Source organism: Solenopsis invicta, chromosome 14 (genome assembly GCF_016802725.1).
Source record: "Solenopsis invicta isolate M01_SB chromosome 14, UNIL_Sinv_3.0, whole genome shotgun sequence".
NCBI lineage: Eukaryota > Metazoa > Arthropoda > Insecta > Hymenoptera > Formicidae > Solenopsis > Solenopsis invicta.
In genome coordinates, this window is record NC_052677.1 from 471,663 (window position 1) to 694,341 (window position 222,679).

A 222,679-nucleotide genomic window follows, 5' to 3' on the forward strand; every position below is an offset into this window, starting at 1 on the left:
TGTGTGTATACTTCTCAATCTTTTATTTTTTTCTACAAAATCCAAGTGGTATTATTTTGGTATCTGGTATTGAAAATTGTTTCTATTTTAACTAAGGTTGACAATTATCAATTTCTTCGATTTCCAATCCTTTTAACATTGCAAGCTGCATGGTATGTGCTGCACACATTGTCCCTTCACTTATTGTCAATTTTGGTAGAGCTTTGACAGCGTTTATCATATTTATGGCATTGTCTGTAACGACAGTTGTAGTTTTGCCATCAATTTCCCATTTACAAAGAATTTCAAGTATCCTAGCGCTAATATTAATGGTCGTATGACGTTCTTCGACTTCTTCCGTTGTCAAAGTAAGATTTTACTTCCCAATTGTTCATTAAGAACTGACAGACTACTGTCACATATGCATCCTGAGTTCTTGAGCTCCAAAAGTCAGAAATACAGTGACAGACGCGACCTTGGATATCTCAAGCTGCACATCACATGGTGCATCACGTGACCGCATAGATGCTGATAGTGGGTGCTTTCCAACAAGAGTGCCACAGTGTAACACAGTGTCACACAGAGAGTCACAGTGTAACACAGTTGCGTAGTCTAATTGGAACAAATAAGTTACCAAACACGGTCACTAGAGTGCGTAAAAGACTGTGACCTAGTAAAAAACACAGATTCAAATTGAATTAGAAACTTAGCTGTAGAAAATCCAGATCAAGACCCGTTAAATCGGATTATTATTTCGCAAACAAAAGTATATTTTCGAATATGGTAAGTTTTTTCTTGTAAAATTTGCAATGGAGAAATACATTTTAGATAAATCGTGAAAATTTTATCAATTAACAGTTTGAGTCAGAAATTTTAAAGTTAACCTAAAAATTGTGCGAAAATCTTTTAAGTCTTAACCAAATTATAAATATTTTTACAGCTTTAAAAGATCAGTAATATAAATTCTTATAAGTGTAATCTATATTAAAGGTGTGTGTAATCATAGTTTTACATATCCCAAATGTAGACACGACTTTCCATGCTCTCGTGAATCGAAAAAATGTATTCGGTACACAAACTTATGTGACTTTAAAAATAATTACAAAAATAATAATGTATTTCGTTCGTTGTAGAGTAGTATTTCATGTACAAGTTAAATCAACATAGTGATATATTAAAGCATAATAAAATATTGTATTAATATGGATAACTATTATATATTAAAATAAAATCAATAATTAAATATTTTTAGAATCAGAGAATTAAAATAGAAATACTGTTTGTCTTGTGCAAAACTGCACCAAATGCAAATGATAGCAGCTCTACGGACGATAGCTCAAAAGAATCAAGCATGAATATTAGTACTGACACCTCAATTTCCTTTTCGACTAGTGATGAAGATGTTGATATGTTATATTTTCCTTTAATGGAATATTTGACAAGCGGAAATAGAAGACATCGGATTAATAATTATATCGAAATTGTCGATTCGTGGACTGAACAAGAATTTAAAGAACATTTGCGGTTATCAAGATGCACAGCATTACATTTAATTGGTAAGATGTAAAATTAACAAAAGAAAAAATCATTCAGTGATAATTTGACTTTAACGTAGTAAATATTCATATTAATATAAATTAATAAGAAAGTATGATAATATGATTAATATGAAAGTATGATAATATGATTAATATGAAAGTATGATAATATGATTAATATGAAATTAAATAATAACCAAATGTAATGATGTTTTAGATAAATTTGAACAGTCCGAACATATGCCGAAACAGACATTTGGGATGAAACCAATTTCAGCCAAACTAAGCTTCTTACTTTTCTTGTGGTTTATGTCAAACACTGAGCCCCTGCGTACAATATCTGACAGATTTGATATTTCCATCTCTTCTGTATTTCGGATTTTACGTAGAGTGCAGAATTGGCTACTAACAAAGATGAATGATACAATTAGATGGCCACAGGAAGATTATATTGCTGTACGTGAAGGTTTTAGAGTTAAAAAAGGTATTAACAATGTAATTGGGGCAATTGATGGAACAGCGATAAGAATAGAAAAACCGTCCATCAATGAAAAAGATTATAGTAACAGGAAAAAGTATTTCTCTATTACTTTGCAAGGAGTTGTGGATGCAAATATGAAGTTTACTAATATTTACTACGGTGAACCTGGTTCTTTGCATGATGCTCGTGTGTTAAGAAGATCGCCTTTATATCAAACAGCAGTGCATAATAAAGAAACACTTTTTCCTGAGAATACATTTATACTTGGCGATTCAGCATATGCCTCATTATCATGGCTTGTTCCTCCGTTTCGAGACAACGGTCACTTAACACCACAGCAAAAGGAATTTAACTTTTTGCATTCTTCCACACGTATGGTAATCGAACGTGCATTTGGATATTTAAAAGGACGTTTTCGCCGAATAAAATTTTTTAATGAATACCGACATATGCCTTTTATCACAAATACAGTTGTTTGCGCTTGTATCCTGCACAATTATTGCATTGATGAAAATGATGCATATGATTTTGTAGAATATAATGATAATGATGCAGTAAATGCTAATAATAATGAACCAAATGAAAATATTGACTGGGGAATACAAGTAGATCGTAGAATGCAACTTTTTCGAGAGTTGTTTCCCAACTGATAACAAAATTTTAGAACAAAAATTGCGTACCATCGAACAAATGGAATTGTAAATAATAATATTCTAATAATAATATTCTAATAATGGTTTGTAATATTACTTTATTGCACAATACTGCTTTAAGGTTTTCCAACGAAAATGTTGATCGCGAAAATTATGCACTATCAAATTAATTAAATAAAGAAAATATTCTTAATTATTTTATTATGTTATTTGTACTTTTCTGTAATACAACTAAGCAAATTATAATTAAACGCATTTAACATTGAAATTTATATAATATTTCCAACACTTTTTCTTTGGCTAACACAGTTTGGTTTTTTAAATTAAAACATCTTTTAAATATTTGAAATATAATTTCTTAATAACACAAAAAGAACTTAATCCGGTGGTTTTAACCTATAATTAAGAAATGTTTATTTGAAAAGGTTTCTAAAAAATGTTTAAAAAGACTTCTAATTGAGGTATCAAGACTCCTTCAATGGATACTTCTCAATCAATCTGATGAATCAGATTCGGAATACTTGTTTGAAGATGTATTATCCGCGTCTTTTTTGAGGTATGCACATAAAAGTTTACACTTTTCCTTTTCAAGGTTTAATATTTCAGCATGTCTCTTTTCTTTATCCTTTATTTTATTATTCGCGATAGTTTTTTTCTGTTGTAGTTCTTCTTCTTTCAGTTTAATTTGCCTTTTCCTTAATTGTAACAATTCGTCTTTTTTTTTAATCATGTCCTTATACCGTTTCTCTTTTTCAATTTCTTTTTTGGCTTTATCTTGCAGATGCTGCTGCCACTGTTTTCCGAGTTCAATTTTAGTTTTAGCGAGGTTTGAACCAGTTCCGTGTTTTAAGCGTTTTTCGTCTCGTAACTTTTCTAACGTCTCTGCCTGTATTGTTGATTTTACGCTTTCAGTAAACTGCTCATTTGCTGCTATATTAGACGGGCATATCTCTTGAACAACTTTATTCTGTACATTTTTTATTTTAAAATGAGATTCAGGTAGCTCCTTTTTTTTCCTCTATTTTCAGTTGGTTCCTTAGTAGCAGTCATGCTATTTTTTTTATTCTTGGATGTAGAAACGGAACATAATTTTGATGAAACAGTGTAAGCCGGCTTAGCAGTATTTTTATTATTTCCCAAAATTTCGTCGAGTTGGTCAAACCACTGAAATTCAGTAGTACCTCTTCCAGTCTTATTATTGCTATCGACACATTCTTTGTACCGTTTTGTTAAGGCGTTCATTTTCCATCTTACTTGCTGTGGTGACATCTGTAATATGAAGTAACAACAATTTAAAAATTATAACAATTAACTAATGTACGCATTTTGAAAATAAACTCTTTCAAAAATAGCTGTTATTTTAAAATACATTTAGAAATTTACATACATTAAGAAATTTTAATACATAATTTTGTAACGATATTGGTATCACTTGGCGATCTCAATTTATAATAAAAACGAACTATATATAATTAAAGATAACTGAACATTTATTTCAGATGGTTATAAGTAGACTTGGAAAAGATAAATATGTCGTGCTTGAATTATATGCTGCGCACACGCACGCACGCACGCACGCACACACACACACACACACACACACACACACACACACACACACACACACACACACACACACACACGCACACATTTATTTTTATATATATATATATATATATATATATATATATATATATATACATAAAATAAATTTTTTAATCTTACTTCAATTTGGAAATCTTTTAGACCATCTGCGATAGCTATCCATATTTTCGTTTTCTTTTTGGGATGATCCAACATGCCCATTTTCGACTCATACAATGCCAGCAACGCTAATGTAGCTTCGTTCGTCCAAATCGCAGCTGTATACATTTAATATATAACAATACATAAATATATACATATATGCTTATAAAATTTCCATCATATGGCAAAATACTTTCTATTTGAGTTAATCATAATGGTTTTACCTGCTTCCTTATTCTTTACTGTAGGTTGTTTTTCATAATTTAAATCCTGCTCTTCATTCATGTTCTCTTCCATGCCGATAGAATGTATCATGAAACCTGTTTCTGAAGAGTCATCACTATACACTGCAATAAATTAAAGTAAATTATATCTAAGACTGGTTATTTCATTCCCGGCTATATTTTTTTATTACCCGAGATGCACATGGAGGCCAATATAGTAGACGAATGTTAAAGACTTAGGGCAATGTTAAATAAATCGAATTGTATAGGTTTCTGCTTTTAGCATGTTTCGAGCATAAAAGTTATTCTTTAAAAAAAAATGTTCTATTTTTATCAATTTCAAAGAACACGAACGGAATTAATGCCAGATTTTATTATTCAACTCCGATGAATCCGCTATTTCAATTAACCAAGGAAAATGATCTCTGACTTCAATGATAAATTATTTCTATTTCTTTATACTAACTCAACCTTTACTATATAATATAAATTTGTTATACAACAACGTTTACATAAGACTGTTTTTACAATTAATAATTATGGCTCAGCTTAGAAGTTTTACATCGACTGCCTACATGGGGTTAATATATTTTTCTTATTTTCTCCACTTTGACTGCAATTGCAATATATATTAAATACCTATTTTTATTTCTTAATTTATTAAAACGTCAGCGAATATTTTGACAAAGCCTTTGTTTTATATTTATAGAATAAATATATTTTGATTTCAAATGACTTACAGGGAATCTCATTCACTGCAGGTGAGTATAGCTCTTTTTCCCCTTCAAGAAGAATTTCTTTTCCATCGAAACAAGCGTGGAATTTTACATTATCCAACGTAGGAATAACTTCTTAACAATGCCGACAAAAGAATAAACCTGCAAATTAATTCGATGAAATACGTCCGAATAATGGATAATCAACGAATGCATTGTTTCTTAGTCTTATACAATTCCTTGAATAAAAATTATGAATATTGATTACCATCTAAGAGTTCTGGGTCCGGTACATAATTCGAACACGAAGACATTGTAAAAATATAGGTCCAGCGTGCTAATTCTTCAAGATGTAGCATGTAAAGAAACAAACATAAACGAAAGATTTAAACTATTTTTTGTAGGTTAAGCAAAACTAAACATGACTAAAGTGTATCAGTACCACACTTGAAAAAATAATTTTTTTGCCCAATGTGTTGGCACTATTGATGGCTGACACGGCCAAACTTAAGATCAAGCTGTGTTTTGCAGTGTCGCTCTGTGTCTCTCTGTGTCATAGTTGGAAAGCACCAATGTAGACACTGTGTTACACAGTGTCGCCTGTGTCTCTTGTTGGAAAGCACCCAGTGTAGTAGCGAGCGCCACACTATGTCGAAAATGTGAAAGGGAGAATTCCTGAAGGCGACGACCAAGGAGACGTATCTTACAGAAAAATGTAGAGATTAGAATTTGCATCGCGATATCTCCGCTTGTACGGCACGGAGAGAAAAAATAAAAACACTTTTATATATGCAATTTTTCCCAAGCTATCGAATGAGACGACTTTGAACTTGATCGGTTCAGCCGTTGCTGAGATCTAATAATCTCGTTATGCTTGAACTCGCTGACTCGCGTAAAAGAGGCTTCGGTCTTTCTCGCTTTTTTTTTGAATTGGCACGAGACGCGACCGCGCCTCTTGATAGTAATATGTTTTCTCGGAGGTGTTAAATCTGAAATAATATTGGGACAATGTCCATGAATCGATAAAAAGAACGCTATTATTAGAACTAATGTGTGGGAAATGAGCTTTTTCTAACAGTAATTTAAAATAATCTGTAAGAAATATAAATTTTATTTCAATAACTTCCTTTACAGCTATCGTTAGATTGTTAAATAAAATATAAAATATTATAGGGATAATAATTGATAACTAAGGATTGCTACTTTATTATATTATTTTATTTATGAAATTATTTTTCAATAGTATAACAGTATTTAAAAATCTGTTATACATGAAAAATTTAATTACCTGATGTTATTTTAACAGATTTCAATGTTTTTACAGTAACATTTGTTGGATTAAACAAGGTTTCTTGTACTCTTGGTCCAAATCATTTAAACTATATGTAATATAGTTTTAAATTTATCTGTTTTTGTAAAATTGGCATTCTTTAGTTTCAATAAATTGAGTAGGATTATTAAAGTACAGAAAGATGTTCTTCCGAATAATTTAAAGAAAAATGACGTTTATAAAAGCTTACTTTTTTAAATCGATATTATGAATCATGAATCCTGATTCAACAGCTGCAGTAAATTTATCATTTGTAAATTTGAAGATGTAAGACAATTTTTCTTTATGATTTTCACCTGATTGTAATTGTTCATCCAACCGTCTTAACTGACGTTTAGATAAAACTTTTAAATTTACTTTGCACTGGTTTTAGAGAACGATACTATTTATGATTGTCACTTTTTTCATTAGTGTTCCAATTCCGCCAATAATCAACAGCTCGTCTTCTATAAGAATTGTCAAAATCTGCATTATTATTTGAACATTGAACATTTAAGAATAAATTTGAGAATTTAAATTATCTTTATTCAATGCTTCTTCGTCATCTTCAATTATTTTGTAACTATGTATTATAATTTATAAGGTTTTTGATAATTGAGATAGATTTCTTCCGTTACTTCCAAATCATTAAAATGAAAATTATTGTTATCCAGCAATAATTTTTGTATCTTTTCTTTTAATTCTATTTCTGCCTTAATTACTGGTGTTTCTGTTAGATATATTGAACTTATAGGCACCAATAAAAGTCTAACAGCATAAGCGGATTAATAATCATTTCCAAAGATCAAACTTTCCTTTGTATTTTAATATACAAGCAATTTAGCAAATTGCACAGATATGATTATAACAAAACTCTGCACTGACTGAACATAATATATCCATATGAATATATTTATACTATCTATTTGTCTTGACTGTTTACTTATCTTAAATATACACGTAAATTAATTTAAGCACATCAATGTATATTATATCTTACATTATAATTTATTTATAAACGTACTTTTCTAAAGTATAATGTACTGTTGAAAATGTCACGTCTGTTCGCTTAATTTGAATGTACACGTAAATTAATTTAATCATGTCATTGTATGTTATATTTCCTATTTTAACCCACATTTTTATTTATTTTAAAAATATATTTTTCTAAAGTATAATGGATTGTTGAAAATGTTACGTTTGGAGAATTTATGTATTGATAAGAAAAATAATCATCTAGAAGTCACGTATGTCATACTAGAATCGTGTCATATTTTTTAAAGATATTGTTGAGTAACATAATTAACTTTTAAAATATTGTATTTTTCTATGCGACACAGTATTTCTTTATTCACTTTCCAAATATTCAATTTTATACAATAATTATATTATAAAAGAATAGATTTGTAATAACAAAAATAAAAATAAAAAAAACACTGTAAAATGTAAAGTATAAATGAGATTAAAAACTCTGTGAAATATCATCGAATTGAAACCCTACAAAACGCGTGATATTAATACAAAATTTATTTTTTTTATAAAAAGGTGAAAAAGGCCCCAAGTATGTAGACGTATTCTTTTTCACAAAACCCAAATAGTACTATCTTTGTATCCTCATTGAAAATATTTTCTATTCTAACCCATGTACTCTTTAATTTCTATACAAAACCTAAGTGGTTCTATCTCTGTATTCTCATTGAAAAACCTTCCTATTCTTAACTCAAGTGATATTTACTTAAAAATAAATATTTTAAATTAAATTCAACCTAATTGTATTTTCCCCCAAAAATGTATGAAATCTTTAAATTGCACCAATTATAAAGAAAACAACTAGCTCTTTGAAATAACTGCTGTACAAATTTTAATTTATTTGAAAATAAATAATATCTTAAAATTGTGTAATTTAATCCAACTTAAATGTATTTTTTCAAAAAATATATGGAAGCTTTAAATTGCACCAATTATGAAGAGAATATATGACTCTTTGAAATAACTGCTGTACTATTTTTAACAAATAAAATGCAAGTGATAATATCTTTAGTTTTTTAACTCTTAAACACACCGATCTTGTAAAATACGGAAACACATTTTGTGGTCTGGGAGATTTTTTCAATTTTGAGAAACTATAACTTTGATTACAATCAATATTTTTCTACAATTTGTTTTTAATGAAAATTCAGAATTTCAGGAGTGTAACTGCACAATCGGCATTGCCGAAAAATAATTTATTGTGAAGTTATAAAGAAAAAACTATTAAGCAAAAATGAGAAATTGGTCAAAAATCCAGTTTTTCTTCAAAAAATCATAATTTTTGCAACAAAAAACTTTCAAGGATTTTTAAATACGGCGTTTTAAAATTAAAGAGTTACACTTTCAAAATAAAATTTGGCAAAGTCATTCTTTTTAAAAAATATAATTATGTAACGTGGAGAATATGAGGTATTTTTGGGTACCTAAAAATCTATTAAAAAAAAAAAATTATATCTTTGCAACAAAAAACTTTTAAGGACTTTTCAGTTTCGAGGCTTTTGTGGCCGTTGATATCGTTAACCGAGAGGGTTTCTGGATAGATGCTACGTGCGTGTTGGGCACTTTGCCAACGTTTCGCAAACATTGCAGCGGTCAGTGTGGGTTGGTTTTCAATAAACCCGATGGCCTAAGGTACCATCTCCGTTTCTTCGAACCAACTTTTAAGGACTTTACAATACGGCGTTTTAAGGCTAAAAATTCATACTTTCTAAAAAAATTAAAAAAAAAATATTGTCATTTCTATTAAAAAATTTATTTATGTAACAAAATGAATATGAGGTATTTTTGATTAAATCATGTCTAAAATTGAAAATTGATGTGTTTTATGATATATTTTGGAAAAACTCCTTTTTCTACAGCATTTTATAGTATTCCGACTTTAGACAGAGTATATGCAAGTAACATCCGCGAACCGACTTGTTCAAACGTATTTTGTTCAGCTTTTTTATGTGAAATACAAGAAAAAGTTTTACTTACACACTATATGGATCGCATTGACCCTAACAAAACGCTGCTGCCGTACCGTTCAAATTCTAGTTGACCAAAAAAGTTGATCAACCATATTTCTCGAAAAAAGAGATTTCAAACATTTTTTACGTCTTGGTCCAAACCACCTGTCTCATTCCATCTTTACACAGCAAGCGTTTAAAACTTCATATGGGGTTTCTCAGACCAACTTACGTGTTTAAAGGTTAATAAAACCCAAATAATATCTTTAATTTTGTTTAAATAAAATTTAAGTGATACAGGGCCGGTTTATTCCAGTAGCACATGTAGCACGTGCTACGGGCCTTGCGCTTTTGGGGGCCTCGCGACAGGATTGCAAAAAAATTTTTTTTAATTAAAAAAAAATTAAATTTTTATGATGAAGTCAGTATGAAAAAATTAAAAATTAAAAATCTTTAAAAAAGATCAAATAAAAACTAGGAAAAGGAAATAGATAGACATTAAGGCGATGCTGGAGTCGTCTGTATACGCGGATCGAAAAATATTTTATTGAAGGCATGGATTGAAAAATCCTCTTAAGACAATAACGGAGTGCGCTGTACAAAATTTGATATAAAAAACGGAAAAAAATGATAAAAATATAGTTATTTATATAGTGAGTGCGTTTGACAAAGAGCGCTAGCCTGTAGGCCTATTCTCTAACTTTGTAATGATAATTCGGTATCGTTACAGCGTCATTGCGTAGATATTATATATGGTAGAAAAGCTGCGCAACGACACTGTAACAATACCGAATTGTCGCTAAAGAGTTACAAAAGGCCTACTGGTCCCCTTACTCTTCGTCCCTCACGTACACGCGCGCGACCGCGAATCGCTCGACTTTTCATCAAAGAAAAATCTACAGTACCGATGTCGAGTGAGTTCCACTGTCACTCCAGCATTGCCTTAAACATTTGCAGGTTGAAAAAGAACCCCCTCTCCCCCCGCATGACCCTAATATTGACCTCATCCAATAGACATTTGAACGCGAAGAAAACAAATGCCATCTTCTCCTATATGCGCTTCTATAAGCACTGAGCTCACATACGTGGTTTGCGCTTGTGTCCGTTGTCCCCTTCACTACGATTGCGTGTTACTCGCATCTCGAATCTGGTATCATTGGTTTTCATAGTTGCAATCAATCTTTGATTTGTTCAATTATTAACAAATGTGTATCGCAGACCACAGTCTGAAATCCTCCTCAATAATCCGATCATAGTTTAAGAATAGAGATCGATTAAATAAATTAATAAAGAATAACAGGTAAGAACATTTTATTATTTTTGCTATATTATAATTAGTATTGTTTATTATTATCATCAATTTATTCAATTTATTATATTAGTATATATTAGATTCAATCAAAATTAGACAATGATGCAGAAAGATTAATTAGAGTTTTTTATATTAGAAAAATTAAAAGAGAATTTTCTTCAACTCGTACAAAAATGTTAAAATCAAAATTGTTTACACTTTTCTTTGAAAGTATTTTCCATGATTATGATAAAAATATCTTTCAATAAGTTCTTAGAATGTCTTAAAAATTCTCAGAAGATAATGTTTCGGAGAATGTGAATTATTTTTTTATAATTTAATAAATATTTATAATTTATAATTATAATCCAAATATAAATACAAAGTCTGTCATTAAAACTTAATGTTTTTATTGGTAAAAATTGAAATTAAAAAAATTATTATGTTAGATAGATGTATTTGGGTATTCCGCTGATGGGGAATTTTTACAAATGGCCAATTTTTTAAATTCCATCGAGGAAAACTTTTGACATCGGTTAAATAAAATATATCAATTTATTCATTTTATATTTAAAGAGAATTTTATATAATTACTTTTAATATGTCAATGTTTATAATTTGGGCAATTGTAGTAATAATATTTAATTTTATTAGTAATAAATGTCGATTTATTATTTTTTACACGTTACTATATTCTCATGTCTATTACAAATGTGATTTTTTTTAAATAAATGTAATTACTGGTAAAATTTTAAAATAAATGGTTGAGTAATTAAAAAGTTCAAAAACTGAGTAGACTTCCCTGTCCAGCGGATATGTATATTGATTGTTAGAAATTATTCTTCTATATATTATGTAGGTATTCAGAACAAAAATGACAAGTCGTGAGCGAGATATTGGGCGCCACCATCCTTCGGGTAGTGCTAAACGGAAAGCTAAAGAAGAAAAATTAAAAAAGGAATTAATGACTGTGTCAAAAATTCCGAAGTTGACTACTTTTTTCCAAAAGCAGTACAGCGATACGCCTGATTCTTTAAGTAGATCTCCCTCTGTCTCCGCATCAGCTATTGAAATTTCAGTTAAGGCTAAGAGGAGCACGACTCTTGAAGTTAATCTTTCAGAAGTAAAAAATTTAGAACAAACAGACACACTGGTACCGGGTTCAGCAGAAGAGAAAGATATGGCAATAACAACTGCATCAAAAGATGTGGATTACGAGATTGTAAATAATAAAATATTTTCTACTAATCTAGGAAAGTGGCCTTCGAAATTAGACAAATCTGCAAAAGAATATTGGATTGCAAAAGGAAGCCAGGACTGTCGAAATGTTAATTATGATTTCACTTTTTCAAAAAGGTACTATAAAAGTGAAAATAAAACGAGGTTTTGTCAGATGTCTTATTTTACCAGGATCCACAAACTTACAAATGCTAAACAAGAAAGGAGTTGGCTGTGCTATTCACCAAGCCAAGGCTGCCTATTTTGTTTTCCGTGCAAAGTTATGAACCTTGAATCACCATGTAAATTTGCTGAAGAAGGTTTTGACGACTGGAAGAATGCCAACATTGGATTATCTCGACATGAAGAAAGTATTTTGCACAAAAAAGCCATTGTAACCTTGTTAACTCGAAAGAAAAAGGGTGAGCGTGTTGATTCGGCACTTGTCAATCAAATGGAAAATGAACAGTACTGGCGAAAAGTACTTGAGCGAGTAGTAGAAGTTGTGAAGTTTTTAGCAGAACGAGGTCTTCCGTTTCGTAGAAGTGATGAAACTTTTGGTTCCCCGCAGAATGGTAATTATCTTGGATTATTAGAGCTACTGGCTAAATTTGACCCCTTTCTATCCGAGCATATTAACACTCACGGGAACAAAGGAAAAGGTAACACATCATATCTATCCAAAGATGTATGCGAAGAATTTATTAATCTGATTGGGACTAGAATGCTTGATAAAATAATCAGCGAAATTAAGATGTGCAAATATTATTCAGTCTCATTAGATTCAACACCAGATACATCAAACGTTGACCAACTTACTTTGATTGTGCGATTTGTTTTACCTTCTGGACCAATCAAAAGATTTATTAAGTTTTTAGAAATGGAAGGCCATCGTTCTGCACAGCTCGCCGATAGCTTATTCGACTTTTTAAAAGATAGTGGGATTGATATCAAAGATTGCAGAGGTCAGAGCTAAGATAATACTAGTAATATGAGTGGTAAGTACAATGGACTTCAAGCTCGCATCAAGGAGAAGTGTCAGTTTGCTGAGTACATTCCCTGTTTTGCACATTCCCTGAATTTGGTTGGGAAATGCGCTGCAGAAAATTGTTCAGAAGCCGTCCGTTTTTTCACCTTTATTGAAAATCTCTATACGTTCTTTTCTGCTTCCACTTATCGATGGGGACTACTCGTAAACGCATTGTCACATTGTAAACCTCGCCTTCCTTTGCCCAAAAGAATGTCTGACACTAGATGGTCTGCTCGAGCAGATGCGACTTCAGCCCTTCATAAAAACTATTCTGTTATCCGGAATGTGTTGAAAGACATTGCCGAGGATACTGATATCAAAGCCGACTGCAAACAACAGGCTAGTGGACTCTTGATAACCATGAAAAAATTAGAGACAGAAATCATGATCGTACTGTGGGATCAAATTCTACAAAGATTTCAGATGACCAGTGTTTCATTGCAGTCGTCAAATCAAGACCTGAACACTGCTTGTGCACTATACGAATCTTTGCATGGATATGTCAAAGCTCTCCGACCAACATTCACTGTTATTGAGGATAAGGGAAAAGTTCTCACTGGTTGTCAACAGTACCACGTGGAAGTTTCACGGAGACGACAACGAAATCGCCAATTTGATCATTTCCAAGGATTTACCTCAAATAAAGACAACATAGAATCCATGCCGCCATCCGACACTTTCAGAATTGAAACTTTTCTGGTCATTATTGATAGTTTGGTTGCTGCTCTGTCAAAAAGACAGATGGCATACACGAAATTAAATGATATATTTGGACTTTTTCGGTGCTTACCAACACTTTCCACAGAAGAAATCAAGACTGGTGCTTCAAAATTAATCCAAACATACTCCGAAGATGTAGAAAGCGAGTTTGAAGAGGAATTGATCCAGTTTAGTGAACTCTTAAAAACTGACTTCGTTGTCGTTTTTTCTGAATATCAACAAGACTTTTACGAATTGAAATTGTATCGTCTTATAGTTGATAATTCTTTCGACTCTTGTTTTCCTAATGTCAAAATTGCGTTGAAAACTTACCTCACTATGGTTACCAACTGCAGTGGTGAACGCTCTTTTTCAAAATTGAAACGCATCAAGAACGAAGTAAGAGCCACTATGAGTCAAAAAAGACTGAACAACCTCTCATTGATGAGTATTGAACGTGAGTTGCTGAGAGAAATGAACACAACGAAGATAATTGATGAGTTTTCTGTTGCCAAGTCTCGTAAACGCTTCGTGACAATTACGAAATTAACAAAAGATTAATAAAAGCATACTAAATTAAAAAATTCTAGATTTATTTATTTTGTTACACTAACAAATGTAAAGATAAACTTGATTAATTTCAGAATGATATAGTAATCCAAGGTAATTTTTTCTTTCTTCTCAAGGATTTACATCCTTGAAAAACGGTCTCATTATTATTAGTGCTACAGGCCTCGCGGATTCTTAAACCGGCCCTGAAGTGATACTATCTGTGTATTTTCATTGAATATTTTTCCTGTTATAACTCAGTGGATGTATTTAACTTAAAAAAAGTTTTAATAGAATATATAATATTTAATTTCAAAGAATTAAAGATAAAACGGAAATGAGACAATTTTATTGAAATAAAAAATTTTTAAACTACAAAAACTTGTCACTGCTAGATATTTCTAAGTTACTATTATATTTTACATTATACTTAGGCTAAATATAGTCTAAGTATAATGTAAAATATAATAGTAACTTAGAAAATTATAATGATTTACAATGTTACTTAAATGTTAAAAAAACTTAACCTTTAACTTACTTTGCTACCTAATTACTTTATAACGTATATTTTACAAGTGTTTTATTTATCGCATTCATTCTTATGTCAATTCTTTTCATTGTTTTTTTTATTTAATAAGTGTTTGTAGTTTAAAAATTTTTTATTTTAATAAACTTTTTTCTTTCTGTTTCTTTACTAATTCTTTGAGATTAAATGTTATATATTGAATTTTTTTAAAATTAAGTAAATCAACGTAGGGTAGAACAGAAAAATTTTTCAATAAAAATAAACAGATAGTTTCACTTGAATTTTGTAACGACCGTACTTCGCGTACGGACGGTCGACGGTACAGGAACGGGCGCGAAAGGTCGCTTGGAGGAATTAGACGTTTTTTAAGGTGGTAAATGTCAGTGTGTTTATTCCACAGAAATTTGGTGTATTTACATCGGTGGTTGCCGGTACGCAGTACGGCTACCGGTACGAAGCTCGGGAAAATCCGGAGCTGCGCTCGAGCGGTGGTCAAGACGCGGGTTTCGAAAACCAGCTAAACGAGCGGACGGACGCGATACAGAGATTCGAATCTAAGCGCGCGGACGGACGCGATACAGACATTCAGAACTTAAATCGGCTAAGCGCGCGGACGGACGTGATACAGAAAGTCGGACTTAAAGATGTAGTTATCGACTCGGTATATGCGGTACGGGAAACTATCTACAAACACGGGAATCTATTTACATCGGGTCCACCTGTCGCGTGAGACGCGGTTCGCGGAACTTAGTCGCGGGTTTTTCCCCGAATCTCGGCGGCCTTGTTATTGTGGCCGTGACGCTCGGGTGAGACGCGACGCGAGGTGCGGTGAGCGTACACGGATCTGTGTATTGTTGTCGGTTCGTCGCGCGGCCCGTCGCGAGGCGGTTAGTACCGTGAATGATCGCCGGAGGACACCCCCTCACGCCAAGTGCGCTTGGTGGAGGCACGGAGCACCGTACCCCTGTACGTGAGGTGGCGTCGGACTCGGGAGGCGGGTCGGATGGAAAATCGCCTTCGTGTCAAGTGGCTTGACAGGGCCCAAGTTGTTCTTGAGCCCAGGTCGACGAGTCGGGAAACGGATCTAGGATCGGAGGCGGAAGCGGTTGCTAGCTAAGTGGCTTAGCAGAGACCGAGGCGCTCGATCTCGATAACAACCTGGGGAAGCTTCTATTCGGCGGATCGGCCAGAAGCGGATCAGGTCTCTGCCTCCGGCGAACGTCGCCTTATATACCCAAGAATCGTGGCGAGGGGGATACGCGGTGTGTTACGGCGGAGCGGTCCGGCAGCAGCATCCCCGCCACTCGATCTCGGGTCTCTCGCTTCGGACCACGCGCGCATAGCGTGGCTGCGGATAGCGCGGGGACGAGAGCGCGTGCGCGCGAAGATGAGAGCGCGAGAGCGATCGCTCGTTCGCTCCGATAGTACAATATTTATTAGGCGCTATACACCGTTTAACTGCCGTCCGGCGGATGTTCGTCCGGACGGTTTGAACGGTTAGGCGGTCCGGGGGGGGGGGTCGGAAGGCGGTTCGTTACAATTTAATTTAAAGGAATTAAAGATACCGTTACTTAGGTTTTATTTAAAAAATAAAGATATTAGGTTGAGTTATAAATAACTTTCGACGCAACTAGGTAGGATGTCAATGTTCGTATTTACCCATTATAAGTCACCGAAATAAAAGAGTTTTTGCTTTCGCTAAATGGATAAGGGTTTAGTTAGTCTTTTGACAACTGTTTTGTGTGGTACACGTTTCATTAAACTGTTGTTCATAATCTCTTAAATGGAAAGTGAAAAAGTGCATATTTGTCATGTGATGCTTTGGGAATTTAAATAAGGCAATATTGCTAAGGCGACAGCTGAAAAAATATGCAGTATGATCAGAAAAAGTCTAATAACAGATTGGGCAGTTAGAAGTTTGTCACATTTTGTTCTGGAGATACAATTTTAAAGGACGAACTTTGGGCTGGACGTCCTTCTGACCTTTACGATAACTTTTAAAGGCAATATTAGAATAAAATCCACGTCAAACAACAAGAGATATAGCAGGAACGTTGAATACATCACGATCAACTATTTGTCGCCACCTGGAGAAATTAGAAAAAGTTAGCAAAGGGTAAAAAAAGGAAATTATTTATGACGATCTAATACTATCATTTGCATTTTATTTGTTAAAAGTAGTACAAAATATATTTAGGTTGGATTGAATTTAAGCTATTTATTTTTAAGTAAATACGACTTGGGTTGAAATAAGAAAATTTTTCAATAATACAGAGATAATACTTGTAACGACCGTGTTTCGCGCACGGACGGTCGACGGTACAGGATCGGGCGTGAAAGGTCGCTTGGAGGAATTAGACGTTTTTCTTAGAGGTAGAAAAATATCAACGTGTTTATTCGACTCGACGTTTTTACATTGGCATCGGCGGTTGTACGGATGCGGTACAGAGCCTTGTGTTCGAGCGCGCGGACGACGTGATACAGATTTGTAGAACTCAGATTTACCAGACGCGCGGACGGACGCGGCACAAACTTACTTCTCCTAGACGCTCGGACGGACGCGATACATACTTAAATTTCCTAGACGCTCGGACGGACGCGATACATATATTCAGAGTTATATCGGTTAAGCGCGCGGACGGACGTGACACGGCAATTCGGCTCGGCGTAGTCTGTATACGCGGGAATCTGTTTACAGGTGCACCTGTTGTGCGACACGCGGTTCGGCGAATTTAGTCGCGTGTTTTTCGGCGAATCTCGGCGGCCTTGTTTTTGTGGCCGTGACGCTCGGTGGTAGCGCGGCGCGGGGAGCGGTGAGCGCGGCGTGTACACGGATTCGTGTTTTCTTCGTTAGCTTCGTAGCGCGGACCGTCGCGAGGCGGTTAAGACCGCGAATGTTCGCCGGGGGACACCCCCTCACGCCAAGTGCGCTTGGTGGAGGCACGGAGCACCGTACCCCCGTACGTGAGGTGGCGTCGGACTCGGGAGGCGGGGTGGATGGAGAATCGCCTTCGTGTCAAGTGACTTGACGGGGCCCAAGTGTACTTGAGCCCAGGTTGACGAGTCGGGAAGCGGAGCTCGGGATCGGACTCGGGAGCGGCTGTCCACTAAGTAACTTAGCGGAGACCGAGGCGCTCGATCTCAGTGACAACCTGGGGAGACTTCTGTTCGGCGGACCGGTCAGAAGCGGATCAGGTCCCTGCCTCCGGCGAACGTCGCCTTATATACCCGAGGATTGTGGTGAGGGGGGTGCGCGGCGCGTTACGGCGGAGCGGTCCGGCGGCAGCATCCCCGCCACTCGATCTCGGGTCTCTCGCTCCGGATCACGCGCGCATATCGTGGCTACGGACGGCGCGGGAACGAGAGCGCGTGCGCGCGAAGATGAGAGCGCGGGAGCGATCGCTTGTTTGCTCCGATACTTGTGTATTTATTAGGCGCTATGTGCCGTTTAACGGCCGTCCGGCGGATGTTCGGCCGGACGGTTCGGACGGTTTGGTGGTCGGGGGGGGGGGTCGGAAGGCGGTTCGTTACATACTTAAGTTTTGTATAGAAATTAAAGAAAGTACCACATGGGTTAGAATAGGAAATATTTTCAATATCCCGTAGAGGTCTGGAGTCGTTTCGGGGCCTCCCGAGGCTGCGGAACTACTCCAGATACAGGAATTGGCGTTCCTGCGGTTTTCCGAGCTCGCTAGGGGTCTGCGGTCTCTCGTAGTCCGCAGATTCAGGGATCTCATAGACCCTGGCGCCCGAGCTGACACACCGTAATCCATCACGCGCTGAAATTACGTGCGGGATGGACCGGGGACCTTGGCTTAACCGCCCGGGCCGCGAGGAGTCAACCTCTATAAAAAATCAAGGAGGCGGCGTGAGTGTTGTGTTTCGCGCCTCAGACGCCTTGGTGGTGTGTGATTTGTCCAATGTACGATGTTCGTCGCGGCGGGGGGTCGGGTCGCCTTCTCCTCGCGGAATCCTGGGGTGATCTTCTAGTTTGTGGCTAATCCCGCGTGTTGACCCGCTGGTTGTCGATGGCCCCGGCTAGTTCGGGTACATCGGCAACGGGCCTTCGGGCCTAGAAGCAACCCGTATACCGGTGCGGCTGGCGTTTCTCCTCGGGGATGTTCCTCGTCAGTGCGGGGGCATCGTCGTGGTGGGCGCTGGTTCTCGCCAAGGCCGCTGATCGGGGGATCGTTCTCGGTGCCTGCTGGGATCGGGGGTCCCGGTTGCCCGCCGCAATCCATTGTCTGGCGCGCGTCGATCGTGGGTTATCTCGGATGTGCGCTTCGCCGCGTGTACTCGGGTTTCGTTTTGTGTTCTTCCCTGGTCGGCGCGTGTGATGTTGTGCCGTCCATTAGGTCCGCCTCGGGTCGGCGGTCCCCGAACGCCGGCCTGTAGTACCCCTCGGGGCGAGGGTGGGGTTCCCCTCGCGAAATAATACCCCATTTATGATTAGCATGGATCACGGCAACGGAAACTTATCGCGCAGGGGGGGTCAGATACCCCAGGGCCGGCAAGGGGGGACTAGTGTCCCGGGTGCCCCCTTGTCGATATCAACCGACGGGCTGTCGTGCGGGGTGCCCACAGGCTCCGCCGACGAACGGGCTCCTGTGGAGGTTGACGTTCGTAATTGTCCTGATGCGTCGCGGGAATCGCGCAGGGGGACGCTCCTGCTGATGCGGGAGCGCCTCGGGGCCCGCGACGCAATAGATCGGTTCCTCACCCTCGAGCAGCTCGAAGGAGAGCTGTCCGAGGAAGAGGATTCCGAATGGAAGGGAGGGGAGTTTACGGGGGGGTCCTCTTCCTCCTCAGATAGTGAAAGGGAGGGCTACGCCTCCCCTAGTGAGTTGACGCCGGACGAGAGGGCCCGTTGGGCTGGGGTCCTGGCCAAGTCAGCGGGAGAAGACTCGGTCCTGCTGGCCGACGGTCGTCGCAAGACGGGCGGCGGTCGGCAGGATAGTAGCGCCACCGGGTCCATAGGGACCCGATTTTTTGAATTGGTGGTCTTCGCGCCACCACAAATAGTAAAGGAGGGATCGACGCCGATTTGCGTCCGTGGGGGAGGCTCGAGCGGGGAGGACCTTGCCGACCCGCCTCGTAGGAGGCGGCACGGGCTCTCTCAGCTAGATGCTGGGCCCATGGATGTGGATCGGCGAGAGGAGGAGGAGGAACCGATGGCCGGGAACCCCCTGGAGCCGGTCATCAATTTAGACGAGTCGGAGAGCCGTGTCCGTATCCCGGATGTTCCGGGAGACGGAACCGACCTTCCGACTCACGTTAGAAGTAGGCGCGCCCGTGGCCGACCCCGTTTGGACGGGAGTGGACCCTTCAGGTCCCCCTCCCCATTGTCCGACGGGATGGACACAGAGGACCGGCTCCGTGGGGTTCCACTGGAGCAATTTAGGGCCCGCCGGCTCCGAGCCAATGTCATCCGGAGCTCGGAGTCGGAGGATGAGGGAACGGGGGCGAATGATACGCGGCCTCGGCAGCGTATCAGGATCCCCCCGACCCTCTTCACGCCGGACCAGCGGCGCTATATCGACCGCAATCTGGGGGTGATCTCCCGGAGTACTACCACCGATCTGGCTGATGGGTTGCTCCGGGAGGTCGAGGGAGCGCGGAACAAGGCGTCCACGGGTTGCCCACTGTCGGGCAACCTGTCTGGACGCATAAAATTGAATACTCATCTCGCTCGGGAGGCGCTCATGACGCTGGCGTACCGCGCCATGGGCCGTCTCGGGCGAGATAACGGACAAGAGGAAACGGCGACCGCGGCCCGGGAGTAAGAGGTTCGCTCCCTCCGGGCCGAGGTCGCCGAGTTGAGGGGGCAGCTGGGGCTCGCCAAGAGGGCCCTCATGCTGCAGAGCGATCCCTCCTCGTCTGCGGCTGCATCACAGCCGGCAGCAAGAAGAAGGTCTCCGTCCCCTCCGCCGCCTCCGTCGGTCGCTTCTGCCCCTGGCTCTTCTCCTTTCGTGGAGCGAGTGCTGGGGACGTTGAAGCGGCTGACGGCGACGGTGGAGGGCCTGGAGAGGCGCCTGGCGCGGGTGGAGACAGGGGCTGTCCCGGCCGCCGTCCCCACCGACGCCAGGAGCAGCAAGAAGAAGAAGAAGAAGGGTAAGGGGGAAAGGGAAGTGCGGGAGCTCCGCCGGAGGAGCCTCCTGCGCCCCCGCCGTGCCGGCGGCAGCGCCCGGCCCCGATACGCCTGCGAACGATCGAAGCTGGGTCGAGGTCGTCGGCACCAGAAAAAGAAGGAGGGTGGAAAAAGGGGACCGTAGAGCCCCCCGCACTCGCCCCACGGGGGTCAGTGGCTGTTCCCCCCAGGGTTCTGCACAGCCTCGGGTCGGCCATCGGGGGTAGCGGCATCCGCCGCCCCCCCGGCGGCCGAGCCGAGGAGGGAAAAGAAGAAGCAGGAAGGTCCGCCGCGCAGCAAAGTTCTCACGGCGAGGAAGATAGGGAGGCGCGTCCCCAAGTCATCGGCGATTCTGGTGACGGTGACTGGGGACGACGCTTCCTACGCGGGAGTTATGCGGCGGGCTCGCGAGTCCATCGTCCTTGGGGACATATTGCCGCAGGGGGGAAGTGGGCTCTGGCTTCGCCGAGCCTAGACCGGGGGTCTCCTCCTGGAGATCCCCGGCGAAGATGGCAGGCCAGCCGCGGAGAAGCTGGCCTCTGAGATGAGGCGCGTCGCGGGGGGCCCGGACGTGCGGATCTCATGCCCTCTACGGAGGGTGGGGATCCGCATCTCCGGGTTCGATGATTCGGTGACTTCGGAGGAGGTGGCCACGGCGGTCGCCGACTCCGGGTCATACTTCGTGGCGGACCTTAGGGTGGGTCGTGTGGTACGCAGTCGGCGGGGGCTGGGCTCTGTCATAGTGCAGTGCCCGGTCGCCGCCGCTGCGAAGCTCGCTCGAGCGGGGAGTCTGACCCTGGGCTGGGTGGCGGCTCGCGTGGAGGTGCTCAAGGCACCGCCGCAGCGATGCTTCTGCTGCCTAGCTCAGGGGCACACGTAGCACCGGTGTCCTGGCGGTGTCGACAGGGCTCGGTGCTGCTTTAATTGTGGGGGGGAGGGGCACACCCAGGCAGAGTGCGCGAACAGGCCATTCTGCCCGGAGTGTGCCTCCAAAGGCAAGGCGCCCAACCACCGCCCCGGCGGTGAAAAGTGCGCCCGGGTTCCCCCGGCTGCTCGACCGGGGAAGAGGGCTCCCCCTCCTCCGCAGCGGGAGGAGAGTGAAGACTCTGAAGAAGGTCGGAGGCTGACCCCTCTGCCTCCCAACCCGCCCGGCGCTCAGGCCGTGGATGGCGGGGGGGCCAGTGGCCGATATCGACATGGAGGAGACCCCTCCCGTGGCGGAGGCCTCTACCGATGAGGCCTTCATCACGGGAGTGATAGAGATTTCGTCGGAGTCGTCCGGAGCATCAGGGCTCCGGACGAGTCCGCCGACTGAAAAGAGGTGCGAGGCGCTCGACAGTCCGAGCGCCGCGCACCTCCCCCAGGTGAAGGTGGTGCTCGAGCCCCTCCCTCTCCCGCAACGGGAAAAGCGAGTGGGACGGGACTCGAGCACCCCTCTCAGAAAGGCGTTGAAACCCCAGGCGGAGAAGGCGTTGACGCCTTCTCCCCCGGGGTCGCCTGTCCTCGGAGACAGGCCCGCGAAGTGACTCCCCTGGGGGGGGGTCATTACGCGATCCTGGGCCTCGTTTCTGGCTGCCCCTGCGCTCGGGAATGCCCAGGAGACGAGGAACCTGGCTGTTGGGCCGCCCGATGAGTAGGGGTCTCCGCTCATCCGGCGTGCCGGCCACGCGAGGATAGGAGGTAGGCCCGGTCGGTCCCCTCGGGACCACTGGACCTTGGGTAGGGGGTTGGCGCGGAACGGGTAAGTTCGGCGCTCGCCTCCTGCCCTAAAGGAGCGCGGGGGGGCGTGCGGTGTTTTTTACGGCGCTACCCCGTGGTGGACAAGCGGCAGCTGACGTATCTCGGCTGCCGCCCTGGCACGTCCTCTCCCAACCTGACGAACTGGCGCGTCGGGGGGCTCACGCTCCGACCCCCGAGGGAAGGCTACTGATGAAATAGCGTATTGCTGGCCGGGGCCTTCCTTCGATCTGGGGCTCGGTGGCTCGGTGAGGTTTTTAGTTGGTAGGCGGGTTAGGGCGAGCCTGGTCGCTGAAATTACGTGGCCGGGTTAGCACCGTCCTGACTCGAGTCCAACACTGTCAGGTCTAGCCAACCTGTCGTGCCATGAGCATTTCCCTCATCGTACCAAAAAAAATAAATACTTACAATGAGGATACAAAGATAGTACCATTTGGATTTTGGAAAAAAATGAAGATTTAAGGGGTACGCTCACACACTTGGCGCCTTTTTTTACCTTTTTTCTTGAAAAAGTAATTTTGTACTGTATACACTAATCCTATTATTTCTATCAAATTAACTTTTTTCTATGAATAAAAGTGTAAAACACTTTTATTACAAATCCATTCTTTTATAAGGTACTTGAGCCGAATAAGGCTCGGTACTAAATAAGGCCCAGTTTTAAATTTACCATTTAAAAATGCGCTTTATGTTTGAAATATATTCTTAAAAGATATGATGTAATAGGAAGTAGATGAAGACTGACTAGAAAATTAATACCGTTAGCAACACGTTTATTCAGTGCAACAAAAGTTTGTAACAAAGTGGGTAAATCAGCCGTTTTTATAAAAAATTGTTGTAAATTTAATAAGTATACATTATTTTATGATTTATTACAACATATAATATTATTCAATTTTCTAACCATATCAAAAAATAAATATATACGAGGTGTGTTCAAAAAGTATCGCGAATTTTGTGTTTTTTCAAAAAGTATTTATTTATTCATGAATATCTATTTTGTCCCCTTCAAAGTAATCCCCATGAGATATTATACACTTGTGCCAACGGTTTTTCCAATCTTCGAAGCACTTCAAAAAATCATTTTTTTTTATCTTGTTCAGCTCCTCCTTCGATGCCGTCTTTATCTCGTCAAGCGTAGCGTAACGTCGTCCTTTCATGGGCCTCTTCAGTTTAGGGAACAAGAAAAAGTCACAGGGGGCCAGATCTGGGGAATACGGTGGCTGCGGCATCATTAGTGTGTTGTTTTTGGCCAAAAAGTCGCGCACAAGCAACGATGTGTGAGCAGGGGCGTTATCGTGGTGCAAAAGCCAATTTTTGTTCTTCCACAAATCCGGGCGTTTCTGGCGGATTGCTTCGCGCAAATTGCGCATAACTTGCAGGTAATATTCCTTATTGACCGTTCTACCCTGTGGCAAGAACTCATGATGCACCACGCCCCTGCAATCGAAGAAAACTGTCAGCAAAACTTTCACATTCGACCGAACTTGGCGCGCTTTTTTCGGTCTTGGTTCGTGCGGCAGCTTCCATTGAGATGATTGAGCTTTGGTTTCCACGTCATAACCATAAACCCACGATTCGTCACCAGTTATGACCCTCTGGAGCAAATTTGGGTCGTCGCGGACAGAGTCCAACATCTCATTAGCAATGTTCATGCGATGCTGTTTTTGGTCGCAATTGAGCAATTTTGGTACGAATTTCGCGGCGACCCGTCTCATGCCCAAATCATTGATAAAAATCGAATGGCACGAGCCAATCGATATGTTTAGGTCATCAGCAACTTCTCTAACGGTGATTCGACGATTGGCCAATACCATTTTCTCCACTTCATTAATTTTTTCGTCTGTTGTTGAAGTGCTCGGGCGTCCGGCACGCTCTTCGTCGTTCACATCTTCTCGGCCTTCTGAGAACATTTTGTACCACCGATAAACGTTGCTTCGGTCCAAGGTAGCTTCTCCGTATGCCACAGTCAACATTCGGAATGCATCCGCGCACTTAATTTCGTTTTTCACACAAAATTTGATACAGGTTCTTTGATCCATTTTTTTGAATAGGTAACAATCGAAGACGATCCAAAACACGTGCAAGCAAAGCAGCTGTCAACAATTAAGTGAACATTCAAAATGGCCGAGCTTGTCGGCATAAGTGAGAGACATGAGTACCAACATAACGTCACAAAAAGATCGAAATTCGAATATACGTAACCCGCGAAAATTCAAAATTCGCGATACTTTTTGAACACACTTCGTACGTGGTGTAGCAGAAAAGTAATGAGACTGATTTTTTTGCAACAATTTTATTTTATTTTTATACATCAATGTTATTCCTCTCAAAGTAGTTTCCTTAGGCAGCCATACATCGGCGGAAGCGTTATTTCCAGTCTTCGTAGCATTGCTGGAAGATTTCAACTAGAATCACTATCAGCTCCTCGGTTATGCTTCTTTGGTTATTGATAGTATCAAGATGACGATCTTTTAAATGGTTTTTTTTTATCTTGGGGAATAAAAAAAGTTATACGGACTGAGATTCGGCGAACAGGGGAGCTGGGAAATCACAGAAATCCCTTTTTTCGCTTTTTCGAAATCTATTTTTTCTTTTTTGTTTTGATGAAAAAATGGATTTCTGTGGTTCTCAGTCCCCCTATTTGCCGGATCTTAATCCGTGTGACTTTTTTTGTTCCCCAAGATCAAAAACTATTTAAAAAGACATCATCATGGTACTATCGGTAACATCCAAAGGAGCGTAATCGATGAGCTGAAGGTGATTCCAGTTGAGATTTTCCAGCAGTGCTACGAAAAAGACTGGAAACAACCGATGTATAGTTGCCCAAGGGAACTACTTTGAGGGGGATAATATTGATGTATAAAAATAAAATAAAATTGTTGTAAAAAATGTCAGTCTTATTACATTTTTGCCACACCTTGTATATCGATTTTTTGGAATAAGTACATTTTTTTATAAATAATGTATTATTAAATAAAGCCTATGCATTTATTGTTATAGCCATTGTCATAGTCATTGTTATAGCCATTCGTTTATTATGTATGTGGCTTGCAACAGAGAATAACGATTTTCAATAATGCTAACTTTCCATAAGCTAAAATGTGTACTAAAATAACCAGAATTTCTTAAAGATAAAATATTAATTATAAACAAAATTAAAAATAATTGTGATATTTTACTAATAAAATAGATCTTAAAAGATTTCGTATTTGTGATTAATAATCATTTTAATAGTGAGTTGGAAAATAATATTTAATTCCTTTGTTATTTTTTCAATTTATTTTTAATTCAGGCCTTTTTAAAAGCACAAGAATTTAATAAGGCTCAATGTCAGAGTTTAAAAACTTTTTTTTATCTACTAAAAATGTTTTATATAGAAGATAGTTTTATTTTGGCGAGTGGTTGAAATAAACATTTTATTCTCATTTAGTATATTTTAATATCTTTGTAAATAGAATTTATAAAAAATAAATTAAGTTAGATGGGCCTTATTCGGCTTGGATACCAGAATATAATTATTATATAAAATTAAATTTGAAGTAATTACTTACGCATATTGAATGCATAAGAACACGGATAGTGTATACTGAGGCGTTTATAATTAGTTCTTAAAAATGGTGTTTTGTAAGATACTTTTATTACATATGATTGGATTTGAACAAAAATATCTTTTAATTTGGCTGAAAAAAATTTTTTTAATTTGAAAAAGACGCTGGATAATGGACATATTTTGTTAAAGAAAAAAAACTTGTTTTCTTTACAACTTTAAAGTACTCTTTAAGCCGTACAACTTTTGTAAAAAAAATTTTTCCTATCTCTTATATTTTCGACGATATTTGCCCCGAAAGAAAAATACCGTTTTTTTTTAAAGGAATGTTTCATTCTTTAAACATGAGATTTTGCCCACATAAAAAAATACGGGTCTCTAAAATTTTCGTGCAACAACATATTTTAAGAAGAATCAGATCGGTACTGGATACCTGTGACCGTTCTCTTGTTAGATGAAAAAATTAAATTAAATATTTATATTTGACATTGTATAATAAGTAATTGTAATTTGTAATTCTAAATATTATTGTACAAAATTATTAGGGTTAAAATATTTCCGTCTTTACGTTAATTACGGGACAATGAAATAATGACGAATGACAGCAGAGCAAACTTAGAAAAAATGTGAAAAACGCAGGAAAGAAATTTATTTCATCTTTCTTAAAATCTGAAATCATTTTAGATCACATTATATCACGAATCGACAGAATAATTTTTCAAATTACAAGTAATGAATTTTAATTTAATGAAAGTTTTGTTGTTATCGGATTTTACCTCATGCTGTATATTTTAAAGCACAAAATTACCTTTTCAAAAAAAGTAAAAAAAGGCGTTAAGTGTGTATGTGTGTGTGTATACTTCTCAATCTTTTATTTTTTTCTACAAAATCCAAGTGGTATTATTTTGGTATCTGGTATTGAAAATTGTTTCTATTTTAACTAAGGTTGACAATTATCAATTTCTTCGATTTCCAATCCTTTTAACATTGCAAGCTGCATGGTATGTGCTGCACACATTGTCCCTTCACTTATTGTCAATTTTGGTAGAGCTTTGACAGCGTTTATCATATTTATGGCATTGTCTGTAACGACAGTTGTAGTTTTGCCATCAATTTCCCATTTACAAAGAATTTCAAGTATCCTAGCGCTAATATTAATGGTCGTATGACGTTCTTCGACTTCTTCCGTTGTCAAAGTAAGATTTTACTTCCCAATTGTTCATTAAGAACTGACAGACTACTGTCACATATGCATCCTGAGTTCTTGAGCTCCAAAAGTCAGAAATACAGTGACAGACGCGACCTTGGATATCTCAAGCTTAATCTTCTCTTTCACACTACCATAAAGTAGATGCAGCCTTTTCTTAAGGGTCTCAGAGCATGGTGCCTGGATATATAAATAATAGAACGACTATACTGTTAAAGTTTATAACATGTGCATACATATTATTCATATGTACTTCTTTACTTAATCAAATCTAATTTAATTAACTAAATCAAATCTTGATAAATAAAATCGAATAAATTAATAAACTAATTAATCAAATAAATTAATTAATAAATTAATCAAATAATCAAAATAATAATAAGGCTCTTTTTAATTGAATAAAATAATATAAATTTTAGTACATAGCCGTTAGAGCTTGAGCAAGATTATATTGCTTTTCATTTATTTACATTATAAAATATTAATGAATTAAAACAATTATTAATCAAAATACTAATAGGGCAAATACTAATAAATTAATCAAATCTTTTACATAATAACCTTGTATGAAGGATGAACAACAGCCATGAAACTATGAAATCCCTCAGATTCAGTGAAGGAGATGGGTAGTTGGTTCGAAACGATAAGTCGTGCTAGAGCTAGATCAATCTTTTCTGGTGTGGAACGTCTTACTATCTCCCGCGATGAACTTGTAGCAGGTACTTTCGTTGTATCATTTTGCTTATAATCCTGAGAGTCAGAATCTTTATTATTGGTGTTGCTTTCATCTTCCCTTCGTTTATGAACAATGAATAAAATTACAGGAATAATATAAAACAAAAAAGAAAACATTATATTATATATTGCACTTCACATTGCAATAGCAGTGGAGAAAACATCACCTATAAAATATATAATATGATATAAAGAACTTACCGTCGCTTTCGACAATCTTTATTAGCATTCATTAAGTGGATAGATTTTAGGTGCTTATTTAGACAGGAAGTTGATCCACCCGTCCAAAATACAGTATCACATATATTGCACGTCGCTTCAAGCTTTTCTGCGGAAGCCGTGCAATATTGCCATACCCAACTTCTCTTTTTTGACATAGTATACTTCTCAAACACTGATACGTGAATTTTTATTTTCTAAATGCCAATAGCGCTGCCAGATAATAATAATTCAAAGCCGTGTGTTCGCAAGCTCAACCTTTGAGCGGCGAGAGTCATTGTATCATATGTGAGTGCCAACATAAACAGTCACTGGCAATGTCAAGCTGGTACTTTTCGTTCTCTTTGTAACACAATTTTCAAATCCGGATCCGGATTTTTATACCAATTGTAAACTTTTTAGATAAGATAAAAAAAATAATGGATTGATTCGGATATCCGGATCTTCATATTCTATCCGAAATATTTGGATATAGGATCCGGATAATATCACTATCCGGATACTCGGATATCCGGATATCCATAGATTCGGATGAAATCGTCAAATTTCGCCTAATTTTAACCCACGTGATACTCTCTTTAACTTTTATATAAAACCTAAATGGTACTGTCTGTATTATCATTGAAAAATCTTTTATTCTAATCCATATTTACTTAAAAATAAATGTCTTAAATTTAATCTAATCTAAATGTATCTGTCCAAAAAAATTATGAAATTGTTAAATTGTGCCAATTATAAAGAGAATGTGTTGCTGTTTGAAATAATTGCTGTACTATTTTTAACAAATAAAGTGCAAGTGATAGTATCTTTATATTTTTTAAATAAAACTTAAGTGGTGGTATCTTTAATTCTACAAAACCCAAGTTGTACAATCTTTGTATTATCATTGAAAAATCTGCCTATTCTAACCCAAGTGATATTTACTTAAAAATAAATATCTTAATCAAATATAACAGAATGATACTCTCAAATTGTCAAAAAATTGGAAATATAAGGGCTAATAAGAATATGTTACGGTTGTTAATGCGTAAGTTGAAACAGTTTATTTTTTTTATGTAGAACGTTTCGATTTCACTTCAAATTTTCCTCAGTTACCATATTACGTTACAAAATATTTCTGTGTGCGAGACACTCCTCGGCTGAGCAATCCACCGATTTTAAGACCAAGGAGCAATGCTTCACTGATTGATTATCTAGCGACATTTTCATCAAAGGCGGTATGCGTTCACTGTGTTAAAATTGAGCTCAAGATGTAAGTAGACTTGATTACACTGCTTCTCCACACGCCGAATTACTCATCGAAGAGGACCATGCGTGATGTCAAAATTACTAGTCACATTAATCAAACTTTATAAATTATTCGATTTAACATATTCTCGCTGTAGTGATTTGTTGACTCGCAGAACTAAACTGAGCTCGCAAAATACTTGTCAGCCTAAGCTTCCTACAAGCAATTATCTCTTGTAATTTATTACGGTTAATAACCAAAACACAGTATCGATACTTTAACGATCATTTTTTTTTTTTTAACGGGGAGAAAATGCTCATGGCACCCCGGGTTGGCTAGACCACGGGAGTGTGGGACTCGGGACGCGGTACCCATCGCCGGCACAGACCGCTTGCGCAGCAGAAAAGTGGCGAGGCCTGGCCCGCCTACTCACTAAAAACCCACCGAGCTCATCTCACCCCAGTGTGTGGAGGGACCGGGATTGCAAAGGCATTCTCCAACATCCCTCCACAGGGGGTCGGAGCATGGAGCTCCCCGACGCGCCAGTTCGTCGAGTTGGGAGTCGGGCTTTGCTGGCCCAGCCGAGATACGTCGGCCGGTAGGGCCTAGCCCAACCCCGAAGGTGCGAAGCAAGGCATCACGCACGCCCGCGCTCATTTAGGGCCATGGGACCGCTCCCGACATATCGCCGGTGCAAGCCCCACGCCTAGGGACGAGCGGTCGCAGCTGCCCGCCCCACCTACTCCCGTCCACGGCGCTCTACGTAGCCGGGCCGGGCGCCAGGGGAGAGAACATCTCGCCTAGCACCGGACCCCATCAGCCTGAGCCCCGTCCCATTGCATCCCCCGAGCGCTAGGGGCAGCTAGGGGGCGGGCACCCGAGGGGCGGCACTTATCGCCGCTTTCCCTTGCCGAGGACGGGCGGCCCCGGGGAGGGCGCACTAGGCGCGCCTCCCTTAGGCCTCTCCTCCCTCGAGGCTTTACTCCCCCTCCGCTCCCTCTGCGGGAGTTGGGGGGAGGGGTGAGAGTATCACCCTGGCCACGGGGAGGTTCTCCCCAGAAGCGTGACTCGTCACGCTGACAGCGTCCGAGGCGCCGGTCTCGTCGACCGCGCGAGTTTTTGGCGGCAGGGGGCTCCTTCGCGGACTCCGACTAGTCCAAGGGGACTCCGGCAGTCGAGCGTCTCCCGCGGATGGGGCCCCATCGACAGGGGCCCCGCCCGCTAGGGACGCACCCTCCTCGGCGGCCTCGACCTCCGCCGGTCCGTCGCCCCTACGACCTGAGTGCCGTGAGCAGCGCCGGCGTCCGGCGGTGACGGAGGCCGCTCCATCTCCATCTCCGCCGACCTCCCCGAATCCGGGGAAGGGAGAGGAGGCCGTCCAGCCCTCCTTGAGGGGTATCTTGGGGCAGCCCGGACCACCCGGACGGTAGTTGGCTGCCCTGTTGCGGCAGGCACACTCGGGACAGTACGGCTGATTCGCGCACTGAGCCCGTGTGTGACCTTCCCCGTCGCAGTTGAAGCAGCACCGGGCCCGGTCTATGTAGCCGGGACACCAATGCTGCATATGACCCGGAGCCAGGCAGCAGTAACAACGCTGAGGAGGCGCCTTAAGCGCCTCCACGCGTGCAGCTGCCCAGCCCAGAGCCACTCGCCCCACCTTGGCGAGCCTCGCAGCCGCCGCAACCGGGCACTGTGCGATCACAGAGCCCATGCCCCGGCGGTCTCGAGTAACTCTGCCGACCTTGATCTCGGCAACGCTGCAGGCACCGGCGCCTGCCATCGCTGCCGCCACCTCCTCCGGCTCGGTGGAGTCTAGGAACCCGGACACCCGAACTCCCACCCTACGTATAGGGCAGGCAATCCGGATCTCCGGATCCCCCGCCACGCGCGTCATCTCGGCCGCGAGGCGCTCCGCCGCCGGCCGGCTCTCCAAGCCGGGGATCTCCAAAAGGACACGCCCGGCCTGAGACACCCTAAACTTGAGGCTCAGTTCGGGTTGAGGGAGGATGTCTCTCAGGTCGATCGCCGCCCTGGACCTCCGCATGATGTCGGTGTAGGAGGCACACCCCAGCTCCACCGTGATCGCAACCACGGAGGACCTCGGGATCCGCCTCCCCACCGCACCCGGGGCAGCGGACGCCGCCCGAGACGGCGGCGCCCCCCGCCCAGGTTGACCCCCTTAGGTTCGCTTTTCTTTTTCGTCTTGCTGGGCTGCGACCCCGGTGGAGGGAGCGCGGCAATGCTGCGCCCGCCCCCGCCGAGGCACCAGCACCAGTAACGCTGGGCCGGGGAAGGGGATGGCCCCGGCCGCTCTTCGAGGCTGCAGGGGCGGGAGCCGGCAGCTTCGCCGGCGCCCCTCCCCCCACTGCAGCCCTCCTTTTCTCCTTGCGGCCCACCACGGTCGCCCACTCCGGTCCGTCCGCCGACGGAGCCGGAGCAGGCGAGTCCGCAGGGCCGCTGGGGGCTCGGGGACAGGAGGCTCCTCCCGGGGAGCCCGATCCTCCCGACGTCCCCCCCTTGCCCGTTTCGCACCGGCGCCGGCCAGGGAGGAGGCCGTGACAGCCCCCTCGTCGACCCGCGCAAGGCGCTTCTCCAACTCCCCCACCGAGCCCGACAGCCGCCCCAGCAGCCCGAGCACCCTCTCCTCGAAAGAAGAGGGGTCGGGGGCAGGGACAGACGCCGTAGTTGGCGGGGGGCGGGACGATCCCCCCCCCCCATCGTCGCGGGACGCACCCGAGGACCCCAATCCGACCACGAGTGCTCTTCTCGCGACTCCCAGCTGCCCCCGCAGCTCCTCGACCTCGGCGCGGAGGATTCGTATTTCCTCCTCGCGCCCCGCTGCCGAAAGAGCGTGCCGCTGCCGAGATACTTTAACGATCAAACTTGAACGTCGTTAACCTTGGTCTTTAATATTATTTAGTAGTGTTAAATATCCACTAGTAGGAATTCTGTGTCTAAGAATTTAAACTGTTGCTTTGTAATTTTATAAAAAATTTAATTTTTATTAAATTTTCAAACAGACACAGAATTCCTACATAATGGATTACTAAATAATATTTAAGATCGAGGTTAATGATGTTTAAGTTTAATTGTTGAAGTACTGTGTTTTGGTTGTTGATTATAATAAGTTACAAGAAATAATTGCTTGTCGGAAACTTAGACTGACAAGTATTTTGCGAGCTCAGTACAGTTTAGTCCTCCGAGTCGACAAGTCACTATAGCGAGAATATGTTATATTGAATAATTTATAACGTTTGATTAATGTAACTGGTCATTTTAACATCGCGCGAAACATCCTTTTCGGTGAGCAATTCGGCATGTGGAGTAAAAGTTTAATCAAACCTACTTACATCTTGAGCTCAATTTTAACACGGTGAACGCATTTCGCCTTTGATGAGAATGTCGCGGGATAGTTAACCAGCGAAGCATTGCTCCTTGGTTTTAAAACCGCTGGATAGCTCAACCGAGAATGCCCCGCGCACGGAAATATTTTGTAACGTAGTATGGTAGTTGGGGAAGACTCGAAGTGGAGTTGAAACATTGTTGTGAAGAAAATGAACAATTTTAACTTATGCATAACAACCGCGATATATTCTTATTAGGCCTTAAAATTCCCATTTTCTTTTTAAATATTTTAAGTTTAATCCAACCTAAATGTAGTTTTCCCAAAGTACGTATTAAACCTTTAAATTGCGTTAATTATAAAGAGAATTTATTGCTCTTTAAAATAACTGCTGTACTACTTTTAACAAATAAAATGCAAATGATAGTATCTTTAATTTTGTTAAATAAAATTTAAGTGGTGGTACCTTTAATTTCTTTTTAAATAAAATTTAAGTGGTACTATTTATGTATTTTTATTGAAAAATCTTTTTGTTCTAACTCAAGTGAATGTTTTTAATTTAAAAAAGTTTTAATGGAATATGTAACATTTTATCTCAAAAAATTAAAGGGGAAACAAATAAGAAAACACAAAGTGAAATAATGCCTTTTAACGATTGTAACTAGATCTTAGTGCTTATATTTATTTGTGTTATTTTATATACTTCTTTAAATTTAACAAACTGTGCGCCGAATTACTTTTTGATCATAACCGTTATAATTGAACAAGAATTAGTAATATCTTTTATTAAATTAAAATTATTTTTTTGCAATAAAATTTTTTACAGTTTTTAGGGGGGAGGGGGAGTTAATATTTAGATGCCAGTTAGCATCAAGTATTAAGAAAAGTTTAATATAATAAAAGTTAGTAATTTTTGTTCAATTATAGCTGTGTGATGACCTAAAAGTAATTCGACGCGCAGTTTGTTGAATTTGAAGAAGTATATAAAATTACACGAATAAATATAAGTACTAAGATCTAACTACGACTATAAAAGACATTGCTTCAATTTGTGTTGTCACATTATCGGTCAAATCTCTACTAGAAATGAGAAAGTTTCATTGAAATAAAAAAAATTTTTAAACTTAAATGAGATAGATGTTATATATTCCATTGAAATTCTTTTTAATATAAATACATCCACTTAGGTTAGAACAGAAAGTTAGTCAATGGAAATACACACATAGTACCACTAGAATATTATTTAAAAAGAAATTAAAGATATTACCACTTTGATTTTAATAAAAAAATAAAAATACTAATACACTTGCATTTTATTTGTTAAAAGTAGTAGTACAGCATGGTTATTTTAACCCTTAAACACGTAAGTGGGTCTGAGAGGCCCCATATGAAGTTTCGAACGCTTGCTGTGTGAAAACGGAATAAGATAGGAGGTTCGGACCAAGACGTAAAAAAAGTTTGAAATCTTCTCTTTCGATTGATATAGTTGATCAACTTTTTGGATCAACTAGAATTTGAACGGCACGGCAGCAAAGTTTTATTAGGGTCAATGCAACCCATATAGTGTGAGAATGAAACTTTTTTGTGAGTAATCTTATGTTAAACAAGTGGACAAAACACGTTCAAACAGGTCCGTTAACGTTACTTTGTTAATGTTACTTTGTTTATAGTTAAAATACTATAGTGCCGTGAAAGAGAGGATTTTTGCGTAGGGTCCGAAATATATTATGAAACACATCAATTTTCAATTTTAGACACTTTGAGGTTATGAAAAATACCTCATATTTGCCTTGTTACATGAATACATTTTTTAATAGAAATGGCAATGATATAATTTTTTTTTGAAAGTATGACTCTTTAGCTTTAAAACATCGTATTGTAAAGTCTTTAAAAGTTTTTTGTTGCAAAGATATGATTTAAAAAAAAAGTGGATTTTTAGACACCCAAAAATACCTCATATTCTCCTTATTATATAATTCTACTTTTTAAAAGGAATGACAATAACATAATTTTTTTGGAAAGTATGATTTTTTAACTTTAAAATGCCGTATTTGAATATCTTTAAAAGTTTTTTATTGCGGTAATACGATTTTTTAAAGGAAAAGTGTATTTTTGAACAAGTTTTTATTTTTACTTAATAGTTTTTCTTTTATAACATAACAATAAGTTATTTTTTGACACTATCGATTATGCAGTCACATTTCTGAGATTCTGAACTTTCATATGAAAAAAAAGATTGTTGAAAAATGTTGATTAGAACCAAAGTTAACTTCTCAAAGTTGAAAAAGTCACTCAGACCCAAAAATGTGTTTACGTATTTTACGGGATCGGTGTGTTTAAGGGTTAAAGGAATTACAGAAACAAAACCTAATAACAGAGGATGAAGGTGACATATTACAATATTTAAATGAAGGTGTGAAAGAATTAATAAAACGTGATATAAGAAAAAAGAAACACTTACCTATAGTCAAGAAATATCTTTCTAAATTATGTCAGTTTGCTTTATCTTTACACTATTATTTACCTAAAGCATATAATTGGCTGCGTTCAGCAAATCCCAACTAGTTCCAACACGTTACAACCGTTGAATTAGCGGTTACTAATTGCTGAACGATTAAGCTTTTAAACTTTCACGTGACTTATGTCATCTGTTAATGTTTTGGGCCTAAGCAGAATGGTTGACTTATAATTTTAAAACAAATTTTAAGACTTAAATCTTTGTTTTTAGTAACGCACAATAACTGTTTTGTATCTCAAGTTTTAAGTTACGAACAAAAACTTCTTTTAGTTTAAGACTTGAGACATAAGACAGTTATTGTGCATTTTTAAAGACAAAGACTTAAGAGGATACTATAGTAATCTAAGAACTTCCACAACGTCGATATTGCAGATTATTTTTTGAACGAAACTAGGCTATCGCTCTGTCTAATGCATAATCTGTCTTTGTTTTTCAATTATTCCGCCATCTGCGGAAAGACCTATCAACTATTGTTGGGCACAGCTGCTTTGCTTGTCATTGTTTACGTGTGCTAAACGAAATTTGTACACGTACAGCTGTTTAGGTATTAAACCTTTTTGTTAAGTTTTTGACTGGAATGACACACAGTCAATGTTGTTAAAGTTTTTTGAAGTTTGAGCTGGTCTTATTTTATACATACAAGCTACAGAACGTCAGTAAATGACAAAAGTTAACTTTGCTTGACAGATCCATGAGCCAAAAATAAATAAATTTTAAACTTTTTGTTTGATTTTCTTGTAAAATTTACCAGCTTGTACTTTATTTTGGTGCGTACTTTTATTTTGTAAAAGGATTTTGTGATCTGTAGAGCCAATTCAAAAATTAATGAATAATGTGTCGGTAATTCCCGTCAGTATAGCATCTTTTTAAGTCGTAAAACTTGTCTTAAAATTATAAGTCAACCATTCTTCTTAGGCCCGTAGTCACAACCTTACTTTATATTTAAAGGTTATGTTACTTATAATTTTACTTACAACACGTTGCGCTTAAGAATCGGACTTAAAATATGATGGAAAAAATGGCGTCCGCTCAGTAAACACGTTGAATACTCAACTCAATCACACCGCGTTTAGCGACTTTTTAGTCAACTGTTGTACAACTGTTGCACTTACTGAACGCAGCCATTTTGTTCGTTGTAAATTCTATAATGCTTTACCTTATCCTAAAATCATTTCAAAGTTGTATCGTTTAGTTGATGGAGAACCTGGTATTAACTTTAAAGCTTTAGAGGCTATAAAATTGCATGTATGTTCTGTTTCATATAAATTGATAGGTACTTTAACTTTTGACGAAATAGCTGTACATCAGCATGTGGATTACTGCAAAGATAAATTTGTCGGTTACTTTGACTGCGGTAGTAATGTATTATGTGTAGTAAAAAGAAATCCATTATTTTTGAATTAAATTGAAGGCTTTATTTAGCATAGTTAGAATGATCCGATTTAGGTCAAATATGTACCGTTTTGTTCGATAACTTGTTGCCATTTTGAAGGTAATTTCATTATGCCTCTCTCATAGAAACCCTCGTCCTTATTGTCAAAAAATTGGGATAGTCGATTTTTATAAGCTTCTTTTGAGGCGAATTTTTCACTAGCAAAATCATTCGCCATAGGAACAGGTGGTAATCACTTGGTGCCGGCCTATAAGGTCCGGCCTATAAGGTGGATACATAAGAACCTCCCAACCAAGCTCCCGGAGCTTTTGGTGAATCACTATTGATGTACATGGCCTGTCGTTGTCCTGATGAAACACAATTTTTCTCCTATTGGCCAAAGTTGGTTGCTTCTGGGCGATTGCTTTTTTTAGACGATCCAATTGTTGATAGTACAGGTTTGAATTAAGAGTTTTCCGTAGGGGAGCAGCTTATAGTAGATGATTCCGTGTCAATCCCACCAAACACACAGTAAAACCTTCTTGACCGTCAATCCTGGCCACCATTTGCGCCGGCTAATCGCGATTCAACCACGATCGTTTTTGCTTGACGTTGTCGTAAGTGACCTATTTTTCATTATCAGTAACCATCCGCTTCAGAAATGGGTCGATTTTGTTGCAATTCTGCAGCGATTCGCAAATGGAAATTCGGTCCATGAGGTTTTTTTGCGTTAACTTGTGTGGCACCCATACATTGAGTTTCTTTTTGTATACAGCCTTATTTAATTGGTTCCAAACGGTTTTTTGCGCAATGTTTAGCTTCTGGGCAATTGAAACAGTCCTTACATGACGGTCGGACTCGACGATTTCCATAATGGATTTCTTTTTATTACACCTAATAGAATGTGACTTAACAAGACTGGCTGAGAAGCATTGGTTTTTTTGTGTGGTATGCATCAATGACTCTTGGAAATTACCAATTGCATATTATTTAATAAACGGCACAAATACTGAACAGAAGAAAAATTTAACTATTTGATGATTGCACTTCAAGAAGCTGGAATGTTAATTGTGTCACTCACGTGTGATGGTTTACGCTCTAATTTAACAATGTTGCAGAGTTTAGGATGCAATTTAAATCTTTCTGAAAATTTTCAGACATGGTTCAAACATCTATCTAATGATTTTAACGATTATATATATCTGAATCCGAGCCATATGTTGAAATTGATACGGAATACATTGGTTAAACTGAAGATTCTTTATAATAACAACAAGAATACAATTGAATGGAAGTATTTTGAAGGATTGCATAAATTACAAGTCGAAGGTTTACATTTAGCAAATAAACTTAAATGTATGCACATAGAATTTCATAAAAATATAATGAAAGTTAAATTAGCATCACAGTTATTAAGTGCATCAATTGCAACTTTGTTCGAATTTTGTAAAAATGCATTAAAATTATTACAATTTCAACATTGTTCCGCAACAGTTTAAGTTTAAATCAATGTTCAATGATTTATTTGATATTTTGAATTCTAAAAACCAAAGACAATATGGATTTAAACAGTCGAAGAGTGTGCTAACTATATTAAAAAATTGTCATTATTACAAGAAAACAGACAGCAAAGCATACCTCAGTCTAAACTAAAAACAGGTTTCCGTGGTTTTTTAATTAATATTGAAAGTATGTTACATCTATATAAGTTTACTTGTATTGACAACAATTTCTTGGACTATTTACCAATGTACAAAGTCAGCCAAGACCATTTAGAGTTAATATTTGGTAGTATAAGATCCCATGGTGGACATAATAATAATCCAACTGTTAAACAATTTAAATCTGCTTTAAAGAAATTAATTGTACATGTAGAAATACGCGAGAAAGATTTTAGTAATTGCATATCCTTGGAGAATGTACCCATATTGCATATTTCATCATCACAGAATTCATTGGATATCATTAATGCTACAACATACAAAAATTCAATTAGCTATTGGTTGGATGTTTTGCATACAGTAGAAACAAACTATTTGTTACACACTCAATTATTCCTATGTACAACAGAATATAAAAACAAAATAATTACTTATATAGGAGGATGTATAGTTAAAAAATTAAAAAAGATTTTACACTGAATGTATGAATGTATTGATGTTTTAATCCTTAAACACATATTGAAAATTTCCTTACATTTTTGATCGCTTACTGTGTGAAGACGGAATGAGAAAAAAGATTTGGGCTAGGTGGAAAAAAGTTTGAAGTCTCCTTTATCGACTGCTACAATTAACAAACTTTATTGCTTAAAATAAAATAACACGAAAATAAAGTTTTTTCCGGAAGGTCTCCTAGACCTATTTATGTGTTTAAAAGTTAATCGCGAAAGATTTGGGAACAAATCAGAATTTAATACATTAAAAAGTAAAGATTTTTTAATATTTCCATCAGAAGAAATGATTTATATATGCAAAAGAGTTAAAAATGCAGTACTTATGTACATAAGAACAAATAAAGCTCTAATTTCAATATGAATGCTTTTATATAAAACGTAATAGAAAATATATCTTACAATAAAAATATATTTATTGAATTAAAGGAGCATATTAATGATCAATGTTTCCTTATCAATTATTTAAATCATTTATTGCGATGCATTAGAATTATATGCTAAATACGGTTAACTCATATAAAACACGAAAATTTAAGTAATAGACATACATTAAATAAATAAATTACATTTAAAGGCAAATAAAAATTAATTTATATATATATATATATATATATATATATATATATATATATAAATATATATAATATAAAATTTTATTTTATGTATTCTTTTATTACATTTACTCCTTATTTAATTATCAATCAGACTGTACAGTTTCAAATATCGCTCCAGTAGTTACGTACTACTGGCATCCCAGTTTTATGTAAACCCGAATATAACCGAACGTTACAAAAATAGCTAAAGTGCTGGTAGTCCCCCTTTACCGCTAATCATAGCTACCTCTCGTAAAAAGGCTCCGTCTATCTTAGTCTATGGTTTCGACCTTGTACAATTGGTCCTCTTCAGTGTACAAATTCATAACGGTTTTCGCGATTGAGATTACATTATTTGATGTCCAAGTATTGCTTGCAATCATGCATCTTGTTAGTTATCGCTCATTTAAATGTCTATTTTTCGTGGAGAATTTGAAACGTCTTAGCTGACCGGGTTGCTTTTTAATCAAAATTGATATGCAAAAAAGGATTTTTCTATAAAGTTGTTTGTAAGCATTTTTTAATTCTAACTTTAATAATTCTTGTACGAATCTATTGCTAATGTTTTTTAGTTAAAGATTAATAATTAATAATGAAAATCAAGTTAAAATTTATTAGGAGTATAAATAAGTTTCCGCCGTTTCACAAAAAATGGCGCCACTAGTATGTTATGGTTGAAATTGTCTGTTGTAAAACGTTATATCGTAAGGTTGGACATCTGGCAACAACATAACCTTAAAATATTAGCGATTTTGTATCAGCATCATATATCTTTTTTCATGCGAAAATGTCGAGTTTTGAGCCGAATAAGAGTCATTTGCGGGAGCTTTTGATTTACTTCTTTAATTTGAAGAAATCTGCAGCCGAGGCGCATCGATTGCTTGTAGAAGCATATGGTGAGGCTGCCTTAAGTGAGAGAAGTTGCCGTGAGTGGTTTCACAAGTTTAAAAACGGTGAATTTGACATCGAAGACAAAGAACGTAGCGGAAGGTCGAATGTGTACGAAGACGCGGAATTGGAAACATTATTAGATGAAGATTCGTGCCAAACGTAATAAGCACTTGCACTTACATTAGGAATGACTCAACCAGCAATTTCACATTGCTTAAAATCATTGGGAATGATTCAAAAACAAGGAAACTGGGTTCCATATGAACTGAAGCTGAGAAACGTTGAATGCCGATTTTTCACATGTGAAATGCTGCTTGTCAGGCATAAACGAAAGGGTTCTTTTGCATCGTATAGTCACTGGTGATGAAAAATGGATCCACTACGATAACCCAAAGAAGAAGAAATCATGGGGACCACCTGGCCATGCTTCAACATCGACATCCAAGCCGAACATTCATGGAAAAAAGCTCATGTTTTGTATTTGGTGGGATCAGCTTGGTGTCGTGTATTATGAGTTGCTCAAACCGAATGAAACCATTACTGGGGCTCTCTACCGAACACAATTGATGAGATTGAGCCGAGTACTCAAGGAAAAACGTGCCCACTCCAGACACGACAAAGTTATTCTTCTGCATGATAATGCTCGTCCACATGTTGCGGCGCCGGTCAAAACCTACCTGGAAACACTCAATTGGGAAGTTTTATCCCACCCGCCGTATTCACCAGATATTGCTCCTTCTGATTACTACCTGTTTCGATCGATGGCGCGGCCTATCTGAGCAACACTTCACATCATATGAAGATACAAAAAATTGGGTCGATTTGTAGATAGCTTCAAAAGATGAAGCATTCTTCCGACGCGGTATCCGTATGCTGCCAGAAAGATGGGAAAAAGTAGTGGCTAGCGGTGGACAATACTTCGAATAAAACATTAGGTACCGTTCTTTCACAATAAATGCCCAATTTTTGATAAAAAACGGCGGAAACTTATTTATACTCCTAATATAATCTTATTAAAATTAGGAAATAATGAGCTCAAGAGCCACGCAGGATGTCAGACGCAAATAAATAAATCACAGCATAAATCCAATGTCAAGCAAACGTTTCGACCTTTAATAACGGTCTTCCTCAGTACAAATTTACAATCTATAAAACAACAAAATAATCGCACTAATTAAGATATGAACTTATCGAAATAAACAAAGATCAAAAATAAAAACAAATTATTGAACAAATAGAGATTGTGCAAAACCACGATGTACATTCTTCTTTCAACGTCTCAACATAATAAACAATCTCACAGAGCGTGTGTAAAGACAAGAGCTTCGTAAAAACAATGAATTGGTTGCTAACAAATAAATAAATGAGAAAGTAATATTAAAATGATAACTTTCAAACTTGTAACAGATAACAATACAAATTAAACAGTTAAAAGTAATAAACGGAAAATATAAATAAAAATAAAAATAAATCCTATCTGAATAAATCCATGTTAAATTGATAGTCGCAGTTTCTCGAAATTTATTGTTGACGCTTTCCCGACGCTTTTCCAAAATGCTGATCTAAAATGCTAAGTTCTCGCGCTGTGCTTACTTCGTGAGCTGCTGTCTCGCGTTGACAATTATACACATAATAATTGTTACATGCATCAAGAGGTTCATAGTGTAATATTAATATATTATCAAATTAATTATTACAAATTTATTTATTGTTCTGTTAATTATGGTTCTGTTTTCTGTCGAAAAATTTTTCTTTTCCCCTTAAACGATTTCACAATTGTTTCAGATAAGTCATATTGGTAAATATATCGAATAGGGGAGGCTGCCTCAATGATTTTGACCTTGACATACGTTGTCAAGGTCATAACTTTGAGTAACATCCAACAAGTTTTAGCCGTCGCTAACCCTTTGTTAAAAAGTTATAATCATAAAAAGTTTATGAAAATTAAACGCGATAACTACACATACACTCAGATATATTCACATATACTCACATGTACACATAAAAATGTGGTACAGAGAACGCATGGGCAGGGGAAGGGCTCCGTCTCACTCCCTGCGCCCTCTCCCCGTATTTTTTCTAACCTACCCTTATTTTTGTTGAAATTTGTAATAATATTAGATTTAAAATTATGGGTTATAAGTTAGGAAAAATTTTTACGTGTGTCACAGAAAACCTTTTCTTGCACCCCGTTCCCGTATTTTTTCTAACCCAACCTAATTCCTAATTCTATTTTAGTTTAATTTTAAATCTAATATGGCAACGTGGTCAATTGGATATCCTTGGCCAAATTACAACTAAAATAGGGATAGGTTAGGTTAGAAAAAATACGGTGAGGGGGTGCAGGAGCCCCCTCGACGGAGATCCACCTTGACGTGGTGAGGGGGCTCCCTCCACCTCGGGTCGCTTTCGGGCGAGGGGAGGTGGAGGGCTAAGAGATCTCCAAAGAAGTAGGCGTCCGCCTTATTAAAGGCCGACGCGCCCCCCGAGGCGCTTCACACGGAGGGGATTGATAGGGGTGCCTGCGGACCCACCGTGTCTGAAGAGGACGTCGCAGGTGGCGAGCGCCCTGTCACGGTGGCAGCCGCACCCTTGTGCGAGGAAGACGGGCCGGCGGGATTTCAGTACTACTGAACCCGCCGGGCTGGGCCGTCTCTGAGCTGCCCGGATTCTTTTGGAGTCCGGGGCAGAGTCGAGACGGCATGGGATGTCCCGGCGCGTGCACCGCGGGAAACTCTCCCAGGTGCATCGGGTCGGGACGGCCCCCGAGCCGCTCGGACGTTGCCGAGGCGGGGCCGGGGGCGTTCGTTCGTTCGTTGTCTTCGGGGGCGGCAGGCGTTGCTGCGATAGGACTTCCGTGTCCCGTAGCGAAGCGTCTGTCGTCCCCCCCCTCCCATGAGGATGGGACGGGCCGCTAGGATACCGGTGCTCCGGACCCAGCGGGCCGGGCCGTCTCCGGGCCGCCCGGAATTTCTTCCGGGTCGGGGCCGGAGCGGCGGAAGACAGTCCGACGCATGCCTATTGGGGGGCTTCCCCCGAGGCTGCGGGTTGGACTGGCCCCGGGTCCGGTCGGAGGTCGTCCGAGGTGGGGCCCGAGGCGTTGGTCGGTTCGGCGGTGAGTGGCGCCGCCACATTTAACTATACCAGGATAGATTCCCGTAGGGGTTCGGGGTCGATCCGTGGCTTTCCGGGGCTGCGGACCGACTCCGGATACAGGAAACGGCGTTCCTGCGGTTCCCGAGCTCGCTAGGGGGTCTACGGTCCTTCGTGGGCTGTAGACTCAGGGACATCAGCGACCCTGGCGCCCGAGCTGAATACCATAACCCATCATGTGCTGAAATTACGCACGGGATGGACCGGGGGCCTGGGCTTCACCGCCCGGGCCGCGAGGAGTAAACCTCTATAAAAAATCCGAGGGTGGCGTCCGCGGCGCGGAGTCCTGGGCCGTGTAACAGCGGTGCTGGTCTCTGCGTCGCGGACGCCAACTAGTCAGTTGGATGGCAGTCTGCTGCCATAATTGTCAGGGGTGGCCCGTAGGGGTCCGGTGTCGATCCGTGGCCTTCCGAGGCTGCGGACCGACGCCGGATACAGGAAACGGCGTTCCTGCGGTTTCCCCGAGCTCGCTAGGGGGTCTGCGGTCTCTCGTAGGCGGTAGACTCAGGGACTTCAGCGACCCTGGCGCCCGAGCTGAATACCGTAATCCATCACGTGCTGAAATTACACACGGGATGGACGGGGGGCCTGGGCTTCACTGTCTAGGCCGCGAGGAGTAAACCTCTATAAAAAATCCAAGGGTGGAGTCCGCGGCGCGGAGTCCGGTGCCGTGTAACAGCGGGGCTGGTCTCTGCGTTCGCGGACGCCACCTCCGGTAGTAGGTAGGCAGCGTGGGCGCTCGCCTTCAGCGCGAGGGCGAACGCAGGGCCCTAGGCTCATCGCGCGGGGAGCCTGTCGCAAGAAGGGGGGCCGGCGACCTCCGTGTCGGGGGATGGTGCCGCTTTGCGGCTCGTATCCTGGCATGGGGGGAGTCGGCACCCCGCGGAGTGGGACGGGCCGGCGGGACCTCGGTATCACCGAACCCGACGGGCTGGGCCGTTTCCGGACCGCCCGGACTTCCTCCAAGGCGGGGACGGGGCGGCGTGGGATGTCCCGGCGCGTGTACCGCGGGAAACTCCCCGGTTCATCGGGTCGGGATGGCCCCCGGGCCGCTCGGATGTCTCCGAGGCGGGGCCGGGGGCGTGTGTAGTATGGAGAGGTTGACGCTCTCGCGAGGGGATTCGTTCCGGAGCGGAGCGTCCAGCCTCTCCCGGGCAGAGCAGACGGGCCGCTGGGACCTCGGTATTTCCGGACCCAGCAGGCTGGGCCGTCTCCGGGCCGCTCGGAATTATTCCGGGGCAAGGTCGGAGCGGCGGAGGACGGTCCGGCGTGCGCCTCGTGGGAAACTCTCCCCGAGGCTGCGGGCTGGACCGACCCCGGGACCGCTCGGAAATATTCCGAGTTTTTGGGCCCGGGCTGTTTTTATTGGTTCGACGGCAGGCGACGACCGTTTCCCGTTCCGAAGTCGCCTGTCGTCGGCCGGAGTGCCCTTTCCGCTGGATAGGGGGGGGGGGAGCGGTATGCTGGTCGCCACGGCGGGTAAGGTGGGGCCGGGGAGCGGCGACCCACACCGCAACGTCTGTGGGGCCCTCCCGGGATAATCAAGCTTTGACAAGCGGCAGTGTGGTGCCCGCGAGGTCGGAGGCGGGGGAGCCCTGAAAAGCCCTCCAGCAATGGAGGGCCGAGTAGGGGCCCGGAGCCCAGTGGGGAGATGCCCATTCTCCCCCAGTGACATATGTCCACCCCCCGGGGGAACTCGGGGCCCGGTGCGGGTCATGTTTTCGGCCGGTGAGGGTACACCCTGGTGGACGGAGCCGCACTGCTCCCGGGAGAAAACCAAAAATGATTAAATCGAAAACCAAAAAAGAGACAAACAGGGCGCTGCCGGTATCCTCTTCGAGCGAGTCGGAGGGGTTGTCGGACGGCGAATCCGACGTTAACGAAGGGAGGTCCCGAAGCCCCATCCGTGGTGACCGGGAGAGCCTAAAGGGTCCCAGGATCACAAGCGTCGAAAAGCTTCGAGACGTTAAGGTGTTGCTGATTAAAGAACCCGGATCGTCTAGAAAGGACCTGTTGTCTTCTCAAACACTCTCTACCGAGAGTATTAAGGAGGAGGCCGTGGAGAGCACTGCGATTGAGCGGTCCGCTTCTGCGGCCTCTCTAGCACCTCAAGATACCGCTGAGGTGCTGGAGGACCCCGAGGAGGAGGTCGGGGTGGAGGAAGATCCATCTGAGACCACCAGAGTCGACTCCCCTAAGGTCAAGAGATCCAGAGGAAGGCCCCCCACAACCGGGCTCCATGTCGGCATAGGCAAGGCCAGGCGAGAGGCCACGGAGAAAAGATATAACTTGAGCCTTGCGGAACAAGAATTCTACGAGGAGCAAGCGCAGAGGAGGCGTGAAGCGGCCGCCTATGCGATAACGCTGAATGAGGGGGGTGACTGGCGAGGAGGCCAAAAGGGCTATCCTCGTCAGGCGCATTGAGGACGCGGCCGAGACAGCCAGGATGGTCTCCCTCAAGTCGGGTAACCTGAAAGGCACGTGTCGGAAGACCCTTAAAACTCTGGCGGATAATATTGCCGAAGATTCCAAGGCATTGAGGGCTTTGTCCGCTAATGAGGAGGTGCGGAGGATGGAGCGAGATAATGCCAACCTCCGCGATGAGGTGGCCCAACTTAGGGCTGAGGTCGCCTCCCTCAAGAAATGCCTCCTGGAGAGGCAACCGTCACGTGAGGAGGACCCCCCCTCCACAAACCGCGGCGGTGCGAAGGCGCAAAAGACACAGGGGGATGAGCTGCCCTCTCGATGTGACCCACCTCAACGTGATGAGAGGGTGAACTCCATCCCCGAATGCCTTCGGGGATGGGGGCCAAGAGGTCACGTGAAAGGCATTTGTCTTCAAATTGAAGGCAAATGCCTTGCCCAAGGCGCCTCCCGGCGCGTCGGGCACGGGAAGAAGAGGGGCTGGTGATCCCTGTGTCTGGGGACGGTGTCGTTTTCATGGCTCGCGTCCTGGCACGGGGAGAACCAGTCCCTCCGGAAAGGACGGGCCGGCGGGTTTTGGCGTGGCCATTCCCGTCGGGCTGGGCCGTTTCCGGGCCGCCTGGACTTATTCCAGGGCAGGGTCGGAGCGGCGGGGTTGTCCCGGCGCGTGCATCGTGGGAAACTCTCCCCGATGCATCGGGCCGGGGCGGCCCTCGGGCCGCTCGGACTTTTCCGAGGCAGGGCCGAGGGCGCGTGCGGACAGCGGCGAGGGGTCTCTGTGAAGGGACTTGTCCCGGAACGGAACTCCCCGCCGCCCCCAATCGGACGAGACGGGCCGCTGGGACCCCGGTTCACCGGACCCAGCGGGCTGGGCCGTCTCCGGGCCGCCCGGACTTATTCCGGGGCAGGGTCGGAGTGGTGGAGGACGGTCCAGCGCGTTCCTCGTGGGAAACCCTCCCCGAGGTTGCGGGCTGGACTGGCTCCGGGGCCGCTCGGAAGTATTCCGAGGCGGGGCCCGGGGCGGTGTTGGCTGGCCCGGCATTCCGCGACGGCGTCCCTTCCGAAGCGGGTGCCGGGCCGGAGTCTTGTCCCCCCAGGGGAGTTGTTACCCCCCTGGGTGGACGTGCTGGTCGCCACGGCGGTTAGGGTGCGGAAGGGGCGTCGCTTCCGTGGCCCGACCCGTCCGTGGGGCCCCCCGGGTGGCGCCACCCGTGACGGTGCCCCCGCTGTCGGAGGCGGGGGACCCCTGAAAGCCCATACGGGGCGAGCCCTTGATGGCTCCTCCGTATGGGTGTGTAGGGGGCTGGAGGCCCGTGCCCTGGATGTCACATCCCCAGGGACTGCGCCATAAGCCGACCCCCCCGGAGTACCGGGGGCACCCGTACCGGTCATGTTTCGGCGGGGTGGGAGATACGCCGGTCGGTCCAGCCGTCACGGGGAGAGGGATTAAATTGAAAATGAGCATACCCACAAATACGAAAAAGGAGGGAACTAGCGGCGCGTCCACGGGCGCACGACTAGGAAGGGAGGGGCTGGGAGGGGCGAAATCTTCGTCTTCTCCCGACCTTTTGAGCCAGGACGTCTCACCCGCTGAAGGGAGAGACGCTACTAGACACATAAGAGGACCTTCCACCGGGGCCGGCGGGCTGGAGCTTTTCAGCCCGTCCGGCTCCCTGGGGAGTCCCAAAAAGAAGGAGATACGGAAGCTACAAATCACCCTCGAGGACTTTATGCTCAAGGGTGGAAAGGCTAGCTCCGCGGGCTCGAGGCCGGGCCCGGCCTGTAGTAAGGGGAATAAACCCAGTAAATGCGGGCCGGATGCCACTGGTATCAAGCCGGGTAGTGCTCTCGGGCCTCTTGGCCCGGAATCGGTGAAAGGAGGCTCTCTACCTCCTTCCCCACGTCTCCCCTCGGGGTCAGCGGACATGGACGTTGACACTGATGGGGAATCTGCAGGACGGGGGAAAAAAAGGGCCCACAATAAGACCTCGACTACAAGGTACTACATCACCTCCTCCTCTTCGGAGTCTGATGAAGGACCTCCAAAAAAGGGTCGTGGCAGGCCTGCCAAAGACCCCTCTCACGAGGGGCAATTTACTGCGCAGGCCCTAGCCAAAAAAGCAGAGGCAGAAAAAGCAAAAAAGCTAATAAGGGATCACAAAGCCATCCTCAACCCTGAGGTTGAGCCCTCCTCTGAGCGCGCTGCAAGGGCAAAAAACGATGCCCTGGAGCGCGCCGAGGAACTGGAGGCGCAACCCATGGCTGCTGTTGCAGCAGTCATGACGGAAAGCCTGGGCATGATGGCCAAGTCAGTGGAGAGGTCCAATAATATTCAGGGACCGATCCGCAAGGACCTCTGGCGGGCCTATACTGACCTTACGGCCGGTTTGACGGCCATCATGTCCAGAAACGGGGAGGACAACGAGGCGCGACAGCGCCGAGAGGAAAGTGCGGCCCTGGCCAAAGCCAGAGCCAAATGGACGGCTGAGAAGCGCAAACTCGAAGCGGAGCTCGGACAGCTCCGCGTTCGAGTGGCGCTTCTCGAGCGAAAACCTCCCACGGGTACAGACGTAGAGGGTCAAACCGACGTCGAGACCCAGACGGACCTCGACGAGGATGTCTCGAGGGCCCTGGTGGGATCTCTGCCCCCCTGCACGTCGGGTCCAACTGTGGGCCTGGACATGGGGGTCGAGGAGCCTCCCGCCTCGGAACCCCCTCAAACGGTGGGCGGCACGACCATGCGACCCAAAACAGGGCCGAGGGTCGTGTCCGTCAAAACCCTTAAAGAGCCCCTGGTCATAACGGCCAGGGACCTCAAGGGGCCCTATTACCGTCCGCCGCTGCAGGGGGTCAGCAAGCAGCTGAACCCCCTGTCTAAAGCGGCGGACCGGGTGGCAGCCCCCGTCTCCCGCTCCTCCTTCCCTGCCCTTCCCCCTCCCTCCAGTTCTCTGGAGACATCGGGATGGGCCAGGGTCGGGGAGGGCGGGAGGAAAGAGAAGAAGAGGGCGAAAGCCCTGACCGAGGACGGCCTCCGGGAGGTCCTGAGCAGAGTCCTCCCGGCCGTCCTCGCTGAGATGGGGCTTCTCCCGCCCAACAAGGCCGTGGAGAGGCCCAAGACGGCCCAGTCTGGGGGCAAGATGGCCACCCAGACACGGACCGTCCCGCAAAACAGAGCGGGCAAAGCAGCCACTTCGATGGCTGCCAAACCCGTTCCGGCGAAGGAGACCACCTCTCCCTCCATACTAGAACTATGGACAGAGGTGGTCTCCAAAAAATCGAGGAGGAAGGCCGCCAAAGCTGTCGAGGAGGCGGCCAAGACGGCTCTACCGGCCAAGAGGCCGATAAGGGTCCTCCCTATCCCGTCCTCCAACCCCCCCCCCAACAATCCTCTTCCTCATCGAAGAAGAAGAAGAAAAGGGGCGGGCGTGGAGGGGGCCAGGGGGGACCCGGAGGGCCACCTCCGCCGAGAGGCGCCAGCTCCCAGGGTCCGGCCAGAGTGACCAAAATTAAGCCGCCGACCACGGCGGCTGTCACGGTCACCTGTGCCGACCCGAGAGCATACGCGCAGGTCCTCAAGACCGCGAGGGAAAGAGTCGATCTATCCTCCCTCGGGATTGAGGACCTGCGCCCCAGACGAGCCGTCACGGGGGCCCTGATCCTAGAGGTCAGGGGCGCTGAAAACGGCACTAAGGCCGACGCCCTGGCCGAAGGGATCAGGGAGGCCCTCGGAGAAAGAGACGACGTGAAGGTGGCTCGACCGTGCAAGACGGTCGAGCTACGTCTGAGTGGCCTGGACGACTCGGTCACCTCGAGCGAGGTGGCCGAGGCCTTGGGAGCTACTGGAGGATGCTCCCCCCACGATATCAAGGTGGGGGAGATCAGAACGGCTCCCAATGGGCTAGGCACTTGCTGGGTTCGCATCCCAGCCAAGGCCGGCAAGGCGGCTCTGGCCGCCCCCCGCGTCAGGGTGGGCTGGTCGAGCTGCCGAGTGGCGCTGCTTCCCCCTCGGGGGTTGCAGTGCCACAAGTGCCTGGCCCAGGGCCACGTCCAGGCCAAGTGCAGCAGTCGGATCGACAGATCCGGCTGCTGCTACAGGTGCGGGGGCCTTGGCCACCTGGCCAAGGCCTGTACAGCCAAGGCGGGCTGCCCGGTTTGCCGTGACGCGGGCAAGCCCGCTGAGCACAGGATCGGTGCTAAGGGGTGCCTGGCGAACAAGCCGCAACGGGCGCCCCTGAGCACCGAGGACCGGAGGGAGGCGGGGTCATCTGTGACACCAGTCCCAACCCCGCCCTCCCCCCCGGTCCCCATGACAGTAGTGGAGGAAGCTCCTCTCCCGCAGAGGGAGAGGAGCCACAGAAACGGAGGCGCGGAGACCCGCGACAACGAGATGGAGGTGGAGGAGCCTCAGGGGACAATCGAAAATGCCCCCTAGGCTCCTCCAGGCCAACCTCAATCACGCCAGGGCTGCGCAAGATATGCTTGCGCAGTGCCTGGCGGAGGGGGGTGGCGGGCTGGCCATCGTCGCCGATCCGTATAGGATCCCCGAGGGCAACCCCAACTGGGTTGGGGACCCTTCGGGGAGGGTGGCGATGGCCAGCCATCACGTGCCGAGCGCTCCGCCGATGATCCCAATATCGGCTGGAGAGGGCTTCGTAATGGTCGAGTACGGACCTATCGACGTCATGGGATGTTACTTCCCCCCTAGACTAAATAGGGGGGAGTACGAGGCGGCCCTAGATGCCATGGAGAGCGAGATTATAGCTCGCTCTCCTAGGCCGGTTGTCGTGGGGGGGGACCTCAACGCCCATGCCGTGGCTTGGGGCTCCCCTCGCACAGACCTTAGGGGCCGCCTCGCCCTGGAGTTTGCGGCGGGGCTCGGCCTGGTCCTGTTGAACAGGGGCCGGGTCAGCACCTTCGTGGGGGCAAGGGGGGAGTCCATCGTTGACGTGACGTGGGCTTCCCCCAACGCCCTTAACAGGGTGAAGGGATGGAGAGTGGAGACGGGCTCCCTGGGGGAATTGTCTGACCACAGACTGATCTCCATGGAGCTCGTCTCCCCCCCCGCGGAGGTGCGCGAGTTACGCCGCCGCGAACGTGATGGACGTCGATGGGTCCTGAGTAAGCTCGACCCAGAAGCCCTCGAGGTCAGCCTCCTAGCATCTACCTGGCCGGGAGGAGAGGCTGACCTCGGAGCCGAGGAGGAGGCGGAGCGCTTATGTGAGATAATGTCGCGCGCATGCGACGCCTCCATGCCCCGCAGCCGACCAATGGCGCGCCGCGCCGCCTATTGGTGGTCCGCGGAGCTCGCGGAACTCAGGCGAGCCACCGTGGCCGCCAGGCGGGCGCACACGCGCGCCAGGCGGCGGGGCATGGAGGAAGCGTTGACCAATGCCGCGGCGGTCCTCAGGGATGCCAGAAAGGCCCTGAGGACCGCCGTGGCTCGGGCTAAGGCCGCGACCTGGGAGGAAATGATCTCCGAGCTGGATCGCGACCCGTGGGGCAGGCCTTATCGTATTGTGATGAAAAGGCTTCGCCCATGGGCGCCTCCAGTCTCGGAAACGCTGGACCCCCAGTTGCTCCAAAGGGTGGTGAACACACTGTTCCCCACCCGGGGGAGGGACATCCCGAAAAAATACGGCCCTCCCCCAGGATGGTCGGAGGAACTGGAGGTGTCCAGGCACGAAATGGTCGCGGCCTTTGCCCGTATCAGAAGCAAGAAGGCGAAGGCGCCCGGGCCGGATGGCATTCACGCCAAGATCTGGGCCCGGGCGTCGCCCATCGTAGGGGAGGCACTTCGTGCCATATACACGAAGTGCCTCCGAGAAGGTACGTTCCCCAGGAGGTGGAAGAGGGCCCGGCTTGTCCTCCTTAAAAAGGAGGGCAGACCCGCGGAGAGTCCCTCCGCGTACAGGCCCCTCTGTATGCTGGATGATGCGGGCAAGATTTTTGAGCGAATAATCGCTAACCGCATCATCCGGCATATGGCTCGGAATGGTCCTGAGCTGTCCCCCGAACAATACGGGTTCCGAGAGGCGCGATCGACAATTGACGCAATACGTCAAGTCCGGTCCCTCTCGGAGTCCCTAACGGGGGACGGGATGGTGGCGTTGGCGATATCCTTGGATATCGCCAACGCATTCAATAGTCTCCCATGGGGCGAGGTGGTGGCGGCGCTGAGTGAGCATTTTTGCTTGCCGCCCTACCTCGTCGCCATCGTTCGGGACTATTTCCGAGAGAGGGAGCTGGAGTTCCGCGATAAAGACGGACTCCAGCAGCGGAGGGACGTGTCTTGTGGCGTTCCGCAGGGGTCCGTGTTGGGCCCCCTGCTATGGAACGCCGCGTATGACAAAGTGCTCCGCACGGCTCTCCCCCCCCCGCTGCTATGTCGTAGGCTACGCCGACGACACGTTCATAGTAGCGGGGGGGACCTCCTGGGGAAGAGCAGTCGCGAGTGGCGACTGGGCTGTGGCCTGTGTCGTCGGTGCCATTAAAGGCCTGGGCCTGAGGGTGGCCCCGGAGAAGACAGAGGCCATCTTTTTTCATGATGGCTCCTCCGGGGTACCGCCCCAGGCCTTCGTCCTGGTGGACAACACCCGTGTTCAGGTAGGTGCAACCCTGAAATATCTTGGGTTGCACCTGGACGGTCGCTGGACTTTCGCTGGTCACTTTGACCAGCAGGCTCAGCGGTTGGGCAGGAGGGTGGATGCCCTCAACGGGTTGATGCCCAACCTCCGGGGTCCGAGGGTAGGTGCTAGACGCGCGTATGCCCTCGCGGTCATGTCCGGGGCACTGTATGGAGCCCCGGTGTGGTTCCGCGAGGCGCTGGCCAGCCGCCGCATTAAGAAGGTGTTGCACGATGTGCAGCGGCGGCTGGCACGGAGAGTCACGCGCGCTTTCAGCATCGCTCCCAACGCGGCAATCATGACCCTGGCGGGGCTCCCCCCGGCGGAGTATACGTCCGATGCCCTGGCGTGGACTTACGCCAGGGCAAAAGCCATCCGCCTCGAGGGGGGGGGTAGTTACCCCCAGGGCCGCTGCGTTGCTACGGGAGAGGGCCCGTCGGCGGGTGATGAGGGCATGGAAAAGGAGCCTCATTGACAACCCGCCGGCGGCCGGATCTCGGATCTTGGAGGCCGTCCTACCACACCTGGACGATTGGGTGGGCCGCCCGTTTGGCGGCTTGTCCTACAGGACGACACAGGTGCTCATCGGGCATGGCTGCTTCGGTGAGTACCTGTGCAGGATAAGGAAGGAACCGACGACACGCTGCCATCACTCTGGCGCCGCCCGGGACTCCGCGCAGCACACGCTGGAAGAGTGTCCAGCGTGGGAAGGGCTGCGCGGAGTCCTGAGGGCCGAAGTGGGAGATGACCTCACCCTGCCGGCCATCATTGGTCAGATGGTCGGCAGGGAGAGTGCCTGGAAAGAGGTCTCCTCCTTCTGCGAGCAAGTAATGCTGCAGAAGGAGGAGGCCGAGAAGGTGAGAGAGAGGCGGCCGGGGGGACGAATGCCCCCTGGCAACGCCAACAGTGGCAGGGGCGGCAGGGACGAGAGCCATGACCCAACTTGGCTCCCGCCCCGGCCGCCTAGGCGAAGAAAAACTGCCCCCCGTCCTCCGGGCCCTAGTGGCCCTGCTGTACGGAGGCGGAGGGGCAGAAGAGCCGTGGCGGTCGCCCCCACCCTCCCCACCATCTTGGAGGAGAGGGACGATGGCGACCGCCGCGGAAATGACGAAAGGGAGCGACCCTCCTCCCCTGCGGCTGCCGGCCCGGCTTTCGGAACGCGCAGCCGCGGGAGGAGGGCCCCCCGTGCTGCCATTGAGCCCGGCGAGGCGGATCTGACCTAACGGTCCGGGGGGGCGACCGCGCGTTACAACGCGCCATCGCTCCCCCGCAAGCGCCTCGCCGGGGTGAGGGGGAGAGAGGAGGCAATCCTCCCCCCCTCACGTGGGTGAAAACGCCCGCCGCGCCTGACAGATCAGGCGCGAAGGGGCCCGGGATGTCCGGCCGGGGGGCCGGACTCCCGGGCTTTACCCTCCTGTAAACATTCCAAGGGGAAGAGGCGGGGGAGGGCTGGTGTCCCTCTCCCCCGACCTGAGACCGGCTTGGTATCACGGCCCTGCCGGGGAACCCTCATCAGGGTGCCCCCGGCGTGCTGAGTCGGCCTCGACCGACTCGGTCCGGGGGGGCTCCGGAAGTATGCTGCACGCGTTCCTGGAGCCCCCCCCAGTCAAGGACCAGGGCAGGACACCCGGAGAGGTTTTAGTGGGTATGTCCCCGTCGACACGTTAGTCGGCAGGGAAGAGCCCCACATAACCACCAGGCCTCCCCCGGGGCCTGGGGTATGCGGTAACGCATTTCCTCTCTGTAAACAAAAAAAAAAAAAAGGGGGGGATGAGCTGGCTGTGCTCTTCCCTGGTCAGGAGCGAGAGCCGTTGTCGGCTTCCCTTGCTGGGGAACGTTCTGGCGCGACCTGCCCTCCGACCCCGGCTACAGGGGACTGGATGGAGGCACTTGCTGCGCGGATAATGAGGCAGGTGGGGGATTTGGTGAGTGCGAGGCTCGCGGTTGTCGAGTCTCGCCTCCCCCCCCGAGGAAACCCTCCGTCCCCCCCTGGCTGCCTCAAGGAAGGTTGGCGTTGCGCCGACAGAGGTCCCCCCCGACCAAAGGGGGTAAGACAAAATCGGCACAACCAAAAGCAACTGTGACCGACAAAAGGCAGGGCAAGCCCCAGACACGGCTCCAGTCGCTGCAAGTGACGGTCCCGGTCCCTGCTCAGAAAGGCCCGGGGACGGTAGCAATGGACCTTGACGGCGACAACTTGTCGTTTGTCGAGGAGGTGGTAAAGAGAGGTAAAAGGAAGAAGGGGATTACAACTGCCCCTTCTGCTCTTCCACCACCCTCTAAAGGGCAGCCCGGGGGGGTTGCTGCCAAAAATAAGGCAGCGCCCTCTAATAAAAAAGGACTGCCCTCGGGGACGGCTGCCAAGACGGCCCCGGCCGCCAGTAAAAAGCCCCCGACGGCTAAGCCCCCGACATCATTCTTGAGGTCCTCGGTGAGGAGAGTGCCCCTAAGGCGGACAGGCTGGCAGAGAAGCTGGTCGTCGTTCTTGGGGATAGTGGGGTGAGGGTCTCCAGGCCGGTCCCCACGGCTGAGGTAAGGGTAGCCGCCCTGGATGACTCCGTCACCGATGCTGAGGTGGCAGCAGCCATTGCGGTGGTCGGGGCTGTGCCGCGGCTGACATCCAGGTCAGCGGGTTCAGGCCCGGAGCGGGCGGGCTTCGCGGAGCGTGGGCCCGGGTCCCGAAAGCCGCTGCCCTTAAGGCGGCGAAAACGGGGAGGATGAGAGTAGGGTGGACGATGGCCCGGGTCGAGCTTCTCGAGGCCGGCCATCGCTGCCTCGAGGTGGGGCACGTAAGGAGCAAATGCCCCTCGGAGGTAGACCGCAGCGGGCTCTGCTATCGCTGCGGACAAGAGGGTCACCTCGCGGGGGCATGTCAGGCCCCACCGAAGTGCCCAAGGTGCGAGGCACGCGGCCGCCCCTCCAACCATAGAATGGGGGGAAGGGCCTGCGTAGCCACACCCCCTCCCAAAAAGAGGGCCGGTCAGGCTAAGCCGGCGGCCTCAGCGCCCGGCACTGCAGCGGTGGCTGCAACAAGGAAGGACGCGGGAATGACGACGACCAGCTCCGTCACACCTGCCATGGGAGAGGGAGCCGCTGCTCTCACATCCATGGAGGTAGTAAGCCTGGAGAAAGCCATGGAGACCGCCAAGTAATGCCAGAAACCGGTCTCCGCTTCCTCCAGGCGAATCTGAATCACTCCGCGAGGGCACAGGATCTCCTGTGTCAACACCTCGCGGAGTGGTCCATTGACGTAGCCGTAGCCTCTGAGCTATACCTGGTTCACGACCGGGCCGATTGGCTCGGTGACCGGGATGGCTCGGTGGCGATCATGGGTGGGGGCGGTCCGCAGGCTCTTCCTCTCTCTCTCTCGTGGAGAGGGGGGCGGGCTACGTGGCCGCGAAATGGGGCGAGACGGTGGTCATCGGGGTGTATGCCCCTCCGAGCCGCCGTCTCGTCCAATTTGAGGAAATGCTTGAGAGGGTGGGGCTGGTCGTTGACCGGTCCCGCCCCTCACCAACAATCATCGCCGGGGACTTCAACGCCAAGGTGGAGGAGTGTGGGTCCCCGGCGACGTGTCTAAAAGGGGACTCCCTAGGAAATTGGGCCCTGGAGCTGGGGCTCAATTTCCTTAACAGGGGGTCCGTGGACACCTGCGTGAGGCACAACGGGAGCTCCATTGTGGACTTTACCCTTGGATGCCCCCGTGCCTCGCGTATGGTGTCCTTATGGAGAGTGCTGGAGGGAGAGGAGACTCTATCCGATTACCGATATATTCGGTTCAATGTCTCCGATCCTTCCGGCGGCTATCAGCAGCAGGCGCGTAAGCGGGCTGCTGGCGGCGAGAGGGAGTCCATACGCCGTGCCGCTGGGCCGTCAGGAGGCTCGACGTCGACCTCCTGATGGCCGCGGCCGAGGCAGCGGCCTGATCGGGTATACTGACCGAGCCGATGGCTGATGTCGACGAGGGAGCGGAGCGTTCTCACGGGCATTTGCGATGCGGCGATGCCCCATATCCAAAAGCCCCCCCCCACGAAAGAAGGGGTTGCACTGGTGGACGCCCGAGATTGCTCAACTCAGACGGGAGTGCAATCGGGCGATCCACCGGTGCGCCCACTACGCGCGTAAGCGCGTACAGGACGCAGAAGTAATGGCGGCGCTGAGGGACCAAAAGCGCAATGCCAAAAGGTCCCTTCAGCGAGCCATCGGTGACGCCAAGGCCAGGGCCTGGGAGGAGCTGGTCAAGACTGTTGACCGTGACCCGTGGGGGCGTCCCTATCTCATTATGAGAAACAAGTTTAGGACGGTGGGCGCACCTCTCACGGAGAGTCTTGACCAGCGGTTCCTCGATACAGTGGTCTCCACTCTGTTCCCTCCGGGGCCAGGGGATGTGGCCGGTCTCGGCGTGCCCCCTCCACCGGTGCCCGATCGGTGGGGGAGAGCGCGCGAGGTCTCGAGGGACGAGGTGCTGGGGATCGCCAAACGGCTCCGGGCTAAGAAAACAGCCCCGGGCCCGGACGGCATCCCCATAAAGGTCCTGGCCCTGGTGTCAGGAGTATTGGTGGACGGCCTCCGGCACTTGTTCGGGAAGTGCCTGGAGGCTGGGCGGTTCCCAACCGCGTGGAAGGAGGCGAGGATGGTGCTTCTCCGGAAGGAGGGAAAGCCCGAGGGGTCGCCCTCGGCTTACCGCCCCATCTGCCTGCTTAACGAAGCGAGCAAGATGCTAGAGCGCATACTAGCGACTCGCCTCCGAGAGCATTTGTCTCGGGAGGGTCCCGATCTGGCCGACTGCCAGTTCGGATTCCGAGAGGGCAGATCAACCGTCGATGCCATTCGGCGGGTCCGTGCCCTCTTGGATGAGGCTGTCTCCCGCGGGAAGAAGGTGTTGGCGGTCTCATTAGACATAGCCAATGCCTTCAATACTCTCCCATGGGAGTGTATACGACAGGCACTCCGCTTTCATCGGGTGCCTGCGTATATGCAGAAGGTTATCGGGGATTACCTCCGAGACAGGGGCATTCGTTACCCGGGGCGGTACGGGGCGGCCCGCAAACGGGGGATCCATAGAGACGTCCCGCAGGGGTCGGTTCTGGGACCGATCCCGTGGAACCTCGGGTACAATTGGGTCCTCCGGGGCGTCCTCCTTTACGGGCTGGGGCTGGTGTGTTACGCAGATGACACACTACTCCTGGCCTGGGAGGAGGATTGGAGGAGCACCATCCGCCTCGCCGAGGTCGGCGTGGCACATCTGGTGGGTCGCATACGGATGCTGGGCTTACGCGTGGCCCCCCAAAAGACCGAGGTTGTCTGGTTTGCCGGACCTCGGGTGAGGGGACCACCGCGCGGGGCCCAGCTTACCGTGGAGGGAGTCCGAGTCCCAATTGGGACCCAGATGAAATATCTGGGTCTCATCCTCGACAGCAGATGGAATTTCATGCCGCACTTCCTGCGGTTAGTCCCCCGAGTGCGGGTAGTGTCTGCCAGTCTCGGCAGGCTGATGCCCAATCTCGGGGGACCCAGAGGCGGAGCTCGCCGCCTATACCTGGGCGTGGTCCGGTCGATAGCGCTATACGGCGCCCCCGTGTGGTACGCCGACGTGGTGGCCAGCCGTTGCTTAAGGGAGCTCTTACAGAGCACCCAGCGGGGGCTGGTCGTCCGTGCCGCACGGGGTTACCGGACCATCGCCACGGTGGCGGCGATGCTGATAGCCGGGGCGCTCCCTTGTATACGCTGATGCGTACATGGAAATATGCGCGCGCCGTCGGGCCCCTGGGGCCCCCTGGATACACAAAAAGCAGGAAGTGTGGCGCCTCCAAGCTAGGAGGCGCGCTGTCGACGACTGGGGCGGAAGCCTGACCCTAGAGGGGCCGGGCTCTCGTGCCGTCGGTGCCATCGGGCCCGTTCTGGAGGAATGGGTGGGCCGACGGAACTTCGGGCCTCTCACGTACAGGCTGGGGCAGGTGCTCACCGGGCATGGTTGCTTCGGTGAGTACCTGCACCGAATAGGTAGGGAACCCACCAGTGTGTGCCACCACTGTGGGGCTCGGCGGATCACACCATGCTGGAATGTCCAGCGTGGGAAGTCGACCGTCGGGTACTACTCGGGGCCTTGGATATTAACCAGGCTGACTTCTCCCTGGAGAGCATGGTGCGTGCCATGCTCGAAGGGGAGGAGAACTGGGCAGCCGCGCTCTTCTTCTGCGAGTCTGTCATCTCGCAGAAGGAGAGCGAAGAGAGAAGGAGGGAGTCGGTCCCGAACGCCGCTCCCTGCCGCAAAAAGAGGCCGGGGAGGAGAGCCTGAGCATACGCACGGGCCTCATAAAACTCCCCCAAAACAGTCCCGGGCTGAAGAGAGGAACGGGCGAAAATGTGCCTGGCCCTTCAGCTCGGAGACTGTTAGGAGCTGCAGGGATAGGGTGCGGGGGCACCCTATCCCATTGCACGCAGCTCCACGGTAGAGGAGACCGTTGCGTGGTGGTCCCGCAACGGTCTCCAGTTAGGACGTCACTCTCCCATGGGAGAGGGGAAGGGGCTCGGGGGGCGCCCGTTGAGAGTATGCCTTAGCAATCCCGGGGCGCCCCCCACGTCTCATGTAAAGGGGACCACCATGGGGTTTTAGCCGGTAAGAGTCCGGCATAACCGCCTCCTTTCACCCCGGAAGGGAGGGGTATCCTATGAGGATTTCCCCATGTAAAAAAAAGGGGGGGGTGCAGGAGAAACGCGGAGCTTTTCCCCCGCCTACGCGTTCTCCGTACTATATGTGAATATTTGAGTTTTTCAGAGTTTTTTTACCAATTTTAGTTTTATACACGTATTGAGTATCCAACTACAAGAAATATTGTCAAAATACAAACGAAACGGGCCATCGAAGTTCTACGCGGAATGAAACTGATCTTACAAGCTATTAGTACTGTTCCGCGCAGTATGCGTGTGCGTGTGAATGTGCGCGTGTAACTTAACCTAACCTAACCCATAATTTCAAATCTAATATTGTTACAAATTTTGACAAAAATAAGGGTACGTTAGGTTAGAAAAGGAAAGGGGGCGCACTCTCGACGATGATTCACCTTGTGGTGAGGGGGCTCCCTCTTCCGTGTGAACAGGGTCTAAGAGATCACCAGCAAAGGCGTTTGCTTTCAGTGTGAACGCAGGGCCCAAGGCGCTCTGCGCGGAGGGCCTTTTGAGAAGAGAGAGGCCGATGACCTCTGTGTCTGCGGACGGTGTCGCTCTGCGACTCGTGTCCTAGCATGTGGGGAGTTGGTTCCCCGAAGAGGTGGACGGGTCGGCAGGCTGTTGGGCTGGGCCGTCTCCGGGCCGCCTAGAATTGATCCGGGTCTGGGTAGGAGCGGCGGTGATTGCCCCGGCGCGGTCCCCGTGGGAAACTCTCCCCGGGGTTTCGGGCCGGTGCAGCCCCGGAGCCACTCGGATGTTTTCCGAGGTTGGAGTTCGGGGCGAATGCTGCGGGACCGGACGCCCCCGTGAGGGGATCTTTCCCGGATCAAGGCGCTTTGGTCCCATCGTACATGGTGGACGGGCCGCTGGGATTCCCGAATTCTCGGACGCAGCGGGCTGGGCTGTCTCTGGGCCGCGCGGAAGTATTCCGGGGCAGGGTCAGAGCGGCGGTGGACGGTTCAACGCGCACCTCGTGGGAAACTCTCCCCGAGGTTGCGGGCCGGGCCGGCCCCGAGGCCGCTCGGAAATATTCCATTAGAGACGCAAGTGCCCGGTGTTTCCGCGACGGCGCCCCTTCCGAAGCGGGACTGGGTGGTGGTGTATCTATCGTAAGGGACGTGTATCTCACGGCAGACGTGCTGGTCGCCACGGCGGTTAAGGTGCGGAGGGGGCGTCACCTCTGTTGCCCGATCTGTCCGTGGGGCCACCCGTGACGGTGCCCCCACTGTCGGAGGTGGGGAACCACCGAAAGCCGCGGGAGTCTGGGGCTTGCCTCGCCCGCGGTAAGAAAGGGGCTGGAGGCCCGTGCACCGGATGAGTAATTCCCGGTGACAGCGCCATAAGCCGACCCCCCGGAAGTACCCGGAGCACCCCTTCCCACATTGTGGGGAGGGGGAGTGGGAGATACGCCGGTCAGTGCAGCCGTCACGGGCAGTGGGATCAAACAAAATATAAATCCTAACAATATTAACAAATTAAAGGGCGGCTCGACCGCTGGCTTGGGAGGCAGCAGCAGCTACGCAAACGTAGCTCCTGCTAAAGGGAGGGAGGATACCCCTGCCGTTGGGGGTCCAGGCACCGGAGGGGACTTGGAACTCTTCAGCCCGGAGCAGGTTGGTGACACTGGAAGCTTTAAGACTCCCAGAGTTACCAGTAATGTGATGGTGGCTCCTCCGTTTTGTGAAAGAAGTTTTCCGCGCCTCCCAGGGGGCGGAACCTCGCTGGGACTAGGAAACCTTGGAACGGGGTTGATCGCAATCACCCCGGACCCCGCGATGAACCTCAGCTCGGAGGAGGATGAGTCGACAGAGACGGACGCCAGCTGCGCTACAACGTCGACAACAGCTAGTCGCAAACGCACAAAGAAATCTTCGTCTTCCGGAACCTCTAAGGTTAAGAAGATGAAGTGCATCATCACTGCAGAAGTCCGTGAGGATGCTTACTTGCAACAAGAGGTCGAGGTTCTCAAGAGGTGGCAGGAGAATAAAAGTACTCCTACGGCGAAAGCCCTACTAGGAAGGCCCGTATGCCCAGGAGAACAACCGGTCGACCTTGCCAAGCTCCCATCTAGGAAGCTTGAGACCGAGGTCATGAAACAGGGGGGAGTACGAGGCGGCCCTAGATGGCATAGAGAACGACATACTTAGTCGCTCTCCAAGGACTGTCGTTGTGGGGGGAGACCTCAATGCCCACGCTGAGGCTTGGCGCTTTCCCCCCACAGACACCAGGGGCCGCCTCGCCCTGGATTTTGTGGCGGGGCTCGGCCTGGTCCTTCTGAACCGGGGCCGAGTCAGCACCTACGTGGGGGCCAGGGAGGAGTCCATCGTCGACGTGACGTGGGCTTCCCCCAGCGCCCTTCACAGGGTGCGGGGATGGAAAGTGGAGACCAGCTCTCTTGGAAAGACGTCTGATCATAGACTTCTCTCCATGGAGCTGGTCTCCCCCCCGCGGAGGTGCGAGAGCAACGCCGCCGCACCCGGGACAGGAATCGATGGGTCCTGAAGAAACTCAACCCTGAAGCCCTTGAGGTCAGCTTACTTGCCTCCACTTGGGGGGAGAGGCTGACCTCGGAGCCGAGGATGAGGCATTTGTAAGATGATGTCGCGCGCATGCGACGCCTCCATGCCCCGCAGCAGACCGATGGCGCGCCGTGCCGCCTACAGGTGGTCCGCGGAGCTCGCCGAATTGAGGCGGGCTAGCGTGGCCGCCAGGCGGGCACACACGCGCACCAAGCGGCGGGGCATGGAGGACGCGTTGTATAACGCTGCGGTGGTCCTCAGGGAAGCCAGGAAGGCCCTGAGGATTGCCATAGCTCGGGCGAAGGCCGCGGCCTGGGAGGAACTATTCTCTGAGCTGGACCGCGACCCGTGGAGGTCTTACAAAATCGTGACGAGAAGGCTCCGCCCGTGGGCGCCTCCAGTCTCGGAGAAGCTGGACCCCCAGTTCCTCGGAATGGTGGTGGACACTTTGTTCCCCACCAGGGGGAGGGACATCCCGGACAAGACCGGCCCTCCCCCAGGATGGACCGAGAAACTAGAGGTGTCCAAGCACGAAATGGTCGCGGCCTTCGCCTGCATAACGGGAGGAAAGGCGAAGGCACCCGGGCCGGTCAGAATACCCGCCAAGGTCTGGACCCGGGCGTCTTCGATAATAGGGGAGGCACTTCGTGGACTGTACATGAAGTGCCTCCGTGAAGGAACTTTCCCCAGGAGATGGAAGAGGGGGCCCGGCTTGTCCTCCTCAAAAAGGTGGGCAAGGCAGCGGAGAGTCCCTCCGCGTACAGGCCCCTTTGTATGCTGGATGATGCGGGTAAGATCTTCGAGCGTATCATCGCTAACCGCATTATCCGGCATATGTCCCGGAATGGTCCCGACTTGTCCCCCGGACAATACGGATTCCGAGAGGCGAGATCGACTGTCGATGCAATAAGACAGGTTCGGTCTCTCTCGGAATCCATCACGGGGGACGGGGAGGTGGCGTTGGCGATATCCTTGGATATCGCCAACGCCTTCAACAGTATCCCCATGGGGCGAGGTATTGGCGGCGTTCTGCGAGTATTTTCGCTTGCCGCCCTACCTCGTCGCCATCGTTCGGGACTACTTCCGGGACAGGGTGCTGGAGTTCCGGGACAAAACCGGACTCCAGCAGCGGAGGGACATGTCGTGTGGCGTTCCGCAGGGATCCGTGCCCCCTGCTATGGAACGCCACATACGACAAAGTGCTCTGTGTGGCCCTCCCCCATGGTTGCCACGTCGTCGGCTATGCAGACGACACGTTCGTGGTGGCCAGGGGAGCCTCCTGGGTGATAGCGATTGCCATGGGCAATTGGGCGGTCAACTGTGTCGTCGGCTCCATCAAGAGCTTGGGCCTGAGGTTGGCCCCGAAGAAGACGGAAGCCATCTTCTTCCTGATGGCTCCTCCCGGGTATCGTCCCGGGCCATCGTCCAGGTGGATAACACTCGAGTCCGAGTGGGGGCAATCCTTAAATACCTAGGGTTGCTGTTGGACGGTTGCTGGGCCTTTGTCGAGCATTTCGACAAATTGGCACAGCGATTGGGCAAAAAGACGGATGCCCTTCTGGGGTTGATGCCCAACCTCCGAGGTCCGAGAGTCGGTGCGAGGGGCGCGTACGCCTAGGCGGCCATGGCTGGAACTCTGTACGGAGCCCAAGTCTGATTCCGCGAGGCATTGGCAAGCCGCATACGTGACGTGCTGTACGCGGTGCAGCGGCGGCTGGCGCGAAGAATAGTGCGCGCGTATCGCACCGCCCCTACCGCGGCGACCATGGTACTGGCGGGACTCCTCCCGGCGTAATATACGGCCGACGCCCTGGCCTGGTCATACGCCAGAGCGAAGGCCGTCCGCCTGCAGGGGGGAGTGGTTACACTCAGGGTCGCCGCGCTACTACGGGAAAGGTCACGCCGGCGGGTGATGAGAGCTTAGCGAGAGAGTCTCACGACCCGCCGGCGGCAAGATCTCGGATCTTGGAGACCGTCCTATCCCACTTGGACGAATGGGTGGGCCGCCCTTAGGGCGGCTTGTCCTACCGGACGACACAGGTGCTCACCGGGCATGGCTGCTTCGGTGAGTACCTGTGCAAGATAAGAAAGGAGCCAATGACACGGTGCCACTACTGTGAAGCCGACCGGGACTCTGCGCAGCACACGCTGGAAGACTGTCCAGCGTGGGAGGAGCTGCGCGGAGTCCTGAGAGAGGAACTGGGCGACGACTTCTCCCTGCGGGTCATTATTAGCCAGATAATCAGCAGGGACAGTGCATGGGTCGTGGTCTCCTCCTTCTGCGAACAAGTAATACGGCAGAAGGAGGAGGCCAAAAAAGTAAGAGAGAGGAGGCCGGGGGGGACGCATGCTCCCCGGCGAAGACAGCGACAACAGTGGCGGCGGGGATGGGGGCCATGACCCACCTTGGCTCCCTCCCCGGCCGCCCAAAAGAAGAAGGCCCGCCCCCCGGGCTCTCGCGGCCCGTCTGCTAAAAGGCGGGGGGGGGGGTAGAAGATCAGTCGCGGTCGCCCCCTCCCACCCCACAATTAAGGAGGGGAGCGACAACGCCAATGTGGAAAGGAGGCGACTTTCCTCCCCTGCGGCTGCTGGCCTAGCCTTCGGGACACGCAGCCGCGGGAGGAGGGCCCCTCACATTAGTGAGCCCGGCGAAGCAGACCTCAACTGACAGTCTGGGGGGAGCGACCCTACGACAACGCGAAGTCACTCCCCCCACTGCCTCGCCGGAGTGGAGAGAGGAAAGGATATTCCCTCTCCTCTCAGGGTAGGAAGAAAGGCCGCGCCGCCGCAAAGAAGACCGGGGGCCGGATACCCCGGGTTCTACCCCCAAAACATCAGAGGAAGAGGCGGGGAGGACGGTGTTTTCCTCCCCCAACCTAGGGCAGACTAGGCACTCAAGCCCTACCAGGTGCGCCTATGGTTAGGGCGCACCTGGCGCGCCGAGTTGGCCCAGGCCGACCGGGTCCGGGAGGCTCCGGAAGTATGCTGCACGCGTTTCCGGAGCCCCCCAGTCATGGACCAGGGCAGGACACCCGGAGTGATTTTAGTGGGTAGGCCCCCGTCGACACGCCGTCGGCGGGGGAGAACCCCACATAATCACCAGGCCTCTCCCAAAGCCTGGAGTATGCGGTAACGCATTTGCCCTCCGTCACCAAAAAAAAAGTCCGAGGTCATAAAAAAGATGGCCCGCATCCGCAAGGTGGCGAACTACAAAAAGGGCATAAAGAATACGACTCAAAAAGCCTTTAGAGAGATCGCCACACTTGCGGAGGAAGCGGTTAAGGTCATGGGGAGCAGATCCCAAAACGAGAAAGTTAAAAGGCTTCAGGAGGCTAATGATCGCCTAAGGCGGGACTACGACTCCCTCAAGAAGAAACTGGAAAGCATCAAAAGTCAGCTCGCCAGCGCTCTCGCTACGGGGAATTTGGAGCCTTCGGGAATGGTACCGTCCTCTGCGACGAGCCCTGGCTCCTCCAAAAAGAGATGGATCGTTTCCTCCGATGAGGAGGACTCGGCCCGTCTCGGGATCTAGGCCGTCTCCCCTTGTTCGGCGCCTGTCTCCGGTCCCGAGTGGGTCGTCAACGGCGACGTCGCTGGGTGGTACTGGGGTCTCTGGGGAATTCATCCCCTTGGATGGGGATAGTGGAAAGCTCTTGGAAGCCATACTCCTAAAGGTTAAAGTCATGATGGAGGCCAAGCTAGAGGGGATCCGTGAGGGAGCTAAAGGGACTGGACCTGCTGTCGGCTCGACGGGTCCCTCGAAGAAGGCTGGCACCTCAGGGTTAGCCCAAGCCAAAAAGGGGAGACAAAAGAAAAACCCTGAGGTCAAGAAAGCCAAGGTTAAGGTCAATGTCCCCAAGCGTGCGGCGGTGGACAAAGCGAAGACCAGCGTGGCGGATGCTCTAGCGAAGGTTCGAAATCAAATAGACCTTTGCAGCATGGGCATTGCCTCGCTGCGTCCTAGGAGGAATCTCGCCGGGACCACCATGTATGAGGTCCCCGGTGAGCAGAGCCAAGAGGGGACGGAAAGGCTGGAGATCAGACTCCGAGAGATCCTCAACCCGGAAGAGGTTAAGGTCTCCAGATCTGTTAAAACCGCTGAACTCCGCCTGTCCGGCCTGGACGATCTAACAGTCGGCCAGGACGTGGCGGAGGCAATGGCCAGGGTCAGGAGGTGTGCCGCTCAAGAGGTGGGCATGATACGGCGCCCGCGCAGCGGGCTGGGCTCGGTATGGCTCCGGTGCCCAGCCGCTGCGGCGCGGAAGCTGGCGCAGGCGGGTAACGTTCCAGGTGGGCTGGGTTATGGCCAGGGTTGAAGTCTTGAGACCCAGGCCCGCCCAATGTTACAGGTGCCTAAGAGCAGGTCACACGATAAGAAACTGTGACTCGCCCGTAGACAGAAGCAACCTTTCTTACAGGTGCGGTCAACCTGGACACGTGGCGAGTCGCTGCGAGGAGGCCCTTAGGTGTCCCGTCTGCACTGACTTGGGCAGACCGGCGAGGCACCGCTTTGGCGGACCCGCATGTACCCCCCCCCACCCGGCCAAAAAGGTGGCCGTGAGTAAGGCAGATGGAAAAAAGGAACGGAAGTGGTGACGGGGCCTAGCTCCGCCCCCCAAGGAAATTTGGAATGTAGTAGCCTGGAGGAGGCGATGGATATGGATCTGTAATGGCCTCCCATCGCCTTCTCCAGACCAATGTGAACCACTCCGCCAGGGCACAAGACCTAAACGCGGTCGCGCGGAACAGGTCCGGATTCTCGTCTACGTAGTGGCTTATGCATTACCGCAAGGTATCAAGGGTTCTCTCTGTGTCTAGACCTAGCGTTTCCATCTCCTCGAGGAGAACGTCTTACGTAGATCGTAGATCCAGCTTTTTAAGCCGGCGGCCCTTCCCTTCTTCCGGTCTTGTCCCTGTTCGGGCGCTATGTAATTTACTGACTTTCCGCGCACGGATCAGCTCGTCGAGTTTCCGGCGCTAGACCGCGAAAATGGTTCGACGCGAGAGAAAGGAAGGCCGGCGGTGCGGTTGAAATTACTATACGCAAGATCTGGTTTGAGTGTATCAACATGTATTTTGGCTAACTTACGAGACGGACAATATGTACACAATAATATATGTATATACAGAGATAGGCGCGCTGAGACGCTAGATTTGTACAGTGGTATTTCTACATACAGGCACGGTCTCGTGCAGGCGCGGTCTATGACCGGCGTGTAGCGAGTTTCGTGACGCGGTAGGCGTGGTCTTACGGTACGGTCCGCGGGCTAGCCGTCGAGTCGCGGTTATCACGGGCGGGTCGAATTTCCGCGCGATACGGCGTCCGCGACCGGATCGTCGCAGGTGGAGCTGGACGCGCGGCACCCTGTCAAGTAGTCTTGACCCGGGACCCCGAACACGGCGGTCGCGGTTTTTGGTGAGTGTCGCGAGGTGAAGAGGGTAGCCTCCGGGGACTGGCTCGCTAACCAAGACTCTATGTTCTGAGCGGGTCTCAGCTTTCGGACGACTGTAGGCTCAAAAGGATCAGTATCGGAGGCGGAGTATTCTCTCGCCACGGCCAAGCCACTCTTCGACCGTTGTTCCGACTTCGGGAGCGGTATGTCACAGGCGCAGCGGATCGTTATCGAAGTGCTGGCTGGTGACGGAGTCGCCGTTTCTCGGCGTGTTGGCCCTATTTATACCGACTCCGCTCGCCTCCGATACTTTTCGGCGCTTGACAGCGGGGTCGTCGAAGTACGGAAAACTGCGTATCTTCCGAGTGCGCGTGCGCACCGACTCAGCGCGTGCGATGGCTCGGCGCGTCTCTTCTGGCGGTGTTTGCCGCCAGGCGGTATTTCTGTGTTTGAGTATTAAAAATGGGCACCCGAGGTATCCCCGGTTATAGCCCGGCGGCCTTTCCGGCTGATGTTCGCCGGGGCGATGCTTGTTACAAGGGGTGCATCGTCACAAAGTAAATGTTATATTTTATTGAAAATATTTTTTTTAAATTAAATACATTCAAGTTAAGTTAGAATAGGAAGATTTTTACTAAGAACACAAAAATAGTATACTTGGGTCTCGTAGAAAGTTGAAGATTACCACTTAGGTTTTACAAAATTATTAACCATCCTCTTGGATTGAAAAATGCCAATTCTTATTTCATATTTTAATATATTTTTCTTTATTAATTCAGAACGATGATTTAAGAGGATGCTAAACAGAAGAACTTCCTCAACGTCGGTAATTGCAGATTATTTTTTGAGCGAAATCAGACTATCGCTCTTTATCCAACGCATAGATCTGTCTTTGTTCTTTGATTATATTGCCATCTGCGAAAAGACCTATCAACTATTATTGGACACCATTACTGCTCTGTTTGTGACAGTTCAGTTCGCTGAGCAAAATATACATGCGGTAAAAACACATTAGGATATCTCTTTGTTAGGCGTTTAGTCGTAATTTCACGATCAATGTCGTTCGTGCGTGTCTTCTGAAGGGTTCTCTACTCTCATTTTGTACGTACGAGCTACACAACTTGTGTATTAAGGTACAGTTAATCTCAGGTGACGGCTATACAAAAATTTTTAATAATTCATTAATTTTTGTTTGATTTTCTTGTAAAATTTATCTAAGCACCTCTTCTTTTTACGCGTATTTTAATTCTATACAAAGTTTTTGTGATTCTGTAACGACAATTTGAAGATATTTAGATGCTGTAAATGTCAGTAACTTGCGATTTAGCATCCGCTTAAGTAAAGTTTATTATTTTACAAAATAGTTTTTCGTCGTTTTATACGTCTATTAATGGTATTATATTCTAAAATAAATATGAGACTGCATGTCTTTGCAATTGCATTAGTTTATAAAAGTTGCTGGTAAACAATACAATTATTTTTTTCATAACATGTACAGGGTGTTGCAGAAACATTTAGGACACACAATTGATTAGGCGTAATAAAATTTGTCATGTAAAATAATCATTAAAATTATTAACTCTCTAAAAAAATTTAATGAGGAAGGAAAAGAAAAATTAGCCACACACAATAAAAATCACCAAATTATTACAAAAGATATTTTTCTTATTATTCCCTTATTAAAAATTAACAAAAGACTCCCACTCCGTCTATAAAATAAATTTACTATATAAAATGATCCTGAAAAACATAATCCATGAGAAATCATCATAATATATCTACCTAAAATACTTAATTTATACATAGTTATTAAAACACAATATTATATTCATATGAACTACAGACAAATAAGCTACTAATCTTTTTATATTTACTTAAATTAAACATAAAATTCCTACAATTATTCCTTCAACAATTCAAATTAAAAATTAAATAATTAAATTTCATTACAACTGTCCCTAGCAGTCTGCCGTATGCAACCAGTTGTACGTCCTAAATGTATCTGCAACACCCTGTACATATAACATAACAATGGTATTTATTATTTTAGAGTATGCCAAACGGTGACAAGTTTCCTTGGATTTTGAAGCACTGAAAACCAATGCAGTCTCTCCGTCGAACCTCTTACACTTTTTCCAAGAGCTACTTTACCAATAAAAATATCGGCAGGTTTTTTAAACGAACTAACAGAATCCTCACTGTCACTTGCATCGGCAATAGATAATCCTTCTGGAAAAACCTAAAATCATTGCTAAATTTCATAAAAAATTTTATTTACATTTTCAAAAAGGGCTAAAATTAATTTATTTGGGAAATTTTTTATTTACAGCCTTTTCTAAATGACCTATTGACCTTCATGTTGACCTTGATTTTTTAAAAAGTTAATGGCTTGTTGCCGTTGTTTGTTATTTAAAACAATTCTTAACAAAACAATTTTTATAAATATTAAGTTGGAACAAAAGTTTGTTACATTTTTAATATAATAATGATAATAATGATAATAATGATAATAATAATAATAATAATATAATACAGATATGTTTTTGGACCGATAATGTAACAACACAATGATAATAAGAAAGCCTTCTTTGGTCGCAGCTAAATCTTGGTGCCTATATTCATTCGTGTAATTTTATACACTTCTTCGAATTCAACCAGAATGTGCGCCGAATTTTTTTCGGTAGTAACACAGCATGTCGAATAAAAATTAGTAATATCACGATTTTTATTAAATTAATTAATTTAATATAATAATTGATGCTGATTTGCATCTATATATCCATTCCCCCCTAAATATTGCGAGAAATATCACTGTGCCCCAGTGGTCGAGGTGGTAAGACGCCGGGGCCGGAGATTCCGGAGGTGCCAGGTTCGAATCCTGGGTGGGGTGTTATTTTTCGCAATGAGTTTTTTCAGGGAGAAATGGGTATACATATGCAAATCAGCATCAATTATTATATTCAATTAATTAATTAAATAAAAATCGTGATATTACTAATTCTTATTCGATATGCTATGTTATGACCGAAGAAAATTTGGCGCACATTTGGTTGAATTTGAAGAAGTATATAAAATCACACGAATAAATATAGGCACTAAGATCTAGCTGCGACCAAAGAAGGCTTTCTTATTATGATAATAATAATAATATAATAATAATAATAATAATAACAACAACAACAACTATAACAATAGCAACAGTAACAGCAATTGCAACGGCAATAACAATAATAATAATAATAATAATAATAAGTTAAAGAGGTTTATTTGGAACTGATATTTATATGTAAATAATATTACATGTAATGTAAATTATCATTCTCATTTGTCTGTGCAATAAATGTTTCAATACATTTTTTGAGGTAATTGACTCAAAGAGATTTAGCTTGGTTCTTTGTCCACGGCCTCTAATTAATATAAAGTGACCATAGAAATAGGTAAATGATTATTATTTAGAATAGATTTTCAAGATCAACATCAAGATCATTTGTCATTTAAAACTGTGTGAAGGGAAATATTGCATTTAGCAGTTATTTAGCATTTTAATATTTTTAATTTAAAAATAAAATTGAATTAGTTTGAATACGATTTTTATGATAATTATTGAAAATAATTATAAATAGTAAAAATTATTATTAATAGCAAAACGTGAAATTGTCCTCTTTACAAAAGCTCTATTCTCCTCTTCACAAAGTTTTTATATTATAATTATTCATAGAATATTAAATTAATTGTTAAATTTAAAATTTAATGAATTATAAAAATGACAAATAAAAGTAAATTACAGTAAACAAAACAGAGAAAGATGAATGAGAGGGGCAAAAATATTTTAATATACTGTATAAATTGTTTTTAATATGTTCATGAAGGCAATTAATTTAAACATATTTTCAATCTTTTTAACTATATTGTAAAGTTAGCCAATCGAAAATATTTCTCTGCTATTTCTTTGCAAATTTCTCAGCACACATCTCCGCTGCTTATTCTAAAAATGAGCTATTTGCGCAGAAATTATGAAAAAGTATAAAATTGCAGAAAAATCAGCAGAAAAATTCAGTGAAGTTTCAATATAATTTTGGTATAAAAATAGTTATAAAAATATAAATTTTAAATTGATAATTTTAATAAAACTGTTAAAATTGTCTTATTTTCTTGCAATCTAATGTCCAATTTTGGGATATACTTTAAAAAGGTACTTTTATTAAAATAAGAATAAAAAATCATATTGTTGCGTTTTTTATTTTATTTAGTGATTTTTTTACTTGAAAACTCCTATATTCACTTAGCGGCACTACCAAGAATTGCTCTAATGTTTCTTGTTTTTTAACAATTTGTTCGGTATTTCTCCTTATTTTATCTGCAATATTTCTATACTTTCTCTGTCAATTGTTTTCAGTTTTTGATTAGTTTTTCTGCAAGCAAAAACAGAGCAAAAACAAAAAATTGCAGTGAAGATGTGTTTTATATTTTTAAAACGTTTTTATGTTTTTTTCGCAATTTCTCTGTAATTTGTAACAAACCGCCTCCGCGCAACCTCCCCCCAATGGACCGGTCATCGTCCGCCAAACGCCGGCCGAACATCCGCCGAGCGTTAGAACAAGGCGCTATGCGTCGATAAACGACTTCAAACACGCCAATGCGAGTAGCGAGGCATCCGCGCGTCGCGGTATATCGCCGCGCATGCGCACCGGCCCAAACCGGCACGCGCTAACGACGTGCTCGCTCGCCTCCGTCCGCTCGCCACGCAACCGATCTCGAGCGGCGGGGACGCTAGCACCGACGCGAACCGAACCGCCACCGAGCGTTCCCGACGTCTCGAGATTCGGGTATAAAAGCGCCGGAGCAGCGAGATGCTGCGCTTCTTCTCCGCCGACTGTTCGGACCGCTACTCCGCCAACTAGTCTCCGAAGAAGTCTCCCGAGGTAGTCCTGGGGTCAAATGTCTTGGCCTCTGTCGAGCGTTCTCGACGGCTACCGCTCTCACACCCGTCTCTTCTCGCCGAAGCTGGGCTCAAGCGTCTTGGGCTCTGGCAAGCGTACTTGCCCGACCGGCTTTCCTCGGACTAATCTGATCCTACCGCGACGGCTACAGAAAAACGGGGTAAAGCGTCTTTGCCTCCGTCGAGCGTACTCGACGACTAGCCGTCGCATCCTGCCTGCGAGAAATCACGCGCTATACAACCAGCGGATTTAAAGGGACGCTCAGCCGAGCGCCGCCCCGCGCTCCGCTACCGTTCCGACGACCGCGAAAGCCGTGCACGCGACCTCGCAAGGCCGATAAACACGGGACCGCCCGGCGCGCCAAAGAAGAACGCCGGCGACGTAAACATACACCTGTCGTGCGAATAACAGCAACCGCGCCGACGACGATCCGCACACCGAAGCCGGTATACACCGGTATTCGCAACATTCGCTACCGATATAACCGTCACCCCCGAGCGATACGGCCGACGACATATCAGTGGTGACGCTCTCACGACTTTTGTAAATAGTAGTGTTAAGACATTTGTATTTCGTCCGTGTGCTTTACGTAATAAAAACTGTATATAGTATATCTTACACGTCAAACCACAAGTCTAATTCTCTCTTAACCCGGATCGTGCCCTGGAATTCCCGACGAGCTACGTCCGTGCGCGATATCTAATCAAGAAACACGGGTTGTTACAAATTTATTTATACTTTCAACACTATTTCACTGTCTTCAGTTTTTCTTACGTTTTTCTGCAAATTGGTTTTACAAAATGACTTCTTTTTCAAATATTTCTGCAGATTCTTTTTTTTTCTCTGCATTTATTCTGTGATTGCACTAAAGATATTCCATTACTTTCTTCTCAATTTTTTTGCAGATAATTCTTGCAGAGAAAATGCTGAGAAATTTCATAACAATATTGCAAATTTTTCAAAAATTTTGTTTGTGTTTCTTTGTAGTTTTGTCTTTAGTTTTTTTAATTTCTCTATAAATAGATTTTACAGAAAAAATAAATAAATAAAAATGTTTGTTCTAATTTCTCTACAGTATTGCCTGCAAATTTGTTTTTATTTTCTCTACAATTTTGTCTGCAGTTTCTCATTGATTTTTGTGCTAATATGATTTCCAACTTTTTTGATATTTTTTTTATGTTTTTTCAAATCGCTTTTGCAAAGATAAAGCATAGAAACAACAGAATAATTTTTTTTGCCCGTGTGTTTTATTGATTTTTTTTTTTTAATAACTTTGTCTTTCAATTTACCTTGCTACAAAGCACCACTAGAAATTGAACAGTATCGAGTTGGGTGACTGCCAAATCAAACGTCAAAATCTCATTAAATTCCGGTTGTGCGATGGCACGCAAGAATTTAGTTTTTTTCTTCTTCATCTTCTTGCCCGTCTTTCCATTTAACATTAATACTCTAACATACGGATCTGCAATAGACACAAGTTTAAAAACACTTTTATGTAATGTTAATATTAATAAAACAATTGGAAAATTTTAAAGATTCTGTATACAAATTATCGTAGAAATTCAAGACAAAGTTTGACAAAGTTTGACCAATAAGAGTCAGCACAAGGTGTTTATATATACATAGTAATGATGTTAAATGTTTACTACAGTTAGGTGAAAACTTTAGTCTCCCTCCTACTAACAAACTTAGCAGCACTATTGAATTTATAAACACGTGAAGAATAATATCGCAAAATTTAGCAGCATTCACCAAACTGAGATCAGAAAAACAATTATTTCTTCAATACAAAAAATCGACAAGTGAATGTAAAAATAACAGAAATAACAGCAATGAAATCATTATCTTCTCTCGTGAATACAAAAACTTTTATAAAAAATAATCCTCTATTATTTTCACGCGTGCGGAAAAGAGTGTTTTGCCCGGTGGTGATCCAGGCACGTCGATAGGCATTTCGGATCGTTACAGCGCCTAAGGAGTTAGAACTCGAGAAAGGGCTGCGTTGATGGATTAGAGAGTAGATACTTTTGAGTTCCCAACGTTAATATAAATGTATATTTCTTCAGTTTTGTCCTCGTTACACTTGTTGTGTGACTATATGCGTCACTAGTACACTTGCTTTTCCGCACGGCCCGGTATATATAGGTCAGCGCTTATCTCCGGATTGTATTACAGGCTCGACGTGTAAGTCACGCACGGCGAGTAACACACCGGACAGCTGTTTGTTAGACTCTCCGTCGCTTTCCGATTTGCTTTATTTATCCACAAATTTGTTACTGTTCGACCAATCGTGTTCCTGCAAAATCAGCTCCCACAGTTAGCCGAAATGCGAGTACCGAAAAGCGACTCAGCAGTAGCTAGCGTAGCGCGATAGTATTTCAGGCCGAAAGACCGAAAGACCATCAGCGTCTTTCAATTCTTTTGCGTATGCAGAATTTGAATCCGCTGCGCATATACATAGCAATAGGAACCTTAATTTCCTGTTGCTATGCGCGTTGTTAACGTGGTTGTACTGACAAGGGAAGGACCAGGTGAGAGACCCTGGGATTTTGATCCCAATTTTTTTAGTTATTCTGGAGACGATGAAAAAGTTTACGTCTTCCGGCGTTTTATCGAATAGGCCTTAGTTTCGAAATAATAAATTTGTGAAAATTGGCCATACCGCGGCGCACCATATGAGCCTTCCCGGTAACTGTTCTTGCAACCAGTGCAGTCGGCTCCGTGCGTTAGGTGTTTACTTCACAATCGTAAGATCCGGGTTCGCTCCCGGATGTGTGCAATATTTTTTTTTCTTTTTTTTTTTAATAAATGTATTTATCTTGATGATATTAATATAGTATGCAAATTTCTAAAATAGAAAATTTAATTTAATATCATTTTCTAAACTTCAATTTAAATTTAATTTGAAGGGAATTTGAATTCAAGTAATAATATTTGAAATAATAAATAGATAATAATAATAATAATATATAAGTTATTAGAAATGGATAACATATAAAGGCAACGTATCTAAATTATCAAATTGTTTAAATTTAACACTGGTAAAAGAAGCGGATATAAAATTGTAAATAAATGAGAGGTTTTTAATCGCCTTGCAGGTATGTAGTCGGTTATAAAGCCGAAATTCTTTCACTTTTTTATGATGTTTATCATCCAAGTAATTGTTCCCCATCGAAATAATTTAATTTTGTAATAATCTAATACTTAAATAATTAACTTTTGTAATAAAAATATTTACATTTACATTTACAATCAGTTTGTTTATTATTCTTCTTTTACGATTAATTATTTTAAAAACTAGAATTTTAAAATACTGTTAATATTATTTCCAATTAAATTTTAAATTAAACAATTTAAAAATTTAGATACGTTGCCTTTATATGTTATCCATTTCAAATAAATTATATATTATTATTATTATTACCTATTCATTATTTCAAATATTATTACTTGAATTCAAATTCCCTTCAAATTAAATTTAAATTGAAGTTTAGAAAATGATATTAAATTAAATTTTCTATTTTAGAAATTTGAATACTATATTAATATCATCAAGATAAATAAATACATTTAAAAAAAAAAAGAAAAAAAAATTGTATACATCCGAGAGCGAACCCGGATCTTACGATTGTGAAGCAAGCACCTAACACACAGAGCCGACTGCACTGATTGCGAGAACAGTTACCGGGAAGGCTCATATGGCGTGCCGCGGTATGGCCAATTTTCACAAATTTATTATTTCAAAACTAAGGCCTATTCGATGAAACGCCGGGAGGCGTAAACTTTTTTTCGCCTCCAGAATAACTAAAAAAATTGGGATCAAAATCCCAGGGTCTCTCACCTGGTCCTCCCCTTGTGAGTACAACAAGAATAATACGGTGGTTTGCATGAATAAGGATAAATATGTTCATAAAATGGAAGCTAATTTAGCAGATGAAAAGACATACTCTATTTTAACACGTAACCTTATTAACAAACTATTGATGAATTTAAAAACTATGTTAAAGAGATGGAAGCATCGTAACTTAATCACAACCTCGACTCATAAATATTTAATTAATTCCAACGCAATACATATGCCATTTGCATATGGTTTACCTAAACTACATAAACCGGATATTCCCTTACGCATTATCGTCTCTTCAATTAATAGTCCGTTACATGATCTAGCAGTCTTTATACGTAAAATTATATCAGGCACCTCTTCTGGCGTCACTAAAGAAATTCATAACAGTTAAGATTGATAGGTGAGGCCACGAAAATTGAGATTCCATTAGACTATGCTTTCTTTTTATGTAATCTCACTATTCATAACTATACCATTAGATTCGGCCCTCAAAGAATTAGAAATGGGATACAATAAAGAATAATACAATAAATCTGGTAACTACATTATTATAAATTGGTATAGCAAGCCAACTGCATCTGACAGATACCTTAATTCACTTATGTTACCCACTCAAACAAAAAATAGGCATAATAATAGGACTCATTGATAGGGTTATAAGACTATTAATTTAAAATTTCATCAGAAAAATTTTGAATTTATTATTGAAATCTTAATAACTAATAAATTTAAATTTAATTGTTTCAATAATCAAACAGAGACCCAAGAAAGTTATTTTAAAACTCCTTTGGAAGAAAGCAAACATCTCGATTTCAACTAAATTAAGTATTGAACAAACGATTTTTTTATTATTCCGTACATCCCTAATGTTTCATAAATTTATTCAGAAAAGATTTTGATATCCGTTACTTACAAAAGCCTCAAGAAACTTAATAAATTTATAAAAGCACAGAAATATCATATACCTTCATATTTACAACCTAATATTATCTGTAAAATAAACTGTTCTGACAACACTCACCAACCCAGAAATTCAGAAAATTATGAAATTTTTTGTACATAAAAAAGTTCACCCACAACATAAAATTATTTTTTGTTCGTGCCGTTTTCAGTTTTAAGGAGTAAAACACCTTTTTGAAAAACATCGGTTTTTTTCTTTCCAAGCAATTATCGTCGAAATTATAAGAAATAGAAAAAAATGTTCTGAATAAAAGTTGAATGGCTTAAAATACTTTACAAAAATAATTTAAAAAAATTTTTTTATTATTTTTTATACTTTCCCCACTACTTTACATTTGTTTCTTTTTAATTTTTAAATATTTTAATGACAGAATTAAAGCTTACTTTATACGAATCCAACCATATATAATAAAGTGTCTCCGATGTACCATTCTTGAAAAATAATAACGAATTCCTTATACGAGCACGCTATACGTACCTGTTCGTGCGCTCGATCTTTCCGCGCTGAAACGGATTCGTCCTATACGTATCTCTAATCGCGTATTATGCGAAAGAATATTAAAGGTAAGCCAGTATAATTGTAAATCAGTATAGTATAAATAAATCAATATAAATATTAAAATAAGAGTTTTTTTTATAATAATAATTAAAATAATAAAATAATAACGAGTTTTTGAATTCAACTGCTAAAATCAGTCAATTATTTTTGGCGATGTCAAAGTATGTAAGTAATACTTCTGACAATTAAAACCAATTTATGAATAGAGAAATTATTATTTTTGCAAAATATCGTTTATTTAATTTTGACTGTAAAACAGCTGATTACAATGGTCAATATATTTTATTGATGTATGTTAGGCAACCCAAAAATTCAGTAAATTTAAAAATATTGTGCGCAAATAGAATAGTTCACAAAACTATTTTTTGCTCGTACCAAATTGCAGCTTAAGGAATGAAATCACTTTTTGAAGAAAATGTACATTTTTTTCGACGAAATAACTATCGAGAATAGTGACACGTGTAAAAAAATGTATAAACGGAAGTTGCATCTCGGTTTTTTTTGCTCTAGGCAACTGCGTGTAGATAAAAATAAAAATATTCACATAAAAATATTACTTAAGTTATCCTGTCACCGACTCTTAAAATTGAATTTTTATTTTCCGTAAATTTATATGAAAATCTCCATACCTTTTTTCACACTTTTCATAATCATTTTTTGTGAGATCTTTTATAAATGAAAAAAAGTTTAAGGCACTGTGCTGCAACGCGAAATAGCACAAACGCAACGCGGCGGGATGGAAACGCCGATAAAATTAAAATAAAAATGCGCTGTTGCATTTGCAAAAAAAATATAATTTTTATTAACACTGAGATATATACTTTGAAATGCTGTTCTGTTTCCACGATCTGTATTCCTCGATAACCTAATGCGAAAAGGCGACTTCCCGCAGCTCGCGGGATACTATACACCTTGCGACGTTTTCGAAAGTTTCACGCGAAACCGTCCGCAGTTTCGAAGGGAACAACTCGTGCCTTGTTTCACCGTTGAAACCCACGAATAGGATCGTGGGACGAGTGCTAATTGGCCGGCGGCGACACGTCGTGTTCGATCACGTGCGAGCGGGAAGCAACTCTTCGTGCTTATTTTGTCGAAAAATTTTGACATAATTCGAAAGCTAAGAATTTACAGCATGAAGGTACAAATAATCGTTGCGGCTCCGCAACATTCTCAGCTTTGGAATTAATTATACTAATTTAAAAATATTAATTGTGCCATCCCGCAACAAAGAAAAAATAGTATAATTCATCGAATATTAAAACTCTGTTTAACAACTTCATTATTCAAATGATTTCAAACAGATATTTAATTATTATTAATATACAATACATTTCACATAGCTTTCATTGTTTAAGCACGACAATATTATGTGTATACTGACGACGACATAAAAGATTAAACCAATTAAAATAAATCATTGACGTATGTGAAGCATAACAATAGCAATGTACTATACATTACTTCAATGCAATTGTACTACACCATGCAAACCGCACGTTAAAAAAAAAGAAACTCTATTTTTTAACAATAAAATATATACAGGGTGTATTAGTAGAATCCGGTCAATTTTCAAATTAAAATTTTCACCATATAATAACTTGTGAGCCGACAACTAGATAGCAGTCAAGTAAACCTCATCCATTGGAAACAAAAACATAACTTTGTCATGGCCGAGCTGATTATGCAGTGTCCAGAATATAACTGGAGAGCCGTGCTTGTTGAAAATCTTCGCGCGAGACGTACCGTGTCCGGAATAATAAAGTTCTCTGATTAACCAAAATCGATAATTTACATTATTCATCGCTATATAGCTTCCAAAGAATCCGAAGAAGGTTCTTAGACGGCCACTTAGTGCAGAATCGGCTCTTCGAAAACGTGAAAATGTGTCGAAGTAAGGCATTTTGGCCTGTTAACAGCTTGGATTTTATCCGCTGAATTATTTCGTGTGCTGTGTGTTTGAGGGACACTCCAACAAGACTTGACATCCTAACGTTGCATCGCTGAAAGCCGCTATTGAGGCATCGCTCGCGTGTATGAAGAAATTTTTGACAAAGGCATGCACGCGCTGCCGGCTCAAAATTGAAGCGATCATTGAAGTAGAGAGAGCTATACCGGGTGTCCCAGACCACCCGTCCCACCCGATTTTTTCGTAAACGCGACATTTTAAAGAAAAATGTTTCAGACAAAAGTTGTAGGGTTTTAAAAGATCTATTTACTGATTTTATCAGTTTGACCTTGGATGGCGTCGCCAAGGTCAGATCAAAATAACATTAACTTTTTTAAATAGGACACCTCATTTTTGGTTGCAGAATCTAATAGCTGGTGTCAAGACCTTTCCAAAACACTATAAGAAAGTTTATTTTTGTTGAGTACTTTCCGAGTTGTGAGGCTTGAAAGTTACAGTGTACTGTTACCTTCAAGCGTCATAACTCGGAAAGTCCTTAACCAAAATAAACTTATTTATAGTGTTTTGGAAAGCTCTCGAAATCGACTACAAGAAAATGCAATGAAAAATATACCTGTTTCAGACCACCCGTCCCACCCTTTTAAAACGTAGGGATGTGCTTGTACAAAAAAATGGCTCAGACAAAATTTGCATGATTTCGAGGGATCAACCTGATGATGATCTTGAATTCGACCTTGAGATTGATCTTGGGCATAAAGGTATAAGTCAAAGTAACATTTTTAAAATGTAAAAACGAAATAATCGGTGCCGCCTGTAGGTATTAGCGTTACCTAAGGTGTACCACGTGTAGGTAACAAGATCGTACTTACACCTTATCGGGGTGCTTTTTTAAGGTGGTTCCCCTCGCCGTCACCTTTGTCGGGGTGCTTTCATAAGGTGGTTCCCCTTGCCGTCACCTTTGTCGGGGTGCTTTCATAAGATGGTTCCCCTTGCCGTCACCTTTGTCGGGGTGCTTTTTTAAGGTGGTTCCCCTCGCCGTCACCTTTGTCGGGGTGCTTTCATAAGGTGGTTCCCCTTGCCGTCACCTTTGTGCATACGCATGTTGTTCAGTCTCGATGTTCAAAATGTCCACCACATGCATTTATACAGGCTGTTACCCTACTTTGGAAATCATCCGTCGCCCGACGAATTTCGTCAGTATCTAGAGACTGAATGACTTGTCGAATTCTGTTTTTCATATCTTCTGCAGTCGTAGGTCGTTCGCGGTATACAAGGTCTTTTATTCGTCCCCACAAATAATAATCTAAAATTGTAAGGTCCGGTGATCGTGGTGGCCAATTATGTGGACCATGTTTACCTATCCATCGGCCGCGAAATATGCGGTTCAGTTGATGACGAGCAATGACAGACGTGTGGGCGGAACATCCATCCTGTTGAAACCACATATTTAGACGTAATTGGAGTGGAATATCTTCAAGTAAACGTGGAAGTTCGTTTTCGAGTAAATCGGCGTATAAAAAACGGTTTAAATTCTCTTGAAAGAAAAATGGTCCCACGATATGCGTATCAACAATTCCGCACCAAACATTGACTTTTCAGATACGTTGATGATCCATTTCTCGATACCAATGTGGATTCTCTTGTGCCCAATAACGAAAATTATGTGTGTTTATTTCGCCGTCACTTTTAAAGGTGCACTCATCAGAAAATAAAATACTTCTATGGAAATTAGGTAATTGTTGAGTAATCCAATTACAGAATATCAGTCTTTGTCTATGATCGTTCAATGTCATGGCCTGGTGAAGTGACATTCGATATGGATGGAATGAATTTTCACGAAAAATTCGACTGATCGTGCTTCGACTTATTCCACTATCTCTTGCTCGTCGCTTTAAAGAATCATTCGGGGTTACAAAGGCAGATGCAATTACATCAGGTGCTCTTACTGAACGAACTGATCGATGAATTTGCCTTCCCTTATTATGATCCGGCTGAACAATACCTTTTACAATTATTCGACGTTGTAAGCGACTGAAAACTTTGCGCGAATGTGGTGTATGATCGGGATATTCATTTCGCCACATTATTTCAGCTGTTCGAAAACTTCCAGCTCTACCCAAAACTGACATCATTAACGCAGCTTCTTCGTTCGGGTAAGGCATAACTACAAATTACGCTTACGACCGGGTTGCTTATTAGAAAACGTGAATTGGTGACGAGTTGCGTAATATTATGAATTCTAAGCAATGACTTTTAGGAGTGGTATGTAAGGGTGCTTTTTCGTGAAAATTACTTTATTGCTACAATAATCAACATTAAATGAAGATTAATATTAATAAATCAAGAATAAACGGCATCATAGAGCTGTACCGAATGTTAGAGATCTCGGTAATTAGGTATCTTCAAAACTCTACGCGTAGGACTATAGGTACACGCACCGGCAGAAATGGTGTCTCTCGACGCTAGCGCTCGGCTGCCGCACACACGCGGAGCCGCGCTCGTACGTGTGTCTAGGCTGCGCGGCGACGATCGGGGTGCGGGCGGAAAGTGGTGGGGGGCTTTACGATAGTGCATCCTCCTCGCTCGACGCTGGGTCGAGAGAGAAAGCATTATTCGACGTGATACCATGGGCGAAGTCGGTGTCCTCTGCTTATATTTTTCATTGCATTTTCTTGTAGTCGATTTCGAGAGCTTTCCAAAACACTATAAATAAGTTTATTTTGGTTAAGGACTTTCCGAGTTATGACGCTTGAAGGTTACAGTACACCGTAACTTTCAAGCCTCACAACTCGGAAAGTACTCAACAAAAATAAACTTTCTTATAGTGTTTTGGAAAGGTCTTGACACCAACTATTAGATTCTGGAACCAAAAATGAGGTGTCCTATTTAAAAAAGTTAATGTTATTTTGATCTGACCTTGGCGACGCCATCCAAGGTCAAACTGATAAAATCAGTAAATAGATCTTTTAAAACCCTACAACTTTTGTCTGAAACATTTTTCTTTAAAATGTCGCGTTTACGAAAAAATCGGGTGGGACGGGTGGTCTGGGACACCCGGTATAGAATAAAATTGTTTTTCAGGAATGCCCTAATCCAGATATAAAAATATTTTTCATACAATTGTTATTTTTTATTAAAATAAATGATTCTGAATATGAACTCACACAATGGATTTTTCCGGATTCTACTGGTATATCCTGTATAGTTACATACAATTTGATTTTTCTTTCATTTATAAAAGATATCACAAAAATGATTATGAAAAGTGTGAAAAGAAGTATGGAGATTTTTCATAAATTTATAAAGAATAAAAATTCAAATTTAAGGATCGATGACAGGGGTAACTTGAACAGCGTGAATATATTCATTCTTCTCTATACGCTGTTGTGTAGAAAAAAAAACTTGATACAAACTTCCGTTTAAACATTTTTCTGTATGTACGTGTTATCGTTAGTTATTTTGCTGAAAAAAATGTACATTTTTTCAAAAAGTGATTTTATTCCCTAAAGTTGCATTTGGTACAAACAAAAAATAATTTTGTGAACTATTCTACTTACACACAATATTTTTAAGTTTATTGAATTTTCGGGTTGTCTAACATTCGTCAATAAAATACGTTGACCATTGCAATCAACTGTTGTACAGTTCGTGCCAGGTATGCTTGGGGTCCGATTCTAGGGTCCACGTTTTGTTCTTAGTTGTTTTTACGTTCATGACTATTATAAGCGGATGCTGCGTCAGCAATCATGAATGTATCATAGTGTTAGTAAATTATGTTTTGACAGCCGGCCGATGTAACTTCAGTTTTGATCGGTGAAATCTCAGAAATATTCCAAAGCTTAATTGAAAAAAAAAAAAAAAACGGATCGAAGCCTTTGATATATCAGATAAGTTGTAGTTTTGAAAATAAAAAGTGCTATTATTTGGCAATAAGAAAATACACTTTGTGAGTTGTTTTTCTGACGATTACAGGTAATAATAAAACTTGGTGCAAGACATTACCGTATTCTTTAATAAATGTAAGGATAGTCAACAACGGAGTGTTTGTGACGATAATTATCAAAGGCTTCGATCCGCTTCCTTTTAATTAAGGAATATTTCTGAGATTTCACCGATCAAAACTGAGGTTACCTCGGCCGGCTGTCGCTAAACATAATTTACCGACAGTAAAACATAATTTACTAACACTACGATACACTCATGATTGCTGACGCAGCATCCACTTATAATAGTCATGAACGTAAAAACAAAACGTGGATCCTAGAATCGGACCCCAGGCATACCTGACACAAACTGTACAGTCAAAATTAAATAAACAATATTTTACAAAAATAATAATTTTTATATTCAGAACTCGTTTTTAAATGTCAGAAATATTACGTTACACACTTTGACATCGCCAAAAATATTGGACTGATTTTAGCAGTCAAATTTAAAAAACTTATTATTTTATTATTTTTATTATTATTATTAAAATAAACTCTTATTTTAATATTCATTGTATTATCAAGAGGCGCCGTTGCGCTTGTTTCTTTTTCTTTTCTTTTCTTATCTCTGAATCTCTCTGAACGAACGAAACGAGAGAGAGACCGAGCCTCTTTTACGCGGGTCAGCGAGTTCAAGCATAACGAGATTATCAGCTCTCAACAACGGCTGAACCAATCAAGTTCAAAGTCGTCTCAATCGATAGCTTAAGGAAAATTGCATATATAAAAGTGTTCTTATTTTTTTCTCCGTGCTTTACGTGCAGAGATATCGCAATGCAAAGTACATTTCATATAAGAGTTAAGATTCAGAGACGTCATCGTCGACCCTCAGGAATTCTCTTTTTCACATTTTTGACGCACTGGCGCTGACATACATTAGTCAGCCATATGCAAGCACTAGTGATGTGCGTAGTGGTGTAGGTGGTGTAGTACCCCTTGATTATTATGGTTGCCGTGACAGTTCTAATAATAAGAGACTAATATCTCGATTTTTACTGGGAAAATTAGTGCGCACTGAGGCGCTCCCGGTTATAGCCCGGCAGCTTCTCTCCCGACTGATAGTGGCTGGGAATGATGCATATTCGGGGGTGCAATCTTTCGTTACAACCTTCAATGCTTTTTCATGTAATATGCGATTAGCGATACCGGATGGACGAATCCGTTCCAGCGCGGAAAAATCAAGCGTACGAACAGGTACGTATAGCGTGCTCATATAAGGAGTTTGTTATTATTTTTCAAGATGGTACATCGGAAAGACACTTTATTATATGATTGGATTCGTATAAAAATAAGCTTTAATTCTGTCATTAAAATATTTAAAAATTTTAAAAAACAAATGTCAAATGGTGGGGAAAATATAAAAAATAATAAAAATAGTTTTGTTTTTTTTTCATTATTTTTGTAAAGTACTCTTCAAGCCATTCAACTTTTATTTAGAACATTTTTTTCTATTTCTTATAGTTTCGACGATAATCGCTTGAAAAAAAAACTGATTTCTTTCAAAAGTGTTTTACCCTCTAAAACTGAAAACAGGCACAAACAAAAAATATTTTTGTGTTATGGATGAACTCTTTATGTGTACAAGAAATTTCAGAAATTTCTGAATTTCCGGGTTCGTGAACGTTTCTTGTTAGAATATTTTGAAGAATTTACTTATAAAAGGTGCTTGCTAATTCTAGAACCATATACATATAATTTAAAGTCATTACTTTTAAAATTTGATTATTTCTTTTTTTTTTTGAAAATTTGATTGTCGGTACGTTATAAAAAAAATATTTTAAATAAAAAAAATATATATCTAGTTATTTTGTATATTAGTATGAAAATTAAAAAACTTCACTTTTTATCCGATTTGTTACCAACCATATTATGTGATCCTCGTTATACCGCGTACTGTAGGTATATAACGGTCTAAGATACATATCCGTATTCAAATCACTCATTCCATCTTATAATGTATCCACTCCGCACTCATTTTATTCTATATTTACCATACTCGTCCCATACCCATCCCATACCCGTCTTATACTTATTCCATATCCATCTTATACTCATCTTATACCCATCCCATACCGATGCAGAATCCATATTGTCCTGTATTGATTCCACATTCACCATTCTTGCCCTATATGATATCTTCACATTCTTACATGGGACCATTACGGTATCCTATATGGGTTACCTATGGAAATTTGCGACAGGGAAGACATTCTTAAATAATATCTTTTGGGATTGATTACCTTAAAATGATTTATGCTTTGATTTTGGACAAATGTGTTGAGATATGATTCATATTTTCGAACCTTTTAGATTCAAAATTTTTGAATAATTTGGAATCGAATTATAGAAATTCCACTTTGAGCTTACCTAATTTGATTTGTCCTTTTCGATTTAAATAATTAGCACGTATGTTTAAATAATACTTACTAAATTTATTTAAACTCAGTACAGATGGTATAAATTTGATATCGCGCAGCTTCATAATGTTAATAGTCAGTCTTTCTGCAGTAGGTAGATAGCTTAGAGCTAACAAAATATTGCCAAACTCCTAGAAAGTACAATTATATATATGTATATATATATATATGTATATGTATACATATATGTAAAATGTATCCTAGACTTTGCGTAACACCCGTGGTAGACTTCTAAGATCATTTCGAAATAAAAATTCTAGTATCAAAATGTTGAAGATACAGTAATTGTTAAAAGGATGCTAAAGTAACGGGAGAACTTTCTCGATATCAATACTGCAGATTATTTTTCGAGTGAGACCAGACTATCACTCTTTGTCTAACGAGGAGATAACCATTTAATGTAATCATGGTACAGTGTCCTCGAAATTATTATGAAATCATTTTTCAATCAGATATAATCATAAAGTCAAATGAAATCCTCAGAAATCATAATGAAATCATATGAAATCTTCAGAAATCATAACAAAATCATATGAAGTTATCGGAAATCTTAATAAAATCTCACCAGAAATCATTTTGAATTTCTGTGTAATCATTGGAAATTATGTGCAATCATCATAAAATTTGTTATGAAATCAGTGTAAACTCTTGGTATTTGTAATCAATTTTTGATCAAAAATAGTTATTAAAAATCACACAATGCAGTTTCTAAAAGAAAGATCATTACAAATGTTTATATTTTTTTTAGAAAAATTTTTTAGCCCCTATAATGAATTCCAATCACAAAAAATAATGAAATCATTTGCAATCAGATAAAATCATATAATCTGTGGGACAATATTTTAGCTATAGTAATTACTCCCTCGTTGTCCAACGCATAGATCCGTCTTAGTTCTTTGATTACATCGCCATCTGCGAAAAGACCTATCAACTATTGTTGAACACTTTTACTGCTCTGTTTACGACAGTTCAGCTTCGCTTAGCAAAATATACATGAAGTATAAATTCATTAGGATAGAGGAGAAAAAAGTAATATGGCAGCCATTTTAATTTTATTGAATTACTTTGTTTATAATTAATATTTTTTATTGAAACTTGAACGATTACATTCATTGGAATGTTGTTTGACAGATTCTAGATTCAAAGTAATGAAATATTTATTATTCAGGACTTGATTTATAAAAATCTAATGCACTGCATAATCGGTGGAAGAAAAAAAATTGTTGTAAATAAAAATCGCAAAGCGTAAAATCGGAGGAATAAGAAGGATGTGGAATCGGTTTACGTGACCGATTTTCTGAAACAAAGGGCAACGGTAAATTCTTCTCAGTACATACAGACTATAAAACACCTCCGACGTCGAGTTTGTCGTATTAGAGACAGTCTGGTCTCAATAATCTTGCAACATGACAACGCTCATCCACACACCTCGCGCGCAACGGGAGAGGCTCTGCAAAACCTGAAATTTGAACTGATTGACACCTTCCTTACTCCCCCGATCTTGCACCTTGCAATTTTTTTTTCTCTACTCAAGAGACACATCAGGGATAATTATTACACCTTAGACGATGAGGTGAAGGCAGCTGTCAAGTCCCGGATTCGAAAAAAGTCAAAAGAATTTTTCAGTGGCGGAATAAAAAAACTTGGGAAAAATCTGTTAGCCTTAACGGTAACTATGTTGAAAAATAAATATATGATTTTGAAGCTTAAAAATTGTACTTTAATGTACTTTTTGCTCCATGTTGCTATTTGTTTTTGCTCGTGTTCTACAAATATATGTGAAGTACTTTTCAGTCTACCATTATATTTTTAATTTTTCATTGTTTAAAATTTTCTCGATTTAGAATTTTCCTGCGTTCAGAAACTTTAAAAATATCATTAGAAATTTCTCATTAAAAATGTCATTTTATCCTTGTTTAACATTAAACAACAAATATAAAATGATGTCTAATGTTTATAAACACCACTCTTTAAAATGACAATCGATTTATCGAAGAAATATTTTGATATAAAAATTTTGTTTAAAAAACCATATTAATAAAATTCCATGTTATTGTTTCAACTTTGTACAATTCAAAATGCATACGGTCGAATAAAAAGTTAAATAACAAAAAACACTTGAGTATATATATCTTCGTGTAATAATACACTCAAGTTTAAGAATAATAAAGAAGTGTATGTAATTAAAGGTTAAAAGTGTATCTTGAAAAAGTTTAGAAATACTTAAAAATAAAAATGCCTTATAACAATTATCAATCATTATATATTGGCATCTTAGCATTATTAAAAAACGGCGGGCTATTAAACGAATAACTCCATAAGCAATTGTTAAAATACGCCACCTAATATCGGAAATAATAGGGGTAGCCATATTGTCGACAGTAGCCATAATACCCTCTTCTCTTCTATTTTTTTTTTGTTTGTTAAGCGTTCAATCGTAATTTCACACGGTCAGTGTTATTGGTGTGTGTTTCTTGAATGGTGCTCTCATTTTGTACGTACAAAAATTATACAACTTCTATATTAAGGTAAAGTAAATCTCAGATGACGGCTATGCAAGTAAATTTTTAAATATTTATTTACTTTTTGTTCAATTTTCTTGTAAAATTTATTTTTGCACCTCTTTTTTTATGCGTATTTCAATTCTAGACAAAGTTTTTGTGATTTTGTAACGCCAATTTGAAGATATTTAGATGATATAAAAATCGGTAATTTGCGGTACTTGAGCGTCCTCTTAAATAAGAAAGTTAAAGTTGGCACATCAAACTGTCCACAATTCGTATGCTCATGTAACGATGCACACCCCCGAAAAATGTCATGCATTGTCCCCGGCCGCCAACAGCCGGAGAGAGAGCCGCCGGGCTATAACCGGGAGTGCCTCGGGCACCCAATTATAAAGATGATAAGAACTTCGCGCGGTAAAACCGTGCATCGAGCCATCGCGCGCGTTAAGTCGGCGCGCACGCGCACACGAAGGAGCGCGCGTTCGTCCCACTCCGGCGAGCCCGCCGTCAAGCGCCGAAAATGACGGAGGCAAACGGAGTCGCCGAGTATATATAGGGCCGCGTGCTCCGATAGAGGCACCTGTTTCCCGTCAGCCAGCATCATCCGTTGATCCGCTATGTCTGACACTCCTGGAAATAAACGTGGTCGAAGATTGGCCACGGCGGAGGTACTCCGCAATTTCCACACCGCTCCTCATCCTCCGCATCCTCGCGAGCCCGAGCGTCCAACTCTCGTCAAGGTCCTTGGCGAGGGGAGGACTCCCGACCAGCTCACGAACTGCGGTTATCTCCGCTCCTCCACGAAACGCAAGCAAACGGAATCGCCGATACGGGGTTTCAGCCGAGGTACTCGGCGCGTTTCGCGGCATCCTAGCCGTCATCGGCACGCACGCGGCCGCGGTCGCCCTGCCGATTCGCGCATCGCCACAGCGCGACGCGGAGCTCCGCCCATCACGTACCGATACACCCGGAAAAGCCGCGCCCGCATCTAGACATCACTCGCGTTCCGTCGCCTAGCGACACCTCGCGAACCGTATGTATATAAACTTGTAAATAGCCGCGTTTTCAAAAAATCCGTCCGTCCACACGCCGTTCTAAGTTCAAGTACCTTGTCCGTCCGCGCGCACCGAACCACTGTATGCTTTCGGTTCCGTAGAAGCTTAATTAATAAACACGCGTAGATTATATCTCACACACCACCGACTCGTCATTTATACACACGACTCTTTCCTCTCTTCCCGTTCGAGCCCTTTCTATCGCACCGCTCCGACGAGCTAATCCGCGCGAAAGAAAATCGGCAATATTACACTCAAATAAGGTATATTACACACTTTGTCGCAAATTCCTATATGGGATCATTACGGTTTTACATGTGACCGTTATGGTCCCATGTAGATCCACGTAGGTTCCATGCAGGACTCATATAGATTCTATAGAGCATCTGGATCGTTTTCCTATGGAAATTCGCGGCAGGATAGTAATAAAGGTGTTCTTAAATATGATATTTATTTTTTATATTGATTTTGCATATGTCTTCACGGTATGATGTGAAGATACGTATTTATTTAAGAACTGTAACTTTGACATTTTGATACTAGGATTTTCGTTTTGATCTCAGAAATCTGTCATTAATGAATGTCACGCGAAATCTAAGACACCCTATATATATTTGTATATGAGAGAGTGAGGTAAGTCGGACCAATTTGCAGTTTTTGCTCTCTATAAAACTCTACACAAATATAGTTCGATCATAAAAATGGAGGTGCCGTTGGAAAGATAATTTAATTCCCGTCATTTTTGCTTCATTTCAAAACGTTTTGATGTATCTCTCACCTGTGTTGAATTACAATATAATGGAAAATGTAAAAACGCTTTTTCCAGTCTGATTTAGAACTACAGGTTTCAAATCGGACCATTCCCTAGTCCAAATCGGGCATTTCTATTTTTATCGACTTTCAAATAGAATTTTAAAAGATTTTAATGTATTTTTTTAGTATTGAGTAAAAACAAGTAATTTAAGAGTAAAAAAATAAAAATTTTATTTACAAAAAACAATTCGAAACAATTTATTTAATTAGAAGTTTCCTGATAATGTTATGATATTGTTATTATATAATTAGAGTTGAAATCAATAAAATTTAATTATTTCGAGTGTAAAAACTCATAATATTTTACTAATTTAATTAACATTTCTAAAATCAGATTTAATCACCAGTGCTACGATCAAGTTGTAATTCTGAGGTAAAAGTTCGATTTGGAAATAAGTCCTTCCAAACTTTGGAACAAATTTTACAATAAACCGTAAGTGATCACAAAATGATTGATATATTTTTAAATCTACACTTTTTAATTATTTCAAATCAATTACTTTTTAAAATTTTAGTATCTTTTAAATAATGAATTATAAAAATTATCTTTTTTAAAATAATTTTTACACGTGATGGCTAAAAGTACGTATTTGCGTCTATGTTATGAATGTTTTGACAAAGAACTGTCAAATTGCTGTCACATGTTTGATGTCTTATAAGGACTTTACATTATGAATGGCACGTAAATCTACTTAACCTGTCTTCGTTTAAATTAATAAGATCCTATTTAGAACATTGTCCGATTTAGCTCACTCTCCCCTTTATTATATATACAATATACATTTATGCTTATCAGTGTTGTGCTTAGATAACTTAAAATTTATCTAAATAAAGATAACATAAATTACGTGTAAATGTATCTTAGATAAGATATAGCTGATTTAATTTCAATTTATCTAGATAAAAGATGAAAAATATATAGTTTTATCTAGATAATTATCAGATAATATCGTTATTCAGCAAAAAAACAATTTAGAATATGAAATATGTTTATATTTCTAAATAAATTTTAAAAAAAAATTTTTTTTCAAATAATACTAACAAAAAATATTTTTTGTTTTTAAATCAATACGCAATTAAAAATAAAAATTAAGGATAGAAAAAATATATAAATATAATTCACATTATATGAGTGACAAAATTTTTTATAAATTTTTGAATTTATAGTTTGGGGCAATTTTTATATTGCACTATTGTTGATCTGAACTGCGTTTCGATACATATTGCCAGTACTAAAAACCTATAATTAACGTTATGTATCTATAGATTTTCAGTATTGGCAATAAATTTTGCAATTCTTGAATAAATTTGTTAGGATAAATGGTAACTTGGATGCTTCTAAGGCTAAAGACAGTACTTCATTCTTGTTATTGCATTATTCTAGATAATTTAAAAAAATATTTTTTTATCTAAGATGAAGATGAAGATTATGTGATAATAATCTATATAAAATAAAGTTATTTCTTTATCTAGATTATGATTATCTAGATAATTTTATATAGATAACGGCAAATACTGATGCTTATAGTAATTATATTTTTTGAAATCTTTATTTGAATTTGCACTTAGATATGCATTTATAATAAAATATTTAATTATTTTTTGTTCATACTTTTATTTGCTTATTATTTATTATTTCTACATCTACCGTTTAATTTTTTCTAAAATTAGCGTATTATAAATGCGTCACCTGATATGATGATTTCATTTTGTAATTGAATAGATGAATTTCCGGACTATAAAAAATCTTTTTCATATCTTTCAACGACACCTTGAGTGAACACAATTCTGTGTGATTTGCGTATCTGTCGTGATCATATGCAGTAATATCTAATATCCATTCCTGTAAAATAAAATAATATAATTATTTGAAAAAATGAATCAAAACTTACTTTGTCATTATTACAATAAAAAATTCTATCATAGAAAACGGTAAAATTCCCATTCATTAACTATCCAACCATAGATGTAAATTTCGGATTTAGCATTATATTAATAAATTAGCAATGCACGTGCTATTAAATTTTAATTATTTTATACGTCATATTATTACATTTCTAGAAAATACAAATTACATTTCCGGTAAAAGTTTTTTTATGCAAGAACATACATAAATATAGAAAAATGTATATAACTGTGTATAAATATACAAGGTGTAACTAAAAAACCATACGGAGCATACCATGAATACAGGATAAAAATCCAAGTCGAAAAGTCCTAAATCATTTTTTGATCTTAGCTTTCTGTTCGTTATTATACAATGTTAAAGTTAGCAAAATAGCACCTGTCTATAGTTAATGAAAGCAGCAAACGGAGAATAGCAAAACGGAGTAAAGCCTTGTGAAGTGCTCTTCTTGCAAAATAATCTGCTAAATTTTTTGTCCCAATAGAGAATAGTTAAAAGATATAGCATTAAATAGTTGCACTAATCATGTACTATGGTGCATTTACCATTCTGCACGTAAAAATTTTTTTTATTAGAAAAATATTTATTGCATTTAAAATTTCAAATCTATCAAAATTAGTGAAATTCACTATTTCAGTTATGATACTCCGTCAGCTCCACTTCTGGCTATTCTTTGTCCTTGCTTTCTCTCCCATAGACAAGCGCTCATTTGCTAACTTTAACACTGAACAGAAAGTTGAAATCAAAAAATGACTCAAGACTTTAAGGGATAACGCCACTTTAGAATTTTCAAAAAATCGGTTTTCTTTTTTTTTTGCTTAAATGATGCTTTAAGGTCTTAAAAATAACGTACAAAAGGTCTAAAAGCGAAGAAAGATCTTTAAGTGTCATTTTTGGAATTTTAAATCATCGTACTTTTTGGTAAGATTTGAAGCGTTTGCGAAGAGAGCCTTCTGAGAATACTAAAAGGATTAGTTATCTACAGTGAAGCTTAATAAGGTTTTCTTAGCTCCCTAGTGAACGTATAAAAGAAAAAGGAATGCATTAATCATATGTAAAAACGAATGGGTACCCGCCTTCGCTACTTGAAGAAATCCACGAAAGGACTTGGAGAAAAAGGCAAATTGACTGGGAAACTTATAGATAAATTGTCTCTTTTTTTGGATTAGCTATCCGTCGTAATTATGAGTCGATAGTTTTAATTGTAAATATGAGACGAGAGATCTGGGCAACCCTTTATCATAAGTTATCCACAGACGAAAAGCCACAGCACAATAAATGCCCGCCCGGTAAAGATTCGTGCTGTAAGTGGCAAAAGATGAAAGCCACTAACACAATGGCTAAATTTAAGCATAAACCAGCTTTTCCTGCTTTTGGACGCTATTAAGCCAATCTATGAAGAATTAAGCAGTGATGATCTTCTTGACCGTTGTTTGAGTGACTAGACACAAAACAGTAATAAAAGTTTCAACTTTGATTTGATCAATGACTCCAAAAACAGATTCCAGCGATAAAGTTATTCTTGATACTGTAAGTAATATTGCTATTTGCATATACAATGATGGCTACTCAAACGTTATGAAAATTATGGAAGAGTTAACCTAACCATGACAATTGAACCGAACTGCTACAATTACTGACTGCCTCGAGACTGACGCGCAACGCATCAAGTATTCGGAGCGCTCGCTAACAAATGCTGCCAAAGAGGCTTGATCATCTCTAAAATCGGTCAAGAAGGATGAGGAGGAGGAGAACAATAAGGAAGGCCACTTGTAGGTATGATGCAAACATCGCAGATTAAAGGTAAATAAAAAATTTCTATCTCTGATTGTTACATTAAACTTTAAACGCGTTTTTCTCGAAATCACTTTTTTTAAGCTTGCAAGTGCGCGCACTTTCAACTATTGTTCAATTTTCGTGTTCAGCTTGATGATAATCGCGAAATATCTACTGCTCAGCTTATGAGCAGAGGCACATACTGTGCGGTATATGTTCTTAACCAAACTGTAGACGAGTGGTGCAGTAACGCCGTACGAAACGTGGACTGGGAAAGCTCCAAATCTGAAGCATTTACAAATTTTTGGCTCAGATGCGTACGTGCATACTCCTAAACAATTCACGCAGAAATTTGATGCGCGAGCGAGCAAGAAGATCTTTGTCGCGTATACAAAGAAATCGACAAATTACAGGGGGAAAGATCTGAAACCGAAAAAGCTCAAAATGTGTTCAACGAAAAAGTTATAATGTCGCCGTCGAGAGAAGGGAAGAAAGAAGAAAACGAAGTAATTTTTCCATCACCAAAAGCCAAGAACAAAAACGGGTACGAGAACGGGAACGAAATCGATACCGAAAAAGACGGCGACAACAAGAAACAAGAAGAAGAGGACAACAATGAGGTTAAGAAACAAAAGAACGAGCTAATAGAAAAAGATTGAAAAGTCCTACAAAAACGCTCGAAAATTAAGACTCCAAACAAATGTCAGTACAACGCAAACGTTGCCGAATGTCGTACCGATGACGTACAAAAAAGCTACAAACACCACTAAAGCCACGCAGTGGACAGGTGTTATTCAAAACAAACTCAAGTCACACGAGGAGAATAGTACAAACTGGAAACTCGTAAAAAGAACGCCGGAAATGAGACTGATTGACTCGAAATGAGTGTTTCGGGTAAAGAAGGATGCAGACGGGAAGTCACATTGATTCAAGACGCCTTTGCGTGCAAGGGGGTTGACTTCAAGGAAACCTTTTCAGTGGTGAGATACGACTCGCTGAGAGTATTGCTAGCGGTGATCGCTACGAAAGATCTCAAAGTAATGCAATTTGACGTTCAAACTGCATTTTTATACGGAAAACTGGAAGAGACGATACATATGGAGATTCCGGAAGGACTCAGGGCGAAAGAAAATCCCAGGAACGTCGCGTGCAAGCTCAAAAAATCTTTATATGGACTAAAACAGACTCCAAGATGTTGGAAACTGAGATTCACAAAATTTCTGAACGAGTTCAACCTAAAAGAGTGCGACGCAGATAAATGTGTGTTTACCAGGAAATTAAAAAACGACGTAGTGTATTTGGCGCTATTTGTCAACGACAGCCTGGTCGCCTCAAACAGTGTAGAGATTGTTAAGACAATAATTCAGCAATTAAGCAAAACGTTCAAAATAACGGTTGAGAATTCAAATACTTTTGTCGCGCTGCAAATTAAACGCGATAGAAAGCAAAAAACGTTAATGATTTATCAAAGCGCATATACGCAAAAGATAATAAAAAAATTCAGAATAGACATGAAAACGTTGAGTGTGCCGGTGGATCCTCACGCAACACTGTCCCCAAGTGAGCAGAACGACGAAGAATTAAGTAACATGCTTTATTGCGAGGCAGTCGGGTCGTTAGTTTTCCTAGCAACCGTATCGAGACCAAATACAGCATATGCGGTAAATTCAGTAAGCAAATATTTGAGCAAACATAATGCGACACACTGACAAGCAGCGGATATTCGCGTATCTTCAAGGCACAATTAATTACGGTATCGAGTATGTAAGCGGCGGTAGAAAAGCAGCATTAATAGGTTTTTCGGACGCTGACTACAGCAAAAATAGCCTTTTTTATATATTTTAAAAGTCGATATTAAAAGTATGTAGAAACATTAAACTGTAAAATGCGTTTTGAAACATTTGATTAATCATTTTTGTTGATTTATCATGTTATACTCTCTTTTGGAGAGTAACTGTAAATGATCCTTAAATTTTGCTGTTGAACGCTCACTTAATGTTCGTTGAAGTCAATATTTGAATTTCGTAAAAAAAAGTGTAAAATGATCTCTCAGAGCTTATTTTAAAAAGCGAAACCTTTTGATTATAAATCGATTTTTCTCGAAGAGAAAAAAAATTCTTTTCCACTATGAAATGAAGGAAGAAATTCATGAAGGATTTTTAAAAATTAAAAATTTACAAAGTAAAAAATTTTTTCTAATGCAATAAAACATCAAATATATTATGGATTTTAATTAATAAATTTTTTACAGGGTTTTTTAATTTTCAATTTTATGTTAATTTGAATAGCAAAAAATTTGCAACTTCCTAAATTTGTTTAAATTTGGAAAATATTTGATTTTTTAAAATCTTTCTCGAATTTCTTACTTCATTTCCTAGTATAAAAAAATCTTCGAGTAAAATCATTAAAATGATCAAAAAGCTTCTCCTTTTAAAATGAGCCCAAGAAGATTGTTTTACAATTTTTTTTACAAAGTTCAAATATCGACTTCAGCAAAGATTAAGTGAACATTTAACAGCAAAATGGATCACCTACAGTTACTCTCTCAAAGAGAGTGTAACATGATAAATCAACAAAAATGATAAATCAAATGCAGTTTACAGCGTTCAAAAGCGTGAATCTTTACCTTAAATTTGCTTACTTATTGAGCGTTGTACAATTTTTATTCACCAAATTATTCAACATTGAAAAAAGAAACCATTTTTGCTTCAATGTTGAATAACTCAGTGAAAGAAAATCGTACAACGCTCAACAAATACGCAAATTAAAAGTAAAGATTCACGCTTTCGAATGCTGTAAACTACATTTGTGTTCGATTTTTATTTACATTAAAATTGTACAACTCTCAACAAGTACGCAAATTAAAGATAAAGATTTACGCCTTTGAATGCTGTAACCGTATTTTTATGAGATTTTTTTTATGCCGTGGAGCTTTTAAAATTTTATTTAAAAAAATCCATTAAATGTTAAAATTTTTATAAAATTTTGACATTTAATGGATTTTTTTAAATAAAATTTGAAAAGCTCCACGGCATAAAAAAAATCTCATAAAAATACGGTTTACAGCATTCAAAGGCGTAAATCTTTATCTTTAATTTGCGTACTTGTTGAGAGTTGTACAATTTTTATTCACCGAGTTGTTTAATATTGAAGCAAAAAAAGGCATTTTTGTTTCAATGTTGAATAACTCGGTGAATAAAAATCGTACAACTCTCAACAAGAACGCAAATTAAAGATAAAAATTTGCGCTTTCAAATGCTGTAAACTGGATTTGCGTGCAATTTGATTTCACGTCGAGCTTCATAGAGCTTTGCAAAGTTTGTAAACAATTTTGAGATTTGACGTATCCCCATTTGAATTCGTGTAACTTTGTAAATAATCTGTAAGCCGTTTAATGAATTATCAATCTTGAAATTTGAGATTTCAAGCTTTAAAATTCTTTTTCGAACATTTTTTTACGATTATTTTTGACAAAGTTACACTTTCTTGAATTTCTTAACTTTTGAGAGTTAGAATAGATGATCCTTTAATTTTGCTGCCGAGTGTATTTATGTATGTTTTTGCATAAAAATTTTTTTTCAGGAAAATAGAAACATGAAATTACAGTAATAATGTTTTTCTGAAACATATAGAGTGAAGAAAAACCCTGAAAAATCTTGAAAAATATAATTTTTCTTCTCGAGATCTACAACAAGAAAATGCAATAAAAAAAAGTAGTTTCTATCTGAAAATTTGAAAATAATTTCCGAAATATTAGGAGGAAGCGATACTTTTCTAACAACCTATATCTTTTATTGTATTTTCTTGTAGTCGATCTAAAGAAATTTTTAAAACACTATAAAAAAGTTATTTTTTATTATGTACTTTCCGAATTGTGAGGCTTGAAAACTATAGTATACTGTAACTTTCAAGCCTCATAACTTAGAAACTACTTAAAAAAGAAATAACTTTATTATAGTGTTTTAAAAAGCTCTCAACACCAACTATCAGTTTCTGGGATCAAAAAAGTGTAGTCTATTAAAAAAAATTGACGTAACTTTAACCTGATCTTGGCAATGCCACTCAAAGTTAAATTGATAAAATCAGTAAATAGATCTATTCTAGCGCTACAACTTTTATCTGAAACATTTTTTCGTAAAACTTATATTTTTCGAGATTTTTCAGGGTATCCGTATTTTTTCTCACCCTTCATAATATCCTATATAACAATAGTACATTATGCAAAAAAAAGAACGTTTTTTGTAGCATTCGAGGGAAAACTAGCGTGTGGCATTTTCCTGTCACTGTCTGTTCCGGTTATAGGTTATGAGAGATCAGTGTACTACCTTCGCATGCATTTTGACCTTACGCTCAGCGCATGCGTCACGAAATGTGCGGAGTCACGTAACAAAAGTGCGCGTAGAGAATCGTACGAGAATCTTGATTTTGCCCATTTTGCCGTCCACGGATGGCAATATCCCCCATCCCAAAAATTATCCATTTACGGCCATGTTACTAACCGTCCCAGAATATCACGAAAAACGTGCTTTCTTTGCATAAAAACTTTACTTTAGTTTCCTGCGGCTTTGTGTTTGCAATGACAAAAGTCTCTTTGTAGATTGGACTGGCAGTATGCCTAATGCTCCTTGTTCTAAAACTATGCAATTTTTGCCGCTTCTTGTGACTCCATGATTGTTTCATAATATTCAACGCGACATAAGGTTCCAATGTGCCGTTGTATTGTTTTGGAGGAAGGCCACACAGCGCCTATAAAACAGATAGATACAAAATGCTTCATTTCCATTATGTGATTTTATATACAACATGAAGCATCATATTTAATTGATTGATCAATTAAACATTTTAATATTTATGTTCCTATATAGCATGTAATGTCAGTAATATTATGAAAATACCTATTATAAATTACAATGAAATTTTACGGAAATCTCATGATAATATTATATTACAATATTGCAGTTGTACTACTGAGGTATCACAATCTAATATTTTTGTAACAGTTGTATAATATTGCAGTGTAATATATGGTATTTGAAATATTTCTGCATCATCGCAAAATATTATAACAAAGTATGGTAAATATGACAAAAATACGCGGCACTGCCGATAAATAAATGGGAGGATATTTTATTTCTCGTAATTAAAAACCTACACATGATAGAATAAAAGATAGAGCATTACTTTTTAACCACGTTTTAATAAAATAACTTTTGAGAGTATCCTTTGGATTCGAGATAAAAGCAAATAAATTATATGCAATAATATAACTGTAATATATATGTAATATAAAAATATTTAAATGATTTAATTCACAATAGTACATAAATGTTACAGGAATACAATTGTGCCATCGGCATTACATTATTGTGATTTAATTTGGCAGACATTTTATTAGGTGTACAACCAATTCTCACTGCTAACTTTCGATGATGCTGACCCTTACAGAAAATAAATATATTGAGATCTTAATACTTAATAATGATAATACTAATTGGCTGATACTTATAAAATCGGCAAATACTTGATGTTAGTATTGACAAATACCTAGTATTAATATTGGCAAATACTAAGTATTAGTATTAACGGCTGTAATAAAAAATATAAAAAACGTACACCAAACTCACTGATTTTATTTATTGAATATACAAATTATGAAGGAATGATTAAATTACATGTATACAATGGCTAAAAAAGGATTAAACCTTTTAAAGGGGTTTTGATGTTATAAAAAGAATAAATAATTTGATTACTTATAACATTTGTAACAATTAATTATTTTTATAAATAAAAAAACTTTTATTAAATTGTATAATTTTATAGCTTTAAAATAAGATTTTTTTATCGCTGTATGATTTTATCCTTATTTGCATTTATTTATTATAATAAAATACTTAATTGTACTTTAAAAAACGAGGTTTTGATAAAATCGTGAATTTTGTAAATCTGATTTCAGAAAGAATCAGTCACGTTATATTTCTATTCCCTCATAGTAATTATAATATAGGCAATAATGCTCAAGTATTAATGTCTACATTATGATTACTATAAGTATTCATCAATACTGATTGTGATCATTCAATATTTATTAATACTTAACTATCTTTAACATTGAACAATACCAATCTTTAACACCTAGTACTCACCAACACTAACTATCAATATTCTGTATTCATCAATACTTAATCTTTATTAATACTTAAATATTCAACTGATTTTCAATATTCAATATTTTAACTTAAATACTAAGTATTAAGCCTCAATATTTATTTTTAATGGAAGTGTATAAAAATTTTTGAGGCTAATTGTACTTTAAAGTAACGATAAAAGTAACTATTCAAATCGTTACCATTACCGAAATGTAACTCATTACAAATTATAATATGTAACGCCGTTATTTATTCATTACCGAAAAATGTAATTGTAATGGTAACGACGTTACAAATACCACGTTACTTGCTAACCTTTATTATGACCTTTACTACAATAATTTTACTGTGTCTTTATAAAATTCCAAAAATGTTTATACTACATGTTATTATAATTGCTACGAGAAAATAATTGTTGTGATATTGTTGTTATATTATACTACATGAGTTATATTATATACTATATGAATCATTATTAAAGTAAAACTTTTTTGTGAAACTCTTGTCTTGTGTTTTTGCACAAAATACCAATAACGCACTTCAATACCGATAATGAGCTTCCCAGGAATAATGTCGCAGGGAGGCAAATATTGCAAACTCATTGTCAATTCAGTTGGAAATTCTTTCACGTTTTCATCATTTTTCTGCTTGTCTGGGTAAATCAAATTCTGCAATTTCCAGAAAAATAAATTAATCGTCAAATATAGCGCAATAATATGATAGAACTCCATTTCCATTTAACAGTGCATAATTACCAATGTAGAAGAATACTCCACATTCTTGCATTGAGCGTTGGTAGAATTAAATGAGTCCATATGAGATTCTCCATTCTCACTAATAGTACCTGCATAGCACAATATTATTATTTTGTTATGTAGGCATTGTACTTAATGCGCTAAAAGAAATATCCGCGTGAAAATTTATCCAGGTATTCCATACTTAATACTGGCGTTATATGGGTATTAATAAGGGAAAATAAAAGTTCGTCAATCTTAAACCCATTTAGAATATAGTTAAGATAATTAACTTAAATTTACTAGTTACGATCCATGGAAAACCTAGTTTGGATTCGACTTTATCTCTAACAAGAGGAAGACCAGGTGACTCATTCTAGAATTCCGGTCCCAATTTTTTTAATTATTCTAGAGACGAAGAAAAAGTTTACGTTTCCCAGCGTTTGATTGAATAGGGTTTAGTTTCAGAGTAATAAATTTGTGAAAATTGGCCATATCTAAAGCGCGCCATGTGAGCTTTCCCGGTAACCATACTTCCAACCAGTGCAGTTGGCTCCGTGAGTTAAGTGCTTGCTTCATAATCGTAAGATCCGAGTTTGCTCTCGGAGGTGAGCAATAATTTTTTTTTAATGAGTATTTTTATTTATTTTTATTTATTTTAATAATATTGATATAGTATGCAAATTTTTTAAATAGAAAATTTAATTATATTTTAAACATTAATTTAAATTTAATTTTAAAGGAATTTTAATTCAAGTAATATTATTTAAAATAATAAATAAGTATACCAATAAGAAGAAAATGGTATAATATACGTTTATTTTTGGAATTATCGTATGGTGTAAACCTTGTATATTAAACGTATTTGAAGTCGGTCTAATTTCCGTTTTCATGACCGTCTCAGAAACGTTTTCATATACTAAATAATTTTTATTCATTTATTAAACGTTAAGCATATACGAATTATATTAGGATTAAAGACCTAAATAATTAATGAATTAATTACGAGTATATAGTCGTATAAAACATGTATTAATAAATCCATAATTTATACGTAATAAATGTTTACTTTACAAAAAAAATATTCCTTGTAATCCTTTTTGTTAAAAAAAGGATTAAATTTGAATTAAGCATTTAATTTATGTACAAGAATAAATTACAATACAAATTGTTAATTATACATAAAGATATAAAGTTTATGTGGAACAGCGTTTCACATACCCTATGATCAGAAAGTACCGGGAATTTTTAAATAAAACAAAATAGAGTTAAATTTCAGGCAAATTTATTTTATCTCCTTCAAAATATGATCCATCTGAAGCAACACACATGTGCCAACGCTTGACCCAGTCCTCCATGCATCCCTGGTAGGCCGACGAAGGGATGGCCTTTAGTTCCCTCGTCGCATTCTCTTTGATCTCCTCGATCGACTGAAATCTCTTTCCACGAAGTGGCAACTTCAACTTGGGGAACAAAAAAAAGTCGCACGGGGCCATATCAGGTGAATACGATGCTTGCTTGATGGTATTTACTTGATGTTTGGTCAAATAATTCAGTACAATTCGGGCTCGGTGCGATGGTGCGTTATCATCATGCAAAATCCAAGAATCCATACCCAAAACATCAACCACAATATGCTGTGCCGTTCCATATGCAATGCCAAGTTCACTAGACATCTCTCTTAAGCTGGTATGATGATTTTCAAGCACCATTTCTTTCACTTTCTTCACGTTTTTATCGGTGTTCGACGTCGATGGACGTCCGGAACGAGGGAAATCTTCCACCACTGTACGACCACTTTTAAAGTCTTTATATCACTCGTATGCTCTTGTTTTTGATAGAGCAGATTCGCAAAATGCTTTTTGCAACATTTTCAGTGCATCGGCACACGAAATTTCGTTCGCAATACAAAATTTCAAACAAACTCTTTGTTCAACAAAATTATTCATAGTAAAATGCGGCAAAATGAAAAAAGTTGACTGATGTAAACAAACGCCAGGCAGACACTAATGATCGGATGGCACTAAAACCTGACAGATGTGCGTCTTAAGGTCGTACCAACATAAGAAAAAAAAATAAACCGGTTCCCGCATGCGCGGTACTTTTAAATAAAAAATTCCCGGTACTTTCTGATCATAGGGTATACCCCATTATTCGAAGAAAATATAGATTATTCGTCTTGAGGTTATATAACAAGAAGCTCCCAAAAGTCTCACCAAAATTTGAGGTGGAAAATCGGCTGCGGTGGCACCTAGGTATAACGCCTGTGGTCGCATTCGACTCACGAGAAGATCCTTCGCGGCGTGGCCACCTAGCGAAAGCCGCACAAGCTGCGAAGGCTGGCGTCGCGAAAAAGCTTTGAGACTCAAAACCAAAACAAATCGCGTGATTTTCGAAAGAACCGTAATATGTTTTTACGTGTAAAATAACTATTAATAATTGAATGTCTTGGATTTTAACCGTATTCGGTATTTCCGAAATGTTTTATAAATGTTTTTCATTTCATAAATAATATACATCTTCAATAAACTTATAATTAGCTATATCAAATGTGGTATAAAATACGTTTATTATTCATTTAAATATTGCTGCAATGAAAACATATAAATATATTTTAAGCTCAAACTTTTATTAACATATCTAAAAAGTATATCATACCTGGATATTCTTGATACGTTTTTTAAAGTGACAATTTTTAAATGGACAAATCATAAACGTATTTAAGAAACGATTATTTAATTAGTATCTAATAATATTTGATAGTATTTCTATACGTGTTATAAACGTAGATAAAATTCTGGCATTTTATGATACGTTATTTAAACGGACAACTTTTGCAAATCATAAACGTATTTAAGAAACGTTTATTTAATTAGTATATGATGGTATTTGATATTATTTCTATACGTGTTATAAATGTAGATACAATTCTGGTATTTTATAAACCATTTTTCAACATATAAAATACGTTTTGTATCATATATATGTAATAAAAACAATTATTATAAACGTATATTGCACTAACGTATAAAAACCGTTTTGCCTATATTATCTGCCATATACCTATACCTCTTTTACACCGTACTTACGTTTAATAAACGTATATTAAACGATCCTGTTCTTATTGAATAATAATTATAATATATAAGTTATTTGTAATGGATAATATATAAAGGCAATGTATCTAAATTTTCAAATTGTTTAAATTTAAAACTGGTAAAAGAAGCGGATACAAAATGGTAATTGAACGAGAAGTTTTTAATCCCCTTGCAGGTATGTATTTGGTTATAAAGCCTAAATGCTTTCATGTGTATTTTTTTCGACAAGTGAAAAACTTCATCCAAAGAATCTAAAATTCTTTTAAACAAAATCGGCAGCTTTCTTTGCGAGAAGACGCAATAAAGTTTCATTTTTTAATTCATTCACATTTATCAACGGGGACTTTTACAGATATAATCAAGTATGCTTGATTTGCATCGAAATTAATTCCTGAAAGAAGTGTGTTTCGAAACGTCAACGAAATATATTTTCTCCCAGACTTACGGAAAAATAAATGTGTATGCGTTACACCTTCTTTTATTCATTGTACAAGCTCTAGAAAATTTATATGCTTCAAATTTGTTTTATGATGTTTATCATCCAAGTAAAACGTTCCGCATCATTTCGCAAATAATTAAATTTTGTAATAAAAATATTCACATTTATATTCACATGTTTATTTATTTTTCTTCTTCTACGATTAATTATTTTCAAAACTTAAATAGAAATTTAAAATACTGTTAGTATTATTTTCAATTAAATTTTAAATTTAAACAGTTTGAAAATTTAGATACATTGCCTTTATGTTATCTATTACAAATAACATATATTATTATTATTACTTATTTGTTATTTCAAATATAATTGAATTAAAATTCCTTTAAAATAAAATTTAATATTTAGAATGTGGTATTAAATTAAATTTTCTATTTAAAAAATTTACGTGTTATATCAACACCATCAAAATAAATAAAAATAAATAAAAACTTTCAAAAAAAATATTGCTCACCTCCGGGAGCGAACCTGGATCTAACGATTATAAAGCAAGCACCTAACTCACGGAGCCTACCTTAGAACATATATGTGGGAGCCAACTGCACTGGTTGAAAGTACGGTTACCGAAAAGGCTCATATGACGCGCTTCGGATATGGCCAGTTTTCACAAATTTATTACTCTGAAACTAAGGCCTATTTAATCAAACGCCGGGAGACGGAAACTTTTTCGTCTCCAGAATAATTAAAAAAATTGGGGTCAAAATCCCAGGGTGAGTCACCTGGTCTTTCCCTTGTAAGATAATTATAAGGTACCCGAGGCAAATAAGGCCCACCTAATTTATTTTATTTTTTATAAATTCTATTTACAAAGATATCAAAATAAACTAAATGAGAATAAAATGTTTATTTCACTCGAGTACTTTTTGTTGTTCTAAATAATAAATATTTCATTACTTTGAGTCTGGAATCTGCCAAAACCTTCTCCTCCTCTATGTGTGTGTGCGTGTGCGTGTGCGTGTGCGTGTGCGTGTGCATGTGCGTGTGCGTGTGCGTGCGCGGGTGCGTGTGCGTGTGCGTGTGTGTGTGTGTGTGTGTGTGTGTGTGTGTGTGTGTGTGTGTGTGTGTGTGTGTGCGCGCGCGCGCGCGTGTGTGTGTGCATGTGTGTGCGTTTGTGCATGTGTGTGCGTGTATGCATGTGTGCGTGTATGCATGTGTGCATGTGTGCATGTGTGCATGTGTGCATGTGTGCATGTGTGCATGTGTGTGTGTATGTGTGTATGTATGTATGTATGTATGTATGTATGTATGTATGTATGTATGTATGTATGTATGTATGTATGTATGTATGTATGTATATATATATATATATAAATCCTTTATAATTTTACTTGTAAGTTATAATCATAACTTTTATTACAAAGAATTATGTATGTGCTTAACACTTCAAAACATGTAACATCAGTACAAAATTACTACAAAAAAAAAACGCCTATGTGTGCGTGCGCCTAAAAATCTTTATTTTTTTAATCAAAATAATGTGTATTAATATTTTCTACAAAATCTCTTATTTAAACCTAAGTGGTATTTACTTAAAATAAATATCTTGAAATTGTGTAATCTAATAAAAATAATATGCGTTTCTTCAAAAAAAATCTATAAAATCTTTAAAGTGCACCTATTATAAAGAGAATATACTTTTTCTACAAAACCTAAGTGGTATAGTATTTGTATTTTTATTGAAAAATATTCCTATCGTAACTCAACTGATAGTATCTTTAATTATTATATAAAACCTAAGTGGTACTATCTCTGTATTGCCATTGAAAAATCTTCCTATTTTAAAAATTTAAGTGATAGCATTATTAATTCTCATTGAAAAATTTTATTCCAACCCAAGTGGTATTTCATTAAATAAATAATATCTTAAAATTGTGTAATTTAATTCAACCTAAATGCATTTTTCAAAAAAATTTTGTAAGTAATCAAAGTGTACTATTTTTGTATTTCCATTAAAAAATCTTTCAGTTTTAACCCAAATGGTTGTATGTAATTTTAATAAATATCAATAGAATATATAACATTTAATATAAAAGAATTAAAAAGGAAACAGTTTAAAATGAAAAAATTTTATTGAAATAAAAAGTTTTTAATGTACAAAAACATAGCGCTGCTAGATAGGAAATACAATGAGAAAAATTAAATAATTTTTATACAAAATTTAATTGCTACTATCTCTCTATTGTTATTGAAAATCTTCTAATCCAAGTGGTATTTAATTGAAAATAAATAATATATTAAAATTTTGTTTTATAATTTAACTTAAATAATTAATATTTTAACAGAAATGAGAAAATTTTATTGAAATAAACAATTTTTAATAATCTTTATTTTTTTAATAAAATCCAAGTGGTGATATCTTTTCCTATCTAGCAGCGCCATATTTTTGTGCATTAAAAATTTTTTATTTTAATAAAATTTTCTTATTTTCTACTGTTTCCTCTTTAATTCTTTTATTTTAAATGTTATATATTCCATTGAAACTTATTAAAATTAAACACAACCACTTGGGTTAAAACTAAATTATACACGCGCATATAGTATGTTTCGATATGTTCCGTATTAGAAGATATTTGTGTCTACGTGTGTATATTTTTACTCAATATAAAGTCTATATATATATATATATTAATAATATTAGTATTTACATATCTAAATACAAATAAAAAAAGCAACGATGTTAATTACATAACAGAACAGTAATTGCATAATAGTTTTCATTTCTATATAAAAATTTAATAATAAATTTCTGTAGGATATTTTAGTGGATAAACTTTGAGAATATATAAAGATATTCATGAAAGAGTTTTGAAACCAACAAATTGTGAACTATACAATTGTAATAAGTTTTTTTTTTTATTACCCTTGGATGTTTATCTATTAAATTTGAAGCGTTCGGCATATGTAGTAATACGTTTTATTGTAACAAATACATTGCACGCTTACATTACTGTAGTCTTATATTGTAGTATTTCTAAAAATGGACATTTCAACGTTGCCACAATAACATTGCAGAAACATATATATGATAAGAAATACATGATAAGTTGATAAGAATGTAGTTGTGGCGCTTTATAGTAACAACCGAACTGCTTCGATGAAACATACTTTCTCCGTTTTTGCAAACCTTTACGAACCTTTGATTGGTAACAATCGGTTGCAATAAGATATTTTTGTATGCGATTCAGGATATATCAATGTTATTTATTATAATTTCAATAAAATATTTCAATCAGAAATAGGATTAATTGATAATTTAAAAATTCTTCTAAAGTTTAATCTAAATACAGTGAAAATACGTACCATTATTATCATTTTCGTATAAACTGCCAAGTCTCCAAGATCTATAGCTGATGTCATTTAATTTTAAGTTGTCTTTTGCCTGGCTCTCCGTTCTTAGCGATACACTCTTGTCCTCCTTGTCTGTGGAAAATAGTTCAATGTCATATCCGTTTTTCTTGTAGAGAACAATTTAACGCTCCATGCGTCTTTCGCCTGACACAAATTTCTTTTCTGACATATAATTTAAAAGATAATATATTTTGATATTTTAACACGATTTAAATATTCTTCTTGCATAATTTTGCATATTAAATAAGCGATCGTTGAATTGTAATACAAAAGTTACATGGCTATCGTAAGATGATTCTATAATGCGACGCGCATAAACGTAATAGAAATGTATAGTGTGAAAAATTCGCGAAGAATATGTATAGGGAAAATACAATGGGCGTTCATGACAACTGGAAGGTTATGGTATATTGTGTGTTAGCTAGTTGACGTGTCTAATTATATAACGTTGCAACGAAAGAAACAACCACAAGTGCATATGTATGTCATGCGACATAATGCAATGGCGTAATTCACTTAAAGCTATTGTAAAGAAATTTATACTTGAAATTTGACAATCCATTATATCTATTTTTGTAATAATAAAAAGCTAACGAAAAAATTATAGATTGTTCTAAATTGCATTTTAAAATAATAAAAAAAAAATTGGCAATAAATTTTCTGGATTATAAATTATTTTAATAAGAAGCAGAAATGTATTCCATGTGGAAAATGTATTAAGAAATAATGACAAATATCTAAATTTTCTAAATATAAATGCTTTAAGTATTCAAATGATTTATTAAAGCTTTGTTGTGATGTAAAAATTAATTGTAATAAACAAAATGTATTTATTTAAAGAATAACCAAGCTATTAATTGTATTGGAATTTCGCATAAATAATCCTGTATACTTAAAATACTTATGAAAGAATTACAATTATTTATTATTTTTTTAATTCAAAGATTATTTATTCAAAGATTAACATAATAATAAAAAATAACAAATAGAATAAACAAATTATAAAAATATATTGTTTTATAAAAGTAAAACGTAAATACAATTTTTTATGTAAATTTATTTTATTTAAAATAAATATTAATACCTTTGTAATGAGTGTAATATGTTCTTTAATATTTGGCAAACTAGATGGAATGTAACATAGTCCAGCAAAATTTAAACTCCTATAACATTTTACTTTTTATTTTCTTGTTTTAAAAAATTACAATGTTTTTTTCTATTATTTTGTTTTATTATTATATCTTAAGAAGCAATGTTATAACAATGAAATTACTATCGTACTAAATTAATATACATATGGTACAGTATATAATGTAGATGGATTGAAATACCTCACTTGATTCATTATGTTGACTTTTTTACCCGATTCGCAAAAAATTAAATAATGTAACAAATTAAATAAATGAGCCAAAACAAACATAGCAAGATCTTGTTGCTAATAATAATATTTTATATGTTTCAAATTCATATCGAACTGCGCGTTATTACTTTCGGTTTCAAACACTGTTCTTGAAATTGAAACTAATTAAATTGAAAATCAATTTAACAATATCGATGCTAATTTGTACCTCTAATATCTCCTTATTCTGAAAAAAGTGAATACTTTGTTGTGAAAAATATTACCTTAATCACGTTTTTTATATAAATATTTTTTAAAAAATAAACATTTTTTAAATGATATTTTAAAAAATATTTAATGTAATAAATACTATTTTTAACGAATATTATTTTTTCTATAATAGAACATTTTGATCTAGAAGTTAAAAGTGTTCAAAACGTTTTCATTTTTTGTTTTGTGTCATCTTGTGTCATAAACATAATTATTAAAACTCACGAAAAAGTTACTTATAACTCTAAATAGAATATTTTCAAAAAAAGTCTTTAATCTTTCTAAGTAATTAATTTCGATACATAAATTTTAAAAATTTCAAGAACTTTTCCAATATTTTTGTTTTAGTGCCGAAAATGTTAATGATATAAGTATTATAAGTTTCAATTAAAAAAAGCTATCTAGAATTCTAATAATTTTTTTGTAATTTTGAAACTAATTTCACGAAGATAATCATTTTGCATTACATTGATATATTTTTCATTTACGTACGAAGCACATGCGCATTTGAGAATATGCGTACGTGACTGGAAAGCAAAATATAAAAGAGAGAGGTAAAAGAAGGGAAAAAAGAAGAAAAAGGAAAGAGAAGGGAGGAAGTGTCACGTGTTTCTGTATATATGTGCCAAGTACCTTGCACTAATAACTCTACAATATCCTTGATTGGCGTCACATTTAACGATGCTAATTCTATTCTTAGACATTACTATTGATCTAGGAAACTGTTTTTGTGCACCAATAATTAAACATATTTAATATACAAGAAGAATGAATAAGAGTGATCGATGAGCTTACTTTTTTTCTTGAAGCATTCATAACCAATGCAGCCAGGCGTGAGGAAGCAAACAAACAGGAGCAACGCAATCAAGATAATTCCTACGCCTATCACAATTACGATTGGTAGGCCCCACGGGCCCAAGAAACCTTCATGCGACATTCACTGAAATTCACTGGAATTCGAATTTAAAGTTACTTTTAAATCGAAGCATGGTTACGGATAAATCCATAACTATAACACGATGGATCGTAGAGATAACCGATAACTCAAGGAAAACTCGCGTAACACAGACCTGTGTGTTTTAGTTAGTTTAAAATAAAAATGCTTGATGTTTAATCCCGATTTATCTAAAGAGTGTCAAGTAATGTAACGTAATTAGCAGGAAAACATTCATAATGAAAATTACATCATGTCGAATGTTACTCACGTTGAAACATTCACGACGAAACACTCACGTCTCATATTCGTTGCACACTTGCTATCGACGTGTCTCTTACGACATAGAGACATGAAAAATAAGCCGCTTTATTGTATACACACTGACACGCCGGATAGGAAACACTTGTGTCACCAATAATTCTCGACCACGTCCGAACCAAAGCTGGTAAAACGAACGGTAACGCTCAATGATACAGAAACATATTAGAACATCTATTCATAAATTCTTCCTATTGAATAGCTGATCAGAAAAGTAAAGATCCGAAACAAAGTACAGAATATTCCAAGACAACTGTATTTTTTCGTAGTACAAATAGCAAAAGGCATTATTGTATATCACAAATTTTTCGATTTTGAGTCATATATTTTCTAGATAGTATTATATCCACAATAGGAATATAAAAGGCGTTTTAAAAACGCCTTAAAGGTGTCTTAAAGCATGTTATGATTTTTCAAAAAAAATATATATATATGTAAGTTATAATAAAATATGTTTTAAAAGTATCTTCAAAACGTGTCTTCAAAATATCATGTTAAATATATAAAAGATATCTTTAAGACATTTTTATCATAACATATCTTAAAGAAATCTTTAAGTCTGGGTTTTTTCCGGTAACTAACATTTAATAAGAAAAGTCTTTTTTATCTCACTCAAATTTTAATCAATCTTAGCGCAAACGTTTATCATCACCAAAAATAAACGCACTATATTTCGTCAAAAATTCAATAAATTAAAGAAATAGAAAGTCAAGAAAAGAGATCAAAATTATAAGAGGGCAACATTTAAGAGTATCATCATGAAATTATTTAAATATTTAAATTAGATAATTAGAGAATCATCGATCTTGACATAGGTTTTCTAAAATGACACCCGCTTATTCCTCGGAAATTACACATTTCACTATGTTAATACTAGTAAAGAAAAATAATCTGTTTCGATAATGGAAGAAGTAAAAAGCTATAGTTCTTACATTTCTTTATTTTTATGTAAAATTAGTTGAAATCAAATTCTTTAAGTAGAAAACAAAATAGAAACAAAATAGTTTTAAAAAGCTACAAATATGTATAATAATTTAATATTAGCAATATTATACTCACTAATGTTTAAACTATGTAATTTGCAAAGAAAGTTATAAAACATTAAAGAAAATCACATAAAATTCTTTGAAACAAACTGTCTTATGACTATCATAATTTTCAAAGTAAATTTTATGAGAAAATTTTGTCCATATATTTTTTTATTCAGGTCAATATTAATAACACTCGATTATAATTTCACATTCGAAATAGATACTTGGAGTAGTATTTGTAGTAGTGAAAATTTTATTAATATTAGTTTTTTTTCACTCATCGCACATTCTACTTTGATCGCTTAATAGTAATTTAATCTCTTCATAATTATATTTATACATAATTACTCTGATTTCTTCAATAAATTTTTAAACAGTATTACATTTTGTGCATTTGTATTACTTTTCATACAAAAACTTCTGTTTTATATCCTATGGGATTTCGGACGAAATATTTTACATATAATATGTATCCATCCTTAGTGATGATGAATATTTGTGCCAAGTTTGGTTAAAATTCGAGTGAGATATAAAAAATATTTTCCTTGAGAGACACCCAAAAAGATATTATATTTAATTTTGCCATTAAATTCACTTTAAGTTTAACTTTGCTTGAAAATAATGCAAAATAATTATAGCGTCTTTCGCACTGATTATCACATGCATCAAGGATTTATTATGCACACCAGTTACGTAAAAGTAACACAATGAAATAACGAGTTTTATGCGCGGAAGTGTAGCCACGGTGTGCTGGGATCGGCGATAACATTCGCAACTGCGACTGAGACTGTTGGAACATATGCTTAATAACAAGCGCTGACATTCGCGCACCGTCCTGCATATCTCATATTACGTGCAATCTCACATTATACGTGAACGTTAATTTTAACGATAACGATAAATGTTAACATATTGAGCATTATCCAGAATATTTAATATGATCCGCGAGATTGATCACATCTGCCTTTTAAAATCCCGTCGGCATCAAATATCAAGATTGCGATACATTGTTGACTTTATAACGTTAATATTTCTAGATTATTGTTATATCGAGTAATCTCCATCCATAATTCATTAAAAAGAGATGCTCGATTAACGTCACTTACGAACGTCACCTATGAGGAACTGTCTGGATTCGATTGTCAATTACTTTCTTTCGCGAGTATCCGCACGTCATTCGCTTGATCATTGCAATCCCATGGTGACGATAGATGAATTCGCAGTTTCGCCGTTTGTTATATTCGCAAATTCGCGACTGTACACATCAAACGTTCTATTCTACTTCGTAAGCACCAACGTAAGAGCTCCGTACGTAGCCGTCTACGTCCTCTGTCAAGTGAACAAATGATAAAATGCGTATGTGACGTCGAGACGACGATAGGCGTTCTCCTTAGGAAGTTCTATGTCTCCGACTATCGTGCAGATAGTTCACGAGTAGGTGTGTAATACGCTGTGTTGGCTACTTTGATTAGAGACTTACGACTATACCATTTGCAATTGTAATATCAAGAATTCAACAGATAATTACTGAATCTTTTTTATTTGCTGTAAAAATAGTTCTTAATTCTCTATAGCAGTAGTTCGTTATTTAACTGTTAAAGCCGATTTTTAAAATACATATTTGAATAGTGGATGAAATATAAAAGAAAATTTCAAAATTTGTTTTTTAATGCAGTTTCTAAAAAACATAATAAATAATTTTAAAATTTATTGTTTTAATTCAAAACTTTTTTATTGATTTTTTAAAAGAAAAATACGAGATTTAAGATTGTTGTTAAAATATTGAATTATATGTATAATAATCAGTATTATACAATTTGTGAATGTAAATATACTAATTACCTTTTTTTAATTACTTACTTTTATTTTATTATTTTTCAATAGTTTATAATTGAAAAAACTTAGTTCAAGAGAGAGCATTGTAAAGTTGTGAGTAGCAACATGATCTTCCTTCAAGTATAACAATACGAGTAAGCATTTTTCGTTTGCGATTTTCTTTTTAGAGTTGAATATAATTATACACTCGGCAGCAAAGTTAAAGTATCACTTATTCTGACTCCCCATAGGCGAAATTCAAGAGAATGTAACTTTGTCATAAACAATCGTAAAAAAAATGTTAAAAAAATATTTTAAAGCTCGAAATATCTAGTTTAGAGATTGATAATTTATTAAACAATTTACAGATTGTTTATGAAGTTACGTGAATTCAAATAGGGATACGCTAAATCACAAAACTTTTTACAAACTTTGCAAAGCTCCACAGCGTGAAATAAAAATTGTACGCAAATGAGGTTTACAACATTCCAAAACGCGAATTTTTATCTTTAATTTGCGTACTTAACATATGATTTTTATTCACCAAGCTATTCAATATTAAAACAAAAATGGCTTTTTTTATATGTTTTAAAAGTCGATATTAAAAATATGTAGAAACATTAAACTGTAAAATGCGTTTTGAATCATTTGATTAATCATTTTTGTTGATTTATCATGTTACACTCTCTTTTGGAGAGTAACTGTAGATGATACTTAAATTTTGCTGTTGAACGCTCACTTAATGTTTGCTGAAGTCAATATTTGAATTTCGTAAAAAAAAGTGTAAAATGATCTTATTTTAAAGAGCTTATTTTAAAGAGCGAAACCTTTTGATTATAAGTTGATTTTTCTCGAAGAGAAAAAAGTTCTCTTACACTATGAAATAAAGGAAGAAATTCATGAAGGATTTTTAAAAATAAAAAATTTTTTATAATGCAATAAAACATCAAATATATCATGGATTATTTTTTTAATTAATAAATTTTTTTACAAAGTTTTTTAATTTTCAATTTTATGTTAATTTGAATAGCAAAATATTTGCAACTTCCTAAATTTGTTTAAATTTGGAAAATATTTGATTTTTTTAAATCTTTCTCAAATTTCTTACTTCATTTCTTAGTATAAAAAAATCTTCAAGTAAAATCAATTAAAATGATCAAAAGGCTTCTTCTTTTAAAATGAGCCCAAGAAAATAGTTTTACAATTTTTTTTACGAAGTTTAAATATCGACTTTAGCAAAGATTAAGTGAATATTTAACAGCAAAATGGATCACCTACAGTTACTCTCTCAAAGAGAGTGAAACATGATAAATCAACAAAAATGATAAATCAAACGTTTCAAAACGCATTTTACATCTTAATGTTTTCATGTACTTTTAATATCGACTTTGACGTATATTGATCTTTTACGGAGCTATACGGATATAAATAAAGATGCGGCTAAAGTTACAAATTTTGCGAGTTTATTTGACGTGAATTAAAAATCGCACACAAATGCAGTTTACAGCATTCGAAAGCGTAAATCTTTATCTTTAATTTGCGTATTTGTTGAATGTTGTACAATTTTTATTCATCGAATTTTTCAACATTGGAAAAAGGAAACCATTTTTGCTTCAGTATTAAATATTGGTAAATAAAAATTGTACAATGCTTAACAAGCACGCAAATTGAAGATAAAGATTTGCGCTTTCGAATGCTGTAAACCGCATTTGCGTGCAATTTTTTTTCACACCATGGAGCTTTGCAAAGTTTGTAAAAAATGTTGAGATTCGAAGCTTGAATAGAGTCCAAGCATGTTAATAAAACAGAATACCGTGTCTATATTGTAAAAGAACGTAATATGTGTTGCATTAGACAACTCTGATGATAAGCCGTTAAACGAATAAAATGACACCATGAGGAGAACTACTTTCACCGGGGGTTTGAGGATATAAATCTATATTTTCCTTAATGATACAATTATTATCTATAAAATTATATATGATTGATAACTAGACGCGGATGGCCAGCTATAAAAATGGGCGAACTTCTTTCTTTTTAAATATCCCTGCAGTTCCTTTTTTTTCTCTGCATTTATTTTATGATTGCACTAATAATTTGTAATTACTTTCTTCTCAGGTTTTTTTGCAGACAGGTCTTGCAAAAAAAAGAGCAAGAAATTTCTGTACAATATTCTTTACAAATTTATCTGTATTTCTCTGTAGTTGTGCCTTTAATTTCTCTTCAATTTTTCTGCAAATGGATTTTACAGAAAAAAGGCGTAGAAACGTCTTTTCTAATTTTTTTATAATATTGTCTACAAAATTAATACTTTTTTTGCAATTTTGTCTGCATATTCTCATCGATTTCTTTGCTAATACTCTGCTATTTCTCTGCCAATTTACAGATAAATTTCTCTGATATATTTTCACAAACCGCTTTTGCAAATAAACAACAGAGATACAGCAAAAAAATATTTTTGCCCGAGCACTGCCAGACGAACGAGAGTTCCGTATTTTTCATAAGCAAAGAATGACAAAATAGAATAAAAGGCACAGTATAATATAATTTTTTACTCTTATCCGTTAATCTAATAGATTGGTTTGCATTTGAAGTTCGAATATTTGTACCGTATTATCGGTCCTTTACATTTATAGCTCTATCTTCTTCCCCGGTTCCGCCGTCATGTTCGGTGGATTAAAGAGCTGGGAGTGAATGGCGTGACGAGGAAGCGGAATGGGGCGACTTTTTGCGTATTTCGCTGGATTTGATGGCTCTCTCGTTTGGGGACCGTCTTGACGGATACACGCGACTCGCAAGTAAAGTCAGAATTGTAACGACAATAGATTTCTTATAAATCTAACACAGCGACACTTGTAGCGCTCACGCGGATGGCGTACTGTTCATTGTTTCGTTACTGTGTGAATAAATGTGCAGTGTTTTTAAAACTCAATCTGGTCAATCTCTTAACGATACTCTCCCGTCTGTGTGAAAGTGCTCTAAGTCTGGGGCGAGGCTCTAGACCGAGACGATAAACGAACAACTCTTAATTTAGTAATAGTATTTTTTGCATAAACAAATCCCCAAAATTAGATTCCAAATTGAAAGAAAATAAGACAATTTTAATAAGACAATTTCATCGAAACTTTAATTCAAATTAAAATTAGATTTTTATTTATTATATATTAAGTAATCACCTGATACCTTTACTTTTACCGCCGAAAAAACCGAAAATATAATGTTTACTTGTTGACGGTTGAGCGCAGACTAACATATGCAGCATCGCAGTCATCGATCTCTATTTTCGCGTTTTTTGAAATGAACATCAATATATTCATACAGTTAATGTGCTACAGTTAATGAGATGTTCACATGTATTTAATTTACCCCTCAATTAACCCCGGTTTATCTTATGATTTCTCACTTTTGTATTGACAAGATTATTTTTTAAAAAAGAGTCCCCAATTGTGTTTCACTTTTTCAAGAAGAGACAAGATTTTGATTGATCTCGATCTCGTCTCGGAAAACATTATTACATTAAAGTAATTATGATGATGTGAAATGCTTTATTGATTAAATCATATTTAAATATAAATTAGTACATGCATTATACATATATGTCATGATTATATACAAATATTACGGGATATTAAAAATAATTATAGTAAACTGTCAAAATTCACGAGATGTCAATGATTCACAAGACAGCCAATTTCAGAGAAAAAATAAATGTATGTCATACAAATCGGCAATACTTAATGAAAAATGTGTTGATAAGAACACGAAATTCTTTGACACATAATTACATTTCCATTTATATGAAATAATGTTTCATATCATTACTGTTAGATATTGCAATTATTTCAGACATTTTGTATGAGTAACCTCTCTATGTTATTTAGATTTTTAATGGTAAAGTTTTAGTTTGAGAGGTTGGTAGTACAGTAAAAATATTAAATTCAGTTCTCATGATATAATTTACACACATGATCCTCCTTCTCTCATTTATTCTATTCTGTGGTCAACTCACTTTACTTCCGTTCCTTTTTCTATTGTACAACGGTGACATGTTTTTTTCTTATTTTTAATAAATCTGTAATTGTAACTCGTAATTTATAGGGCTTGTTTATTTCACACACGAGATATTTGCATTGCGTTGCCAATTCTAACAGGTTATGGGCCCAGTCTTGAAATAAGACAGCAGAAAAATGTGCACCGTGGATACAAAGTACGCCATAACCAAACTAAATAATACGAACTATTTCGTATGGAAGTTCAAGATGCAATTACTCTTGACAAAGGAAGGTGCATGGGAAACCGTTATAGCAGATCCACCGAATCCTGAAACGGATACATGAAAAAAGAAAGATTCTCTTGCATATGCAACCATCGGATTGAACGTAGAAGATGAGCAGTTAATTATTCGAAACGCGAAAACTGCTAAATCTGCATGGGATGCCCCGAAAACGTATCACGAGAAGACGCTAACAATGTGGTTCGACTAATAAAGCGTCTTATGAGTATGAAACTAGAGGAAGGCGCAGATTTGGAAATGCACGTCACACGCATAGCCGGAGCGTTTCAACAAATGAATGATATCGGTAAGGAACTGAAAACGGAAGATTGGCATGTTGCAGTTTTACTGGGTAGTTTACCAGAAAGTTACGATACTTTGGTGACAGCGTTAGAGTCAAGAGAAACCAATTTGACAACGGCCGTAGTAGAGCAACGTTTATTAGATGAATGAAACAAACGTAAGGATAAATCTTTTAGTGAAGCAAATGGTACGATGGCTTTACGTGTAAGTACAAACGCGTCAATCAAAAATCGAGAGGACATCGTATGCTTTTTCTGCAAGGAGAAAGGACATTTTAAACCTAAATGTCTGAAGTACAAAAAGTATTTGAAAGATAAGAAAGAAAAAGTAAAAGACAAAAAAAAGCAGTGCCAGCAAGCAACAAGCAAATTTAGTAGAAGAATCGGAGAAGAGCGATTTCCTATTTTTAACCTCAAAAGTTAGCCATGGATGGATAGTTGATTCAGGTGCGACATCACATGTTACATTTAACAAAAGTATGTTCGCTGAATTCAACGAGAATCATCAGGAAAAGATCTTCGTGGCTAATGGTCAACGAGTGGCAGTTGAGGGAATCGATACAATACAAATTCATGTAGTAAACAATGACGGAAAAAGACGATCGATTAAGGTTCAAGACGTCTTATATGTACTCTCAATTAATGGAAATTTGTTATCGTTATGTATCGGTCCGTAAGCTTGTGGCAAATGGGTTTAATGTCAATTTTGTTCCCAATGGATATTATAACATCATGTATCAAGATGTACAAATTGCTACAGCAGTTCTACAAGACAGCTTATTCGAATTGAAGGAGGTTAATAAAGTACTATTAACTATTGATGGAGGTCATCCGAAGAATTGTATACACCAATGGTACAAATGGTGTGGACATCGTGATTTGGAGGTCGTAAAACGTTTATTTACAGATGGATATGTCAAAGGTGCTGACATTGGAAAATTGTCCCATTAAAGATACGTGTAATACATATCAACAAGGTAAAATGACACGAGTACCATTTCCAAAAGCGACAGCAAAACAATCTAAGGAAATTATGGACTTGATTCATACAGACGTTTGCGGTCCCATGCAAACAATGATACCATCAAGGAAAAGGTACGTACTAACCTTTATTGATGACCACACTAAATTCTCCGTTATTTACCTGTTGCAGCATAAAGCAGAAGTGTTTAATAAATTAAAAAAATATATACAATTGGTCCAGACAATGTTTAATAAACGACCGAAGATAATTCGTTCTGATCGAGGTGGGGAGTATACTGGTAAAAAAGTCGTCAAATATTTGAATAAAAATGGTATACAAATTCAATACACTACAGCATATAACCCACAACAGAATGGCGTGGCCGAGCGTAAAAATCGAACGCTTATGGAAATGGCACGCTGTATAATTATTGAATCAAAATTAGATAATCGATTCTGGGGAGAAGCTGTAATGATGGCGAATTACATTCAAAATTGTAAAAGTCACTCCATACGAAGGGTGGTTTGGTCAAAAACCAAACATTCGTCATTTCAAATCATTTGGATCAAAGTGCTACGTTTAAGTTCACACGGAAAAACGTCGAAAATTAGATCCAAAAGCTATTTCAATGATTCTAATCGGCTGATAATAAATCAAAGGCATATCAATGTTACAATCCTTCAACGCAAAAAGTAGTCATTAGCAGAGAAATGACGTAAAATTTCATATTAAAAAGGAGATCTCTGAGGTTTACACAAAAATGATATCATTGGATATAGGACCGACGAATAAACCAGATCAAGACTTAAAAGATCAAGATGAAGAGGATCATAGCGAAGAAGAAGATCTAGACACAACATATCATTCAAACTGTGATGACGACAACAGTATTAACATCGTTTCATTAAGATGATTGGAACGAAGCACAAAGGGCATACCACCAAAGCGTCTGATAAACGAAATAAATGTTGTTCACAATGAAGTTAAGGAACCAAAGAGCTACAATAAGGCTGTGACTAGTCCATTTAAGGATCAGTGGATTAAAGCAATGCAGGAGGAGATAACATCTCTAAAAGATAATCAGACATGGGAACTATCAAAATTACCCAGTGAAAGAAAAACAATTGGCTGCAAATGGATTTACAAAGTGAAGCGTGGGGCAGATGGCAATATCCGTCGCTTTAAGGCTCGATTGGTCGCACAAGGTTATTCACAAAAATATGGTGAAGATTATGACCAAGTATTTGCACCAGTCGGGAAGCATTTAACGTTTCGCGTGTTACTTTCACTGGCAGCAAGAAATAAAATGGAGATATACCATATGGATGCCAAGACAGCATTTCTAAACGGAACTATAAACGAGGTAATATACATGAAGCAACCTCCTGGATTCATAACAGATCGGCTCAACTCGGTGTGTCGGCTAAAGAAAAGTCTGTATGGTTTAAAACAATCCGCTAGATCCTGGAAACAGACGTTACACGCAGCACTTTTGTCATCAGGATTTTTGCAAGGTGAGGCAGATCCTTGTTTGTATTGCAAGAAATTTAAAAACGATTGGTGCTATATTCTTGTCTGTGTCGATGATATTATTGTTGCGAGTAGAAAACGCAAACTCATTACAGAAGTCAAGTCAATGTTAAAGTCAAAATTTGAAATTTGAAATTTAGGCCCAATTAAGGTGTATTTCGGTCTCGAAATTTTTAAAGATGCAGACAAAATATATAATATCAGTCAGTCTACATATATTAAAGAGATAATTGCAGATTTTTCATTGTCTGACGCTAAAATCTCGGAAGTACCAATGAATAGCAATTATGGAAAAGATATAAACGAATCTGATATTCTGCCAGACACCAAATACCGAAAGTTGATTGGTCGTTTACTATATGCCAGTGTTATTTCGCGACCAGATATTTCTGCTAGCGTAAGCATTTTAGCACAAAAGATCAGTAGACCAACACAGCAAGATTGGAATGAGCTTAAACGTGTAGTCAGGTATTTGAAAGGTACAATCAATTTTAAACTGAAACTTGGTAACGTCAGCGTAGATGCACCACTTATTGGATATGCAGATGCCAATTGGGCAGAAAATAAACAGGATCGCAAATCAAACAACGGTCACGTTTTCTTCGTATTTGGAGCAGCGGTAAGCTGGTGTTGTAGAAAACAACCATGCGTGGCGCTTTCATCTACAGAAGCGGAGTTCGTGTCGCTTTGCGAAGCTGGACAGGAGGTAATATGGTTGAGATGATTACTACGGGATTTCAACGTCGATATGAAGACACCAACAGTTATCTACGAGGATAATCAGAGCTGCCAGAAATTTATTGAGGAGGAGAGACTGTCAAATCGAACTAAGCACATTGATACAAAGAGACACTTTATTCGACATCACATGGAAAAAGGTGACATCTCTTGTTCATACTGTCCAAGCGAGAACATGATTGGAAATCTACTGACGAAGCCACTGGGAGCAGCCAAAGTGAAGGAACTACGAGAAGGCTGTGGTTTATATGTTTGTAATAATTGAGGAGGAGTGTTAGATATTGCAATTATTTCAGACATTTTGTATGAGTAACCTCTCCAGTATTGCCAATTCATTGAGAGCTTTTCCTACCGAGACACGTCTGAAATCCTACGTGTAAGCTTCAAATCCTACTAGATTTTAATTTATCTATAAAAATGTTTTTTAATTAAATTAATAAAAAAATTTATTAAAATTTTAATACATTTAATAAAATATTAAATATGTATACGAGGTGTGATCAAAAAGTAAGGTGACTTTTTGAATTTCGCGCGCTCTGTACACTCTAATTTCAAAAATTTTTTTTTGTGTTGGTACACTCGTCACGATCATATGTTCACAGTTTTGACTATATAGCATGTGTTGTTTTTATGTGAGAAGCATAAAGGTTAGACTCGTGTTTGCGTTCTCGACGATTTTTTGCTGTTGAAAATAATGGAGCAGAGAGTTTGTATTAATTTTTGTGTAAAAAATGGTATTAAGTGTTCAAAAACTCTCGAAATGTTGACAGTGGCGTACGGTGAGTCAACTTTGAGCAAAAAAATGTTTATAAATGGTATAAGTTATTCCAAGAGGGCCGAGAAAATGTTAACAATGAACCTCGCTCTGGACGCCCCAGCACGTCAAAAACCGACGAAAATGTTCAGGAAGTGAAAAAAATTGTGTTGAAAAATCGTCGAATCACGATTAGAGAAATAGCTAATGATCTTAACATATCGTTTGGCTCATGCCAATCAATTTTAACGGATGTTTTGGGTATGACACGTGAGTCAGCGAAATTCGTTCCAAAACTGCTTAGCACACGTCGTTACTAGTGAGTAGTTTTTTGGCCAAAAACAATACGGAAAGTTTATCTTTTCGAATTTCGTTTTTGTGCCCAAATCGCTCTCTTCGATCCGAGACGACCGAGCTACTTACGACGACAATGACACGGCAGCGGACTCCCTACACTCGCGCAACTCCGGTTCGCGAGCGAGACCGCATGCTCCACTTGAGACAAGATGGCGTAGCCGGCTTCTTACCGTAATCGGATGCTTGGGAAAATGGAGCAGGATACTGATCGATGCGCTTCAGATTCACTTCCGTTTATTTAGCCGAGTTCTTACAGACGTTACGTTTAACAGACCATATAGGACGACAATCGATTCGACAGGACTCTCGCAAAAAGGAGCGTCTTGCTCTAACGCCGACGGAACCAAGAGTGTTCGCCGCTGTTCGTTACTCCGGAATTCCGGAGCGGGGTGGTCGACTAATCGATCAGATTGGTCGATACGCGCGGTGACCAACACATGACGTTTTGATCGGCGTACGCACATCGCAAACGCGTGGGAACCTCGCGATCGTCTCCGCGAACTGGCGCCATCGGGCGGCCGCCGCGTTTCGCCGCTTACAGCTCGGCCATCCTGCACACGCTTGGTCCTCCAAGCTTTCGTTCTTCGATCTGTCTCGACGCCACTACTACACGGACACTTAAAACTTCTTTCACGTACACACTTCTTCTCTTTTTTTTTTTTTGGCAGGCTTACAATTAATTTACCTTAAACCTAACTTAAACCTAACTTAAACTATGATTCTCGATCAACTTATATTCTATGAAAAGTTTACATTTTTTAAAGTGCTTAGGCTTTCTCTCTTCCCATCGGAGGTGGCGGCCTGATCCACGGTTTAAGACGGTCCGATGAGAGGATCGTATCTAAGGCACGAGGAGCGAAATTGAATCCAGGGATGTCGGTAATAACGTAACGGTTGTTACCTAGATCCTTTGTTACTCGATATGGACCTTTATAACTCGATTTAATCTTGCCGCTGGTCCCTGGCTTCACCCTCGTGTCTCGTATGGAGACTAAATCTCCGACTTGGTATACCGATGGTCGTCGCAGACGGCGATCTCGGTATGACTTATTATAGTTTCTTAATTTTTCAGTTGCCTGAAGGGCAGTTTCGGAAGCTTTGGATCGGCCGTTCGCTTTGGATATCGTCGACGGACGCCCATATCCGGCTAAACTGCGCGAGCGGGTAATCGAGATGATTCCGCTGATCGTACCCGAGAACTAACTTAGCTGGCGTCGTACCGATACCGGAATGTCGGGTATTGTTAATTATGTACTGTAAGTCGATGATCTTATTATGCCAATCGTTCGGCTCGCTTAGAATTTTGGTCAGAGTGCTTTAAATAAACCGATTCACCCTTTCGGCTAAACCGTGCTGCGACGGCAACTTTTCGATGCTTGATTCTACCACGCTCGACGAACTCAGCAAACTCGCGGGACTAAAAGCAGTCCCCCTGTCCGATACAATTTTGCTCGGGTTACCAAACGTTGAAAAGATATGGCGTAAAATTTTTACCGTTTCACTCGTGGCAGTCGTCTTGGTCGGCGTCACCCACATGAAACGTGAAAAGGAATCGATTACAACGAGGATATGTTTGCTGCCGTCCGCCGCTTCCGTGAGCGGCCCGAAATGATCTACGTGGACGATTTGCATCATCGCCGTCGCCGGGGGATACAATGACGTTTCCCCCTCGAAACGATTCGCCGATTCGTTAGCTGTCAAGCACGTGAGACAATTGTCTAGATAATCTTTTATACGTTTTCGCATCGCGATGAACCAGTAGTTTTGCGTCACGCCGTTTTATCAAAATCGTCATGGCCCACCTCGTTATGATGCGCTCTGATGCTCGGAGCAATCATCGATTCTGGAATTACGAATTTCAAACTACCTTCGACTTTGCGATACAGCAAACCGTCTACTAGCGCGTATTTACTGCTATCGCCGCGTTCGAGTTCAGAGCAGATTTCCTTATTCGCGGATCTGCCAGTTGACGAAATTCCAGCTCGCGCTCGAGGGGAAGTTCCCTCACCAGTCCCACGCATCGGCTCAATGCATCAACGTGCTGCATCCGCACTCCGGGGCGGTACACCACCTTAAAACGATAGTCCTGTAGCGTCAACATCCACCATGCGATCCTCGGGTTAAGATTCGCCTTATTTACGGCATAGACGATTGCATGGGTATCCGTCACGACTGTGAAATCTTTCCCGTACAAGTAGAGGCGGAAGCGTTCAACCGCGCGTACCACCGCGAGCATCTCGAGCTCGTAGCTATGATAGTTTTTCTCGGCCTAATTAGTTGACCGACTAAAGTAAGCGACCGCCGCCCATCGACGGTCGGGTTGTCTTTGAAGGAGGATCGCACCCAGTCCGACGCTACTCGCGTCAGTGTGGAGTTCCGTCTCGGCGTTAGGATTGTACAAGGCTAGCACGAGAGCTCGTGTCAGCTCGTGTTTTAACGACTCAAAGGCCGCAACGTGACGCTTGTCGAAATCATACACGACATTCTTTCTCAATAATTTGTGAAGCGGGCCGGCCTTAAGCGCGAAGTTTTTGATAACTTTCGAAAGTAACCTACGAGCCCTAGGAAGCGCTAAAGTTCGTGCACATTTCGTGGTTGCCTAAAGCCGCTGATCGCTTCGGTGTGTCTCTGGCTTAGAGTGATTCCTTCTTTGGTTATTATATAGCCTAGAAACTCGACCCGACTTTGCAAAAATTGGCACTTTTTATAATTTAATTCGAAGCGATACCGTTTCAATTGTAGTAGAACTTCGCATAGGCTAGTCAAGTTTTCCTCCACTGTATCCGACGCTATTAATATATCATCAATATAAACAAGTATCTGATCCTTTTTTATAAACGGTTCCAGGATTTGTAGAATTCGCTTCTGGAACTCCGCAGGCGCTTCGGAATAGCCGAACGGCAGAAAGCGATATTCATACTGGCCATCCGGTGTGGCAAAAGCAAAGTAATGCGTGTGCTTGTCGCAGACTCTAATTTGGTGGAAGCCGTCTTTCAAATCTAATAAAGTAAAAACTATTTTCCCGAATAGTCGTGCCAAGCAATCTTTAATGATTGGAAACAGATATTTTTGCTTACTAATGCGGCTATTCAACGGTCTCAGGTCTACGCATAGCCTGAGCAGACCTTTTTTCTTCCGGATCGGAATCACTCGCACGCAGTATGACGATCGACTGGGCTGAATAATGCCCCTTTGGAGCAAGTCCTCTACAATTTTTCGCAACTCTATGCGTTCCGCGTAGGCAAAACGCCGCGGCGCGTACGCGTAAACCAAGTCATCTTCGACCGGTTCGACCTCTTCGTTTTGCACGCGCATGATTGTGTTTATTAGTTCGCGTTTCGCATTTTTCCCGAAATCAACATTTGTTTCGCGAATGATTGACTCAGCCGTCTCCATCGTGACCTTGGGCTCTATTTGACAAAGTTCGGCTATGATGTTTGCTGAATATGTTTTCGCCGTTCGGTATTTCAATAACAAGCTTTCTCCGACGACGAAATCACGACCGAGAAGCATGCTAGGCAAACACGCGCTATCGTCAACGACAAAGAAATCTACGGTGAAGCTCTTGTCCCCGAGTGTTTCTAGCGTGATCGGCGTATTTGTTTTCCCAAGGACCGTGAGGCGGTCATTGGTAATACCACGCAACCGTTTTCCGGTAGGCAAAAACTTCACATTTCCCGATAACAAAAATTCTTTATAAATTTGGAATCTCATGATCGACACCGGGCTACTCGGTCAAGGCCGGCAGATCGCAACTTATTTGATTGACGGACGTGACCGTCGCGCAGGGCGCGACGCCAACTCCAACCGCTTGCCGCTCGTCACGTTAATTGCGGCGACCACGTTATCCTCCTCCGTCTCCTCCTCGACCGCTGCCGCTGTCAGCGCACGCTGCTTTGGCTGCACCGGTTAGATGACGTCTTTTTCTTCAAAACTGGGCAGTCGAACTGCCAATGCCCCCGCTCCTTACAGTAGAAGCAGCTGGGCTCGGCTCTGCACTCTTTATGGACGTGGCCCCTCTTGCCGCAATTTCGACAGGGTTTCTCCTTCGACTTCTGAGAGCTGGCGGGTGCGCTCGGCTTCTTATCTTGTTCCACTGCGCCTTCCACCACGCAGCGCATTTTTACTAAGAATTGGCTCACCGAGGCGTCAGGCAGGGTCAAGGCTGCCGATGGTGATTCCCCCGATGAGGAAGTGAATCTTCTCCTTCGTGGACAAGTCGAGGCGATTCATCATGGCCAGCTTGGCTATGGCGTAGCTGTGAAACGATTCTTTCGTGTGTTGCCACGTCTTCACTTGAATTCTTTGTAGTTGCTTATAAGCGAATTCGTTGCTTTCGAACATAAGAGACAATTCGTTTTTCAAAGCTTGCCAAGACTCTAGCGCCTCTCCCTCCAGGGAGTCGTACCAATCCTTCACTTCATTCTTGAAACGGCTAGAGGCTGCCAACAGCAGCACCCCGTCTGTGACTCCGTGGATCCTTCCGATATAGTCCACGCGCCTTATCCAGGCGGCCACGTTTTCCTCTCGTGCGCCGGCGAACTCTGGCATCTGCGTCGCCAGACACTGCACCACGTTGCCTCGCGGGAGGCGATCTAAGCGATCACCCTCTTCTCTTCTCGGGGTCCTCGTGGAGGACCCGAACGACGATTGCTCGCGCTCCGGCGGCAGTACGGACCGAACGCCGCTGGGCGCACTAATATTCTGAGCTGGCCTTTCTGCCTGGCTCAGGCGCTCCAGGACGAGCGCCATGAATTGTTGTTGCTGGAGCAGCATGTCGCTGCTGCTGTTTCATTGTTTCGGCCAGCAGCTCGACCGATTGGCGCAGCTGCTCCGTTGCGGCACCATCTCTCTCGACTTCTGTTCCGCGGCTCACTTTTCCTCCGTTAGCGGTGGGACCGTGCCTCTCCCTGTGGGAGAGTATTGCATCGATCAAAGCCGCGCGGTCCGGCGTGAAGGGGATGCCCGCGGCTATGGCTTCCTTCTGCAGCACCTCTATGGGTGCTATGTCCAGCTGGTCCCGATCCATTGCAGCACCGCACGATAGTCCCCGACACCGACACTCTCGACACGACGAAATTTACGTTCCACACGGGCAACTGCGACCAACCTCCGTCTGCCCCGAGGGATGTCTAGGTCGCGGTTCCCGCGACCGGTACCAAATCTTTCTCGGAGCAACACGACACGAAATGTCTACACTCGACTCCGACAACGCGGGCATTTATCCCACTTCTGAGGCTGAAAGTTTATCCTTTCGAATTTCGTTTTCGCGCCCGAATCGCTCTCTTCGATCCGAGACGACCGAGCTACTTACGACGACGACGACACGGCAGCGGACTCCCTGCACTCGCGCAACTCCGGTTTGCGAGCGAGACCGCGTGCTCCACTGACAAGATGGCGTAGCCGACTTCTTACCGTAATCGGATGCTTGGGAAAATGGAGCAGGATACTGATCGACGCGCTTCAGATTCACTTCCGTTTATTTAGCCGAGTTCTTACAGACGTTACGTTTAACAGACCATATAGGATGACAATCGATTCGACAGGACTCTCGCGAAAAGGAGCGTCTTGCTCCAACGCCGACGGAACCAAGAGTGTTCGCCGCTGTTCGTTACTCCGGAATTCCGGAGCGGGGTGGTCGACCAATCAATCAGATTGGTCGATACGCGCGGTGACCAAAACATTTGATCGGCGTACGCACATCGCAAACGCGCGGGAACCTCGCGATTGTCTCCGCGAACTGGCGCCATCGGGCGACCGCCGCGTTTCGCCGCTTACAATACTATCATCATGCCTCAGCCACCGTATTCACCAGACTTGGCCCCCTGCGACATTTTCCTCTTCCCAAAATGGAAAAGGCCTATGAAAGGACGAAGATTTGCGACGATTGAGGAGATTAAGGCTGCATCGCTGGAGGAGCTCAAAGCAATACCCAAAAGTGCATTTCAGAAATGTTTTGACGACTGGAAAAAGCGCTGGCACAAGTGTATTGTATCAGAGGGGGATTATTTTGAAGGGGATAACATAATTTTGGATGAATAAATGAACATTTTTTTATAAAAATGAAAAGTCACCTTACTTTTTGATCACACCTTGTATATTAAAATTATATTATATTATTATTATTTTTTGTTACACGTTTAAGGAACAATAACATGTAAGGAATAATTTAAAAGGAACAAAAAGAATTTATTAACACTTTATTAATATTTTTAAATGTATAAAATATTTATTAAAATTTTTTATAATTTTCATAAACAGTATTTTTTAAATATTAATTTACATTGAGATTTACGGGGCTAATGGCGATCTCGTCTCTTTCACCATTCTCGGTTAAGGCTAACCGATAGGTTAAATCATTGGAATTGACCAATCGCATTGCTAGTTGTGTGAAATGACAAATGCAATTGGTCAATTCCAATGAATTGACCGATCGGTTAGATTGGTGAAAGAGGCCCTAAATAATTTTATGGAATAACTAACTATATATGCCTTTAAAATTAAATACATATCATTTGTTTAAAATTATATGTATTTATTTAATTTTAAATAAAATTTTTTTTACATAACTGCAAATATATATTTAATTTTAAATAAAATATTTTTATATTATAGAATAACTACAATTATATATATTATATAAATTTTAAATAAAAATATTTTAACTTATTAATTCATTTAATTATTCCATAAAAAGAATATCATCAAGAGCTATGTTTTCCTTAAATGGACATTGCGAAACGATTTGTGAAACATTAAAAGATTCCTTTTGATCTTTGTATGCTGACATAGTTTCTACTTGACGAAGGACTGAAGATGAAAATTCATAATTATGGCAACACTTTTCTATTCTTTGAAGTCCTGCCCGCGTAGTAAGAATAGCATTAATTGTATCTTGATTGAGACGATTCCGTGAAAAAGTTTTAACATTTTTCATTTGACTAAATGTTCTTTCTACATCAGCATTAGACCATGGAAGCACAAGGCATTTTAATGCTAAGTTAACGAGTTCTTCGAATGGATTTTCTCCTAATGCATCCCGATATTCTTTTACTTCTGCCCAGAAAGGAATTGTATTTTTAATGTTTTGCCATTGAACGTGTAAGAGTTTTGACCATTGAAAATCTATTTTTGTTATAACATCTTGTGATTCAATCATAAGTTCTGCAAGAGGTATCACAGATGGCTTTACAACTCGAAGACATTTCTCAGGAGAAAGAAGTGAAACATTAGAGAAAATCTCTATGTTATCTGGGAGACGTTGCTGAAGTTGATTGATCAAAGCAGTAATGAAATCTGTACATCTAGCTCTGATTTTCATTTCATCTTCTACTGTTAAAAGATTATTTGTTCTATAATGTTTCATTTTCTCTTCAAAACTGTAGGATATGCATCCAAGATATGGATGCGGATAAAGATAATGTTTTATATTTACTTTTAAAAGATTTTCTTTACATCCAGAAATTACAATCCGTTGGGCAAGTTGTTGAATAAGAATAGTGAGATCGTTTAAAAGTTTTACGTCGCCATTATTAGTTTGAAACGCTTTGTTAACATTCTGAGTTTCATCTAATACAGGTTTTAAAAATATAAAATATAATTCGTTTCGGCTGTCTGAATATATATTATACGAGTATAACAGTTCTGCGGTGTAGCATTTATCAGCAGTCCTTTTAAGTTGAAAATGAGTTTTAAGCTCTAGCCATTGCTGGAGAATCCTACTTACTGCACTGGCGATTGATAACCAACGAGTGGATGCAACCTGAAGGATTTGCAAAGGATCTAAATCATCATTTAAGGCTTTGAATAAAAGTTTATATTGTTCTCGTCGTTCTGACGACCTAAAATAAGCACAAGAGGAAATAATTAATAATTAAATTTATCATAATTCATTTTCCAGAAACCAGAAAGAAAAAATATCAGAGATTTACCTTGAAAACCAATTGAATGTTTCACTAACTAAAAACTCTAAATTTCTAGGAAATGTATTTGCCATAGCTTGTGAAACAGCCAACTGAATAGAATGGCGCACACATCGTATTAATATTAAATGAGGAACTTCTTCTTTAAGTTTACGAAAAACATTGTTAACTCCTATATAAAATAAAATTAATTTAATAAATATAAAATAGGAAAATACAAAATACCTTTAACTTATATACAATTATAAAATACTTATAATTATAAAATACAATTATAAAATACTTAAAATTAACTTATATAAAAATTAAAAAATATAAAAATGATACCTGTCATAACAGACGCATTATCTGTTCCAAGACCACGCATTTTCTGAATGGAAAGATTATATTCTATGAGAGTATTTTTAACTGCTTTTACAATAGATTGAGCATTACCGCCTTCTAATGATTCTAATTTTAAAAAAGTTGAAACAACTTTTCTTTTTAACGAAGAAAAATAAACTATACAAATTCCTAATTGTTTAAATACCGCAATATTTGTTGATTCATCGATTAAGAGACTATAAAAGCTGTCGCCTATATCTGTTCTTAAATCAAGTTTAAAATTAGGCGCAATAATATTTTTCAAAATTGCTACAGCTTTTGTTCTGTGCAATTTAATTTCATTAAATTTGTGCACAGTCTTAAAGCTAGGCTTAATGAGCGAACTTAGATGATCAACAGATCTTATTGCACAATGGCAAGTAACAAAGAGAATCATTTTTAGTTCAACTGTAACTGTTTCAAGAGAATATGCACTTGCAGAACTTTGGTCAAGTTGTAATTTCAATTGTTTCTGGTTTGAAAACGGCTCAGCAGCTTTAATATGCTTCGAAGTTTTGGTATGCTCAATAAGAAGAGCACGATGTGCCTTTAAAGAGCATTTACAATATTTGCAAAAAACCATGTATTTATCAGTTGAAAGTTCTTCAATCCATTCTTTGAGTAATGGATCTGATTTCCATTCTGTCCGATATTTTTGTATGTATGAAACTTTCTTTTTTGACATTTTTTTATCTGCAATAAATTTTAAAATATTTCCTACATAATAATTGTATAAAAAGAATAAAGAAAAGGAAACATTATATCTCATATAGCACACTTTGTCTGAAGGATGTCACGTTGTATATTCCAGATAACAATCATTTTGATGTTACAATAACAGTAAATAATCAGCTTGATATCGGCCTCTATTCTGTAATCTTAATAATTATTGATTTATGATATCGTTCCGTAGATCTTTCACATCATGTAATAACTGTACAACAATACCATAACATTGTTAAGGTTATAAAATAGTGTCAAGGGATAGATAGCATAACGTTTGTACTTTGGACGAGGTGTGTTGCATGGGATATTTTTAACAATATATAATAATAACATACCAAATATTACACTAATCGAGTAGTTTATAAAGATGAAAATGAATATGAAAAAATATGAATAAAACACATGGAAATACATCCGAGTAACTGGCCGAACTGGCAACTGTCTCTGTTATTTTCCGTTGTAAACTTTCGTTTAACAATATAGGTATAGTCATGATGTAAAAAACAAGGTGAAACAACGCGCATCGTCGGCGGCTCGATGCGCGGTAAGAGGCGTGGCTCGATGTGATGAGCCAATGAAATTTGGGTCCAAATATATCCGCGCAATTTAAATACGAAACAATCATATGTAGTCACACATACTTAAAATGTAGATGCTGTTAAAAAAAATAAATATAAAAATGTAAAAATACTTGAAATTTATTATCTTTAACAAAAATCACTGTTGCAATAAACACTGTTGTTATAAACATGAAATACAACAATTTAGCCATACACATAAGCTCATTCTTATAACTTTCCAAATTTCTTCTAATTCAAGTTTACAAAATTTGAAATAACAATTATCACAATTTTTATTAATGTACAAAGTCTCAACCTTACCTTCACATTCTTCTTTTTTTAAGTAGCTTTGAATTTCTTCGATTCACCGATTATCTCCGATTCACGTATAAATGCAAGTATAAATACGTCCCAGTACCGGAGCCGTAGCCATATTGAATCTCAAAATTTGGACCCAGTTCTGATTGGTCTAGAGTATGGTCTACTGCGCATCTGGTTACTTGTTTCACCTTTCTTCTTACATCATGGGTATAGTAGCTACTTTTTAAATACGCGCTACCAGCGCTATTACGTCATTATTGATCGCGTTCAACAGACAAAACGAGTTATAGTGTTTTTCACTGGGAAAACCATATAGTGCACACTGAATGGGCACTTGCTTCAGGTAATTGGGCGTTTCTGTTGGCACCGTCATTGCGCGAACCAAAACGTCTAATAGCGTTTTTCATTGGGAAAATTAGTGCGCACTGAGTGTGCACTCGCCGCTGGCAATTGGACGGTTTGGTTCGCGCGATGACGGTGCCAACGGAAACGCCCAATTACCTGCAGCAAGTGCACATTCAGTGCGCACTAGTTTTCCCAATGAAAAATGCTATAATTGCCAACGGCGAGTGTACACTCAGTGCGCACTAGTTTTCCCAGTAAAAAACGCTATTAGTAAACGCTCAGTGATTCTTTATTGTGATTGGTTTAAATCTAATGGCAACAACCAATTATATTAAAGAATCATTGAATGCTCACCATTTTTCTGAACGCGCTCAATGATGTAATAGCGCGTTGATGGCGCGCAGTTTAAAACAGACTTGAGCCTAGAAAACAGTAGGATTTTGTTCTCTTTCCTCCCATCATTGAAGCAAAGAACTACTAGCTTTCCTACTAACTACTGTCAGTGTAATTCTCCTACATTTGTAAATTTAAAACTACTAAAGTTAGTAGGATTCCTACTAATTTGGCAACACTGAACCTCTCTATGTTATTTAGATTTCTAATGATAAAGTTTTAGTTTGAGAGGTTGGTAGTATAGTAAAAATATTAAGTTCAGTTCTCATGATATAATTTACGCACATGATCCTCCTTCTCTTATTTATTCTCTTCTGTGGTCAACTCACTTTACTTCCGTTCCTTTTTCTATTGTACATACAACGGTGACATGTTCTTTTTTTATTTTTAATAAATTTGTAATTGTAACTCATAGGCCTTGTTTACACCAAACCTTTGATACGCGTACTAACTCGTAACTTTCTATTAAATTATCTTACTTTCGACAATAAATTTAAAGAATAATATACTAAGCTGGTACAATATAAATCGAGATAATTAAATATATGTATCATGTATACATGCATCGTCGAAAGTAAGATAATTTAATAGAAAGTTACGAGTTAGTACGCGTATCAAGTGCTCGGTGTAAACTAGGCCTATAGGGCTTGTTTATTTCACACACAAGATATTTGCATTGCGTTGCCAATTCTAACAATTACATCATACTACGATATTTATATTCCCCAATAGACACATTGTGCAAATGTTATTTTGTATAATTGTTACGTCCTGCGTGTGCGTGTGTACGTGCGTGTGTGTGTGCGTGTGCGTGAGCGTGTGCGTGTGTACGTGCGTGTGTGTGTGCGTGTGCGTGTGCGTGTGCGTGTGCGTGTGCGTGTGCGTGTGCGTGTGCGTGTGCGTATGCGTGTGCGTGTGCGTGTGCGTGTGCGCGCGCGCACGTGTATGTGTGTGTGTAATGTTCATTAATTTTATACAATCTTGCAAAGTTGATTTATGACTTTTATTACAAAAAATATACATTGCGTAACACTACAAAATGTGTGATATCAGCACAAAATTATCTTTCCAAAAAAAAATAAAAAAAATAAAAAGAGGCGTGCAAGTGCGTGCGTGCGTGCGTGCGTGCGTGCGTGCGTGCGTGCGTGCGTGCGTGCGTGCGTGCGTGCGTGCGTGCGTGCGTGCGTGTGTGTATACCTGTCAAATCTTTATTTTTTTTTACTAAACTCAAGTGGTATTACATCTTTGTATCCTTAATGAAAAAACTTCCTATTTTAACCCATGTACTTTCTTTAATTTCTATACAAAATCTAAGTGGCACTATCTCTGTATTATTGTTAAAAAAATCTTATTCCAGCCCAAGTAGTATTTAAAAACAAATATTTTAAATTTAACCGAATCTAAATGTATTTTTCCACAAAGATGTATAAAATCTTTAAATTGCGCCAATTATAAAAAAAATATATTGCTCTTGGAAATAATTACTCTATTACTTTTAACAAATAAAATGCAATTGATAGTATCTTTATTTTATTAATGAAACTCAAATAGTGATATTTTAATTTCTTTTTATATAAAATTTAAGTAATACTATCTGTGTATTTCCAATGAAAAATTTTTTGCCTGTCACAGTATACATTTAAACGCTTTATAATGACGTGTGCTCACTGTCTCATGCAGTAATGTATACTCACTGTGTGTACATTACATAGTATACATTACTGCGTGAGACAGTGAGCACACGGAATTATAGAGCGTTTAAATGTATACTGTAACAGGCGAATTTCGTTTCCAATGGACAAGTTTATCCAAGGCTTTACTAGTTTTCATCAGTTTTTATGGAAATGTGTCAATTTCTACAACACTACCACGAGCAATGCTTCCAAAGGCGGATTTGGCAAACCGTTCGTGACTCGATTACACCCCGTAGATTGACGACTAGAATTATTTTTTAATCGTAATCTACGCTAAAGAGGGCCCCAAACCCAATGAGAAATGACAAGTTGAAAAAACGTCTAATCAACATTTAATAAACCAGTTGACGTTTAAAATTTGTTCGATTATTCGTCTTTGTGTCATCAAAATTAAACGACTATTAGACGTCTTGCATAAACTCTCTATAAATATTTTCTTCGAAATATCCGCATAACTATTATATTATTGCACCACATGATCTCAATGAACAAAACAATATTTTTGTAATATTTTAAGAAAAATTTTTTGTTTTAAAGAATGCTCAGGTATTTCCTTTCGGAAATTCTCGAGCGGTTATCCATCCAAGTCGCGACTCCGGTGAACGTTGCTTGATTTCCGTAATCGCTGCGAACTGATCCGTCATGATGACCTGTAAACACTTTGTAGTCAAATGTGTAAATAACTGGTAAATCAGATTAATATATGTTATCGAAAAGATGAAACGGGTATAATTAAAAAATATTATTTATAAAAATATTATTTATAAACAAAATATATAAAATTATTGTTTTTTTACTATTTTCACAAATGCGGAATAGAATCTGGAATAACTTTTCTGTTATTCGTTTAAATAAAAATGCAACTAAAAATTATGTGTCAATATAATACAATAATTAAATTAAATATGAAAGAATTTCGGGAAGACAGGTTTATAAAAGACGTCTTCTTGCATGACCCAATTTTCAACTTTATGTTATCTGGATAAGAGAAGAAAATAGTGAAAATAGACGTTAATTATTCTTGTTAATTGTATATTTGCAAAACTACATCTAATAGAAACGAAATTTTCGAGTGATTAAAAAATAGTTAAAATACTTATTAATATCAATCATTAATGTTGAATAGACGTTTTTTCAACTTATTAATATCAACCATCAACGACATAGATGTCGAATAAACGTCTTTTCAACTTATCATTTCTCACTGAGAAGAGAGCCAAAACGTTCGTTGTTTTGATTGATTTTTTAATGAATAAATAATTATTTGAATATTAATTGTTTATTGCGCTCCAAAACCCACGCAGTCTCTCATTAGCTTGTTTATTAATTATTTGTTTAAATTTTGAGAGTTTTTAAATACATTGTTTCTTTAAAGGTTTGTGCTAAATTATTGATAATAAATAATAATTTTCTTTGGATTTGATGCTACATTTTGACACAAATTACTAAATTTTTTAAATTATATTATCATTTTCCGATAACCATCCGCGAGTTAGAAGTCGAGAGGTAATAACAAAAAATTTTTATAAATATTTAGAAAAAGCAAATTAAATTTTTTAATAAACTTTCGTCAATACAATATAACTAAAATTATAATAAAATATTATAATGTTTAGGATAATAATGAAATATAAAAAAACAATAATAATGAAATTTTTTAATCTATTGTCTATACGACGTTGTCATGTTTATAAATGGATACGGGAAAGTAATAAATTGCGTTCCGTTATTGCGACATATGCTAATCTATGTTTATTTCGACTACCACTGAAACAGAAAGTTTTCTTTTCATTACACGATGTCGAATCAAGCGAGCGTATATAATTTTTATTATCCGGTGTAATTTTCTAATAACTATTTAAAGCGTACTGGTAACTTGCACGATACATGATAAAACAGCATCCTTGGCTTGCCGTTTGTTCATTGATCACAGATCAGTGGCACGAGGTCGTTTAGTGACTATTTCATCATGATCGTATCAATTTTATTTAAATTATGTTAATTAATTGCGACAAAGATGGCACGAAGTGAAAATATGCACAAGAAAAAGAGAGTTCAAGGAGCTAATATCGACACTTTATTTGGCCATCGGTTGACCTCAATTCCGAATCTCGCTGTCTATCCTTTCACTTTAAAAGCGTTTCACTCTTTCTCGCATCGGGCGAAGACACGTATTTCGTAAAGATACCTCAGTTGCTTCTAGAACGCCGATTAGTGAGTCGTTGCCTGCCGCTGGTACGCCTAGATTTCACTTTCATGTAAGTTTGAAAACGAATACGCGTCGGTTGCTGTCGTGTTTTCCACATTCATGACAAATTGTCTCGGCTTATTCGACGGAATTGTTAAAGGAAATAGCCACACTAAATAAAAATAGTACAGAAATAATGAAATAATAGTGATATAAGATGGAATCACAGTGCAGAATATGAAAAACCGATAAGAAAAATAATTTAATGTGGAAATGTATGTGGACGTGCGCTTTCTTGAAGAAATGTACGATTGCATCTGACGATCTCACTTTTGGATTTCACTTGTGCGCTATTTGAATTGAATCTAGTGACATTAGTAAATATATCTACATGCAAAAATTTAAATGCACAAATTCTTATTCAGCTTTGATTGTTGGAAAATTTTCAAAAAGAGCTTTAATCTATCACATTTTTTGTGCAACAATTCTGTAAAGATTCTACAAAATGTCATATAAAATCTTGCAACAGAAATATTTATAAAATTAATCATGTTTAGTGAATTCGAAAATATACTAAAGTAAAACAAAAAGTTATCATAACGTTAAAATAATTATTAAAAGTCATTTTTTGTTTTAATCATGATTTATCTTTATGTCATTTTGACATTGCTGTGACTTATTGTTCTGTTTGGATATAGCTTGTGATAATACCAAAGCAATAGATTGATATAATTACAGATGTTTTATAATTGGACAATGGTACAGCAGTAACTATAGTAATGAATTAAATAGTATAGTAGAACGTTAAAAAGCAAATAACATTTGTCGCAATTCTTTAACTTTACCTTCTTTAATTTAAAAAAATTTATTTAGAGTTTTTCAAAAGAAAGTTATGTTAATAAATATTATTCAAATATCTACATGTAGTAACTTATACAGCACAGACACTTGCAGCGATCTTGATAAGATGTTGCAACATTACATACTGTATCGTAATGTTGCAAAAACATTGCAATAGATTGCAAAGATCCTTTTTTACTATTGTAATATTTTAGCAATTTTAAAACAGTGTGTTTTAAAAATAGTGAAAACAATGTTTTATACTTCATCCACCCGTTAATGCAACTAGATGGACGCTCAGAGTTTTGTCTTAAGAAACTAAATAATATAGAAAAGAGACATCGTATTATCAGATTTTTTATTTTAATAAAATGGTTTCTTAGCAAATTATTTTTCTAATAGAGTAGGATGAGGGGTTTTATGTAGTTCTTTCTTTGCTTACGAATATTTCAAAAACGGAAAAAGATAACACAAAACTGATTGATATGTTCATGAAACGTGTGTATTTTAGCAAGAAAATGCGCTGTAATAAACCATAATATCTTGCATCTAACTGAAGCTACAGGATAAAATGTAAAACAAGTCCAATGTGCACAAAATACTTCGGGATCGGGGTGCAACATATAATAAATTTTGCACTTCTTCATCGCTATGCATTTCTTATGTGTCTTTATTGTGTATTTGCATGTTATTGCGGTTTCCATAATTTAGAGAAATTAAATACCGCGTACATATGCTTAAAAAAAGCTATGGAAGCATTTAAAACCATTGAAAGCATTAAATTGTTTTATTTGTTAATACAAAATGAATAAATAGTTAAATACGTGTCCGATTAAGTCATGGGCGACTACTCTAGCTAACCTATCCCTTTAAAATGTAGTGAAATGATCGGATAGAGGAAAGGAAGGTATTATAGCTACTCTGTAGACATTATAACTACACTTATTATCTCCGCTATTAGGTGACAAATTCTAACAATTATTTATGAAATTATACAATTAGTAGTTTTTTGGTGGTGCTAATATATCAATATGCGATAGCTAATAATTATTAAAAGACATTTTATTTTTGAGCTCTTCTTAAACTTTTTCAAGATATATTTTAGCATTTAATTACACATATTTTTTTATTGTTTTTAAACTTGAGCTTATTATCACACAAATGTATGTACATTCGAGTGTTATTTTGTTATTTAACTTTTTATTTTGCTTTACACACTTCAAGTTATGCAGAGTTAAACAATAACATGGGACTTTGTTAATATTGATTTTAAAGGAAATTTTTATTTTGAAATATTTCTTCGATAAATCGAATGTTACTCTAAAAAGAGATGTTCAGAAACATAAAAGATATCATTTTATGTTTGTTGTTTAATGTTAAACCGGGATAAAATAATATTTTTAATAATATCTTTAGTCTTTGAATGCAGGGAAATTTTAAATCAGGATAATTCCAAATAAACCCAATGGACAATTAAAAATATATAATATTATAATAAAATTTTGTGTTATTTTTAAATTAAATTAATTTTTAAAAAATTATTATTTTTAAAAATGAGCTGGCCATGTTTCCACTACTTTTTCCTTCTACCGGATATGTAATGCGTCACATTTTTATAAAATACGTCTTAAGTAATAAATATTTCATTACTTTGAGTCTTGAATCTATTAAACGACACTTTGACGAATATAATCGTTCAAGTTTTAATATAAAGTATTGATTATAAACGAAATTATACAATAAAATAAAAACGAGTGCCACATTACCCTCTTCTCTTTTATGTATTTTACGATTCTAACAGTTTTAAATCGTTTCCGAAATATAGGAAATGAGAAACAGATTTTATAACCAATTTGCCGTTACCTATGTACAACTATCTAGATAATCATCTAGATACCCTTACAAAAATAATTCACCTTTTTTACACATCATATGGACCGCTTTTAGCCCGTTTCTTGCACTCAGTCTATTGCGAAGGAAGATGACGAGTATACATAAGTATGCTTACGAGTATTTTTGAGTAGATTGTCCATTTTCAAAATTCATTTTTCAGCTGATGAGTGACAACACGTTATTTATACGTTCTTTTACTCACAAAAGGAGAATAAAATATTCGCTGATTTTTCTTAACTTTAATTATATTTATATTATAGCGCATTCGATTTGCTGACTCTATCGATTCCTAGTCAATGTCTGTCCTTTTTAGCTACGAAAAAAGAGACAAATTGTGTAAAAAATGCAGCTAAAAAGAACTGACATTAACTCGGAGTCCGATAGAGTCAACAAATTGAATACGCTATTAATTATATTAGTACTTTTCATTAATTCATGAATAAGTGGCACGATGCAATATTCAAGTATTATTAATATCTAAATATATGATACTATTCTATTTATTCTTTTGATATGTTATAAATCCCACTTGAACATGTATAGGGTACTGTTGTTAAAGTAAATTTTTTAAATTTGTTACGCGCGTATAAGCATATTTTATTAATTTTTGCGGAAATAGAAAGGTTTGATTCACATTTTGGGGACAAATTATTTAATACTTATTTAACGTAACAAATATACACAATTGTACACACACACACACACACACACACGCACACGCACACGCACGCACGCGCGCGCGCGCACACACACACACAAGCACGTATACACACACATAAAAGTTTATACATGCATACGTTTCACAATTAATAACCATGTGTGTACATATATATTATTCACATTGCATATTTTAAAATAGCGTGATTCAATAAAAATTCTAATAATTATATATTATCTATATATTAATTATAATTTTTAATTAATCATGTTATTTTAAAATGTGCAATGTTCCCTGTAGAATTTTATCCGGAAATTAATTCATATTTAATACTGTCCCCATATGGGTATTACTGCAATAAAGGTTTGCTTAACTTTATTTAAAACTTAACTTTATTTAAGGTATAGCTTAGGTTGCCCAGTTACAATCCGTATAGAAACCTGTTTGGATTTTACTTTTATTTCAAGATAATTATACTAAAAAGTATGTTTAAATATAAATTTCTCTCTTTTAAAAATAAGCAAAATTTAACTAAATCATTCCATAAATTAAAAAAAATATATTTTTTACAGAGAAAGAACTTTTACTTTTTGTTTTAACTCATTAAAGCCCACGACCAGACCAGCAAAGATAGCTAAAAAATAACAATTAAAAACAGGACTAAAACGTAAAAAAAACATTATTGACATAAAAAGCATGTTGCAAAAATCAATTTTGCAACTGATTTGTTTATAACTATAACAATTAAGAAAACGTCATATATGTTTCTTTAGTAATTTTTCCTTTTGAATCGATTGGTGCAGTTTTTCTTTAGAGTCAATTTTTAATAATTTGTCTATGACAATTAATTTACAAAATTGATTTTTGCAACGTGCTCTTTACGTCAATAATGTTTTTTCATGGTCAGGTCCAATAACTAATTGTTTTTTGGCTACTTTTACCAGTCTAGCCATGAGCAGGAACGGATTTTAATTATTTACATACCATAGTTTATTTTTTTTTGCATAAAATATGAATGGCTTAAGAGTCATATATATTTCTTTAGTAAATTTTCTCGGAGAATCGATTGGCGCAATCAACTTTTCTCTACAGTTAATTTTGAATAATTTTTTTATAACAATTAGTTACAAAATTGATTTCTGTAACATGTTTTTTACGTCAATAATTCTTTATGGTCCGACACTATTTCTAATTGTTATTTTTTTACTATTTTTACTGGTCTGGCGGTGGACAGGAACAGGTTTTAATTTATTTATATAGTTTATTATAAAAATGTCTAATGCTAAATAATCAAAGGGCTAGTGAGAGTGTTCGCGCGGTACTTAACACGAAAGTTTCTTCATGTTCAAATCAGCTTCACTTCAATTATAACTTTTTATTAACGATATTCCAAGTGTACAATTAGCTCAGTGTTAGCGTATTAAATTACTTTTCCGAGATTTTAGGTTCGAATCCAGCCGATGCGTTTTTAAAGTTGTAAAATAATGCGTAATTGAATTTAGTGAATTAAAAATCTTACCATATGCGAAACAGTACATACAGATTAAGCTATAAGAATAATAAGATCTGTTAAAAAACTAAAAAATATATATTTATTTTTAAGAAAATTAAAAAACGGGCCTAAGCTAAAATTTTTGGCCCAAGTTTGAAAACTACTGAGAGATGTGAGTGTTTGTGAGTGCTAAATGAGTATTTTTACACCTCAAATTTACACACAGTACGTTTTTACTACTCAAAAATACTTATAACTATACGTTATTATACGTACATACTTATGCAATCGTTTTAACTCTCACTTTTCCGGAAAAGTTCCTGTTTGCAACCTAAAAACGGACAGAAATGTCCGCGTCCGATTTTAATGGGCCTTCAACATGTTGTAATATCATACCAAAATAAGGGATACGTATTTTTTTATACATGCCCGGTTTCATTTTTAGGGGGTAAAATACTCTTTAAAAAAAATCAGTTTTTTTTCTTTTGAAGCGTATATCGTCGAAAGATAAAAATGGTTTAAGAGTCATTTATTTCTTTAGTAATTTTTCCTGGAAAAAATTTTAAACTATAAGAGACAGAAAAAAATGTTCTCAATAAAAATTGAATGGATCAAAGAATATTTCATGATGGTGATTAAAAACAATTTTTAAAACTTAAAATCATATGTAACGCGGAATTTGAATTGAATTTTGTTCGGATTTATGCATCCTGTAAATTTTAAAATACATATTCTAAGATTAGTATAAAAATCTAAAAAATTTTCTAAAATATTATAAAATTATACAAAAGTTATAAAAAATTCTAAAATTTACATAAAAATTCTGAATAATGAATTTGAAAAATTAAAAATAAAATTTTATCAAAGTTATAAAATTGTTCTCAAAATTTTTTCAATTTTTAATACAAATAAATTTTTGAGAATTTTTATTTAATTTAAAAAATTTTTTTTAAATTTCTCAAATTTTTTATACAAATCTAGAAATATTTTGTCACATGAAAAATTCAAAGAAAAGATGTATATTTTTTTAGTATTTTTGAAAAGTGTACCAATTTACACAAAAAATTCTGAGAAAAACTTTCCTGGCAAAAATATAGCGTAAATAAGGTATAAAACATAGATGAAGCGTATGATAAGAGTAATGAAAACCTTAATCAATTCTTTAAGAAGCGTAAATTAAAATATTGAAGCGTAAGAAAGTGTTTACTTTTACTAAATATAATGCATTCATCGCTAACGCTGCTTAACTTCAAAGATCGTTTCAAAAAGTTTAGGAATTGACACTTTGTGATATTCCATGAACAATTGATGTACATCTTTTTTATTCATTAGTTTAATTAATAACAATTGGTTTTAAAATTTCAATTAAAAAACAAACAAGAAGCATATGGCAGCAGAACGTGTAATTACGCTTCTTACGTAATGCTCGTATGATCGATATTTTTTGATTTACATTTTATAAACGCTGCATGAACTTTCCGTAAAAAATTTACGAAATGTTTAGTTACGCTTGTTCTACACTGAAAAAAATATTACTTAAATATTTAGTTAAATAGTGAACAAATAAATTTTAGTTACTGATATCAAAAACTTAGTTACATTTAACAAAATATTTCAAATATTGTGAGAAATAATGAGTTAACTCTCATCCCCTATTTTAAAATTTTGATACAATCTGCATCTCCTTAAGGGTACAAACGATTTTTACGCAGATAACGTTTTGAAAATAATAATATCATAATGTGGGGTTAGATTAACATTTTTGTAGCTTTCTATAATTTTTAACATCTGAAGTTGTAAACAAGAAGAAAAGCCAGTGAGTACAAGCCAAGCAGAATTGATTACATTACAAAATATTCTTTTTCTTAAAGTTGAGTGCCGGTTCATATCGGTTTATAAAGTACAAGTTTATATTTAGATCATATAATAAAAGTTTTTCAGCTGTATCTCAGTAACTATTAACCATATACAAACTATTCAATAACCAAAATGCAAAGAAATTAATAAACTATCATTTTGATAATAACTACTTTTTGCGTAAGAGTAGACATATGTATATATGTAAGATATTTTCAGTAATGTATTTTACTAGGAAATGTCTCATTCTCTAAAAATCAAAATGCCTTTAAAAATGATAATTCCGGAACTATCGATCGTACAACATTTAATAAAAATCCATTTTATAGGTGTTTAATACTCTTTTAATTTTATTCCATACATTTTATACATTTGAGCAGTCAAATTTGATATCTTTAAAAAGCAACAAAAAAATAAATTTACGTAACATTAAAAAATATGAAATTCTTAAAAACAATTTTTTCTCGGAAACTATTAGTCGTATGAAGTTTGTTCAAAAAGCAAACTGCGAAAAATTTTATCAACCTTATTTTCGATTCAATCATTAATTTTCTTAAAATAAATAGTTTTTAAGATAAAAGCAAAAACTTTTCTCACATTTTTTCAAGATGGCACAGTCCGTTATACCTCCACACATGAAAAATTTAGTATGTTTAAAAATACAATATTACCAATTTATACAAAAATTCAGCTTTTCAGCAACTATTTCTTTCTTAACTTTAATTTTACTGAGCTAAGTCAGCAATATTTTAAAAGGTTTTAATTATTTCTGTACCTTTTTGGTATATATAACTTTATTGTTTCTCTTTACAAATTTATCTACATTCTTAACTCTTATATACTAATTTAATTAACCTTACAAACTACGCCGCCTCTTAACCTAAACCTAAACCTTAGCCTAGCCTAATGTACACACACACACACACACACACACACACACACACACACACACACACACACACACACACACACACACCGCTATCTTCTATTATCTACCCTATCAAAACCTCCGCTCCCGGTTTCTCTCGTGAGTTCTCGTCTTTCATCCCCTCCTTCACTCTCTCATTTACTCGTTTATTTACCTACTCACTCTCCCCTTTCCTCTCCCCTCCACTCTTTCCTCTTATCGCTTCTGATTTCTTTAGCCATCCCTCTTCTTTCTCATTTTCTCCCAGTACAATTCCCCTCATTTCCTACCATCTCCTTCCTTTTTCCTAACCAGAGAGGAACCTGAAAGGCTTCATGCCGGCCTTTTTCTTATAACGCTAAAGGCTACGATACAGGCTTTTGCATAGCTGCATAATCGTATGTATAAAGAAATTAATTAGTCCATTTTCTTATGCATGTGCTAACGGACCAATCAATTTTCTTATGCATACAGTTATGCAGCTATGCAAAAGCCTATGCTGCGACTTTAAAATTCCCAGCGCACTAACGACGCATATCGATTTAGGCCGGAATATGAACTAAAATTACATCCATTTGCGACACTGTCGATAAAAATGGTTCAAGTTTGTGCTAAAATCATGTAGTGGGGGTACCTTAGTGGGGGATGTACGTCGTTAGTGCGCCGGGAATTTTAACGTTATAAGAAAAAGGCCGGCGTGGCGCTTCTCAGGTTCCTCTCTATCCTAACTGACACATTTTTCCCAGACATGTTTTTATGTTTCACTCACACAACCACACATCCTGCACTTTTTATGTTCCTCTTCCTCCCAATATCAATTTTCCCTCATTCCATTCTTTAACTTATATATCGCCACTCCCTGCCACGTACTCTTTCCCTATCCTTTTTTCAAATATCGCGGCACTCCCTCCTACTTAATCCACTTATACTCAACATTGAATTCATTCTTTTTTTCTGTCTTTTCTCTTTGCATCTCTTCTTTTTTCCTTATCAAACCCTTGCATCCCTTCTTTCTTCCTCTATGTCAACCCATTTCACTTCTCTCTCTTCATAGAATTTTTTTCTTTTCTTTTCCCATTTTGATATAATTTTCTTTACCTCTTATTTTAACTTCCTCTTAACACTTTTTAGCCAGGTTGCTTCTTCCAGTTTTCAATCTTTTTTCAAAACCTATATTGTTTCTTTTCCCGCCTTTTTCCTTAATTTTTCTCTCTGTAGCTTTTCTTTCACCATATATTCCGGTGTACTCCACTCTACACTCATTTCAAAAATTTTTCCTGCAGCCTCGCTAGTGTTTCCTTCTCTTTCCACTCTCATATTTCTACCCCATATCTAATTACTGGCCAGACTATCAAAAACAATCAGCACATTCTGGCCCAATCTTTCTTGAACTTTTTTTTCATAATCCCCCAAACTTTTCCCATACTTCTCTTCTCATTTTTTTCTTTACCTGCGCCCTCTGCCCCCATTGCATTATACTACGTATCTTAAATACGTACTCTTTTATTGTCCTCCTTTTCCATCTCTAGTTCATCCTCCTTTTCTTTTGTCCTACTTTTCTAAACCTCATTATTCTTGTTTTGTTAACTTTAAGTTTTAATTCTTTTCTGTCTAGATATCTCTCCAATCTAAACAGCATACTTTTTATTCCATCCTTTTTCTCCGCCATTAGCATCATTCGCATAAAACAATTAGTAAATTTTTTTCTCTTCAACTTGATTTCTCCCCATCCACCTTTTCTCATCTTTTGGTTCAAATCCGCCGTTAAGGTTAAATAAAATTGGGCTTAAGAGACTCTGCCTCACCTCTCTTCCCGTTCAGAAGCACTCCTTTATGCTTTCGTCTATTCTCATTCTATTCCTTGTATCCCCTATCACATCCTCACAACTTACCACCAGCCCTTTTCTTACTCTTCAATCTCTTATTGACTTTATCAATATCCCTTTATCCGCTGAATCAAACGTAGCCTTTAAGTACACAAAAAAGCGACCATTTTTTCCCCTGACCTGTTGACCTGCCTATTTATTAGATAGTTTACTACGTATATATTATCTATCATCCTTAAACTTTTTTTAAACTTCTTTGATTCTGCGGAATCAGCCTTTTATCCTCTACCTTTTCCCTTAATTTGTTCGCTAATACCATCACATATACTTTAATAGCGTCAGTGATACTCTTCTGTATTCTATTTTTATTCCCTCTCCCTTCTTCACAATCAGCACTATAATCCCTTTGTTCTTCTTCTCAATACATCCTTTCCCTTTCCAAATCCTATCACACATTTCCATACCCAAAGCTCCATCTCCTCCCCCTCATATTTCCACACCTCCGCTAGTATCTTATTTAGCCTTACCGCCTTTTTATCCTTCATTCTTATCAGTACTTTTTTTACTTTCTTCCGTCTTACAAGGACGCAAATTGCAAAACATGAAATTAGATGAACTATTTTATTCGTAAAGGGGGGGTTGAGGTATAAAAAGTGTCAGAGCGTTTGAGTGCATGGGTCTTTGCTTTAGAGAAATTTGCATAAAAGTTTGGCATTTGGCGCGCGATATGGTAAGTATTATTGTGCGATAGGTTAAAGCGTGAAGCGCAATAGCTGAAGAGACGAAGGCACACAATATTTACAATTTATCAATGTAGCTATTATTGAAAAAAAATAGCAATAGTTTTGAACACCACTCTTCACGCGGCCGCCGAGGACAAAATAGAAAGCGTGCGCCTTAGTCTCCTCAGCCACCGCGTTTTACGCTTTAACCTACCGCACAATGGTACTTACCATACCGCGCGGCAAATGCCAAACTTTACATGCAAATTTTTCTGAAACAAAGACCCATGCACTCAAACGCTCTAACACTTTTTATACCCTCAACCCCTCCTTTCGAATAAACCATGGCTCATCTAATTCTGTGTTTTGCAATTTGCGTCATTTGTTAGTCCCTTTTCCTAATCTCTTTCCCTTCTCCCCCCTATCTCTCACCTCACTTTCCCACTTACTCCTGCCATGCCCTTGAAAAAAATTATCCCATTCTTCCATTTTAATTCTATCACTCTTTTCCTCTTCTTTGCTTTACCCACCATTTGCCAAACCTGATCTTCCGTTTTAGTATTTTTCAACTCTCTCTTTTATTTGTCATTCTCCTTTTTTTTACTAGCTTTTTATATTTTAATCTTTCTTTGCTATATATTTGTGTACACCTTCTTTTCTTTTTCACCTCCTCAATGCTTTTTTCATTGCTCTCGTCTTCCCTCACATTCTTCGTCCCAACACCCTCTTCTTATTGTACCCTTCTTCTCTTTGCTACCTGTTTTGAAAAAATCATTAATCTGCTCTCTCACTTTCTCCCATGCTTTTCCCACCTCCCCATCATTTATTAGTAATCCTCCTAGCGCCTATCTGAATTTTTCTTTCTCGTCCTCCAAGAGAAGAAGAAAGAAAAATTCAAATAGGCGCTAGGAGCATTAATAATGGATGATAGGTAATCTCCCTATTCCCCTATTCCTCCCCTCTCTTTTTCTTTGCCTTTCTTTATTTTTTTCAATCTACACTACTAATGGGATGGTGGTCCAAATCTATACAGTCTTCTCTCTATCATTATTCCGTTTACTATGTTTTTTGTCTCAATATTTCTTATTATTAGGGTCAGTCAAATGAAAACAAGACAGACTGCATAACAAGCATGGTACGGAAGTTGGTAACCCTTTTCTGCGTGTTTATAGACGTGATTTCTACTGGGAATTAAGGGAGAAAGGCGCGAATGTTGACCGCTGTGTCATTTTTTTGTTAGACGTACTCGAAGTAAGGTTAACGCGTCGTGTGTTTGTCCGACATTACTATGGAGGCCGGGAAAAAAGAACAGCGAAGAGTAATGCGGTTTTTGATTGCGGAAGAGATGTCAGGAAGTGCAATTTAAACCCAAATATCTGCTGTGTATGTTGAACACAGTATATCGCGTGAGCGTGTGTTTGCGTGGAATAAACGATTTTCTCGAATTCGTTTATTCCACGTTGCATGCTCGTTATACAGTTTGTCTCGTTTTTATTTGACTGATCTTAATACATAATCTATGACTGTCTCCCTCATCCCCTCAGTGAATGTCTACTCTCTATACATGTTCCGTAAGTCCCATTAAAAATCGACCATCTCACTTTTTCTATCCCGTTATTGGAATCTTTCTCTTACTGTTTATTTTCTTATACCTTGATTTCCTTCTTTCCTTTTTCTCTTCCTAATTTGTCCCTTTATTCCCCTACCTTTCTCTCCGGTTCTGGCATTAAAAGCTCCTATTATAGTCCTTACTCCTTCTCCTTCCTTCTCGATTTTTTTATATCTGCCATCTGTTTATCCATGTTTCTGTTCATATATATACCCACTATCCTCCATTTCTTCCTTTTTATCTCTACTTTTACCTTAATTATCCCCTCTTTCTTCTTTGCCTTCACTTATCTTACATCTATCCCTTCCTTTACTCCTAATAACATTCTTCCCATTGCTCTTTCTTGTTTACTCTTTTTTTTCGCTAACTGCATTTCCCATCTATGGCTCCTTGGAAAAAATCTTTGGTTCTCATTCATCCCCTTTCATCTAACCAAGTCTTGCTAATTATAATCACAACCTACTTCCTACCTTTTTTCCAAAAATTTTTCCTCTTGTTGGTTATCCCCGCTAGATTCCAGAATGTCACTTTTCATTCTTCTCCTTCCCTGTATCCTTTGTTTCGCTCGTCCGTTTTTCCCTTTCGTTATCCCTCCTCTCTTTTCCATCATCTCTCCAGTTTTTATCCCCTTCTTTTCTTCTCCTCTCTTTATCCCATTCTCCTCCTTTCTTTCTCCTCTTTTTGCTATTATGACTCTCCTCTCCCCTTTTTTCTTCCTTAATTTTTTTTTCTCTTCATCCCATGCCCACCATTCTTCGCCAATTCATGCTCCTCTTTACTCAATCCTCGTCTTGCTCCCGTTCCATCCTCTCTTTATTGCCGCTCTTCTAACGCTTCATTTAATCTTTTTTTCCTCCCACATTAAGTCCACATATCTTTACTTGTCAATTTCCACTTATTCGCTATAACTTTTCTCTTTGCGTCCTCGCTCGTCAGTCTCACGATCACCATCTCCTCCTTCTCTTTTCTGCCTGTATCCACCCCCTGTTTATTTTAACTTTACCCCCCCCCCACTTTCAAATCCTTTATCATCCCCTGTACTCTTTTCTTCATGTCTCTTTTCCTTCCTTTCAGCCCTTTTATTATTAAATTTTATCTCCTGTCTCTCCTCTCCTTCTTTCTGATTGGGTAAGGGTTAAGCCTTGAAAAGGCTTAACCCTTTTCTTTCTCTCCCCTCCTTTAAATCCTCATCTTTCTCCTTTTGTCGCTTCTTCGCTTATTTTCCCTTACTCTTTCCTTCCTAACCTCAACCCTTCTATTTCATACTCTATCTTCTCAATTCTCTTCAGGAATTTTTCTCTCTCTTTATTCCATCTTTCCTCTCTAGCCCTTAATTCTTTCTTTATCTTTTCCATCTCCATCTACATCGCCTTTTTCTGCCCTTTTCTTATTTTCTCTTTTCTTAATTCTTTTCTCCCTTTTTATCTTCCTCATTTCCTGCAGCATTTTCTCTATCTCCTTTTTTATCCCCCTTCTCTCCGGCGATTTGCTTATTTTGTGGCTCCACTTAAAAACATCTACCCTCTCCTCTAATGACTCTTTTCCCATCATCTCCCTTTTCCTTTTCAGACTTTTCACCATAGCACATTATCCCCGATCCACTTTCTTCCCTGCTTCGTTTCTTCGCGCGCTATCTTACCGTAACTATAATTCCCTATTTTCCAACCGCCTTCTCTTCTCTCTCTCCGCTCTCTTTTTCACCGACTGTTACCCTAACCTCACTTTACTGTTCCTTGTCCATTTTATATCTCCCGGTCCTTTTCCTCTCCCTTCACTTTTACGCAATCCCTATGTTTTCCCTTCGCTCCTCACATCTACATACTCTCTCTCCCTTACTCTCTCACAAATGTACCTTACTTTCTCGTGAACACGAGCTTTTACTCATCCACTACCAGAAAAGAAAGTCCTCCTACACTTTTTTGGTACCATTTTAGAAAATTTGTACACTTTTTTTAATAATTTTTTGTAAGATATCCAGAATGGCGAACATTTTATTATTTTAGAACTGTCTCAGACAGCACAGTAACGTTTTAAAAATATATTTCAAATATACACTTTGGACATTTTGGATATATTGAAAACATTCAGATTAGATCCATGAATATCTTAAAAATGTTTTAAAACATATCCCGTGATACTGTTTTGGATTTTTTAAAAACGTCCACTTTAGGACGCAAGACTAAACTGGATTAAATTAGTAAATTAAACAATTTTGAGTAGACCAAGCTAGTCTATCACTGTGTAACATGAATTTTAGACCACAATCCAAATGATATGATTCTTATAAATTTCTTGTCAAAAACGATTCCGTAAATAAAATTACTTTATCATGTCACGTTTTTTAGCTATGTTTGAGCTCAACAGTATTCAAAAGTGTCATTTTTGGCAATTTTAATTCCAATTTATTGAAATATGACGTGATACAAATTTGTTTGCGAATTCGTTTCCAATGATGAAAAAACTATAAAGTTTGTAATTTAAAAAAGTTATTCATATAACGTTTATTCATCTAAGCCAAAAATATTCTGTATGCAAAGTAAATTTGAAAGTTTGTAGTTTAAACAGAGTGAGATAATTATTTTGAGGGACTCTTTATTTTATTCTCTTAAGTTATTAAATTCACACACGCACGCTTGTGTGCGTGTGTGCGTGCTGCGTGTGTGCTTTCAATGAATATAAAGCTCCTCGTATAACTAAAAAAAAAATGTTTGCTTGGTTATGTCAGCTAAAACAACACGTCACAAGCAGACTTAGAAAATTATTATATTTGCATAAAACGAATATTTTTAAAATGTTAATATACTTTGTATGTTGAATAACGTACTTTTTTTAAAACATTTGTCCATCAATGTTTAGACCAGATTAAAATCAAATCTGAACGTCCATTAGAGTCATGTGCTGTCTGGGGTCTTACGAATGTCATAGACATATTTCACAACTTTTCTGACATGTTTAATTTTCAGTTTTTTTAGTTGAATTATTTCAAAGATACTTCTGAAACATTGGTTTTATTACGATACTTCTGAAAAATTGTAGAGGAAAGGAAAGTGTTGTGGAATACTATTTGATTTTCTAAAAATAACTCACAAAAGAAACGCGTCTGAAGTACGTGAATCACCAATTTTAATAAAATGAAAATAAAAAACTTTTTTTTAAAAATATCTCTTTCGACTTAAACATTTTATTAAATAAAATTTAAAACTTTTTAAATTAATTTCTTTACTTTTAATAAACAACGTCTACAAGATGACATTGTAAAATTGCAAACAGATGTACAGGGTAACAATGATATTCCACAACCATAGCCCATATACAGGGTGATTCAGAACGACCCATGTGTCGCTGTAAAGACGTGTTCTTGGATCTGAGACGATTTTTCCTATACGAAAATTTTGTCCGACGCTTACTTTTGAATTATAAGAGGATAAAGTTAGCGAATCATGGGCCGTGTAGATATGGAGAGAGGCGGCGTAACTCACCGTCCGACGCGAGCACTTACACAGAACAACCTTGCAATCAACTGTCCGACAAGAAAAATAATTTTATCGCATAAAAGCATAAAACACATACGCATACGCACACACACACACACACACACACACACACACACACCTCTCTCTCTCTCCCGTTCCCGCTTCCGCTCCCTTTTCCTCTCTCGCTCTCTCTGGCGAGGAGAAGACGTGTCGAGAGTCACTCTGTAAATGTAATAACTTTTGAGTGGTTTAAAGTAAGAAAAGACGTAAAATAAGTTGTTTGATTTACGCCGCCAGACCGGGGATAGCTCTGAAAGTTATCTAGCCGAGATATGGCGATTTGTGAATGTGAGCAGTGAATTAATTGTTCGGGACATTAAAGTCTCACAAGACAATAGACATTATACGTGGACACAATTAGTGCTGACGTGTGTAAATGGATCACAGGTGACGAATCGCTTATGCTGATATTAACTATTTCGGCCGGTAATTATCAGCATGGTCGAGGAATATGCAGAATACCGATGCTCGGCATGTAGGAAAACAATTAAGAGCAAAGTTGTTAAATGTAAAACTTGCCCGAAGTTTGTTTACTATCCAGGATGTGTAATTAAGGATAAAATTCCTGATAGATACCAAAAGTACGTGCCGTATAAAGGCCCATTTGAGGAATTTTTGATTGATATTGAGAAAGTACCGACACCGACAGGAAGAGATAGGACATCATTGACAGGATCTGTAGGGTCTACAGGAGCGGTCACAACAATGAGCAGTGGAAGTAAAGAGTCAGGCATTGATTTAAAACTAGATTGGATTATAAGAGCTGTAAAAGAAATAAAAGATGAGGCGGTGCGTAAAAATAAAATTAAAATAATGATTAAAGAAGTAGTTTAAGAAGAATTAGAAAATGTCAAGCAAGAACTGGAAAACTTGAAGAAAATGATACAAGGAGCAGCATATGGATCAAAGGAAGGACCACAGAGAAGCTACAGTGAAGCGGTTAAAGAAAAGAAAAAAGAAAACGTTATAATCATTAAACCAAAATTGCAACAGAAGAGTGAAAGACACGAAAAAAGTAATAAAAGAAAAGGTAGATATAAAAAACATGGCAATGGGTGTAACGAAATTAAAGAAAAAAAGTAAAGGAGTAGTAATTATGGGTTGTGAAACTGGAGAAGAGATAAAAAAATTGAAAGAGACAGTACAAGCTAAGCTGGGAGAGAATTATAAAACGCTGGAGTCGTCTCAATCGAAATCAAAAGTAAAAATTGTTAACATAAATTTAGAAGAGATGAACTTAGATAATAATGAACTTATAAATACGATTAAGAAGCAGAATAAAATAGATGCAGTATATATGCAAATTGTGAAGAGAATGGTTAAAGAAAAGAGTAACAATCAAAGAAGAGAAAATGAAGAAAGATCAATAATAATGGAAGTAGATGAAGAGACGCACGAGCTGATATTGAAGAAATCAAAACTAAATATAGGATGGAAGAAATGTCCTGTATCACTTTAAATTTAATCACGTCAGTGTCAAAAGATGTTTTAAATGCTGGGAGTACTTTCACATTGCGAAAAATTGTGAAGAACATTGCGAAAGAAGAAACATGCTGCAAATGTGCAGAGAATCATAGCTCGCGTGTTTGCACAGCGACGGAGAGCAAATGTGTGAATTGTATGTTCAAAAATAAAACATACAATCCAAAAATAAATGACAAACATAAAACCACCAGTCGAGAATGACTTTTAAGAGAGCGTTACAGGAAGAGAAGAGGAGAGCAGGTTGGGAGGATACAAAATAGCAACAACCGAAGAAAGAAGAAATCATTATGTCTACAAATGTACAGAGCTTACCAGCGCACATAGACAAACTGCAGCATCAGGTTATGAAGAAGATAAGTCCTGTGATTATAGCGATGTCGAAGACCAGGCTGATTAGTGAAATAGGAGACAATGAAGTAAATGTGCCGGGTTACACTGTAATTAGATGCGATGCCAAAAATAGGAACACAGGGGAAGTTATTATGTATATAAGAGACGATATTAGATATAAAGTAGTACTAATAAAAAAGTTAGAATCAAATTGTTGGTGTGCTGCGATAGAAATGAAAGACAAACTATATAAAGGAGTGATAATGGTAATATATCACTTACCAAGCGCATCGCACGAGGATTTCATGAGATTCTTTGAAGATATAGTAGAGGAGTTAATAATAAAGGGAGAATGCTTGGTAATAGGAGATTTTAATATAGATTTTATCACGGACTCGTTTTATGCGAAGAAATTGCAAGAGACAATGTTAAGCTTGGGTATGAAACAGTATGTGAACGAACCGACAAGAGTTACGAGAGACAGTTAGACAATTATAAATTTAATTTTCTCTAATAATAATAAAATAGTACAAGTAATTTATGAACCAAAGATTATGGACCATGCGTGGCTGAAAGTACAGTTAAGTGTGAGTAAAATTGAAAGTAAATACAGGGAATTTAGCGCTAAAAATTACAAAAAGTTTCATGAAGATGAATTTGTTATATTAGTAAAAAACAAATTACAGGAAAGTCAGGGATAGCAATGTGAATATATGGGTGTGAGTGAGAGAGCGAAAAAATTTGTTAACAGTATAATAGATGCGTTAGATGTAATGGCACCAAAGAAAAAATTTAGAATTCCGAAAGTATGGGAAGGGAAAAAATGGTTTTCAGATGAAATTAGAGAGACTGCGGATAGGAGGGATAAGGTATATAGGAAAGCAATGCATAATGACACCGAACAAGATTGGTTACAGTATAAAATCGAAAGAAATGCAGTAGTAAAATTAATCAGAAATAACAAAAAGGAATACTATGAAAATATGATAGATCTTAACAGAGGAAATTCTACGACATTGTAGAAAACCTTGAAAGAAGTAATTAGGGGCGAGCCAGTAGGTATAAAGGAAGTAGGAAAGATAGATTTTGAGATTTTAAGCGATACCAAAGACTGCAATATAGCCAATAAATTTAATTTATATTATATACAAAGTATTAATAGTATAGTAAACTCTATAAAGGTCGATAGACTCGGCAGTGATATAATTGAATTTTGGATGAATATAAATAAAAAAACGATTTATACTATCGAGAATTATGGAAAGGAATTATGGAAAGTTTTGAGGTTGTTACACTAGAGCAGCTAGAAGAAATAGTTATGGGATTATCAAAAAAGTAAGGTACGAAAAAGGGAATAACTAGTGATATAGGTAGTTGAAGGTAGTTTTTTCTGTAATAAAAAAAGAATTTGCGATTTTAATTAATAATTTTTTAAGAGAAGGTCACTGTCCGGAAAGTTGGAAAATCTTTACTATAATACCCCCGAACGATGCCAAACATAGATAAAGCCAAAAAAGCGAGCAAATACAGGCCTATTAATATGTTACCAATATATAAAAAAGTGTTAGAATTAGTAGTAAAAGAACAACTTGAAACATACTTGGAAACAAACGGTATTATAACAGAGCATCAGGCGGGATTTAGAAAATATTATTTGTGTGAAACAGCGATTTAATCTGTCATAGACGAATGGAAATTAATAGTGAGCGAAGGAAAAATGATAGGAATTATCTTCATGAATCTTAAGAGAGCGTTTGAAACAATAGATAAAGAAAGATTGTTAGAAAAAAATGTATCAATACGGAATTAGAGGAATGACCTTACAGTCAAATCATATTTAAATAATAGGAAACAACAGATACAATTTAATCAAATATGTTCTAAATTATTGTTTACAGAATATGGAGTGCCACAAGGGTTCAGTACTAGACCTTTGCTATTTATAATATATATAAATGATATAATTGAAGTCTATCCAAAAGGGGGCAATATAAAAATGTTTGCAGATGACACGCTTATATATGTAAGTGGAGAAAATAATACAGATGTAGAGGTAAAAATGAATATGGCTTTTAATGTAATCAAACATTGGATGAATATAAATAAGTTAAAAATGAACGCAGATAAAACAAAATATATGATAGTTAGAAGTATTAGAAAAGAAAGTAATACTGCTGTAAAGTGTCTGGATGGAATCGAAATAGAACGGGTATCAACCATGAAAAATTTAGGTATAATGCTAGACGATAGACTTAGATTTCAAGATCACTGCGATTATATACTTAAGAAAATAGGGAAAAAGACTAGCTTTTTAAATAAAATAGGTAACTTCGTATCAGCATATACTAGATGTATTGTGTACAAGTCTATCATAGCACTTTATTTCGAGTACAATGCTACTTTATTAGTTGAGATGGGTGAAACGCAATTAAATAAACTTCAGATAGCTCATAACCGTGCCATGAGAGTAATTCTACAGTGCAATAGATGTACCAAAATTGAACACATGCTACATGCCTTACAGTTTATGTCTGTAAGGCAACGGTTATGTTATAACGTATAATGTATTTATCTTTCAAATATTAAATAGCATAGCTTTGAAGGCGTTAAACAATAAAATAGAGATAGTGGGAGGAGAATGCGATAGACAAACGAGGCAGACAGGAAACTTAGTAGTAACTTTCCGTAAAACTAGAAGTGCTCAAAAATGCCTTTTTTATGAAGGTATAAAAATGTACAATTCGTTACCCACTGTTATTAAGGAATGTAGAGAATTAATAGCGTTTAAGAGATTGTTAAAAGAATATATATCAGCTAATGTTAATATATAGTTAATGTATGTAGAATAATGGTGTACAAAAAAATTGCTGTGAAAGCTAAAATAAAGGTCAATTAATCCCTCCCCTTTTCCCTCCCTCTCTCTGTGCGTGCGCGCGTGCGTGCGTGTGTGTCACTTACCTTATACAGATTCGACGTTTTTATTGTTATAACTTGGATGAATTTCACAATCGTGCAGAAATAGCATAAAGATCCCTCACATTCCTATGTGACGAATTAACGTCAAGAAATACATCAAGTTGCAACAGTAAAAACGTCGAATCTGTACAAGGTAAGTGGCAAACAGACAGACAGAGAGAGGGAGAGAGGTGCGTGCGTGTGTGCGTGCATGCGCGCGCGTATGTGTGTGTTTTACGTTTTTATGCGATAGAATAATTCTCATTGTCAGAAAGTTGATCGCAAAGATGCCCCGCGTAAGCGTCCGCGTCAGACAGTGAGTTGTGCCGCCTCTGTTTATTATACATATCTACACGGCTCGTAATTCGCTAACTTTATCCTCTTATAATTCAAAAAGTAAGTGTCGAACAAAATTTTTGTATAGGAAAAATCGTCTCAGAATTTACCCAAAAACATGTCTTTACAGGGTCATTCTAAATCACCCTGTATAATATGACTTTAGTTGCCAAATTTGTACGCACATTACGACACAAATTAAATTCAATAATATTAATTGAAATTTGCATTTAAGGCATTCAAGTAAGATTAAAGTTAAAAAATTAATATGATGTACTTCTTAAAATTACAAAATATACACCTATAAAAAGTTTTGCATATAAAACTGAAATTCAGCTTTTATAAAAACACATCAATCACTAATGATCAGTAACCATCCTATAATATCTAAATGGATTATAACGAATTTTAAAAGTTGCTTTTAGAATTTAAAGCGAATTATGTGAGATATTATGATATTCCACTACCAAGATATATTCTACAACTGGCGTCCTTCCTCTACTTTATAGATATTTTTTGAAATTCTGACTCAATAAATTCTGTTTCTTTAAAGTACAATGTCTATAAAACTATTTGTTTATCGTTATCTAAAAAAGAATACATAAATTTACTAACTGTAATATTTCCAAAAAAATTAATTTTAATATTTTATTTTATTTCTGTCTATTGCATTTTTCCGAAGAACTTGTATTAAAATGAAAAAATTTTGAATGTAATAAAATTTGTGTAAACAATAATTAGAAGAATTATAATGATGTTAATTCAATGTCTTATTGGACCAATGTCTTATTAATAGATGAAAAGAATCATTAATTTTTTTGTTATGTTTGATTATAGAACAATCATGGAAATTAAATCGCACACTTATTAAATACATAAAATCGGTTTGTGCACAGAGATTTTCCTTTCAAAATGGTCGCAAAGGTTACAATTTTACAACTGCTGTTTTTGCTAATCTTCTATGACCGTAAGTATTATTTGTTTTTATATGTAACATTTTTTTGCCTTTAAGGGAATCCTGAAGTCTGTCCTGTTTTACCGACTAAACAAAATAATTTGGTAACAACTTTCCGTATGTATTATTTTTATAGATTTGAAAATCTTATTCCAGAATTAAAGTATGTAGTACATGTTTGCAGCATAAACTTTATGCAGAGAATGAAAAAAATTATATTAATTACAATTATTTTTCTTATTTGTTAAACGAATATGCCGTAGAGCTGTCAAATCGTAACAATATTTGCTCGATATAAAAGCTCTGCACTGTACTTACGAAGTTGGAGTCTTCAAAAAGTCTTCGTAGATTACACGAAGAAACAACGTCGAGCTTCTAGAATTAAACTTAGACACCTAATTCAATACGAAAAAGTTTTACGAAACTTTCCGTATGTGTACGTGCGATATTGATGTAATAGTATGTAATGATTAATATTTCTAAAAGCGTATGTATGGATTGTAAACCGTATATACATGTATGTAAGTCGTTTTTCAGGCGGTAAAATTCACGACTTTAGCATCCCCTTCAATCAAAACTAACCCATACTACACAAAATATTGTGGTAAAGTTGCAGCAATTAATATTTTAATAGTGCCTAATATTATAAATTTTACGACAATATTGCTACGATATTATAATTCAATGATGAACATTATATTTAATATTTGAAAATACATTCCTTTCATGATATAACAATAATAAATTAAAATATGTAAGAGGGTATTAACTATATTATTTGCAAGATTGGATAATAATTAATTCAAAAATTAAAAGTTAAATAATAAAGTTAAAAAATTACTAACATTTAACTTAACTTACAATTAGCTAATTTTAAATTATTTAATTTTTACTTTTATTTTTGAAACACAAACTATATATAATATACTAACTTTTTTTTTAATTCCTACAATTTCTTTTTTAATTTATATAAAGGAAAGGACAAGGAAATGGTAAAAAAAAAGAATACATTTCTACATAAAAAATAATATTTTTTTTGTTATTTTATATAAATTTTATTTTCATTAAATTAAAAATATTTTTTTACATAATTTATTTTGAAATTGCAAAGAACATCTTTAATGTGTACAAATAAATTGTGTAATTTTTACGTATATTATTTATGTAATTTTACATACTTCTTTTACAGTGTATTGTAAAAGATTAAAAAAATGTTTGAAGAAATCGAACATTCAACATTAACAATTTTGAATGGCACATTTTGTAAAATTATTGAAACTAATAAAAATTTGGTCATAGCTTCTTGTACTAAATGTTTTCCAAAAGAAGTACATATTAAAGGATCGATGAGATCATCATCTAATTTCAAATCTCATTTGAAAAGAAAACAAGATAACGCAGTAATGGAAGAGTATGAACAGTACTACAAAAATAAACGTATTAAATTTTATAACGATGTCACTCTTCCAAAAAAAGAATATCACAGAAAACGTGTTCACAGTGTTTACAAAAACAATTTGAAGATGATATTACAAAATATATCATCCATTTTATGGTTCCGTTAAAAGCTGTAGAAGATCCATATTTCGTAAGAATTTTTGAAAATTTAGGATTATGCGATCATGGTAACTCACTTCAAATGATGAGTCGAAGAACTCTTGGAAGGAGAATAGAAGAACTATATGAAACACATATAAATAGTATGAAAAAGTTTCTAAACGAAGATACAATATATGTTTGTACAACGGCTGATGTGTGGTCATCGCGAAAAAGAAGCTTCTTTGGTGTAACTGCTCATTGGATTGATAATAATTCATTGGAACGGAGATTTGCGGCTTTAGCGTGTCGAAGATTTCGAGGCACACATAGTTTCGATAAAGTAGTTGACCTTCTACATGAAATTCATATGGAATTTGGTTTAAACTCCGAAAAGATAGTTGCAACTATAAGTGACAATGCTAGTAACTTTGTTAAAGCTTTTTATCTGGAGTAAAACTCAATTATTTTAGTTGTGATATCGAAAGTTATAAAGATGAATCAACAGACGACAATGATCATGAAGATAATCATGATGACGAGGAAGAATTTGTATACATTTTAATTAGTAAGAATCGATTGTATTTTATATATACCTAATCATATCATATTATATCATAATATGTTTAAGTATCTCTTACAACGACTTATGATCCACATGCTCAGTCACGATAATTTTGTTTTTTTAATTATTATTATTGACACTAAAGTGTTTGTGTTTAATCTAATTTTAATTTTTTATAATACAAAATATAAAATTACATTCTTAAGGAAAATCAGTTTTCTGTTGTTCTGTGTTTTGTAATTTTTTAAATAGAAGTTTATAATCATTTTTAGCAATAAATTTATTTTGTATAAATAATATTTATATAAAAAATGTCAACAATATCAGTTTTTAAACCATATGTAATGGTGGTAACAGTTTAACTCATTTAACATTATATTACTATTCAAATTATACTGTGAGTCTTGGAACATAATCATAAAGAGATACATGTATTTAATATTTTATAATATATATCTGTACATATTATTACTGTTGATTATATATGAATCTTTGTCAAAATTATCTTATTAGTTTTAAACATATTAGATGTCTGAGTATAACTTTACAATAATACCTTTTCATTCTCATTATTGTTAATTATTATATTTATAATTATTTTATTATTATTATAAACTCTAATTATTTATAATGTTAATTACGTAAATAATAATGTTTAATTCTATTATTTCTTTATATTACATATAGATCTACGCGAAGATGAGTCAACGCATCATAACATCTTTTTGCCACAGCATCTCAGATGCTGCGCACATACACTCAATCTATGTGCTACAACCGATATGATATCGGCAATTAATAAATGTAAATCGTTATCCACACTGCATTATCAAGTATTGTGAAATGCACAGCGAAATGCACAGCATTATAACTGGCAAGACGTCCAAAATCTGCAGAAATAATGCAAGATATACAATTGGGTTGTACATTAAATCGACCTGGACAGACTAGATGGAATTCTTTATATGACTCTTTGCAACAGATGTATAGTGTTCGTGATAAACTTTCCACACTATGCACAAATATGAATATTAAAAATGGATTTAAGGAAAACGATTTCTTGTATCTTAAAGAATATATATTATGTGTATCATCATTGGCTGAAGCTTTGGATATATTACAAAGAGAAAAAGACATGTATGATGGAATCGTTCTTCCAAGATTATTAACTTTGCGTCGAAAACTGTAAAGTTTGCAAACAAAAAACTGAAAATATTGCACTACGTTGTCACATTCTCTTTTACAAAGTGTTGAAAACACTTCTGGATTTTTTTAATTTTTCTTCAGTTGCAGCAGAAAATGCAACAATCGCTGCATTATCATATCCAAGATTTAAAAATCGATGGTTTAGTTGCATTGATTCTCATCATCAATTATCAATAGAAATTCTTTTCAAACAAAAAGTTGCAACGGAATGTCTTATTTCTGAATCTACACAAACAGAACAATTTTATCATAATGATGACTTTTTTGATTTTGGTGACTTATTGTCAGTAACATCTAATAGAATTACAAAACAATCTTTCTCTCATGCTAAAATAGAAGTTATCAAATATTTTAATGATGATCACCATGAAACATCAATGCTACAAACGTATCCTACAATAAAACAGGTCTTTTATAATACACCTCTTCCTTCATCAGCCCCCATCGAAAGGTTATTTTCTTATGCAACTATGACCAATGCTCCAAAAAGTAATAAATTATCAGATATAATGTTTGAAAAAAGAGTTGTTCTCAAAAGTAATTATTCTAAAGATATGATGTAGAAGCATTTTACGTTATTATGCATTATATGTATAATTTATCAGTACATAATAAAGACATGTATTTAAAATATATATTATTAATAAATTTAATTAAATATGTAATAAGTAAATTTTATTTCATTACTTCACACACATATGCGTGCGCAATCACCATTATACAGTATACGCAGACACACATATAGGCAGATACGCGGTGTAAATCCGTACAATTTCTTGGTAACTCAACTCTTGGGTAATGTTAATGCCGCTGATATTGTAACTTTTAAGACTTATAACTAGAAAAATACTTTATTATAGCCTTGAACACGTCTCAACTTTAGCTCTAAAAATATATAATAAATAGGGGTTTTTATTTAAGATTTTTATGTTGACCAAGTTTTTCAAATAAATACCAAAATTCAAATAAATATCATAATTACTAGATTTTTAAAAACTCATTTTTGTTCGAAATAGTCTTCTAATAAACTAATACTTTCAGTATAATTGATTATTCCGGAACTTTTATCACTCATTGTATGTATGTTTATATAATAAAAATATTAAAATATATTTTTACATTATGCACAAAAATTTTGTAGCTAATAAAATGTTTTTATTCAAATAATATATGTAAATATTATTTAAATAAAAATGCTTTACTAATAAATTAAAAATTATTTAACCTTAAATTGTAAAATAATAATTTAAATTGCTAACCCAAAATAAGATTTTATTTACAAATAACAAATAAATTTTTATTCAAAAATATTTTATTCGATATAAACAAATACATTTTTATTTGAATAAAAAATTGTTATCATAAATTGAATTTTATTTGAATAAAAAATTATTCGTTATTTATAAATAAAATTTTATTCGAAATAAACGAATAAAAATTTATTCGAATAAAAAATTGGTTATTTATAAATAAAATTTTATTCAAATAAAAAATTATTTGTTGTTCATAAATAAAATTTCATTCAAAAATATTTTTATTCGAGATGGACGAATAAATTTTTATTTGAACAAAAAATTATTCATTATTCATAAATAAAATTTTATTTGAAAATATTTTTATTTGAGATTATCAAATAAATTTTTATTTGAATAAAAAATTATTCGTTATTCGCGAATAAAATTTTATTCGTTATTTATTACTCTTTATTCAAAAAATTGCCCATCTCTGATTATAAGCTTCCTGGCCTGCTCGATCCCGTTAATCGTGGATCTATCTTTCCGGAAACCAAATTGCAGATCTGAGAGTCCCTCCGTTTTCTCTAAGTGTTTAAGTAATCTCCTGGCCATGACTCTTTCTATTAACTTCCCGGCCTCTACCAGCAAGCAGATCAGACGATAAAACGATGGGATTCCTACCGGCTTCAATGCCTTCCTGAGGAGTATGAGCTTTGCTTCCTTCTATTCTGCTGAAAAATATTTCTCCTGAAAGCACTTGTTGAAGCACTTGGTCCATGTTGGTAATAATGGCTTCTGCGTCAACTTAATGACCCTACCCATTTCGTCTGGTCCAGGAGCTTTGTTGTTATTTATTTTCTTATTCGCGGTTGCTACTTTCTCTTCTGTGACCGCTATTTCCTCACGTTCACTTCCTCCCTTTCCATTATTTGATAGTTCGGGAATAGAGAGTCCACTATCTTTTTAATTATTTGGGAGCTTTTCACAGCCTAACGGGCTCGACTTTTTGAGCTTCTTGATGGCCACTCTATACGGGCGTCCCCAGGAATCGGCGTCAAAAGTCGTCAGCAGTTGGTCCCAGGCCGACGCCTTTGCCTTTATAATTGCCACTCGTAGGATCCCCCTGATCCTTCTCACCTCGTTTTTTAGCATTCTTTGTGCGTCAAGCGAGATCTTGTTCTTAGCTCTGAAAGCTCTTTTCCTCAGGTGATTGCATCTCCTTCTAAGTTTCACAATATCCGCATTCCACCAATAACAAGATGACTTGTGTCCTAGTCTTGCTTGAAGTGCAGCCGCACTAATGATCTCTGACAGCGCCAAACCTAGCCATTCCGTCCATTCGCAAGCTGAGCGCTCCTCGTGTTTCTCACGCTTTCACCGCTGCCGTCGCTTTCAGCATATCTTCGTCAATCTTTTTTGCGCACCGTTGTGGAAAGATCGTGTTAATTAACTTAAGTCTACTTTTTGCCCTGCTCCTGATCCTAATATTTACATATATACAGAAGAGGTCGGATAGAGAATCATTTTGATAATCGACTCTCCATCCGTCCACCAACCCGAATATCGCACGGTTGGCCCACATCAGATCAACCGTCGACTTTCCACGCGGGTGGTAAGTTGTCGGGGACCAAACCAGATTTAAGAGGACCAGTCTCAGATCCGCTGGCCACTCGCTTAGGTGCCTCTCCCTTAAGTTTTAAAAAATGTCTCAGAGAAGTGAACGTGCGTTAAAGTCGCCCATGAACAGGGTTGGCCTGTCGGCAAATCTTCTGCTTCTAGTTAGGTTGTCCAAGTACAGGTTGTAGTTTCTTAGCGGTTTATATAGTGGGTAGTAACACCCAAGTAGGACAATTTCCTCCCATTCAACCCTCGGGTAGCCCTTTTCCGCGTCAAGACTCCTGCACACGTCCTGGCACCTTGTCAGGTGATTGCTACTGTTGGCCGATTTCCGCTAGACAAATACCAGTGTCCTCGAGTACTGTGTTTAGCTCCGTAATCACCACTATGGATACGTCCATTTTTTTAATCAATAAGTTTTGTGATATCCTGCAATTATTGATATTTAGTTGAGCTATCACTACCATTACAGAGTCGAGTCACTTGATGAAGCCCTCTGTGCTTCTTTCTCTTTTGTTTCATCCTCTCCTGATACTTTCATGATTGAATCGTCTTCATTTGCTTGTCTGCTCGCTGTTCCCAGGCTCTTCTCGCTGGTCGCCTCTCAGAAGAAGGGATCCGAGCCTTTCCGGGCTCTCGGTCCTGGGACTATTGGTAACAAGTTGTCGGCTCCTGGCCGGACTTGCTAACGCTGCGGATGTTACCTCCTCCTTCTGCGTTTCTTTTGGCGACTTGTGCTCGTCGATTGCCGACGGTGCACCATATTTTTTCGCCGCTTTCGATGTCTTCGCTGCCTGCGTTAGTTTAGTCCTCAGCGTTTCTTCTCTCCTAGCTTTAGGACTCTTAACCACTTTGCTGCCAACTGGCTGACTTTGCTCCCTAGCCCTCTCGATTTTTCCGCTCGGTTGGCTCTTTGTTCCTTCTCCGTTTTGTGCTCCATTCTCAGGTATGTATACTGCCCTAAAGGCTGGTAATGTTTCTCTGCAACTCCTTTTCTGCAGTGAGCGAGGAGCCACCTGGACGCACCCTTTTTCTCCTGGTTTATGGTCATGGCGCAGACCTCTACTCTCGCATACTGGGCATGACGGCTTGTTTCTGCATACGTTTTTTTTATGATCCTGACCTCCACAGTTAAAACACCAATCATTCCGGTCGATTATTGATAGGCATTTCTTCTTAGTATGCCCCAGTGCCAGGCATCTGAAGCACTGGAGTGGGCGTCGCTCCAAGTCACTTTGGCCAATTTTACGTTTCTCAACGACCAATTTTAAGTTTCTCCTTTTCCGCAATTTTAATTGTTGCTATTACTGGGCATCTGGCCCACACCGAGTAGAGCCCATCTCTCGTTGATCTGATGGGTCCTAGTCTAACGTCCGCGCATGAGCACTCCTTCGCTTCCACGAGAGCTAGACTCAGTTCATATGGTGTGGCCGACTCGTCAAATCCCGTCACAAGAATCTCTCTTCTTGGCGTCGTTCGCATGATCTTTGCTTGTTCTTTTTCAAAGGCCAATCTTAAATGCCTAGCGAGCTGTCAGCCTTAGCCGACATATCTTTTCTTGGTAGCTCGATTATTAGCCTGCCGTTAACGGCTCTCTTCACATTTGTCGTCTGTATGCCGAGATCTGCGAGAGAAACTTTGTCTCTCGTACTCTTTAGTATATTGTATAGTATATAGGCGTGTATAGTATATGGACGTAGAAAAGCCCACCCTCCTCTCGCGTTATTGTTATCGCTGCTGTCTTAGGTACGTTCCTTTTGGCTGCACTAATTAGCTGGGCCGGCGTCTTTCTCTCCCTTGTGTTGGGGTCCTGCTGTGCCCCTTTCATCTCCGTTTCTCCAGCCTTGTTGTTTGTCCCTCTCGTAGGAACACCTTCTACTAGCCCTCTACTTCTTTCGGGTATTATCGCTTCTTTGATCACCAGTCCCGGTGACCCCTTGCCTCTCTCCGCCTGACGGAAATGTACCCTACTGTGACTGGGGCAGAATCTCTCGGCGAATCCATTTTGCATTTCCATTGAAACCCGTTCCTTCTGACGTTTATCTAGGGTTTGGTTTTGGGTTCTCTTTTTTCTCCATCTTTTCTTCTTGCCATTTGTGGCATTTTGCCACATCTCTTTGACCGATGATGAGCACGGATACGACGATTCCCCGTATTCCTGGGAAAACTGCAGTGCACCGGGACCATCCCTCAATTTAATGTACATGTGTTTCTGTCCTTCCTGCTGAGATAGCGGTTGTCCCCCTGTACTTTATCCCACCGTATATGAGATTGATCCGTCTTTAGACACGGAGGGATTCGCGGTTTCTTCCTCCACTCTCTCGTCCGTTTCCAGTCTCAAGTTAGTCCCATTTCACCCCTCGGTGTTGATTTGACCCTTGCAAATTATTCCGTGCCACAAGATGACCACTCTTTCTTTCCTCATTGCTCGAGCTTGTGATAAGTTTTCTTCCTTTAACATTTTTGCATGTTAGGCCTCTTGGCGTTTGTACTCCATAACCTTGCGTCCGTATGGTTGAACTCTGTTCCCTACCTGAAAGGGCAATTTCAAATTTTTCTTTTAATTCATTAACTTCCCTTTGAAGGGCTAAACATTTCTCCCGGTATGCCGTGTCTTTTGCCATCCCGCACGAATGACCAACTCTCTTACTGCAACCCTATTTACGTATAAGGCCAGTTCAATTTTTTTATTAAACGGGCCTTGGATATTTGTACATTCTGCTTTGCCACCTTTCCGTTAACGGACTTTATCGCCTCTTCCGCTATCTGCGCTGCCGGCATCGTGTTAAATTGACCCACTATTTTGTTTACCTCCTTCTTTTGCTAGGCCGTAAGCGCTTTTTCCGCCTTCATTATTTTAGTCCTTTTCTTTTTTCTCCTTATCTCACCTATTGAATCAACGTCCTCCCATTCTGTCACTCAGATTGGTTTTCCAACGATTGCTTTTTCTCCAATTCTTTTTTTCTCTTCACTTTATACGTGGAAATACCCGTGATCATTGAAAGACTTTTTTTTCCTGTAATTCTGGGGCTATTGTCTTTGTTCGCCGGGACAGCCATTCTTAATTCTCCAAAGTTATCCTCATTTTCTGGAGAATGTACCCGTTTCTCTTTGGTATTTTAATTTTATAATTGAGACAGATTGCCTCTGCGGAAATTACCTTTGATTTCGGTTGTTTCTCCACTTTCTCCACTCTTTTCTAGTTGGAATCCAGTTTTTGTGTACTCAGTTTTCTGAGAATTACGTTTGATCTGCGCGTTGATTCTTCGGGGATTGCCAAATCGGCCAAGGCGCTCCCCGTTGACGCCCCCACTTTCCTTTCGCAGAATTCCGGCAATGCCACCGACTTTATGCAAGCAGGAAAAGAACCTGCGCGCTGCCGGTCCCCAGAGATCCAATCACCTGGAGATGGTTTTTCCCTATTCCCTATTATATAAATGTTTTTCTCAAACATTTTTATTGTAATAGAAAATTGACTTGGTTGTTAGGAGGGCAAGTACCACCCCCGTTCTGGCTAGGTAAGGATGTTGTCTAACGGATCCGCAGCTCTGGGCCCGGAAATTCAGGGCTGCAAATTGTATTCCAGCAGATAGCTCTCTCTTCTCGCTCTCCAGGCAACACTACCAGATTTCCGTAAAGTTACACTCCAGCAAGAGTGCAACACTAGCAGAGTGCACGAAAAATATGTACTTAAACACCACCATATTCAATTTCTTTATCTAGCAGATATAAACCAGCTCTAAATTTAACGATCTTTGCCAATTTAATATGGCCCTTACTACGGTCTATGTTAGCACCAGATCGGATAAGTACAGCGGGTAATAATTAGGGATCCAGCTTGCCATATCCCGTGAAGGAAAATAGTAATTAGAGCTACCTAGTTAAATATTTTAAATATTTAGCATCACATTTAAATTTAAGGGAAGAGTAATACATCTGTTGGTTACTTTTTTTAATACATCTTTCTTAGCTGCCTTCGATTTGACCGCGTATTTTTAATCTTAGCTAAGTATACGTATCCATAGATTACCCATGATAAAAATCATCAGTGTGCATCTACTGGCGAGTTGTAGCGCATAGATTACGCCGTCCAAGCCACCGTCCATACATTTATATACTTCTAGCAAACAGAATATAAATTTTAATATCCACCAAACGCAAAAACTCCTGGCACCCCTAACGATTATCCTAGCTGACTGGACTCCACGCAAGGCCCATAATGTTGATTCAGTCCAAATTGTTTCATAATTGATCCGCCGCGGACTCAGCATCGAGCGCCTCGTCATTGGCTTGAGACAAGCTGCAGCAAGTTTCTAGCACCAAAAGCGCAGTAGTCACGACCCCGAGCAAGATCATCCGTCGTACTTCCAAACGGAAGCACCGGGAGGTCCCTCCCTAAGCAGCGGCTAGTGCCTAGAGTTTTCCCACTATTTAACATTGTAAGTAGCTGATGATCAATTGCCGCGTGGTCGTAAAACTTCCATCCAATGGGTAATAAATATACTTGCAATATTTTTTATTTCACTTCTTTTTGATGATTTAACAACCACTCCCTAACGCATGGTACGCGCACCCGTCCGTGCACTATGGAAGTGTCCCCCATCAATTTTGACGTGTCTTTAATACGTTGTCATACAGATCGAAATAAGAGACACGTTCTTTTTATATGTGCCCAATCTCTCTTTTAGGAAGTAAAATACCTCTTTAAAGAAAATCGATTTTTTTTCTTTTGAAACGTGCATTGTTGAAATTATTGTACAATATAAAAAATAGAGAAAAATATTCTATTTAAAAGTTAAATGGCTTGAAGAGTACTTTATAATAGTGATAAAAATTTTTTTAAATTTGTTTTTGCACTTTCCCCCGCCACTTTTTTTTTTTTTCAAAATTTCTATTTTTTCTTATAAGCAAAATAAAGCTTATTTTATTACAAATTCAATGATATATGACAAAGTTATGATGCAACCTTCAACATTTTGCCTTTACCATTTTCTATTCAATTTTTCATGAGGAATACGTACGTGCCGGGTATTACGAGTGACCTGAATCACCTTGTATAATATAAAGCATGCGCGCGCGCGTGTGTTTGTATGTGTGTACGTGCACAAGTAGAGGAGAAGAGGCTATTGTCGACAATATGGTTAACCACTATCTCCGTTATTAAGTGACGTATGCTAACAATTGCTTATGGAGTTATTCATTTAGTAGCCCGCTGTTTTTTAGTGATGCTAATATGACAATACATAATATGGGACAATTGTTATAAAGCATTTTTACTTTTGAGCATTTCTAAACTTTGTTAAGGTTCACCTTTAACCTTTAATTACTCATACTTCCTCATTATTTTTAAACTTGAGTATATATTATCACACGAATGTACATACATTTGAGTGTTTTTTGTTATTTATTTTTTTATTCGGTTATACACATTTCGAGTTAAACAAAGTTAAAACAATAACATGGAATTTTATTAATATGGCTTTTATAGCAAAATTTTTATATCAAAATATTTCTTTGATATATCGATTATTATTCTAGAGAGCGGTGTCTAGAAACATTAAGACATCATTTTATGCTTGTTGTTTCATGTTAAACAGGGATAAAATGATATTTTTAACAAAATTTCTAGTGGTATGTCTAAAATTTCTGAACGCAGGAAAATTCTAAAACAGGAAAATTCTAAACAATGGAAAATTAAAAATATATAATTTTGTAACAAGATATTGTGTTACTTTTAAACTAAACTAATTTTTTTTAATTATTTTTATAGTTAGCCATATTACAACCACTTTTTTTCTGCCACCGATTATGCGGGGTGTTAGATTTTTATAAATCACGTCCTAAATAATAAATATCTCATTACTTTGAGCCTAGAATGTATCAAATAGCACTTTGACGAATGTAATCGTTCAATATTTTCAATAGAAAATATTAATTATAAACAAAATTATTCAATAAAATGATAATGGGTGTTATACCTATTACTCTCTTCTCCTCTAGATCTTACATTAAAATATTATTTTTCTTTTTGTTTTACTCAATTACTGGCATGTTGTAGCCAAATTTTTATTACTTGTTCAATATATTTGTTCACCGTGCCGATAGTATGTGCAGCGATAGTTTCTGAAAGAATGTACTTATTGTATATACAATATTAATAAACATAATACTTTAAAGTATTCTATAATTAAAATATGCAAATAAGTCGTGTACTATATAGAAAAAATAAAATCTAGGTGGGATTAAATGATTAATATTATTTGATACGAAATTATATAAATAACACCTAAATATTAACACCTTATTATTAACACCTAAATCAAAATTAGATTTAATATTGTCACTTATTGTATCATTGTCATCATTGTTATCGTGATCCAGTGTTGCCAGGAGATTGAAAAATTGGATAGTGGTGGCATGCCAAAAAAACGGTAGATTTGAAATTTAAAGCAGTAATTTCTTTTAGGAGTTTCATGTAAGTGTGTTATTACACGTGTTGTACGACAAATTTTTTAAACGTGTTAATTTACTGCAGAATAGAAAATTTTTCAAGTTTTTAAAAATTTTCTATCCTGCAGCTAATCAACACGCTTAAAAAATTTTTCGTACAACACGTGTAATAACACCTTAAGACATAAAATTGATAGTTAATAAAAATTATTATATAAATAATACGATTATTAAAACAATTTAATACAAATAAAATCTAAATAAATTCAAATAAATGCAAATAAAAGAAATTATAATTAAAAAATGTTCTCATAGTTCTTGTTTAATCTTTATTTATTCTCACTGAGTATTACAAATTATCATAGTTATAAAATTGATTAACAACAATAAAAATATCCTTTTATATATTAATTAGATATTGATTATAATAAGTATATATTTAATTATGTAATACTTAAAACAATTCAGCATTAATGTTATATCATTGTTACTCTTTATGAGTTTTCTACAATAAGCTATTAGTCAATAACATAAGTTGTAAGCCATAAGAATTGACCAATCACAGTCGAATGTGAAGAGAATATTCGACTGTGATTGATCAATTCTTACGGCTTACAACTTATGACACCGACTAATAATTTATTGTAGAAAGCTCATTACAGTTACGCGTATTTTTTTAAATCTTTAATCTCAGAAGTTTCATAGTCAATATTTCATAGTCTTTATTTCTCTTATACATTTCATTAGAATGTAATTTAAGTAACTCTTTTGTTATAGGCAAGATGTAGCAATTTTTACCATTTAAGTATTCTTTTGTATGTAAAAGTCCAGAAAGAGTAGCAGATAAAATTAAATTTCTTGAATCGGTTTTTATTAAATTAATTTGGAAAAACAGTCTTTCGACATTAACGAAGCAGTGAGAAAAAGAACATAATTGAATAACAAATTTACTGACTTTTCCAAACATTGGCGTACCATTACTACATTTTTCTTTTAATAGTGAAACCCAAAGTTCTTCGCTATTGTCGCTGAAATTCTGGATTTTAATGTTTCTTAATAACCGCCATTCGGAATCTAACTTCTCATAATCCTCTTTTGCTATCAAATTTGGGAAATGTATTTCTAAGGGAATAATCGAAACTGAAATGCTTTTTTTAACATTTTCAGGATTAATCATTTCTAGTTTTAATAACATGTCATTTGTGAAATCAAATCGGATATTGATATGATTGACACTTTCGATTAAAAAATCTAAACAAACATCGTGTTCTAAAAAAATTTCTTGTTCCTTTGTCATTTTGTTATCAGGACGTGACAAAAAAGCACAGTTTTCAGCACCCATAAATGTCCTCTAATTTCATAAAATTATATGGATTCCTATAATCAATTTTTTTCAATTTCACAGTTTAAAATTAAATCTCTGCTTATAAAACAGTCTAGTATATTTTTATATATTCCTATAATTTTAGTTCTTAACTTGTAGATTTGTGGTAAAGTTGATTGCATTTTCCCGAGGGGGAATTCACAACCCAAAATTTTGTACACCAATGCCGATTTTTGGCATTGCTGTAAAACACTGCCGACATTTTTGTACACTGCCGACAATGCTTAATGTTAGTCAATGCCTACAATGCCGTCAATCCTATATTAAAATTAAGGCAATGCCATGCAATTATGAACACTACCGCGTGCCCATTATCATACGCCAATGCCTGCACAAAAATTCTAAAGCTTTCCCGAAGTATTCAAAAATTTTTGTGCTCAACCCCATGATCGAAAAACCGACTCTGAAGTGAGCTCACCACTCCCCAACCACTGATGACAATGCCGTCAATATTATAGGTCACTGCTTACTTTTTTCGGCAGTTCACTGCCGAAATTTTGTACACCAATGCCGGCTGTGAATTTCCCCTCGCATTTTCCTATTTAAATTATTAAATATTTGTAAAATAAATTTTAAAAGCTGCAGAAAAAGTTTTGTCAATGGATCATTCAATTTTTGTAAAATAGTTTTTGCCGCTATTAATCTATCATTTATAACTGCATCTTAAAAATATAATTTTAAAGCGTCATATTGTTCTAATAGTCTTAAAACTACAGACTCAAGTGACAGCCATCTTGTTTGTACAGGGGAAAAATTTTGGGATTGCAGTATCAGTAAATTTTTGAAAATCTTGATAAAACGCAGTTCTTTTGGAACTGCCAGCAATGTAATTGTGCACATCCCTTGCCAAATCTTCCACCCATCTAGGTAATTTTTTGCACGCATGATTTGCACACAAATTAAAATTAGCAGGTACATTTTAGCAAAGAAATAAATTTGTTTTTTGGCCTTAACTTAATCATTACAGAATTATGCTAACCTGCCATTACATTGGCTCCATCAGAGGCAGATCCAATTAAATTTTCTTTGTATGGAATATCATGTATATTAAAGAATTTAATAATTTTTCCGTGAATGTCATCTGCATTTGCATCTTTCATCGAAATTAATGTAAGAAATGAATCTCTTATCCTGGAAAATGAAATACTAATTGTAAGTTGTCAATGTAAGTTTAATATAAGTTACAAAAAAATATGAATGTAATAAATTTAATTGTGTAATTACCTTTCACTATCAAAATATCTAGCAATAAGTCCAAGATGTTTTGTACAACCTTTGTCAGTCGATTCATCGGCGATTAATGAAAAAATAATTGTTTTTAAATATTGCGTTATTAATTGGCGTTGGTATTTACCCAATACATTTTTTATTATCGCTGTACGATGGCATGAATTTTTTTTGCATTTTTGTAATCAGGATAAATTGCTTCAATTAGAGAAGGGAGATAATTTATCAAATTAAATGATAAATTATGTTCTACAATATATGCTACCAAAAATAAATCAGCTTTTTTTTCCATTTATCTTGGTTGACTAAAGATTTGGTTGTGTCAAATAGATTAACTTGTTTTTTTGTCTCTTTGCTTAGACGTTGGTGCATTGCTGTTTCTACATGTCTGTATAGGTTAGGTTAGGTTAGGCCGCCATTGCTGCTTCTCCTTTCTCACCGCGCCGCTTGCCGCGGCTGCCAATGATTTGGCAACGGACGGGCGGTCTCCGCATACGATGGATAGAGAAAATACGCGCTCATTTGACGAACTTTACTAATTTTGATAACTATTGTGAATAATGAAAAATGTTAAAGGACTTTTCTTTTCAGTATGACTTGCTCTTTCAACCCACGAGAGCATAAGTTTTAGTTTTCTGACATCTTGAATATATCTCTATATTCATAACAAAAGAAACTTTAAGTTTTTATACAATAATAAATACAAAATATAAAAAGAATTCCGTACGATTTATATAAAAATATGTTATCAATTAATTGAATTTTTGTCGGAAAACTGTAACATATTAAAAGTAATGAAATTTACCAATGAAATTGTTTTTTTTACTTAAATTGTATGGGGTCCTTTAATATAAAACAATGAGAAAAAACCCTATTTATTACATAAAAAAAATCATTCTATGTATACTTAGGAACATGATTCTTTTACTAAATCTTATTACAATTGCGATTCACAATCATCACATTTGAATGATTGTGATTGATAACACATCTACACAAAAAAAACAAAAGTATCATGTACAAAGATTAGACGTATGTATTCCTATGATTTTGACGTCATGAAACCAAATAAGATTTCAGAATTGCTCCATCAGATCAGGATTTTGGTGTTTAAACTTCTCACGTGGCATGTTCCGTGAGTTCAGATAATTTGTTGATAAGCTTACATAGCGGCACTGGTTGTAGCGGAAAAAAAGGTTGGCGAGAATGGCGAGTTGAGGCTTTCGGTTGTCGTGGGTGGCGAGCGAGATTTGAGAAGTTTTTGTTTCTAATGTGGGATCGCTCTGTAGAGAAAAGAATCCTTTTTCGGGTGTGTCTGCATTGTGAGGCACTGAGAAGAAACACAGAGTTCTCTGCTATACGCCTAATGATTTATACATCCATTCGGACGTGAAGTGAGAGAGAGAGTACTAGGTTCTCGTCTTTAGCCAAAGTCTTACCGATTTGTGTAGCCGTTCAGGCGTGGAGTAAGAGAGAACACGATACAGGTCCTCGTCTCTGATTGCACTTCTGCCGATTCCTACAGTCGTTCGGACAAAATAAGGGAGAACATAGGATTTCTAACTGTACGATTGCCGATTCATACAATCGCTTGGACAATCGGACGTGGGCTGCCGATTGGACGAAGAGAGAGAGAGAGAGAGAGAGAGAGAGAGAGAAAGAGAGAGCCAGGTTCTCGTTAGACATCGACAGAAGTTTACACAAAAGACTATCGAGATAAATCAGAAATTAATAGCATCACTTGACTAAAAAATTGTATTGTATTTTCCCGTTTGTTTTAATTTAGGCATCAGTTTCTTATTTTTTTCCTCTTCTTCAATTTACTTGAGAATACATTTTATTGTGTAAGTTAAGATTAGATTAAGTCTCATCTGACAGTCCGTTGTAATATCAAAGCTGTAAAGACTAACTATTACATTCATATAATACACGAATTTTACCGTTGCGCACGGCATCTAACTGCTGCCCTGCAGTAATTTCCACATGATTAATATAAATATTTCTGTTTGTAATAGCATACAAATAAATAACAGTTATCTACTTTTTGTCAATAAAATTCATAACTTGTTAAGTTAATGTAATTTGTCGAGTTTTAAGTATTTTATGATATAATTTAATATTAGAAATTTTACAACTTGTATTATTCAAATATTTTCTATCAAATGATAAAGGACTTTTCTTCTCAGTATGACTTGCTCTATTAATCCACGAGAGCATAAGTTTTAGTTTTCTGACACCCTGTATATATTGTTGACAAAATTTTAATTTATTTCTGAGATTTAAAATGTGACGAGATTTAAATTTAAAAACAATGTTTAATTTAAATTTTAATAAAAAGTATGCAGTATAAAAATAGTAAAAAGTAAATAAGATATTAATATAAAAAATTTATAAATTATTAGACAAGTAAAATAAATAAATAAAAAACTATGTTCTATACAACTGTATATAAGTTTAGAGAATTTAAAGTTTTAATATTTATTATTACATACAATATTAATTATTAAATAATATAATTTTAAAATCTGTTTAATAACTTGACACTTTAGCATTACCAAAAAATAATGAAAAAGTAACGAATCGTTATTTTTGAAGTAATGGTAACGGTAACGCGTTACGTTATGAAATCCGTAACGAATAACGGTAACGAGTTACTTTTTTACAAAATGTAACGGTAACGGAAACGCGTTACTTTTGTAAGGTAACGTTACCAACCCTGCATTTATCGCATTCATTCTTATGTCAATTCCTTTCATTGCTTTTTTTATCTAGCAGCGACAAGTATTTTTGTAGTTTAAAAACTTTATTTTAATAAAATTTTATATTTTTGTTTCCTCTTTAATTCTTTCAGATTAAATGTTATATGTATATTCCATTGAACCTTTTATTAATGAAATACATTTATTTGTGTTAGAACAGATTTTTTATTGAAAATACACAGATAGTATAATTTGAATTTTATTTAAAAAAAATTAAAGATACTACTTGGGTTTTATTAAAAAAATAAAAATATTGTCACTTCTATTTTATTTGTTAAAAATAATACAGCAGTTATTTCAAAGAGCAATATATTTTCCTTGTAATTGGTGCAAAGATTTCATACATTTTTTAGAAAAATACATTTAGATTGGATTAAATTAAAATATTTATTTTTAAGTAAATACCATTTAGGTTGGAATAGTAAGACTTTTCAATGATAATATAGAAAGATACTATTATTTAAGTTTTGTATAGAAATTATAGAGAGTATCACATGGTTTAGAATAAGAAAATTTTTCAATGAAGATTCAAAAATAGTACCATTTGGGTTTTGTAGAAAAAAATAAAAATTTGAGGGGTACACACACACACACACACACACACACACACACACACATACACATGCGCGCGCGCCCTGCGCCCTTTTTATCTATTTTTGAAAAGGTAACTTTGTACTAATACATATCCGAAATATTCTTACTGATACATATTCCAGAATATTGCAGAAACATATTATTTTAACAAACATAAGAATATTGCTGTAATATTGTACTATATTTTATAAAATATTGCAAATTTCAAAGTAATATTGCTGCAATACTGCTTCAATATTTTGTGTAAGCCGTAGGAAAAGAATTATAGGATAAATAAAAAATAGAAACAGATAACTAAAAATCAAATGGTAATCATGCATATTAAGAGACATCGTGATAACTTTGGCTTTAACATATGTTATAAAAGTAAGAGGATACAAGATCGGCAATTAATTTATAAAAAAAAGTTTCCTAGATCAGTATCCTTGCTTTTACATATGTCAAGGTCAAGGTCATCGGCGCGATGTCTCTTAATATGTATAATTACCAAACAAATTTTATTAACTATAAGATAAAATTATACTAACAAAACCTCGCCGATTTCAATTATATAATAATTTGTATAAAAATAAAATTTACAGATGTAACGAGCTTAATTATACCAGAAGAGCTTCCAACAATATTATCATTGATATATTCCAATATTCCTCCAATTAAGAAAGTTAAGTACACTTAAATATACTGTAGAATAAGATTGTTAAGAATTTTATCTCACAACATAATCTTTGTTAACTTCCACCACGCCAAAAAATTAAAGGATTTTTTTATCCTACAAAAACAAGCAAGTTTCAAAAGAGTGTAACTTTATCAAAAATAAGTTAAATAAAATTGAAAAAATCACAGTCGTTTAATCTTGGGTCCGATTGAATTGATTCAGGATTATAAAATTATATTAAGGTTATAGCCAATCAACAATATTTTTAAAAATATTCTTAAAACAATTAAAAAATATTTTACAATACATTTTTAGAAATGTTAAAAATGATAGGTTTAATTCCCCTTTTTCGTTAAAAGAATGTTTATTTTAATGATAAGAAAAATATTTTTTAACATTTAGAAAATGTTTATTTTAACATTTAAAGAAAATCTGTTTTTTTTTAATATTACATAAATGTTTTTTAACAATTTTAAAAATAAATATTGTGTTAAAATATTTTTTTATGAGCATCGCATTCAAATATACACACACATATATATACATACATATATATATATATATATATGTGTGTATGTATATAAGCCTAATATATATATATATATAAAATAGCCTAATATATATATATATATATACATATATATATATATATATATATATATATATATATGTATATATACCGGGTGTCCCAGACCACCCGTCCCACCCGATTTTTTCGTAAACGCGACATTTTAAAGAAAAATGTTTCAGACAAAAGTTGTAGGGTTTTAAAAGATCTATTTACTGATTTTATCAGTTTGACCTTGGATGGCGTCGCCAAGGTCAGATCAAAATAACATTAACTTTTTTAAATAGGACACCTCATTTTTGGTTCCAGAATCTAATAGCTGGTGTCAAGACCTTTCCAAAACACTATAAGAAAGTTTATTTTTGTTCAGTACTTTCCGAGTTGTGAGGCTTGAAAGTTACGGTGTACTGTAACCTTCAAGCGTCATAACTCGGAAAGTCCTTAACCAAAATAAACTTATTTATAGTGTTTTGGAAAGCTCTCGAAATCGACTACAAGAAAATGCAATGAAAAATATAAGCAGAGGACACCGACTTCGCCCATGGTATCACGTCGAATAATGCTTTCTCTCTCGACCCAGCGTCGAGCGAGGATGCACTATCGTAAAGCCCCCCACCACTTTCCGCCCGCACCCCGATCGTCGCCGCGCAGCCTAGACACACGTACGAGCGCGGCTCCGCGTGTGTGCGGCAGCCGAGCGCTAGCGTCGAGAGACACCATTTCTGCCGGTGCGTGTACCTATAGTCCTACGCGTAGAGTTTTGAAGATACCTAATTACCGAGATCTCTAACATTCGGTACAGCTCTATGATGCCGTTTATTCTTGATTTATTAATATTAATCTTCATTTAATGTTGATTATTGTAGCAATAAAGTAATTTTCACGAAAAAGCACCCTTACATACCACTCCTAAAAGTCATTGCTTAGAATTCATAATATTACGCAACTCGTCACCAATTCACGTTTTCTAATAAGCAACCCGGTCGTAAGCGTAATTTGTAGTTATGCCTTACCCGAACGAAAAAGCTGCGTTAATGATGTCAGTTTTGGGTAGAGCTGGAAGTTTTCGAGCAGCTGAAATAATGTGGCGAAATGAATATCCCGATCATACACCACATTCGCGCAAAGTTTTCAGTCGCTTACAACGTCGAATAATTGTAAAAGATATTGTTCAGCCGGATCATAATAAGGGAAGGCAAATTCATCGATCAATTCGTTCAGTAAGAGCACCTGATGTAATTGCATCTGCCTTTGTAACCCCGAATGATTCTTTAAAGCGACGAGCAAGAGATAGTGGAATAAGTCGAAGCACGATCAGTCGAATTTTTCGTGAAAATTCATTCCATCCATATCGAATGTCACTTCACCAGGCCATGACATTGAACGATCATAGACAAAGACTGATATTCTGTAATTGGATTACTCAACAATTACCTAATTTCCATAGAAGTATTTTATTTTCTGATGAGTGCACCTTTAAAAGTGACGGCGAAATAAACACACATAATTTTCGTTATTGGGCACAAGAGAATCCACATTGGTATCGAGAAATGGATCATCAACGTATCTGGAAAGTCAATGTTTGGTGCGGAATTGTTGATACGCATATCGTGGGACCATTTTTCTTTCAAGAGAATTTAAACCGTTTTTTATACGCCGATTTACTCGAAAACGAACTTCCACGTTTACTTGAAGATATTCCACTCCAATTACGTCTAAATATGTGGTTTCAACAGGATGGATGTCCCGCCCACACGTCTGTCATTGCTCGTCATCAACTGAACCGCATATTTCGCGGCCGATGGATAGGTAAACATGGTCCACATAATTGGCCACCACGATCACCGGACCTTACAATTTTAGATTATTATTTGTGGGGACGAATAAAAGACCTTGTATACCGCGAACGACCTACGACTGCAGAAGATATGAAAAACAGAATTCGACAAGTCATTCAGTCTCTAGATACTGACGAAATTCGTCGGGCGACGGATGATTTCCAAAGTAGGGTAACAGCCTGTATAAATGCACGTGGTGGACATTTTGAACATCGAGACTGAACAACATGCATATGCACAAAGGTGACGGCAAGGGGAACCACCTTATGAAAGCACCCCGACAAAGGTGACGGCGAGGGGAACCACCTTAAAAAAGCACCCCGATAAGGTGTAAGTACGATCTTGTTACCTACACGTGGTACACCTTAGGTAACGCTAATACCTACAGGCGGCACCGATTATTTCGTTTTTACATTTTAAAAATGTTACTTTGACTTATACCTTTATGCCCAAGATCGATCTCAAGGTCGAATTCAAGATCATCATCAGGTTGATCCCTCGAAATCATGCAAATTTTGTCTGAGCCATTTTTTTGTACAAGCACATCCCTACGTTTTAAAAGGGTGGGACGGGTGGTCTGAAACAGGTATATTTTTCATTGCATTTTCTTGTAGTCGATTTCGAGAGCTTTCCAAAACACTATAAATAAGTTTATTTTGGTTAAGGACTTTCCGAGTTATGACGCTTGAAGGTAACAGTACACCGTAACTTTCAAGCCTCACAACTCGGAAAGTACTGAACAAAAATAAACTTTCTTATAGTGTTTTGGAAAGGTCTTGACACCAGCTATTAGATTCTGGAACCAAAAATGAGGTGTCCTATTTAAAAAAGTTAATGTTATTTTGATCTGACCTTGGCGACGCCATCCAAGGTCAAACTGATAAAATCAGTAAATAGATCTTTTAAAACCCTACAACTTTTGTCTGAAACATTTTTCTTTAAAATGTCGCGTTTACGAAAAAATCGGGTGGGACGGGTGGTCTGGGACACCCGGTATATATATGTATATATATATATGTATATATATATGTATATATATTAGGCTATTTTCAAATGACTGTAGCTCAGCAAAAAATCACTGCAGATAACAAATGAAAAAAGCTTTTTTGAAGCTTAATGTTTCAGTTGTAACGCTGAATCGACAGATTTTTAAAGTTTTTTTAACTTCCTTGTTTTATGCAGTAACAAAGCACACCTTGTTGTTTTCTTCAAAATTTTGTATTTTTGACACTTTGCAACTCGACAAAAAAATTTTTTCAAATAATTCAAACAAAGCTTTATAAATTACAACATTTTGCCTACAAAATGTTTTTTATAAAATTTTTGTAAAACACACACACACACACAAATACATACCTTTCTCTCTGCCACTTACCTTGTACAGATTCAACCCTTTTTACTGTTACAACTTATATGAATTTCACGATCGTGGAGAAGTAGCATAAAGACCCCTCATGTTCCTATGTGACAAATTTACGTCAAGAAATACACGAAGTTTGCTTTTTCCTTAAAGCAGAGAGAAAGAGAGAGAAAAAGGTGTGCGTGCGTGAATGCGTGCGTGTGTGTATATATCAAGGTTAAGGTGATAGGAACTGAATTCCCTATATCACATAATTGTCAATATTTTTTAGATTATTTTATTATGAACATTGACAAAGCTACACTCTAAAACTTGTCTACTTTTAAAATGCAAAAGATGATTTTTGGGTCAATTTTTGGGCGTAAGGTATATAAATTTTAAATTCCACAGGAACCGATTCTAGACTTGGCGTGGGTTTTCGATTAGGTGAACACGCGGATTTTCAGATTCTTATTGAACTGGGACCTCAAACAGAAACAGATCCGATAGGCACATCCAATGATGCTAAGAGGCGAAGAGATGTAAGAATTTATAATTTTTATAATAAACTGTTATTTTTTTATAATAAAAGAATTTTTTTATGAATAGGCAACGTTTAGTGCTGCGATGAAGGGACAACTAGGACCATTGGCACAAGCGGTGGCCAAATATCAATTAGAACGTGGAATCCAAAAGGAAATGGATAAATTGAAAGCAATGGAGGAAAAACTTAAGAAGGATCAAATGGAGAATACAAAAGATCAAAAGGAGAATACTAAAGATCAAAAGAATGCAAAAGATCAAAAAGAAAATACAAAAGACAAAGATGTAAATAGAAACTTTTAATTCCTACTGCAATATTTTTTTACATAGAAATATTGTTACAGCTTTTAAAAATACTTTATAAAATATTTCAATCCTGCAAAATAATATTCTTGCAATGTGGCAGCAATATTTCGTGTTATAAGCGTGATTTTTAAATTTTCAAATTTTAAGTAACTTAATAAATAAAAGAAAAGAGTCAATATGACTTTTTATGTGCTTTTCCCTGATTTCATTTAATAATTTCTTTTTTCACTTTCTGATGATTTTAATGAATAAAAAGATGCGTTATTTGAGTCCGGACAAAAAATGTTTTATGAATAGACTAACCATAATATGCTAACAGTATATTATTTTATTTGTCTAATAAAGAAATGAACTAGTTATAAATTTATTTTATAACAAGTGCATCATAGCATATTTTACCTATATAAATATTTTGTACATGTCATTCACATAAGCAATTTACATATATTTGAGCTATTTTTACATTTCATATTGTTTTACATTTCAAATTAGGCTTATTTGACGCATTTTCATATGAAACTAACTAATCTGGCAGAAAAAAATGTTGCTCTGCCACGCGAACCGAGATATCAAGCACTAAAGTTAAGGCGATGCTGGACTGACGGTGAAACTCACTCGACGTCGGTACTTCAGATTACTGCAGATTTTTTTTCTACGAACTGTGGGTCGCGCATGAGGCAAAGAGTAAAGGGAATAGGCTAGCGCTTTTTGTTAAACACACTCATCTTTCCTTGTTCTTTTGACTTAGCGCCTCTAATGCAGGATTTCTGAACTACCATGAATGCAATTTATGCTCTTCGCATCAATATATGTAAAAATTACATAAACAAATTTTATTCAGGCTTTTCTCTTATACTAGAACTTCTAGGATCATTCTGTAAGCGTCTTATTGTTTTTTCATTTATTCTACTTGCCGTACACTACTTATTTTATACATACCAAATCTAAAACTTTTATATGGGGCACACGTTGTCACGAGTCGGCTGCAGATGCCGATAATTAAATTATAATTTTTTAATCAACTTTTGTTTTTTGTATTGAATTATAGTTTCCGGCAAATATTTTTGTCACTACTTTAATCGTGTAAAGGATTTTGAGATTAATAAAGCCAATGAAGAGAAAAGCCGGAATAAAAATAAGCACATATACAGGGTGTCAGGTAACTGCCGCTCCTGGTTTCGTGGATTGATAGATCAAGTAAAACTGAGCAGAAAAGTTCTTTACCATTTTTTAATATTTGTCATAGTTAACGAAAAAAAAATTAATAAAGTTTGCGAATAAGCGCGTATCACCACGCGCAAGGACCGCCCGCCGGTCGCCAAGACGTAGGAAGCCGCGGCTGTAAGCGCGGCGCGCGAGGAGGGAAAAGCAGCAGTAGCTCAGGGGCGTAGCTTACAGCCTCGGCTGCCTACGTCTTGGCGACCGGCGGTCCTTGCGCGTGGTGATACGCACTTATTCGCAAACTTTATTAATTTTTTTTTTTGTTAACTATGGCAAATATTAAAAAATGGTAAACTTTTCTGCTCAGTTTTATTTGATCTATCAACCCACAAAACCAAGGGCGGCAGTTACCTGACACCCTGTATATATATGTTGTCTAGCATCGCCTTAAGAATGTTCACCGAAGTCGCGATTTGGATGGGTGATCGCTTAGGAATTTCCGAAAAAAATTTCTAAAAATGAAATCTTTTTGCAAAATTTTTTTTAAATATTACAAAAATATTGTTTTACTCATGTAGATTCTACTTGGATGATCCACATGAAAAAAAACGTGAATTCCACGTACCCATTTTCATTGGGTTACTTCGACGTTGAAACAATAATTAAATAGTCATAGATATTTGTTATGTTTTCGACGTCGAATCGACCAAAATTTCGACATTCGGTTTTCGACGTTGATTCAACGTCGTATGAACTAGACATTTCTGACTTGGTTTACCTTTATAATTATAAATAAAACTTTACTTAAATATGTATTATATTTTTGTTCACGCACTAAGGCTATTAGAAAATAAAATAGATTATTTAAGAGAAGATGCTAAAGTAACGGAAGAATTTCCTCGATGTCGGTACTACAGATTATTTTTCGAGCAAGATTAAACTATTGCTCTTTGTCCCTCGCATAGATATTTTGTCTTTGTTCTTCGATTATATCGCAATCGGCGAAAAGATTTATCAACTACTGTTGAATACCATTACTGCTCTGTTTATGATAATTCAGCTTCGCTAAGTGAAATATGCATGCGGTAAAAACATTAGGATATTTATTCAATGTGCATCTTTTAGGCGTAATTTCACATGGTCAGTGTTATTCATGCGTGTATTCTGAATGATGCACTACTCTCGCTTTGTACATACTACATAACTTTTGTATTGAGATAAATTTAATCTCAGATGACGGTTATATAAGTGAATTTTTAATGATTTATGAACTTTTTGTTCAATTTTCTTGTAAAATTTATCTAAGCACCTCTACTTTTTACGCGTATTTCAATTCTGTAAAAAGTTTTTGTGATTCTGTAACGCCATCGAAGATATTTAGATGTTGTAAATATCGATTATTTGCTTTACTTTAGCATCCTCTTAATAGAAATCAGGAGTAAATTAAATATATTTTTATTAACCATTTTCTACTTTTTATTTATTATGAATTGGTACTATTAAAATAATAAAATTATATATATACAGGATGTCAGGTAACTACCGCCCGTGGTTTCGTGGATTGATAAATCAAGTAAAATTGAGCAGAAAAGTCCTTTACCATTTTTTAATATTTGCTATAGTTAACGAAAAAAAAATTAATAAAGTCTGCGAATAAGCGCGTATCACCGCGCGCAAGGACCGCCCGCCGGTCGCCGAGACGTAGGCAGCTGTGGCTGTAGGCGCGGCGCTGTACGGTGAGGAGGGAAAAACACGAAACCACGAAACCACAGGCGGTAGTTACCTGACACCCTGTATATATATATATATATATATATATATAAATTATTAAGTTGAAATACATATATATATACATATATATATATATATATATATATATGTAGTGAAACTTAATAATTTCATTATTTTTTTAAAAATAATGAAATTAATTCTTCACAAAAATTCTGAAGTATTAAATTCACCTCTGTATACATACATTATATAAAAAATTTCTGATTAATATTAGAAAACATTTTAATTTTCTTAGATTGTTCCCAGCGAATGGTTAACAAAGTGGAGGAAGGAGATATCGCAAATGCTGAAAGACGACACGTCATTAAGTTCTGCTCAAAATGGAAATGATAAAATAGTCCAACAAAGAATAGAAAAACCACAGGTAAGATCAGTATTTGAAGATGAATAGGAAAAATTAAAAATTATAATATTAAAAAAAACTAATGAGAGTTAGGTGCGATTATTGATGCACGGTTACAATTTTTTTTACCAAAAATTTTATTTGCAACTTTTTGACACTTTTTGGTAAAAATCACAAACTTTATTGAACATAATAAATTAAATTAGGACGTATCAATTTACTTTGGACTTATCTTGGAGCCAGCATAACAATATTGCGGAAATATATGTCAGCGTTTATTTGTTCTTGGTCTAAGATAGTTGAGTCATTAACGAGTTACTAACAAGGAAAGGCTCCCACTTTTAATACGTTGTAGCACAGATAAAGAGAAGAGACACGTATTATTTTATGGCCATTTTCACTTTTAAAGAGTGAAACATCCTTTTGAAGAAAATCAGTTTTTTTTAAGCGTACATTGGGGAAACTATAAGAGAAAAATGTTCTAATTAAAAGTTAAATGGCTCGAAGAATACTTTATAACAGTGATGAAAAAAACTTTTTTTTAATTTTTCTACATTTTCCCCCATTACTTACCCATTTTCTTCAAAATTTTTATTTCTTTTTATAAGCAAAATAAAGCTTAGTTTATAACAAATTCAATGATATATGATAAAGTTATGTTGCAACATTTTCATTTTCCAAAAATAATTAAAAACCACTCCATAATGCATAGTACACGCACCCGTCCGTGTACTATAGAAGTGCACCCCTTTAATTTTGACAAACGTTTAATATGTCATAGTACAGATAAAAATAAGAGACATGTATTTTTTATACCCGTTTTTACTTTTAGAGGGTGAAATACCTCTTTAAAGAAAATCGGTTTTTTTTCAAAGCGTACATTGTCAAAACTATAAGAAATAGAAAAAAATGTTTTAATTAAGATAAATGGCTTAAAGAGTACTTTATGACAGTGATAAAAAAATTTTTTTTTAATTTTTTTATATATTTTCTCTCACCAGTGACAAAATAACTTCTTTTTATTACTGTTATAAAGTACTGTTCAAGCGATTTAACTCTCAATTAAAACATTTTTCTCTGTCTCTTATAGTTTCGATATACGCTTGGCAACAAAAAAACCGATTTTTTTCAAAGAGGTGTTTTGCCCCCTAAAAGTGAAAACGGGCGCGTATAAAAAAAATACGTGTCTCTTATTTTTATTTGTACTACAACATATTAAAAACTTGTAAAAATTGGAGGTGGACACTTTGGAGCCTTTCCTTGTAAATCCAAAATGGTTTTAGAGGTTTTTTAACTTTATTCGAATGACATTTGATTTTGCACCAAAACACATCCATAAAATTGAAGAAGCTGTCATCTATGATCACTTTGAGTATTACTTTTTTGATTTTTGACTTTCGTCTAATATAATTTACAGTCGTGCTTAATTTGGCATCATATACAGGGTGTCCCAGACCGTTGTATACTAGGTTGTTCAATAAGTTTTATTGTTTGATAAGAAAAACACGATTTTATCGTTTGAAATACATTTTATTATTCAATGTAATTTCCCTGCACTTGTTCTAGTTATCTTCTAATTTATAAATTCATCAGGGATGGAATCTATATATGGATTTCATCCCTAAAGTGAAAATCTGGAAGACTGTCAAAATACGCTTCCAGGGTTGCTATTACCTCTTTATTCGATGAAAATTCCAACGCATGAATTTTTTGAAATGTGAGAACAGCCAAAAGTTAGAGAAAATTAAATCTGGCAAATATGGTGGATGTTGCAACAATTCGTACTTTAATTTGCTTTAATTCGAATGTGTTTTTGTTCCATTGTTAGCAAATGCGGCACTCATTGTGCACACAGCTTTCTGAAACCCAAAATTTCAGCCAAAATATTGCTCACACTGCCTAATGAGATGCCTGGGCTTTTATTAAATTTCTCTCGGTTAATCGACGATTTTCCAAAATCATATCCTGTATTTTTGCTACGATTTCTGGTGTTGATGCACTTTTTTCCTTCACGTGCATCGTCTTCAAGACTTATACGATCACATTTAAATTTAGCAATCCATCTTTCTACTGTTCTACTTGAAGATAAAGAGTCCTTATACACTTTTAACAATCGTTCAAGAATTTGTTTGGTGTTACACCTTTCAAAACTAAGATGTTTATCACTGCACGATTTTTAATATTTTCCATTGTCAAAAAATACTGTGACACGTCAACTTTGAACAATAAGTGAATGAGTTGTCAGATCTACATGAAACTTCACACGTGTTCATAAAAAAATAGTACCATTTTTAGAAAAACAAAATGGCAAACCTAATAGCGCCATTTCTTATCGAACGACAAAACTTATTAAACAACCTAGTACAGATTGTTACGATGAGGAATAAGGAATTAAGATAAATCAAAAGATCTAATACCATTTTGCGATTTTGCGATACAATAATTTTTGAGTTATAAAATAATACAAGATTATCTTTAAAAAAAAGTTAAAAAAAGCGCCTATCTGTGTGTGCGCGTCTAAAATCTTTATTTTTTCAATTAAAATGATATATATTAATATTTTCTACAAAATCTCTCATTCTAACCTAAATGATATTTACTTAAAATAAATATCTTAAAATTGTGTAATCTAATAAAAATGATATGTGTTTGTTCAAAAAAATGTATGAAATTTTTAAAGTGCGCCTATTATATTTAATTACATTTAATTTTAATACATTTCAATGGAATATATAACATTTGATTTAAAAAAATTAAAGAGGAAACAGTACAAAATGAGAAAATTTTATTGAAAAAAATATTTTTAATCCACAAAAACACGCTGCTAGATAGGAAAAGCAATGAGAAAAATTCAATAATTTCTATTCAAAACCTAATTGCTACTATCTCTCTATTATCATTGAAAATCTTCCAATCCAAGTGCACGAAAAAAAATGACTTAGAAGTAGTAGCTAAATATCAATAGTTGGTTCGAATTTTTCTATCAGTGCTAAAAATTGGTTATTAAAGATAAAATATATTTGCAGCAAGATACAATTTTATTAGCTAAAATGAAATATGTGCTTTAACACGTGTAGCTAAAAAAATGGCAGCTATTCCTCAATATCTTAGGCGCATGAAACTATATACGCATTCAAAGCGCAACTGTTTATTGGAATGCTGCGCGCTGCCACAGTATCACTGATTATGAGTGCCACGTATATTTTGTACCGCGTATATGTGTGTTGTTTTCTTTACGTTTTTAGTTCCTTCATGGTTTCACGTTTCACTTGTGTTGTGAGTTTATCAAGCTCTAAAAGTCTAAAATATGGATAATGTATCCGAACTATTACATACCTGGGGTGTTTTAGACGCCGTAATAAAAAGATTTAAACATAGGTATATGCCTAACCTATAATTATTTATGATATCAAATCAAAATCTAATTTACGACAGTGAATCAATCTTTTTTATACTTTATCTCTGTAACATGATTATAGTTTTATGAGCTTTATACGATTATTTTTACAATAAAATGAAATGTGAGGTTAAAGTTTATTTGAGTTACGCTTACTTTATGATTTTGCGGAAATCTTTTAAAGTAATATTATTTTATATTTTAATTTATATTATAAGAATAATCGTATAACGACCATATAATCATATTTATGATATAAAGATAAAATACAAGAAAGATTGCTTCTCCATGGTTATAGCGACATTCGAGTGATATTGGCCAAACACAAACTGGCAAAATAAATTGAACGTGTAAACTTTTCATAAGACAAAATATGCTTTTTAGAAAATAATTTTATGTCTTAAAATTATTGGCGATCTGTGTGTACCGTCATCATTCACTGAGTTTATGATTAAAGTTGAACGACAGCTCAATCTTGCGCTTTTGTTCCAGCTCTCAAAATTTTGATGCTACTTATTATATAAAAATGAAAGTTTTTATCTTTTTAGAAAATCAAATTACTTCCTTATCAAATTTGATAACTGAAGTAGCTAAAATCACGTAGGTTAAAGCATACATATCCTCTACTAAAATTTTTAGTCTTTTTGCAAATATTATTAGCTTCTACTGCAAAGAAAAAATAGCGTAATGGATTCAGCTAAACGTTATTTGATTCTAGCAGCCAATATTTCTTATTGTAGTTGCTACATTTTAATAACTAATAAATGTAGCTCTGACAGCAACAATATTAGCTGTCCCTATTTTAAAGACACATCTTAGCTGCTACAGCTAAATTTTAGCTTTGTTGGCTAATCTTTTCTCTGCGTGTAGTTACAAACAGATACTGAATGCCTGCATCATGCGTATTTCTCGTTATTAGATAAATTGCAATAGAATTATTTGCTCAGTAGTTTAATTGTAATAGTTAACTCACTACTAATTTACTTGTATTCTCATCTTTACTTATTTATTTATATTTTTTCTGACTCTTGATTGTAATAGTTGACTCGCCGCTAATTATTTTTATTATAGTTCTATTTATTTACTTATATTTTTAATTGACATGATTTGTGACTTTTTTAATTGTAATAGTTGACTCGCCGCTGATTGTTTTAATCTCTATTTCTATTTATTTATTTATATTTTTATTTAATTATTGACATTTAAATTATATTAGTAGACTCGCCGTTAATTTTATTTATTTACGACTTATTTCCCCTTTCATATGTATGTATTTATTTACTATTCTTTCCGTGTTAGCGGTTTAAGTAAAACGTTATAATTCGAGCAACTCGATCTAGTCAGTATCAAAAAGCGCAATCGCGACTTGCACTTGTTTTCTTTTTCTTTTTTTTCTCATTTCTGAATCTCTCTGAACGAACGAAGCGAGAGAGACCGAGCCTATTTTACGCGAGTCAACTAGTTCAAGCATAACGAGATTATCAGATCTCAACAACGGCTGAACCGATCAAGTTCAAAGTCGTCTCAATTAAAAATGGGGAAAATTACATATATAAAAGTGTTCTTATTTTCTCTCTCTGTGCTTTACATGCGGAGTATCGCAATGCAAAGTACATTTCATATAAGAGTTAAGATTCAGAGACGTCATCGTCGAGCCTCAGAAATTCTCTGCCTTTCACATTTTTGACGCACTGGCGCTGGCATACATTAGTCAACCGTATGCGAGCACTTGTGGTGTGCATAGTGTAGGTGATGTAGTACCCCTTGATCATCATGGTTGCCGTGACAGTTCTAATCTAATAATGTAATCACCTTTTGTATTACATAATTCTCTTGAGAAAAGTAGTCACCATGAAACTTTGTAAAGAATTTTTCAAGAATTTTACTGATATGAATTAATTCATCACAGGGATACAATGGGAAAAGCAGAAAAGACATAAGAAGGAATGCAATAAATTTAACACTTGTACACAACTAGCAAAGATTTTCTATGATAATAGAGAGATAGTAGCATTTAGGTTTTATATAAAAATTATTCAATTTTTCTCATTGCTTTTTCTATCTAGCAGCGCCATGTTTTTGAATTTTTAAAATAGGAAAATTTTTCAATGACGATACAGAGATAGTACCACTTGGGTTTTGCAGTAAAAGTATATTCTCTTTATAACAAATGCACTTTAAAGATCTCATACATTTTTTTGAACAAACGCATATCATTTTTATAAGATTACACAATTTCAAGACATTTATTTTAAGTAAATACCATTTAGGTTTGAATAAGAGATTTTGTAGAAAATATTAATATATATTATTTTGATTAAAAAAATTAAGACTTTTAGGGTGCGCACGCACAACAGGCGCCTCATTTTACCTTTTTTTGAAAAGGTAATTTTGTACTGATACATTCTTACTTGAAACAGTGAGCACGCTTTGTTTTTGAACGCCTGAGTGTACACTTTGACAGGAGAAATTTATTTCCTACGACCGAAATTTATCCAAAATTTCATCAGTATTATTAGTTTAAATGGGTGAGTCAGGAAAATAATTTAAATAATTATACGCTATCTAAAAACATAACATATGATAGTTATACAGGGTGTCAGGTAACTACCGCCCGTGGTTTCGTGGATTGATACATCAAGTAAAACTGAGCAGAAAAGTCCTTTACCATTTTTTAATATTTGCCATAGTTAACAAAAAAAAAATTAATAAAGTTTGCGAATAAGCGCGTATCACCACGCGCAAGGACCGCCCGCCGGTTGCCGAGACGTAGGCAGCTGCGGCTGTAGGCTTGGCGCGGTGAGGAGGGAAAAGCAGCAGTAACTCGAGGGCGGAGCTACTAGCTAGACAAGTGTCATTGCCCACGGTCACGGGTTAAGATGCCACGATTTGGCAAATCGTTGGTGACTCGACTGCTTCCCGGTTTTGGTGACTAATGACGGCTAATTTTTTTGACTTTTATTATTGATATTGGTATGCTGACGATAACTCCAAAGTAAGTCGAAACGTTCAATTGTAAAAGAAATGAATAAATAAGTGTATATCAATACGTGTGTTTGCGCACTTTTTACCTGTACTGACTCTCATTAGCCTATTTTTAATTTAATTGTGTCTAAACTTGATTGTGAATTTATTTTGATATAACATGCATTATTGTACTCGTTAGAAAAAACGCTACAACTTTTAACACAGAAATATTTACTTTACCATGCAGAAGTTATGTATATCTCTTTGTTCTTTAACATAGATAATTTCTTTAAGTAACCCCTGTGTTTACAATAAAGTTTAGCTCAAGCCATTTAATTTGATATTACATTTATTGGATCTATCTCTGTTAGTTTACGAGATAAAAGGAAGTGGCCACTTACACGAGGACACCCTGTATAGAGGATATACCATTTTAACATTTGCATCAATATATCTCGTGAAGTGTAAAAGATATGGGAAAATGTTTCAAATAAAAGTTGTAGGGTTTAAAGGCAAACATAAGAAGATATCATTGATTTGACTTTGGCGCCGCCAAAGTCAGATCAAGGTCACATCAATTTTTTTAAATAGAACATTTTAATTTTGATTCCATAATCTAATAGCTAATGTCAAGACTTTTCCAAAACAGTATAAATAAGTTATTTTTCATTAAGTACTTTCCGAGTTATAAAACTTGAAAGTTACAGTAACTCAGAAAGTATTTAATGAAAAGTAACTTACTTATATTGTTTTAGAAAACTTTTGACATCAGCCGTTCAATTCTGTAGTCAAAAATAGGATGTTTCATTAAAAAAAACCTATGTGACCTTGACTTGAGCTAAGATGGTGCCATCCAAGGTCAAACCAATGGTACCTTCTTATGTCCCTCTTTGAATCCTACAACTTTTGATTGAAACATTTTCTCATATTGTTGATACTTTACGAGATATTTTCTTGCAAAAGATAAAATGGGACACCCTGTATATTTTAATACTTCTAATAAGTTGAATACAGTACAAGCATGTTAATAAAACACAATACCATATCTATATTATAACAGAACATAATATGTATCGTATGGGGCAACTTTGATGATGAGTCGTCAAACGAATAAAATGACACTATGAGGAGGTCAGAACTACTTTCAGCGGAGGTTTAAGGATCTAAATCTATAATTTTCATTTATGATACAATCTACAAAATTATATATAATTAATGACTGGGCTCGGATAGTCCAAAACCATTTATAAAAATAAAAGAACTTTTTTGAAAATAACTTTATTCAGCATTTTTCAACATGTTTAATCCCATTGAGCAGACAATATTTTTTAATATTTTTTTAATTTTATTTATTTTTTATTAATTACAAATGTATAGTTTTATTGTAAAAATAATATTTGTTTTTGGTTAATTACATATATATTTCATATTAATTCTTTATTTATGATAAATATAGACTCTCTATAATGTATATAGAGTAATTCAAAACAAGTTTGACCCATAAGAGTTGGCACGAGTTGTCAGTGAGCACAAAGAATTTATTAATAATTAGATATGCTGATCAAGGGCGTATATAGGACGCTAGTTAACAAAGATTTTTACAATAAAACGCAGATGTTTCGACTCACAATTCGAGTCCTCTTCAATGCATAGTTTCCAATATTGATGAGCCATCCAAGCTTCAATCTTAATTGTTAGCGAATCTATCAGTAATACGACGTAGCGGATTATTTCACAGAGTTTACGTTAGTCTTCATAAATCGATCATAACTCAATAAATAAGTCACCTTACGATACATTACAAAAAATTAGTCAAAGCTATAAATAAAGTAACAAAAGATTGTGTCAATAAAACTTACAAAGAGACATAGCGTTTAAAAAATTGTTAAAAGTAATTTGTGTCCGAACATTGTAAGTGTAACCGTATCTGTGTCGTGTTCAAGAGTATACAGATAGAAACGGAGTTAAATGGAGGAAGAAAATGAAAGGGAAGAGAGGAAGTAAGAAAAAAAGGTGGCAGGAGTTAAGAGGAAGAAGGAGATGAAAACAAAAGCTGAAAGTAGGGAAGGTATAGGTCGCAAAGGCAGAAGTACGAGATATTAGATTTCATAAGAATACTGTCATAAGCAACATTTAAAAGTTCTGTGTTAGTATGCAAATTTACGCAATTGCCGTTTTATGTGTAATGTCTTTGATATCAATCTTTTAGTTCATGATTTTTCTCTATCTAGAATTTGAATGTTATCCCAGTTGAAATCGTGTGAGAAATTAATTCTATGTTCAGTAATCACAGAAGTATTCACAGTGTTTGGTAGAAGTGTTTAATAATTACCATCCAAAATTAAAATTTACTATTGAAGTAGGAAGTGACACATTGAACTTTTTGGATGTCATCATAATTAAATCGGGCAAACTACTTATAACAGATTGGTATCGGAAACCGACAGTCTCAGGCAGATATTTTAATTACCACTCATGCCACTCACTCAAACAAAAGTAGGCACAATAATAAGGCTAATCGATAGAGTGTTAAGACTATCACACTCAGAATTCCATCAAAAAAATTTCGAATGTATTGTTAACATTCTAAATAATGGATATCCGTTAGATTTAATTTTTGCTACGGTTAAACAAAGACTTAAAAAAAATTATCTTTAATCCGCCATGGAATAAGGTGAATGTCATTAACTCTCATTCAAACATTGAACAAGTAAGCAAGTTTTTTATCATTCCATATATTCCTAATGTCTGACAGATTTAATAATTTATTTAGAAAAAATTCTGGTATTTGTCCGGCATACGAAAGTTTGAACAACCTTAACATCTTTATAAAAGCACAAAAAGATAGAAAAGCACAAAAAGATAGAAAAGAAGCACAGAAAGATAGCCTTATTCACAACTTAATGTTGTCTACAAAATAAACTGTAGAGAGTGCGAAGCCTCTTATGTGGGACAAACAGGCAGAACTTTAAAGTTAAGAATCTTAGAGCATAGAAATTACATTAATAGAAACACCACGCATACTTCTGTGATTACTGAACATAGAATTAATTTCTCACACGATTTCGACTGGGATAACATCCAATTTCTGGATAGAGAAAATTATGGACTAAAAGATTGATATCAAAGACATTACACATAAAACGGCAATAGCATGGTTTGAATTTGCATACGGAACTTTTAAATGTTGCTTATGACAGTATTCTCGTGAAATCTAATATTTCGTACTTCTACCTCCTATACCTTCTCTACTTTCAGCTCTTGTTTTCATCTCCTTCTTCCTCTTAACTCCTGCCACTTTTTTTCTTACTTTTTCCCTCCCCTTTCTTTTTCTCCCTCCATTTGACTATGTTTCTCTCTGCATACTCTTGAACACGACTCAGATATGATTACACGTACAATGTTCGGACACAAATTACTTTTAACGAATTTGTAAACGCTATGTCTCTTCGTAAGTTTTATTGACGTATACTTTTATTACTTTATTTATACCTTTGACTAATTTTTTGTAATGTATTGTAAGGCGACTTATTTATTGAGTAAAGATCAATTTATGAAGACTAACGTTAACTCTGTGAAATGATCCGCTACATCGTATTACTGATAGATTCGCTGCCGTAACAATTAAGATTGAATCTTGGATGGTTCATCAATATTGGAAACTATGCACTGAAGAGGACTCAAATTGTGAGTCGAAAGGTTTGCGTTTTATTGTAAAAAACTCTTTTAACTAGCGTCCTATGTACGCCCTTCATTAAATCAGCATATCTAATTATTAATAAATTTTTTGTGCACACAGACAACTCGTGCCGACTCTTATGGATCAAACTTTGTTTTGAATTACTTATATAATTTTGTATAAGTTTATATAAATATGCTTTAATTATGTTTTATCTTTTCAATAACATATATTGAGCTGATCTATTAGTGATATATGTATGTATTAATACAAAGTATTCGCAAATCATCACTAAGAATCAAGTCGTAGAAGTCAAGCAATGTTTGGTCTGGTTATAATTTGAATTAATGACTGTTTTTATCAGAAAAAAAAAGCTGCTTGCGAGGTTAAATTAAGATTTCTGCGAACTTAAATGAAACTCCCAGGAAGCTTTTAAAAGCGGACGTAAGAGCTCTCGGGGAGTTTATATGGAAACTCCCCAGGAACTAATTTCATGATTGCAGAATGCTCAAAAAAATTGATTTTTAAGCTCTCTGCGAGCTTAAATTAAGCTGCGAACTTATAAAACTCCCAGAGAGCACTCAAAAGCGGACGTAGAAGCTCTCGGAGAGCTCCGTGCGAGTTCTTTTGAAATTTAAGTGAAGCTTAAAACAAATTTGATAAGCTTTCCGGAAATGTCCTGTGTTATGTGGATAACATGTTGTTAATGTAGGTATAGAATCATATTAGTAATATAAGCACATTAAGATTTTCATACCAAAATAATTTTTTAATAAATCTTTAATCAATTATCACTGTACAGGAGTGCATTCAGAAACATATTTCATCTTTGTTGTTTAATATTAAACGAAGTTAAAATAACATCTTTAATATTTTAAAATCAGGAAAATTTTAAACCATAGAAAATTAAACATATATAATTTTGTAGCAAAATGATGTATCATTTAAAAAAAAACTAATTTAATTTATTTTTGTAGTGGTCCACATTTCCACTCCTATTCCTCTTCGACTCATTGTGCAATGTCGTCATATTTTCATAAATTGTGTCTGAAATAATAAATATTTCATAAGTTAAAACCTAGAATTGAAAATATGTATGTGATATCGAGGTTTAGGCAAAAATTACAAATTTATTTATTAAGAAACATCCGCACTTTTTTCTTTCAGATCAACGATACGACTTTCATCTAGTCACCGTTTGACCATGTTCACGCTGCAGACTTAACTTCGGCGTTACATATATTGTATTACTTCGAGAGAAAAGATAGAAAGAATAAAATTGTTTACATCTATATTGCAATATGTATTTTATAAGCATATATATAATTTTTTAAGCTTATTTTAATTCTTATTCATAAAAAAATTCCCAAAAATACTATTACTAATTCAGCTTTCAAAAGTAGACTATACCACTTTAACAAATTGTAAATTATTATTCATATACTTTTGATTACACAATAAAATTCAAGATTATATATTCACCTTTTATGTAAAATTTAATTTTCTAAACAAAATGGTTATTGCTAGAGTTTAATGCTGATATTTATCTATTGTGTGATTTTATTTACTTTTTTAAATTCACGAAACTTTGCGCTGAATAATTTTCGGTCTTAACCCTTAAACACACCGATCCTGTAAAATACGAAAACACATTTTTGGGTCGGGGAGACTTTTCCAGCTTTGAGAAGCTATAACTTTGATTACAATCAATATTTTTCTACAATTGTTTTTTTAATGAAAGTTCAGAATCTCAGGAGTGTGACTGCATAATCGGCATTGCCGAAAAATAATTTATTGTGCAGTTATAAAAGAAAAACCATTAAGCAAAAATGAGAAATTGGTCAAAAATCCACTTTTCCTTCAAAAAATCATATCTTCGCAACAAAAAACTTTTAAGGACTTTGAAATATGGTGTTTCAAAGCTACAAAGTCACATTTTCAAAATAAAATTTGGCAAAGTCATTTCTTTTAAAAAGTATAATTATTTAACATGGAGAATATATGCAAGTAACATTATAAATAAAACAATTATAAATATTTTGTGAACCTTTGGTAATTATCTACACCATTCGCACCACCTCCGATTTTGATGAAATTAGATTCATTCGACGCGTTTTTGCACGAAACAAAAGAATCTGGCAAAAATGTGTCGCTCTGCCCCGCGAACCGAGATATCAAGCATTAAAATTGACGACTATTGAGATTAGAAAACCTATCTACTGACGTAATGTAACAAACTGATTGTGCGCTGTGTCTACATGCGTATGCAAAAAATGCATGAATTTTAAATGTATGCAAACAAATATTTTCTAATTACACAAATTCTCTACTTTAAAACATAAATTCTCTGCTTTAAAACACAAATTTTCTGTTTTAAAAACACTAACTATTTTCTTATATAATTGTGTTCTTAAAGCAGAGAACTACTGTAATTAGAGAAAATATAGATAACGAAAATATTAACAAGATCTTTAGTTACGCATATGATAAATCTAATCTTTGCTTTACTAAATAGTCTGCAATATACTAAATATATAGAAAAAATTAACAAGATCCCTACGCAAGGTAAACTTTCATTTATTTATAAATGAAATATATTTTTAGTATATTGTAGATTTTATATTCTTAGTATATTGTAGACTTATGTATTTAGTAAAGCAAGGATTTGATTCATGAGAAACTACACCTTGCATAGGGGTCTTGTTAATCTTTTCAGCACTTATATTTTTAATATATTGTAGACTCATGTATTTAATAAGGCGAAGATTTGATTCATGGAACACTCCATCTTGCGTAAGGGTCTTGTTAATCTTTTTGATAACTATATTTTTAGTATATTATAGACTCATCTATTTAGTAAGATGAAGATTTGATTCATGAGACACTCCACTTTGGCTCTACGTGAGATATCGTTGTGAAATAATATTTCGTAAAATTATTGCTAAAATCTTTCACTTTATTAAATTGATGAGTATAAAACGGATTCAATTAAAGCAGGCAACAGAAGTCTGCTTTATGACAAATTTAATTTTTACTAAGTTTTCTTTTTTAATACGTCATAGATTCAGAAATTTAATAAGATAAAATTTAAGATTTCAACACCATATTTTAAATATACTGTATTTTATATAAAATTTATGAGTCTAACATAGGGTTACTAGGTCTGAACTATACAGAAAGAGTATAAAAGCCATTTTTCAACCACAAAAAAAAAGTAAAAAGAATACAAAAATATATTTTAAGAAATATGATTCGAGGTTCAGAAGGAGAAGATACAATCTTTTATATGCCTAAGATATAAGTATAATTAAATAAAAAAAATAAGTACAATTAAATAAAGAATATAAGTACAATTAAATAAAAAAATTTTAGAACATAATTTTTATTAATATACTTTAATAAATATAACATTTTAATTCAATGAACAGATTTATCAATATCGTAATAAATTTATTAACATAAAACATTAAACTAAAATATCAAACGTTTTACATGAGATTTGTAATTAAATAAACAGATATGTCAGTATTTATAGGATATACTTATTAACGTAAAACATTAAACTGTGAAATTTATTAAATGTTATACATGAGATCAGTAATTAAAACTTTAACAAGTCCTACAATATAAATATAAAATTTTAGTTATATTTTGTTTAACTTCAAACTTCCATTAATAATTTTTATATTCTCTATAGAATAATTATAAAATTGTAAGCAAATTGTTTAAAATTGTATTGTATCAATAACAAATATTGTATAGACTCAATAGTAAATCTATTTCTTTCGTCAGTCCACTGCGCGTTCATCATACTAAAAATTCATTTATTATTTTAGCATTCTAACTCGGAATTGCAAAAAAGAATAAACTTATTTTTAAAAATTCAGAGCTTAAATGGCCTCAACCACCGACGAGAGACTATTAAAGACCGTCAACCCTGGATAAATTTTCGAGGCCGTTACTGGGGCCCCAGGGGCCCGGCGGTAATTGAAGAGCAATGACGTTATCGACTATATGATTGTTAATACAAATATTTGAGTAATACGTTATTAAAATCTTAATTTTTTTATTATACAAATACTTCATAAGCAAATATGCATACTTATATTTAATAATATCATTGTAGATTGCTTTAAAATTGTAATTCTTTTTGATCAGTTATTATCTCTGTCGATAATCAAACTTGGATGTTAACATCAAAACTGCAATTTTTAATAAAAATCGAGAATTTTTGAGTTACAAATACATAAGCATATCTATGAAACTTCAAGATAACAATAAATTATAAAATTAGTATTGTATTGTCAGTTTATCATTAAAAATTTAACAGTCACACAAACTCCCGTAAGGTTAGCGGTCTTTAACAGTCTCTCGTCGGTGCCTCAACTGACCAACAGAACTCATCATTACCGACCATTAAGTAGGCTACGTTCCGTTTCACGCATAATGCGCATGGCACATTATTTTATCCTTGTAATTTCCCAAATGTTAAACAAAGACGAAATAATACATCATGCGCATCATACGTGAAACAGAACGTAGCTACATATATATATATGCACAATTTGACAGCACTAATCATTCATGCACATGTCAGGAATCCGCATTCTGGGTAGCGATCATGTAACTTTTTTTTTAGGGCGGAAAGATGAAAAGTGAAAATTTTCGCCATTAATTTCAATGGCGAAAGATTTCACTTTTCACCTTTCCGCCCTAGGGAAAAAGTTACACGATCGCTACCCTGAACTTGACTGTGCGTTCTTAAACACATTGGAAAAGAAAGTATCGCAATTTCAGTGCTCCCAACTATACGAATATATAATCATAGTGACGAGTGAACATATTGTGGATCAATCATTTCGTGAATCATTCGGAATAAACAAGTTAAAGGAAACGCGGATCACACATACTATGTGCAAAATTGTTCACGAAAAAGATCTTTACATAAGTTTTTAGAGTCAACCAGAATTTGATTAGATTAATTTCAGTTCGCCGGTTGGACATGTATGAGATTACAAACAATAATCAGTCGGTGCGTACCAGTGACGTTTGCGATTAATTGCGTATGGGTGAATCGTGACAAAGTTGCATTCGTGTAACTAACGGAAAACTGTCATTCATTTTATATTACGCACTTTACCTAATATTTTGTGTATTATTTTGAGAACGATAACCATTTCAAATTCGTGGCTGTATTACGTTTTCCAACAAAAAATCTTCATTGCTGAAACGTTCGTCGTAAGTATCGATTTAACCTTCGATTGATTGAACAAAATAAATAAAATTGTTTAGATTTTTGTTCTTGTGATAGTAAAAATTTCTCCGGATAACGGAAGAAGATAAAGCAAAGAACTTTGCTATTTATAGAATATACATATAAAATGTTTTTATTTCGTTTTTTTGTTTATCTTTAAAGATTATTACACATGTTTTTAAATAAAATAATAAAAAAAATTACAGATTATTTTATAGTGTCCTAAAAATCACGACTGAAAATACTATAGCAAGAAAAAAATTTAAGAGAAATTAAGAGTAATTATATGTACAATTATATATACAAGGGCATAACATTCAATTTCGATAAAATTAAGCTCATTCAACGTTTTTGCACGAAACGAAAGAATCTGACAGAAATAATTGTCCCGTGAAGCGAGATGTTTATCAAAGTTAACGTTTATTCAGGTTAGGAAACCTGTCATACCAACAAGATGTAGCGATATGAACATACTTCGTGGTGACCTGCGCATGCGAAAAATGCACAAATTTGAAACATTTATGCACTTGTAATGCACATCGCCTGGGGATAATTTTAAAGATAATTAAATATATTATTAAATTGTCTGTAATTAAATAATATAATAATAAAGTCTCAAAATTAAAAACAAAAAACAATTGAAACAAAAAACTAATAGCGTTTTTTAGATTTATTAAAGTAATAACATTCTTCGATTGGTCAATTCGTAAAATTTTTTGTTCCAATTAGTCAATCAAACACTTCGGTCCGTATTCATAGTCGAGTCTCAAGTTAGCACTTGAGACCGTCTTAAGGTCATAAGAATTCATAGTCGCCAAATAAGGTGACCTACGCGAAGAAGATTTTACTCATAAATCTTTTTTGATTTGAGTTCGATTTGGCGAAGGTGATCTTAAGATTATACTTATTTGCCGTTCGGCTATTTCCATAATATTTCCCAGAAATTCTCCAATAGAAACATTTTATTTGAAAAGTAAAATCTTTATATGCCGTAAAATTATTTTTTATATTACATATTAGTTTATAGGATTATTTATTTTAATTTTAATTTAATTAATTTAAATTGTTGAAGAGCTTCGCGGAACTGGTTATTATTAATCACCCAGATAGCACACAATATTTATTATAAATATTAATAAATATATATCATAAATATTTTTTATAAATATTATAAAAATATTTTATACATATTTTATATATATGACGGAAAAAGATTATGAAAATCTTTATCAAAAATATTGTTAAAATATTTTCTAAAATATTAGTCGCGATTTGGATGGGTGACCGCTTCGGAATTTCCGAAAAAAATTCCTAAGAATGGAATTTTTTTGCGAAAATTGTTTTTGAAAATATAGAAATATTGTTTTACTCATTGGGATTATGTGGTGTAATATAATATTTATGCGGATATTTTGAACATTTTCAAATAATTATCATCATAAATATTTTTAAAACATTTATGATAAATATTTATGATTAGTCCAATCTACGGCCATAAAAACATTTATTAAATGTTTTGATAAATGTTTATAAAATATTAAAATAAATATTATAAATATTTAGTAAATATTTTATAAATATTTTGTGCTATCTGGGCAGTATTAGATATAAGTATTATTATATAATCAGATACTCTATTCTTTTCTAATTGTGATAATTATGCAGAATTCCCGCGTCAACTCAAATTTACATAAAAATATACTTATCCGATGCGTTTTTACTTAAAACGAAAGAATCCGGCAGAAAAAAACCGATCTCCCTCGCGAAGCGAGTTATCAAACGTTAAAGTTCGAGATTTAAAAGGTTAAGATATCTGTCATATCGACACGATGCAGCGCTATGTGCACATAATAATTGTTGCTTTAAAACATGAATTCTCTGCTTTAAAAATGCAAATTATGTTCTTATATAATTTTTGTGTTATTAAAGCAAAAAATTTGTATTGAAGTAGAGGATTTGTATAATTAAAGCAAAGATTTGTTTTTAGGAATTAATTGAATACATGACCACAGCGCAGTTATTTTATAAAAATTTTAATCTATATTTTTATCCGGTCATGTATTTACACTTTTACACTTTGCATTTAATAATTACAAAATAAGTATGCAAGCTTGCACTAAGGTAAATTGACATAAAATAAAATGTACATAATTTAAACATAATTCTAGAAGCTTTATACCATTTTAGCATTTAAATGTTATCGGCTTAACATTTTTAATGGTTTCCTCGGAAAATAGATAATTTTTGAACAAAGAAGTATTTGCCCTGTAAGACATAATGTTAGGAATGACTGCAGGGTGATACGAATTGACATATTCCATGGCTTTATCTAATTGTTCCTAACTTAACTGTAGTCCTCTAAATCGATGATCGAGTAAATTTGTTAAATAATGTGCCAGCGTCATTGCCATTTTGAAACGCCGTAGAACACAATTAATATCAGACTTTACATAATTGTTTTGTTTAAAATGATTTATTATTTCGATCCAAATTTCTGTAGCCTCATCAATTGTACAACAATCGTTGAACTTTATCTAAAGCGACTGAAATTAATTTTTTCAAATAATTAGTTGTATTAATTTTTAAACCCATATTGTTAATTGGATGAAATATCCGAGCTTATTGCTACTCGATTATCAGTACAAATTTTACATAGAATATGCCAATTATTAACATATGATTCTAGACAATCGGCAAAAGTATTCCATCGAACATCTTGTGGCATTACTAAAGCTTTTCCACTTGCTTGTTTATACTTAGCAGCGGCAAAATGCGTATTTCGAAAATATTTTATAATTTTTTTAATGTCTTCCTTGATTCCTGGAATTTCAATGTCGTGCGCAAGAAAATTTAAAACATGTGCAGAGCATCCATAAGTAATAATATCAGGCATACCAAGTTCTTCACACTTTGCTACACAATTGTTATCTCATTTTATGCATATTTGCTGCATTATCGGTCACAAAATTTCTAACCTTACAATCATACTTTTGACAATTTTTTATTAAAGTTACTGCCAAACTTAGCAAGTATTCTGCAGTATGGCTATTATCTTTGGTATCAATAGTATCACATAAATGTACAATTTTGTCAATAATATCTGTCACTGATACGCACACTATGGAATCATTGCAAATGTTGCTCCATCTTGAGCTATACATACATTTTTTCCATTTAAATAATCTCTTATTTTAACCATCTCTGAATTAAACACTTCATCTAATAATTTATTTACAATTTGACGTCTTAATAGCGGTTTATAGTCAGGATGTAATAAATTTATTAATTTTATAAACTTTGGGTGTTCTACATAAAAACCGAGTTTATTGCGTAAATAAATTTAGCTATTTGCAAATCAAATTTTTTTCTTGTTTGGAATTGATGTCCTATTAATAAATGGTCCCATATTTGTTAATCTTGATTTGGACTGTTTTGACGTTGATGATCTTGATGTTGGTGGTGAAATATGTATAGCTGTATCTGTCGCTGTTGCTGAAAAGAAAATACTTAAAACTATCAAATTTGGTATATTACAAAAAAATTAAGTTAGAATGTAATGAAAAGTTCAAGTCTCAAAAGAAAAGTCAAAAATTACGCAAAAATTGTATAGCTAGTCAATGTTCAATATTTTAATGATGTAAAATGGAAAATAGAGTATTATGTATATTATGTTTTAAACTAACTTGAATTTAAGCGAGACGGAGATTGAGAACGAATGCTGCCGTTACTATCAGAAGCGCTATCTTCAATATCTTCATTAACTAATGTAATGTTACATTAGTTACTGTACGTGTTTTTTTATTCTAGCAACCAATCCTGTCACAATTGTATCACATTTTTTACATTTTGCTTTGTTAACAGATTTGTTAACAGATTAATTTCAATGAAATTGTGCCATATTGGATCTCTTTTCCCTCCTGTCATTTTTTATTTATTGAGAACTAAAAGTATAATCGAGAATATGACTAACAAGTAACATATACCGAAAATGAACAAATACTTTAAATTACAATTATAACAATAAAGCTTATTCTACAATTGCGTGTAGGGTTATAGGAGTAGTAATAATAAATATTGTACAAAGTTATTTTACAATGAAGTAAAGATATGTCATATGAATGATGGTAGCGTAAACATGGCAGTCCTCTAAACCTAAACACTTTGGTTTCTTCTTACAGCTGACGTTATTGTGAGCGTGGAAGGTAAAGATCTATCATTTTCTATAACATACTTTATAACAAGTAACAATGATTTACAACATTTATTATGCGTCTTATAATTACTTTATAACCACTTATAACTACAATTTTACTTGCGTAATTGTAGAATGGGTTTAACTGAAATAACCATAACAACCCTATGCATTTGCATTATTGCCACTTACTGTTAAATTGCAGTATGTTATGTAGACTAATAATTAAAAGAATTCAAGAACAAAATCAAGGGGTAAAAGTAGTACGATAAATTTGAGAAATACAGATTGAAACTAAATTAACCAAAGACATATATGTATTTGCACAACTGTGCCTGCAAGTGATTCGAGGCGCCAGGTGCCAAGTGGCGCCAGGCAGTAAGCAGTAATATAGCGTTACCAACATTGTTATTGGAAAAGATCTATCTTCCGATTTAATGCTGGCGAAAGATTCAAATATTTGCATAACTCAAAGCTACTAAATTATTTTGCTTGTTTAAAACATGTTTTTTTTTGGTTACTTAAAAAACACAAATAAAACGGAAACAAACTGTTTTAAATAAAAAAAAAACGTTTTTTGTTTAAAATGAACAAAACAAGTTTTTTGCCAACTTTGATATACAGAGTGGGGGAAAAGTACCAGAACAGCAAAATACCTCGAAAACTAAGCATTTTAAAGTGTTTCAGAGAAAAGTTGTAGGATTTTAAAAGATTTATTTACTAATATTAAGCGTTTGACCTTGGATGGTTAACCATTGGTCGCCAAGGTCAGAAATCACGTTAACTTTTTTAAATGAAACACTCTGTTTTTGATTCCAGAATCTAATAGCTGGTGTCAAAATCTTTCCAAAACCTTACCAGAATGTTTATTTTTGTTAAGTACTTTCCGAATTGAAAGCTACAATGTATACTGTAACTTTTTCCATTCTTTATTTGTATTGGTAGTGGGCTCTGTCTTCTCACCTTTTGCGATGTTCAAGATACCTTTGGCTCGAAGAGCATATATTATTTGGAATTTCTATTGCTAATAATTCTCTCCGTTAAACTTAGTTATGGCTGCGATGTCGACTTTTTCCGTCATTTTTTTTTTTTGTACACGCCGTTAGAACAACTCAGTATATCAGTACAGGTACTCGTTACGATAGATGCACGCAGCCAGGTGAGATACTTTTTCGAATATAACCTCACACGCAAAACAATTGAAACACATTCAGTTCCAGAACAAATAATTAGTCAATTTCTATTTTTGACCCTGCAAAGAACGACTTACGTGTCTGGGCCCATAATCTAATAACAACTGGTTATAATGTATAACAGAATATTTATTGTTGCTGCGAGTAACATCGAGTAACGGTTAACAGTTCTATTAAAAGTAAAAGATAAAGATGAATGTGCCTCTCAAACCATAGAAAAAGCTAGTAATAATATTCATGCTAAAGATGGCATACCTGTATTGAAGCTTGAGTTATAGGAGGCGTGAAATACAAATTAAAAGAATAATCTAATAACATTTTATATTAAATAATTAAAAAAGGTTTAAACGTACATAACAATTTAAAAATATAAGATTTAAGTGAAAAAAGAGTCTCATTTGCGGGGATCGAACCTGGGACCATCCCAAGCGTTAGCAGTCTATGTCCTAACGTCGCACGCTACGCCGCTGACCTGAGATTCGTTCTTCAGTAATGGTATATAAATGCTGTAAATATTTAATTGTCATTTTCTTGAGAATGCCTAATATCTACAACTTACTGCTTTACTACAGTAAAGGTACGTGTGAGTGAGTACTACACATCTATAAAATTTTATTAAAATCGGTGACTTGGTTATCGAGAGCTCCTTTTGTTAGCCTTGTTCATAGAGCGGATGAACGTAACTGTAGATTCATAAGTAAGAGCTAATCACTCCGTGATTGAACTGTATTCCAAAACTCATCGAAAAAAAATTGTGCAACCTTTTTGCTTTTGACCGTACACTAACGGTTAAAATACTAAAAATTGATCTCGTCATAAAACAAATGTTTACGATTACGTTGATTCTGAATGATTTTCTTTGAACGATCACAAACACGTGCATAAATAATTCTCAACACGTATTATTGGTTTTCCTATGTATTTAATATACTATTCACATTTGACAGAGTACTATTACGATCGGATAGGTTTGCATTCGCGCACTAATGCTCTACAATAACACGCGCACTCACGAAATAAGAAGACAAACTTAATAAAGATAACTTTAATGTAAATACATGGCAGCACGTTTGAAAGATTAAGACCACGACAACAACAACAACAACCGTTGATCGATCAAGAATGATTTTCTTTTGTCGCGCACATTGATTGCCTCGCGCGAATCGATATTAGTCGCTTCCTTATGGCGGGCACGCAACACTGCCCCTTTTTTTCAAAGTTATCTCGACAACTAACTCAGAGGGCCGAAAGATTCCTCATGACTAGTTGTTCGCTCATATTCTTTATCTTGAATCTTGCGCGCTTCTTTATTCTTTGGACAAGGGGCGAGGGTGGTATTAGCTCTCAAGAACACAACGCCTTTAAGGATCCCTATGTCCCTGCCTTAACATATGCCCTAGGGAAAATCTTGATTTAAAAATCAGGGCGAGACAGTCTTCTTTAGAAAGTCGAAGAAATCAAATTCCGCAAAAGATTAAATTCTTCTCGTACCAAAGATGTCATAAACGAACTTTTAACTAAAACAAATTAAAATCCGACAAGTATCATTTCAAACAACATAATCTTGCAAAAGAAAAATCTTTTAGTCAAGAATTTTTGTCCCTCACATTTCAAACAAAATTTTACGCAAAAAATTCTAATATGATGGTTGTTCTACCCTGGGCTCCTGTCTCAGGTTACCAAGCGTTGTCCTCTACGATTCAGAAAAGAAAGAATCGAAGCTCAGTTTCATCTCTTAACGAAAGAAAAATCTTTAGAATTCTTCTCCCACAGCGAAGATTTCTAGGGAAAAACGGCGACCTCTATCCTGGGCCACTGCCACGAGTTACTGAATGTCGCCAGCGTCACTCCCAAACTAACACCTTTCTGATAGAAAATCTTCCTTCTGCTCCATCCTCAGCTTTTGCCACGGGTAACCAAGCGTCGTCCTCCACTATTTAAACTAAAATGACGACCTCCTGCTCTACCCTGGGTTCCTGCCACAGGTTACTGAGCGTCGTTGAAATCAGAATTTACTTGATGACCTTCAACTCTCACCTGGGCTTCTGCTACGGGAAGCTAAACACCGTTCGCTGCAAATCCATTCCCTTGAACCAAAAAATTCTAAAATAATAGGAACTAATTCTAAGCTTCTGAAAAAAGAACGGTCCCCTGAATCCATCCCCCAAGGCGAGCACTTCCAGGGAAGCACGACGGCCTCCTGCTCTACCCTGGGCCACTGCCGCAAGTTACCGAACACCGTCCGAATCATTTCCATATCAACGCCTTTTTGAAAGAAAGAAATCCCAGACCATTTCTCTCTTTTCTGGGACGAAATCTCAATCCCGCAAAGAAGAAATTCTAAGTTAAAACTATAATTCTCTCCTTCCTCTCTCCCTCCCTCCCTCTCTCCTTCCCCTCCCTCTTCCCTTTCTCCTTCTTTCCTTCTCTCTTTCCTCCCCCACTCTCTCTTTCTCCTTCTTTCTCCCTCTATTTACTCAAGAAAATTTTAAAAGGGAACGATACGCCATGCGTCAATTAAAACGATAAAAATCGATAGATGTAGATACAAGCGTAAAATGCGTTTGACAAGAATATCTTCTTCCTCAACCAAAGACATGCTGAAACAACGCGAATGCAACGCATCTCCAACATTCGCAGTAAAACCCCCCGCACGTAAACAAATATTTTTGGAAAAACTTAGCTGTCTTCCAAAGACGTAACTCCTTATCGTTGACAAAATGACGTTGTTAACTCCTCCTGACGTTGTAGACAAATGAATCGCTTCTTACACATTTTTCTCAGCACCTTTAAAATTGAACAAAAGACAGCTTTTGCCTCTGTCGTCTCCACGCGATAGCTCTGGCACCGAACACGTACAAATTTGCTTTCTTGATTTTGCTCATTTTATATCCTTAAAAACAGTCCGAGAACGGTCGGACGAGCCCCCAAAATGTTACGACCGGGTAGGTCGTCTTGCATTCGCGTACTAATGCTTTACAATAACATGCGCACTCACAAAATAAGAAGACAGACTTAATAATGATAACTGTAATAAAGGTAACTTTACATGGCAGCACGTTTGAAAGATCAAGACTACAACAACAACAACAACTGTTGACAGGGAACGATCTTCTCCTGTCTCGCACATCAATTGCCTCGCGCGAATCGATATTAGTCGCTTCTTCAGGGCGGGCACGCAACAATACACTTGTAAAAAAACATTTCTTCACTATTCATGTATCGTTTTGAACAATTTTTATTACTCACGCTTTTTTCTAGCACCGCTATAAATAGTGTACTCCTCGAGTAAAAGCCAAATCTAAGAAGATGGTTGCTTTACTATATGCTCAATCTACGTTTGGTGACGACACGTACGTTTATTTTAACTAGCTCATTAAACTGAAGTATTTTTCTTGATTTGTATTGCGTTCAAAAATTATTAATTTATAATGTAAAAAATTTTGCTTTAATTATTAATTTAATCTCTTGAATTAACTCTTGAATTTATTTAACTTTTATTTAAGAAAATTTTTCCTATCTTATTGTAGTTTCGACAATATTTGCTTCAGAAAAAATTAACACGCAACTATTTAACTTACGGAAATGGCTATACCAATTGAAAACAGATCTTAACCTCGTGAAAATTTTTCTCATTATTTTTATACGAATTTGAACATTTTTTAAAAATACTCAGAAATACTCAGAAAATGTATATCTCTTATACAATTTTCATACATGTAAATTCTGAAATATTCTGAAATTTCTCATCCTATAATTTCTAAAAAATACTTTCAATTTTTGTAGACTTTATAACATTTTATTAGAAATTATAAAATAAATAACCTTAGAAAACTTATAGGGTGATAATTAACATGTGAAAAATTTAAAAAAAATGTAGATTATCTTAGCATTTTTGAAAAACATTCAAATTTGTATAAAAAAATCTGAAGAAGTTGTAAAATTACACACAAATAAAAGATTCTTACAAATTTTATATAAAAAGTTCTGAAAAAAATTTTCAGGCCTAATAGAATAAAATAGAATAGAGATTTATTTGTTCCCCTTAGGGCTAAAAATCTTGCTTACAGTCCTTAAGTCTCGTCTAATTTATATCTATTTTATAACTACCTTACATCTAACTTAAGCGGGGAACTTAGCGTAAAATCGATTTTTTTCACGTTTTCTGCTTTTTGCTTAAATTGTTAGGAAATTATTTAAAAAATATGAAAAAAAAACATTAGAAAGTTATAAAAGAGGCTTTCTTTTGTGTTAATTTCAAAGGAAGGTGAGTTGGCTTCACCGGCCGGAGCACGTAGATATACAACTTTTCTCAAAACGCCTTTTTCTCAAAACGCTAAATTTTACGTATTGGCCTATATAACTCAAAAACTACTTGACCGATTATCTTTAAATTTTATATGCTCATTTTTCTATCTGGTTCCTGCATATACCTATCAGATCATTAATATTTTGCTTTAAACAATAATTATTAACAATTGTTTAAGGTGCTTTCTTTGTTTATGTCGCCGTTTTTGCAATTTTATAATTTTTTTTAATTATTTAGGTATATGCTGTGCATTTTTACATAAACTAACGAAATTTTCTTAAAATTTTTGTTTTACATTAATTTTGTGATCTCGACGTAGGCCGGCGCAAATTGTAGGAGTCAACTTCAAGCAGCTACTTTGCCACTATTTTGAAATTTTCCAACAACAACAAAATTTTTTAATTAGTTTAAATAGTGAACATTATCGTATACTTTATCTACATTCATTAAATTTTACTATATTTTTTTTTAATTGAGAAAAAACGGCTGTTTACACTAGGTTTCCCTCTTAATCTTACTTTATACCTATACATACGTACACTCACGGGACCTCCGTTTCCGTCGCAATTCCAATTTTCCATTGTATTTATACTCTAGATATAATTTTGGTCTATTTTGAGTAATTTAGGTATCTCCTCCCCTCTCTCTCTCTTTCTCTTACACAGCCTTTCCCTCATTCTTTCACTCTTATGCTCTCCTTGTTCCTTCTTTCATTTTCCTTTCTCCACTTACTCCCTTTCATACTCTTCCACTCACACTCTCCCTCTCACGCATTATCTCTCTCTCTCTTTCTCTTTCTTTCTCTCTTGTTCTTTCCTGCTCCTCTCTCTCTCTCTCTCTCCTTCTCCTCTTCCTTCCCCTTACTCTCTTTCCTCCACACCACCTCCCTCTATAAATTTTTCTAGCTAACTCAACCACTCTTCTTCCCATCTTACCCCAGTACTCTCTCCACCATCTCTTCCCAGCTTTCTGCTACTTCTCAACTTCTACATTCTTTCCATAGGTATTCCCATAATTCCTCCTCCATTCCGCACATTCTATATTTCCTGTCTTCCTCATTTGCCCACTAATTTTTCCTCACTCTCTCCCTCAATCTATATTTAACTATCCTCTACCACCTATTTTCTGCCCACCCCTTCCTTAAATATCCTGGTATTCCCTCCCTTTTTACTTTTTGGTACGATTTGTTCCCTCTCAACTCTTTAATTTTTTCTCACCTTTTCTCTGCCTCTTCTTATCCCTATCCTTCCCTCTGCAAAAGTCAAACATCCCTTTAGGTATAACCTAGAAATATAATAGCATAAATTTAACCTGCTAATTAATTTAATAATTGTAATGCTCATAAGCATCTCTCCGTTTTTATCCAGAAAACTGTAAAAAATTTATTGCGAAAAATGTTATCTCAACCAGGGTTTGAACTTGGATTCCCTTACATATCGTGCAGGTGTCTTAACCAGATCGATCAGCAAAGCAAAAAAATTTGTTTTAAAGTGTATTTTTTCTTTTAATGTGCAAGAACCCATTCATAAAAGATAATATATTCAAAATTTATCAAACTTGAAGGAAATTGCTTGTATTCCCTTGTAAATTAAGTTACAGTTATAGATGACAACAAAATAATTTATTACAAATAACGAATTACTTCTCCCCTCCTTCAAATCCCAGGAAGTAAATACTACTACATTTTCAATTTTAATGTATTTTGCAGGAACTGCATGAATGATACATCCTTAGGTGTCATGATGGATTACGAGATACCTCGCGACTTACAGATGCCTTATCTGCAAGCAATTCAGAAGATACCGGGAGATACCGCCGGTAAGAAATTAAGTTGGATTGGAAGATTGATTTTGCATGAGACCAGCGAGAATCATAAACAACTTCCGCCAGAATTGTTGCCTGTATTACATGTAGAAATTGCCATCAAGAAGAAGAAGTATGAAGATATAACATCAGCGCTCAAGAACGAAGATTCGGTTATAATAAATCGGGCTCTCAAAGCCTTCTGGTTTTTTGACGGTAGCCACAAGAAAATTGTCAATGTCGAATATTTCCGTGAACGTCTCTTCCCTTATGTTTCCGTAAACACGAGGACCCGTATCGTACTTACACTCGCGCATCGATTATCTGGCAAGGATCCAGTTTTTGCACAGGAAATGTTCATGGCGATAACAACCATTTACGGCGTTCAAACTGCCTATCCGTTGATTATGGCTTGCGACGAGTCTTTTGCTTATAAAATGATCGTGGAAAAGGAACTTGTGTTGCCTGTAGAAATTGTTAAAAAAATCTTTTGCAAGAATCCGGATTTGGCAGTGCGTTTTCTTAAATTATTAAAACCCCACGAACTAAACACGACTAAGCGCACTCCCTTCGCAATTGGCATTGATAGATACAAGTCTTTCCTACCTAAATTAATAAAGAAACGACTGGAAGATTTCGTAGAAATATGCGAGATACACGAAACTCATCCACCGAGTATTGTTTTGAGTAACACATGTGCTGAAATATTCCTAAAAAAAGCTCAGCAGCACCTGATAAAAAAGCCGCTTGTGTATATTTCCATGTTACCATCTAAGAAGATCAACGAGGATTTGATGAAGAGCGTATTTCCCGGTCTATTGCCTGTGAAAATTTGTTCTTTTGATACAGATAAAATGCTCGATTATTTGAAACATTACCCACGTGATAAAAGATATGATCTGCTCTGCAAATCGTACAAGAACAAATATGATGCTGATCTTCTCGACAAAATAAAAAACGTAACACCTGCCTTATTACAATTATTACCCGTCGAGGAACGAATCAGACAGGCTAGAATTAAAATCAAGAAGCAAAATTTAGAACAGAACAATTATGAATGGATTGCCATGGAATACGAAACAGCTTGGATTTGTTACTTATCTGTTAATGAAGCCATACCTGTTATCAAGGAAAAAATAAATAAAAGTCCAAGTGAGACAGAAAGACTTGGTTTTTTCTTGCAAATGATTTACGTTTGTAAAATTAATAAGGATGATGATGCATTATCTGATGCCTTAACATATTTCTTGAACAGACATAAAAATGAAAACTCTTGGTTATTTGAACGAATGTTTGATCACTTTTTGCGAATATATGACGTACCTGATTTAAACAAAAAGCATGTTTCTCTTATGTTGGACATTGTTCGATTGTTTTATGTTAAAAATGGCTTTGTACCGGAAGATATACTCTCGGCTATGATACATTTTAAACTTATCCACAATATGTCAATTGAGGAACTGATTGACATGTTTCTAGAAAATAATCGATGGTACATAAACTTCAATATACTCCAAGAATATCCACAGTATGAAAGACAGTGCCTCATGGCTTTTGCAAATCAAATTCAAAAGAAATCTTTTAAAGATCTTGATGAGAAAAGAAACAACTTTTGTCGATTTGTTATAGCGATGTACGATTTCAATAATAGATGTAAAAAATTACCCGTCAAGATAGAAGAAATGACAATTCGAGATTATCCTTGGCTGATGGATACTATTTTTCAAGTATTACGCTCCAAGGAAAAGAATTCCTGGAACGTCGAAGATATATTGGAAAAAAATGAACCAGAATTGTATAGCGGTTGGTTTCCTTCGAAAAATATCACGAATGTGACATCAGGTGCAGCACTTGTTCTACTGAAAAGAAATTCACAAAAAGTATTAGACAATTGGGAAAAATTCTTGAAAGACTGCATGAAGAACTGCCATCTCAAACGAGTACAACACTTCGTCAGAGCAACACGTTGGTATAAAGACTTACCTGTTAAATTTGCTGAACGTTGCATAAATTATATTTATGATAAAAATACAGATAAAATGTCATCCAGCATAGTTATCTTGGCAATTTTACTTCATGGTGACGTATTTACAAAACTGATCGATCTCCTCATACCTACAGAAACGACAGTAAATACTAGTCATCCGAATGCCAAAGATAACTACAACATGATACAAAATTTACCATTGAGCATGAGACTTTCTAATCCACCAGTACCTATCGATCTCGTAGTTAAATTGTGCAAAGGGGATTACTTGACAATAGCTTTGATGACACTACTAAATGTAAGTAGAAGGACCTCTGTGCCGAAAGTAATATCAGTCGTGCAAAAATTGATGAACATGCGCGTGAGCACGCGAAAGCATGGTATTAGGTTGATGTATTTAATAGCTTCTATACATGAACTCATAGATTTCCTCCAGAAAGCGTGGGTAACCGAGAGTCATCATTCAATACGAAAAGTTTTGTTCGATACGTTCCAAAAATTCTTCCTTACGAAGCCAAATCCCGAAACTTGGTCTCTTTATTGTCAAGCTATGTCGATGTTCAGTCTTAAAGACGAAGCTCTGCTTTTAGATGTAACGTTATTTCCTGAGATCCCAAATAAATACGTCGCAAAATATCTCGATCTGTGGCTCAAAACGATAGACAATCTATATGAAATGGGATTGAATGTCGAAAAGACAAACAAATACATTGCTAACTGCTTGTCAACGCTTATCACACCTGTTTTTCATTTTCTATCAGACGAATTTGCTGAGAATGTACTTCGTAGATTTTTATTTCACATAGATAATGAAGTGTCCTCGGCAGCGAGATGCTTTACAGTATCATATATTTTAGATGATAAGAATAAACACACAATACGCATCAAAGTACTTGCTGATGTCTTTCACAATGCAATAACAGCTTACTGGAACGTGTCCCATCCTACTAAATTACATTTCTATCCAGTCAATAAAGCCGTGCGTCTATTCGTGGACGATTTTGTCATTAATTTTGTTGATAAGTTTTGTTTTAACAAGTCTATTAACTCGGAAGTCATCGATAATATGCAAATGATATTTTTATCTATGTTATCGCCCCGACAGGATGCGAAGTCTTACTTAATGTTAGTGTACGCAAAGAAGTTGCAAGAGTGCACATCAATCGAAGAGTCCTTTGGCCTCAAAATTGGTCAACAATTGCACGAATTAATCGACATCTTCTCATTGCAATTAGTCCCATTTATGGCTGAGGTTTTGAACTATTTTCTAAGCTGCGTATATAAACATTTCGACTTGGAAGAAGTCAAGCTCGGTGTTATGGAAGGGCTCATTGAAGCTGGTAATACGAATTCCTATTTTATGGCTGTGACAATGTTACCGTCGACCATTCAATCAAAGCACATGGTGAGATACGATCGACTTATCGAAAAGTTTCAAGAAATGCATGAAGAGCCTACTATCGCAACCGTTTTATACAATCATTTAAACGAAACGGACTTAGAAATTACTGATTAAACAAACAAACGAATGAGCTTTATATGCGTATCTTTTGCGATAACATTTTCATATGACACATGATATGTTAGTAATATTATAATATTATATTAATATTACAAGTTTCAATAAAATATTACAGAAATTTTAAAATTACATTGCGAAATGTTGATATTTTGAAATATTACTATATCTTAATATATAACATTTGCATAACAGTACATATTAGTATCACCGACAAATGTATACGGCGGCGTTCCTTATAATTAAAAAATACAGAATAAAAGAACAACATATTTTTTTAACTTTTCATAAAATTGTGATAAAATGATATTATTTAAAGATTTTGAGATAAAAGTAAATAAATAAAGTAAAATAACACATCTGCAATATATCTATAATATAAAAACATTAAAATGATATAATTCTTCACAATATTACATAAATATTACAATAATACAATTGTGATAGGTTACCATTATATTATTATGAATCATTTCGGCATTTTATTATTACAGCAATATTTATGTTAAGTTTTATTATAATAATGTTATGAAAAAATAGTGCTCAATAAAAAATTTTTCATATATAATCATACATAATTATATATAATTTTATATTATCCTATCTAAAAGAGTATGTATGTATATACATACATTGCATCGATATTCGAATTCTCGAATTTGTTGTTGTCGCTTTTCCGAAGTGCTGATTGGCTCTACCGCTGTGCTTACTTCATGAACTGCTGTCATTGCGGAGATCACGTTAATAGTACGGTGGAAGGATAACATGGGTGTGCACAGTTCACACAAATTCCTCTTTGCGCCGTATTATAACAGAAAACTGCTACTACCTGTAAAAAATGAAAATCATTTAGCGTTGACAAGTTGGCATGCTGGATCTTAACCTTGTTTGACGCATTATTTTCGAGCATCTAAATTTCTCTTTCTAACATCCATAACGGAATTTATGTAACTCTTAACGATAATCAATACATCGTTGCGCAGCTTTTTTAAAAATGATTAAGGTTTCTGCAAAAAGAAAATAAAATATTTACAATTACTCTGAAAAAGAAATTTGGAAAAAATAAGTAATAATAATAATGGTACAATATTGTACCATAGTGAGTGGTTACAACAATAATTCCGACAAATGTAGTGGTGAACGTATACATTTTTTTCATTTGCCAAAAGATCAAATTATTGACTACGACAAAAAGCTGTTTAATTTAACAATTATTTATTTATATCTCGACTTCTAAGAGGGCTCATTTTTTTATAATTTGCACACACCTTTGTGATGACATTAGAGAGTTACTAGTGAATTTTTAACAAATGAGCGCTCTTAGAAGTCGAGATATAAATAAATAATTGTTAAATTGAACGGCTTTTTGTCGTATGTCTTGGAAATAAATTTGTTTATAAGTCGGCTTCTGAGAGGGCTTATGTGTTAAAAATTCACTGATAACTCCCCACATAGCACGTAATATTGCAGTGATATCATAGCAATATCATTTTTACATTGCAATATTACAAATGAAATATTGCAGAAATATCACGAAATATTACTGTGATATCACAGTAATATTAAAATGTCCGCGAAAACGCATCACAGTAATATTACTGTGATATTTTATAGTAATATTGCTGTGATATTTCACAATATTTCTGTGATGTTTATATGATATTTAAATAATATTGCAAGAAATTAAATAAATAAATTATTTCAACTTATTTTATTTTTATTGTTATTCTTAATATTATTTTCATATTGTTACATGTAATACATATTAAACATAAAAAAAATAATTATATTTATTAAAACAGAATACAATAATGTAAACGTAATAAATGTTTAATTTACAAAAAAGAATCTCTTGTATCCTTTTTCATTTTTGTTAAAAAAGATTCAATTTGAATTATAATTTTAATTTATGTTCAAGATTAAATAACAATACAAAATATTATTTACATGTAAAAATATAAAATTTTATATGGAACAGCGTTCCACGCGTACCCCTTGAAAAAAAATTGATAAACTTGTTTCAATAAACTGATTACTGATCAGTAACTGACAAAATATAATCAGTTACTGATCAGTAATCAGTTTATTGAAACAAGTTTATCAACTTTTTTTTCAAGGGACGTTACATTGGAAAAAAAATTAGAACAAGTATTCGTTTCCAAATTACAACAAGCAACGATTTTCTTTAAAATCTCACTGAAGTGTGAGCTAGTGAGTCATAGTGAGTCGGCCCAGTCGGCCGTAGTGGCGTCTAGATATAACACCTGTGGCTGCACTTGACTCACGAGAAGGTCTCCAGCGGCGCGGCCACCTAGCGGTGGTGCCAGCACTCACTTGTTTGCGTGGAGTCTTATACACACGGCGGGACCGCATAGCGGCTGTGCACGCGCTCGCTTGTTTCGTCGTATGTTGTGACGGTCGGTGACCGAGCCGCAACATTATATACATACATATAATTAATGAACATTGTAAAATATCTAATTAATGATAGAATATATATAATCATATTTTTTAATAGAGTTAAAAAAAAAGTGAAATCTAAAGAAAAATTTGTTGGAAATTTAATATTTTAATTAACTTGAAAAACCTTTTACTGTGGTGTATAATAGTCTAATCAATATTAATGAATAAACTATTTCACAAAATAATGTACCAAACAGTAAATATTAAATGACGTGAAAATGTATATTTTTTTAAAAACTTCTAAATATACTTTGAAATATTTATTGCCAAGTGAATAATAAATGTGTATTAACAAAACTTTTTGTAAACATTTTTTTTTAAATTCCTCATGATAAACATTTTTAAAAATTAAAATCAATTTTGTGCTCCTGTAAAAATTATAAATGGCAATAAGACAAATACAAAGGTTTTTCTGTAATTTTTTAATAAAATCATTATTGATCGAGTTGTAAAGCAATAATTAAATTGATAGATTACATAGAAGAGCGTACATTATAGTTTATACATATATACAGTTTAAGGAATAAACTAAGTAAATATCTAAACTAATAATAAAAATTAATTAATTTTTTTTCTTAACATTTACTTTTATTCCACGAAAGGGCAAAACATAATTATTTTATTTGTAAGTTGATTTCTTCTATAGGATACCGAAATTACCAAGAATATTAAGGAAAAATATCGAAATTAATCAAAGAGATAGTGACGTTGCATTAATAAGACATAATAAAAACGTCATTTGACATTACCTTGTTCTTTGAAATTAAATATTGCAACAATATATTGCAATGATATCATTGGAATATTTTAATGTTATTATCACTGTGTAATATCACAATAATATTTCTGTGATATTTCTGTGATATCAGTGGAATATTTCAATGTCATTATCACTGTGTAATATCATAGTAATATTTCTGTAATATTTCACAGTAATATGTAATATTTCTGTGATATTGCAATGATTCTGTGATATCACAGAAATATTACGTGCTATGTGGGTCTGTAATGTCATCTCGAAGGTGTGTGCAAATTTTAAAAAAATGAGCCCTTTTAGAAGTCGACATACAAACTTATTTCCGAGAATTTAATTTCGAATGCAGCCTGTAATTCTCTGAACATCTTATATGTTTTTAGCATGTTTTTTTTTGTTAAACCTAAAATGTCACTTTTGTGTAGTGCATATATAATGTATGCTGTTAAAGTAGTTGCTTAGAAAAATTTGTGAGAGCAGTAGACGCTGTGAGCGAAAACTTAGTTGAGAACCGCTGCGTCGAGCGTGTCGCGCGACGGCCGTCTGCTAAGTCCGTCTGCTAGCTTCAGCGTCATACATTTATTATAGTATTGTTATTAAATTTTTTTTTTTATCCAAACATTATTATTGTGAGGTTGGATTTGAAAAAGAATAAGAATAAATTAATAATAGAAGGATGAAAGGAGTAAAAGTTTTGAAATGGAACTAATACAGAAAGGAGAAAGGAATTTAAGAAGACGAAGAAGATAAAGATTTAAAGATCTTTATATAAAGGAATAATGGGTTAATATCATGTGATATTTTGATATTAACCCACTATTTTGTGTTATAAAAATAAAAATTTTTCTAATAGAATATTATCTTATTAAAGATTTTTAAAAATGTATACTGAAGATAAAGAAAAGAAGAGAAATAGAATAATATAAAAAGGAAGGAAGGAAGGAAGGAGGAAGGATTGAAGGAAATTAGAATGGAAATAAAATTGAAAGGAGAAAGTAATTGAAGGTGTTAGAGAAGGTTAGATTTTTAAATAAAAAATGAATAAAATGAAGACATTAATTGAATAACAGTTTAAAGGTTTTTTTTTTAATAATTGGCGAATATTACATGATATTTTGATATTTTGTGTCATAAAAATGAAATTTTCTCTAATAAAATTTTATCTTTTTAATTAATGTTTTTAAAAATGTGAAATGAAGATAAAGAAAAGAAGAGAAATTTAATAATATAAAAAAGAAAGAAAGAAGGAGGAAGAAACAAAGAAGTTTAGAATGGAAATAAAACTGAAAAGAGAAAGGAATTGAAGAAAGTTGCAGAAGGTTAAGATTTTCAAATAAAAGATGAATAAAATTAAAGACTGTTCTACAATGAGTTGAAAACGCTCCGTGCAAAGAATGGCAACTATTTCTGATGGTGTCGCGGTTGCCGAGAGTTGGCCAACTTTTAACTTTGACAACAGCAACTGGCGATCGCATCACCTTAATCCTATAAAGTGAATTCTTCTTCTTATGGTTATTGACACCCGTTCCCACGCCACAGAACCGGGAACGATACGGCCATCCTTCAAAATCAGTTTATGACTGTGCAAAGCACAAGGACAACGGCGGCCGATTGTGATGCAATTGATGGATACAAAAATATGAGTAACGGGCGAACACGTCCAAACTTGTATGCGGCCCCAAACGGACTCTTATACAGGGTGTTTCCGAAATAGGTGGCCAAACTGTAAGAGCATATTCTACTCATTGTAAGGATGAAAAAAAGTTATATAAACATGGGTCCGGAAATGCTTTCTTTACCAGTTATAAACATTTTTTATTGATTTTACAAAAATTGCTGGAATTGATTTTCTTCCGCATCAATGCTATATCACACGATGCTATAATAAATCATCATAACAATCACCTATGGTCATACGAAAATCCGCATGATATTATTGAATCTTAGCATCAACATAAGTTTTCGTGCAATGTATGGGCTGGCATTATTGGAGATTTCCTACTTGGACCGATTTTTCTTCCACCTACACTTAATGGTAACAACTACACAGAATTTCTGGAAACGCAACTCTCTATATTATTAGAAGACGTTCCTCTACAGATATGCAATCAAATGTGGTTCATGCAAGGAGCTCCAGCACATTTCAGCCTAAAGTCACTAGATATAAATCTAGTGACTTTATTTCAGCCGCATTGCTCGAGAGTTTCTGAATAATAATTACACCAATAGATGAATTGGTAGAAGAGGACCCATCGTTTGGCCTGCACGTTCTCCCGATTTGAACCCATTGGATTTTTACTTATGGGGACTATTCTTAAGACTATTGTGTATGATACTCCTGTTGCTACTGTGGAAGTACTTCAAAATCGTATTATCGCTGCGTGTGAAAAAATACGAAATACTCCGGGAATTTTTGAACGTCTTCGACAATCTATGCGACGTCGGTGCGAAGCATGCATTGATGCGGAAGGAAATCATTTCCAGCAATTTTTGTAAAATCAATAAAAAATGTTTATAACTTGTAAAGGAAGCATTTTCGGATCTATGTTTATATGACTTTTTTTCATCCTTACAATGAGTAGAATATGCTCTTACAGTTTGGCCACCTATTTCGAAAACACCCTGTATAAAGTGAATTGAAAGAGCGTGGCGGAGCGCGGCGAAAATTACGACGTAATTTGTGGTAGGATAATTTTTTGGTAGTGATATTTTGAACGTCTGGTGCTCACATATCTCGTTTAACTAAACTTTCAATTTGCACCTTTCGACAATCTTGACATTCAAAAGTGGATTAGGCGTTGAAATTACTTACAACTTGCAACTGACAACTAGCCACTCGCGATTTGCAACTGCGCTTTGCAACTCATTGTAGACCAGCCTTAAGACATTACTTGAACACTAGTTTAAAGGTTTTCTTAAATAATGTACTAATATTACGTGATATTTTGATATTTGGGATCATAAAAATAAAAATTCCCCTAATAGAATTTTATCTATTTTATCTATTTTTTTGACACAGTTAAGTTATTACGTGTATCACGAATCTTGTAACATAGACTCTAATCCAACATGTGTTACGTGGATTGTATTTCCAGTTATTATTCCCATATAATCTAAAGTTAGTCATTTAATTTAAATTAATTATGTCTATATTATGAACAACACAAGGATCTCCTTAAAATTTCTGTAGTAATTATTTTCTTAAATATTTATTAATACAATTAATATTTAATATTTTAAAATTTTAAAATTATTAAAAGAAGTTTATATAATAAGATACAAGCACACAAATGTATTAATAAAATTCTAGCTTAATGAGTTCCGAAAATAAAAAAATAAAAATGGTGATTGTAAAAATTTCGCAACGATCACAGTGGTCAAGCCAGGTTCATCGGGGTTGCAACTTGGATGGGTAAACGCGTGGAAATTTAAAAAAAAAATTCTTAAAAAATCAATATTAAAAAATTGTTTAATGTAAAAAAGGGCATGAATGCACTAATTTTAACATTAAAAAAAAATTTTTTTTATTGCATAAGTTTTTAAAATGTTTTTTTTTAATATTGTTTTGCTCATGTATGTTTCGTTAAAAAACGTTTCTTTAACGT

The 222,679-nt window shown here is 37.2% G+C and overlaps 7 protein-coding genes across 16 annotated transcripts; 4 read left to right on the top strand and 3 right to left on the bottom strand.

Moving 5' to 3' along the window:
- The first annotated feature begins 336 nt into the window (after positions 1 to 336).
- On the top strand, positions 337 to 2,802 carry LOC105207501 (putative nuclease HARBI1). Its single transcript, XM_039457315.1, has 3 exons — positions 337 to 762; positions 1,232 to 1,535; positions 1,735 to 2,802. The coding sequence occupies exons 1-3, from the start codon at positions 760 to 762 to the stop codon at positions 2,646 to 2,648; spliced, it is 1,221 nt and encodes a 406-aa protein (XP_039313249.1). The 5' UTR covers positions 337 to 759; the 3' UTR covers positions 2,649 to 2,802.
- Positions 2,803 to 2,940: 138 nt separating this feature from the next.
- On the bottom strand, positions 2,941 to 5,816 carry LOC120359530. The gene is made up of 5 exons (XM_039457360.1): positions 5,606 to 5,816; positions 5,362 to 5,499; positions 4,622 to 4,744; positions 4,377 to 4,513; positions 2,941 to 3,920 (listed from the first exon to the last, which is right to left on the bottom strand). Exons 3-5 carry the CDS (start codon positions 4,710 to 4,712, stop codon positions 3,630 to 3,632), a joined length of 519 nt encoding a protein of 172 aa, XP_039313294.1. The 5' UTR covers positions 4,713 to 4,744; positions 5,362 to 5,499; positions 5,606 to 5,816; the 3' UTR covers positions 2,941 to 3,629.
- Positions 5,817 to 11,789: 5,973 nt separating this feature from the next.
- On the top strand, positions 11,790 to 13,109 carry LOC105206953 (zinc finger MYM-type protein 5-like). Its single transcript, XM_011176404.1, has one exon. The coding sequence runs from the start codon at positions 11,790 to 11,792 to the stop codon at positions 13,107 to 13,109; it is 1,320 nt and encodes a 439-aa protein (XP_011174706.1).
- A 53,960-nt stretch (positions 13,110 to 67,069) lies between these two features.
- On the bottom strand, positions 67,070 to 113,191 carry LOC105206064 (synaptotagmin-1). Of its 7 annotated transcripts, none has more exons than XM_011175596.3 (11): positions 112,904 to 113,191; positions 110,717 to 110,890; positions 110,307 to 110,461; positions 107,855 to 107,974; positions 100,982 to 101,070; positions 100,766 to 100,894; positions 98,629 to 98,826; positions 92,089 to 92,241; positions 86,037 to 86,157; positions 73,641 to 73,813; positions 69,453 to 69,650 (listed from the first exon to the last, which is right to left on the bottom strand). In XM_011175596.3, exons 3-11 carry the CDS (start codon positions 110,446 to 110,448, stop codon positions 69,453 to 69,455), a joined length of 1,323 nt encoding a protein of 440 aa, XP_011173898.1. In that variant the 5' UTR covers positions 110,449 to 110,461; positions 110,717 to 110,890; positions 112,904 to 113,191. The 7 variants fall into 7 exon arrangements, with proteins under 7 accessions (XP_039312919.1, XP_011173898.1, XP_025993861.1 ...); XM_026138076.2 differs by lacking the exon at positions 112,904 to 113,191 and adding an exon at positions 112,484 to 112,895; XM_039456985.1 differs by lacking the exon at positions 112,904 to 113,191 and having other exon boundaries at positions 67,070 to 69,650; positions 110,717 to 111,920.
- LOC105200182 lies at positions 84,403 to 196,892 on the top strand. 3 transcript variants are annotated; one of them, XM_026138081.2, is made up of 7 exons: positions 84,403 to 84,803; positions 158,323 to 158,452; positions 177,595 to 177,675; positions 181,825 to 181,955; positions 182,023 to 182,241; positions 185,450 to 185,578; positions 196,768 to 196,892. In XM_026138081.2, the coding sequence occupies exons 2-7, from the start codon at positions 158,398 to 158,400 to the stop codon at positions 196,789 to 196,791; spliced, it is 639 nt and encodes a 212-aa protein (XP_025993866.1). In that variant the 5' UTR covers positions 84,403 to 84,803; positions 158,323 to 158,397; the 3' UTR covers positions 196,792 to 196,892. The 3 variants fall into 3 exon arrangements, with proteins under 3 accessions (XP_025993866.1, XP_025993867.1, XP_025993865.1); XM_026138082.2 differs by lacking the exon at positions 84,403 to 84,803 and adding an exon at positions 134,875 to 135,064; XM_026138080.2 differs by lacking the exon at positions 84,403 to 84,803 and adding an exon at positions 136,548 to 137,112.
- Positions 129,107 to 132,130, bottom strand: LOC105206106. Of its 2 annotated transcripts, XM_039456984.1 has the most exons (5): positions 131,877 to 132,130; positions 130,982 to 131,508; positions 130,780 to 130,822; positions 130,462 to 130,624; positions 129,107 to 130,371 (listed from the first exon to the last, which is right to left on the bottom strand). In XM_039456984.1, the coding sequence occupies exons 1-5, from the start codon at positions 131,953 to 131,955 to the stop codon at positions 129,213 to 129,215; spliced, it is 1,971 nt and encodes a 656-aa protein (XP_039312918.1). In that variant the 5' UTR covers positions 131,956 to 132,130; the 3' UTR covers positions 129,107 to 129,212. The 2 variants fall into 2 exon arrangements, with proteins under 2 accessions (XP_039312918.1, XP_011173934.3); XM_011175632.3 differs by having other exon boundaries at positions 130,780 to 131,508; positions 131,877 to 132,124.
- A 3,525-nt stretch (positions 196,893 to 200,417) lies between the features above and the next one.
- Positions 200,418 to 215,989, top strand: LOC105206055. Its single transcript, XM_011175588.3, has 2 exons — positions 200,418 to 200,838; positions 212,257 to 215,989. Exon 2 carries the CDS (start codon positions 212,264 to 212,266, stop codon positions 215,852 to 215,854), a length of 3,591 nt encoding a protein of 1,196 aa, XP_011173890.1. The 5' UTR covers positions 200,418 to 200,838; positions 212,257 to 212,263; the 3' UTR covers positions 215,855 to 215,989.
- The last annotated feature ends 6,690 nt before the right edge of the window (positions 215,990 to 222,679 follow it).

What these genes read in the sequence shown, in the direction of transcription:
- LOC105207501 (XM_039457315.1), top strand. An exon ending in CACAGCATTACATTTAATTG is followed by an intron (nt 1,536 to 1,734) that starts GTAAGATGTAAA and finishes ATGATGTTTTAG; the next exon opens with ATAAATTTGAACAGTCCGAA.
- LOC120359530 (XM_039457360.1), bottom strand. Translation starts at nt 4,712, where the DNA reads ATGATACATTCTATCGGCATGGAAGAGAACATGAATGAAGAGCAGGAT. An exon ending in AGTAAAGAATAAGGAAGCAG is followed by an intron (nt 4,514 to 4,621) that starts GTAAAACCATTA and finishes AAATGTATACAG; the next exon opens with CTGCGATTTGGACGAACGAA. An exon ending in TAAAAGATTTCCAAATTGAA is followed by an intron (nt 3,921 to 4,376) that starts GTAAGATTAAAA and finishes TTCATATTACAG; the next exon opens with ATGTCACCACAGCAAGTAAG.
- LOC105206953 (XM_011176404.1), top strand. Translation starts at nt 11,790, where the DNA reads ATGACAAGTCGTGAGCGAGATATTGGGCGCCACCATCCTTCGGGTAGT.
- LOC105206064 (XM_039456985.1), bottom strand. Translation starts at nt 110,448, where the DNA reads ATGTCGCATGAAGGTTTCTTGGGCCCGTGGGGCCTACCAATCGTAATT. An exon ending in TGAATGCTTCAAGAAAAAAA is followed by an intron (nt 107,975 to 110,306) that starts GTAAGCTCATCG and finishes TATTTTCCACAG; the next exon opens with ACAAGGAGGACAAGAGTGTA. An exon ending in CAAAGCCGCAGGAAACTAAA is followed by an intron (nt 92,242 to 98,628) that starts GTAAAGTTTTTA and finishes TTTATTTTACAG; the next exon opens with GAATGGATATTAGATATTAC.
- LOC105206106 (XM_011175632.3), bottom strand. Translation starts at nt 131,955, where the DNA reads ATGTATTTCCATGTGTTTTATTCATATTTTTTCATATTCATTTTCATC. An exon ending in CTCGATTAGTGTAATATTTG is followed by an intron (nt 131,509 to 131,876) that starts GTATGTTATTAT and finishes AATTTATTGCAG; the next exon opens with ATAAAAAAATGTCAAAAAAG. An exon ending in TAATGCGTCTGTTATGACAG is followed by an intron (nt 130,625 to 130,779) that starts GTATCATTTTTA and finishes TATTTTATATAG; the next exon opens with GAGTTAACAATGTTTTTCGT.
- LOC105200182 (XM_026138081.2), top strand. Translation starts at nt 158,398, where the DNA reads ATGGTCGCAAAGGTTACAATTTTACAACTGCTGTTTTTGCTAATCTTC. An exon ending in AAAATACAAAAGACAAAGAT is followed by an intron (nt 182,242 to 185,449) that starts GTAAATAGAAAC and finishes TAATTTTCTTAG; the next exon opens with ATTGTTCCCAGCGAATGGTT. An exon ending in AAAGAATAGAAAAACCACAG is followed by an intron (nt 185,579 to 196,767) that starts GTAAGATCAGTA and finishes TTTTTCTTTCAG; the next exon opens with ATCAACGATACGACTTTCAT.
- LOC105206055 (XM_011175588.3), top strand. Translation starts at nt 212,264, where the DNA reads ATGAATGATACATCCTTAGGTGTCATGATGGATTACGAGATACCTCGC.